General features: G+C 44.9%; 4 protein-coding genes across 11 annotated transcripts; 1 reads left to right on the top strand and 3 right to left on the bottom strand.

Annotated features, from left to right (window-relative positions):
- Nucleotides 1-45,197: 45,197 nt before the first annotated feature.
- Nucleotides 45,198-66,097, bottom strand: opn6a (opsin 6, group member a). Its single transcript, XM_068028393.1, has 6 exons — nucleotides 65,977-66,097; nucleotides 61,501-61,706; nucleotides 57,542-57,641; nucleotides 56,533-56,637; nucleotides 52,737-52,960; nucleotides 45,198-45,777 (listed from the first exon to the last, which is right to left on the bottom strand). Exons 1-6 carry the CDS (start codon nucleotides 66,095-66,097, stop codon nucleotides 45,385-45,387), a joined length of 1,149 nt encoding a protein of 382 aa, XP_067884494.1. The 3' UTR covers nucleotides 45,198-45,384.
- On the bottom strand, nucleotides 61,617-201,431 carry spast (spastin). Of its 6 annotated transcripts, none has more exons than XR_010970913.1 (18): nucleotides 201,053-201,431; nucleotides 195,462-195,545; nucleotides 181,644-181,727; nucleotides 168,612-168,707; nucleotides 164,599-164,789; nucleotides 150,047-150,186; nucleotides 148,825-148,918; nucleotides 143,969-144,043; nucleotides 139,246-139,317; nucleotides 138,729-138,804; nucleotides 138,503-138,594; nucleotides 136,505-136,584; nucleotides 134,785-134,827; nucleotides 133,573-133,652; nucleotides 127,955-128,025; nucleotides 126,721-126,761; nucleotides 123,674-126,395; nucleotides 61,617-61,706 (listed from the first exon to the last, which is right to left on the bottom strand). XR_010970913.1 is itself a non-coding variant. In XM_068020361.1 (17 exons), exons 1-17 carry the CDS (start codon nucleotides 201,372-201,374, stop codon nucleotides 126,267-126,269), a joined length of 1,770 nt encoding a protein of 589 aa, XP_067876462.1. In that variant the 5' UTR covers nucleotides 201,375-201,431; the 3' UTR covers nucleotides 123,211-126,266. The 6 variants fall into 6 exon arrangements, 2 of the variants coding, with proteins under 2 accessions (XP_067876462.1, XP_067876479.1); XR_010970915.1 differs by lacking the exon at nucleotides 61,617-61,706 and adding an exon at nucleotides 71,659-71,992; XR_010970914.1 differs by lacking the exon at nucleotides 61,617-61,706 and adding an exon at nucleotides 114,056-114,113.
- Nucleotides 201,432-225,323: 23,892 nt separating this feature from the next.
- Nucleotides 225,324-243,953, top strand: dpy30 (dpy-30 histone methyltransferase complex regulatory subunit). Its single transcript, XM_068020349.1, has 5 exons — nucleotides 225,324-225,439; nucleotides 237,434-237,480; nucleotides 237,586-237,633; nucleotides 239,029-239,171; nucleotides 243,655-243,953. The coding sequence occupies exons 1-5, from the start codon at nucleotides 225,430-225,432 to the stop codon at nucleotides 243,725-243,727; spliced, it is 321 nt and encodes a 106-aa protein (XP_067876450.1). The 5' UTR covers nucleotides 225,324-225,429; the 3' UTR covers nucleotides 243,728-243,953.
- A 1,446-nt stretch (nucleotides 243,954-245,399) lies between these two features.
- psen2 (presenilin 2) lies at nucleotides 245,400-270,537 on the bottom strand. 3 transcript variants are annotated; one of them, XM_068020340.1, is made up of 11 exons: nucleotides 270,516-270,537; nucleotides 266,545-266,730; nucleotides 265,000-265,238; nucleotides 262,583-262,724; nucleotides 259,128-259,195; nucleotides 258,815-259,035; nucleotides 257,669-257,767; nucleotides 255,211-255,288; nucleotides 251,748-251,882; nucleotides 248,324-248,442; nucleotides 245,400-247,539 (listed from the first exon to the last, which is right to left on the bottom strand). In XM_068020340.1, exons 2-11 carry the CDS (start codon nucleotides 266,674-266,676, stop codon nucleotides 247,384-247,386), a joined length of 1,389 nt encoding a protein of 462 aa, XP_067876441.1. In that variant the 5' UTR covers nucleotides 266,677-266,730; nucleotides 270,516-270,537; the 3' UTR covers nucleotides 245,400-247,383. The 3 variants fall into 3 exon arrangements, with proteins under 3 accessions (XP_067876441.1, XP_067876426.1, XP_067876434.1); XM_068020325.1 differs by lacking the exon at nucleotides 270,516-270,537 and adding an exon at nucleotides 268,960-269,172; XM_068020333.1 differs by lacking the exon at nucleotides 270,516-270,537 and adding an exon at nucleotides 269,025-269,172.
- Between the last annotated feature and the right edge of the window lie 4,543 nt (nucleotides 270,538-275,080).

The following is a 275,080-nucleotide window of genomic DNA, read 5'->3' as shown; positions in this document are numbered from 1 at the left end:
GGGATAGAATGGGCCCTATAGTGTTATAACCCTATCCCCACTCCCAGCGTTGGTATAGAATGGGCCCTATAGTGTTATAACCCTATCCCCACTCCCAGTGTGGGTATAGAATGGGCCCTGTAGTGTTATAACCCTTTCCTCACTCCCAGTGTGCGTATAGAATGGGCCCTATAGTGTTATAACCCTATCCCCACTCCCAGCGTTGGTATAGAATGGGCCCTATAGTGTTATAACCCTATCCTCACTCCCAGTGTGGGTATAGAATGGGCCCTATAGTGTTATAACCCTATCCCCACTTCCAGTCCGAGTATAGAATGGGCCCTATAGTGTTATAACCCTATCCCCACTTCCAGTCCGAGTATAGAATGGGCCCTATAGTGTTATAGCCCTATCCTCACTCCCAGTGTGGGTATAGAATGGGCCCTATAGTGTTATAGCCCTATCCTCACTCCCAGTGTGGGTATAGAATGGGCCCTATAGTGTTATAGCCCTATCCTTACTCCCAGTGTTGGTATAGAATGGGCCCTATAGTGTTATAACCCTATCCTCACTCCCAGTGTGGGTATAGAATGGGCCCTATAGTGTTATAACCCTATCCTCACTCCCAGTGTGGGTATAGAATGGGCCCTATAGTGTTATAACCCTATCCTCACTCCCAGTGTGGGTATAGAATGGGCCCTATAGTGTTATAGCCCTATCCTTACTCCCAGTGTTGGTATAGAATGGGCCCTATAGTGTTATAGCCCTATCCTTACTCCCAGTGTGGGTATAGAATGGGCCCTATAGTGTTATAACCCTATCCTCACTCCCAGTGTGGGTATAGAATGGGCCCTATAGTGTTATAACCCTGTCCCCACTCCCAGCGTTGATATAGAATGGGCCCTATAGTGTTATAAACCTATCCCCACTCCCAGTCCGAGTATAGAATGGGCCCTACAGTGTTATGACCCTATCCCCACTCCCAGTCCGAGTATAGAATGGGCCCTATAATGTTCTAACCATATCCCCTCTCCCAGTGTGGGTATCGAATGGGCCCTATACTGTTTTAACCCTATCCCTCGAGCCTGCTCCACCATTCAATACGATCATGGCTGATCTTACACTTCAACTCGGGGGAGGGCGGCACAGTGGCGCAGTGGTTAGCATCGCAGCCTCACAGCTCCAGCGACCCGGGTTCAATTCTGGGTACTGCCTGTGTGGCGTTTGCAAGTTCTCCCTGTGTCTGCATGGGTTTCCTCCGGGTGCTCCGGTTTCCTCCCACATGCCAAAAGACTTGCAGGTTGATAGGTTAATTGGCCATTATAAATTGCCCCTAGTATAGGTAGGTGGCAGGGGAATATAGGGACAGGTGGGGATGTGGTAGGAATATGTGTAGGATTAGTATAAATGGGTGGCTGATGGTCGGCACAGACTCGGTGGGCCGAAGGGCCTGTTTCAGTGCTGTATCTCTAAAACTAAAACTAAAACCTCAGGACGTTCCAAAGTGCTTTACAGGCATTGAAGCATTTTTAAAGTGTCGTCACTGTTACAATGCAGGTAACAGGAGAGATAGTGTTGTCGTGGTAATGTCACTGAACTAGTAATACAGCAGCCCAGGCTAATGTCCAAATCCTACCAAGGCAGCTGGTAGAATTTAAATACAACTAGTTAATTAAAATCTGTAATTAAATGCTAGTCTCAATAGTGCCATAAAACTATTGTTCTTCAGGGAAGGAAATCTGCTGTCTTTACCTGGTCTGGCCTACATGTGACTCCAAATGCATAGTAATGTGGTTGACTCTTAACTGCCCTCTGAAATAGCCTAGCAAGCCACTCAGAGCAATTAGGGATAGGCAACAAATGCTGGCCTTGTCAGTGATGCCCACATTCCATGAAATTAAAAAAAGCTGGAAGCCAATTTGTGCACAGCAAGCTCCCACACAAACAACATTGTGATGATGACCAGGGAGAACTCCTCTGCTCTTCCAAATGGGGCTGTGGGATCCTTTATATCCACCTGAGAGGTAGACGGGGCCTTGGTTTAAGGTCTCATCCAACAATGCAGCAATCCCTTGATGCTAGCACCGGGAATGTCAGCCTAGATTATGTGCTCACAACCTTCTGGCATGAGCCCACAACCTTCTGACTCAGTGTTACCCACGGAGCCACAGCTAGCACCAAAATGCCTGGGATGTGTTAAATGGGCATGACAGATGCCTGCCCTCTCCTTTGCCCCCAGATTGGTCACACTGAATCAGAGCCTGACCAATCAGAAACTCTATGCCATCAGGTTGTGTGAGTCCTAGAGCTGAGGCTGTATGGATAGGGCAAGTGGTGTGAGCAATGTAGAATGTGATCAGCAAAGTGTGGCCAGACTGAACTGTGTGACCATTAGATCACCCTGTCTGGGTTTTGTTCCAGTACAGAATGGCCAGCAAGAGCGGAACAGAATGAAAACAAGCTGGCCAAAGGTTGGAAAACTGCAGAAAGTTCATCCTTTGAGAGACTGGATTATTGCAACAGACTAAAAAAACTGTAACTGGTGCAACCGTCAGAATGAAATTTACTGACACCATCACTATTCAAAACATCTTCTCATTGCAGGGCTGCTCGCTATTTTTTGGAGTGTCCACCTTCAAGGTCAACATGTTGTGAAAAGCCACCTACTGTTCAGATTAAAACATTGGAATTATTACTTTAACATCCAACTGTACCTAACAAATGTAAATGAAGATTAATCGGCGGAGTGTGTGTGCCCCTTCATCGAAAAGGATCTTAACTCCAGGGGCTTGTTTGTGAAATTCTGCTCCTACATCAAGCACTCTTCATGTTAGAAATAGAACTATGGCACTAATTACAGGAACAACATTCTGGGCTAGTGAGGCCCTATAGTGTTAGAACCCAATCCTCACTCCCAGTCCGAGTATAGAATGGGCCCGATAGTGTTAGAACCCTATCCTCACTCCCAGTGTGGTATAGAATGCGCCCTATAGTGTTATAACCCTATCCCCACTCCCAGTGTGGTATAGAATGGGCCCGAGAGTGTTATAACCCTATCCCTACTCCCAGTGTGGGTATAGAATGGGCCCTATAGTGTTATAACCCTATCCCCACTCCCAGTGTGGGATAGAATGGGCCTTATAGTGTGATAACCCTATCCTCACTCCCAGTGTGGGTATAGAATGGGCCCGACAGTGTTATAACCCTATCCTCACTCCCAGTGTTGGTATCGAATGGGCCCTATAGTGTTATAACCTATCCTCACTCCCAGTGTGGGTATAGAATGGGCCCTATAGTGTTATAACCCTATCCTCACTCCCAGTGTGGGTATAGAATGGGCCCTATAGTGTTATAACCCTGTCCTCACTCCCAGTGTGGGATAGAATGGGCCCTATAGTGTTATAACCCTATCCCCACTCCCAGTGTGGGTTTCGAATGGGCCCTATAGTGTTATACCGTATCCTCACTCCCAGTGTGGGTATAGAATGGGCCCTATAGTGTTATAACTCTATCCCCACTCCCAGTGTGGGTATAGAATGGGCCCTATAGTGTTATAACTCTATCCCCACTCCCAGTGTGGGTCTCGAATGGGCCCTATAGTGTTATACCCTATCCTCACTCCCAGTGTGGGTATAGAATGGGCCCTATAGTGTTATAACCCTATCCTCACTCCCAGTGTGGGATGGAATGGGCCCTATAGTGTTATAACCCTATCCTCACTCCCAGTGTGGGTATAGAATGGGCCCTATAGTGTTATAACTCTATCCCCACTCCCAGTGTGGGTAAAGAATGAGCCCTATAGTGTTATAACCTATCCTCACTCCCAGTGTGGGATAGAATGGGCCCTATAGTGTTATAACCCTTACCTCACTCCCAGTGTGGGTATAGAATGGGCCCTATAGTGTTATAACCTATCCTCACTCCCAGTGTGGGTATAGAATGGGCCCTATAGTGTTTTAACCCTGTCCTCACTCCCAGTGTGGGATAGAATGGGCCCTATACTGTTATAACTCTATCCTCACTCCCAGTGTGGGTATAGAATGGGCCCTATAGTGTTATAAACCGATCTTCACTCCCAATGTGGGTATAGAATGGGCCCTATAGTGTTATAACACTATCCTCACTCCCAGTGTGGGTATAGAATGGGCCCTATAGTGTTCTAACCCTATCCTCACTCCCTGTGTGGGTATAGAATGGGCCCTATAGTGTTATAACTCTATCCCCACTCCCAGTGTGGTATAGAATGGGCCCTATAGTGTTATAACCTATCCTCACTCCCAGTGTGGGTATAGAATGGGCCCTATAGTGTTATCACCCTTACCTCACTCCCAGTGTGGGTATAGAATGGGCCCTATAGTGTTATAACCTATCCTCACTCCCAGTGTGGGTATAGAATGGGCCCTATAGTGTTTTAACCCTGTCCTCACTCCCAGTGTGGGATTGAATGGGCCCTATAGTGTTATAACTCTATCCTCACTCCCAGTGTGGGTATAGAATGGGCCCGATAGTGTTATAACCCGATCTTCACTCCCAATGTGGGTATAGAATGGGCCCTATAGTGTTCTAAACCTATCCTCACTCCCAATGTGGTATAGAATGGGCCCTATAATGTTATAACCCTATCCTCACTCCCAGTGTGGGATAGAATGGGCCCTATAGTGTTGTCACCCTAACCCCACTCCCAGTGTGGGTATAGAATGGGCCCTATAGTGTTATAACCTTATCCCCACTCCCAGTGTGGGTATAGAATGGGCCCTATAGTGTTATAACCCGATCCCCACTCCCAGTGTGGGTATAGAATGGGCCCTATAGTGTTATAACCCTATCCCCACTCCCAGTGTGGGTATACAATGGGCCCTATAGTGTTATAACCCTATCCTCACTCCCAGTGTGGGATAGAATGGGCCCTATAGTGTTATAACCCTATCCTCACTCCTCGTGTGGGTATAGAATGGGCCCTATAGTGTTATAACCTATCCTCACTCCCAGTGTGGGTATAGAATGGGCCCTATAGTGTTATAACCCTATCCCCACTCCCAGTGTGGGTATAGAATGGGCCTTATAGTGTTATAACCCTATCCCCACTCCCAGTGTGGTATAGAATGGGCCCTATAGTGTTATAACCCTATCCCCACTCCCAGTGTGGTATAGAATGGGCCCTATAGTGTTATAACCCTATCCCTACTCCCAGTGTGGGTATAGAATGGGCCCTATAGTGTTATAACCCTATCCCCACTCCCAGTGTGGGATAGAATGGGCCTCATAGTGTTATAACCCTATCCTCACTCCCAGTGTGGGTATAGAATGGGCCCTACAGTGTTATAACCCTATCCTCACTCCCAGTGTTGGTATAGAATGGGCCCTATAGTGTTATAACCTATCCTCACTCCCAGTGTGGGATAGAATGGGCCCTATAGTGTTATAACCCTATCCTCACTCCCAGTGTGGGTATAGAATGGGCCCTATAGTGTTATAACCCTGTCCTCACTCCCAGTGTGGGATAGAATGGGCCCTATAGTGTTATAACCCTATCCCCACTCCCAGTGTGGGTTTCGAATGGGCCCTATAGTGTTATAAACGTATCCTCACTCCCAGTGTGGGTATAGAATGGGCCCTATAGTGTTATAACCCTATCCCCACTACCAGTGTGGGTATAGAATGGGCCCTATAGTGTTATAACTCTATCCCCACTCCCAGTGTGGGTCTCGAATGGGCCCTATAGTGTTATAACCCTATCCTCACTCCCAGTGTGGGATAGAATGGGCCTTATAGTGTTATAACCCTATCCCCACTCCCAGTGTGGTATAGAATGGGCCCTATAGTGTTATAACCCTATCCCCACTCCCAGTGTGGGTATAGAATGGGCCTTATAGTGTTATAACCCTATCCCCACTCCCAGTGTGGGTATAGAATGGGCCCTATAGTGTTATAACCCTATCCCCACTCCCAGTGTGGTATAGAATGGGCCTTATAGTGTTATAACCCTATCCCCACTCCCAGTGTGGGTATAGAATGGGCCCTATAGTGTTATAACCCTATCCTCACTCCCAGTGTGGGTATAGAATGGGCCCTATAGTGTTATAACCCAATCCCAACTCCCACTCCAAGTACAGAATGGGCCCCATAGTGTTATAACCCATTCCCCACTCCCAGTCCGAGTATAGAATGGGCCCTACAGTGTTATAACCCTATCCTCACTCCCAGTGTGGTACAGAATGGGCCCTATAGTGTTATAACCCTATCCCCACTCCCAGTCCGAGTATAGAATGGGCCCTATAATGTTATAACCATATCCCCTCTCCCAGTGTGGGTATCGAATGGGCCCTATACTGTTATAACCCTATCCCTCGAGCCTGCTCCACCATTCAATACGATCATGGCTGATCTTACACCGCAACTCGGGGGAGGGCGGCACAGTGGTTAGCACCGCAGCCTCACAGCTCCAGCGACCCGGGTTCAATTCTGGGTACTGCCTGTGTGGCGTTTGCAAGTTCTCCCTGTGTCTGCATGGGTTTCCTCGGGGTGTTCCGGTTTCCTCGCACATGCCAAAAGACTTGCAGGTTGATAGGTTAATTGGCCATTATAAATTGCCCCTAGTATAGGTAGGTGGCAGGGGGATATAGGGACAGGTGGGGATGTGGTAGGAATATGTGTAGGATTAGTATAAATGGGTGGCTGATGGTCGGCACAGACTCGGTGGGCCGAAGGGCCTGTTTCAGTGCTGTATCTCTAAAACTAAAACCTCAGGACGTTCCAAAGTGCTTTACAGGCATTGAAGCATTTTTAAAGTGTCGTCACTGTTACAATGCAGGTAACAGGAGAGATAGTGTTGTCGTGGTAATGTCACTGAACTAGTAATACAGCAGCCCAGGCTAATGTCCAAATCCTACCAAGGCAGCTGGTAGAATTTAAATACAACTAGTTAATTAAAATCTGTAAGTAAATGCTAGTCTCAATAGTGCCATAAAACTATTGTTCTTCAGGGAAGGAAATCTGCTGTCTTTACCTGGTCTGGCCTACATGTGACTCCAAATGCATAGTAATGTGGTTGACTCTTAACTGCCCTCTGAAATAGCCTAGCAAGCCACTCAGAGCAATTAGGGATAGGCAACAAATGCTGGCCTTGTCAATGATGCCCACATTCCATGAAATTAAAAAAAGCTGGAAGCCAATTTGTGCACAGCAAGCTCCCACACAAACAACATTGTGATGATGACCAGGGAGAACTCCTCTGCTCTTCCAAATGGGGCTGTGGGATCCTTTATATCCACCTGAGAGGTAGACGGGGCCTTGGTTTAAGGTCTCATCCAACAATGCAGCAATCCCTTGATGCTAGCACCGGGAATGTCAGCCGAGATTATGTGCTCACAACCTTCTGGCATGAGCCCACAACCTTCTGACTCAGTGTTACCCACGGAGCCACAGCTAGCACCAAAATGCCTGGGATGTGTTAAATGGGCATGACAGATGCCTGCCCTCTCCTTTGCCCCCAGATTGGTCACACTGAATCAGAGCCTGACCAATCAGAAACTCTATGCCATCAGGTTGTGTGAGTCCTGGAGCTGAGGCTGTATGGATAGGGCAAGTGGTGTGAGCAATGTAGAATGTGATCAGCAAAGTGTGGCCAGACTGAACTGTGTGACCATTAGATCACCCTGTCTGGGTTTTGTTCCAGTACAGAATGGCCAGCAAGAGCGGAACAGAATGAAAACAAGCTGGCCAAAGGTTGGAAAACTGCAGAAAGTTCATCCTTTGAGAGACTGGATTATTGCAACAGACTAAAAAAACTGTAACTGGTGCAACCGTCAGAATGAAATTTACTGACACCATCACTATTCAAAACATCTTCTCATTGCAGGGCTGCTCGCTATTTTTTGGAGTGTCCACCTTCAAGGTCAACATGTTGTGAAAAGCCACCTACTGTTCAGATTAAAACATTGGAATTATTACTTTAACATCCAACTGTACCTAACAAATGTAAATGAAGATTAATCGGCGGAGTGTGTGTGCCCCTTCATCGAAAAGGATCTTAACTCCAGGGGCTTGTTTGTGAAATTCTGCTCTTACATCAAGCACTCTTCATGTTAGAAATAGAACTATGGCACTAATTACAGGAACAACATTCTGGGCTAGTGAGGCCCTATAGTGTTATAACCCTATCCCCACTCCCAGTGTGGGTATAGAATGGGCCTTATAGTGTTATAACCCTATCCCCACTCCCAGTGTGGTATAGAATGGGCCCAGGAGTGTTATAACCCTATCCCCACTCCCAGTGTGGTATAGAATGGGCCTTATAGTGTTATAACCCTATCCCCACTCCCAGTGTGGTATAGAATGGGCCCTATAGTGTTATAACCCTTACCTCACTCCCAGTGTGGGATAGAATGGGCCTTATAGTGTTATAACCCTATCCTCACTCCCAGTGTGGGTATAGAATGGGCCCTACAGTGTTATAACCCTATCCCCACTCCCAGTGTGGGTTTCGAATGGGCCCTATAGTGTTATAACTCTATCCTCACTCCCAGTGTGGGTATAGAATGGGCCCTATAGTGTTATAACTCTATCCCCACTCCGAGTGTGGGTATAGAATGGGCCCTATAGTGTTATAACTCTATCCCCACTCCCAGTGTGGGTCTCGAATGGGCCCTATAGTGTTATACCCTATCCTCACTCCCAGTGTGGGTATAGAATGGGCCCTATAGTGTTATAACTCTATCCTCACTCCCAGTGTGGGTATAGAATGGGCCCTATAGTGTTTTAACCCTGTCCTCACTCCCAGTGTGGGATAGAATGGGCCCTATAGTGTTCTAACCCTATCCTCACTCCCTGTGTGGGTATAGAATGGGCCCTATAGTGTTATAACTCTATCCCCACTCCCAGTGTGGGTATAGAATGGGCCCAATAGTGTTTTAACCCTATCCTCACTCCCAGTGTGGGATAGAATGGGCCCTATAGTGTTATAACTCTATCCTCACTCCCAGTGTGGGTATAGAATGGGCCCTATAGTGTTATAACCCGATCTTCACTCCCAATGTGGGTATAGAATGGGCCCTATAGTGTTATAACCTATCCTCACTCCCAGTGTGGGTATAGAATGGGCCCTATAGTGTTATAACCCTATCCCCACTCCCAGTGTGGGTATAGAATGGGCCTGATAGTGTTATAACACTATCCCCACTCCCAGTGTGGTATGGAATGGGCCCTAGAGTGTTATAACCCTATCCCCACTCCCAGTGTGGTATAGAATGGGCCTTATAGTGTTATAACCCTATCCCCACTCCCAGTGTGGTAGAGAATGGGCCCTATAGTGTTATAACCCTATCCCTACTCCCAGTGTGGGTATAGAATGGGCCCTATAGTGTTATAACCCTATCCCCACTCCCAGTGTGGGATAGAATGGGCCCTATAGTGTTATAACCTATCCTCACTCCCAGTGTGGGTATAGAATGGGCCCTATAGTGTTATCACCCTTACCTCACTCCCAGTGTGGGTATAGAATGGGCCCTATAGTGTTATAACCTATCCTCACTCCCAGTGTGGGTATAGAATGGGCCCTATAGTGTTTTAACCCTGTCCTCACTCCCAGTGTGGGATAGAATGGGCCCTATAGTGTTATAACTCGATCCTCACTCCCAGTGTGGGTATAGAATGGGCCCTATAGTGTTATAACCCTATCCTCACTCCCAATGTGGTATAGAATGGGCCCTATAATGTTATAACCCTATCCTCACTCCCAGTGTGGGATAGAATGGGCCCTATAGTGTTGTCACCCTAACCCCACTCCCAGTGTGGGTATAGAATGGGCCCTATAGTGTGATAACCCTATCCCCACTCCCAGTGTGGGTATAGAATGGGCCCCATAGTGTTATAACCCGATCCCCACTCCCAGTGTGGGTATAGAATGGGCCCTATAGTGTTATAACACTATCCCCACTCCCAGTGTGGGTATACAATGGGCCCTATAGTGTTATAACCCTATCCTCACTCCCAGTGTGGGATAGAATGGGCCCTATAGTGTTATAACCCTATCCTCACTCCTAGTGTGGGTATAGAATGGCCCTATAGTGTTATAACCTATCCTCACTCCCAGTGTGGGTATAGAATGGGCCCTATAGTGTTATAACCCTATCCCCACTCCCAGTGTGGGTATAGAATGGGCCTGATATTGTTATAACCCTATCCCCACTCCCAGTGTGGTATAGAATGGGCCCTAGAGTGTTATAACCCTATCCCCACTCCCAGTGTGGGATAGAATGGGCCTTATAGTGTTATAACCCTATCCCCACTCCCAGTGTGGTATAGAATGGGCCCTAGAGTGTTATAACCCTATCCCCACTCCCAGTGTGGGATAGAATGGGCCTTATAGTGTTATAACCCTATCCCTACTCCCAGTGTGGGTATAGAATGGGCCCTATAGTGTTATAACCCTATCCCCACTCCCAGTGTGGGATAGAATGGGCCTTATAGTGTTATAACCCTATCCTCACTCCCAGTGTGGGTATAGAATGGGCCCTGCAGTGTTATAACCCTATCCTCACTCCCAGTGTTGGTATAGAATGGGCCCTATAGTGTTATAACCTATCCTCACTCCCAGTGTGGGTATAGAATGGGCCCGATAGTGTTATAACCCTATCCTCACTCCCAGTGTGGGTATAGAATGGGCCCTATAGTGTTATAACCCTGTCCTCACTCCCAGTGTGGTATAGAATGGGCCCTATAGTGTTATAACCCTATCCCTACTCCCAGTGTGGGTATAGAATGGGCCCTATAGTGTTATAACCCTATCCCCACTCCCAGTGTGGGATAGAATGGGCCTTATAGTGTTATAACCCTATCCTCACTCCCAGTGTGGGTATAGAATGGGCCCTACAGTGTTATAACCCTATCCTCACTCCCAGTGTTGGTATAGAATGGGCCCTATAGTGTTATAGCCTATCCTCACTCCCAGTGTGGGTATAGAATGGGCCCTATAGTGTTATAACCCTATCCTCACTCCCAGTGTGGGTATAGAATGGGCCCTATAGTGTTAGAACCCTGTCCTCACTCCCATTGTGGGATAGAATGGGCCCTATAGTGTTATAACCCTATCCCCACTCCCAGTGTGGGTTTCGAATGGGCCCTATAGTGTTATAACCGTATCCTCACTCCCAGTGTGGGTATAGAATGGGCCCTATAGTGTTATAACTCTATCCCCACTCCCAGTGTGGGTATAGAATGGGCCCTATAGTGTTATAACTCTATCCCCACTCCCAGTGTGGGTCTCGAATGGGCCCTATAGTGTTATACCCTATCCTCACTCCCAGTGTGGGTATAGAATGGGCCCTATAGTGTTATAACCCTATCCTCACTCCCAGTGTGGGATGGAATGGGCCCTATAGTGTTATAACCTATCCTCACTCCCAGTGTGGGTATAGAATGGGCCCTATAGTGTTATAACCCTATCCTCACTCCCAGTGTGGGATAGAATGGGCCCTATAGTGTTCTAACCCTATCCTCACTCCCTGTGTGGGTATAGAATGGGCCCTATAGTGTTATAACTCTATCCCCACTCCCAGTGTGGGTATAGAATGGGCCCAATAGTGTTTTAACCCTATCCTCACTCCCAGTGTGGGATAGAATGGGCCCTATAGTGTTATAACTCTATCCTCACTCCCAGTGTGGGTATAGAATGGGCCCTATAGTGTTATAACCCGATCTTCACTCCCAATGTGGGTATAGAATGGGCCCTATAGTGTTATAACCTATCCTCACTCCCAGTGTGGGTATAGAATGGGCCCTATAGTGTTATAACCCTATCCCCACTCCCAGTGTGGGTATAGAATGGGCCTGATAGTGTTATAACACTATCCCCACTCCCAGTGTGGTATGGAATGGGCCCTAGAGTGTTATAACCCTATCCCCACTCCCAGTGTGGTATAGAATGGGCCTTATAGTGTTATAACCCTATCCCCACTCCCAGTGTGGTAGAGAATGGGCCCTATAGTGTTATAACCCTATCCCTACTCCCAGTGTGGGTATAGAATGGGCCCTATAGTGTTATAACCCTATCCCCACTCCCAGTGTGGGATAGAATGGGCCTTCTAGTGTTATAACCCTATCCTCACTCCCAGTGTGGGTATAGAATGGGCCCGATAGTGTTATAACCCTATCCTCACTCCCAGTGTGGGAATAGAATGGGCCCTATAGTGTTATAACCCTGTCCTCACTCCCAGTGTGGTATAGAATGGGCCCTATAGTGTTATAACCCTATCCCTACTCCCAGTGTGGGTATAGAATGGGCCCTACAGTGTTATAACCCTATCCTCACTCTCAGTGTTGGTATAGAATGGGCCCTATAGTGTTATAACCTATCCTCACTCCCAGTGTGGGTATAGAATGGGCCCGATAGTGTTATAACCCTATCCTCACTCCCAGTGTGGGTATAGAATGGGCCCTATAGTGTTATAACCCTGTCCTCACTCCCAGTGTGGTATAGAATGGGCCCTATAGTGTTATAACCCTATCCCTACTCCCAGTGTGGGTATAGAATGGGCCCTATAGTGTTATAACCCTATCCCCACTCCCAGTGTGGGATAGAATGGGCCTTATAGTGTTATAACCCTATCCTCACTCCCAGTGTGGGTATAGAATGGGCCCTACAGTGTTATAACCCTATCCTCACTCCCAGTGTTGGTATAGAATGGGCCCTATAGTGTTATAACCTATCCTCACTCCCAGTATGGGTATAGAATGGGCCCTATAGTGTTATAACCCTATCCTCACTCCCAGTGTGGGATAGAATGGGCCCTATAGTGTTCTAACCCTATCCTCACTCCCTGTGTGGGTATAGAATGGGCCCTATAGTGTTATAACTCTATCCCCACTCCCAGTGTGGGTATAGAATGGGCCCAATAGTGTTTTAACCCTGTCCTCACTCCCAGTGTGGGATAGAATGGGCCCTATAGTGTTATAACTCTATCCTCACTCCCAGTGTGGGTATAGAATGGGCCCTATAGTGTTATAACCCGATCTTCACTGCCAATGTGGGTATCGAATGGGCCCTATAGTGTTATAACCCTATCCTCACTCCCAGTGTGGGTATAGAATGGGCCCTATAGTGTTCTAACCCTATCCTCACTCCCTGTGTGGGTATAGAATGGGCCCAATAGTGTTATAACTCTATCCCCACTCCCAGTGTGGGTATAGAATGGGCCCTATAGTGTTATAACCTATCCTCACTCCCAGTGTGGGTATAGAATGGGCCCTATAGTGTTATCACCCTTACCTCACTCCCAGTGTGGGTATAGAATGGGCCCTATAGTGTTATAACCTATCCTCACTCCCAGTGTGGGTATAGAATGGGCCCTATAGTGTTTTAACCCTGTCCTCACTCCCAGTGTGGGATAGAATGGGCCCTATAGTGTTATAACTCGATCCTCACTCCCAGTGTGGGTATAGAATGGGCCCTATAGTGTTATAACCCGATCTTCACTCCCAATGTGGGTATAGAATGGGCCCTATAGTGTTATAACCCTATCCTCACTCCCAATGTGGTATAGAATGGGCCCTATAATGTTATAACCCTATCCTCACTCCCAGTGTGGGATAGAATGGGCCCTATAGTGTTGTCACCCTAACCCCACTCCCAGTGTGGGTATAGAATGGGCCCTATAGTGTGATAACCCTATCCCCACTCCCAGTGTGGGTATAGAATGGGCCCCATAGTGTTATAACCCGATCCCCACTCCCAGTGTGGGTATAGAATGGGCCCTCTTGTGTTATAACCCTATCCCCACTCCCAGTGTGGGTATACAATGGGCCCTATAGTGTTATAACCCTATCCTCACTCCCAGTGTGGGATAGAATGGGCCCTATAGTGTTATAACCCTGTCCTCACTCCCAGTGTGGGATAGAATGGGCCCTATAGTGTTATAACTCTATCCTCACTCCCAGTGTGGGTATAGAATGGGCCCTATAGTGTTATAACCCGATCTTCACTCCCAATGTGGGTATAGAATGGGCCCTATAGTGTTATAACCCTATCCTCACTCCCAATGTGGTATAGAATGGGCCCTATAATGTTATAACCCTATCCTCACTCCCAGTGTGGGATAGAATGGGCCCTATAGTGTTGTCACCTGAACCCCACTCCCAGTGTGGGTATAGAATGGGCCCTATAGTGTTATAACCCTATCCCCACTCCCAGTGTGGGTATAGAATGGGCCCTATAGTGTTATAACCCTATCCCCACTCCCAGTGTGGGTATAGAATGGGCCCTATAGTGTTATAACCCTATCCCCACTCCCAGTGTGGGTATACAATGGGCCCTATATTGTTATAACCCTATCCTCACTCCCAGTGTGGGATAGAATGGGCCCTATAGTGTTATAACCTATCCTCACTCCCAGTGTGGTATAGAATGGGCCCTATAGTGTTATAACTCTATCCTCACTCCCATTGTGGGTATAGAATCGGCCCTATAGTGTTATAACCCGATCTTCACTCCCAGTGTGGGTATAGAATGGGCCCTATAGTGTTATAACCCTATCTCCACTCCCAGTGTGGGATAGAATGGGCCTTATAGTGTTATAACCCTATCCCTACTCCCAGTGTGGGTATAGAATGGGCCCGATAGTGTTATAACCCTATCCTCACTCCCAGTGTGGGTATAGAATGGGCCCTATAGTGTTATAACCCTGTCCTCACTCCCAGTGTGGTATAGAATGGGCCCTATAGTGTTATAACCCTATCCCTACTCCCAGTGTGGGTATAGAATGGGCCCTATAGTGTTATAACCCTATCCCCACTCCCAGTGTGGGATAGAATGGGCCTTATAGTGTTATAACCCTATCCTCACTCCCAGTGTGGGTATAGAATGGGCCCTACAGTGTTATAACCCTATCCTCACTCCCAGTGTTGGTATAGAATGGGCCCTATAGTGTTATAACCTATCCTCACTCCCAGTGTGGGTATAGAATGGGCCCTATAGTGTTATAACCCTATCCTCACTCCCAGTGTGGGTATAGAATGGGCCCTAGAGTGTTAGAACCCTGTCCTCCCTCCCAGTGTGGGATAGAATGGGCCCTATAGTGTTATAACCCTATCCCCACTCCCAGTGTGGGTTTCGAATGGGCCCTATAGTGTTATAACCGTATCCTCACTCCCAGTGTGGGTATAGAATGGGCCCTATAGTGTTATAACTCTATCCCCACTCCCAGTGTGGGTATAGAATGGGCCCTATAGTGTTATAACTCTATCCCCACTCCCAGTGTGGGTCTCGAATGGGCCCTATAGTGTTATACCCTATCCTCACTCCCAGTGTGGGTATAGAATGGGCCCTATAGTGTTATAACCCTATCCTCACTCCCAGTGTGGGATGGAATGGGCCCTATAGTGTTATAACCTATCCTCACTCCCAGTGTGGGTATAGAATGGGCCCTATAGTGTTATAACCCTATCCTCACTCCCAGTGTGGGATAGAATGGGCCCTATAGTGTTCTAACCCTATCCTCACTCCCTGTGTGGGTATAGAATGGGCCCTATAGTGTTATAACTCTATCCCCACTCCCAGTGTGGGTATAGAATGGGCCCAATAGTGTTTTAACCCTGTCCTCACTCCCAGTGTCAGATAGAATGGGCCCTATAGTGTTATAACTCTATCCTCACTCCCACTGTGGGTATAGAATGGGCCCTATAGTGTTATAACCCGATCTTCACTCCCAATGTGGGTATAGAATGGGCCCTATAGTGTTATAACCCTATCCTCACTCCCAGTGTGGGTATAGAATGGGCCCTATAGTGTTCTAACCCTATCCTCACTCCCTGTGTGGGTATAGAATGGGCCCTATAGTGTTATAACTCTATCCCCACTCCCAGTGTGGGTATAGAATGGGCCCTATAGTGTTATAACCTATCCCCACTCCCAGTGTGGGTATAGAATGGGCCCTATAGTGTTATAACCCTTACCTCACTCCCAGTGTGGGTATAGAATGGGCCCTATAGTGTTATAACCTATCCCCACTCCCAGTGTGGGTATAGAATGGGCCCTATAGTGTTTTAACCCTGTCCTCATTCCCAGTGTGGGATAGAATGGGCCCTAACGTGTTATAACTCTATCCTCACTCCCAGTGTGGGTATAGAATGGGCCCTGTCGTGTTATAACCTGATCTTCACTCCCAATGTGGGTATAGAATGGGCCCTATAGTGTTATAACCCTATCCTCACTCCCAATGTGGTATAGAATGGGCCCTATAATGTTATAACCCTATCCTCACTCCCAGTGTGGGATAGAATGGGCCCTATAGTGTTGTCACCCTAACCCCACTCCCAGTGTGGGTATAGAATGGGCCCTATAGTGTTATAACCCTATCCCCACTCCCAGTGTGGGTATAGAATGGGCCCTATAGTGTTATAACCCTATCCCCACTCCCAGTGTGGGTATACAATGGGCCCTATAGTGTTATAACCCTATCCTCACTCCCAGTGTGGGATAGAATGGGCCCAATAGTGTTATAACCCTATCCTCACTCCGAGTGTGGGTATAGAATGGGCCCTATAGTGTTATAACCTATCCTCACTCCCAGTGTGGGTATAGAATGGGCCCAATAGTGTTTTAACCCTGTCCTCACTCCCAGTGTGGGATAGAATGGGCCCTATAGTGTTATAACTCTATCCTCACTCCCAGTGTGGGTATACAATGGGCCCTATAGTGTTATAACCCGATCTTCACTCCCAGTGTGGGTATAGAATGGGCCCTATAGTGTTATAACCCTATCCCCACTCCCAGTGTGGGATAGAATGGGCCTTATAGTGTTATAACCCTATCCTCACTCCCAGTGTGGGTATAGAATGGGCCCTACAGTGTTATAACCCTATCCTCACTCCCAGTGTTGGTATAGAATGGGCCCTATAGTGTTATAACCTATCCTCACTCCCAGTGTGGGTATAGAATGGGCCCTATAGTGTTATAACCCTATCCGCACTCCCAGTGTGGGTATAGAATGGGCCCTAGAGTGTTAGAACCCTGTCCTCCCTCCCAGTGTGGGATAGAATGGGCCCTATATTGTTATAACCCTATCCCCACTCCCAGTGTGGGTTTCGAATGGGCCCTATAGTGTTATAACCGTATCCTCACTCCCAGTGTGGGTATAGAATGGCCCCTATAGTGTTATAACTCTATCCCCACTCCCAGTGTGGGTATAGAATGGGCCCTATAGTGTTATAACTCTATCCCCACTCCCAGTGTGGGTCTCGAATGGGCCCTATAGTGTTATACCCTATCCTCACTCCCAGTGTGGGTATAGAATGGGCCCTATAGTGTTATAACCCTATCCTCACTCCCAGTGTGGGATGGAATGGGCCCTATAGTGTTATAACCTATCCTCACTCCCAGTGTGGGTATAGAATGGGCCCTATAGTGTTATAACCCTATCCTCACTCCCAGTGTGGGATAGAATGGGCCCTATAGTGTTATAACCTATCCTCACTCCCAGTGTGGGTATAGAATGGGCCCTATAGTGTTATCACCCTTACCTCACTCCCAGTGTGGGTATAGAATGGGCCCTATAGTGTTATAACCTATCCTCACTCCCAGTGTGGGTATAGAATGGGCCCTATAGTGTTTTAACCCTGTCCTCACTCCCAGTGTGGGATAGAATGGGCCCTATAGTGTTATAACTCGATCCTCACTCCCAGTGTGGGTATAGAATGGGCCCTATAGTGTTATAACCCGATCTTCACTCCCAATGTGGGTATAGAATGGGCCCTATAGTGTTATAACCCTATCCTCACTCCCAATGTGGTATAGAATGGGCCCTATAATGTTATAACCCTATCCTCACTCCCAGTGTGGGATAGAATGGGCCCTATAGTGTTGTCACCCTAACCCCACTCCCAGTGTGGGTATAGAATGGGCCCTATAGTGTGATAACCCTATCCCCACTCCCAGTGTGGGTATAGAATGGGCCCCATAGTGTTATAACCCGATCCCCACTCCCAGTGTGGGTATAGAATGGGCCCTCTTGTGTTATAACCCTATCCCCACTCCCAGTGTGGGTATACAATGGGCCCTATAGTGTTATAACCCTATCCTCACTCCCAGTGTGGGATAGAATGGGCCCTATAGTGTTATAACCCTGTCCTCACTCCCAGTGTGGGATAGAATGGGCCCTATAGTGTTATAACTCTATCCTCACTCCCAGTGTGGGTATAGAATGGGCCCTATAGTGTTATAACCCGATCTTCACTCCCAATGTGGGTATAGAATGGGCCCTATAGTGTTATAACCCTATCCTCACTCCCAATGTGGTATAGAATGGGCCCTATAATGTTATAACCCTATCCTCACTCCCAGTGTGGGATAGAATGGGCCCTATAGTGTTGTCACCTGAACCCCACTCCCAGTGTGGGTATAGAATGGGCCCTATAGTGTTATAACCCTATCCCCACTCCCAGTGTGGGTATAGAATGGGCCCTATAGTGTTATAACCCTATCCCCACTCCCAGTGTGGGTATAGAATGGGCCCTATAGTGTTATAACCCTATCCCCACTCCCAGTGTGGGTATACAATGGGCCCTATATTGTTATAACCCTATCCTCACTCCCAGTGTGGGATAGAATGGGCCCTATAGTGTTATAACCTATCCTCACTCCCAGTGTGGTATAGAATGGGCCCTATAGTGTTATAACTCTATCCTCACTCCCATTGTGGGTATAGAATCGGCCCTATAGTGTTATAACCCGATCTTCACTCCCAGTGTGGGTATAGAATGGGCCCTATAGTGTTATAACCCTATCTCCACTCCCAGTGTGGGATAGAATGGGCCTTATAGTGTTATAACCCTATCCCTACTCCCAGTGTGGGTATAGAATGGGCCCGATAGTGTTATAACCCTATCCTCACTCCCAGTGTGGGTATAGAATGGGCCCTATAGTGTTATAACCCTGTCCTCACTCCCAGTGTGGTATAGAATGGGCCCTATAGTGTTATAACCCTATCCCTACTCCCAGTGTGGGTATAGAATGGGCCCTATAGTGTTATAACCCTATCCCCACTCCCAGTGTGGGATAGAATGGGCCTTATAGTGTTATAACCCTATCCTCACTCCCAGTGTGGGTATAGAATGGGCCCTACAGTGTTATAACCCTATCCTCACTCCCAGTGTTGGTATAGAATGGGCCCTATAGTGTTATAACCTATCCTCACTCCCAGTGTGGGTATAGAATGGGCCCTATAGTGTTATAACCCTATCCTCACTCCCAGTGTGGGTATAGAATGGGCCCTAGAGTGTTAGAACCCTGTCCTCCCTCCCAGTGTGGGATAGAATGGGCCCTATAGTGTTATAACCCTATCCCCACTCCCAGTGTGGGTTTCGAATGGGCCCTATAGTGTTATAACCGTATCCTCACTCCCAGTGTGGGTATAGAATGGGCCCTATAGTGTTATAACTCTATCCCCACTCCCAGTGTGGGTATAGAATGGGCCCTATAGTGTTATAACTCTATCCCCACTCCCAGTGTGGGTCTCGAATGGGCCCTATAGTGTTATACCCTATCCTCACTCCCAGTGTGGGTATAGAATGGGCCCTATAGTGTTATAACCCTATCCTCACTCCCAGTGTGGGATGGAATGGGCCCTATAGTGTTATAACCTATCCTCACTCCCAGTGTGGGTATAGAATGGGCCCTATAGTGTTATAACCCTATCCTCACTCCCAGTGTGGGATAGAATGGGCCCTATAGTGTTCTAACCCTATCCTCACTCCCTGTGTGGGTATAGAATGGGCCCTATAGTGTTATAACTCTATCCCCACTCCCAGTGTGGGTATAGAATGGGCCCAATAGTGTTTTAACCCTGTCCTCACTCCCAGTGTGGGATAGAATGGGCCCTATAGTGTTATAACTCTATCCTCACTCCCACTGTGGGTATAGAATGGGCCCTATAGTGTTATAACCCGATCTTCACTCCCAATGTGGGTATAGAATGGGCCCTATAGTGTTATAACCCTATCCTCACTCCCAGTGTGGGTATAGAATGGGCCCTATAGTGTTCTAACCCTATCCTCACTCCCTGTGTGGGTATAGAATGGGCCCTATAGTGTTATAACTCTATCCCCACTCCCAGTGTGGGTATAGAATGGGCCCTATAGTGTTATAACCTATCCCCACTCCCAGTGTGGGTATAGAATGGGCCCTATAGTGTTATAACCCTTACCTCACTCCCAGTGTGGGTATAGAATGGGCCCTATAGTGTTATAACCTATCCCCACTCCCAGTGTGGGTATAGAATGGGCCCTATAGTGTTTTAACCCTGTCCTCATTCCCAGTGTGGGATAGAATGGGCCCTAACGTGTTATAACTCTATCCTCACTCCCAGTGTGGGTATAGAATGGGCCCTGTCGTGTTATAACCCGATCTTCACTCCCAATGTGGGTATAGAATGGGCCCTATAGTGTTATAACCCTATCCTCACTCCCAATGTGGTATAGAATGGGCCCTATAATGTTATAACCCTATCCTCACTCCCAGTGTGGGAGAGAATGGGCCCTATAGTGTTGTCACCCTAACCCCACTCCCAGTGTGGGTATAGAATGGGCCCTATAGTGTTATAACCCTATCCCCACTCCCAGTGTGGGTATAGAATGGGCCCTATAGTGTTATAACCCTATCCCCACTCCCAGTGTGGGTATACAATGGGCCCTATAGTGTTATAACCCTATCCTCACTCCCAGTGTGGGATAGAATGGGCCCAATAGTGTTATAACCCTATCCTCACTCCGAGTGTGGGTATAGAATGGGCCCTATAGTGTTATAACCTATCCCCACTCCCAGTGTGGGTATAGAATGGGCCCAATAGTGTTTTAACCCTGTCCTCACTCCCAGTGTGGGATAGAATGGGCCCTATAGTGTTATAACTCTATCCTCACTCCCAGTGTGGGTATACAATGGGCCCTATAGTGTTATAACCCGATCTTCACTCCCAGTGTGGGTATAGAATGGGCCCTATAGTGTTATAACCCTATCCCCACTCCCAGTGTGGGATAGAATGGGCCTTATAGTGTTATAACCCTATCCTCACTCCCAGTGTGGGTATAGAATGGGCCCTACAGTGTTATAACCCTATCCTCACTCCCAGTGTTGGTATAGAATGGGCCCTATAGTGTTATAACCTATCCTCACTCCCAGTGTGGGTATAGAATGGGCCCTATAGTGTTATAACCCTATCCGCACTCCCAGTGTGGGTATAGAATGGGCCCTAGAGTGTTAGAACCCTGTCCTCCCTCCCAGTGTGGGATAGAATGGGCCCTATATTGTTATAACCCTATCCCCACTCCCAGTGTGGGTTTCGAATGGGCCCTATAGTGTTATAACCGTATCCTCACTCCCAGTGTGGGTATAGAATGGGCCCTATAGTGTTATAACTCTATCCCCACTCCCAGTGTGGGTATAGAATGGGCCCTATAGTGTTATAACTCTATCCCCACTCCCAGTGTGGGTCTCGAATGGGCCCTATAGTGTTATACCCTATCCTCACTCCCAGTGTGGGTATAGAATGGGCCCTATAGTGTTATAACCCTATCCTCACTCCCAGTGTGGGATGGAATGGGCCCTATAGTGTTATAACCTATCCTCACTCCCAGTGTGGGTATAGAATGGGCCCTATAGTGTTATAACCCTATCCTCACTCCCAGTGTGGGATAGAATGGGCCCTATAGTGTTCTAACCCTATCCTCACTCCCTGTGTGGGTATAGAATGGGCCCTATAGTGTTATAACTCTATCCCCACTCCCAGTGTGGGTATAGAATGGGCCCAATAGTGTTTTAACCCTGTCCTCACTCCCAGTGTGGGATAGAATGGGCCCTATAGTGTTATAACTCTATCCTCACTCCCACTGTGGGTATAGAATGGGCCCTATAGTGTTATAACCCGATCTTCACTCCCAATGTGGGTATAGAATGGGCCCTATAGTGTTATAACCCTATCCTCACTCCCAGTGTGGGTATAGAATGGGCCCTATAGTGTTCTAACCCTATCCTCACTCCCTGTGTGGGTATAGAATGGGCCCTATAGTGTTATAACTCTATCCCCACTCCCAGTGTGGGTATAGAATGGGCCCTATAGTGTTATAACCTATCCCCACTCCCAGTGTGGGTATAGAATGGGCCCTATAGTGTTATAACCCTTACCTCACTCCCAGTGTGGGTATAGAATGGGCCCTATAGTGTTATAACCTATCCCCACTCCCAGTGTGGGTATAGAATGGGCCCTATAGTGTTTTAACCCTGTCCTCACTCCCAGTGTGGGATAGAATGGGCCCTAACGTGTTATAACTCTATCCTCACTCCCAGTGTGGGTATAGAATGGGCCCTGTCGTGTTATAACCCGATCTTCACTCCCAATGTGGGTATAGAATGGGCCCTATAGTGTTATAACCCTATCCTCACTCCCAATGTGGTATAGAATGGGCCCTATAATGTTATAACCCTATCCTCACTCCCAGTGTGGGATAGAATGGGCCCTATAGTGTTGTCACCCTAACCCCACTCCCAGTGTGGGTATAGAATGGGCCCTATAGTGTTATAACCCTATCCCCACTCCCAGTGTGGGTATAGAATGGGCCCTATAGTGTTATAACCCTATCCCCACTCCCAGTGTGGGTATACAATGGGCCCTATAGTGTTATAACCCTATCCTCACTCCCAGTGTGGGATAGAATGGGCCCAATAGTGTTATAACCCTATCCTCACTCCCAGTGTGGTATAGAATGGGCCCTATAGTGTTATAACCCTATCCCTACTCCCAGTGTGGGTATAGAATGGGCCCTATAGTGTTATAACCCTATCCCCACTCCCAGTGTGGGATAGAATGGGCCTTATAGTGTTATAACCCTATCCTCACTCCCAGTGTGGGTATAGAATGGGCCCTACAGTGTTATAACCCTATCCTCACTCCCAGTGTTGGTATAGAATGGGCCCTATAGTGTTATAACCTATCCTCACTCCCAGTGTGGGTATAGAATGGGCCCTATAGTGTTATAACCCTATCCTCACTCCCAGTGTGGGTATAGAATGGGCCCTAGAGTGTTAGAACCCTGTCCTCCCTCCCAGTGTGGGATAGAATGGGCCCTATAGTGTTATAACCCTATCCTCACTCCCAATGTGGTATAGAATGGGCCCTATAATGTTATAACCCTATCCTCACTCCCAGTGTGGGAGAGAATGGGCCCTATAGTGTTGTCACCCTAACCCCACTCCCAGTGTGGGTATAGAATGGGCCCTATAGTGTTATAACCCTATCCCCACTCCCAGTGTGGGTATAGAATGGGCCCTATAGTGTTATAACCCTATCCCCACTCCCAGTGTGGGTATACAATGGGCCCTATAGTGTTATAACCCTATCCTCACTCCCAGTGTGGGATAGAATGGGCCCAATAGTGTTATAACCCTATCCTCACTCCGAGTGTGGGTATAGAATGGGCCCTATAGTGTTATAACCTATCCCCACTCCCAGTGTGGGTATAGAATGGGCCCAATAGTGTTTTAACCCTGTCCTCACTCCCAGTGTGGGATAGAATGGGCCCTATAGTGTTATAACTCTATCCTCACTCCCAGTGTGGGTATACAATGGGCCCTATAGTGTTATAACCCGATCTTCACTCCCAGTGTGGGTATAGAATGGGCCCTATAGTGTTATAACCCTATCCCCACTCCCAGTGTGGGATAGAATGGGCCTTATAGTGTTATAACCCTATCCTCACTCCCAGTGTGGGTATAGAATGGGCCCTACAGTGTTATAACCCTATCCTCACTCCCAGTGTTGGTATAGAATGGGCCCTATAGTGTTATAACCTATCCTCACTCCCAGTGTGGGTATAGAATGGGCCCTATAGTGTTATAACCCTATCCGCACTCCCAGTGTGGGTATAGAATGGGCCCTAGAGTGTTAGAACCCTGTCCTCCCTCCCAGTGTGGGATAGAATGGGCCCTATATTGTTATAACCCTATCCCCACTCCCAGTGTGGGTTTCGAATGGGCCCTATAGTGTTATAACCGTATCCTCACTCCCAGTGTGGGTATAGAATGGGCCCTATAGTGTTATAACTCTATCCCCACTCCCAGTGTGGGTATAGAATGGGCCCTATAGTGTTATAACTCTATCCCCACTCCCAGTGTGGGTCTCGAATGGGCCCTATAGTGTTATACCCTATCCTCACTCCCAGTGTGGGTATAGAATGGGCCCTATAGTGTTATAACCCTATCCTCACTCCCAGTGTGGGATGGAATGGGCCCTATAGTGTTATAACCTATCCTCACTCCCAGTGTGGGTATAGAATGGGCCCTATAGTGTTATAACCCTATCCTCACTCCCAGTGTGGGATAGAATGGGCCCTATAGTGTTCTAACCCTATCCTCACTCCCTGTGTGGGTATAGAATGGGCCCTATAGTGTTATAACTCTATCCCCACTCCCAGTGTGGGTATAGAATGGGCCCAATAGTGTTTTAACCCTGTCCTCACTCCCAGTGTGGGATAGAATGGGCCCTATAGTGTTATAACTCTATCCTCACTCCCACTGTGGGTATAGAATGGGCCCTATAGTGTTATAACCCGATCTTCACTCCCAATGTGGGTATAGAATGGGCCCTATAGTGTTATAACCCTATCCTCACTCCCAGTGTGGGTATAGAATGGGCCCTATAGTGTTCTAACCCTATCCTCACTCCCTGTGTGGGTATAGAATGGGCCCTATAGTGTTATAACTCTATCCCCACTCCCAGTGTGGGTATAGAATGGGCCCTATAGTGTTATAACCTATCCCCACTCCCAGTGTGGGTATAGAATGGGCCCTATAGTGTTATAACCCTTACCTCACTCCCAGTGTGGGTATAGAATGGGCCCTATAGTGTTATAACCTATCCCCACTCCCAGTGTGGGTATAGAATGGGCCCTATAGTGTTTTAACCCTGTCCTCACTCCCAGTGTGGGATAGAATGGGCCCTAACGTGTTATAACTCTATCCTCACTCCCAGTGTGGGTATAGAATGGGCCCTGTCGTGTTATAACCCGATCTTCACTCCCAATGTGGGTATAGAATGGGCCCTATAGTGTTATAACCCTATCCTCACTCCCAATGTGGTATAGAATGGGCCCTATAATGTTATAACCCTATCCTCACTCCCAGTGTGGGATAGAATGGGCCCTATAGTGTTGTCACCCTAACCCCACTCCCAGTGTGGGTATAGAATGGGCCCTATAGTGTTATAACCCTATCCCCACTCCCAGTGTGGGTATAGAATGGGCCCTATAGTGTTATAACCCTATCCCCACTCCCAGTGTGGGTATACAATGGGCCCTATAGTGTTATAACCCTATCCTCACTCCCAGTGTGGGATAGAATGGGCCCAATAGTGTTATAACCCTATCCTCACTCCCAGTGTGGTATAGAATGGGCCCTATAGTGTTATAACCCTATCCCTACTCCCAGTGTGGGTATAGAATGGGCCCTATAGTGTTATAACCCTATCCCCACTCCCAGTGTGGGATAGAATGGGCCTTATAGTGTTATAACCCTATCCTCACTCCCAGTGTGGGTATAGAATGGGCCCTACAGTGTTATAACCCTATCCTCACTCCCAGTGTTGGTATAGAATGGGCCCTATAGTGTTATAACCTATCCTCACTCCCAGTGTGGGTATAGAATGGGCCCTATAGTGTTATAACCCTATCCTCACTCCCAGTGTGGGTATAGAATGGGCCCTAGAGTGTTAGAACCCTGTCCTCCCTCCCAGTGTGGGATAGAATGGGCCCTATAGTGTTATAACCCTATCCCCACTCCCAGTGTGGGTTTCGAATGGGCCCTATAGTGTTATAACCGTATCCTCACTCCCAGTGTGGGTATAGAATGGGCCCTATAGTGTTATAACTCTATCCCCACTCCCAGTGTGGGTATAGAATGGGCCCTATAGTGTTATAACTCTATCCCCACTCCCAGTGTGGGTCTCGAATGGGCCCTATAGTGTTATACCCTATCCTCACTCCCAGTGTGGGTATAGAATGGGCCCTATAGTGTTATAACCCTATCCTCACTCCCAGTGTGGGATGGAATGGGCCCTATAGTGTTATAACCTATCCTCACTCCCAGTGTGGGTATAGAATGGGCCCTATAGTGTTATAACCCTATCCTCACTCCCAGTGTGGGATAGAATGGGCCCTATAGTGTTCTAACCCTATCCTCACTCCCTGTGTGGGTATAGAATGGGCCCTATAGTGTTATAACTCTATCCCCACTCCCAGTGTGGGTATAGAATGGGCCCAATAGTGTTTTAACCCTGTCCTCACTCCCAGTGTGGGATAGAATGGGCCCTATAGTGTTATAACTCTATCCTCACTCCCACTGTGGGTATAGAATGGGCCCTATAGTGTTATAACCCGATCTTCACTCCCAATGTGGGTATAGAATGGGCCCTATAGTGTTATAACCCTATCCTCACTCCCAGTGTGGGTATAGAATGGGCCCTATAGTGTTCTAACCCTATCCTCACTCCCTGTGTGGGTATAGAATGGGCCCTATAGTGTTATAACTCTATCCCCACTCCCAGTGTGGGTATAGAATGGGCCCTATAGTGTTATAACCTATCCCCACTCCCAGTGTGGGTATAGAATGGGCCCTATAGTGTTATAACCCTTACCTCACTCCCAGTGTGGGTATAGAATGGGCCCTATAGTGTTATAACCTATCCCCACTCCCAGTGTGGGTATAGAATGGGCCCTATAGTGTTTTAACCCTGTCCTCATTCCCAGTGTGGGATAGAATGGGCCCTAACGTGTTATAACTCTATCCTCACTCCCAGTGTGGGTATAGAATGGGCCCTGTCGTGTTATAACCCGATCTTCACTCCCAATGTGGGTATAGAATGGGCCCTATAGTGTTATAACCCTATCCTCACTCCCAATGTGGTATAGAATGGGCCCTATAATGTTATAACCCTATCCTCACTCCCAGTGTGGGAGAGAATGGGCCCTATAGTGTTGTCACCCTAACCCCACTCCCAGTGTGGGTATAGAATGGGCCCTATAGTGTTATAACCCTATCCCCACTCCCAGTGTGGGTATAGAATGGGCCCTATAGTGTTATAACCCTATCCCCACTCCCAGTGTGGGTATACAATGGGCCCTATAGTGTTATAACCCTATCCTCACTCCCAGTGTGGGATAGAATGGGCCCAATAGTGTTATAACCCTATCCTCACTCCGAGTGTGGGTATAGAATGGGCCCGAAAGTGTTATAACCTATCCCCACTCCCAGTGTGGGTATAGAATGGGCCCAATAGTGTTTTAACCCTGTCCTCACTCCCAGTGTGGGATAGAATGGGCCCTATAGTGTTATAACTCTATCCTCACTCCCAGTGTGGGTATACAATGGGCCCTATAGTGTTATAACCCGATCTTCACTCCCAGTGTGGGTATAGAATGGGCCCTATAGCGTTATAACCCTATCCCCACTCCCAGTGTGGGATAGAATGGGCCTTATAGTGTTATAACCCTATCCTCACTCCCAGTGTGGGTATAGAATGGGCCCTACAGTGTTATAACCCTATCCTCACTCCCAGTGTTGGTATAGAATGGGCCCTATAGTGTTATAACCTATCCTCACTCCCAGTGTGGGTATAGAATGGGCCCTATAGTGTTATACCCTATCCTCACTCCCAGTGTGGGTATAGAATGGGCCCTATAGTGTTATAACCCTATCCTCACTCCCAGTGTGGGATGGAATGGGCCCTATAGTGTTATAACCTATCCTCACTCCCAGTGTGGGTATAGAATGGGCCCTATAGTGTTATAACCCTATCCTCACTCCCAGTGTGGGATAGAATGGGCCCTATAGTGTTCTAACCCTATCCTCACTCCCTGTGTGGGTATAGAATGGGCCCTATAGTGTTATAACTCTATCCCCACTCCCAGTGTGGGTATAGAATGGGCCCAATAGTGTTTTAACCCTGTCCTCACTCCCAGTGTGGGATAGAATGGGCCCTATAGTGTTATAACTCTATCCTCACTCCCACTGTGGGTATAGAATGGGCCCTATAGTGTTATAACCCGATCTTCACTCCCAATGTGGGTATAGAATGGGCCCTATAGTGTTATAACCCTATCCTCACTCCCAGTGTGGGTATAGAATGGGCCCTATAGTGTTCTAACCCTATCCTCACTCCCTGTGTGGGTATAGAATGGGCCCTATAGTGTTATAACTCTATCCCCACTCCCAGTGTGGGTATAGAATGGGCCCTATAGTGTTATAACCTATCCCCACTCCCAGTGTGGGTATAGAATGGGCCCTATAGTGTTATAACCCTTACCTCACTCCCAGTGTGGGTATAGAATGGGCCCTATAGTGTTATAACCTATCCCCACTCCCAGTGTGGGTATAGAATGGGCCCTATAGTGTTTTAACCCTGTCCTCATTCCCAGTGTGGGATAGAATGGGCCCTAACGTGTTATAACTCTATCCTCACTCCCAGTGTGGGTATAGAATGGGCCCTGTCGTGTTATAACCCGATCTTCACTCCCAATGTGGGTATAGAATGGGCCCTATAGTGTTATAACCCTATCCTCACTCCCAATGTGGTATAGAATGGGCCCTATAATGTTATAACCCTATCCTCACTCCCAGTGTGGGAGAGAATGGGCCCTATAGTGTTGTCACCCTAACCCCACTCCCAGTGTGGGTATAGAATGGGCCCTATAGTGTTATAACCCTATCCCCACTCCCAGTGTGGGTATAGAATGGGCCCTATAGTGTTATAACCCTATCCCCACTCCCAGTGTGGGTATACAATGGGCCCTATAGTGTTATAACCCTATCCTCACTCCCAGTGTGGGATAGAATGGGCCCAATAGTGTTATAACCCTATCCTCACTCCGAGTGTGGGTATAGAATGGGCCCTATAGTGTTATAACCTATCCCCACTCCCAGTGTGGGTATAGAATGGGCCCAATAGTGTTTTAACCCTGTCCTCACTCCCAGTGTGGGATAGAATGGGCCCTATAGTGTTATAACTCTATCCTCACTCCCAGTGTGGGTATACAATGGGCCCTATAGTGTTATAACCCGATCTTCACTCCCAGTGTGGGTATAGAATGGGCCCTATAGTGTTATAACCCTATCCCCACTCCCAGTGTGGGATAGAATGGGCCTTATAGTGTTATAACCCTATCCTCACTCCCAGTGTGGGTATAGAATGGGCCCTATAGTGTTGTCACCCTAACCCCACTCCCAGTGTGGGTATAGAATGGGCCCTATAGTGTTATAACCCTATCCCCACTCCCAGTGTGGGTATAGAATGGGCCCTATAGTGTTATAACCCTATCCCCACTCCCAGTGTGGGTATACAATGGGCCCTATAGTGTTATAACCCTATCCTCACTCCCAGTGTGGGATAGAATGGGCCCAATAGTGTTATAACCCTATCCTCACTCCGAGTGTGGGTATAGAATGGGCCCGAAAGTGTTATAACCTATCCCCACTCCCAGTGTGGGTATAGAATGGGCCCAATAGTGTTTTAACCCTGTCCTCACTCCCAGTGTGGGATAGAATGGGCCCTATAGTGTTATAACTCTATCCTCACTCCCAGTGTGGGTATACAATGGGCCCTATAGTGTTATAACCCGATCTTCACTCCCAGTGTGGGTATAGAATGGGCCCTATAGCGTTATAACCCTATCCCCACTCCCAGTGTGGGATAGAATGGGCCTTATAGTGTTATAACCCTATCCTCACTCCCAGTGTGGGTATAGAATGGGCCCTACAGTGTTATAACCCTATCCTCACTCCCAGTGTTGGTATAGAATGGGCCCTATAGTGTTATAACCTATCCTCACTCCCAGTGTGGGTATAGAATGGGCCCTATAGTGTTATACCCTATCCTCACTCCCAGTGTGGGTATAGAATGGGCCCTATAGTGTTATAACCCTATCCTCACTCCCAGTGTGGGATGGAATGGGCCCTATAGTGTTATAACCTATCCTCACTCCCAGTGTGGGTATAGAATGGGCCCTATAGTGTTATAACCCTATCCTCACTCCCAGTGTGGGATAGAATGGGCCCTATAGTGTTCTAACCCTATCCTCACTCCCTGTGTGGGTATAGAATGGGCCCTATAGTGTTATAACTCTATCCCCACTCCCAGTGTGGGTATAGAATGGGCCCAATAGTGTTTTAACCCTGTCCTCACTCCCAGTGTGGGATAGAATGGGCCCTATAGTGTTATAACTCTATCCTCACTCCCACTGTGGGTATAGAATGGGCCCTATAGTGTTATAACCCGATCTTCACTCCCAATGTGGGTATAGAATGGGCCCTATAGTGTTATAACCCTATCCTCACTCCCAGTGTGGGTATAGAATGGGCCCTATAGTGTTCTAACCCTATCCTCACTCCCTGTGTGGGTATAGAATGGGCCCTATAGTGTTATAACTCTATCCCCACTCCCAGTGTGGGTATAGAATGGGCCCTATAGTGTTATAACCTATCCCCACTCCCAGTGTGGGTATAGAATGGGCCCTATAGTGTTATAACCCTTACCTCACTCCCAGTGTGGGTATAGAATGGGCCCTATAGTGTTATAACCTATCCCCACTCCCAGTGTGGGTATAGAATGGGCCCTATAGTGTTTTAACCCTGTCCTCATTCCCAGTGTGGGATAGAATGGGCCCTAACGTGTTATAACTCTATCCTCACTCCCAGTGTGGGTATAGAATGGGCCCTGTCGTGTTATAACCCGATCTTCACTCCCAATGTGGGTATAGAATGGGCCCTATAGTGTTATAACCCTATCCTCACTCCCAATGTGGTATAGAATGGGCCCTATAATGTTATAACCCTATCCTCACTCCCAGTGTGGGAGAGAATGGGCCCTATAGTGTTGTCACCCTAACCCCACTCCCAGTGTGGGTATAGAATGGGCCCTATAGTGTTATAACCCTATCCCCACTCCCAGTGTGGGTATAGAATGGGCCCTATAGTGTTATAACCCTATCCCCACTCCCAGTGTGGGTATACAATGGGCCCTATAGTGTTATAACCCTATCCTCACTCCCAGTGTGGGATAGAATGGGCCCAATAGTGTTATAACCCTATCCTCACTCCGAGTGTGGGTATAGAATGGGCCCTATAGTGTTATAACCTATCCCCACTCCCAGTGTGGGTATAGAATGGGCCCAATAGTGTTTTAACCCTGTCCTCACTCCCAGTGTGGGATAGAATGGGCCCTATAGTGTTATAACTCTATCCTCACTCCCAGTGTGGGTATACAATGGGCCCTATAGTGTTATAACCCGATCTTCACTCCCAGTGTGGGTATAGAATGGGCCCTATAGTGTTATAACCCTATCCCCACTCCCAGTGTGGGATAGAATGGGCCTTATAGTGTTATAACCCTATCCTCACTCCCAGTGTGGGTATAGAATGGGCCCTACAGTGTTATAACCCTATCCTCACTCCCAGTGTTGGTATAGAATGGGCCCTATAGTGTTATAACCTATCCTCACTCCCAGTGTGGGTATAGAATGGGCCCTATAGTGTTATAACCCTATCCGCACTCCCAGTGTGGGTATAGAATGGGCCCTAGAGTGTTAGAACCCTGTCCTCCCTCCCAGTGTGGGATAGAATGGGCCCTATATTGTTATAACCCTATCCCCACTCCCAGTGTGGGTTTCGAATGGGCCCTATAGTGTTATAACCGTATCCTCACTCCCAGTGTGGGTATAGAATGGGCCCTATAGTGTTATAACTCTATCCCCACTCCCAGTGTGGGTATAGAATGGGCCCTATAGTGTTATAACTCTATCCCCACTCCCAGTGTGGGTCTCGAATGGGCCCTATAGTGTTATACCCTATCCTCACTCCCAGTGTGGGTATAGAATGGGCCCTATAGTGTTATAACCCTATCCTCACTCCCAGTGTGGGATGGAATGGGCCCTATAGTGTTATAACCTATCCTCACTCCCAGTGTGGGTATAGAATGGGCCCTATAGTGTTATAACCCTATCCTCACTCCCAGTGTGGGATAGAATGGGCCCTATAGTGTTCTAACCCTATCCTCACTCCCTGTGTGGGTATAGAATGGGCCCTATAGTGTTATAACTCTATCCCCACTCCCAGTGTGGGTATAGAATGGGCCCAATAGTGTTTTAACCCTGTCCTCACTCCCAGTGTGGGATAGAATGGGCCCTATAGTGTTATAACTCTATCCTCACTCCCACTGTGGGTATAGAATGGGCCCTATAGTGTTATAACCCGATCTTCACTCCCAATGTGGGTATAGAATGGGCCCTATAGTGTTATAACCCTATCCTCACTCCCAGTGTGGGTATAGAATGGGCCCTATAGTGTTCTAACCCTATCCTCACTCCCTGTGTGGGTATAGAATGGGCCCTATAGTGTTATAACTCTATCCCCACTCCCAGTGTGGGTATAGAATGGGCCCTATAGTGTTATAACCTATCCCCACTCCCAGTGTGGGTATAGAATGGGCCCTATAGTGTTATAACCCTTACCTCACTCCCAGTGTGGGTATAGAATGGGCCCTATAGTGTTATAACCTATCCCCACTCCCAGTGTGGGTATAGAATGGGCCCTATAGTGTTTTAACCCTGTCCTCACTCCCAGTGTGGGATAGAATGGGCCCTAACGTGTTATAACTCTATCCTCACTCCCAGTGTGGGTATAGAATGGGCCCTGTCGTGTTATAACCCGATCTTCACTCCCAATGTGGGTATAGAATGGGCCCTATAGTGTTATAACCCTATCCTCACTCCCAATGTGGTATAGAATGGGCCCTATAATGTTATAACCCTATCCTCACTCCCAGTGTGGGATAGAATGGGCCCTATAGTGTTGTCACCCTAACCCCACTCCCAGTGTGGGTATAGAATGGGCCCTATAGTGTTATAACCCTATCCCCACTCCCAGTGTGGGTATAGAATGGGCCCTATAGTGTTATAACCCTATCCCCACTCCCAGTGTGGGTATACAATGGGCCCTATAGTGTTATAACCCTATCCTCACTCCCAGTGTGGGATAGAATGGGCCCAATAGTGTTATAACCCTATCCTCACTCCCAGTGTGGTATAGAATGGGCCCTATAGTGTTATAACCCTATCCCTACTCCCAGTGTGGGTATAGAATGGGCCCTATAGTGTTATAACCCTATCCCCACTCCCAGTGTGGGATAGAATGGGCCTTATAGTGTTATAACCCTATCCTCACTCCCAGTGTGGGTATAGAATGGGCCCTACAGTGTTATAACCCTATCCTCACTCCCAGTGTTGGTATAGAATGGGCCCTATAGTGTTATAACCTATCCTCACTCCCAGTGTGGGTATAGAATGGGCCCTATAGTGTTATAACCCTATCCTCACTCCCAGTGTGGGTATAGAATGGGCCCTAGAGTGTTAGAACCCTGTCCTCCCTCCCAGTGTGGGATAGAATGGGCCCTATAGTGTTATAACCCTATCCCCACTCCCAGTGTGGGTTTCGAATGGGCCCTATAGTGTTATAACCGTATCCTCACTCCCAGTGTGGGTATAGAATGGGCCCTATAGTGTTATAACTCTATCCCCACTCCCAGTGTGGGTATAGAATGGGCCCTATAGTGTTATAACTCTATCCCCACTCCCAGTGTGGGTCTCGAATGGGCCCTATAGTGTTATACCCTATCCTCACTCCCAGTGTGGGTATAGAATGGGCCCTATAGTGTTATAACCCTATCCTCACTCCCAGTGTGGGATGGAATGGGCCCTATAGTGTTATAACCTATCCTCACTCCCAGTGTGGGTATAGAATGGGCCCTATAGTGTTATAACCCTATCCTCACTCCCAGTGTGGGATAGAATGGGCCCTATAGTGTTCTAACCCTATCCTCACTCCCTGTGTGGGTATAGAATGGGCCCTATAGTGTTATAACTCTATCCCCACTCCCAGTGTGGGTATAGAATGGGCCCAATAGTGTTTTAACCCTGTCCTCACTCCCAGTGTGGGATAGAATGGGCCCTATAGTGTTATAACTCTATCCTCACTCCCACTGTGGGTATAGAATGGGCCCTATAGTGTTATAACCCGATCTTCACTCCCAATGTGGGTATAGAATGGGCCCTATAGTGTTATAACCCTATCCTCACTCCCAGTGTGGGTATAGAATGGGCCCTATAGTGTTCTAACCCTATCCTCACTCCCTGTGTGGGTATAGAATGGGCCCTATAGTGTTATAACTCTATCCCCACTCCCAGTGTGGGTATAGAATGGGCCCTATAGTGTTATAACCTATCCCCACTCCCAGTGTGGGTATAGAATGGGCCCTATAGTGTTATAACCCTTACCTCACTCCCAGTGTGGGTATAGAATGGGCCCTATAGTGTTATAACCTATCCCCACTCCCAGTGTGGGTATAGAATGGGCCCTATAGTGTTTTAACCCTGTCCTCATTCCCAGTGTGGGATAGAATGGGCCCTAACGTGTTATAACTCTATCCTCACTCCCAGTGTGGGTATAGAATGGGCCCTGTCGTGTTATAACCCGATCTTCACTCCCAATGTGGGTATAGAATGGGCCCTATAGTGTTATAACCCTATCCTCACTCCCAATGTGGTATAGAATGGGCCCTATAATGTTATAACCCTATCCTCACTCCCAGTGTGGGAGAGAATGGGCCCTATAGTGTTGTCACCCTAACCCCACTCCCAGTGTGGGTATAGAATGGGCCCTATAGTGTTATAACCCTATCCCCACTCCCAGTGTGGGTATAGAATGGGCCCTATAGTGTTATAACCCTATCCCCACTCCCAGTGTGGGTATACAATGGGCCCTATAGTGTTATAACCCTATCCTCACTCCCAGTGTGGGATAGAATGGGCCCAATAGTGTTATAACCCTATCCTCACTCCGAGTGTGGGTATAGAATGGGCCCTATAGTGTTATAACCTATCCCCACTCCCAGTGTGGGTATAGAATGGGCCCAATAGTGTTTTAACCCTGTCCTCACTCCCAGTGTGGGATAGAATGGGCCCTATAGTGTTATAACTCTATCCTCACTCCCAGTGTGGGTATACAATGGGCCCTATAGTGTTATAACCCGATCTTCACTCCCAGTGTGGGTATAGAATGGGCCCTATAGCGTTATAACCCTATCCCCACTCCCAGTGTGGGATAGAATGGGCCTTATAGTGTTATAACCCTATCCTCACTCCCAGTGTGGGTATAGAATGGGCCCTACAGTGTTATAACCCTATCCTCACTCCCAGTGTTGGTATAGAATGGGCCCTATAGTGTTATAACCTATCCTCACTCCCAGTGTGGGTATAGAATGGGCCCTATAGTGTTATAACCCTATCCGCACTCCCAGTGTGGGTATAGAATGGGCCCTAGAGTGTTAGAACCCTGTCCTCCCTCCCAGTGTGGGATAGAATGGGCCCTATATTGTTATAACCCTATCCCCACTCCCAGTGTGGGTTTCGAATGGGCCCTATAGTGTTATAACCGTATCCTCACTCCCAGTGTGGGTATAGAATGGGCCCTATAGTGTTATAACTCTATCCCCACTCCCAGTGTGGGTATAGAATGGGCCCTATAGTGTTATAACTCTATCCCCACTCCCAGTGTGGGTCTCGAATGGGCCCTATAGTGTTATACCCTATCCTCACTCCCAGTGTGGGTATAGAATGGGCCCTATAGTGTTATAACCCTATCCTCACTCCCAGTGTGGGATGGAATGGGCCCTATAGTGTTATAACCTATCCTCACTCCCAGTGTGGGTATAGAATGGGCCCTATAGTGTTATAACCCTATCCTCACTCCCAGTGTGGGATAGAATGGGCCCTATAGTGTTCTAACCCTATCCTCACTCCCTGTGTGGGTATAGAATGGGCCCTATAGTGTTATAACTCTATCCCCACTCCCAGTGTGGGTATAGAATGGGCCCAATAGTGTTTTAACCCTGTCCTCACTCCCAGTGTGGGATAGAATGGGCCCTATAGTGTTATAACTCTATCCTCACTCCCACTGTGGGTATAGAATGGGCCCTATAGTGTTATAACCCGATCTTCACTCCCAATGTGGGTATAGAATGGGCCCTATAGTGTTATAACCCTATCCTCACTCCCAGTGTGGGTATAGAATGGGCCCTATAGTGTTCTAACCCTATCCTCACTCCCTGTGTGGGTATAGAATGGGCCCTATAGTGTTATAACTCTATCCCCACTCCCAGTGTGGGTATAGAATGGGCCCTATAGTGTTATAACCTATCCCCACTCCCAGTGTGGGTATAGAATGGGCCCTATAGTGTTATAACCCTTACCTCACTCCCAGTGTGGGTATAGAATGGGCCCTATAGTGTTATAACCTATCCCCACTCCCAGTGTGGGTATAGAATGGGCCCTATAGTGTTTTAACCCTGTCCTCACTCCCAGTGTGGGATAGAATGGGCCCTAACGTGTTATAACTCTATCCTCACTCCCAGTGTGGGTATAGAATGGGCCCTGTCGTGTTATAACCCGATCTTCACTCCCAATGTGGGTATAGAATGGGCCCTATAGTGTTATAACCCTATCCTCACTCCCAATGTGGTATAGAATGGGCCCTATAATGTTATAACCCTATCCTCACTCCCAGTGTGGGATAGAATGGGCCCTATAGTGTTGTCACCCTAACCCCACTCCCAGTGTGGGTATAGAATGGGCCCTATAGTGTTATAACCCTATCCCCACTCCCAGTGTGGGTATAGAATGGGCCCTATAGTGTTATAACCCTATCCCCACTCCCAGTGTGGGTATACAATGGGCCCTATAGTGTTATAACCCTATCCTCACTCCCAGTGTGGGATAGAATGGGCCCAATAGTGTTATAACCCTATCCTCACTCCGAGTGTGGGTATAGAATGGGCCCTATAGTGTTATAACCTATCCTCACTCCCAGTGTGGGTATAGAATGGGCCCAATAGTGTTTTAACCCTGTCCTCACTCCCAGTGTGGGATAGAATGGGCCCTATAGTGTTATAACTCTATCCTCACTCCCAGTGTGGGTATACAATGGGCCCTATAGTGTTATAACCCGATCTTCACTCCCAATGTGGGTATAGAATGGGCCCTATAGTGTTATAACCCTATCCTCACTCCCAGTGTGGGTATAGAATGGGCCCTATAGTGTTCTAACCCTATCCTCACTCCCTGTGTGGGTATAGAATGGGCCCTATAGTGTTATAACTCTATCCCCACTCCCAGTGTGGGTATAGAATGGGCCCTGTAGTGTTATAACCTATCCTCACTCCCAGTGTGGGTATAGAATGGGCCCTATAGTGTTATAACCCTATCCTCACTCCCAGTTTGGGTTAGAATGGGCCCTCTTGTGTTATAACCCTTACCTCACTCCCAGTGTGGGTATAGAATGGGCCCTATAGTGTTATAACCTATCCTCACTCCCAGTGTGGGTATAGAATGGGCCCTATAGTGTTTTAACCCTGTCCTCACTCCCAGTGTGGGATAGAATGGGCCCTATGGTGTTATAACTCTATCCTCACTCCCAGTGTGGGTATAGAATGGGCCCTATAGTGTTATAACCCGATCTTCACTCCCAATGTGGGTATAGAATGGGCCCTATAGTGTTATAACCCTATCCTCACTCCCAATGTGGTATAGAATGGGCCCTATAATGTTATAACCCTATCCTCACTCCCAGTGTGGGATAGAATGGGCCCTATAGTGTTGTCACCTGAACCCCACTCCCAGTGTGGGTATAGAATGGGCCCTATAGTGTTATAACCCTATCCCCACTCCCAGTGTGGGTATAGAATGGGCCCTATAGTGTTATAACCCTATCCCCACTCCCAGTGTGGGTATAGAATGGGCCCTATAGTGTTATAACCCTATCCCCACTCCCAGTGTGGGTATACAATGGGCCCTATATTGTTATAACCCTATCCTCACTCCCAGTGTGGGATAGAATGGGCCCTATAGTGTTATAACCTATCCTCACTCCCAGTGTGGTATAGAATGGGCCCTATAGTGTTATAACTCTATCCTCACTCCCATTGTGGGTATAGAATCGGCCCTATAGTGTTATAACCCGATCTTCACTCCCAGTGTGGGTATAGAATGGGCCCTATAGTGTTCTAACCCTATCCTCACTCCCAGTGTGGTTATAGAATGGGCCCTATAGTGTTCTAACCCTATCCTCACTCCCAGTGTGGGTATAGAATGGGCCCTATAGTGTTATAACCCTATCGCCACACCCAGTATGGGATAGAATGGGCGCTATAGTGTTATAACCCTATCCCCACTCCCAGTATGGGATAGAATGGGCCCTATAGTGGTATAACACTATCCCCACTCCCAGTGTGGTATGGAATGGGCCCTATAGTGTTGTAACCCTATCCTCACTCCCAGTGTGGGATAGAATGGGCCCTATAGTGTTATAACCCTATCCTCACTCCCAGTGTGGGATAGAATGGGCCCTATAGTGTTATAACCCTATCCTCACTCCCAGTGTGGGTATAGAATGGGCCCTATAGTGTTATAACCCTATCCCACTCCCAGTATGGGATTGAATGGGCCCTCTAGTGTTATAACTCTATCCCCACTCCCAGTGTGGGTATAGAATGGGCCCTATAGTGTTATAACCCTATCCCCACTCCCAGTGTGGGTTTACAATGGGCCCTATAGTGTTATAACCCTATCCTCACTCCCAGTGTGGGATAGAATGGGCCCTATAGTGTTATAACCCTATCCTCACTCCTAGTGTGGGATAGAATGGGCCCTATAGTGTTATAACCTATCCTCACTCCCAGTGTGGGGATAGAATGGGCCGGAAAGTGTTATAACCCTATCCTCCCTCCCAGTGTGGGTATAGAATGGGCCCTATAGTGTTATAACCTATCCTCACTCCCAGTGTGGGATAGAATGGGCCCTATAGTGTTATAACTCTATCCTCACTCCCATTGTGGGTATAGAATCGGCCCTATAGTGTTATAACCGATCTTCACTCCCAGTGTGGGTATAGAATGGGCCCTATAGTGTTCTAACCCTATCCTCACTCCCAGTGTGGGTATAGAATGGGCCCTATAGTGTTCTAACCCTATCCTCACTCCCAGTGTGGGTATAGAATGGGCCCTATAGTGTTATAACCCTATCGGCACTCCCAGTATGGGATAGAATGGGCCCTATAGTGTGATAATCCTATCCCCACTCCCAGTATGGGATAGAATGGGCCCTATAGTGTTATAACACTATCCCCACTCCCAGTGTGGTATAGAATGGGCCCTATAGTGTTGTAACCCTATCCTCACTCCCAGTGTGGGATAGAATGGGCCCTATAGTGTTATAACCCTATCCTCACTCCCAGTGTGGGATAGAATGGGCCCTATAGTGTTATAACCCTATCCTCACTCCCAGTGTGGGTATAGAATGGGCCCTATAGTGTTATAACCCTATCCCACTCCCAGTATGGGATTGAATGGGCCCTATAGTGTTATAACCCTCTCCTCACTCCCAGTGTGGGTATAGAATGGGCCCTATAGTGTTATAACCCTATCCCCACTCCCAGTGTGGGTATACAATGGGCCCTATAGTATTATAACCCTATCCTCACTCCCAGTGTGGGATAGAATGGGCCCTATAGTGTTATAACCCTATCCTCACTCCTAGTGTGGGATAGAATGGGCCCTATAGTGTTATAACCTATCCTCACTCCCAGTGTGGGTATAGAATGGGCCGGAAAGTGTTATAACCCTATCCTCCCTCCCAGTGTGGGTATAGAATGGGCTCTATAGTGTTATAACCTATCCTCACTCCCAGTGTGGGATAGAATGGGCCCTATAGTGTTATAACACTATCCTCACTCCCATTGTGGGTATAGAATCGGCCCTATAGTGTTATAACCCGATCTTCACTCCCAGTGTGGGTATACAATGGGCCCTATAGTATTATAACCCTATCCTCACTCCCAGTGTGGGATAGAATGGGCCCTATAGTGTTATAACCCTATCCTCACTCCTAGTGTGGGATAGAATGGGCCCTATAGTGTTATAACCTATCCTCACTCCCAGTGTGGGTATAGAATGGGCCGGAAAGTGTTATAACCCTATCCTCCCTCCCAGTGTGGGTATAGAATGGGCCCTATAGTGTTATAACCTATCCTCACTCCCAGTGTGGGATAGAATGGGCCCTATAGTGTTATAACACTATCCTCACTCCCATTGTGGGTATAGAATCGGCCCTATAGTGTTATAACCCGATCTTCACTCCCAGTGTGGGTATAGAATGGGCCCTATAGTGTTCTAACCCTATCCTCACTCCCAGTGTGGGTATAGAATGGGCCCTTTAGTGTTCTAACCCTATCCTCACTCCCAGTGTGGGTATAGAATGGGCCCTATAGTGTTATAACCCTATCGGCACTCCCAGTATGGGATAGAATGGGCCCTATAGTGTTATAATCCTATCCCCACTCCCAGTATGGGATAGAATGGGCCCTATAGTGTTATAACACTATCCCCACTCCCAGTGTGGTATAGAATGGGCCCTATAGTGTTGTAACCCTATCCTCACTCCCAGTGTGGGATAGAATGGGCCCTATAGTGTTATAACCCTATCCTCACTCCCAGTGTGGGATAGAATGGGCCCTATAGTGTTATAACCCTATCCTCACTCCCAGTGTGGGTATAGAATGGGCCCTATAGTGTTATAGCCCTATCCCACTCCCAGTATGGGATTGAATGGGCCCTATAGTGTTATAACCCTCTCCTCACTCCCAGTGTGGGTATAGAATGGGCCCTATAGTGTTATAACCCTATCCCCACTCCCAGTATGGGATAGAATGGGCCCTATAGTGTTATAACCCTATCCTCACTCCCAGTGTGGGTATAGAATGGGCCCTATAGTGTTATAACCCTATCCCACTCCCAGTATGGGATTGAATGGGCCCTATGGTGTTATAACCCTCTCCTCACTCCCAGTGTGGGTATAGAATGGGCCCTATAGTGTTATAACCCTATCCCCACTCCCAGTATGGGATTGAATGGGCCCTATAGTGTTATAACCCTATCGCTGTCCCAGTATGGGATAGAATGGTCCCTATAGTGTTATAACCCTATCCTCACTCCCAGTGTGGGATAGAATGGGCCCTATCGTGTTATAACCCTATCCTGACTCCCAGTGTGGGAAAGAATGGGCCCTATAGTGTTATAACCCTATCCCCACTCCCTTTATGGGATAGAATGGGCCCTATAGTGTTATAACCCTATCCCACTCCCAGTATGGGATTGAATGGGCCCTATAGTGTTGTAACCCTCTCCTCACTCCCAGTGTGGGTATAGAATGGGCCCTATAGTGTTATAACCCTATCCCCTCTCCCAGTATGGGATAGAATGGGCCCTATAGTGTTATAACCCTATCGCTACTCCCAGTATGGGATAGAATGGGCCCTATAGTGTTATAACCCTATCCTCACTCCCAGTGTGGGATAGAATGTGCCCTATAGTGTTATAACCCTATCCTGACTCCCAGTGTGGGAAAGAATGGGCCCGATAGTGTTATAACCCTATCCCCACTCCCTTTATGGGATAGAATGGGCCCTATAGTGTTATAACCCTATCGCCACTCCCAGTATGGGATAGAATGGGCCCTATAGTGTTATCACCCTATCCTCACTCCTAGTGTGGGATAGAATGGGCCCTATAGTGTTATAACCTATCCTCACTCCCAGTGTGGGTATAGAATGGGCCGGAAAGTGTTATAACCCTATCCTCCCTCCCAGTGTGGGTATAGAATGGGCCCTATAGTGTTATAACCTATCCTCACTCCCAGTGTGGGATAGAATGGGCCCTATAGTGTTATAACACTATCCTCACTCCCATTGTGGGTATAGAATCGGCCCTATAGTGTTATAACCCGATCTTCACTCCCAGTGTGGGTATACAATGGGCCCTATAGTATTATAACCCTATCCTCACTCCCAGTGTGGGATAGAATGGGCCCTATAGTGTTATAACCCTATCCTCACTCCTAGTGTGGGATAGAATGGGCCCTATAGTGTTATAACCTATCCTCACTCCCAGTGTGGGTATAGAATGGGCCGGAAAGTGTTATAACCCTATCCTCCCTCCCAGTGTGGGTATAGAATGGGCCCTATAGTGTTATAACCTATCCTCACTCCCAGTGTGGGATAGAATGGGCCCTATAGTGTTATAACACTATCCTCACTCCCATTGTGGGTATAGAATCGGCCCTATAGTGTTATAACCCGATCTTCACTCCCAGTGTGGGTATAGAATGGGCCCTATAGTGTTCTAACCCTATCCTCACTCCCAGTGTGGGTATAGAATGGGCCCTTTAGTGTTCTAACCCTATCCTCACTCCCAGTGTGGGTATAGAATGGGCCCTATAGTGTTATAACCCTATCGGCACTCCCAGTATGGGATAGAATGGGCCCTATAGTGTTATAATCCTATCCCCACTCCCAGTATGGGATAGAATGGGCCCTATAGTGTTATAACACTATCCCCACTCCCAGTGTGGTATAGAATGGGCCCTATAGTGTTGTAACCCTATCCTCACTCCCAGTGTGGGATAGAATGGGCCCTATAGTGTTATAACCCTATCCTCACTCCCAGTGTGGGATAGAATGGGCCCTATAGTGTTATAACCCTATCCTCACTCCCAGTGTGGGTATAGAATGGGCCCTATAGTGTTATAGCCCTATCCCACTCCCAGTATGGGATTGAATGGGCCCTATAGTGTTATAACCCTCTCCTCACTCCCAGTGTGGGTATAGAATGGGCCCTATAGTGTTATAACCCTATCCCCACTCCCAGTATGGGATAGAATGGGCCCTATAGTGTTATAACCCTATCCTCACTCCCAGTGTGGGTATAGAATGGGCCCTATAGTGTTATAACCCTATCCCACTCCCAGTATGGGATTGAATGGGCCCTATGGTGTTATAACCCTCTCCTCACTCCCAGTGTGGGTATAGAATGGGCCCTATAGTGTTATAACCCTATCCCCACTCCCAGTATGGGATTGAATGGGCCCTATAGTGTTATAACCCTATCGCTCCTCCCAGTATGGGATAGAATGGGCCCTATAGTGTTATAACCCTATCCTCACTCCCAGTGTGGGATAGAATGGGCCCTATCGTGTTATAACCCTATCCTGACTCCCAGTGTGGGAAAGAATGGGCCCTATAGTGTTATAACCCTATTGCCACTCCCAGTATGGGATAGAATGGGCCCTATAGTGTTATCACCCTATCCTCACTCCTAGTGTGGGATAGAATGGGCCCTATAGTGTTATAACCTATCCTCACTCCCAGTGTGGGTATAGAATGGGCCGGAAAGTGTTATAACCCTATCCTCCCTCCCAGTGTGGGTATAGAATGGGCCCTATAGTGTTATAACCTATCCTCACTCCCAGTGTGGGATAGAATGGGCCCTATAGTGTTATAACACTATCCTCACTCCCATTGTGGGTATAGAATCGGCCCTATAGTGTTATAACCCGATCTTCACTCCCAGTGTGGGTATACAATGGGCCCTATAGTATTATAACCCTATCCTCACTCCCAGTGTGGGATAGAATGGGCCCTATAGTGTTATAACCCTATCCTCACTCCTAGTGTGGGATAGAATGGGCCCTATAGTGTTATAACCTATCCTCACTCCCAGTGTGGGTATAGAATGGGCCGGAAAGTGTTATAACCCTATCCTCCCTCCCAGTGTGGGTATAGAATGGGCCCTATAGTGTTATAACCTATCCTCACTCCCAGTGTGGGATAGAATGGGCCCTATAGTGTTATAACACTATCCTCACTCCCATTGTGGGTATAGAATCGGCCCTATAGTGTTATAACCCGATCTTCACTCCCAGTGTGGGTATAGAATGGGCCCTATAGTGTTCTAACCCTATCCTCACTCCCAGTGTGGGTATAGAATGGGCCCTTTAGTGTTCTAACCCTATCCTCACTCCCAGTGTGGGTATAGAATGGGCCCTATAGTGTTATAACCCTATCGGCACTCCCAGTATGGGATAGAATGGGCCCTATAGTGTTATAATCCTATCCCCACTCCCAGTATGGGATAGAATGGGCCCTATAGTGTTATAACACTATCCCCACTCCCAGTGTGGTATAGAATGGGCCCTATAGTGTTGTAACCCTATCCTCACTCCCAGTGTGGGATAGAATGGGCCCTATAGTGTTATAACCCTATCCTCACTCCCAGTGTGGGATAGAATGGGCCCTATAGTGTTATAACCCTATCCTCACTCCCAGTGTGGGTATAGAATGGGCCCTATAGTGTTATAGCCCTATCCCACTCCCAGTATGGGATTGAATGGGCCCTATAGTGTTATAACCCTCTCCTCACTCCCAGTGTGGGTATAGAATGGGCCCTATAGTGTTATAACCCTATCCCCACTCCCAGTATGGGATAGAATGGGCCCTATAGTGTTATAACCCTATCCTCACTCCCAGTGTGGGTATAGAATGGGCCCTATAGTGTTATAACCCTATCCCACTCCCAGTATGGGATTGAATGGGCCCTATGGTGTTATAACCCTCTCCTCACTCCCAGTGTGGGTATAGAATGGGCCCTATAGTGTTATAACCCTATCCCCACTCCCAGTATGGGATTGAATGGGCCCTATAGTGTTATAACCCTATCGCTCCTCCCAGTATGGGATAGAATGGGCCCTATAGTGTTATAACCCTATCCTCACTCCCAGTGTGGGATAGAATGGGCCCTATCGTGTTATAACCCTATCCTGACTCCCAGTGTGGGAAAGAATGGGCCCTATAGTGTTATAACCCTATCCCCACTCCCTTTATGGGATAGAATGGGCCCTATAGTGTTATAACCCTATCCCACTCCCAGTATGGGATTGAATGGGCCCTATAGTGTTGTAACCCTCTCCTCACTCCCAGTGTGGGTATAGAATGGGCCCTATAGTGTTATAACCCTATCCCCTCTCCCAGTATGGGATAGAATGGGCCCTATAGTGTTATAACCCTATCGCTACTCCCAGTATGGGATAGAATGGGCCCTATAGTGTTATCACCCTATCCTCACTCCCAGTGTGGGATAGAATGGGCCCTATAGTGTTATAACCCTATCCTCACTCCCAATGTGGTTTAGAATGGACTCTACAGTGATAAAGCCCTGCCTGTTATCTAGTGAGACTCAATGCCAGAAACAGATTGTCACTGTGTTATCCCTTTACATTGTCAATAAATAAGGTACATATTACAGAGCTGATTATAGGAGAGGTCCACAAGTCTGGATCTTCCAGAATGGTGACTTCGGGATAAGGTTTCCAATCAGGAGTGCACTTCAATTTTTACAGTGCACCAATGTGCTTACAGTAGCTGGTATGTTTCTCGGGGGAAAATCCCTATAGTCTGTCGCATTCATAGCCAGGATTCTCACTGTTGGGAAAGTAGGACGATTCCTGGCCACCATTGTCCGGGCTCTCCAGCCCTGAGCTGGGGCTGTCCCTCAACACTGCCGCCTCCCGTTCCTGGACCCTTTCCGGTCGACGCTTGATCCGCTTGAGTTTCACACTGTCCTTGTCACTGACACACGGCAGGAGCACATAGACATCCTGACGGAACTTGGAGTTCATTCCAAAGTAGATGGCGGGATTGTAGAAGCTGGCGGACTTGGCGAAGAGACTGGCGAGCAGGCTGGTAAGCTTCGGGACATGGTGTCCGCTCGCTGACCACATGGAGATCACTGCATACGGTGACCAGGCCATAATGAATGCGGTACAGATCACCATGGAAACCTGAAAATGGCGGAACAAAGTCAGGTTATAGGTGAACAGCCACAAAAAGCCATCACTATCCTAATTCCTTAACTTGGCCCCAACTCCATGCACCATCACATGAACATACCACCCTCATCCACCCTTGGTCAATCAGTGACATTATAAACCCCTTTAATTCAGATGTGGCCATGCTTCCACTTTGTTTCTCCCTGACTCTTCCCAAAAGTTCTCCAGCAGACACATGACAGGACAATGCATTCCCCATGCAACTCAATGGGCAGAAGGGCCTTCTTCTATGCCATAATGACTCTATGAAAATCGGCATAAAGACAGGATATGATTATAATGAGATAGATTTGCAGTGTAATACCTTACATCAAAGTCAGTGCAATGCAATAAACTACAGGTCCGGGGCCATAATTCCCCTGTGAGTCATAGAAAGAAAAAACCTGCATTTATCTAGAGACTTTCACATCCTCCGGACACCCAAAGCAGTTTCCAGCCAATGAAGTAATTTTCACAGTGTAGTCACAGCTGTAACGTAGTTGTGTAATCTGTTTTAGATAGATTTGGTTTGTTGACAAAGTCACACCCACCTAGGCCAGTATCACACTCTGCCCAGCCCAGTATCACACACATCCAGCCCAGTGTCACACTCATCCAGCCCAGTGTCACACTCACCCAGCCCAGTGTCACACTCACCCAGCCCAGTATCACACTCTGCCCAGCCCAGTATCACACTCTGCCCAGCCCAGTATCACACACATCCAGCCCAGTATCACACTCATCCAGCCCAGTGTCACACTCACCCAGCCCAGTGTCACACTCAACCAGCCAAGTGTCAACGTCACCCAGTGCAGTGTCACACTCACCCATGCAAATATCACAACCACCCAGCCCAGGGTCACACTCACCCAGTCCAGTGTCACACTCACCAAGTCCAGTATCACACTCACCCACCCCAGTGTCACATTCAACAAGCCCAGTGTCACACTCACCCAGTCCAGTGTCACACTCACCCAGTGCAGTGTCACACTCACCCATGCAAATATCACAACCACCCAGCCCAGTGTCACACTCAACCAGCCAAGTGTCAACATCACCCAGTCCAGTGTCACAGTCACCCAGTCCAGTGTCACACTCACCCACCCCAGTGTCACACTCACCAAGCCCAGTGTCACACTCACCCAGCCCAGCGTCACACTCACCCAGCCCAGCGTCACACTCACCCAGTCCAGTATCACACTCTCCCAGCCCAGTGTCACACTCACCAAGCCCAGTGTCACACTCACTCAGTCCAGTATCACACCCACCCACCACAGTGTCACACTCACCAAGCCCAGTGTCACACTCACCCAGTCCAGTATCACAATCACCCACCCCAGTCACAATCACCCAGCCCAGTGTCACACTCACCCAGCCCAGTGTCACACACACCCAGCCCATTGTCACAAACACCCAGCCCTGTGTCACACTCACCCAGCCCAGTGTCACACTCACCCACCCCAGTGTCAAAATCACCCAACCCAGTGTCGCACACCCACCCCAGCATCACACTCACCCAGCCCAGTGTCACACTCACCCACCCCAGTGTCACACTCACCCAGCCCAGTGTCACACTCACCCAGCCCAGCTTCACACTCACCCAACCCAGTGTCACACTAACCCAGCCCAGTGTCACACCCAGCCCAGCGTCACACTCACCCAGCCCAGTTACACTCACCCAGCCCAGCGTCACACTCACCCACCCCAGTGTCGCACTCACCCAGCCCAATGTCACACTCACCCATCCCAGTGTCACACTCAACCAGCCCAGCGTCACACTCACCCACCCCAGTGTCACACTCACCAAGCCCAGCTTCACACTCACCCAGCCCAGTGTCATACTCACCCAGCCCAGCGTCACACTCACCCACCCCAGTCACACTCACCCAGCCCATTGTCACAATTACCCAGCCCAGTGTCACACTCACCCACCCCAGTCACACTCACCCAGCCCATTGTCACAATCACCCAGCCCATTGTCACACTCACCCAGCACAGCGTCACAATCACCCAGCCCAGTGTCACACTCACCCAGCCCAGCATCACACTCACCCAGCCCATTGTCACACTCACCCACCCCAGTGTCACACTCACCCAGCCCAGCATCACACTCACCCAGCCCATTGTCACACTCACCCACCCCAGTGTTGCACTCACCCAGCCCAGCGTCACACTCACCCAGCCCATTGTCACAATCACCCAGCCCAGTGTCACACTCACCCAGCCTAGTGTCACACTCACCCAGCCCAGCGTCACACCCACCCACCCCAGTCACAATCACCCAGCCCAGTGTCACACTCACCCAGCCCAGTGTCACACTCACCCAGCCCATTGTCACAATCACCCAGCCCAGTGTCACACTCAACCAACCCAGCGTCACACTCACCCAGTCCAGTAACACACTCACCCACCACAGTCACAGTCACCAAGCCCAGTGTCACACTCACCCAGTCCAGTATCACACTCACCCACCCCAGTGTCACATTCACCAAGCCCAGTGTCACACTCACCCAGTCCAGTATTACACTCACCCACCCCAGTGTCACACTCACCAAGCCCATTGTCACAATCACCCAGCCCAGTGTCACAGTCACCCAGCCCAGTGTCACACTCACCCAACCCAGTGTCACACTCACCCACCCCAGTCACACTCACCCACCCCACTGACACACTCACCCAGCCCAGTGTCACACTCACCCATCCCAGTCTCACACTCACCCACCCCAGTGTCACACTCACCCAGCCCAGCTTCACACTCACCCAACCCAGTGTCATACTCACCCAGCCCAGCGTCACACTCACCCACCCCAGTCACACTCACCCACCCCAGTCACACTCACCCAGCCCATGTCACAATTACCCAGCCCAGTGTCACACTCACCCACCCCAGCGTCACACTCACCCAGCCCATTGTCACAATCACCCAGCCCAGTGTCACACTCACCCACCCCAGTGTCACACTCACCCATTCCAGTGTCACACTCACCCAGCCCAGTGTCATACTCACCCAGCCCAGCGTCACACTCACACACCCCAGTCACACTCACCCACCTCACTCACCCAGCCCATTGTCACAATTACCCAGCCCAGTGCCACACTCACCCATCCCAGTGTCACACACCCATCCCAGTGTCACACTCACTCAGCCCTGTGTCACACTCACCCACCCCAGTGTCACACTCACCCACCCCAGTCACACTCACCCAGCCCATTGTCACAATTACTCAGCCCTGAGTCACTCTCACCCAGCCCAGCTTCACACTCACCCAGCCCAGTGTCACACTCACCAAGCCCATTGTCACACTCACTCAGTCCAGTATCACACCCACCCACCACAGTGTCACACTCACCAAGCCCAGTGTCACACTCACCCAGTCCAGTATCACAATCACCCACCCCAGTCACAATCACCCAGCCCAGTGTCACACTCACCCAGCCCAGTGTCACACACACCCAGCCCATTGTCACAAACACCCAGCCCTGTGTCACACTCACCCAGCCCAGTGTCACACTCACCCACCCCAGTGTCAAAATCACCCAACCCAGTGTCGCACACCCACCCCAGCATCACACTCACCCAGCCCAGTGTCACACTCACCCACCCCAGTGTCACACTCACCCAGCCCAGTGTCACACTCACCCAGCCCAGCTTCACACTCACCCAACCCAGTGTCACACTAACCCAGCCCAGTGTCACACCCAGCCCAGCGTCACACTCACCCAGCCCAGTTACACTCACCCAGCCCAGTGTCGCACTCACCCAGCCCAATGTCACACTCACCCATCCCAGTGTCACACTCAACCAGCCCAGCGTCACACTCACCCACCCCAGTGTCACACTCACCAAGCCCAGCTTCACACTCACCCAGCCCAGTGTCATACTCACCCAGCCCAGCGTCACACTCACCCACCCCAGTCACACTCACCCAGCCCATTGTCACAATTACCCAGCCCAGTGTCACACTCACCCACCCCAGTCACACTCACCCAGCCCATTGTCACAATCACCCAGCCCATTGTCACACTCACCCAGCACAGCGTCACAATCACCCAGCCCAGTGTCACACTCACCCAGCCCAGCATCACACTCACCCAGCCCATTGTCACACTAACCCACCCCAGTGTCACACTCACCCAGCCCAGCATCACACTCACCCAGCCCATTGTCACACTCACCCACCCCAGTGTTGCACTCACCCAGCCCAGCGTCACACTCACCCAGCCCATTGTCACAATCACCCAGCCCAGTGTCACACTCACCCAGCCTAGTGTCACACTCACCCAGCCCAGCGTCACACCCACCCACCCCAGTCACAATCACCCAGCCCAGTGTCACACTCACCCAGCCCAGTGTCACACTCACCCAGCCCATTGTCACAATCACCCAGCCCAGTGTCACACTCAACCAACCCAGCGTCACACTCACCCAGTCCAGTAACACACTCACCCACCACAGTCACAGTCACCAAGCCCAGTGTCACACTCACCCAGTCCAGTATCACACTCACCCACCCCAGTGTCACATTCACCAAGCCCAGTGTCACACTCACCCAGCCCAGTATTACACTCACCCACCCCAGTGTCACACTCACCAAGCCCATTGTCACAATCACCCAGCCCAGTGTCACAGTCACCCAGCCCAGTGTCACACTCACCCAACCCAGTGTCACACTCACCCAACCCAGTCACACTCACCCACCCCACTGACACACTCACCCAGCCCAGTGTCACACTCACCCATCCCAGTCTCACACTCACCCACCCCAGTGTCACACTCACCCAGCCCAGCTTCACACTCACCCAACCCAGTGTCATACTCACCCAGCCCAGCGTCACACTCACCCACCCCAGTCACACTCACCCACCCCAGTCACACTCACCCAGCCCATGTCACAATTACCCAGCCCAGTGTCACACTCACCCACCCCAGCGTCACACTCACCCAGCCCATTGTCACAATCACCCAGCCCAGTGTCACACTCACCCACCCCAGTGTCACACTCACCCACCCCAGTGTCACACTCACCCAGCCCAGTGTCATACTCACCCAGCCCAGCGTCACACTCACACACCCCAGTCACACTCACCCACCTCACTCACCCAGCCCATTGTCACAATTACCCAGCCCAGTGCCACACTCACCCATCCCAGTGTCACACACCCATCCCAGTGTCACACTCACTCAGCCCTGTGTCACACTCACCCACCCCAGTGTCACACTCACCCACCCCAGTCACACTCACCCAGCCCATTGTCACAATTACTCAGCCCTGAGTCACTCTCACCCAGCCCAGCTTCACACTCACCCAGCCCAGTGTCATACTCACCCAGCCCAGCGTCACACTCACCCACCCCAGTCACACCCACCCAGCCCATTGTCACAATTACCCAGCCCAGTGTCACACTCACCCAGCCCAGTGTCACACTCACCCAGCCCAGTGTCACACTCACCCAGCCCAGCTTCACACTCACCCAGCCCAGTGTCAATCTCACCCAGCCCAGCGTCACACTCACCCACCCCAGTCACACTCACCCACCCCAGTCACACTCACCCAGCCCATTGTCACAATTACCCAGCCCAGTGTCACACTCACACAGCCTAGTGTCACACTCACCCAGCCCAGTGTCACACTCACCCAGCCCAGTGTCACACTCGCCCAGCCCAACTTCACACTCACCCAGCCCAGTGTCATACTCACCCAGCCCAGCGTCACACTCACCCACCCCAGTCACACTCACCCACCCCAGTCACACTCACCCAGCCCATTGTCACAATTACCCAGCCCAGTGTCACACTCACACAGCCTAGTGTCACACTCACCCAGCCCAGCGTCACACCCACCCACCCCAGCCACACTCACCCAGCCCATTGTCACAATTACCCAGCCCAGTGTCACACTCACCCAGCATAGTGTCACACTCACCCAGCCCAGTGTCACAATTACTCAGCCCATTGTCACAATCACCCACCCCAGTCACACTCACCCTGCCCCGTGTCATACTCACCCAGCCCAGTGTCACAATCACCCAGCCCATTGTCACAATCACCTACCCCAGTCACACTCACCCAGCCCAGTGTCATACTCACCCAGCCCAGTGTCACAATCACCCAGCCCATTGTCACAATCACCCACCCCAGTCACACTCACCCAGCCCAGTGTCATACTCACCCAGCCCAGTGTCATACTCACCCAGCCCATTGTCACAATCACCCAGCCCATTGTCAGACTCACCCATCCCAGTGTCACACTCACCCAGTCCAGTATCACACTCACCCAGCCCAGTGTCACACTCACCCAGCCCATTGTCACACTCACCCAGTCCAGTATCACACTCACCCACCCCAGTGTCACACTCACCAAGCCCAGTGTCACACTCACCCAGTCCAGTATCACACCCTCCCACCCCTGTGTCACACTCAACCAGTCCAGTATCACACTCACCCACCCCAGTGTCACACTCACCCAGCCCATTGTCACACTCACCCAGTCCAGTATCACACTCACCTACCCCAGTGTCACACTCACCAAGCCCAGTGTCACTCTCACCCAGTCCAGTGTCACACTCACCCACCCCAGTGTCACACTCACCAAGCCCAGTGTCACATTCAACCAGCCCAGCGCCACACTCACCCGGCCCAGCGTCACACTCACGCACCCCAATCACAATCACCCAGCCCAGCGTCACACTCACCCTGCCCATTGTCACAATCACCCAGCCCAGTGTCACACTCACCCAGCCCAGCATCACACTCACCCAGCCCAGGGTCACACTCACCCAGCCCATTGTCCCAATCACCCAGCCCAGTGTCACACTTACCCTGCCCAGTAGCACAATCACTGAGAATGCATTTGGCATTTCTGCTTTTCGTATGGGTAAGGATTGTGGAGTAAATTGAACCTGAGCTCCAGGTCTACAATAGAAAAACTCACCCACGTCACGTCCCTCTCCAATTTTCTTTGGCGCTCTCCCAGGTCAGTAGCTCCTGCCAAGGCCCGGGTCGACTTGACGGTGTTGATGATCGAGATGTACGAGAACAGCATGACGGACATCGGCAGGAAGAAGCAGCAGACAAATATGGACACAATGTAGGACTTGTGGATGGTGGAGAACGCTGCTCTGCCCCAGTCAATCTCACATGTCCCATACATCTGGTCTGTGCCGAAGGCAAAGATCGAGAGAGGCAAACAGTTAGAGAGAGATGGAGAAAGAGGTAACAAGAAAGAGAAAGAGTTGGAGAAAGTGATGGAAAAAGAGGTGGAGAAAGATGGAGAAAGAGACAACAAGATGGAGAAAGCAATAGAGAAAGAGATGGAAAAACTGATAAAGAGAAAGAGATAAAGAGGAAGAGTTAGGGAAAGCGAAAGAAATGGAGAAAGGGAGGAAGTGATGGAGAAAGATAGAGAAAGAGATGAAGAGGGAGAAAGATGGAGACAGCAATGTGGAAAGCGAGATGGAGAAAGATAAAGAGATGGAGAAATAGAGAGTCGGATGGAAAAGAGATAGAGGAAGAGAGAAAGAGATGGAAAAAGATACAGAAAGAGAAAGAGACATAGACACACAAATTGGAAGAAAAAAGAGAAAGAGAGTCAGAGAAAGAGAGGAAGGCAGAGACTGAGTGAAAGTGATAAAGCGGGAGAGACAGCCAGAGGTAAAAAGAAAGGACTTGCATTCAGATAGCGCCTTTCACAAGCTCAGGACGTCCCAAAGCGTTTTATAGCCAATGAAGCACAGTTTGAAATGTAGTCACTGTTGTAATGTAAGAAATGTGGAAACCAATTTGTACACAGCAAGATCCCATAAGCAGCAGCAATTTTTTTTTTGGTGATGGTAGTTGAGGAATAAACATTGACCAGGCCACCCAGGAGAACTCCCTGCTCTTCTAATCACACCATGGTTTTTTTTTTAAATCCACGTGAAAGAGCAGACAGAGCCTCGGTTAAAGGTCTCATCTGAAAGACGGTGCAGCACTCCCTCAGTAGTGCACTGGCAGTGTCAGCCTAGATTATGTGCTCAAGTCTCTGCAGTGGGTCTTGAACCCTTGACCTTCTGTCTGAGGGCCTGATTGCAAGTGGTGAAAGCTGTGATAAAGGGTCCTGGACGAATATGGCCGTGGTGAGGTATGGGCTCAGTGGAGCTGCTGCTAACTTTCAGCCATTCCAAGTGAGCTGGATGTCGAGTGACTGTTCCATTACTTCTTATTTCGAACTTTGCCAGGGCGGTTGATTCCCTAATCCCGAATTCCCAGCAGGGGTTAATTTATTCATTCTTGGAATGTGGGAAGGCTGGCATTTATTGCCCATCCCTAATTCTCCTGAGAAGGTGGTGGTGAGCCGCCTTCTTCTACTGAGTGACTAGCTAGGTCACCTCAGAGTCAACCACGTTGGTTCAGGATTGGAGTCACATATAGGACCAGACTGGATAACGATGGCAGATTTCTATCCTTGAAGGACATCAGTGAACCAGTTGGTCTTTTAAGATAATTGGACAGCTTCATGGCCACTTTTATCTGTGTCAGTTGTGGCTCAGTTGATAATACTCTTGCAGGCTGTGGGTTCGAATCCCACTCCAGGACTTGAGAACAAAAACCAAAGCTAACACCTCAGTGTAGCACTGACTGAGTTGGAGGTGCTCTCTTTCAGATGAGGACCTGCCTGCTCTCTCAGGTGCATGTAAAAGATCCATGGCACCATTTTGAAGAAGAGCAGCAGAGTTCTCCCGGCCAATATCTATCCCTCAACCAACATCAAAAACAGATGATCTGGTCATCATCACATTGCTGTTGGTGGGAGCCAACAGTGACTACACTTCAAAAATACTTCATTGTCTGGAAAGTGCTTCAGGATATCCTGTGGCCATGAAAGGCGCTACAGAAATGCAAGTCTTTCGTTCTACTAAGTTTTTTCTTTAAAAACTGAATTCAAGTTTCTCAAACTAGTCATCGTCGGATTTGAACTCATATTCAAGCTAGGTTAATAGTCCAGGGCATACGGGATGTGTCACTTAGCGACAATAACCACTACATGGGAGGTAATGCATTTCAAATGTGAGGTAATGCATTTTGGAAGGTCTAATGCAGGTGGGAGATATACAGTAAATGGCAGAACCCTTAGGAGTATTGACAGTCAGAGAGATCTGGGCGTACAGGTCCACAGGTCACTGAAAGTGGCAACGCAGGTGGATCAGGTAGTCAAGAAGGCATACGGCATGCTTGCCTTCATCGGTCGGGGCATAGAGTATAGAAATTGGCAAGTCATGCTGCAGCTGTACAGAACCTTAGTTAGGCCACACTTAGAATATTGTGTGCAATTCTGGTCGCCACACTACCAGAAGGACGTGGAGGCTTTGGAGAGGGTACAGAGGTGGTTTACCAGGATGTTGCCTGGTCTGGAGGGCATTAGCTATGAGGAGAGGTTGGATAAACTCGGATTGTTTTCACTGGAACGACAGAGGTGGAGGGGCGACATGATAGAGGTTTACAAAGTTATAAGCGGCATGGACAGAGTGGATAGTCAGAAGCTTTTTCCCAGGATGGAAGAATCAGTTACTAGGGGACATAGGTTTAAGGTGAGAGGGGCAAAGTTTAGAGGGGATGTGCGAAGCAAGTTCTTTACACAGAGGGTGGTGAGTGCCTGGAACTTGCTGCCGGGGGAGGTGGTGGAAGCAGGTACGATAGAGACGTTTAAGAGGCATCTTGACAAATACAGGAATAGGATGGGAATAGAGGGATACGGACCCCGGAAGTGCAGAAGGTTTTAGTTTAGACAGGCATCAAGATGGGCGCAGGCTTGGAGGGCCGAAAGGCCTGTTCCTGTGCTGTACTGTTCTTTGTTCTTTGTACACTATCTAGACATGCTAGGAGGCAAGTTGAAGAATTGTAGTCTACAATCTTGTCAATAATGAAGAGCATTGGCAAAGTGAAAACCATCCTTGTGCTGCTCCGCCCCCATACACCCGCCACTGGTCACCCGAGACGGCCATCCACATGGTGCTCTGCCCAAACACTCCCGCCATTGGTCACCCGGAATGGCCATCCACATGGTGCTCTGCCCACACACTCCCGCCATTGGTCACCCGAGACGGCCATTCACATGGTGCTCTGCCCAAACACTCCCGCCATTGGTCACCCGGAATGGCCATCCACATGGTGCTCTGCCCACACACACCCGCCATTGGTCACCCGGGATGGCCATCCACATGGTGCTCTGCCCAAACACTCCCGCCATTGGTCACCCGGGATGGCCATCCACATGGTGCTCTGCCCACACACACCCGCCATTGGTCACCCGGGATGGCCATCCACATGGTGCTCTGCCCACACACTCCCGCCACTTGTCACCCGAGATGGCCATCCTTGTGGTGCCCCACTCCCCACACTTCTGTCATTGGTTGCCCAATATACCCATTATCGCGGTGCCCCACCCCCACCATCCCCCAATTAGTCGTCTAACAAACCCAGCCTCACGGTCCCCTGCCTTCCCGTGTCCAATCAGAAAGCAAATAGATTCTTCCTTAGCCAATTGGATAATTTTTAGCTGTCCATCAAACAGACCATTTTCCCATCTCAGATATTTTTATAACTAATAACCAAATGGCTCAGAGAATTTTATTTTCATGCCTGCTATGATTTTCCTCCCTTGGTTTTGGCTTGCAGTACAGTCCTGGAGATTCGTCTTTAATTCCTGGAGACTCCAGGGCAATCCTGGAGGGTTGGCAACACTGTCTCACCTGTGTAACTTCCCCATCCAAACAGAGGAGATGCTGACCAGAAGAGAGCAGCCGCCCAGATCAGCGTCAGTGACACGATTATATTCCCTCTGCCAATACAGTGAGCTGTAGAAACATCACAGGAGGCATTAGATCGAGACCCAGGATCTGGGGTTCACAGCTAAATAACTTGTCTGTGTTTCTCTCTGTGAGCTTTGGCAGCAATGTCCCATTTACAGTTCAGTGACCCAGGTGTTCATCCACCTCTGGGCTGCTAACCAGTGCTGGGTGAGTCCCAAACAACAGATCAGCCACAGATCTTCCTCCAGGAGCCTGTCTCACAAATATTATCTGAGGAAACTATTGGGTGCCCCAGTCAATTATATCCCTTCTCCCTGCTTCTGCTTTCCCATCTCTTTCATTCCTCAGCCCTACTGCAGCTCCCTCCCTCATCAACTCCCTCCCCTCCCCATTCCCTCCCATTCCCTATCCCCCTCTACTGTCCCCTCCCCCTCCATCATCCCCTTCCCCATGACTTCAGTAGAGAGAGAGATTAGAGGGGGAATATTGGGGATAAGGAGGAGGAAATTTAAAACAGAGGGCAGAACCACTCCCCCCCAACCCCCCACCATTGCTTATCCCCCACTGAAGTTGAATTTCACACCAAAGGTGCCTTTAAGGGGTTGACTGGTATTGAATATGTCCAGTCCACTGTGATACTCATTTTAAGTACTTTTAAAAAGTGTAGTCTGCTAACAGAGTCAGGAGCTGTAAACAAACAGAGCAAACTCAGATACGAATAAGGGAGCTCAGAAAGCCCACACTTTACGTAACATTACAAGAAATCCGTGTTAATAATTTTTTTATTAGGTAGAAGGACAAATTACTCGATCCAACATTCCCAGGGGGAAACATGAGTCAGAAGCACTGCTTGCACTGATCCTCCCTCCCTCCCTTTAGGTGGGTTGCCATTGGCAATCCAGGATTGAGAGATGTACCTCTAACTGTGTGGAAACTAAAATAAATTTACCTCTGTATGGGTGACAGCCTTTAATATACCTGATGATGCTGATCACGGTCAGTGTATAGATGCTGGCGAGACCAAAGAGCAGTGTGAAGAAACCATCAATCTGATAAAACAAGACTCACATTTAATGAGATCTCACAGGCTTCAAAAATAGGCCAATAATGTGAACGTTATAAAGGTAAATGTGATGTTATCCATTTTGGCAGGAAGAATAGAAAAGCAAAATATTATTTACATGGCAAGAGACTGCAGAATCCTGTGGTACAGAGGGATCTGGGTTTCCTTGTACACGAATCACAAAAAATAGCATGCAGGTGTAGCAAGTAATTATCTTTGGCCTCCTTGTCTCGAGAGACAATGGGTAAGTGCCTGGAGGTGGTCAGTGGTTTGTGAAGCAGCGCCTGGAGTGGCTATAAAGGCCAATTCTAGAGTAACAGACTCTTCCACAGGTGCTGCAGATAAATTTGTTTGTCGGGGCTGTTACACAGTTGGCTCTCCCCTTGCGCTTCTGTCTTTTTTTCCTGCCAACAGCTAAGTCTCTTCGACTCGCCACGCTTTAGCCCCGCCTTTATGGTTGCCCGCCAGCTCTGGCGATCGCTGGCAACTGATTCCCACGACTTGTGATCAATGTCACAGGACTTCATGTCGCGTTTGCAGACATCTTTAAAGCGGAGCCATGGACAGCTGGTGGGTCTGGTACCAGTGACGAGCTCACTGTATAATGTGTCCTTGGGGATCCTGCCATCTTCCATGCGGCTCACATGGCCAAGCCATCTCAGGCGCCACTGGCTTAGTAGGGTGTATATGCTGGGGATGTTGGCCGCCTCGAGAACTTCTGTGTTGGAGATTAGGAAGTAATTAGGAAAGCAAATAATTGGAATGTTAGCCTTTATTGCAAGGGGGGTGGAGTATAAAAGTAGGGAAGTCTTGCTACAACTGTACAGGGTGTTGGTGAGGCCACACCTACAGTACTGTGGACAATTTTGGTCTCCTTATTTAAGGAAGGATGTAAATGCCTTGAAGGCAGTTCAGAGGAGGTTTACTAGATTGATACCAGGAATGAGCAGGTTGTCTTAAGAGGAAAGGTTGGACAGACTGGGCTTATTTTCACTGGAGTTTAGAAGAGTGAGGGGAGACTTGATTGAAGTTTATAAGATCCTGAAAGGTCTTGACAAGGTGGATGTGGAAAGGATGTTTCCTCTTGTGGGTGAGTCCAGAACTAGGGGACACTGTTTTAAAATTAGGGGTCGCTCTCTTAGGACAGAGATGAGGAGAAATTCTTTCTCTCAGAGGGTTGTGCGACTTTGGAACTCTCTGCCTCAGAAGGAGGTGGAGGCAGGATCATTGAACATTTTTAAGGCGGAGGTAGTTCGATTCTTGTTAGGCAAGGGAATCAAGGGTTATCCGGAGTAGATGGGAGTGTGGAATCCGAAACACAAACTGATTAGCGATGATCTTATTAAATGGCGGAGCAGGCTTGAGGTGCCAAATGGCATACTGCTGCTCCTAATTCGTATGTTTGTATGTTCGTAGGATGTTTCCCCTCATGGCGGAATCAAGAACTAGGGGGAACAGATTCAGAATAAGGGGTCTCCCATTTAAGATGGAGATGAGGAGGAATTTCTTCTCAGAGGGTCGTGAATCTTTGGAATTCTCTACCCCAGAGAGCAGTGAAGGCTGGATCATTGAATATATTTAAGGCTGAGTTAGACAGATTTCTGATCTACAAGGGAGTCAAGGGTTATAGGGCGCAGACAGGAAAGTGGAGTTAAGGCCACAATCAGATCAGCCATGATCTTATTCAATGGTAGAGCAGGTTTGAGGGACCGAATGGCCTACTCCTGCTCCTATTTCTTATGATTCCTACTTAAAGAGATAAAAAGAGAAAGAAAGAAAAGGAAGAGAGAAAGAAAGAAGGAAGGAAAGAGGGAAAGAAAGAGCAAGAATGAAAGAGAGAGATATAGAAAGAAAGAGAAAAAGAAAGGAAGAAAAAGTAAGATACAACTTCCATTGGTGCTGTATTACTTCCGCCTCAGGATGTCCCAAAGTGTTTTCCAGCTAATACTCTAATACTCTATAATAAAGTCCTATATTCTGAAAATGTAAAGATCGTTTCTCAACATTGGGGACCCCTTTCATTAATCAAAAAACCAATTTGAATATATTTTAGATCTATCTCATCCTGCTTGAAGATGTTTGTGCTATTGCTGAGTGTTTCCCGCTCCTTTGAGGCACTGATTCGGAAGTGAGATGAATCTGACAGTGCGAGGCATCCAAATAAACATTGCCATTTGCTACTGCAATGCTGTGGTTTAATGGTGGTGATCTTGTTAATACTGATTCAGCCCATTTCACTATTTCACTCATACTACTTGGCCAAGCTCAGGCTCTCTCATCCTTGCTGCCTCGATACTCCAATACCAGGGCAAAGGCCCACTGCTCGTGTCTAACTGGAATGCAGGAGCAGAAGATTGAGACAGGAGAATGAGGAAGATTCCTCCTTCCTTACCTCATTAATATCTCTGCTCTAACCCTCTCAAGAAAGCTCCAGCAGTCTACAAGTAACATGATCTGTTTCAGATAATCTTGGTTGAAGAATAAATATTGTCCAGGACACAGGAGAGAACTCCCCTGTTCTTCTTGAAATGAATTGGAAACTCCAAATCTCCTGCACGAGTGTCAACACTTCAAACAGTGCATGGAATTGTGCTTTTTGGGTCTTACTGTCACAGAGCTTGGTGAGCAAGCGATCAAAATAAAAATCACTATGGGCAATGAAGAACTGCATTAGATCAACATTTCAGGGCGATCTGAAGTGGACCAAAGGGGCCCAAAAAGACTCTAGACGACATTACCGGGCCAGCTGAAGGTCAAGATTAATTTTAGAATCTATTGTCTGGAACTGATGGCATAGAGACTGCAGTTCATGGAGACCATCAATCAATTTGACAGCAGATGCTGCGAGAAAGGAAAAGTTGACAGGCAGAGAGATCTGGGCGTACAGGTCCACAGATCACTGAAAGTGGCAACGCAGGTGGATAAGGTAGTCAAGAAGGCATACGGCATGCTTGCCTTCATCGGTCGGGGCATAGAGTATAAAAATTGGCAAGTCATGCTGCAGATGTACAGAACTTTAGTTAGGCCACACTTAGAATATTGCATACAATTCTGGTCGCCACACTACCAGAAGGATGTGGAGGCTTTGGCGAGGGTACAGAGGTGGTTTACCAGGATGTTGCCTGGTCTGGAGGGTATTAGTTATGAGGAGAGGTTGGATAAACTCGGTTTGTTTTCACTGGAATGACGGAGGTGGAGGGGTGACATGATAAAGGTTTACAAAGTTATGAGTGGCATGGACAGAGTGGATAGTCAGAAGCTTTTTCCCAGGGTGGGAGAGTCAGTTACTAGGGGACATAAGTTTAAGGTGCGAGGGGCAAAGTTTAGAGGGGATGTGCGAGGCAAGTTCTTTACACAGAGGGTGGTGAGTGCCTGGAACTTGCTGCTGGGGGAGGTGGTGGAAGCAGGTACGATAGCAACGTTTAAGAGGCATCTTGACAAATACATGAATAGGGTGGGAATAGAGGGATACGGTTCCCGGAAGTGCAGAAGGTTTTAGTTTAGTCAGGCATCAAAATCGGCGCAGGCTTGGAGGGTCGAATGGCCTGTTCCTGTGCTGTACTGTTCTTTGTTCATTGAAATAGTGCCATGGAATCTTTACATCCACCTGAGAGTGCAGATGGAACCTAGCTTTAACTTCTAAAGACAGCACCTCCGACAGTGCGGCACTGCCTCAAAACTGCACTGGAGTGTCAGCCTAGATTTTGTGCTCAAGTCTCTGGATGGGACATGAGGGCATGATCTTCGGACTCAATGTTGGCAGTGCTACCCACTGAGCTACAGCTGACACCATGGGAACAATATGGAAAGTTACTGCAGTGGGACTGCTTGCTAGTGCATCTTACCTGACAAGTCCATATGGAAGTAATCAGAAAGCCATCATCTCGAAATACATTGAAAATCTCAATAATTCCACGGGAGTATCCAAAAAGAGAAATACTGGCATCCGACACGGCGAGGTTAAAGGTTAAATAATCTGTCGCTTGTAGTGTTGCCCTCTGCCTGGACAGCACAAATATCACCACGCTGTTTCCAAACCAGGATAACCAACCTCAGGGAAGAAGCACAGCGAGAAGATGGATTACTGATACCAGGTCTCACCTTCAATTTGCTCCCTGCCAAGTTCATAGAAATAACACCCAGGAGGGGAGACTGTGTGAAGCAGTTTTTAATTTCAGCTGAGCTTGCAGACTGGAGAATCCCCCTAAAACATGGAAACTTTATACTGTATTGACAGAAAAAGATTGAATAGGCTGAGGGGTGACCTGGTAGAGATCTTTAACATTATGAAGCGGTTCAATAGCTGAGATGTAGAGAAAATGTTTCCACTTGTCGAGGAGTCTAAAACTAAGGGCCATAAATATGAGATGGTCACTAATAAATCCAATAGGGAGTTCAGGAGAAACTTCTTTACCCAGAGAACATAGAACATAGAACATAGAACATACAGCACAGAACAGGCCCTTCGGCCCACAATGTTGTGCCGATCCTTTGTCCTCTGTCAAGGACAATTTAATCTATACCCCATCATTCTCCTTTATCCATATACCTATCCAAAAGCCTTTTGAAAGTCCCTAAAGTTTCTGACTCAACAACTTCCCCGGGCAAGGCATTCCATGCCTCGACCACTCTCTGGGTAAAGAACCTTCCCCTGACATCCCCCTTATATCTCCCACCCTTCACCTTAAATTTATGACCCCTTGTAACGCTTTGCTCCACCCGGGGAAAAAGTTTCTGACTGTCTACCCTATCTATTCCCCTGATCATCTTATAAACCTCTATCATGTCACCCCTCATCCTTCTCCTTTCTAATGAGAAGAGGCCTAGAATGTTCAGCCTTTCCTCGTAAGACTTATTCTCCATTCCAGGCAACATCCTGGTAAATCTCCTCTGCACCCTCTCCAAGGCTTCCACATCCTTCCTAAAATGAGGCGACCAGAACTGCACACAGTACTCCAAATGAGGCCTTACCAAGGTCCTGTACAGCTGCATCATCACCTCACGGCTCTTAAATTCAATCCCTCTGCTAATGAACGCTAACACCCCATATGCCTTCTTCACAGCCCTATCCACTTGAGTTGCAACTTTCAATGATCTATGCACATAGACCCCAAGGTCTCTCTGCTCCTCCACATGCCCAAGAACCCTACCGTTAACCCAGTATTTTGCATTCATGTTTGTCCTTCCAAAATGGACGACCTCACACTTTTCAGGGTTAAACTCCATCTGCCACTTTTCAGCCCAGCACTGCAACCTATCCAAGTCCCTTTGCAGACGACAATAGCCCTCCTCGGTATCCACAACTCCACCAACCTTTGTATCATCTGCAAATTTACTGACCCACCCTTCGACTTCCTCATCCAAGTCGTTAATAAAAATCACAAACAGGAGAGGACCCAGAACTGATCCCTGCGGCACGCCACTGGTAACTGGGCTCCAGGCTGAGTATTTACCATCTAAGACCACTCTCTGCCTTCTATCAGTTAGCCAATTCTTAATCCAACTGGCCACATTCCCCACTATCCCATGCCTCCTGACTTTCTCCATAAGTCTACCATGGGGGACCTTATCAAATGCCTTACTAAAATCCATGTACACCACATCCACTGGTTTACCCTCATCCACTTGCTTGGTCACCTGCTCAAAGAATTCAATCAGGCTTGTGAGGCAAGACCTACCCCTCACAAAACCGTGCTGACTGTCCCGAATCAAGCAGTGTCTTTCCAGATGCTCAGAAATCCTATCCCTCAGTACCTTTTCCATCAACTTGCCTACCACTGAAGTAAGACTAACTGGCCTGTAATTCCCAGGGTTGTTCCTATTCCCTTTCTTGAACAGGGGCACAACATTTGCCACCCTCCAATCACCTGGTACCACCCCCGTCAGCAGAGAAGATGAAAAGATCATTGCCAGCGGCTCTGCAATTTCATCCCTTGCTTCCCATAACATCCTTGGATATACCCCGTCAGGCCCGGGAGACTTGTCTATCTTCAAGTTATTCAAAAACCCCAACACATCTTCCCTCCTAACGAGCACTTCCTCGAGCTTACCAGTCTGCTTCCCACCGTCCTCTTCAGTAATACACCCCTTCTCATTCGTAAATACCGAAGAGAAGTACTCATTCAAAACCTCACTTATCTCTTCCGGCTCAACACACAGTCTCCCGCTATTGTCCTTGACCGGACCTACGGTCCCCCTAGTCATCCTCATATTTCTGACATACGCGTAAAAGGCCTTGGGGTTTTCTTTTATCCTACCCGCCAAGCATTTTTCATGCCCTCTCTTAGCTCTCCTAATCCCTTTCTTCAGATCCTTCCTGGCCATCTTGTATCCCTCCAGAGCTATGCCTGTGCCCTTTTTCCTCAACTTTATATACGCATCCTTCTTCTTCCTAACAAGACTCTCAACCTCTCTTGTCAACCACGGTTCCCTCACATGACCATCCCTTCCCTGTCTGACAGGGACATGCTTATCAATGGCCCCTACTATCTGCTCCTTGAAAAAGTTCCACATTTCGACCGTGCCCTTCCCTGCCAGCATATGCTCCCAACTTATGCTCCTCAGTTCCTGCCTGACAGCATCATATCTACCCTTCCCCCAATTGTAAACCTTGCCCTGTTGCACATACCTATCCCTCTCCATTACCACAGTGAATGCTACAGAATTGTGATCACTATCTCCAAAGTGCTCGCCCACCAACAGCTCTATCACTTGCCCTGGTTCATTACCTAGTACCAAATCCAATATTGCCTCCCCTCTGGTCGGGCAGTCTACATACTGAGTCAGAAAAGCTTCCTGGACATACTGCACAAACCCTACCCCATCCAAACTATTCGATCGAAAGAGTTGCCAATCAATATTTGGGAAGTTGAAATCCCCCATAATTACTACCCTGTGACTTCTGCTCCTTTCCAAAATCTGTTTCCCAATCTGCTCTTCCACCTCCCTGCTGCTATTGGGGGGCCTATAGAAAACTCCCATCAAGGTGACTGCTCCTTTCCTGTTCCTGACCTCAACCCACAGTGCCTCAGTCGGCAGATCCTCCTCGAAAATTCTTTCAGCAGTTGTTACACTATTTCTAACTAACAATGCCACCCCCCCACCTCTTTTACCACCATTCCTAATCTTATGAAAACATCTATAACCAGGTACCTCCAAAAACCATTCCTCCCCCTCACCTATCCACGTTTCAGTGATGGCCACAACATCGTAGTCCCAAGTGCCCATCCACGCCTTCAATTCACTCACCTTATTCCTGATGCTTCTTGCGTTGAAGTATACGCACTTTAACCCTTCTCCGTGCCCATCTGTCCTCTGTGACAGTGCTACCTTCCCCAATACCTCACTACACTCTTTGTCTTTCTGAGTGGACCCACTGGTCCCTGGATTACAAGTCCGGTTCCCATCCCCCTCCCAAACTAGTTTAAACCCTCCCGAACAGTACTAGCAAACCTCCCTCCCAGGATATTGGTGCCCCTCTGGTTCAGATGCAGCCCGTCCTGTTTGAACAGGTCCCATCTTCCCCAGAATGCAGTCCAATTATCCAAGAACTGGAAGCCCTCCCTCCTACACCATTCCTGCAGCCACGTGTTCAGCTGTGCTCTCTCCCTATTCCTAGCCTCACTATCACGTGGCGCCGGCAACAAACCAGAGATAACAACTCTGTCCGTCCGAGCTTTCAGCTTCCAGCCTAACTCCCTAAACTCACTTCTAACATCTGTGCCACCCTTCCTTCCTACGTCGTTGGTGCCAATGTGCACCACGACCTCTGGCTGCTCCCCCTCCCCTTTAAGGATCCTGAAGACGCGATCACAAACATCACGGACCCTGGCACCAGGGAGGCAACAAACCATCCGTGCGTCTCGCCTGCGCCCACAGAACCGCCTGTCCGTACTCCTCACCATCGAGTCCCCGATGACTAGTGCTCTCCCATTCTCCCTCCTTCCCTTCTGAGCCACAGTGCAGGACCCCGTGCCAGAGGCCCGGTCACTGCAGCCTGCCCCCGATAGGCCCGATAGAGTGGTGAGAATGTGGAATTCACTACCACAGGAGTAGTTGATGAGAATAGCATAGATACATTTAAATGGGAAGCTAGATAAACACATGAGGGAGAAAGGAATAAAAGTATATTTTAATAGGGTTAGATGAAGAGGGGGTGGGAGGAGATTCCTGTGGAGCATAAACACTGGCATGGACTAGCTGGGCTGAATGAACTGTACATTCTATGCAATTCTATGTAATGTGTATAATTTTATACAATATCCTATATAATGTATGTAATATATATGATTCTATGTAGAGTGTGAATCAGTGTTACATACCGAGACTCAGCAGGTAGATGCCAATTACAGTCTCCCCTTGCTCTGAGATGGGGGTCTCCTTTGTGTGAAAGGTACTGTTGTGGGTCCTCCATGGACTATTGACCAGGCTGTGAAAAGCCATCTTTCTAAGACCAGTCACTGAATCTCCACACTCATGGACCTACAACTGACCGTCAATCATTGTACAGAAGAGATCCACTGAAACTCACTCAACCAAACAGGGCAGACAGAGTGCAAGAGTGGGAATCTCTGGGAGGAGGGTGATGCTTTTCCGAGAAACAAGCTCTTGCCTCGCTCTTAATTCTTAATGCAGCCTAAGAACAGCATTAGAACTATCCTGCAGCATGACGTGAGCCCATTTAATCTCCTTTCCTCAGGATAATTAGAGCAGAGTGACGACAGTCAGGCAGTGGGCAGGCCATCTTTAACTAATGCACAAGATTATGGTAACACTCAGGAGATCACCTCGTACTAAAGGTGCATACAAGTGAGGGTGATCTCCTGGACCAGTTACAATCGTCTGGATGGGTCGGAAAGGAATTTCCCGGATTTTTAATCACTCAATTTAGCCTGGGATTTTATCTGGTTTTTCACCTCTCCCAGGAATGGTTTTGGATGGGGTAGGGTGGAGTGTATATATTGTGATGCACAAGATATCACAATTGTCTGGAACAGGCTGGATGGACAAGAGAGTCTTTACCTGTTTATCATCGTTCCTATGTTCCTATCTTTAAGGATTCATACTTCATATAACACTTGAATGCAATAAACCTTACAATATGGGGACCAAACGTGATGTCTTCAAATGCATCTCACTGTCAGTGAAACACAGTTAATCCCATGTCAAAAACTTATTATCCCTCAGCAGTTTTATGGCCTCACTTCTCCCTAACTCCTCCAGTCTAAGAACTCTGTGTTCCTCCATTGTCCCAACATTGGCAGCCATGCCTTCAGCTGTTTAAGCTTTAAGATTTGGAATTCCCTCCCTATACCTCTCTGCCTCTTCACTTTTCTCACCTCCATTGTCCATTCTCCACTCCTCTGTGTACACTAGTGAAAACATTGGGAATCGGGGGAAAACACTCCACTGGTTGGAGTCATACCTGACACAAAGGAAGAAGGTTGTGGTTGTTGGAGGCCAATCACCTCATCCCCAGGACATCACTGCAGGTGTTCCTCAGGGTAGTGTCCTAGGCCCGAACTACTGCTTCATCAATGACCTTCCCTCTGTCATATGATCAGTAGGGGGGGTTATTCTATCTAACGTGTTTACTCATTGCCCTGCCTTCTTCTGAGTTCCATCCCATTGGATGTGGGAGCAGTCAGACTGTTCTGGGTACTGAAGTATGTTTGCCAATTCTTAGTGGGGGAGAGGTTTAGGACCTACCCCATCATGGCCGTGACTTTGAACAGTGCTGACTGATTACAACTCCAGTTGGACGTAGTCTTGGAGGTTTCATAATGTGACCTCCTGCCTCCAACCTCGACGCCCACACAGATTACCGCCATTGGTCACAAGTCATCCTAATAATTTACTGCCTTCTCCAATGGAAAATGAGCAGATTCTTCATTACCTGATGATTCTTGACTGTCAGTCAATCAGATGTTATTCCCATGTCTGATATAGAAAATTTAACAGAAACAATTTTTCTTAGTGCCTTTAGGATTTTGCTTTCTAGAGTTTTTTGTGCACAGCAGTGTCTTAGGCTTCAATTCCTACAGCCTACAGGGCAATCCAGGGGAGCTGGAAACCCTACGACACGAGAGACACTCAACCTTTATTTCAAAGTGAATTGGGTCCATTTGGACTCCCTTTGTCTGATATTAATGGTAACAGACTCAAGATGGGGTCGGCAGCCTTACAGCCAGTGTTAAGACCAGGAGAGGCAGCCAATGCCATTTTAAAAGGTACCTACTGCCAGGTCTCTAAAGTGCCTGCCTGTTTCAGGCAATAGGCCCCTTTTAATATGGGAATCGGGGTCCTGTGACATAAATAGGACCCTGGTTTGCCATTTTAGGTTAGAACTGGTTGGTGCCTGCACCGTTCTCACTCTGACCAGTTCTATAGGCGATGGAACCAAAGAGATCTGCCAAAAGGTCAATGTTGAGTTATTATTGTAGGCCTCAGAGGAGCAGGAGTGACTGACAAACATAACCTGGGTCATCGTTGCCCCGGGATCCCCTCCATGATCACAATATCACCCACCTGCGTCAGCTCACCTAATTGGCAGCCAGCCTGATCTTGACATCCCAATCCAGGCGGGTTTGGTGGCCAGCAGCTCCCCCGGCAGAGTTAATTGAGGCCGGGACCTTGAAATCGCGGGAGAGCTATTCTCCACCGGATTGGACAGCCAATAATCGAAATGGACCCCAATGGCCCAAGACAGAGCCTGAGACTTCCTCAGAGCTCCTCCAATCTGCTGCCACAACTTTGCCATGTGGAAAGGGAGGGTCTTCTGTCACACCTCCTGTGACGTTATTATTGGCTATCCCTCACAGGCGAGGATGATTGTCTTTCGTGTGTCCGAAGATGGTTGATGAGGCCGATTCGGGATCTACAGACTTCATGACACGTAGGGCATTTGTTGCCATGTGGGATGTCTGCTCATGTATTATTAGTTCGGGTCATGGCTTGTTCTTTTTGCCGCTCTCACATTTCCTCTTCATTTCGTCGTTGTTGGGTCTCAGAATGCTGGGATCCTTCCCACAGACTCTACCTCTATCTGGTTCAATCCAGCGTGATGGTCTCCCAGGAGTTGATGTCAATGTTTTATTTCTTCATGTTGGCTTTCAGCACATCCTTGAAGTGCTTCTGCTGCTCTCCTCTGCTGCGTCTGCCCTGACTGAGCTGGGAGAACAGGACCTGCTTTGGGAGCCTGGTATCTGACATCTGAATTATATGATCAACACAACAAAGCTGATGGTGGATAATAATAGCCTCGATGCTTGTGGTGCCTGCTTGTGAGAGGACACTGGTGTTGGTTCGCCTGTCCTCCCACTTGATATGCAGGATCTTCCACAAGCAGCGTTGATGAAATGACTCCAGTGCTTTGAGGTGCCTCCTATACATTGTTCATGTTTCAGCCCCGTACTGTAAGGTAGGGATCACGACCACATGGTAGACCATGAGCTTGCTTTCAGTTTTGATGTCACGATCTTCAAACAGTCACCTCCTCAGGTGGCCAAAGGCTGCACCAGCAGATTTCAGGTGATGCTGGATTTCTTCATCAATGTCAGCCTTCTGTGAAAGATAACTTCCAAAATACTGGAATTGTTCCACATTTTCCAGGCACTCATTGTGAATCCTAATCAATGGTGCTGGGGCTTGTGCATTTGGAACTTGCTGATGGAGGGCTTTGGTTTTCTGAATAAAAGCAAAATACTGCGGATGCTGGAAATCTGAAACAAAAACAAGAAATGCTGGATTCACTCAGCAGGTCTGGCAGCATCTGTGGAAAGAGAAGCAGAGTTAACGTTTCGGGTCAGTGACCCTTCTTCGGAACTTTGGTTTTCTGAATGTTCAGTGTAAGTCCCACCTTCTCATATGCCTCAGTAAACACGTTAATGATTCTCTGAAGATCTGTTTCCGACAAAGCAGTCACTGCAGCATCATCAGCGTATTGGAGCTCAATGACTGAAGTCAGGATGGTAATGGATCTGTTACTAAGGATCACCGCTTGCTTATCATCACGAAGCAGGTGAAAGATGGTCATGAATTTTGGAGGATATCCATACTTCAACAGAATCTTCCAGAGTGCCTCACGATTTACAGAGTTAAAGGCCTTTGTCAAGTGAAAAGAAAATGCTATGTAGAGAGGTTGATGTTGTTCGTGTTGTTTTTCTTGTAGTTGGCAAGCTGTGAAAATCATGTCGGCAGTGCTGCTCGATGGCCTAAACTCACATTGAGATTCGGGGAGAATCTCTTCAGCAAGTGTAACGAGTCGGTTCAGAAGGATTCTTGTAATCTTTCCTGCAATGGAGAGCAGGAAGATGCCTCTGTCATTTCCACAGTTGGATTTGTCCCCTTTCTTGAAGATTGTCACAATCACAGTGTCCTTGAGATCAATTGGAACTTCTTCATTCCAGATGTGCAGGATGAGGGTGCGGAGCTGTAATGTTAGTTCCTCTTCTCCGTGCTTCAAGATTTCAGTGGGGATTTCATCACCTCCTCCAGCTTTGTTGTTCATCATTTATATAATGGCTTTCATCACCTCCATAGTTGCTGGTGGAGTTCCGAGCTCGTCTCTAACTGAATGTTGGGGGATGGAGTTGAAAACACTCACGTCAACAATCTGTTCTTGATTGAAAAGTTCTTCAAAATGTTCCCTCCAACGGGCATTGACAGCTTCCTGTTCCTCGATCGGATCTCCCCCATCCTTAGGTCTCAAAGGAGCTTGACCTTGAGTACTTGGGCCATAAATGGTTTTTGTGGCAGCAAAGAAGCCACGGATATCATTCATATCAGTGAGATGCTGAAGTTCCTTTGTCTTGTCTGTCCACCAGCTGTTCTTCATGTTGCAGGTACTCCTTTGTACCTCTGTCTTTGCTTGTTGTTAAGCCAGTTTCTTTTGCTTATATTTGGGTCATTTTGCCAGGCACAGAAAATCTTGGGCTTGCAATCAATCAGTTCATTGATATTCTGATCATTTTCATCAAACCAGTCCTGATGTTTCCTGACAGAAAATCCAAGTGTATCTTTACAGGTATTGATGATATTGGACTTAAGGACATTCCAAGCACTGTGGACGCTCTTCTTCATTGAAGTTTGAAAATTTTTCTCTAGAATCGATCTCTTTTGATAGCATCCTGCAGAGCTTCGATGTTGATCTTTCGTGGACATCTCTTCTGTTGCATTCGTTGTTTGGGAGCCAGTTTGATGGACATGATTGAATGAATAAGCCAATGATCGGTCCAGCAGACATCAGCTCCTGTCATTGCTCTGGTGGTGTGGACATCTTTGTGATTCTGGGCATGAATGATGATGGAATCGATCAGATGCCAGTGTTTGGACCATGGGTGTTGCCATGACGTTTTGGACTTATTCTACTGGTGGAACAGGGTATTGGTGATGCTAAGCTCATGTTCTGCATTGAGATATTTCAGATGGCACATCTTGCTCTGCCTTTTCTACCGTTGAATACTTGTTTGCCAGAGCCCCAGCTGGTGATTATTTCTATGCTTCCTAACAGGCCTTCACGGTAACCAAAGCGGCCCAGGACATGAAGAGTCCCACCGGACTTCACCCTGTTTTGATCAACCCTTTCTTACACATTGCCCAGGTTCTGGGGTGAGGACAAGGGGATGGACTTTGGAAGCTTCCTGTGAAGTTACAGCACAGCAGAAGGACCCGCTCTGAGGAAGTCCCCAACACGTGTCTCTCGTCAACTCTTAATCCAGTCGGCACTTGTCCATTGTTTCTTGGAATGACAGTCGAGTTGCCAACTCTAGTGAGTCATATTCCTGGAGGTACCATCACATGACTTGCTGCCTCCACCATCCCGCCCCCACACTTCTGCCATTGGTTGCTCAGCATGTCCGTTATCACACATATCTTCCCAAGAGAATTGACTCTTCATTACCCAAGTGACTTTCCCATCACCACCACCTCCACTTCCCAATCATCTCCAATATGTTTTATAACTATTAAACAAAAATGCTCAAAGTAAACGGGAAAAAACTTTAACAAACTCATGATTTTTCTCCCAGGTTTTCTGTGTATGGGAGATCAAGCTTTATTTTCTGGAGGACAATCCTGGAGGGTTGGAAACCCCTGGATGACAGTTGCACTTTACCCTTCGTTTAAGGGTAATCAGTTTTGAAGGGTGAGAAAAGAGGGGGAGGAGGTTTAGCCGCGTAGACAGAATTAGCTAGGACAGATGGGAATGTCACCACAGGCGTTCCTGATCTCCAGCGCCTCATAATCTGGATTAGTATAATGAGCTGTGTAAATCGGCAAAGGCAGTGGCAGCATTAGCTCAGTGTTATCAGGTGTAGTAACTCTGTAATCCCAGGTTGTCTATAAAACAAGTGAACATGTTTGAGTTTGGTAGTCTAAAGTGAGAATAACACTTCCCGTAAACATTCAGAAAATCATGTAGCACACAATCAACAAGATTAGGCCAACCCCTTTTCTACAGAATCATCCTGGGTCATACTGAACTGTCCAGCAGTTTGCATTTCCCTAACGCCTTTCACGATCTCAAGACATCCCAAAGCGTTTTAAAGCCAATGAAGTACTAATTGAAGTGTAGTCACTGGTGTAATGTAGGAAATGTGGCAGCCAATATGCACACAGCAAGATCCCATAAACAGCAATTAATGACCAGATCATCTGTGTTCTTTGCAAGTCCATTTATTCGAGCATTAACAGTTGGCCCAGGACACCGGGGAAAACTCCCCTGCTCTTCTTTCAAATAGGGGCAAGGGATCTTTTACAACTGCCTGAGAGGGCAGACGGGGCCTCGGTTTATTGTCTCACTTGAAAGCTATCAGGGTATAAATCCAGCTTGGGCAGTAACACAGAATGGGCAACAGGGAATCGGCAGCCATTTCCTTTCTCATTGACTTCAATTGAAACAAGAATCAGGCAGGCTGTAGTAAAGGCCTGCTACCCGACCCGAACCCGATGGGACCCGACGATATGTGTTGGGTTTGGGTTGGGTTGGGCCACTCTTCTGGATCCGGCCTTCTGGCTCGGGTCAGGTCGGGTCGGGCCAGGTCCAGGTCGGGCCAGTTCCAGGTCGGGCTGGGTCCTGGGACAGACAACAAGAATTGCAGGTAAGTGTTAAAAGTTAAAAACTTACCTGAGCTGCGAGTCCAGGAGGTCAAGCAGAGAAACTGAGTCTGCGCAGTGAGCGTGCGAACGTGTGATGACATCATCACACTCATGCTGCAGCTTCCGGCAGATTCAGAATCGGAAGGTAATAAAGGGAACATTGCAGTGGTCGGGTCAGGCTCGGGTCGGGGCTGGTCGGGCTCAGGTCGGGTTGTTGTCGGGGGGCGGTGGGGAAATGGAGGGACTCGGGCCAGGTCGGGCTCAGGTCCCATGTGGTTCTGTCGGGTGTGGGTCGGGTTTTTTTTCTGTGAGGCCTTTAGGCTGTAGAATCTGCAGATTCACTATTGCCCACTTTGTGCTTTCGTCCAAGATGAATTTATACCCCAACACCTCTGGCAATGCAGACCCCCTGTCACGATTGCACTGAAATAACAGCTTAGATAAAGTGCTGAAGTCACTGGAGCAGGGCTCAAATCTATGACCTTCAGACACAAAGGTAAAGGTACTATCAACAGAGCCAGACAGGTACCTGACTGGTTAGAACACATAGAGTTTGCTGGTTCAAAGATCAAGTCAAGTAAATGAACTAAATTTTACTGTTTCTCTGATTATCACCTCAACCCTCAGAAAGTTAATTATGCAGACATAACAGAACAAAGTCCGTGCAGTTTAAACAGCAGTTGCTATGGAAATGCTATATTCAGAGAATTCAGTCCAGTTTTACACACAGTTAAAACACTAAGGGGGAAATTCATAGCTCCACTTCATTGAGCATTACACAAATGATGTTAATTCTCCAGTGGCAGAAAGCCCTGTTCAGAGATCTTCAATAATATTAATGAGGAAACCCGCACAGGTCATGCAGTGCTGTCAGTCCCTGGGGAATTAAGGTAGTCTGCCTAGTGCCCAATGAAGTGGTGCTACATGAACAAATGTTTCCCCCTAAATGTTGCTAATGATGTTATTTCCTTTTTGAGGTATAACACGTCAGGGGTTGGGCTCATTTCCAGTCGAGTTAATAACCCTCCAGGATTGTTGCACCCCTCTGATTCTGGCCTCTTGTGCATCTTTGATTTCTTTCACTACATGATTGGTGGCTGTGCCTTTCCACCTCTCTTACTTCCTTTAAGTCATTCCTGAAAACCTACTGCTATCCTTATGTGTCTCGGTTTGTCTGAGAATTGCTCCTGTGAAGCGCCTTGGGATGTTTCATTACATTAAAGATGCTAAATGAATGCCAGCTGTTGTTGTAAAGTCAACCATGGATCATCTTCCTGTCATTTTGATCTTGCACTCTTTATGTCATGTGCTTACGTTGCCAAGAAAAACGGGATGAGAAAAAGCTGTCCACACAACATACTGTTCCTTCTAGTGTGGTGTCACCGGCAAACATGGATATACAACTCTCTCCATTCCTTCATCCAAGCCATTATATATATATATGTATATCTATATGTGTGTATAATACATGGTGAAAAGCAGAGGCCCCAGAACAGACAGGTGGGCAATATCACTTGTCACATCACCAATCAGAATGTATTCCCAATCAGGATTTAGCCTCTTATTCATAATCCTGGATTCAACTAATACATAGAATAAGGAATTCAGGAGAAACTTCTTTACCCAGAGAGTGGTGAGAATGTGGAGTGTGTTCCCACTGGGAGTAGTTATAGCCAGTAGCATAGATGTGTTCAAGGGAATGCTAGATAAGTACACGATGGAGAAAGTGTGATAGTGTGAGATGAAAGTAGAGATGGGTGGAGGCTTGTGTGGAGTATAAAGACTGGCATAGACCAGTGGGGCAGAATGGCCTGTTTCTTATGCTGTAAGTACTGTTTAAGTGAGATACCTGCCTAAGCTCAACACTGCAGTGGTGCAGTTTCAGTGCTGAATTTAATTTACTGAGATGCCTGGGTTTAGAACATGCTCTCACATGATCATACACTCCTAATCTCCTGCAGAGTTACTGGCAGAGTTCAATATGGTAAGAAAGTTCAAACTATAGTCATGATCCAAAAATACCCCTCCACTTCCTGTGTCATAAATGGAGCTTACCATCGACGAGCCTGAAAATGATGGTGTCTACCTTGGCCAGCAAAGCACTCCCTAAGAGCTGTCAGTCATGGCTCAGTGAGATCTTACCTCTAAGCCAGAAGGGCCACGCCAAACACAAGCATAAAATCTAGGTTGATGGTCCCCGTGCAGTACTGATGGCCTGTTACACTGTCAGAGGTGCTGTCTTTCAGTTGAGAAGTTAAGCTGAAGCCCTGTCTACTCTCTCAGGTGGATGTGAAAGTTCTCACAGTGCCTATTGCAAAGCAGAGAGGGGAGTTCTCCCTTGTGGCCAAGCAAAATATTTATGCCTCAACAAACATCAGTAAAAGAAATACCTGGTCATTTATCTGATTGCTGTTTGTGGGAGCTTGCTGTGTGCAAATTGGCTGTCACGTGTTTCCTACATCACAACAGTCACTGTATAAATGCAAGTCCTTTCTTTCATTGATTTGATCCAGTTTTCAAATGAGCAAGCAGCACAGTTCCCTGTTTAAATATGCAAATTGTGCCAGTAATTAGGCCCAGGCTGTGATTTTCAGGTGCAAGAGGATTGTTAAAAAAAAACAAAATACTGCTCCCTCCCCCCACCTCCGAACCACATGTAACCAACAAACACCGAATATTCCAAACAATGCAACTTTTAAAAAGCTCTTTGCTGCATGAGCAAGTTGGGCAGTTCAGTAAAACGGAGACAGACACAGATGGAATCCATAATTAGCGTCTCTGCTTTTAGTCAATGTGCAGTCCAGCACCAGGGTGGGAGACTCGTTCTAAGCACTAATGGCCACTGGCACGAAACATGTGGCACCGCAAAGTATACACCCTCTGCCAACAGCCAGCCCTTCACAGATACCCAGTTATTATCCTGTGGTGATGTGGCCACATGCCACACATGATTATATTCAGATTCAGCCTCCATGCTGGGGTAGGTTGATCTATAAAAAGCAAGGTTCGCCTAACGTGATGGGAAAGAGGAACAACATGTTGATGCTATGTCACTATTTTTATTGGAACCAGCCCTTGGCTCAGTGGTTTGTATCCCTGCCTCTCAATACAAAGGTGTAAGGTTTAATCCCTGCTCCAGCCAGTCTCAGTGATTGCAGCCTGGAGTTCCAGACCTGCATTCTGTATTGATAGCCAGCAGGATACATGTGCCTGGTGGGTGTAGGAGTCTATATAACCCTCCTGCTGTATAGGATGAACCACCCCAATCAACTGGGTTAAAACTGATTAGGGCCATGGAAGGAGTGTCTGAGTCAAGGTGTCTCAACATGTGAATCCTACATTACTTCACACTATTCATCTTTGTGACGATATGATAAAAACAACAGTCCACATGAACCTCATCTCAGCATAGCCTTTTATCCCTTTCTCCCTCCTGTACTTATAAAGCTTCTCCTTAAATGCCGGAGGGGAGACCCGAAGGCGGTTATCTATCATTTATCAGGCAGCTTTCCAGCAACTCCTGCAGCAGAGCTGGCACCAAACAGTAGTTTTTTTCCTTTCCTTTGGACAATACTAGCAATGCCGAGAGGAGAGTCCTGATGCTTGGACATTGACGTAGACTATGAGCGCCAGGGATTAAATCCAACGATGGGAAAGATCATTGCATCTCATTGGATAGTGACCGCCCGCCTCAAGCTGGGCAGCCCTCAGTCAGTTCAGTGCTGTCTTGCCACGACCTGCTTGCTTCAATGAGTGCTTGGATATTACAGACTCATCTCTCGACAGGCAGGTTGATAATCTAGGCACCAGGCAAAACAAACTCAACAAAGATGACACCAGTCCTTTGTATCGCAAACTGGAATGTAAGGACCATGCCTCCGGGTCTTACAGATGACCTTCTGCAGGTCGATGATTCAGGCAAGACAGCTGTGATCGACAAAGAACTCATGAGGCTCTAGGTGGACATTGCTGTATTGCAAGAAACTAGGCTCACTCAAAGTGGATCCCTTAAAGACAATCACTACACGTTCTTCTGGCAGGGGAAAGTCCAAGAGGCAACATGTGAGCATGGAGTGGGTTTCACAGTAAAAAAACATACTACTTGCGATGATTGAACCCCCCACAGAAGGCATAGAGAAGCTTCTTACTCTTCGCTTGTCAACAAGCGTGGGCCCAGTTAATCACATGTGAATCTATGCCCCGACATTCACCTCTATCCTAGATGTCAAGGATCAGTTCTATGAGACACTTGATGCTGTCATCCGCAGAATTCCCAGCACCAAGGGATTGTATCTTCTAGGGGACTTCAATGCAAGGGCGGGTACCGACTACACAGCTTGGCCAACCTGAATAGGGCACTAGGGAATTGGCAAGATGACGAAAATGGACAGAGGTTGCTGGAGTTATGCTGTTAGCGTGGATTCTCTGTGATGAGCAGCTACTTCCAGACCAAGCCATGCCACAAGGTGTCCTGGCGACATCCAAGATCACGCCACTGGCACCAGATAAGACGTTATCATCACCAGATGTACCATCCTCAGCACTCACAGCTTTCACAGTACTAAATGTGACACTGACCAGTCCCTGGTGTGTAGCAAGGTCAGGCCCCAACCAAGGAAGCTAAACCACTCCAAGAAGAAAGGTCGTCCTCGGATCAACACTTGCTGTACCACTGACCCAAAAAGACCCAGGAGCTCCTTGACATCCTCGATCAGGCTCTTTCGGACAACAGTGCCCAAGGCCTGAGTGCAGTGTCAAAGTGGAATCATCTATGTGCCACCATCTATAACTGTACTCACTGCGTATGGGAAAAGAGATCGGAGGAATGCTGACTGCTTTGAGGCTTATTGGACTGAAATGGAGCAAGTTACTGCAACTAAGAACAGAGCCCTCATGAACTACAAGCAAGTCCCCAGCAAACAAAACCTAGATGCTCTCAGAGCTGCCAGCAACAAGTCTCAACAGGCTGCTCGGCACTGCGCCAATCAATACTGTTAAAACTCTGCAACAGCATACAATCTGCTGCTGTATCTGGGGATGCTAGAGGAATGTATGAAGGAATTAAGAAAGCAACTGGCCCAGCAGTAACTAAATCAGCACCTTTGAAGACAAAGACAGGGGCGATCATTACTGAACCTAGCAAGCAGATGGAAAGGTGGGTCGAGCATTGCCTCGAACTCTATGCAACGGAGAACATTGTCACTGAAGTATCCATTCCAGATTTCCCTGTCATGGAGGAGCTGGACAGCAAACCCATCATAGTAGAGCTCAACAAGGCCATCAACCATCTTGCTAATGGTAAAGCCTCGGGAAATGATGGTATTCCACCTGGAGTCATCAAAAGTGGAAAACTGGCACTGCTGCAGCATCTCCATGAACTTCTGTGTCTCTGTTGGAAGGAATGATCTGTGCCTCAAAACATGCGTGATGCAAACATAGTCACCTTGTACAAAAACAAGGGGGATCATAGTGACTGCAACAACTACTGAGGCAGCTCCTTGCTAAGTATTGTGGGGAAGGCCTTGCTCATGTTGCTGTGACCAGATTGCAGAGCCAGGCGTCATGCATTTATCCTGAGTCTCAGCATGGCTTCAGAGAATCATAGAACCATCGAGCTGGAAGATCAACAGTCGACATGATTTTCTCACTTCAGCAGTTACAGGAGAAGTACTGTGAGCAATGCAGACCACTCTACATTGTCTTCATAGACCTCACTAAGGCCTTTGATCTTGTCAGCAGGGATGGACCCTTTAAACTCCTATGGGATATAGGCAGCCCTCCCAGACTCTTGGATGTCATCTCTTCTTTCCATGAGAACATGCACAGTTCCATCAGTTACAATGGAGCAACATCAGACACTTTCAAGATCAGCAGGGGGTTAAAGCAGGGCTGCAACCTAACCCCAACTCTCTTTGGCATATTCTTCTCCATGTTGCTCTTGTATGTTTTTGGCCACTTAAATAAGGGTGCCCACCTGCATACCAGAGCTGAAGGCAAGCTGTTCAACATGGCAAGACTGTGCGCCAAGACCAAAGTGGGTGAAGTCCTAGTCCATGAATTGCTGTTTGCTGATGGCGCTGTGCTGACATCCCATAATGAAGTTCACTTGCAGCAGCTTGTCGATCGGTTCTCCCGGGCCTGCAAGGAGTTTGGACTGACGTTCAGTGTTAGGATGATCGAAGTTATGGGCCAGGATGTAGAGACAACACCTTCCATCAACATCAACAACCTCACTTTGGAGGTCGTCGACAGCTTCACATACCCTGGATCAACAGTCACCAGTAATCTGTCCCTTGATGCTGAAATCAGCAGCAGGATTGCCAAGGCTGCAGCTGTCATGTCAAAGTTGAAAAGGTGAGTGTGGACCAACAGCAAAAAAATACAAAGCTCCATGTGTACCAGGCCTGTGATCTCAGCACCCTCCTTTATAGCAGTGAAGCATCAACAACTTATGCAAGCCAAGAAAAACTGAACGGCTTCCACCTCCGCTGCCACAGAAGAATATTGGGCATCTCCTGGCAGGACAGACTGCCGAATACGGAAGTACACCAGGAAGTCCTTGCTGCTGACAGAGTGGCTGGAGAATGGTGGTCAGGAAGGACGTGGAAAAAGCAGAGGACAAAAGAAACAACCAGATGGTGGAAAAGAGAGCCCGGCAGAAGGAGGAAACATCAGTTGACCTTGGACCAATGTTATTCATCTATGACAGCTGTGGAAGGGGTTGCCACTCATGAGTCGCCCTCTACAGCCAGAACGGATGATGTTCAATCCAGAAGTGAAATACACCCTCGGTACAGTCCATCGTCTCCGAAGACAGACAGCTGCCTTAAATGCCTCTGTGCTATTTGCTTCAAACATTTCCTCTGGTAGCGAATTCCACATTCTAACCATTCTCTGGGTGAGGAATTTCCTATTGGATTTAACAGTATATTTATGGCCCCTAGTTTTGGATTCCCCCTACAAGTGGAAACATCTTCTCCATATCAATGCTGTACTTCATTCAAACCTGGATTAATTTGGAAATTGCATGAGGCTCCATGTCATATCAGCATGTGCTAGTTGTTCCTGTGCTGGTCCATTTCTTCATGATTGAATAGATTAAGGGAATGCAGTGGATATGGTGTAAATGGATTTCCAGAAGGCATTGGATAAGGTGACTCACAAGAGATCTTTTAACAACATTCAGTCAAATAGTATGAGAGGAAATGTGGCAGCACAAACAGGAAATTGATTGACGGACAGAAAAAAAGTAGTAAGGTAATTGTAGCTGGAAATGCTGTAGCACGGGGTCAGTGCTGGATTCATTTTTACACTTCATTTGAGCATACGAACGACAATCTCGAAGTCTGCAGCTAACACAAAGATACAGGCTTTGACAAATCATAGAATGGTTACAGCACAGGAGGAGTCCATGCCTGCTGTCTGCAAGAGCTACTCAGCTAGTCCCACTCTCCAGCCTTTTCCCCATAGCCCTGCAAATTATTTCTCTTCAGATAATTATCCGATTCCCTTTCGAAAGCCTCAATTGAATCTGCCTCTATCACACTCTCGGGCAGTGTATTCCAGATCCTAACTACCTGCTACAAAAAAAAAAGGTTTTCCTCATGTCACCATTGCTTCTTTTGCTAGTCACCCTAAATCGATGTCCTCTGCCAGTGGAATCAGTTTCTCCCTATCTACTCGGTCCAGACCCCTCATGATTTTGAACACCTCTATCAAATCTCCTCTTAATCTTCTCTTCTTGAAGGAGAACAGCCCCAGCTTCTCCAACCAAACCACATTACTGAAGTTCCTCACCCCGGAACCATTCTCATGAATCTTTTCTGCACCCTCTCCAATCTCTTCTCATCCTTTCTAAAGTGTGATGCCCAGAATTGGACATAAAACTCCACCTGAGGTCAAATCAGTGTTTTATAAAGGTTCACCATAACTTCCTTGCTTTTGCACTCTATGTCTCTATTTATAAAGCCCAGGATCACATATGCCTTATTAACCACTTCTCAACCTGCCCTGCCACCTTCAATGATTTGTGCACATACAATCCCAGGTCTCTTTGCTCCTGAAACCGTTTTAGAGTTGTATCCTTTTTTTTTGTATTGCCTTTCCTCATTCTTCCCACCAAAATATACCTCTTCACACTTCTCCGAATTAAATTTCAGTTGCCATGTGCCTGCCCATTCCACTAGCCTATCTGTGTCCTCTTGAAGTCTATCATTATCCTCCTTACAGTTCACAAAACTTACAAGTTTTATGTCATCAGCAAATTTTGAAATTGTGCCCTGTACACCCAAGTCTGGGTCATTAATATAGAGCAAGAAAAGCTGTGGTCCAAATACTGACCCTGAGGGAACTATATACCTTCCTCCAGTGTGAAAACAACCATTCACCACTGCTTTGTTTTCTGTCACTCAGCCAACTTCATATCTATGCCGCCACTGTCTCTTTTATTCCAGACTTTGCAGACAAGCCTGTCAGGTGCCCCTTTATCAAACGCCTTTTGGAAGTCTCTGTACACCACATACACCACATCAATGACATTAACCTCATCAATCCTCTCTGTGACCTCATCAAAGAGCTCAATCAAGTTAGTTAAACACGATTTACCTTTAACAAATCCGTACTGGCTTTCCTTAATTAAAGAGTAAGGAAGGTTATAAAAGACTACAGGAAGACATGGACAGGTTAGAGGAATGGGGAGACAAGTGCTAAATACAATTTACCTGTCATCAGCTGGTTCATCAGTGACCAGAAGTGGCAATGTTCGCTGATGATTGCACAGTTTTCAGTTCCATTCACAATTCCTCAGATCATGAAGCAGTCTGGCCCACATGCAGCAAAACCTGGGCAATATTTAGGCTTGGGCTGATAAGTGACAAGTAACATTCAAGTGCCAGGCAATGACCATCAGCAATAAGAGAGAATTAAATCACCTCCTCACTGACATTCAACAGCATTGCCACTGCTGAAGCCCCCACCATCAACATCTCTTCCTCAAAAAGCAGTGCAAGCAGACTCTTTAAATATTTTTCAGGCAGGGGTAGATAGATTCCTGATAAGCAAGAGGCAAATGGTTATCGAGGATAAACGGGAATGTGGAGTTGAGGTTACAATCAGTTCAGCCATGATCTTGTTGAATGGCGGAGTAGGCTCGAGGGGCCGAGTGGCCTACTCCTGTTTCTAATTCGTATGTTTGTATATTCTAATGTCACTATTGACCAGAAGCACACCTGGACCAGCCATATATATACTGTGGCTGCTAGGGCAGGTCAGAAGCAGAGAATACTCTCCACTTGCCTGGGTGGCTGCAGCTCCAACAACACTCAAGAAGCATGACACAATGCAGGACAAAGCAGCCCGCTTGATTGGCACCCCATCCGCAAACATTCACTCCCTCCACCACCGACGCACAGTGGCAGCTGTGTGTACCATCTACAAGATGCACTGCAGCAACGCACTAAGGCTCTTTCGACAGCACCTTCCAAACCCACGACCTCTACCAACTAGAAGGACAAGGGCAACAAATGCATGGAAACACTACCACCAACAAGTTCCCCTCCAAGTTTCACACCATCCTGACTTCACTGTCACCAAACCTATGACCTACTCCAACTAGAAGGAATAGGAGAGCAGGTGCATAGGAACACCATCACCTCCAGGTGTCCCTCCAAGTCACAGGTTATCCGCTCTTTCACATATATTGCCGTTCCTTCATCATCTCTGGGTCAAAATCCTGGAACTCCCTCCCTTACAGCATTGTGGGTCTACCTGCACAACATGGACTGCAGCAGTTCACGAAAGAAGACCCACTGTCTCACTAATTTGATTGATTTTGTTGAGGAAGTGACGAAGATGATTGATGAAGGAAGGGCAGTGGATGTTATCTATATGGACTTCAGTAAAGCCTTTGACAAGGTCCCGCATGGCAGACTGGTACAAAAGGTGAAGTCACATGGGATCAGAGGTGAGCTGGCAAGATGGATACAGAACTGGCTCTGTCATAGAAGACAGAGGGTATCAGTGGAAAGGTGTTTTTCTGAATGGAGGGATGTGACTAGTGGTGTTCCGCAGGGATCAGTGCTGGGACCTTTGCTTTTTGTAGTATATATAAATGATTTGGAGGAAAATGTAGCTGGTCTGATTAGTAAGTTTGAGGACGACACAAAGGTTGGTGGAGTTGCGGATAATGATGAGGATTGTCAGAGGATACAGCAGGATACAGATCGGTTGGAGACTTGGGCGGAGAAATGGCAGATGGAGTTTAATCCGGACAAATGTGAGGTAATGCATTTTGGAAGGTCTAATGCAGGTGGGAAGTATACAGTAAATGGCAGAACCCTTAGGAGTATTGACAGGCAGAGAGATCTGGGCGTACAGGTCCACAGGTCACTGAAAGTGGCAACGCAGGTGGATAAGGTAGTCAAGAAGGCATACGGCATGCTTGCCTTCATCGGTCGGGGCATAGAATATAAAAATTGGCAAGTCATGCTGCAGCTGTACAGAACTTTAGTTAGGCCACACTTGGAATATTGCATACAATTCTGGTCGCCACACTACCAGAAGGATGTGGAGGCTTTGGAGAGGGTACAGAGGAGGTTTACCAGGATGTTGCCTGGTCTGGAGGGCATTAGCTATGAGGAGAGGTTAGATAAACTCAGATTGTTTTCACTGGAACGACAGAGGTGGAGGGGCGACATGATAGAGGTTTACAAAGTTATAAGCGGCATGGACAGAGTGGATAGTCAGAAGCTTTTTCCTAGGGTGGAAGAGTCAGTTACTAGGGGACATAGGTTTAAGTTGAGAGGGGCAAAGTTTAGAGGGGATGTGCGAGGCATGTTTTTTACACAGAGGGTGGTGAGTGCCTGGAACTTGCTGCCGGGGGAGGTGGTGGAAGCAGGTACGATAGCGACGTTTAAGAGGCATCTTGACAAATACATGAATAGGATGGGAATAGAGGGATACGGTCCCCGGAAGTGCAGAAGGTTTTAGTTTAGGCAGGCATCAAGATCGGCGCAGGCTTGGAGGGCCGAATGGCCTGTTCCCATGCTGTACTGTTCTTTGTTCTTTGTTCTTTGTCACCTTCTCAAGGGGCAACTCGGGATGAGCAATAAATGCTGGCCTTTCTAGCAATGCTGACATCTCGAGAACAAAAAAAAGGAAAGCACATCCTAGATTTTCCAAATAGCTCTGAGTTTCATGTAAAAACTATCTCCAAAGAGTTAAATCGACATGAAGTATTAGATAAAGGAATTCCAGCTTTAGTACACAAGGCTTTTCTTGGTTAAGAGTTTGTTTACATTTCTACATCTTGTTATGTCTCATTCATCTCCGACAATGATATCACTCTCCCCACACCTGGCGTACACCAGTGAGAACCTTTTGTACAAGGGCACCAATGCTCCCACAGCACGATACTGTATGTACTGAGGTGAGGGTGGTGACTGTGGGCAATGAGGTGACAAGCAATAAGTTGTGGGGTGTGTGTTATGCAATGTCAATTGTAGACTGTGGAGTGTGGGTTTGGGGAAGGAACATGAGGTGTCAGTCATGAGGTTTAGTTCTGGAGTGACCATTTGGGCAGCACAGTGTTGCAGTGGTTAGCACCACAACCTCACAGCTCCAACGACCCGGGTTCAGTTCTGGGTACTGCCTATGTGGAGTTTGCAAGTTCTCTCTGTGCCCATGTGGGTTTCTGCCGGGTACTCTGGTTTCCTCCCACAACCAAAGACTTGCAGGTTGATAGGTAAATTGTCCATAGTGTAGGTAGATGGTAGGGGATATGGGATTGATGTAGGATTAGTATAAATGAGTGGTTGTTGGTCAGCACAGACTTGGTGGGCTGAAGGGCCTGTTTCAGTGCTGTATCTCTAAATTAAATAAATTACTGGCCCTGTCCTATATTAATGTGGGAAGAAGAGAGAAAGGGAAGACTTGCATTTCTTTAGCACCTTTCACAGCCTCAGGATGTCCCAAAGCGCTTTATGGCGAATTAAGTACTTTTGAAGTGTTGCCATGTCAGAAACGCAACAGCCAATTTATGCATGGCAAGCTCCCACAAACAGCAATGTGATAATGATCTTAACCTGTTTTGGAGTACTGCTCAAAACAGAGGCATTTTGTCAAAGCTTTTCGTCTTGTACTCATCAGGACAATTCGCAAGAATACCAATGCAAGGGAAAGCAACAAATTTATACTGTATGAGATGAGAATGCTGATTGGTTGGCAAATGGACTCTGATAGTTAGAGGCGTTGTCATGGAGAATGCACCAGTTTATGGTGACTGATAGCTAACTGTCAAGCTTTGTTTAAAATTTAAACCAGGCAGCTTGACTCTGACTGGTCAAGGCATTGCCCTGAGGAATGAAACAGCGAATGGCTGTCACTTATTTTGGTTAGCTGAAACAGGCGCAATGTGTGTACATGTTTTTTCTGTCTGCAAAGAATAGGGCCCGGTGTATTAATATATGTAGTTTCCAGTACACACAAATGCACCACACTGCGAGCCTGACGATCTTAAATCGGTTGTCAGCATAATTCTAAGCACACTGAGGATTATTTACTAAATGTTGTCCAATCGCAGAATCACATCTAATGTTGGACACTGTGTTTTGAGTTTTGCAAGCACGGGCTGGTTGGGTGTGGTCTGTGCCTCGCCCATTGTGAACAGTGGAAGGGACATTTTGTTGATAGATCTGCCAGTCTGACTTGGAAGTATACTTCATTGTCACTGGGTCAAAATCCTGGCACTCCCTCCCTCACAGAACTGTGGGAGCATGTTCACCACATATAATGCAGCGATTCACAAAGGTGACTCAACACCACCTTCCCAAGGGCAATTAGGTATGGGCAATAAATGTTGGTCTTACCATTGACATCCACATCCCAGGAAGGAATAAAAAAAAGAATTTAAAAATCTGTATGTTAGATATGTTAGTTGTGGGGTAAATATGGCCAGGACACTGAGGGGAACTCCCTGCACTTTGAATAGTGCCGACTCTTTGAAGGAGCTGTCCCATTAGTGCCACTCTCCCTGCTCTTTCCCCATAGCCCAGCAACATTTTTCCTTTTCAAGTGTTTATCCAACTTCCCTTTAAAAGTTACTATCTGCTTCCACCACCCTATCAGGCAGATCATAACAACCCACTGCCTAAAAAAAATTCTCCTCATCTCTCCTCTGGTATTGCTAATTATCTTAGATCTATATCCTCAAGATACCAACCTTCCTGCCACTGGAAACAGTTTCTCCTTATTTACTCTATCAAAACCCTTCAATAGTTTGCAAATTTCTCAAGACCATTGCATTTTATCTCACGTATGGACCCCAACTGCCTTCTAGGAACATGGGAATGGGAATAGACAATTCAGTCCTAAAAGCCTTTTCCACCATTCAGTTAGATCACGTCTGAACTGCAACAGATTGTACACTTTGATTCTACTTCTCTGTAAAGCTCGTGTGCAGATAGGAGCATCTTATCTGGGAACATACAGGTGCTATCGGTGGCAGATTTTGGCTTGGCTACCTAGGATACAGATGGAGAGGAGGAATCAAACTCAACATTTGGCCAACTTGGCAGGAAGGGGAGCTGAGCTGGGAATGAGGCAAATGCTGAGTTGACCCAGATTGAAAGCCAGGCTGGAAACTGCACAGACTCCCAGGTCAAACCTGGAGGCTGAGGACAAATGCAGAAAACCTAGGGTTGTCAAGCTGGAGTCTCCAGGAATTAAAGACTGATCTCCTGGGTACTGCAAGCAAACCCAGGAAAAAATCCCCAGGGTCGGTGAAAAAAATTGTGCCGTTCCTTCAGTTTCAAAGAACAAAGAACAAAGAACAGTACAGCACAGGAACAGGCAATTCGGCCCTCCAAGCCTGCGCCGATCTTGATGCCTGTCTAAACTAACACCTTCTGCACTTCCGGGGCCCATATCCCTCTATTCCCTTCCTATTCATGTATTTGTCAAGATGTCTCTTAAACGTCACTATCGCATCTGCTTCCACCACCTCCCCTGGCAGCAAGTTCCAGGCACTCACCACCCTCTGTGTAAAGAACTTGCTTCGCACATCCCCTCTAAACTTTGCCCCTCACACCTTAAACCTATGTCCCCTAGTAACTGACTCTTCCACCCTGGGAAAAAGCTTCTGACTATCCACTCTGTCCATGCCGCTCATAACTTTGTAAACATCTATCATGTCGCCCCTCCACCTCCATCGTTCCAGTGAAAACAATCCGAGTTTATCCAACCTCTCCTCATAGCTAATGCCCTCCAGACCAGGCAACATCCTGGTAAACCTCTTCTGTACCCTCTCCAAAGCCTCCACGTCCTTCTGGTTGTGTGGCGACCAGAATTGCACTTTGAACACTTTCATTTCTTAGTGATAAAACTATTGATAGGGAGAAGAAAAGGTTTTGACTGGGTGAGGTAGTTGGAGACAAGAGGTCATGTGATGAAACCTCCAGGAAATATCCAACCCAAGTAACGGAGGATTCTGGGTCTGCAATGGAGGTGGGTTCTTCAAAGTCATGTTGGCCAAACTCAAAATGATTGTGTGTAGTGCGGGGGAGGGGGTTAAGAATCTTCTTCCCCGATCCCTCCCCACTGCTCCACCACTGCCTATTACACAGCAGCATCCAAAAGAAAAGGCGACAGGAGGAAGGCAGTTAAAAACTTCACCCTTGCTCTGCCTCCCTTTGCTCGTAAATAACATGGATGGGAGCAGAAAGGTTGTAAAGGACCATTGATAGATTAAGTGAAAACTAGTAAACAAGTACAAACAATAATTTAAAAGGCTAATGATATGTTGATCTTTATCTCAGAGGGCTGGAGTACAAAGGGGTGGATGTTATGTTACAGTTGTACAGAGCTCTGGTTAGACCCCAGCTGGAATACTGCATTCTGGTCTGGGTGTTGCACCTCAGGAAGAATATATTGGTCTTGGAGGGGGTGCAGAACAGATTCACCAGAATGATACTGGGGCTAAATGGGTTAAATCACAAGACCAGATTGCATTGACTCGGCTTGTATTTCTTTGTGTGTAAAAGATTAAGGGGTGATCTAATTGAGGTGTTTAAGATGATTAAAGGAGTTGATAGGGTCGACAGAGGGAAAGTATTTCCTCTGGTGTGAGAGTCCAGAACAAGGGGGCATAACATTAAAATTAGAGCTAGACCATTCAGGGGTGATGTCAGGAAGCACTTCTTCACACAATAGGTGGTGTAAATCTAGAACTCTGTCCCTCAACAAGCTGTTGAGGCTGAGGATCAAAACTGAGACTAAGATTTTTATTAGGTGAGGGTATTGAGGGTTATGGAACCAAGGCAGGTAGGTGGAGTTAAGATATAGATCAGCCATGATCTAATTAAATAATGGGACAGGCTCCGGAGCAGTCTCCTCCTGTTCTTATGTTTTTATGTTTTCAGTTCTTTAGGATGGGAGCAGTAATGTGCTTTTCAAACAGTCTGAAGTGAACTTGTTGAGTTTTATTCACCTGATGCAGAATTCAAGCCCATGCAATCTTTATAACAGACCAGTTCCTGCTGTGCTGCCAAGAACGCTTGTGTCAGGAATCGTGCAAGATTGAACAGATCACCACACCTTCATCCTCAGCATCAATAGATGGAACTAACCTCCAGGCTAGAAAACATCACTGCTATCAAATAATGCAGGATGTAACTTCCCCTCCTATTTTATGTAACGGCTTTGACATAAAAGCATTGGAAGGTGATTCATAAGAGCGCTACCAAACAAAATTTGACACTGAGCCACGAGAGATATTAGGACACGTGACTGAAAGTTTGGTCAAAGAGGTAGGTTTTAAGGAACGTCTTAAAGGAGGAAAGAATTTTTATCCCATTTCCAGTATTTATATTAACCAAGAAATGAAAGTGTTTAAAGAACTGGTCTGTGCTGGTGTTTAAACTCCACAGGAGTCTCCAGCCACTCCTCTTCATCTCACTCTATCAGCATATACTTCTATTCCTCTTATGTATTTATCTAGCTTTGTCTTAAATGTATCAGGATTGAATGTCAGAAGTGGGATATAGGAAATGAGAGCAGAACAAGGTGCACTATTACTATAATATGACCAAAAGGTTTCCTTATGGTTGGCTAATTGTTCTCTCTCTCAAAGGTTAAGTCCTAACCAGTGTCTTCTTGGTTAATAATCTGCTTGTCAGGCATGGTGGATATAAGAGCAATGTTTAGCAATGTTATGTTGCTTTGTCCCTACGTCAATGAGGCTTCCATTTAACCTAACACGTTACAGACAGTTAAAAATGAAATAGTTCATTACTGAATATTGAACCCAGAGTTGAAAGTCTTGAAGATGGATGTCTCTATCCTATCATTCAGTCTGGTGTAAGCCTCTCCTCTCTAAACCAGAAGTTCCACTCCAGAGACTTGAACACATCATCCAGGCTGACATTTCAGTGCAGTACTGAGGGAATGCTGCACTGTCAGAGGTCCTACCTTTTGGATTGGATATTAAACCTAGGCTCTGTCTGCCCTCCTGGGGGGACATGTAAAGTTCCATGGCACTATTTTGAGATAGAACAGGGGAATTTTTAACTCTCAATTATCACATAGCTGTTTGTAGGAGATGGCTGTGCCCAGACTGGTTGGCACATTTCCTACATAACAACAGTGACTACTCTTCAATAATATTTCATTGGCTGTGAAACACTTTGGGACATCCTGAGGTTGTGAAAGGTGCTATAGAAATGCAAGCTCTCTCCTCCGTCATAGCCTGCTTGGTGGCCATAACACTGAGCGCGATGAGGTACCAACTGATCTTTGTACCTATCACTTTCTGTGGGATGATCTCCCCATTGGCACCAAGTCTGAGCCTCTTCTGCAAGCTTTTGGAGGTTCTACCTCCTCCATGCTCTGTGTCTGCTGCTGTTGGATGAGGCTGGTGGAGTTTCATTGCCAGGATCTTTGCACTGGGGTAGTGGTGGTTGTGTATGTGGATGTGCGATGCACGTCCTATCTCTCTGACCAAGCTTTAGGTCACCTGTTCCAACATCTCCTTGTATGACGTAGTGTCAAGTTTCATTTGCTAACACTCCTGTGAAGTGCCTTGGGACATTTTACTATGTTGAAAGCGCTATATAAATGCAAGTTGTGGTGGCAGTGATGCTGGTGGTAATATTTGGTTGCAGTACTGGTAGGAGCAGGAAGGTGGCACTCACGCCAACATCCTGGCCTGAATGTGTGGAAAATCTTTGGCAGTGACATCTATCAAGTAAGGATGGGGTTAGATGTTACACACTCCCATATACCATTACAAGCAACCTGTCCTTGAAGGCACAGAGGCCTTGATTTGTAACCTGGGGAATGAGAGTTTGAATCCCACAACGGCAGTTTGAGATTTGAGTTTGGTTTGAAAAAAGTCTGGAATTAAAAAGTTTGTGTCGGTAAAAGTGAGCATGAAGCTATCGGATTCTTGTGAAACTCAGCTGATTCACTAATGTTCTTTATTGGGGGAAACCTGTTGTGCTTATCTGGTCTGGGTCTTTATATGTGACTCCAGTCCTGCACCAATGTGGTTGACTCTTAGCGCCCCTCTGAAGTGGCCCAGAAAGCCACACAGTTCTCTAGGTGGGGGATAAATGCCAACCTTGGCAGTGACACCCACATCTCGAGAAATGTTTGGAAAAATTACTCCTCCAAGCAGCTGTTGACATAGGTTTACATGATGCCAAAAAATTAAACTGTGACAAAACAGGATGGAAATAAGCAAAAGTGGGAACTTTTTTCAACAACATTCTGCGTGGGTTTTCTCCGGGTGCTCCGGTTTCCTCCCACAAGCCAAAAGACTTGCAGGTTGATAGGTAAATTGGCCATTATAAATTGTCACCAGTATAGGTAGGTGGTAGGGAAATATAGGGACAGGTGGGGATGTTTGGTAGGAATATGGGATTAGTGTAGGATTAGTATAAATGGGTGGTTGATGTTCGGCACAGACACGGTGGGCCGAAGGGCCTGTTTCAGTGCTGTATCTCTAAACTAAACTTAAACATTAGGTGGAATTTTTCCAGATTAATAATCGATCTTTCTTCATAGAACCAAACATCATAGGAGGAGGCCATTCAGCCCATTGTGCCTGTGCTGGCTCTTTGAAAGATCGATCCATTTAGTTCCACTCCCCTTCTCTTTCCCCATAGCCGTGGAAATATTTCCCCTTCATAGATTTATCCAATTCCAGTTTTTAGTTGGGATTTCCATTCACCTCTGTGGAACAAAGGAAGAATTTTTTTTGGTGGATCTATAGGTAGTTGGTGTCAATGGGTTATAATATAGTTCAACTTAACTTACACTGTTGACTCTCTCAGAGTAACAAACTATTCCCTGCAGGAGGAATTCCCAAACTCGCTCAGCCCACCTGAGGAAACAGGTGAGGTCCTCCCCCCCCCCCCCCCCCCCTCCCCTCCCCGTGGAAGGAACCCAGGCCCATCTTACCCACCTTCTACCAGCTGACTGTGCAGCATCAGCAACAGGAGCTGGAGATGGGTCACTTCTTGCCCACCACCTCTCCTCCCTGTGTCAGGAAATTATTAAAGGTGGGTGGAATGGATGTAGTGAATTTAAATAAAATGGGGGGAAAAAAGGATCCACGCATACGGTCTGGAAAAAAGATGTGAGCTGGTAATTATTTCTGGAACACTTGTTTGGTAAACTTGTGCTCTCTATATATTATACTATTCGGTAAATACACACATACATACAGTACACACACTATATATATATATATATATATATATACACACATTGTATATATCAAATACAGATTGTTGTAATTTGATAGGATGAGAGTAACAAAAGACCGAGATAGTTCACATTGCGGGGTTAGTTCTGCAGTCTGAGGTGTGTCAGATAGCGAAAGCTGAGCGATGATGAACTGTGCCTTGGGGGCACCAGGAGGTATGAGGCTATGACTGGACGGAGGAAAGTGAAGCAGATGATTGATAGCTGGAGCATTTCAGTGCATTTACCCAGAGAGGGAGGCGGTATCAGGAGGAGGTGAATGCAGAGGAAAGTGACAGCAGAGAGATGAATGGGGCCTTTACAAATCCATTCAATGACAAAGCGAGTCAGAAAGGTACTGCCACGGGTGAGAAATATGGACAGGAACAATTAGTTTCACATGCTCCTTATATACCACATCCCTAACGTACACCCAACCAACGTCCTGCCCTGACACAACAGCTTGTAAATCTTTTATGATTTGATTCTCCCCCCACCCCCCCCCCCCCTTATCTCATTCAATCTGGGAAAGCAGAAACCTGACAGCAAGTGAAAAATGTTACCGAGTGCCTGTCCCTACCACCAGCCCACCAAACCCCCTCATCTGCCTGGAAATATTAACAGCGTCTGTCAGGAATGGTCCCACCCGTTAACACAGCCCCGTTCCTGTCTGGCCTGGCCTAGAACTCGTGCCCTCAAACTACACATAGGTTACTGTAATTGTCATAAATTCCACCTGGGAGGATGGCGAAGCAAAGCCTTCAGGAAGCAAGACTGTCTAAATTTGAAAACCGGAGCAGTCAAAGATTTATAACACATTCCAACACAAACACGATTAATGCGAATGGACTGTCAGTGGTCACGAAATTAAACAACTCTCTGTCTTTATTTATCTCTCAGGTGATAAATATCGACTTGTTCAAACTCCTGCAAGTAATGTCATGTATGGGTGGGGGGTCACACAAGCTATTCAACGGCCCCAAAGTGATTTATAACTTTCAATGGTGCTAAGAGTTGTTATGAAGTCATAATGCGAGCAAGAGTCCACAGCAGAAATCTGACCAAAATTCAACCATCACAGACAGCTGGGTGGACAAGGCTGACCCACTGCCTCCAGTCTCCATCAGACTGTGCTCATCTCCCCTTCTCCAACTTTGAACGCTGAACCTGAAAATAAGAGATAAAAACAAGAAATGCTGGAAATACTCAGCAGGTCTGGCAGCATCTGTGGAGAGAGAAGCAGAGTTAACGTTTCAGGTCAGTGACCCTTCTTCAGTTGGTTAGCAGTTCAAGTATCATGTCCAGCAAACCATGTTCAAGCGAATAACTCAACATGTGTGAGGACTCAGTTCAATTTTTAAAACTACCTGCTTCCATATTGTGCCTTCAATGGGGTAAAAACATCCCAATGCTTCACAGCAGTGATATCTGACAACATTTGAAATCAAGTCACAAAGAAATATTCAGACAGGTGACAAAAAGCTTGGTCAAATAGATAGAATTTAAGGAGCATGTTTCTGGAGGAGAGAGAAGCTGAGGTTTAGGAAGGGTATTCCAGAACTCAGGGCCGAGCCACTGAAGGCACAGACCACAATTAAAATCAGGGATGCTCACAAAGCCAGGATTGGAGGATCTCAGAGGGTCGTGGTGCTGAGGGAGGTTACAGAGGTAAGGAGAGGTGAGGCCATGACGGGATTTAAACACAAGGATGAGAATTGTAAAATCAAAGCCAGTTAGATACAGGCAGCAGAGATGTGGATGAGCTCAAGCTTGTACTCCTCATTCCACTCCCACTCTACACAGTCCCTCATTCCACTCCCACCCTACACAGTCCCTCATTCCCCTCCCACCCTGCACAGTCCCTCATTCCCCTCCCACCCTGCACAGTCCCTCATTCCACTCCCACCCTGCACAGTCCCTCATTCCACTCCCACTCTGCACAGTCCCTCATTCCACTCCCACCCTGCACAGTCCCTCATTCCACTCCCACCCTGCACAGTCCCTTATTCCACTCCCACCCTGCACAGTCCCTCATTCCACTCCCACCCTGCACAGTCCCTCATTCCACTCCCACTCTGCACAGTCCCTCATTCCACTCCCACCCTGCACAGTCCCTCATTCCACTCCCACCCTGCACAGTCCCTCATTCCACTCCCACTCTGCACAGTCCCTCATTCCACTCCCACTCTGCACAGTCCCTCATTCCACTCCCACCCTGCAGTCCCTCATTCCACTCCCACCCTGCACAGTCCCTCATTCCACTCCCACCCTGCACAGTCCCTCATTCCACTCCCACTCTGCACAGTCCCTCATTCCACTCCCACTCTGCACAGTCCCTCATTCCACACCCACCCTGCAGTCCCTCATTCCACTCCCACCCTGCACAGACCCTCATTCCACTCCCACCCTGCACAGTCCCTCATTCCACTCCCACCCTGCACAGACCCTCATTCCACTCCCACACTACACAGTCCCTCATTCCACTCCCACACTACACAGTCCCTCATTCCACTCCCACTCTCCACAGTCCCTCAATCCACTCCCACTCTACACAGTCCCTCATTCCACTCCCACCCTACACAGTCCCTCATTCCACTCCCACCCTACACAGTCCCTCATTCCACTCCCACCCTACACTGTCCCTCATTCCACTCCCACTCTACACAGACCCTCATTCCACTCCCACTCTACACAGACCCTCATTCCACTCCCACCCTACACAGTCCCTCATTCCACTCCCACCCTACACAGTCCCTCATTCCACTCCCACCCTGCACAGTCCCTCATTCCACTCCCACCCTGCACAGTCCCTCATTCCACTCCCACCCTGCACTGTCCCTCATTCCACTCCCACTCTACACAGTCCCTCATTCCACTCCCACTCGACAGTCCCTCATTCCACTCCCACTCGACAGTCCCTCATTCCACTCCCACTCGACACAGTCCCTCATTCCACTCCCACCCTGCACACACCCTCATTCCACTTCCACCCTGCACACTCCCTCATTCCACTTCCACCCTGCACACTCCCTCATTCCACTCCCACTCTACACAGTCCCTCATTCCACTCCCACTCGACACAGTCCCTCATTCCACTCCCACTCGACACAGTCCCTCATTCCACTCCCACTCGACACAGTCCCTCATTTCACTCCCACTCGACACAGTCCCTCATTCCACTCCCACTCGACACAGTCCCTCATTCCACTCCCACTCGACACAGTCCCTCATTCCACTCCCACTCGACACAGTCCCTCATTCCACTCCCACTCTATACAGTCCCTCATTCCACTCCCACTCTATACAGTCCCTCATTCCACTTCCACCCTGCACACTCCCTCATTCCACTCCCACTCTACACAGTCCCTCATTCCACTCCCACTCGACACAATCCCTCATTCCACTCCCACTCGACACAGTCCCTCATTCCACTCCCACTCGACACAGTCCCTCATTCCACTCCCACTCGACACAGTCCCTCATTCCACTCCCACTCTACACAGTCCCTCATTCCACTCCCACTCTACACAGTCCCTCATTCCACTCCCACTCTACACAGTCCCTCATTCCACTCCCACTCTACACAGTCCCTCATTCCACTCCCACTCTATACAGTCCCTCATTCCACTCCCACTCTACACAGTCCCTCATTCCACTCCCACTCTACACAGTCCCTCATTCCACTCCCACTCTACACAGTCCCTCATTCCACTCCCACTCTACACAGTCCCTCATTCCACTCCCACTCTACACAGTCCCTCATTCCACTCCCACTCTACACAGTCCCTCATTCCACTCCCACTCTACACAGTCCCTCACTCCCTGCTCCCTCTCTGACTCTATCCAGTCCCTCACTCCCTCTCCCCTCTCATACGAAGACCAGTCCCTCATTCCCTTGCCCACTCAGTCACTCTACCCAGTCCCTCACTCCCTCCCCCACTCTACCCAGTCCCTCACTCCCTGCTCTCTCTCCCACTCTATCCAGTCCCTCATTCCCTGCTCCTTCTCCCACTCTTCCCAGTCCCTCACTCCCTCCTCCCTCTCCCACGCAACCCAGTCCCTCACTCCCTCCTCCCTCTCCCACGCAACCAAGTCCCTCACTCCCTCCTCCCTCTCCCACGCAACCCAGTCCCTCACTCCCTCCTCCCTCTCCCACGCAACCAAGTCCCTCACTCCCGCCTCCCTCTCCCACTCTACCCAGTCCCTCACTACCACCGCCCTCACTCCCACTCTACCCCGTCCCTCATTCCCTCCTCCCTCTTCCACTAGCCAGTCCCTCACTCCCTCCTCCCTTTTCCGCTGTACCCAGTCCCTCACTCCCACCTCGCTCCCAGCCACACCAGTCTCACTCCCTCCTCCCTCCTCTCTCTCCCACTCTACCTAGTCCCTCACTGCCTCCCCTCTTCCACTCTGCCCATTCCCTCACACCCACACCAGTCCATCACTCACTCCTCCCTCTCCCACTCTACCTAGTCCCTCACTCCCTCCTCTCTCCCACTCTACCCAGTCCCTCACTCCCTCCTCCCTCAGTCCCACACCAGCCCCTCACTCCCACTCAGACCAGTGCTATTGTTATTTGCGATGTGTTGGATAGTGTTACAGCAGAACTTGCCTGGAGATGAAATGACAGTGTAAGCTGCTGGGAGCTGAGAGGTACGTCAATCATCACTGCAGCAAGTTCCAACAGCTCCGCTGAATACAGTAAATTATAGGATCTAAATTTAACATTGCTCAAATTACCAGCTGTCAGAATAACAAGGTGTAAGGAACTGGGAGGAAAGGTATGTCACAACTGCCGTTCTATCGCACGCCTCTTTATTACTGGGGCGTGGGGAACCAAACTGAATAAATGACTTGCTCAGATTGGGAGCAGAGCAAATACTGTGGAATATTCAGCTTCCTAACAATGGCTTCAAATGTCTAACATTTTAAGATGTATTTCACACAAACCTGCTCGCTTACAATATGAGCACCAAAGGTAAACTTCATTACAATTTATGATTACTAAGTGTTCTGTTTAGGAACATAGGATCAGGAGTAGGCCATTCAGCCCATTGAGTCTGCCCTGCCATTCAATACAATCATAGCTGATCATCCACTTCAATGCCTTTTTCCCCACACTATCCTCATATCCCTTTATGTTATTTGTACTTAGAAATCTGTTCATCTCTGCTTTAGAAGATTCACAACCCTCTGAGTAAAGAAATTTTTCCTCATCTCTGTCCTAAGTGGCTTCCCCGTTATTTAGAAATTGTGTCCCCTGGTTCTAGACTCCTCAACCAGGGGAAACATCTTACCTGCATCTACCCTGTTCATCCCTTTAAATATTTTTTGGCTTTCAATGAGATCAACTCTCATTTTTCGAAACTCTAGAGAATGCAGGCCCAGTTTTCCCGATCTCTCTTCAGAGGACAGTCTCACCATCCCAGGAACAAGTCTGGTGAACCTTCGTTGCACTCCCTCTATGGCAATAATATCCTTCTATGGGTAAAGGGGACCAAAATTGCACACAGTACTCCAGGTGCAGTCTAACCAAGGTTCAATACAATTGAAGCAAGACTTCACTACTCCGGTACTCAGATCCTCTTGCGATAAAGGCTAACACACTATTAACCTTCCTAATTGCTTGCTGCACCTGCATATTAGTTTTCAGTGACTTATTGTCAAGGACACCCAGGTACCTTTGTACATCTACGCTTTCTAATCTCTTCCCATTTAAGAAATACTCTGCACATCTATTCCTCCTACCAAAGTGGATAATCTCACATTTTTTCACATTATATCCCATCTGCCGCGATCTTGCCCATTCACGAAGTCTCTCCAAATCCCCTTGAAGCCACTTTCCATCTTCCTCACAACACACATTCCCACCTAGTTTTGTGTCATCCGCGAACTTGGAAATATTACATTTGGTCCTCATATCTAAATCATTGATATATATTGTGAACAGCTGGGGCCCAAGCACTGATCCTTGCGGTATCCCACTAGTCACAGCCTGCCAATGCGAGAATGACCCATTTATTCCTACTCTCAGCTTTCTGCCTGTTAACCAATCCTCAATACATGCCAGTATATTATCTCCTATCCCATGTGCTTTAATTTTGTTAACCAACCTCCTGTGGGGGACTTTATCAAAAGCATTCTAAAAATCCAGGTATAACACGTCCACCGACTCCCCTTTATCAATTCTGTTAGTAACATCCTCAAAAAACTCTAACAGGTTCGTCAAACATGATTTCCCATTCATAAATCCATGTTGACTATGCCCAGTCAGATCATTATTATCCAAGTGTCCATTTATCACATCCTTTACAATAGATTCTAGCATTTTCCCAATGACTGATGTAAGGCTAACAAGTCTGTAATTCCCTGTTTTCTCTCTCCCTCCCTTCTTAAATAGTGGGGTGACATTTGCGACCTTCCAATCTGCAGGAACTGTTCCAGTATCTATAATATTTTGGAAGATGATCAATGCATCCCCGATCTCCATAGATACCTCTTTCAACACTCTGGGATGTAGAATATCAGGTCCTGGGGACTTATCAACCTTCAGCCGCATTAATTTCTCCAATACAACCTTCTTACAAATACTAATTTCCTTCAATTCCTCATTCCCCCTAATCCCTTGGATCTCTAATTCTGGGAGATTTCTTGTATCTTCCTCAGTGAAGACAGACACAAAGTAATCACTTAGCTTCTCTGCCATTTCTCTATTCTCCATTAGAAATTCTCCTGACTCTGCCTGTAATGGACCCACATTTGTCTTAGCCAAATGTTTCCTTTTTACATACCTGTAGAAGCTTTTACAATCCATTTTTATATTTTTTGCTAGCTTACATTCATATTCTATTCTCCCTTTCTTTATCAGTTTCTTCGTCTTCCGTTGCTATATTCTAAAATCCTCCCAATCCTCAGGTTTACTACTATTTCTGGCAATTTTATAGGTCTTTTCTTTTAATCCTATACAACCCTTAACTTCCTTTGTTATCCACAGTTGACTGCCTTTACTTTGGGGGGTTTTGTGCCTTGAAGGAATTTATAGTTGCTGTAAACTATATAATATTTCTTTAAAGACTATTCATTGCCTATGTGCTGTCATACCTTTTAATGTATTTTCCCAATCCACTTCAGCCAATTTGCTCCTCATGGATTTATCTTCAAACAGCTGCTCCCAATCTACATTCCCCAGCTCCTGCCAAATTTTGGCCTTCCCCCAATTTAGCACTCTTCCTTTAGGACCACTCTCGTCTTTGTCCATGAGTATTCTAAAACTTACGGAATTGTGATCACTATTCCCAAACTAGTCCCCTACTGAAACTTCAACCACCTGGCCGGGCTCATTCCCCAACACCAGGTCCAGTATGGCTCCTTCCCGAGTTGGACTATTTACATACTGCTCGAGAAAACCCTCCTGGATGCTCCTTACAAATTCTGCTCCATCTAGACCTCTAACACTAAGTGAATCCCAGTCAATGTTGGGAAAATTAAAATCTCCCATCACCACCACCCTGTTGCTCCTACATCTTTCCATAATCTGTTTACATATTTGTACCTCTATCTCACGCTCGCTGTTGGGAGGCCTGTAGTACAGCCCCAACATTGTTACCGCACCCTTCCTATTTCTGAGTTCTGCCCATATTGCCTCACTGCTCGAGTCCTCCATAGTGCCCTCCTTCAGCACAGCTGTGATATCCTCTTTGACCAGTAATGCAACTCCTCCACCCCTTTTACCTCCCTCTCTATCCCGCCTGAAGCATCAATATCCTGGGATATTTAGTTGCCAATCGTGCCCTTCCCTCAACCAAGTCTCAGTAATAGCAATATCATACTCCCAGGTACTAATCCAAGCCCTAAGTTCATCTGCCTTACCTACTACACTTCTTGCATTAAAACAAATGCACCTCAGACCACCAGTCCCTTTGCGTTCATCATCTGCTCCCTGCCTACTCTTCCACTTAGTCACGCTGACTTCATTATCTAGTTCCTTACAGGCTTTAGTTACTACCTCCTTACTGTCCACTGACCTCCTCATTTGGTTCCCATCCCCCTGCCACATTAGTTTAAACCCTCCCCAACAGCGTTAGCAAAAGCACCTCCAAGGACATTGGTTCCAGTCCGGCCCAGGTGTAGACCGTCCAATTTGTAATAGTCCCACCTCCCCCAGAACCGGTCCCAATGTCCCAAAAATCTGAACCTCTCCTTCCTGCACCATCTCTCAAGCCACGCATTTATCCTGACTATTCTTTCATTTCTACTCTGACTAGCACGTGGCACTGGTAGCAATCCTGAGATTACTACCTCTGAGGTCCTACTTTTTAACTTGGCTCCCAACTCCCTAAATTCTGCTTGTAGGACCTAATCCCGTTTTTTACCTATATTATTGGTGCCTATGAGCACAACGACAACTGGCTGTTCACCCTCCCCTTTCAGAATGTTCTGCAGCCGATCTGAGACATCCCTGACCCGTGCACCTGGGAGGCAACATACCATTCGGGAGTCTCGTTTTCGACCACAGAACCGCCTATCTACTCCCCTTACAATCGAATCCCCTATGACTATAGCCCTTCCACTCTTTTTGTTGCCCTTCTGAACAGGAGAGCCAGCCACGGTGCCATGAACCTGGCTACTGATGCCTTCCCCTGGTGAACCATCTCCCTCAACAGTATCCAAAACGGTATACCTATTTTAGAGGGAGATGACCGCAGGGGACACCTGCGCTGCCTTCCTGCTCTTTCTCTGCCTTTTGGTCACCCATTCCCTTTCTCCCTCAGCAATCCTAATCTGCGGTGTGACCAATTCGCTAAACGTGCTATCCACGACCTCCTCAGCATCGCGGATGCTCCAAAGTGAGTCCATCCGCAGCTCCAGAGCCGTCATGCGGTCTAACAAGAGCTGCAGCCGGACACACTTCCTGCACGTGAAGGAGTCAGGGACATCAGCCATGTCCCTGAGCTCCCACATTGAGCAAGATGAGCATAACACGGGTCTGAGATCTCCTGCCATTTTTAATCTTAATCTTAACTTAGATAAATGAAAAAGGAACGAAAAGTTTTTAACCAATCACACGATCAGCAAGGCTTTGTCAAAGAGGTGTGTTTTGAAGAGACTGTTAAAGGAGAGAGAGGTGGAGAGTTTTAGGGGTGGGAACATCCCAGAGCTTAGGGCCTAGCGGCTGATCGCTGACAATGGTGGGGGAAGGGGGGCAACAGTTAAAATCAGGGATACACAAGAGGCCAGACATAGAGAGCCATGGTTCAGTGGGTAAAACACTGGCCTCTGAGTCAGAAAGTTGTAGATCTAGAGAATTGAACACACGCTCTAAACTGACACCCAGTGCAGTATTGAGGGAGTACCGCACTGTCAAGAGATGCCATCTTTTTGGATGAGACGTTAAACTGAGGCTGTCTGTCTTCTCAGGTAGATGTAAAGTGTCCCATGGCACTATTCAAAGAAGGGCAGGGGAGGTGCCTTGGCCAATATTTATCCCTCAACCAACATGACTGGTCACTTATCCAGTTACTGTTTGTGGGATCTTGCTGTGTGTAAATTGGCTGCTGTATTTCCCCACATTACAACAGTGACTGCAGTTCAGAAGTACCCTATTGGGTGTGAAGTGCTTTGGGATGCCCTGAGGTCATGAAAGGTGCTATAAAAATGCAGGTCCTTTCCTTTCAGCCAGTCCCCATTGCAGTGCTTCTGCAAAGCCTGTTGTAGTTATTAAATTCTTGCTCTTTAGCAGAGGGTCCTGATAACCTTTCACACATTAGGATCCTATATGTCAACTTGTTTAATTTCCAATCTGGAAGCTATACATCATCTCAGTAAGAACCAGAAACAAATCTCATTATGGTTTTGCCCTTTTAGGAATTCAAACAGTTTTGAAAACTGAGATATCATCTTTTAAAGTCTCATAAATCATCTGGTCTTATATGCATGGGCTGCTGCTGGTGTGGCTTTCATTGGGACTGAGTCAGAACATGCCTGTGATTTTCATTGAGGTCTTAGCAAGTAATCGCTCAAGAATTCACTCCCTAATCTTCAAATGTTGCAATAAAACACACACCAGCGACTGTCAATCCTTTGTATATTCTATTCAACAATCTGTGGTGTGAAAAGAACCCTGAAGTAATGCAGACCTTGGTTCTTAACGGTTTACTGTGCTTTTATCACATGGCCTGCACAAAACCTTCATTACTGTCTGAGGTCAGTTAAACAACCCTTTTCCAAGTTCAAATCAGCACAACTCCCAACGCAGGTTCAGCTAGTGGTGGGGGAGGGGTGGTGTAAGAGAAAGAGGGGGAGGGAGAGAGAGAGAGAGAGAGATCCAGACAGAATAAGGAAAAAACCCAGCTCATAAAAAATTGGAGATTTAATTACCTGACTGCCCGCCCCTAACTGCTTCACCCAGTCAAGCAGCCGATCTTTTGCACCCATCTCCATGTATTTTGGAACTAACAAAAAGTGTTCAAAGAAATTGGAAAAATGTTATCTTTTCATCGAATGCTATGATTTTTCTCTTTTTTTTGTACATGGAGCAGTATGCTGTGGAAATTAATCTTCAGTTCCTGGAAGCTCCAGGCCAATCCCAGAGTGTTTCCAACTGCGGTCCATAGCTATTCCAGACAAAGTATATATTAATCCTGGGTACCAAGGAAACCAGGGTGATCCTGGATCGGAGGACCACAGGTCAGTTCAGCAGTCAATTAAATATTCATTTCCAGGTCAATCTAAAACAAAAAGTCAGCAAAAAGACCTAGGTATTATGTGACATAGATCAGGGCCACAGTGATATCCCAGACTTGTGGTCATCACCTGAAGGGATCAGGACCGAAGAAATTTCCAGAATGTCCCCCCCGCTAATTGATCTGGGTTTTACCTGTTTGTTTTTTGCCTCTTCCAGGGGATTAAAAAAATAACTTGCATTTGTATATAGTGCTTTTCATCACCTCAGGAAGCCTCAAAAGTGCTTTACAGCCAATGAAGTATTTTTTGAAATGTAGTCACTTGCAGTGTAGGTAGCAGGGCAGCCAATCTGCTCTAACTTCAGCCTGGGTGTACACCTGCTTCATATCAATGCATGTCTAAAATCTGCCAGTTTACCCAGGAGGCTGAATGATTCACCAGGCCACATCACCCTGAGACTGACAGCTGGAATGTAAGGGCACGCCCTCCTACTGCTGTCGAGGATGGAGATGGAGTGCTTCAAACTTGAGGGGGTGTTCGGTACAGGTGCGTACAAGAGCCTGTACTGACTGGGGAGCCCCAGCGACGAGGCTGCTTTGACCCCTGACATCGTGTAACGCTAAAAGACTTCTACTTATTTAGCGTCTTTTGCAACCTCAAGGTGTCCCAAAGTGTTTTACAGCCAATGAAGTACTTTTTGAAGTGTAGTCGCTATTGTAATGTAGGAAATATGGCAGCCAGTATGTGCACTGCAAAGTCCCACAAATAGCAATGAGATCACGACCAGATAATCTGCTTGGTTGACAGCTTGATTAGGGGCAGGATACCAGGGAGAAGTCCCCTGCTCTTCTTTGAATAGTGCTGGTGAAGTCTTTTACATCCACCTGAGAGGGAAGCAGCAGCCTTGGCTTACGCCCCACCTGAAAGATGACACCTTCAACAGTGCAACACTCCCTCAGTACTGCACTGGACATATCAGCCGGGAATTTGTGCTCAAGTCTCTGCAGTGGGGCTCAAACCCACAAGTTCTGACTCTCAGGCAAGAGTGCTACAAATCATAGAAGTAACTATGTCAACAGTAAAGGGATGGAAGGTGTCATCAACAGTGCCATCAAGTGGCACTTGCTTAGCAATAACCTGCTCAGTGACGCTCAGTTTGGGTTCCACCAGGGCCACTCAGCTCCTGACCTCATTACAGCCTTGGTTCAAACATAGACAAAAGATACAAGAGGTGAGGTGAGAGTCCCTACCCTTGACATCAAGGCATTGAATATGGCATCAAGAAGCCCTAGCAAAACTGGAGTCAGTGGGAATCAAGGGGAAAACTCTCTGCTGGTTGGAGTCATACCTAGTGCAAAGGAAGATGGTTGTGATTGTTGGAGGTCAATCATCTCAGCTCCAAGACATCACTGCAGGAGTTCCTCAGGGTCGTGTCCTCGGCCCAACCATCTTCAGCTGCTTCATCAATGACCTTCCTTCAATCATAAGGTCAGAAGTGGGGATGTTCGCTGATGATTGCACAATGTTCAGCAACGTTTGTGACTCCTCAGATACTGAAGCAGTCCATGTAGAAATGCAGCAAGACCTGGACAATATCCTGGCTTGGGCTGATAAGTGGCAAGTAACATTCACGCCACACAAGTGCCAGGCAATAACCATTACCAACAAGAGAGAATCCAACCATCCCCCTTGACATTCAATGGCATTACGATCGCTGAATCCCCCACTATCAACATCCTAGGGGCTACCATTGACCAGAAACTGAACTGGAGTAGCCATATAAATACTGTGGCTATAAGAGCAGGTCAGAGGCTAGGAATCTTGCGGCAAGTAACTCACCTCCCGTCGCCCCAAAGCCCATTCACCATCTACAAGGGACAAGTCAGGAGTGTGATGGAATACTCTCCACTTGCCTGGATGGGTGCAGCTCCAACAACACTCAAGAAGCTCGACACCATCCAGGACAAAGCAGCCCGCTTGATTGGCACCCCATCCACAAACATTCACTCCCTCCACCACCGACGCACAGTGGCAGCAGTGTGTACCATCTACAAGATGCACTGCAATAATTGAGCACCGTGGCTCCTTAGACAGCACCTTCCAAATCCACGACCTCTAACACCTAGAAGGGCAAGGACAGCAGATGCATGGGAACACCACCACCTGCAAGTTCCCCTCCAGGTCACACACTATCCTGACTTGGAACTATATCGCTGTTCCTTCACTGTCACTGGGTCAAAATCATGGAACTCCCTTCCTACCCCACATGGACTGCAGCAGTTTAAGAAGGCAGCCCACCACCACCTTCTCGAGGGCAATTAGGGATGGGCAATAAATGCTGGCCTAGCCAGCGACACTCACATCCCAGAAATGAGTATAAAAAAATGGAACCAGAAGGGATAGTGGAATCAGTTCATGGAACATTGGGCTCCTTCTGCATGGGTCAGACACTACTAGCTGTGTCCTTGGACCAAACTCTGTAATGGAAACAGGTCAGGCTGTAGATGTCCACATCCAGCGGACTTGCACTAAAGACAAACCTACTTATCTCAGAACATCCCAAAGTGCTTCTCATCCAGTGACTTACCGTTTGAAGTGTTGGCACCATCGGTACAGGGGCAAATACATCAGCCATCTTGTACACAGCAAAAAGTAATCACAAAGGCTCATAGAATGTTAGCCTTTGTCTCAAGGGGAATACAAAGGGGAGGGAGTCGTATTACAGTTGTACAGAGCCTTGGTCAGACCTCACCTGGAGTACTGCATTCAGTTTTGAGTTCCGCATTTAGGAAACATGTATTAGCACTGGAAAGGTTACAGCACGGATTCACTTGAATGATACCGGAGTTAAATTGTGAGGAAAGATTCCATAAACTTGACTTGCATTCCCTTGTGTTTAGAAAGCTGATCTAATCAAGGTGTTTGAAATGATTACATGATTTGCTAGGTTGGATGCACAGAAGCTATTTCCTCTTGTGGGTGAATCCAGAACAAGGGGGCACAACCTTAAAATTAAAGCTAGGCTTTTTAGGAGTGAAATCATGAAACATCTTTCCACACAAAAGGTAGTAGAAATCTGGAACTTTCTCCCCTGAAGCTCCATTTGCCCTATCAGGTGGACAGAAAAGACTGTGTTGTACTTTGTGGAAGATTTTCATCCACCACCCTTAGTGGAAGTGCCTTCAGTTACCTCGGCCCTAATTTCCCTCTCTAAATCTCTCCACCTTGCTCTCTCTTCCTTTAAGACGATTAAAACCTGCCTCTTTGGCAAAGCTTTTGGTCACCTGTCCTAATATCTTGTGTGTCTTGGTGTCGTGTGATAACACACTCGTGAAGCACTTTGGGAGGTTGTATGACATTAAAGTACTATATAAATACAAATTGATGATTTACATATGAACTAGGAGCAGGAGTCGGCCACTCTGCCCCTCGAGCCTGCTCCGCCATTCAATAAGGTCATGGCTGATCTGTTTGTAACCTCAACTCCACATTCCCGCCTACTCCCAATAACCTTCCACCCCCTTGTTGATCAAGAATCTATCTACCTCTGCCTTAAAAATATTGAAAGACTCTGCTTTCACTGCCTTTTGAGGAAGAGAGTTTCAAAGACTCACGACCCTCTGAGAAATAATTTCTCCTCATCTCTGTCTTAAATGGGCGACCCTTTATTTTTAAACAGTGACCCCTAGTTCTAGATTCTCTCTACAGGAAACATCCTTTCCACATCCACCCTGTCAAGACCCCTCAGGATCTTATATGTTTCAATCAAGTCGCCTCTTACTCTTCTAAACTTCAGCGGATGCAAACCTAGTCTCACCAACCTTTCCTCATAAGACAACCTGCCCATTCCAGGTATCAGTCTAGTAAACCTTCTCTGAACTGCTTCCAATGCATTTATATCCTTCCTTAAATAAGGAGACCAGTATTATACACTGTACTCCAGATGTGGTCTCACCAATTCCCTGTATAACTGAAGCATAACCTCCCCTACCTTTGTATTCAATTCCCCTCGCAATAAACAATAACATTCTATTAGCTTTCCTGATTTCTTGCTGTACCAGCATACTAACCTTTTGAGATTCATGCACTTGGACACCCAGATCCCTCTGCATCTCAGAGTTCTGCAATCTCTCACCATTTAGATAATATGCTTCTTTTTCATTCTTCCTGTCAAAATAGACAATTTGACTTTTCCCACATTATATTCCATTTGCCAGATCTTTGCCCACTCACTTAACCTATCTATATCCTTTTGTAGTTTCATGTCCTCTTCACAACTTGCCTTCCTACCTATCTTTGTGTCATCAGCAAATTTAGCAACCATACTATTGATCCCTTCATCCAAGTCATTTATATAAATTGTAAAACGTTGAGGCCCCAGCACTAAACCCTGTGGCAGGCCACTCGTTAGATCTTGCCAACCAGAAAATGACCCATTTATGCCGACTCTGTTTCCTGTTAGTTAGCCAATCTTCTATCCATGTCAATATGTTACCCCCTACACCATGAGCTCTTATTTTCAGCAATAACCTTTGATGTGGCACCTTATCAAATGCCTTTTGGAAATCTAAGTACAATACATCCACCGGTTCCTCTTTATCCACAGCACATGTTACTTATTCAAAGAACTCCAACAAATTCGTTAAACGTGATTTCCCTTTCACAAAACCATGTTGACTCTACCTGATTACCTTGAATTTTTCTAAGTCCCCTGCTATAAAGTCTTTAATAATAGCTTTTAACATTTTCCCTATGATAGATGTTAAGCTAACTGGCCTGTAGTTTCCTGCTTTCTGTTACCCTCCCTTTTTGAATAAAGGAGTTACATTCACTATTTTCCAATCTAACGGAACCTTCGCAGAAGCTAGGGAATTTTGTAAAATTAAAACCAACGCATCAACTATCTCACAAGCCACTTCCCTTAAGACCATGAAGTCAGCCCACAGCGCCATCAATTTGCTCAGTACCACTTCCCTGGTGATTGTAATTTTCTTGAGTTCCTCCCTCCCTTCCATTCCCTGACTTACAACTATTTCTGGGATGTTACTTGTATCCTCTATAGTGAAGACCGATGCAAAATTCCTGTTCAATTCATCTGCCATCTCCTTATTTTCCATTATTAATTCCCCAGACTCACTTTCTATAGGACCAATGCTCACTTTAACTCTTTTTTTAATATCTATAGAAACTCTTATTACCTGTTTTTATATTTCCAGCTAGCTTTCTCTCATACTCTAATTTTTCCATCCTTATTGATCTTTTGGTTGTTCTTTGCTGTTTTTTATATTCTGCCCAATCTTCTGACCTGCCACACTTCTTTGTGCAATTTTATGCTTTTTCTTTAAGTTTGATACTATCTTTAACTTTTTTAGTTAACCACGGATGGTGGGTCCTCCCCTTGGAATTTTTCTTTATCTTTGGAATGTATCTATTCTGTGTATTCTGAAATATCCCCTTAAATGTTTGCCACTGCATCTCTATTGACCTATCCCTTAACCTAATTTGCCAGTTGACTTTTGCTAGTTCTGCTTTCATGCCCTCATAATTGCCCTTATTTAAGTTTAAAATAGTCTTAGATCCACCTTCTCTCCCTCAAACTGAATGTAAAATTCAATCATATTATAATCACTGCTGCCTAGGGGCACCTTCAGTATGAGGTCATTAATCAATTCTATCTCGTTGCATAATACCAGGTCTAGTATAGCCTGCTCTCTGGTTGGCTCCAGAATATGCTGTTCTAAGAAACTATCCCGAAAATATTAGATTAAAATCCCCCATGATTATCACGGTACCTTTCTGACAAGCTCCCATTATTTCTTCCTTTATACCCCTACAGTATGGTTACTGTTATGGGGGCTTGTACACCACTCCGACAAGTGACTTCTTGCCTTTATCTATTCTCATCTCGTAATAAACTGCTTCTACATCCTGGTTTCCTGAATTTGGGTCATCCCTCTCTATTGTGCTAACACCATCATTAATTAACAGCGCCACCCCTCCACCTTTTCCTAGCTTCCTGTCCTTCCTAAATGTCATGTACCCTTCAATATTCAGGTCCCCAATCTGTCATCCTGCAGCCATATCTCTGTAATGGTTACCAGATCGTACTTATTTACTTCTATTTACGTCATCAGTTCATCTGTTTTGTTTCAAATGCCACGTGCATTTAGTTTTGTCCTTTTATTATTTTTGTAACCTCTAACTTTATCTGATTTACTCTTAGATTTGTACACTCTGTCCCATCCTGTTTATCATTTCCCATATTAATACCTTTCTCCCTTGCCTTGTCTCTACTCTTTGATTTACCATATCTTCCCAAGTTTGTTCTGGTGCCCAGGCCCAACATTTATACTTTAACCAACACCTCTAAAACAGAGTATCTGGCCATTTATCTCTATGCTTGTGGGACCTTGCTGTACGCAAATTGGCTTATGATCCCACACGTGAGCACCTCTGGATGGCATGACTCATGTCCAAACAGCTGCTTTTCGTCCAAGTGAAAAGAGAGATGAGCATTCTCAATATGGACCAGGAAAAAGGCAGGTTGATGCAGCTCTGAAGGCACAAGAGTTGGTGGGCTGCCAATGACAGATTCCAGCCTAGGCAGAATAGATTGCTCTTCATATAACTTTCCAAAAGCAGTGGGATTCACCATAGCAACAGTTGATCAACTGAGTTCCAGATTCTTACCGCATTCTGCCTAAAGGAATTCCTCCTGAGTTCTTTATTTGTTCTTTTAGTGACTACCTTATGTTTATGCTTTGCTTGTTCTGAACTCACCTATGAGTGAAAATAGATTTCGATACCCACACCTTCAGAGTTTAATACATCAGGCAGGGTCTAGACGAACCCCGCTGCAACTGAAGCAGAAGAGAGTTCAATGAAGACAATGAATGTGACCCCAGGCAGAAGCCTGTCATAGGCTCCTGCCTGCGAGTCTGGGAGATCGGACATGTTCTGACAGCACACTACCCCAGCACAAGATTCAAGTATTGAATGACACTCTTGTAAACACAAATGGAATTAGAGTACGAGTTAGGAAAAAAAAAAGAGTAAAGGGAAACAGTGAGTATTGTTATGAAAGTGCTTCTGATTTTTGTTAAATATATTTTTTTGAGGAATTCATAGTCAAACTGAAGAAATATTGGACAGTTTTTTTTCCAAGAGGGTCATCAAGAGGACTGGTTTGACAAAAAGTTACCGATTGTCACATGACTCAAGTTAAAAATAGAACAGAAACCCTGGTAACTAGGGAAGGTGTGCGCAGAGAAGTGACAGGTCAGAAGGTGGACTTTGTTGCTGGTTGCTCTTTTGAATTGTTTGAGGTTGTAAGAGAGAACTTCCAAGGAGAAGAGAAGAAATAAAAAGGGAGAGAACTTCCAAGGAGAGAAAAGAATTCCCAAGGAAGGAGAGAAGACCACCACCCAACTCAGATTTCTAGCACCTTTCTGAAAGACCCGGAGAAGTCCACTGTGTCAACTCATCTCGTCTCCTATCTTTGAAGAAAAGCCTGGTAAATTATTCTCAATGCCACCTGAAAAGAGTTGTTCTAAATGATCCCAGTGACCAGTCTACGTGTACTCGGAGGCCAGACTGTATGCCAGTTTTGGAAAGCAACATATCTCAACTGCTGTTTTTTCAAGAATGAGCAAGTATTCTGGTCAAGTGCTTTTTTGTCTGTAACACAACTCTGAACAAAGATCCCTTTTATTTTTCCGGTTAATTGGTGTGTGTGTGTGTGAGAGAGAGAGTATGAGGGGCTAAGGTAAAAATGGAACTTTAATGTTTCAATCTGTATTTATGCTTTTCTTCATTACTGGTTAAGACTTGCTTTATAATAAACCAATAATTTTGTTGTTTATTGAAGAAACCTGGTTGGCGAGTTTTATTCCGGGAAAAACAGAGTATATGATTGACCGTATCAGTAAGTGGGAAAATTTAAATATATGTTGTGACCTGTGGAAAATTGGGACTATAATAAACAGTGCACTCCTCCCGTCTCGGTCGTAACATATAATTGGGGGCTCTTTCCAAGATAAACCCAACACTGATGACGTTGTGAGGTAATAATAATTGAAAAAGGAAAAATAAAACAACCAGGTTTCATGCTTAATATAGTAATATACAGTTGCTGCGACTATACTGGGGAAGGAGGATGTATCCCCGAGTGATTTGAGGAACATAACCAAGGTTAAGCTAATAGCATTGGCAGCAAAATTGGGGTTAGAGTTAAAACCAGAAGCTAAGAAAGCAGACATAATTGAAGTAATAGCACAGCATTTATAATTGGATGAGGACAGTAAACCAGAGGGTAGTGCAGTTGAATTAGCTGAATTTAATTTACAGATGAAGCAGCTTGAGCAGGAAAAATAATTGAAAAAACTTGGGCTTAAAAAAGAATTGACAACAAAGAAGCTTGAATTTGAAAAAGAGGAAAGGGAAAAAGAGCACGCATTTCAAAGAGCAAGAAAAAGAAGGGAATTTGAAGTTTAAAAGATGGAACTAAGACAAAGTGGTGGTCTTGACTCCAGTGAACGTTCTGGTGAGGGAAGATCTGACTCCAGCCCAAGACCCAGTGGAGAGCTGTTTAAATTTGTGCAAGCCCTCCCTAAGTTTCAGGAAAGGGATGTAGAGGAATTTTTCAATTCTTTTGATAAGATAGCTAGACAGATGAAGTGGCCAAAGGAAAGTTGGACACTGCTTATGCAAAGCAGGTTGATTCATGAGGTTTATGCTATGCTATCTGAGGAGGCTTCTGCAGATTATCAGATGGCAAAAAAGGCTATTCTCACTGCGTATGAGTTAGTCCCTGAAACATACAGGCAGAAATTTCAGAACCTCCGGTGACAGCTTGGGCAGACTTATATAGAATTTGAGAGGGTGAAGCAAATTAATTTTGATCGTTGGATACAGGCACTAAAGATAGAAGCCACATATGAAAACCTTAGGGAACTACTTATCCTGAAAGAATTTAAAAATTCACTCCCTCCGTTAGTAAGAACCCATGTAGAGAACCAGAAGGTTTCTACAGCCAGACAGGCAGCAGAAATTGATGATTATGAGCTTGTGTATAAGCCCAAACCCTTTGTCCATCACGCCCACAAACCAGAGAAGAATGGAAGGTGGGAGAGTGAAAGGAAGGCAAGTAGCCGGGGACAAAAAAGGAACAGCTGGGAATGCCCCGGGATCTCCTCCTCAGGCCAGAAAGAAAGAAGCTGAGGGTGGAAGTGAGGTCCGCAAGCCTAACCGTTATCATTGTCACAAGGTGGAACATCTTGGTGCAGAATGCTGGAAGTTGTGGGGTAAACCCATGGGACTTAATGGGGTGCACAAGGCCAATGCACAGAAAGGCACCCTGACCAAGAGTACAGAAGGTCAGGCTGTAGCTCTGACTGCAGCTGTAAGGCCAAATACAGGAGTGACAGATGAAAAAGACTTTGTGCGGCATAGGATATGGGCAGCAGCATTTTTAGATCAGCTTAAATTTACCAAGCATGGAGGATGGGAAGCTAGCTGCCAGAGCAATGGAGCAGTTAATTCTGGAGTTGACAGAGACATGGATGAGTATTTCCCAGCAGAGGGGGTAAGGCGGGCGATATCACAGAGTCTTGGTGGTGGAGAGGATATGGGTTCGTAAGCTAAGCTCAGGGTCAAATGGGGCGCTAAGGTTGCGAAAAGTCTGGTTCAACCCGAGATAGTGGCCAGGAAAGAGGATGAAATCATCAGCAAGAATGTGGAGATGGTGGCAGGGGTCGAAGATAATGGCTTTGGTTTTCTCAGCATTTAACTGGAACAAATTACAGCTTATCCAATACTAGATGTCGAACAAGCATTTTCATAGCACAGAGGTAGTAGAGGGGTAGAAAGAGGTGATGGGGAGGTACAGTTGGGTGTGTGGTCTGTGTAGGAGTCTTTGGATGATATCACCAACGGGCAGCATATAGATGAAGCAGGGAACAGATCCATGGTGGAGTCCACAGGTAATGGTGCCAGGACAGGAAGAGAAGTCATTATTAGAGATTCTCTTGGTTTTATTTGATAGGCAAGAGCCAAACTAAGCGAGGGCTAAGCGAGGAAATAAACTTCCTTCAGCGGGGCTATGGGGATCAGGCTGGGGAGTGGGAGTGACTGGAATGCTTTGCGGAGAGCCGGTATGGACTAGATGGGCCGAATGGCCTCCTTCTATGCATTAAATGACTGTCTCTAAATGGGTTGAGGTACAAATAAGCCATGACCTGACTGATTGTGAGGTTGAATGGCCTACACCGGTTCCTGTCTCTACAAACCTAACATCATTGGTTTCATGTTTCAGATTCCCAGCAGTCACCCAGATTCTGGTTCACTTTAATAGACACCCACTTATTCATGAGAGAATGTGTGTGTACATTGACTGTCATTATTCCATTTGAGCGAGAACAAGGAGCAGGGGGGGATGGTGCAGGGGTTACCAACAGATCTGGACAGTTAGCATTCCTGTACAGCCTGCGGAGCTGATAATCTCAGTCACAAATCTCCAAAAATGAGTTAGTACTGTACTTGGAATTGCAAAGGCAATCCAGGAGGAATGCAAGTTATGTGATCATCAATCTTACACTCACATCGTCTCGTCGCAAGGCAAGGTCTCTGAAGGGGCAGCAACTGTCATGAAAGGTGTTCTAATACAAAAGTGAAATGTTTATAATTAATTATTAGTGACCAAGAGCTGAATCTTCTAATTTTTGGTTGTACAGGGAAATTGTATTCTTTTGAAAGTCTTCAAAATAATGAGCAAAGTACAATTCATAAGAGGAGCCAGGCCACTCGGAGTGACATCAGGAAGCAGCTTTTCCACACAAAGGAAAGTGGAAATCTGGACCTCATGCCCCTAGAGGGTATAGATGCTGGCTGTTTGGTGGGTGGCAGGGGGGTGGGGGGGGCGTAGATTCAATTGGAGCTTTCAAGACGGAGATCGCTAAACTTGCATTGGGTAAGGGTATCAGGGGATGTGGAGCAAAGGCGGGTAAATGGAGAAATGGAGCTGAGGTACAGATAAGCCATTGATATGACTGAAAGGAAGAGCAGTCTCAAGGGGCTGAATGCCTCCTCCTGTTGTTAAATTTGGGATGTGCTTTTACATATATTCTGATTTCCTGCAGCTCTACCAGGAGAGATCAAGGAGGGACAGTGAGGCCTCACTAGCAATCTCACAGGATTTTGTTGGAGACTGGATTCATACAAGTGCTGGAAGGAACCAAAGAGGGTGACACCTGTTTTTCCAACATTAAGTTGAAGACCAGAGGTACACAGGTGCTAGCAGTGAGTGTCCAGGCAGCAGCTTGTAAAGGGGACTAGTGGACCAAGGGAGTGAAAAAGGTGCGACACCATCTGGGCCCTGCTGGAAGACATGAAAAAGTGGAAGTGAGACTATTGAGATCAGGTGGTGAGCAAGAGATGAGGAGCTGGAAACCGGAAATGGCATTTGAGAGAATTGAGTGGATTATATTGTGTTTCATTTACATCCACAGGATTTTTGAAGACGACTAGGCTAATGTGAGTAAGGAAGGAAATGAGCAAGTTATCAGAGATGGCTTTGTTGGTAATCGAGAGCTACAGCATAGGGAGATAAGGTTGAGGAATAGGCCGTGCATGTGATTGGAGGGCGAGAGCAGAGCATAAATCAAGGAAGACATTTCATATCCAAATTGAAGACTTCAAGAAGGGGTGTTGTTCAGTTTAAGGCTGAATGCGATTGGAAGCACAGGATGCAATGCAGTCTATCTGGCAGGTCCCATACATTAATAACCCACAATTACCCACCCTCTCAAATCTATCCAATCCTCTGTCATTTTTCCACATTGTGGCATTAACTGGAGAGTTACAAATGACTCTCCAAACACCACTCACCATTATTCTCTACTTGATCTCATCTGTCACTCTTCCATCCATTGCGCCCTGCAGAAATCTGCCCAGCATAAAACATCTCAAATCAAAATGGAAATATGGTTCAAATAATTAATTCATTTTGCTGTAAATTAGTACCCCCCCCCCAGCTTTGCTTCCCCTGTGAAGGTGTACCATGACTGCACCCTGGTAAGTGCTATCCTTGTGGGAGATGGGAGAGAAGTGGTTGGCTGTTAAATGTCGCAGATCAGCTCCTAAGATACAGGAGACTGACTCCTTGCTCCATCAAGGCCATGAGCTGGCCCTGCAGTTGCCACATTGTGATAGCTGCTTGTCTGACTCTTCTCCCTCTGGCTGAAACAGTAATATCGTCCACGAGACAGCGCCCTCATCAATGCAAATTTATTCCGACTCAAAGGCCAATTCTAGCTGACTGACAGACGTGCAAATTTATTAAGTGATTCAGATTTAATAACTGCAATTCAATCAGAGTCATTACAGCACAGGAGGCCATTTAGTTCATCAAGTCCATGCTGGCTCTCTGCAGAGCAATCCAATCCCATTCCCCTGGTCTATCCCCGTAACCCTACAAGTTTATTTCCAAGTGCCCATCTAATTTCCTTTTCAAATCATTCATCGCCTCTGCTTCCACCACCTTGATATGCAAACTTGAAGAAACATAGAAAATAAGAGTAGGCCATTCGGCCCTGCTCCACCATTCAAAAAAGATCATGGCTGATCGTCTAATTCAGTACCCCGTTCCCGCTTTCTCCCCATATCCCTTGATCCCTTTGGCATTAATATATCTATCTCCTTCCTAAATATATTTAATGACTTGGCCTCCACCGCCTTCTGTGGTAGAGAATTCCACAGGTTCACCACCCTCTGAGCAAAGAAATTTCTCATCTCAGTTCTAAATGGCATACCCTGTATCCTGAGACTGTGACCCCTGGTTCTGGACACCCCAGCCATCGGGAACATCCTCCCTACATCTAGCCTTGTTAGAATTTTATAGGTTTCTATGAGATCCCCTCTCATTCTTCTAAACTCTTGTAAATATAGGCCTAGTTGACCCAATCTCTCCTCATACGTCAATCCTGCCATCCCAGGAAACAGCCCAGGAAATCTTCTTTGCACTCCCTCCTTGGCAAGAACATCCTTCCTCAGATAAAGAGACCAAAACTGCACACAATGGCAACCTTTGCTCAAATACTTTGAATGATTTGTTCAATCTACTTTTCCCCTTCAGCCAGTCACCTAAACATATATGAACACTTTAAAATTCAAATAACTTTTAACAAATATTTTATTGCACTCATCTGTCTTTTTGTCGAGCTGCTGCTATTTCTCTTCTCTAACATTGACTTTCCTCCAGGCTACTCTCTAATAATGATCACGAGAAAGAAAGACCTTTCACAACCTCAGGATGCCCCCAAGTGCTTCACACCCAATAAGGTACTTTTTGCAGTGTACTCACTGTCACAATGTAGCCTTTGACATGGTTGACCACACCATCCTCCTCCAATACCTCTCTGCTGTCGTCCAGCTGGGTGGGACTCCTCACCTGGTTCTTATCTAATCTGTACCTGTGCGGAGTTTGCAAGTTCTCCCTGTGACCGCGTGAGTTTCCGCCGGGTGCTCCAGTTTCCTCCCACAGCCAAAGACTTACAGGTTGATAGATAAATTGGCCGTTGGAAATTGCCCCCAGTATAGGTAGGTGGTAGGAGAATTGAGGGAAGGTGGGGATGTGGCAGGGAATATGGGATTAATGTTTTTTTTTTCTCTTTGGCCTCCTTATCTCGAGAGACAATGGGTAAGCGCCTGGAGGTGGCCAGTGGTGTGTGGAGCAGCGCCTGGAGTGGCTATAAAGGACAATCCTAGAGTGACAGGCTCTTCCACAGGTGCTGCAGAGAAATTTGTCGGGGCTGTTACACAGTTGGCTCTCTCCTTGCGCCTCTGTCTTTTTTCCTGCCAACTGCTAAGTCTCTTCGATTCGCCACACTTTAGCCCCGCCTTTATGGCTGCCCGCCAGCTCTGGCGAACACTGGCAACTGACTCCCACGACTTGTGATCAATGTCACAGGACTTCATGTCGTGTTTGCAGACGTCTTTAAAGTGGAGACATGGACGGCCGGTGGGTCTGATACCAGTGGCGAGCTCGCTGTACAATGTCTTTGGGGATCCTGCCATCTTCCATGCGGCTCACATGGCCAAGCCATCTCAAGCGCCGCTGACTCAGTAGTGTGTATAAGCTGGGGATGTTGGCCGCCTCGAGGACTTCTGTGTTGGAGATACGGTCCTGCCACCTGATACCAAGTATTCTCCGCAGGCAGCGAAGGTGGAATGAATTGAGATGTCGCTCTTGGCTGACATACGTTGTCCAGGCCTCGCTGCCATAGAACAAGGTACTGAGGACACAGGCTTGATACACTCGGACTTTTGTGTTCCGTGTCAGCGCACCATTTTCCCACACTCTCTTGGCCAGTCTGGACATAGCAGTAGAAGCCTTTCCCATGCGCTTGTTGATTTCTGCATCTAGAGACAGGTTACTGGTGATAGTTGAGCCTAGGTAGGTGAACTCTTGAACCACTTCCAGAGCGTGGTTGCCAATATTGATGGATGGAGCATTTCTGACGTCCTGCCCCATGATGTTCGTTTTCTTGAGGCTGATGGTTAGGCCAAATTCATTACAGGCAGCCGCAAACCTGTCGATGAGACTCTGCAGGCACTCTTCAGTGAGAGATGTTAAAGCAGCATCGTCAGCAAAGAGGAGTTCCCTGATGAGGACTTTCCGTACTCTGGACTTCGCTCTTAGACAGGCAAGGTTGAACAACCTGCCCCCTGATCTTGTGTGGAGGAAAATTCCTTCTTCAGAGGACGTGAACGCATGTGAAAGCAGCAGGGAGAAGAAAATCCCAAAAAGTGTGGGTGCGAGAACACAGCCCTGTTTCACGCCACTCAGGCTAGGAAAGGGGTCTGATGAGGTACCTTAATGTTGAATTGTGCCTTTCATATTGTCATGGAATGAGGTGATGATACTTAGTAGCTTTGGTGGATGTCCAATCTTTTCTAGTAGTCTGAAGAGACCACGTCTGCTGACAAGGTCAAAGGCTTTGGTGACATCAATGAAAGCAATGTAGAGGGGCATCTGTTGTTCGCGGCATTTCTCCTGTATCTGACGAAGGGAGAACAGCATGTCAATGGTCGATCTCTCTGCATGAAAGCCACACTGTGCCTCAGGGTAGACGCGCTCGGCCAGCTTCTGGAGCCTGTTTAGAGCGACTCGAGCAGAGACTTTCCCCACTATGCTGAGCAGGGAGATTCCACGGTAGTTTTTGCAGTCACCGCGGTCACCCTTGTTCTTATAGAGGGTGATGATATTGGCATCGCACATGGCCTGAGGTACTGCTCCCTCGTCCCAGCACAGGCATAGCAGTTCATGTAGTGCTGAGAGTATAGCAGGCTTGGCTATACTCTTGATTATTTCAGGGGTAATGCTGTCCTTCCCAAGGACTTTTCCGCTGGCTAGAGAATCAATGGCATCACTGAGTTCCGATTTTGTTGGCTGTATGTCCAGCTCATCCATGACTGGTAGAGGCTGGGCTGCGTTGAGGGCAGTCTCAGTGACAACATTCTCCCTGGAGTACAGTTCTAGGTAGTGCTCCACCCAGCGGTCCATTTGTTTGCGTTGGTCAGTGATTATGTCCCCGATTTAGATTTGAGGGAGGCAATCTTCTTGATGGTTGGCCCAAGGGCTCTCTTAATGCCATCATACATTCCTCTGATGAAGCCCACTGCCTTGTGGGCGTCTCAGGAGAGACCAAGGCTAAGGGAGTAAACCCTAACAGAAAATCCGGAGTGGAACCCCGTAGGCGGTCACGTGTCACCTTTGACATGTTTTCAGCAGTTCCTGCAGCCATACCGGTGCCAAACGTCGTGCTCTGCACTCCTTTGGACTCCACCAGAAAGGCCGAGAGGGGGGTTTTGATGACTGGGCAACTCTCAACCTCCTCAAATTCGCCAGGCATGCGCCATGGAGAGGTCACTCCATAGTTGCCTCACAGCAACTGAAACAACATGGAAGGCAGCAGTTACGGGTTATATGTCCAGATAAATTGGCGTAGAAACTGGGCGCCACGGGTTGCCTTCGTCAGTGGGAGAGGTCATCGCACCTCACTGGACAGCTACCGCCCGCCTCAAACCGGGCAGCCCCCGGTCAATAAGGTTCTGTCCTGCCACGGTCTACCTGCTTCAAATGGGTGCTTGGAGCTCAGGGTCATTGCCCAAAAGGTGGACTGAAACACCGCACCAAACAACACGAAAAAAGGAAAGAAGGTACCAGCCCTTCGCTTTGCAAGCTGGAACGTCAGAACTATGTGTCCTGGCCTGTCGGAAGACCTTACACAAATCAACAATTCTCGGAAGACCGCCATCATTAACAATGAGCTCAGTAGACTCAATGTAGACATTGCAGCACTTCAGGAGACACGCCTCCCCGCGAGTGGATCTCTAAGAGAGCAAGACTACACCTTCTTCTGGCAGGGCAGGGATCCTGAAGAACCAAGACAGCATGGAGTGGGCTTCGCCATTAGAAACTCCTTGCTCAGCATGATACAGCCTCCCTCAAATGGCTCGGAACGCATACTGTCCATCCGACTGCTCACCACCTTTGGTCCAGTACACCTACTCAGCATCTATGCTCCAACACTGTGCTCCCCACCTGAAGCTAAAGATCAGTTCTACGAGGAACTCCATCATTAGCAGCATCCCCAAAACCGAACACCTATTCCTGCTGGGGGACTTTAATGCCAGGGTTGGGGCCAACCATGACTCATGGCCCTCCTGCCTTGGGCGCTATGGCGTTGGAAGGATGAATGAGAACGGGCAGAGACTGCTTGAGTTGTGTACCTATCATAACCTCTGCATCACCAACTCGTTCTTTCACACTAAACCCTGTCATCAGGTTTCATGGAGGCACCCAAGATCGCGTCGTTGGCACCAGCTAGACCTCATTGTCACAAGGCGAGCTGCCTTAAACAGTGTTCAAATCACACGCAGCTTCCACAGTGCAGACTGCGACACCGACCACTCCCTGGTGTGCAGCAAGGTTAGACTCAGACCAAAGAAGTTGCATCATTCCAAGCAGAAGGGCCACCCGCGCATCAACACAAGCAAAATTTCTCATCCACAGCTGTTACAAAAATTTCTAAATTCACTTGTAACAGCCCTTCAAAACACTCCCATAGGGGATGCTAAGACCAAGTGGGCCCATATCAAAGACACCATCTATGAGTCAGCTTTGACCACCTACGGCAAAAGTGTGAAGAGAAATGCAGACTGGTTTCAATCTCATAATGAAGAGCTGGAGCCTGTCATAGCCGCTAAGCGCATTGCACTGTTGAACTACAAGAAAGCCCCCAGCGAGTTAACATCCGTAGCTCTTAAAGCAGCCAGAAGCACTGCACAAAGAACAGCCAGGCGCTGCGTAAACGACTACTGGCAACACCTATGCAGTCATATTCAGCTGGCCTCAGACACCGGGATTAATGTAGGAATAGTATAAATGGGTGGTTATGGTTGGCACAGACTCGGTGGGCCGAAGGGTCTGTTTCAGTGCTGTATCTCTGCATGACTCTATGACTCCAATCGTAGCCACAGAATCATTTGCAATGGCTTCTCTTCCTGCTCCCCCTTTGTTAGCTCTGGTGTCCCCCATGGATTTATCCCTGGCCCCTTCCTATTTCTCATCTACATGCTGCCCTCAGTGATCATCTGAAAGCACGACATTAGTTTCCCCATGTATGCTGATAACACTCAGCTCTACCTCACCACCGCTTCTCTACTCCTTCACTGTTGCTAAAATTATCAGACTGCTTATCTAATATCCAGTACTCGATGAGCAGAAATTTCCTCTAACTAAATATTGGGAAGACTGAAGCCATTATTTTCATTTCCCACTTCAAACTCTGTTCCCTAGCAACTTACTCCATCCCTCTCCCTGGCAATAGTCTGAGATTAAGCCAGTCTGTGCACAGCCTTTAACCCCCAGATGAGCTTCTGACCCCATATTCATGCCATCATTAAGTTCACCTATTTCCATATCACCCAACTTTGCCCATCTCAACTCATCTGCTGCTGAAACCTTCATTCATATCTGGGGCTTTTTGTAACCTCTAGACTTGACCATCCCAATGCACTCCTGGCTGGTCTCCCACATTCTACTCTCCGCAAACTTGAGGTCACCCAAAACTCTGCTACCCGTGTCTTAACTCTAATCTAGCCCTGTTGCCCTATCACTCCGGTGCTCACTGACCTACAGTGGCTTCCAGTCAAACGACGTCTTTAAAATTCTTGTTTTCAAATCCCTCCATGCCCTTGCCTCTCCCCATCTCTATAATCTTCTCCAGCCCCACAACCCTGCAAGATATCTGTGCTCTTCTAATTCTGGCCTCTTGTGCATCCCTAATTTTAATCGCTCCACCATTGGTGGCTGCACCTTCAGCTGCCTCGCCCCCAAGCTTTGGAATACCCTCCCTAAACCTCTCCACACCACTTTCCTCCTTTAATATACTCCTTAAAACCTACCTATTTGACCAAGTTTTTGGTCATCTGACCTAAAAATCTTTTGTGCCTCGGTGTCATACTTTATTTTATAATGGTCCTGAAAAGTTCCTTTTTTTTTTACATTAAAGGCACTACATAAAAAAGCTGTTGTAGGAAATGCAAAAGCCAATTTGCACACAAGATCCAGGTCATAACCAGACAATTTGGATTTTTTTTTCAGCATTGGTTGAGGGATACATATTGGCCAAGACACCATGGAGAGCTCTCCTCTGTTCATGTCCACCCGAGATACCAGAAGGGGCCTTGGTTTAATGTTTGATCCGAAATATGGCACCTCTGACAAGGGGCAGTGCTCCTTCAGTACTGCGCTGGAGTGTCGGCTTGCACTCTGTTCAAAGCACCGGAATGGGACCTGAATCCACAACCTTCTGACTCAGAGGTGAGAGTGCTACACAAATGAGCCACGGCAGAGCCCATTATCCCAACACGGTCAAGTGTCTTTAGTGCATACAGTAAGTACAAATTATTCATTAGACACTGCGTAAATCCCACACTTTCGGTTCAATGACATCAGGGAACAAAGCGTGGGTAGAATAGATACACAGATGAATTTACCCATTGATACAGCTAGAGTCTGACTCGATACTGGACAGCTTCAATGAGCTCCACTGTTTCTAAATTGTCAGACTGTTTGTCCAACATCTAGTACTTGAAGAGCAGAAATTTCCTCCAACTAAACATTAGGAAGACCGCAGGATCTTCAGTGTCAACATGGTCCACCTGAACAGACAGCTCACCCAACAATGCAGCAACACCCCCCACCCTCAGCACAGCATTGCCAGCCCTCCAGGAATGCCCTGGAGTCTCCAGGAATTGAAGATTAATCCCCTGGCACTGCTACCAGCAAAAACCTAAGGGAAAAGTCAGAAGGATATTAACTTTTTTCTTAAACACTTTGATTATCATAAAATAATTAGAAAGGGTGGGGGGGGGGAATGCTTTTTAATTGAGTGGAGTGGTTGGAAGTAAGAGGTCATGTGATTAAAACTATGAATATGCCCGGAGTTGACACTTCAGCAATACACCCAAAGGGAGAACATGGAGGTGGTTAAGGTTAAAATTACACCATCCAGTGAAAGGGACAAATGCTTCTGAAAACTGAGGATGGCTTCAAATACACCAGCTCCAAAAGAAATCCAGAAAACTGCTTTCCCTCTGGAGTTTGTAAACCTTTTGCATGTTTGTTGCTGGTTAGATGGAAAAATGCTGTTCACACAAAGAATGAATGCTCTTTTCCACACCTTCTCCCAGTCATTGTAATTGCAACACAGCAGGCACCTATTCATCCCATGTCAGCTCTTCAAATGAAGCCACTTGTTCTCATCTCACTTACCCCACCCTTTTGTATTCTTCCCTTTTCGAACTACTTATCCAATTCACTCCTGAATAATGTCTCAGCCTCCACCTTTGTGGCAAAGCATTAGACATTCTAATAACCCCAGGGCGAAATTTCAACTATCCCTTTCATGCTCCTTGTGATAATCCTCAACCTACACCCCATCATGTGAACAATGGAAGGGATATTAAAGTAACAGGTCAGGTGATTTCACTCCATTCAACTCATTTTCCTCCCTCCCTTGATTATAAAAGGGATGATGACACCTGCAGGGGAATATGAGGTAGTGCAGATCATTTTTTAAAATAGCAGCTTTAAACCACTTGTTTATAAAGTCTGAACCTGCAATTAACACCTGGAGGGTCAGCAAGCACTTCAGTTGTACATCTACCCATTGCTCTCTATAACAAAGACTATATAGTTTCATATCTGTAACATTACTCATCTCTGCCCCTGCCTCAATTCATCTGCTGCTGAAACCTACATTCACATCTTTTGTTACCTCTAGACTTGGCTATTCCAATGGTCTCCTGGCTAGCCTCTCACCATCCACCCTCTGTAAACTTGGGAGTTCATCCAAAACTCTGCTGCTTGTATCTTAACGTACAAAATCCCATACACCCATCACCTAGTGCTTACTATCTACATTGGTTCCTGAGCTGCAACACCACAAATTTCTTATCCTGGTTTTAAAATCACTCCTTGGTCTTGCCCTTTTCCTAGCTCTGTAATCTGCTTCAGCTCTACAACCCTCAGAGATCTCTGCACTCCTCCAATTCTGACCTCTTGCAAATCCCTAATTTGAAACGCTCCATCATTGGTGGCTGTGCTTTCAACTGTCTGGACTCTAAGCTCCAGAATTCCCTCTCTAAACCTCTTTGCCTGTCTAACTCTTGCTCTTTTAATGCTCTGCTTAAAACTGACCTCTGTCTAAGCTTTTGGTCACATCCCTAATATCTCTGTAGCTCGGTGTAAATTTTGTTTGATAACTCTCCGGTGAAATGCTTTGGGGCATTTTGAGATTAAAGGTGCTATATAAGTGCAAGATGTTGTTCAACCCAATCATTGGGCCATTTCCTCTGCTGTTTAAAGGTGCAATGATAATCACCAACCTAACTGGTGCCATCATGACCTATAGAAGGTCTCTTGTCCGATGGGCCTTCAGCTCCGCAAATAAAATCACGAACCCCAACTTCCGAACATTGAATTAAAACTTTTATTTATCAATATATTAGACACGATAAACAAATGGATCAAAATAAATTGCTCATGCACATGGATACAAAACATAAAAATAAAAGTGCCAAAAATACAGTATTCACTAATTGGGACATTTTATCTTTCGCTATACCAGTTTCAGCAGTACCAGAGCACTGGAAAGACAAATATGAAAATAAAACAAATAGAATCACTGCCTACTCCTGAACACCATGCTCAAACTTACTACTCACGTCAAATTCAATGCAGTGACGTACAAATCTGTTAAAATATCACCAAGAAGTTATCAAAGTTAGAAAGAGTCCACACGGCAGTTAATTGCTTTTTGCTAGTTAGGCAGTGTAGGTTTGTAGTGTGCTAGCTTACTGTAAGAAAGTTTGAAATTAAAGAGTTAGTTTCAAAGCACAGATTAAACTGAATAGCAAAAGGTACAGGGTATTTACCTTCAGGTGGTTTTATATTTCAGTGTTCTCGGAATTCTTGGACACTTTTCATTCCAGCTCTGCATTCGCACTCACTTCCTTTTGCTACAAGTCCTGCACTTGGACAGTATGCAGCACAAGAGCTTCCAATGATTACCAAAAAAAAGGCCCTTCTGATATTTTTTGGTCCGGAGCATCACAGGAAAAGGGCCAACCATGCAGCATACAACTAAAGTACAAATGGATAAGTGTACCAGTTCAGCAAATAAGGAGCGAGCTGCATGGCTTTGGAAAATTTAACAGTTTGTGAGGTAAGAGTTGGTACAAAGGTCATTTAAAACCTGCAAACCTACTCCAGAAAAATCCCTGAACCTTCCAGCTCAGTTCACTTTTTTTTTTATAGAGATACAACTAAAACAGGCCCTTTGGCCCACCGAGTCTGTGCCGACCATCAGCCACCCATTTATACTAATCCTACACTAATTCCATATTCCTACCACATCCCCACCTGTCCCTATATTTCCCTACCACCTACCCATACTAGGGACAATTTTATAATGGCCAATTTACCTACCAACCTGCAAGTCTTTGGCTGTGGGAGGAAACCGGAGCACCCGGAGGAAACCCACGCAGACACAGGGAGAACTTGCAAACTCCACACAGGCAGTACCCAGAATTGAACCCAGGTCGCTGGAGCTGTGAGACTGCGGTGCTAACCACTGCGCCGCCCCTTAATCCTGATCGGGATCAGCACCCACTCGAGTGCAAATGAAAAGCTTTCAGAATGAATGTTCTTCCACTTGGAAAGACTGGTATCACCAAATGTAGTTTAAAGGGGTGGCAGTGGCTTCTGATAATGTCACAATAATAGTTTACTTGAGCACCACGAGGGATGATCTCAAAAATTAAGTGGATAACCTGTGCCCATTTCTTTAAATGGTCAAATTCAGGTAACTGCGAACCAGTCTGGGGTTAGGGAACAGTTGTATTTGTTTGTACATTTTAGGCTCCAAGGTAATGGCCTTTCTCTAAGAAAGACAACCTTGTATTTATTTACCTTGTATTCTCTTTCATGACCTCAGGACGTCCCAAAGTGCTTCAGTCAGTTAAGTACTTTTTGAAGTGTAGTAACTGTTGAAATATATGATTATTTTGTACTATTAACAAGATGTGACAGCTGGAGCGCAACATCCAATTTTGATATTACAGGTGAACCTCCTGTGACACTGATCACAGTTAAGACTGAATATGTGGGCTGCTGTTCACTCAGGGACACAGTGCTAAGTAAAGCGAGGCTTCAAGGCTAAACAATGGAATCTTCAAACAGGGTCAATAAAGAGGCTGCTGCTGTTCAAAAATTGACACTGGATGATTTCATGCAAAGGGACACAGACTGAAAAACACAGTCTGGCTCTGGTATTTTATGTTCCTGGAGTTCTTTTAATATGTACTTTTTCCCTGAGGTGTGGCAGAATTTTGAGTGTTACATGAAAGTGAGCTGGCAGTAAATAAGACACATGTGCTTCTTAAAAAGTAGCTGGCAAATCTCCTGTGCAATTTCTCTCAATGAATTACAAAAAGGGAATTACACCAAGTATAGCGTTTATATTAAAGATAGAGACTTTGAAGAGCTGAGTCTTTCCCTAATATTGCCAAATCCCTGTTAGGAACATTTAACCCACCCCACCAGTGACAATATTTTGAAAGGATTCAGTTATTTGAAGTAAAGATTATTCAGAAGCCTAACCGAAGGTATTGTTTTGATAATGCTGAATTTTGTAATAAGAGTCTTGAATATAATGTAATAGTAGGGAAGCCATGTACTGAACTGGAAGTTTGAATGCAATCATATTTCGCTATTCTTCCAACACCTGTAGGCTTTTGTACCAAGTCGACCTGAGAAACACTGCACTGAAATATTGAACGACTGAAGCAAAGTTATTTATTGGTGGACTTGTTAGGAAATCAAGAGACCAGCTACTTGATATTAGGAGAAAAAATATTTCAGAAGCTGGTAAGCATTGCAAGTGGTCTTCTTTCAAAGAATCCATTTCCATAAGTGTGCAACCAGCAACTTATTTGGCACTGAACAGATTTAATAATCAGTTATGAATGAATAACATCGGTGTGCCTTTTAGAGCCGATTAGTCACATGGAGTAAAGGGGCCTAACATGATAGGACAAGCAAATGTACTGCAAACTTAAGGCACAAATCTTCCTACGGTTGTGCTTCTACAGTGTATACTCTGAACAGGGACCAACTTGTTTACACCAGAAACAAAATATACAAATCATGAAATATTTTACCATTATTAGACCCTAAACTCCACCTTCACTGACAGCCAGCTGCATGGTCCCAGATCCAGAGGCACAAGATTCCTGAAACTCAATTTAAAAAAGGATGCAGCACGTCATAGAAAGAATACCATTTTGTAAACTTGTCCCGGCAGTTTTAGTGCTCCTGATTCTGCGTTAGATTCTATGATGAAACAACTCTGGATGCTGTACTGAAGGCCAGAGGTGCGTGTCAGTTGGTGCTTACAACTAATGTTGCACTCTTTGATCAAGGCAAGTCCCTTACAGCAGTGGTCGGAGCCTGCGCTGGTTTGACACCTCACGAATTAACAGCAGTGTCTCCATATTCCTCATTCCAGCGCTTGTACCCATTGAGAGTCTGAGGGCCCACACTGCGTTTGATCTTCCTCCGTGAATCTTCAAAGTCGGACAGTCTGATCTTTCTTACCTGGACAGGAAGAAAAATACAAGATACAAAGTCACGTCTGGTTAAACAGCATATAATAACACACACACACACACACACACACACACTCCCTTCCTCACTTCAATATCACTCCCCACTCAAGCTCCACTTCACCCCAATCGTTTTCTTCACCTACAATCTCTCCATAAATGTACTGTGAATATCACGTGGTTTCCTAGTAAAACATCGAAATGATCAAAATTCCTGTCTTTGAAATGCTGCTACAATGAAGCAGTGTACAAACAGAGCAAGTTAACACCAGCAATTCCATATGTATTTTAAACATAGCAGTAGAAGTGAACCTTACCTCACTAGCAGCCAAATTCTTCACTTCTTCTGGCTTGAGCTCTGAAGCAAGAAGAAAACACATAATTCTGACAACTCAAAACTTCAAACCAGAGCAGCTGAAACACTGCTGAAACAAACGTGAACAGCTCAGCATTTTCTGGGAGCAGTAAAAGTGACTGTGAAGCTGACAGATTGGCATAAAAACTCAAACGATTCACTAATAACCCTTCAGGGAAGGAAGGCTGCCATTCTTACCCGGTCTTAGCCTGTGTGTGACACCAGTCCTGTAGCAATGTGGCTGACTAACTGCTCTCTGAAGTGGCCTAGCAAGTCACTCATTTGTTTCAATCTATTATTGCTACCTTTAAAAGGCAACTAAGGATCAGCAATAAATGCTGGCTTTGCCACTGACTCCCATATTCAGAGAATGCATTTAAAAAAGAATGAATATTGACACCACTACATCAACCAATGAGTTGGAGGTGGGACAGGACTGGAGTCTTTGAAGTCATGGCAGAAACTACAACAGAGTTTCCTGACGACAGCATGGTGATTTCTCCAGCAAAATGCAATGAGTTGGAGATATTACATAATACAAACTAAGTGCACAAAATCAATTTCAGTCACTTATAACAGCTTCTCTAGTCTCTCTTCAGTCAGAAACCCATTTAACACATCTTCAGCCGTCAGAATGGATAGAAAAAAGCTAGACAGTGGAGCAAGCTGAAGTAGTGTGTCCAATTCTGGGCATTACACTTTAGGACGCAAGTCAAGGCTTTTTAGAGGGTGCAGAGGAGGTTTACTAGAACGGCACCAGCAATAAAGGGCTTCTGTTACATGACGAAACTGGAGAAGCTGGGATTGTTCTCTTTAGAGCAGAGAAAGTTAAAGGAATTTTAATAGAGGTTCAAAATTATGAAGGGTTTTGATAGAGTAAATAAGGAGAAACTGTTTGCAGTGGCAGTAGGGTTGGTAAGCGCAGGACTCAGATTGAAGACAATTGACAAAACAACTGGGGAGAGATGAGGATTTTTTTTTAATGCAGCGAATAATGAGGATCTGGAATGCACTGCCTGAAAGGCTGGTGGACACAGATTTAATATCTTTCCAAAGGGAATTGGATAAATAATTGAAAGAAAAATTTGCAGGGCTGTGGGGAAAGAGCACAGCAGAGAGATTTATTGGATAGCTTTTTCAACAGAGCCTGCAGAGGCATGATTGCCTGAATAACCTCTTCCCAGCACATCACCTACCTCGTATTGGACCCAACGCTGCATCCTTCGCCAGTGCAGTCAGGTCACTCCCTGAATATCCTTCTGTCTGTCTGTAAGGAGGAGTGAGAAAATGGAAAACTAGCCCACAGAGTTATATACACGGACACACACAATGGCTGTATTAGGGAGCACTTGCTGAAAGTATTCAAGGTCTTTTGGATTAAAGAGTGACTGGAAGGATGCACCTGAAAAAGGAGTCTCATGAGGACTTCAAAGGAATGGCACCGTACTGTTACCAGCACAAACTACCAGATGTCAAGCTAACAGAATATAAAACTATTTGCCTCAATAACATTGGAACAAAATGAAACATCAAGCAAGGGAATCTATAGTTTGGGCAAGAATGATGAGTGTTGTATCGGCTGTTAAAGGAGAAAGGGAGGGAATTAGAGAAAAAAAGGCATAGGCGGCTGAAAGCACGAGGAATGTACAAGCTAGATGCAGAGGATCAAAGGGTGTGGGAAGGGAGGTTCAGAGTCAGATTTTACAAGACTAACAGGCTTTTTAACTCACGCTGCCATAATGTGATGAGTGGGAAGCATTGTTTCTATTTGGATCAACACTGGAAAACATCAGTGGAGGAGCTGCCCAGCAAGTGGCTTCCCCAGAATATTAATCCACATTAGCTACATTTAGATAGACTTTTGAAATCAGAGTTGAGGGTTATGCGAAGCAGGCCCAAAAGAGGAGTTGAGGCCTGGGACAGATCAGCCATGATCTTATTGAATTGCGGGGCAGGCTTGAGGGGCTGGATGGCCTACTCCTGCTCCTATTTTTTATGTTATGTTCTTATGTACATTCTTTATATCTCATCAGGACTCACCTAACTAGCTATCAGGTAAAAAACCTGATCATTTCAGACACTGAAGCTCTCAACGTTCAGCCACCTTATAATGTGCACATACCAAGCATTACCACACACATCACCTCTGTTCCAAAATGTGGTTGGGGATTCTATACACCAGATAGGAATCCTCAGTGGCCCGTGGAGAATCCTGCTGAAAGTGCCTCATTAAGGTGATTTTTCTAATTGTCTCACTAGCCTTGCAACAATAGTGTCCAAGATTTTGTTTCCACAGGTGCATATCCACTAATGAGGCAATAGTGTTAAACATAAACTGTTCCAGACCTCCAGGCTCACAAACTGGACAACGCAATAATACAAAAGGGTACTGAACTGTCTGGTCTTTGAGGGCCAAGGTCGCAGCCTAGATTTACCTGAAGTACTGAAGTTTTACTCATGATGCATGGGATAGGTTCTGGCTATGAATGTAATGGCAGATCATAAGATTCAATAGCACCCCATTAACACCGCTTTCATCAATTTCAACCTAGTTGCCTCAGGCAACCTGTTGAAGAAACTGTGGGTCAAATCTTACTTGGAAGTGCACACTATTGCCAAGGTTTGTTTTAAAGAGTATTAAAGACTCATTGAACCAGATCTCTTACAAAGGAAGTCGACTGTTGCTTGTCCTAATTAATGTCTTCATCAATGACTTCAAGGAATTGAATTAAATGAGATTAGCAGGGGGATGGGAACCTGAGAGGGAGCTCAGATTGGAGGGAAGCAAAGCTGGTAACTTGTCAGGGGTGTGGAAACCAAGAGGAAATATCAGACAGGAATAGCAAGGTGCACAAAATACTGAGAGATAAATAGCACTACAGTAGGGAATAGTAAGTTATTAGGTAGCGTCAGAGCAAAGGGAAAAAGTAATAAAGTCTAAACCAGGGTTAATGTGCATGTATGAGAATGCATGGCGTGTGGTTAATAAGATTGATGAGTTACAGACGCAGATTACCATGTGGAAATATAATGTGGCTATAACAGAGACCTGGCTCAAAGGAGGGCAGGACTGGGTACTGAATATTCCAGGATAAAGGCGTTCAGGAAAGATAGGAAAGGGAAAAAGGGGGAGGGGTGCCAGCATTGATTAATGGGAGCATTGCAGTGCTGGAGAAAAAGGATGCCACAGAGGGGTCGCGGACAGAATCTATTAGGCTAGAGCTAAGGAAGAAAAAAGGTGCAGTTACATTGCTCGGTGTTGTCAAAAGGCCACCAAATAGTGGGAAGGATGTGGAGGAATAAATTTGCAAGAAAATTACAGAGAAGTGCAACATATATAGGGTAGTTATAATGGAGGACTTTAATCATCCAAACATAGACTGGGATAGTAGTGTAAAGGGCAGTGAGGGGCTAGAGTTCCTAGAGTGTGTTCAGGAAAATTTTCTACAGCAGTGTGTTTCTAGTCCAACGAGAAAGGAGGCACTGCTAGACCTGGTTCTTGGGAATGAGGTGGGCCAAGTGGGTCAAGTATCAGTAGATCATTTAGGGGACAGTGATCATTGTATCCTAAGGATTAGACTGACTATGGAAAAGGACAAAGATCAATCCAGAGTAAGAATAATTAACTAGGAGAAAGCAGACTTCAATGGGGTAAGAATGGAGCTGGGGCAAATAAATTGGAGTCAGAGGTTGGCAGGAAAAACAGTAGCTGAACAATGGGCTACCTTCAAAGAAGAGACAGTTCGGGCACAATCAAGGTAAGTTCCCTCGAAGAGGAAATGTAGGGCAAACAAATCTAGAGCTCCCTGGATGACAAAAGAGATTAAGATTAAGAAAATAAAGGGTGCATATGACAGATGCCAGGTAGAAAATACTATTGAGAACCTGACTGAATATAGACGGTCCAGAGGGGAAGTGATAAAGCAAATAAGAGAAGCAAAGAGAGAGCATGAAAAGAGACTGGCAGTTAACATTAAAGGGAATCCCAAAGTTTTCTATAGACATATAAATAGTAAAACGGTCATGAAAAGAGTGGGGCCGATTAAGGACCAAAGGGAATTTACACATGGAGACAGAGGGCATAGCTGAGGTATTAAATGAATACTTTGCATCTGTCTTTACCAAATAAGATGATGCAATCCAGGCAATGGTGAAAGAGGTAGTAATTTAGACACATAGAAGGGTTTAAAATGGATCAAGAGGACGCAGTAGATAGGCTGTCTATACTTAAAGTGGATAAAGCACCAGGACTGGATGAGATGCATCCAAGGATACTGAGAGAAGTGAGGGTGGAAACTGCAGAGGCACTGGCCATAATTTTTCAGTCTTCCTTAGACTTTGGGGGGTGCCAGAGAATTGCAAACTACATCAGGGTTGTCCAACCTTTTCAGGCGGAAGGCCGCATTACAATTTTTACTTGGCCCAGGGGACCAGTGAGCAAACTTCGAAAGGTAAAGGCATTAAAAATTTATCCTAATAAAAACAATAAAGGCGCATTTTTGTGAAGCTTTAAATGAAAAGACTAATTTGATTACTTTCTCGTCCCTATATTGAAAACTGATTTAGTGACATAGCAGCCATTACATGTGTTTGCATAAGTAGTCAATCTCAGCATCGCTACATCAAGTGTGCCAGAAGACTATTCTGGATGGAATCCCGCGCAGTGTGTGTGTCATTCGCTCTTCCACCCGCCCTCCCCTCTAGGGCTAGGGGACACAGATTGTAACTTTTGGGCAAAAGATGCAGGGGGAATATGAGGAAGCACTTTTTTTTTATACACAGCAGATGGTAATGGCCTGGAACTCGCTGCCCACAAGAGTGGTGGAAGTGGAGACAATTAATGACTTCAAGAGGAAGTTGAATGGCCACCTGAGAGAAGTAGACTTGCATGGCTACAGGAATGGAGCCAAGGAGTAGGACGGACTGCTGAGCTCGTGGAAAGCCGGCATGGGCATGATGGACAAATGGCCTCCTTCTGTGCCGTACGTAAATGACTCTCTCTCACTCCCCCACCCCCCCCCCCAAATTTCAGGCCCTCCCAGCCCTCGTCTCCCCTTCCCCCTCCCAGTCTCTTCCCCCCCCCCCCCCCGTCCATCTCCACCCCCCATCTCCCCTTCCACCCCCTCCCTGACCCCCTCCCTCCCTTGTCCCCAACCCGCCCCCCCACCACCTCGCAAGTTATGAAGAGGACATAAGGAGGTTACAAAGGGCTATAGATAGGTTAAGTGAGTGGGCAAAGATCTGGCAAATGGAATATAATGTGGGAAAATGTGAAATTCTCCATTTTGGCAGGAAGAATTTTTAAAAATTATCTAAATGGTGAGAGATTGCAGAGCTCCGAGATGCAGAGGGATCTGGGTGTCCTAGGGCATGAATTGCAAAAGGTTGGTATGCAGGTACAGCAAGTAATTAGGAAAGCTAATAGAATGTTATCATTTATTGTGAAGGGAATTGTGTACAAAAGCAGGGAGGTTATGCTTCAGCTGTACAGAGCATTTGAGAGACCACATGTGGAGCACTGCATACAGTACTGGTCTCTTTATTTAAGGAAGGATGTAAAAGCGTTGGAAGCAGTTTAGAGAAGGTTTACTAGACTAACACCTGGAATGGGCGGGTTGTCTTATGAGGAAAGGTTGGACAGGGTAGGCTTATATCCGCTGGAATTTAGATGAGCAACAGGCGACTTGATTGAAACATACAAGATCCTGAGGGGTCTTGACAGGATGGATGTGGAAAGGATGTTTCCCCTTGTGGAGAAACTAGAACTAGGGGTCCTAGAGGAGGAATCAACCTCACTATGGGCACAGCTCTGCGAAAATCCCATGCAAGGGCCTGGATTAAGCAATTGGTGAGCAAGCCTGATGATACAACGACATTGGACCTGGATGCTTAGACAATAAAAGGTGCCACATGAGCTAGTCATAATTTTCCAGAACTCTCTAGATTTTCAAATTATATCTTTGGATTGGAAACTTCCAAGTAACACTCCATTATATAAGAGATGGAGAAACCAGGAAACTACCGGCCCATCAGTTTGACATCAATTTTGGGGAAGTTACTGAAATCTATCAGTGACAAAGTGACCAAGCACTTGAACATGCATCAACTGATCAGAGAGTCAGCATCGATTTGTGAAGAGTACATTATGTTTCAGTAATCTAGTTACATTGTTTGAGGAGTCACTAGCATGGTGGATAAGAGATTAGCAGCAAAGATGAGGTTGTACACAAACGGAGGTAACCTTGTGACATGGATTGTTAATTAGTTGGGAGGTAAGAGACGGGAGTAGGGATTACAGATCATTCACTGACAATGGCAACCAGTATTCCCCAGAGATCTAATCTGAGGCCTCAACTTTGCACCATATACATTCATGATTTGGATGAAGGAGAGATGTATATTCAAGTTTATAGAGGACATTTAACTTTGGAAGGGATGCAATGCAGATTCACCAGAATAGGCCAGATATTTAAAGGGTTAAATTATGAGAAAAGGTTGCATACTTGGCTTGTATTCTCTCAAGTCTAGATGGTTGATGGGTCACCTAATCAAGATCAAAGGAATTTGACAGAGTAGATAGAGAAATTATTTCCTCTAGTGGGGGAATCTAGAATAAGGGGGCACAAACCTAAAATTAAAGCCAAGCCATTCAGAAGTGAATTCAATCATAGCTTGATTTTGAAACTCAAACATGGTGCAGCTCAGTTATGGGGCTGCCCAAAAAAAAAAAAGTAATCTTGAAACAGAACAAAAATGCCTTTAAAAAATGGCTCATCCAGACTGCCCATCTTAACAGAGATAATGAATGACTTACTTGGCCAGATGTTCAAGGTCCTTTCGGTTCAGCGGATTCCCGTGTTTGGCCAAAAGATTTGTAATCAGCAACAATCGTGTCTGGGGAAAGAGGGCGACAGGAGCAAGAAAATGAAAGTTACGCAGCAAAATTCTTCAGAAACTTAACTAACACACATCACACTTTGTACCACTGCTGTGCTCCTTTTGGTAGAGTATTTAATTGGAGAATTCACAGAGAACCATGGTGAGAGGACTAAAAAAGTGAATATTTCTATACTTATTAACGCTTATTGGTTTCTCTGTAGTCAAGAACATGCAACCAGCTCAGCTACTTTTACTCCATCCCAATCTCCAGGACTAGCACAACCAGCTCTTCACCAGAGGGGCACAATCTACCCGTTGCAGTCATCCAAATCTATGAACAGTCATGTAAGCTCATATTGACTAGAAATAAAGTATATAAAGTAGGAACACAGGAACCGGAGTAGGCCATTGAGCCTGCTCCACCATTCAATTAGATCATGGCTGATCATCTACCTCAATGCTACTTTCCCACCATATCCCTTGATGTCATTAGTATCCAGAAATCTTATGACTGAACTTCCAAAGCTCTCTGGGTAGAGAATTCCAAAGATTCATCACCCTGAGTAAAGAAATCCCTCCTCATCTCTGTCTTAAATGGCCTACCCTTATTCTGAGACTATGTCCTCTGGTTCTAGACTCACCAGCCAGGGGAAACATCCCATCTACATCCACCCTGTCACGCCCTGTAAAAACTTTGTAAATTTCAATGAGATCACCTCTCATTCTTCAAAACTCTAGAGAGTACAGGCCCAGGTTCCTTAATCTTTCCTCATTAGACAATCCCGCCATCCCAGGGATCAGTCTGGTGAACTTTCATTGCACTCCCTCTACAGCAAATATATCCTTCCTTAGATAAGGAGACCAAAACTCTAGGTGTGATCCAGATGGGATAACCAGGCAAGCACAAAACCAAATGTTTATTGGAGTGGCTCAGGGTTAATACAGTTAAAGCTACTCCTGATATCTAACAGCTCCATTACAATATTAGGGCTAGTCACACTGTGAGCCAAATTTATAAAATGTCCAGACCAGAGAGCCTGGAAATTTTGCAGCATGTCTGAGGGGATTGATAAATTAACACTAGTATGCACTGACAAATACATGATTTAAAACTATGCTGTAATTTTTAAAAATGTAGTTCACCTACTTGTTCATTTGGTAGTGAGACGAACACCCTCTTTGTAAAACGTCTGTAAGGGAGAAGAATAGATTATTTGAACAAGTACATTTCTATTGAGTATACCAAATGTATTTCAGACTAGTTTGATGTAATCTTGATAGCTGTGCCTTATATTAGACACAAACTAACTCATCTAAATTAGTTTCCTTACACATCCAAGCATTCATATCCTTAGGATCATAGAATGATACTGCACAGGAGGCGGCAATTCGGCTCACTGTGCCTGTGCCAGCTGTTTGAAAGCGCTGCCCAATTAGTCCCCTGCTCTTTCCCCATTTTCCTCTTTCCCTTCAATTCCCTTTTGAAAGTTGCGATTTAATCTGCTTTCATCGCCCTTTCAGGAAGTGCATTCTAGATCGCAACAACTCACTGTGTACATTTTTCTTCATCTTCCCTCTGGCGCTTTTGTCAATTACCTTAAATTTGTCTCTGATTACTGACCACTCTAAACAATTTCACCTTATTTACTAGATTTACCCTTCTTGATTTTGAACACCTCTATCAATCTCCTCTTAACCTTCTCGGCTCTAAAGGGCAACAACCCCAGCTTTTCCAGTCATCATGAGTGATTAACACGAGGTAACATTCTGTCCCTTGACTGGGCCACAGCACTGGTCTAGCTCAAAGAAACAGATGGTTGAGTTCTAACCTACACTGACAGCTAAGCAGACTAGTATGAATTACACCACAAACATAATATACTGTACAAATTGTGGCGTCAATATTATAATCTCAAACAGAAGGTTAGAAATGACAGCCAGTGACTGGGGGAAAAGGGATAACAACAGGAGATGACAGCCAGTGACTGGGGGGTGAAGGGATAATAGAAGATAACAGCCAGTGACTGGGGAAAATGCATTAGTTATTGTGCAGCCATAGCTGGAGTACTGTGTACAATTCTAGCCACTGCATTACAAGGTTATCCAGGCACTGGGGACAATGCAGAATAGGGAAAACAGACAAGACACAAAGTTTTCTTCTGCTTGTCTTCAAATAGTGCCATGGCATCTTTTGCACCCACTTAAGCAGGTAAATGGGGCCTCTGTTTAACATCCCATTGGAAAGACAGCACCTTCTACAGTGCAGCACTCTCAGTACTGCACTGGAAGTGTCAGCTGGATTATGGGCTGAAATCTTAGTAGTGAGACTTGAACCCATGACTCTGTGGCTCAGAGGCAAGAATGCAACCCACCGAGCCATACAGAAGACAGCAGTTTCAAGCACGCACAGTTCAGAAAACTGAATGCTACCATTCAATAGTCTGCTTTAACATCAGAAGCCAATGAAGCAGAAAATGCAGCACACTATTTGGTTTAAACAGTTATTGAATTAATGTCAAAATGCAGCCTTGTAGGCTGAGCTGCTGCAGCACTAGCTCTGTACAAAAAAAAAAAGTTTTGTTATCTGGAATAAAAGGTCAGAGATGCTCAAACACCTGCCGATACACACTGGCAGCCTGCTAAAGTGCACTTTTCTCTCCCAGTTCAAGCATCACACTCTTTTCAGCCAGCAAGTTCCCAATGGTTACATTCTGCCAAGTCCAAAGAGCATTTCATTACAAAAAAGATTCCTCTGCTGCATCAAATTTCCATCCAGACTGGCGAACAGTACATCTAAAACAGAGCAGGGCAGTCTGCCAAACAGGACATTCCTAGCCTCAGTGCTTATAGAGGCACAAGCTACTCACCTAAGGACAGCATCATCCAGCTCCTGCGGCCTATTTGTTGCTCCCATTACCAAAACTCTATCATCCCCACTGGACTGTACCTAAAAAGAGGAGGCAGGTCTTGACCATGCATTTTATATCAAATATACTCAGACTGATTTATAAAGACATATTAATGTTCCTTTTTTTCCCCTTTCCTTTTGGCCTCCTTGTCTCGAGAGACAATGGGTAAGCACCAGGAGGTGATCATAGGGTTCAGTATGTCATGACCAATAGACAACTTTTTTTAAAAAATGATAAATTACATTGTGAGCCTTATTAAATTCAGTCTCGGGATGTAGGTGTCATTACAAAGTCGATATTTATTGTCCATCCCTACTGCCCCGAGAAGGTGATGGTAGACTTTCTTTTCGAACCATTGCTAGCAATTTGATATAACTGTGGAACCTGTTAGGTTACTTTGGCAAGCGGTTAAGAGTCAACCATGTTGGTGTAGGACTGGAATTACCTATAGACCCAGAGCAAGTAAGGATGGCAGGTTTCCTTCTCTAAACGGTATAGTGAATGAGTTGGCTGTTTAGGACAATCCAACAGTTTCACGGTCATTTTTACTGATACTGTCTTTTCATTACCAGATTTTTTAAAGCTAAATTCAAATTCTTAAACTGCTGAGATTTGAATTCTCATTTTCTGCATTACTGGTGTAGTAACGTATCCACTACACTATTGTACCCATCAAGTTCCTTCAGAAGAATAAACCTGGAGAAGTGAGTGGCACCAATATTAGGTCTGCTCTGCTCGACATACTAGCAGGTGACGAACTCTAGGAGGATGAAATCACTGCAGGTCAGATGTCAACCTGGTTGAAGGCTTTGCTAGTGTACACACTGACCAAGTCTCTGGGAGAATAACTCATGAAGAGGAGGTTCAGTGGCCTGTGGTTGCTCATTGTGAACAGCAGATACAGAAGACATGGCCTGTGCTTAAATTCAAAAGTAATCTGCAGAACCATTGATTCAGTGAGCAACTGGTCAATCTGTGGAACAGGCTCCCTCGGGAAGATGGTGAAAGCAGATAGTATTGATTAATTCAAACACAAGTTAATTAGATAGATAGCTCACTGGATTACTTTCAGTGGTTTATTTTGTTTTGAATTCTTCCAAATTTACAGCTTTAATATGATTTTTCTTTATTCAATTCAGAGGTTTGAGTGGACCAATGCCTCTATACAATTACCTACATATTCCCTACACCTTTGACTTCAATGAAAATAAAAATCTGGAGATATATATATATATAACAGGCTGCTGATTCGCTATCACCCAAAGTCAAAATTAGACCCAACAGTTAATGCTATATCACATAATCTATTTGGGAATATGGATTAGAGACATTGGAGGCATAGGGGTCTCGCCAGAAAAAATCCCTTGACTGCAATGTGAACAACTATTTAAGAAAAAGGTTGCGGACCTGGAAAATGAATTTAGCCCATTAAGAGCAGAGTAACATCCTTTGTTATTTCTTGTGTGGTGAGCAGCAGTGTGAAATGGATTGAATTTCACTGAAAATTATATTCTGCACTGTGTATCAAATAAACCAGCATCTTAGTTTACAACTGACCTCATCTCACTAGAGTTTTTAAAATCAGGATGCCTATCTGAAACGCACGAGAGAGACTGTAGCGTGCGGCACAAACAATGAGGGAGTCTCATTGTCACAGCCTCCAGGTCAGACTGGCTATTGGATAAAGGCAAACTCCAAGGTCCATTTACAGGAATTTTCAATGAAGCTGAACCCAAAAGCACACTAATGCCCCGTCAAAGTACACCAGCGTCATCCACTGTGACTGCAATTTGCAGAATGTTAATCCTCCTTGACCTCAATATATGGCAAAGTCAACCACTTCCTGGCTTATCTTCCCTCGTGGTCCAACTTAGGTAGGATTCAAATCTAGCTCTCAGGGTGAAATCAATATTATAATCCCTATCGGGCCATCCTCCTCTGGCTACTCGTACTCACCCCATCAAATTCTATTAAAAATTCTGTTTTTAAGCGTCTGCTTGCATCATGCTCTCCTTCTCTCCTCTCACAAAGGAGGCTGTCTATTTCATCTGCAAGAAAGATCAACACATTCATAAGACAAAATCTTACCTTGATTCAGACACAACTAGCAGACAGCGCTTCCAGAAATAAGCAATATTAATACTAATAGTTACGGCTCACTGAATTTTAGTACCTCACTCACCAATGAAAATGATGGATGGTTGAAGCTCTCTAGCTGCTGAAAAGAGAGCTCTCACTAACTTTTCCCCCTCTCCAACCTAAAATAGAAACATTTCCTTAGAAAGTGATCAAACAATTCAGCCCTATCAAAATTTGCCAAAACATCAACATTGAAAGCTGTTTTTCACATATAAACTGCAATTCAAATATTCAAGAGAATGCCCAAGTACTTAATTATCTACAGTAAAACATGCCTGCTTTTACTTCTTAATGGAATTTCTCATTATTTTAGTCTTACACAGAGAAATAAAAATACATTAGTGATCAGTAAAGTTAATTTGTTCTGAGGGCAAAACGGAGGCATTTTCCTCATTTCCTCTTTGTTTCGGTCTCTACGTCATGCATGATCCCCAGGTGAGGCATTTCATCCCATTCCCTTCTTCGCTTTACAAAAGGGCATCAAAATGGAACCAGTAACCAAAAGCAAAAGAAAGTTTTCTAAAACCTGCTCTCATTTGGAGGTTGTCATGGTTACTCACGTATTTGGATGTTAGACTTGCAGCACTGATATTGAAGAATGTTGCATTGGATTCAGAGGCCACAGCTTTAGCCTAAATTGAAAACAGCAAAGGTGTCTGAGAAACAGCAAATGCTTAGTACACGCCACATTCATTTAGGATGCAAGTCAATTCCCCTTAACTGAGATCTCTGACCAAAACTGAAGACCTTAAGAGCTAGGCCAGCTGAAACACTCTTACTGTCACCCTAGCTAAAATCAATGGCAATGAACTTGAAACCTCCTTGTTTTAATGAATGGATCAGTAACCTACCACTTGGTACATTCACCAAACAGGCCATCAGAACAGCGCCAGTGAGTGAGTATAAACAAGTTGGATTTACCTTGCATTTCAAAGTGGTTTATTACAGATTTCTTTCAATCTGTGTGACTTATACAAGCAAATGTGGGAACATGTACATGCTGCAAGATACCCCAGTATACCCCTGAAGAATACAGTTAAGCTATCTGTTGTGATACTGCTCGAGAGAGAGAAACATGAAGGCAATATGCCAGGAAGCTCTCTGTTCTGGAAAGAATAACAATTTGCATTTATATCAAGCCTTTAACATAGTAAAAAGTCCTAAGGTGTTTTACAGGAGTGTAATCAGACAAAACAATTCATTAGCAGTGCAATGGGATTCTTTCACCCCCACCTAATGGGGACATGACCTCACTTTAACATCTCATCTGAAAGGCGCTACACTGGGCTAAGTATCTGTGCTCAAGTCTCTGGAATGGGACTTCAACCCACAACTTTCTGACTTGGAGGTGAAGGGGCTACCCACTAAGCCAAACTAAAACTGAAAACATTGCACAGGGTAAAATGCTTCACCCCAGGCCACCACCATGCATGTAACAAGAATAAAGGAACAGGAGTAGGCCATTCAGCCCTTCAAGCCTGCTCCACATTCTAGATCATGGCTGATAGTCTACCTCAATGCCATATTCCCACACTATCCCCATATCCCTTGATGTCATTAGCAACTAGAAATCACCTTCCAAACCAGTGACCTCTACCAGCTAAAACGATAAGGGCAGCAAATGCATGGGAACACCACCACCTGCAAGTTGCCCTCCAAGCCACATACTAAAGCCTGGCTCAGGTATAAAATTAAAACCCGACCAAAGCCCAAGCCCTTTAATATTTTTTCACTCCAGACCCGAATAGCCTTCATCTGTTTCAGCAGCAGGCTGGAGTTGTGGGGAAACATGGGTAAGCCTGATCCCGTGACTTCCCAGAAGCAACACTGTCCAACCCAAGCCCAAATGCTGGACTCGGAATATAGACCCTACCCGACACAAACCAGACACATGTAGGCAGGTCTGGGTCGAGTAGCCAGGCTTTACCACATGCCATCCTGACTTGGAACTATATCGCCGTTCCTTCACTGTTGCTGGGTCAAAATCCTGAAACCCACTTTCCAATCTCTCACCAGTTAAGAAGTACGCTGCACCTCTATTCTTCCTACCAATGTGGATAACCTCACACTTATCCACATTATATTCCAATTGCCATGTTCTTGCCCACTCACTCAGCCTGTCCAAATCCCCTTGAAGCCTCTTTGCTTCTTACAACTCACATTCTTGAGCCTTACAAATCACATTCCTAAGTTTTGCGTCATTCGCAAACTTGGAAATATTACAATTGGTCCCGACATCCAAATCATTGATATAGATTGTGAACAGCTGGGGCCCAAGCACTGATCCTTGCGGTACCCCACTGGTCACAGCTTGCCAAACCGAGAATGACCCATTTATTCCTACTCTCTATTTTCTGCCTGTTACCCAATCCTAAGTCCATTCTAGTATATGACCCCCAATCCCATACGCTTTAAATTTTGCTTAGTAACCTTCTGAAAGTCCAAATACACCATATCCACTGGTTCCCCCCTATCCACTCTGCTAACATCCTCAAAAAAGCTCTAACAAGTTTGTCAAACATTATTTCCCTTTCATACATCCACGTTGACTCTGCCCAATCCGACCATTATTTTCTAAGTGTCCATTAATCATATCCTTTATAAAGATTCTAGTATTTTCCTTACTATGTCAGGCTTACAGGTCTGTAGTTCCCCATTTTCTTTCTCCCTCTTTTCTTAAACAGTGGGATGACATTTGCAACCTTCCAATCTGCAGGTACCATTGCAGAACTTATAAAATTTTGAAAGATGATCACCAATATATCCACTATCTCTGGAGCCATCTCTTTCAACACTCTAGGGTGAAGATCATCGGGTCCTGGGGATTTGTCAACTTTCAGTCCCATTAATTTCTCCAATACTAATTTGTTTTAGTTCCTCACTCTCACTAGACCCTTCCATCTTAATTATTTCAGGTGAACTTGTATCTTCCTCCATGAAGACAGACACAAAGTAATTATTTAGCTTCTCTGCCATTTCTCTACTTCCCAATATAAATTCTCCTGTCTCTGCCTCTAATGGACCCACGTTTGTCTTGGCCAATTTTTTCCTTTTTACATATAGAAGCTTTTACAATCCGTATTTATATTTCAATAAAGTTTACATTCATAGTCTATTCTCTATCAATTTTTTGATCCTCCTTTGCGGGATTCTAAAATTCTCCCAATCTGCCGGCTTATGATTTTTTTGACAACTTTATAAGCTGCTCCCTTTGATCTAATACTATCTTTAACTACCTTTGTTAGCCGCGACTCGCTTTCCCCATTAGGTTCTTTTGCCTTAAAGAAATATATTTTATTTGAAAACCATGCAATAATTCTTTAAATACTAGCCATTGCCTATCTACCATCAAACCTTTTAATGTGTTTTTCCAATCCACACGGCAAACCTGCTCCTCATACCTTCATAATTGTCGTTTAGATTTAATTTCCTTTTAACGCATGAGCGAGGTCTTCATGCAAGAGTTTTAAGTGTGATTCTTGTCTGTCTGAAGCATTTGTTGGAAACATGCCACCACCAAGAAAGATGAAGGATGCCAGGAACTTGAACACAAAGTCCAGGCTGACTTTCCAAAGCTGTACTAAGGGAGTACTGTGCTGTCGAGATGCTGTCTTTCAGATGGGACATTAAACCGAGGCCCCATCTGTTTTGTCAGGTGGACATAAAAGATTTAAAGGCATTATTTCAAAGATATCATCTGGTCATCGTCACATTCCTGTGCGTGAGGCCATGCTGTATGCAAATTAGCTAACATTTCCTACATTACAACAGTGACTACATTTTAAAACTACTTTTTTTTGGCAGCAAAGCTCTTTGGGATCTCCTGAGATTGTGAAAGGCACGACATAAACACAAGTTCTCTCTTTATTAGCGTCATTTCTTTAGTCACTCTATCCCAAATAAATGTGCACATATACTGTACCTTTGCATATATAGATGTATATACACTATTATACCTCCTGTATTATAAACCATGTTACACTTAAGCATTACTGAAATAAGCTGTTGTAAGGAATTACTTATTTTAATTCCAGTTTTTGTTTAAGAATTAATGAAATTGCTTTCTATCAGCTTGAGCAAGTATGACAAACACCTAAAGTTTCCTTATTTTTTGTAGACTTTCAGCTGTGGAGTGAAAATTGTGTGTTTTGTTTCTTAGTACATGGTTTGTACGTACAGCAACTGGTCACCACTTATCACACTGACAACAGACTGCGGTTTGTCAATTCAGCGTTGCCACTGAGCCATGCCGACACTGACATGACACTTTTCTAGTTCCACATTTTCCAGGCGCCAAGAGAGTTCACAACCTGCAGTCATAGCTAGATCAGCAATGAGTAAAAGCCACTGGGTGCTTTGAATTGCACGGCTATTGTTTTAGAGGAATACTGCACAGTGGCTAGAAACCATGGCATGGGACAGTCAGACTGCATATTCTGCAGTTTCCAACAGCATTTGTGAATGCAGGCTCACCCACTCAAGACTGTTGAGTGCAAATCAGCAAATCCATCTGTTGTCAGAATGATCAGCAGTGACGAGTTTCTGTACATGCAAGCCACACACCACAAGATCAAACAAAAGTTTGCACTCTACAGCTGAAAGTCTACAAAAAGTAAGGAAACCATGGACAATTGGGACACCTGCTCAAGCTGATAAAAGGCAGAGGGAGAGGGAAACTATTCATTGGTCTGTAAACAAAGACTGGAATTAAACTTAAAAAGCTCATTTCAACAACAGTTGTTAGGTGCAACACAGGGAAGAACTTCCATTTACATAGCATCTTTCACAACCTCAGGACGTTCAACAACTGAATTAAATATTTTTTTTGAAGTGCAGCCACAACTGTAATGCAGGAAATGCGCCAACGAATTTGCACACAAGGTCCCACAATGTGATAACGGACAGATCATCTGTCTTCAGGTGTTGGTTAAGGGATAAATATCAGCCAGGACACCAGCGGAGAAATCACATGTGCTTCTTCGAAATAGTGCCATTTTACGTCCACCTGAGGGGGCCCCGGGTTTGATGGCACCTTTGCATTTGCACCCTCAGTGCCATGCTAGAGTGTCAGCCTAGATTATTCACTCAGGTGTCTGGAGTGGAGCTTGAATCCACGACCTTCTGACTCAAGAGATGAGAGTGCGACCCACCAAGCCATGGCTGACTCTAATAACTTAGTTAAATCAAATCAGGAAAAGGATAGTGCAACAGATTGCATAGTAAAGCAATATGGACACGTCACTACTCTGGATATATATTAGTGCACATTTAAAACTTACATACCAGCATTGTTTTTCCGTTCCCCGGTGGGCCAAACAGCAGCAATCCCCGAGCGGGAGCTCTTAATCCAGTGAACAACTTACAGAAAGAAAATGGTAGAGGAGGAAAATGATCAGAAAATTGACTGCAAACTGACCATTTCTTACATCAGAAATCTCCAAAAGCAGGCAGGTCATTAAAGAACAAACTTGCATTTGAAAAAAAGTCTTTCACACGACACAGAAGTGACATCCTTGGGACTATGCAGCCAATTAACTACTTTTGAGTTGCAGTCACTGTTTTGCTGTAGGAAGAGAGGCACCCAATTTGTGCACTGCAAGATGTACTCTTATAGTGCAAAATGTGCAAACCACGACAGCCCACTATCAGCACAATTGCTTAAAGTCTGGATTGACTCTCAAGATGAGGCTCTTCCCACATATAATCAACAGAACTGTCCCAGGACATATGGAGATGTGCCCCAGTGAATGAGAGCACAGTGGCCCAACAGGAAGAGAGACTTACCGTACGGGGCTCTAACTGCATATAATATAAATATGAGGGAGTCACTAATAAATTTAATAGCAAGAAAGTAGTATAATGTGGAATGCACTTTCACTTAGGGTAGTTGAGGTAAACAGCTCAGATGTATTTAAGGCGAAGCTAGATAAGTACATGAGGGAGAAAATAATAGAAGGATATGCTGATCGGGTTTGAAGAGGATGGGGAGCAGCATAAACACGAGCCATGATCAGTTGGGCCTAATGATCTGTTTCAGTGTTGTGCATTCACTGTAATTATATGTAAAGCAGAGTTTTTTTTTAAATTAAAAAAAGCTGCATATTTTGAGAATGCCTTCCATATAAAATGAGAGTACTCTCCTTCCCCTTTAAACAATGTAACACTACTTAAAGCCATACTTATATTTTCTTCTTCCTTTACTTTTTTCCCCCCTGGAGAAAGTGCCATCTTTTCTCTTCACTACATGATCATCCATTATTTGTAATAAACTCAGCACAATGTCTATGACCTAGATTTGCATTCAGTCCTTAACTATGAAAGTCCCCCTTTTGGCCAATGGTCTGTAAGAGTCCCATGTGAAATGATTTTCTACAGTCTCAGCTCAGTTTCGAGTGGGCATGAGCACACAGCATGAAATCACTCCCGTCATCTGCCTCAGAGACCTTGGGAGCACTGGTGTAGGAAATAAACAAAAGGTCACAGTAGGCGTAGCACTTCTAAGGTTGGGCTAATAGGGAGGGAGTCTCATAGAACATAGAACAGTACAGTACAGGCCCTTCGGCCCACGATGTTGTGCCGACCCTTTAACCTACTCGAAGATCAAACTACCTACATACCCTTCATTCTACTATCATCCATGTACCTATCCAAGAGTCGCTTAAACGTCCCTAATGTATCTGCTTCTACTACCACCGCTGGCAGCGCATTCCACGCACCCACTACTCTCGGTGTAAAGAACCTACCTCTGACATCTCCCCGAAACCTTCCTCCAATCACCTTAAAATTATGCCCCCTGGTGATAGCCCTTTCCGCCCTGGGAAAAAGTCTTTGGCTATCCACTCTATCTATGTCTCTCATCATCTTGTACCCCTCTATCAAGTCACCTCTCATCCTTCTTCGCTCCAATGAGAAAAGCCCTAGCTCCCTCAACCTTTCTTCACAAGACATGCCCTCCAGTCCAGGCAGCATCCTGGTAAATCTCCTCTGCACCCTCTCTAAAGCTTCCACATCCTTCCTATAATGAGGGGACCAGAACTGAACACAATATTCCAAGTGTGGTCGAACCAGGGCTTTATAGAGCTGCAGCATAACCTCGCGGCTCTTAAACTCAATCCCCCTGTTAATGAAAGCCAACACCCCATACGCCTTCTTAACAACCCTATCAACTTGGGTGGCAACTTTGAAGGATCTATGGACGTGGACCCCAAGATCCCTCTGTTCCTCCACACTGCCAAGAATCCTGTCGTTAAGTCTGTATTCTGCATTCAAATTTGACCTTCCAAAATGAATCACTTCACACTTTTCCAGGTTGAACTCCATCTGCCACTTCTCAGCCCAGCTCTGCATCCTGTCAATGTCCCGTTGCAACCTACAACAGCCCTCCACACCATCCACAACTCCAGCAACCTTTGTGTCATCGGCAAACTTACTAACCCAGCCTTCCACTTCCTCATCCAAGTCATTTGTAAAAATCACAAAGAGCAGAGGTCCAAGAACAGATCCCTGCGGAACACCACCGGTCACCGAGCTCCAAGCTGAAACTTTCCATCTACTACCACCTCTGTCTTCTATGGGCCAGACAATTCTGTATCCAGACAGCCAAATTTCCCTGTATCCCATGCCTCCTTACTTTCTGAATGAGCCTACCAAGGGGAACCTTATCAAACGCCTTGCTAAAATCCATATACACCACATCCACTGCTCTTCCTTCAATGTGTTTTGTCACATCCTCAAAGAATTCAGTAAGGCTTGTGAGGCATGACCTGCCCCTCACAAAGCCATGCTGACTATCTCTAATCAAACTATGCTTTTCCAAATAATCATAAATCCTGTCTCTCAGAATCCTCTCCAATAATTTGCCCACCACCGACGTAAGACTGACTGGTCTGTAATTTCCAGGGTTATCCCTATTCCCTTTTTCGAACAAGGGAATAACATTTGCCACCCTCCAATCATCTGGTACTACTCCAGTGGACAGTGAGGACGCAAAGATCATCGCCAAAGGCGCGGCAATCTCTTCCCTCGCTTCCCGTAATAACCTTGGGTATATCCCGTCTGGCCCCGGGGACTTATCTATCCTCATGTCTTTCAAAATTTCCAGCACATCCTCCTTCTTAACATCAACCTGTTCGAGCATATCAGCCTGTTTCACGCTGTCCTCACAAACGACAAGGTCCCTCTCACTAGTGAATACTGAAGCAAAGTATTCATTAAGGACCTGCCCTAAATCCTCCGACTCCAGGCACAAGTTCCCTCCACTATCCCTGATCAGCCCTACCCTCACCCTGGCCATCCTCTTGTTCCTCACATAAGTGTAGAACGCCTTGGGATTTTCCTTAATCCTACCCGCCAAGACTTTTTCATGTCCCCTTCTAGCTCTCCCAAGTCCATTCTTCAGTTCCTTCCTGGCTACCTTGTAACCCTCTATAGCCCTGTCTGATCCTTGCTTCCTCAACCTTAAGTAAGCTTCCTTCTTCCTCTTGACTAGCTGTTCCACATCTCGCCATCCAAGGTTCCTTCACCCTACCATCCCTTCCCTGCCTCATCGGGACAACCTATCCATCAGTCGCAGCAAGTGCTCCCTAAACAACCTCCACATTTCTGTCGTGCATTTCCCTGAGAACATCTGTTCCCAATTTAAGCTCCCCAGTTCCTGCCTAATAGCATTGTAATTCCCCCTCCCCCAATTAAATATTTTCTCATCCCGTCTGCTCCTATCCTTCGCCATGACTATAGTAAAGGTCAGGGAATTGTGATCACTATCACCGAAATGCTCTCCCACCGAGAGATCTGACACCTGGCCTGGCTCGTTGCCAAGCACCAAATCCAACATAGTCTCCCTTCTAGTCGGCCTATCTACATATTGAGTCAGGAAACCTTCCTGGACACACCTGACAAAATCAGCTCCATCCAAACTATTTGCACTAAGGAGGTTCCAATCAATATTAGGGAAGTTGAAGTCACCCATGACAACAACCCTGTTACTTCTGCACCTTTCCAAAATCTGCCTCCCAATCTGTTCCTCCATGTCTCTGTTGCTACTGGGGGGTCTATAGAAAACTCCCAATAAAGTGACTGCTCCTTTCCCGTTTCTGACTTCCACCCATAATGACTCAGTAGACAAACCCTCCTCGACGACCTCCCTTTCTGCAGCTGTGATACTATCCCTAATTAACAATGCCACTCCCCCACCTCTTTTACCTCCCTCCCTATCCTTTTTGTAACATCTAAACCCCGGAACATCCAACATCCATTCCTGCCCCTGTGATATCCAAGTCTCCGTAATGGCCACAACATCGTAGCTCCAAGTACTGATCCATGCTCCAAGTTAATCACCCTTATTCCTGACACTTCTTGTGTTAAAATAGACACACTTCAACCCATCATACTGGCTGCAACTTTGCCCTGTCAACTGTCTAACCTTCCTCACAGACTCTCTGCACTCTGTATCTGCCTGTTCAACAGCTACCCCATCCACTGATCTGTAGCTCCGCTTCCCATCCCCCTGCCAAACTAGTTTAAACCCTCCCGAAGAGCTCTAGCAAACCTCCCACCCAGGATATTGGTGCCCCTCCAGTTCAGATGCAACCCGTCCTTCTTGTACAGGTCCCACCTTCCCCAGAAGGTATCCCAATGATCCACATATCTGAATCCCTCCCTCCTACACCAGTTCTGTAGCCACGTGTTCAGCTGCATTCGCTCTGTTTCTGGCCTCACTAGCACATGGCACCAGTATCAATCCTGAGGTTACTACTCTGCTCGTCCTGCCTTTTAGCTTCCAACCTAACTTCCTATATTCGCTTTTCAGGACCTCATCCCTTTTCCTAGCTATGTCGTTGTTACCAACGTGTACCACGACTTCTGGCTGCTCCCCCTCCCCCTTAAGAATCCTGTAGACTCGATCCGAGACATCCCTGACCCTGGCACCCAGGAGGCAACATACCATCCGGGAGTCTCGTTGGCGACCACAGAATCTCCTGTCTCACTTAGCACTTGCTATGAACCCTTCTTAACAGATGTCTCAAGTTGGAAACTTCAAGATGGCCCATCTTGAAGCAGAAAATTTAACCAAAATAAGAGCTCAAAACAAGAGAGCAACAAGCACTACGAAGATTCTCAGCTAAGTGGAATTTGCTTACCTCAGGTCTGAGAGATGGAAGAATGACGATTTCCTGAAGAGCCTGCTTTGCCAGCTCTTGCCCAGCAATATCTTCGAAACGGACAGATGGTGCACTGGGTAAAAAGAGATGCTGCACTTTCCATCAGTTCATCCAGTCTCAGCTGGGCCCTGCAGACTCTTTTTGCAATGACTATTTGATTCAGTCAGGTTTATACCTCCCTCTGAAATACAGGCCCCATCCTCTCCCCCACTGGTAATTCATCCACTCCCAAAACACCCACTAGAATATCAGCACCCACACTACCAGGAAACAAATGATTTAATTGTGTGTAAATCAAGCAAACAAAACATGTCTGGTAAGATTTCTTAGTATAAATAAATCATCTACGGTTTTCCTCTACTTGTTGCATTGCTTCATGATACAGTATATGCATCCTCCTACAGACATTAAGCCCACAGCAGTAAATCCACTGGTATAAACAGGCTATTACAAAATTGGCTAAAACCTGCTGCATCCCCAATGGTCGATGGGTCAATGTAGCACAGGGTGCGCCTCAGCTGTACAGATGAGCAAGATCCCAGGACCGACAAATGATCCTAAAATCAACCAATGATTGGGGTCGTTCAGCAGGTTTCCATGCCCCCAGGATTGGGAGGGGTGGGCGAAGCAACAAACAGGGTTTCTGTGACCTATCCAGGAAAGCATGAGTGCACAGATACTTAGGTGAAAACAGGAATGTGACACTTCCATGATAAATGGGTAGAGATTTGCCACAGGAAAATTCATCCCCAATAATCACAAAGCAGCTGCAGGTACAGTTCGAGGAAAAATCCCGGGAATGCAGATTTGCTGTCGGAACACAGCCCAGCATTAACGGAAAGAGAACTCGCCTGTTCTTCAAATATCACCATGGCATCTTTCACATCTAGAGGTGGTAAATGGAGCCTTGGTTTAACATCTCATTCGAAAGATTGTGTCTCTGACAGTGCAGCCCTCTCTCGGTACTGCACTGGAGTGTCAGCCTGGATGGTGTGCTCAAGTCTCAGGAGTAGTACACTGTATAAAATATCAGGCATGACCAATGCTTTACCTTTTGTGGATATACGAGTAAGAGAAAAGGCTAGATTTTCTTCTAAACTTTGAGAAGTAGCTTCAAAGTTTCTTTGAAACAAATGCAGTTTTCTTTGCTATCTACATGTTCAATGCAGCTTAAATCTATGACATAGGGACACACAGTTACCTGTCCACCACTTCATTCAAGATTAGATTTGCCAGCCTGCTATCGACATTTCGGAAATTTTTCAAATCCTTCTTCTTCCGAGGAGTTGCAATAGGGGTGGTAGGTTTGTTTGGTCTGATGGTGTTCTTTGTACTCGCAGCCTGGAAAAATGAATGCTTTCAGCACAACAAAATCTTCAAAGCAAAACAGTGGTGAAACTCTCAAAGCTGAAAGTAAGTCAAACTAATAATCACAAATCCCTCCACAGCCTCACTTTGCACCCCCCGCCCCCATCTTCGTAACTTCCTCCAGCCCTACAACCCTCCCTCTCTCTGACCTCCTCCAGCCTAAAATCTTCCCTCTCTCTAACATGAGAGAGAGGAGGAGTAGACCATTCAGCCCGTCAAGCCTGCCCTGCCATTCCATACAATCATGGCTGATCTTTGGATTCAACTCCACTTTCCCGCCTGCTCCCCGTATTCTGTGATTCCCGGAGACCCCAAAAATGTGTCCATCTCAGCCTTAAATATATTGAAGGATGGAACATTCACAACCCTCCAGGGTACCGAATTCCAAAGATTCACAACCCTTTGAGTGAAAAAATTTCTCATCTCAGTCCTAAATGATTGGCCCTTTATCCTGAGATTGTGCCTGTGTTTTACATTCCCTAGCCAGGGGAAACAATCTCAATGTCTACATGGTCAAGCAGCTTCAGGATCTTGTATGTTTCAATGAGATCACCTCTCATTCTTCTGAACTCCAGAGAATATAAACCAAATTTATTCAGCCTCTTGTCACAAGATGACCCTCTCATTCCAGGGACCAATCAAGTGAACCTTTGTTGTATTGCCTCCAATGCAAGTATATCCTTCCTTAAATATGGAGACCAAAACTGCACACAATACTCCAGTTGTGGTCCCAAAGACCTGTACAATTGTAGCAAGACCTCTTTTTCGTGTACTCCAATCCCCCTGCAATAAAGGCCAATATGCCATATGCCCTCCTAATTGCTTGCTGTACCTGCATGCTAACTGGTGTTCCCTGTAAAAGTACACCCAAGTCCCTTTGAACATCAACCCTCAGAAGTTTCACACCTTTTAAAAAATATTCTGCTTTTCTATTCTTACTACCAGTGAATTACCTCACACTTCCCCATATTACATTCCATCAGCCACCTTGATGCCCACTCAGTTAACCTGTCTATGTCTCTCTGCAGCCTCTTTGTATCCTCCTCAGTTTGCATTCCCACCTAGCTCTGCATCATCAGCAAACTCAGAATTCGTTACTGCGTCTCTTCATCTAGGTCATTAATATAGATTGTAAATAGCTGAGGCCCCAGGACTGATCCTCGCGGCACTCCATTAGTTACAGCACGCTCACTTTAAAATGCCCCATTTATCCCTACTCTTTGCCTCCTGCCTGTTAACCAATCCTACATCCTTGCTAATATATTATTCCCAACTCCATGAGCCCTTATCTTGCCTATTAACCTTTTGTGTGGCATCTTATCAAATGTCTGTTGGGAATCCACGATTCTACATCGACTGGTTCCCTTTTATCTACCCTACTTATTACAGCCTCAAAAAACTAAAATTTGTCAAACATGATAGCCCATTCATAAAACCAATGTAAAATGTAATGCCCTTCAGTCCTACAACCCTTCCCCTCTATAACCTCCTCCAGACTGACAAACCTCCCTCGCTCTGGAACCTCCTCCAGACCTATAACTCTGTTTATCTCAGCATTCTTCGAACTCTGGCCTCATGCAAACCACGGAAAAGTTACGGCACAGAAGGAGGTCATTCAGCCCATCGCGTCTGCAACGGCTAAAAAAAGCTAGCTGTCCGATCTAATCCCACCTTCCAGAACCTGGTCTGTAGCCTTGCAGGTTACAGCACTTCAGGTGCATGTACAGGTACCTTTTAAAAGAGTTGAGGGTTTCTGCCTCCACCACTGATCCAGGCAGTGTATTCCAGATACCCTCCACCCTTTGGGTGGAACTTTTTCCTCATGTCCCCTCTAATCCTCCTAACAATCACCTTAAATCGGTGCCCCCTGGTAATTGACCTCTCTGCTAGGGGAAACAGGTCCTTCCTGTCTACTCTGTCTAGGACCCTCATAATTTTGTACACCTCAATTAAGTCACCCTCCTTTGTTCTAAGGAAAACAACCCCAGCCGATCTAATCTTTCCTCATAGCTGCAACTTTCAAGCCCTGGCAATGTTCTTGTAAATCTCCTCTGAACCCGCTCCAGAGCAATTATGTCCTTCCTGTAATGTGATGACCAGAATTGTACGCAATACACCAGCTGTAGCCTAACCAGCGTTTCATACAGTTCCAGCATTACATCCCGGCTTTTGTATTTTATACCTCAGCCAATAAAGGAAAGCATTCCATATGCCTTCTTCACCATGGGCGGCACAGTGGCGCAGTGGTTAGCACTGCAACCTCACAGCTCCAGGGACCCGGGTTCGATTCTGGGTACTGCCTGTGCGGAGTTTGCAAGTTCTCCCTGTGTCTGCGTGGGTTTCCTCCGGGTGCTCCGGTTTCCTCCCGCATGCCAAAGACTTGCAGGTTGATAGGTTAATTGGCCATTATAAATTGCCCCTAGTATAGGCAGGTGGTAGGGAAATATATCGGGACCGGTGGGGATGTTATTGGAATATGGGATTCGTGTAGGATTAGTATAAATGGGTGGTTGATGGTCGGCACAGACTCGGTGGGCCGAAGGGCCTGTTTCAGTGCTGTATCTCTATAAAAAAAAAAAAAATTTTTATCTACCGGTCCTGCCACCTTCAGGATTCAATATTCCTGCATTCTTTCACCCCTCTTAAAAAAGAGACATTTTTAAAAGACCAGCTAAAAGAATGACTTTGCTGGCAGCTTAAGATGGCGACCTAATTAGCAAAACTGTATCCTACACTGCAATGCTTGTGAGGAGAGAAACAAAATGTCTTCTCATGCCCCAGCAAGAACCAAGCCCCAGGGAGTTTAAAAGGAACTATCTGTTCTCTTTGACAAGAGAAATACTGCTAACTACTATGTTTTGAATCACTGAGTGACTGTCATGCGACAAGCCTCCCCCCATCTGTACTTTTTAAGCTGGTGTCCAATGAGGCCACTGGCTGTAGTGCCTTTGAATGAGTTCATGGACATGAGGCGAGAGGTCCTCCAAAACTAATCAAGTAGAGGTTTTTGGGACCCAGGGACAAATCTTTCCTGTTAGACCACATCTCCATGTTCCAAGAACGGTTCACGAGAGCCTGTGCGGTGGCTCAGGAACACCTAAAAACCTCCCAGACAGCTATGAAAAGGCAGGTGGATACACATGTCAAGGCCAGAACATTTCAGCCCAGAGACCATGTGTTAGTGCTATTACCAATACAGGGAGAACCACTGAAAGCCTGGTTCGATGGCCCATACAGAGTAATGAAGAGAATTAGCCTGGTGAATTATATAACTGACAACCCAGATCATAGGAAAAAGCAAAGGCTGTGTGTGCCACATCAATATGTTAAAACGGTATCACAGCCGGGAAGGAGACAAACAAGCACAGGTCTGTCAGGCAGTCAGGAAAGATAAGGACAAAAGGGATAGCGAGGACGAGTTAGAGGGAGGCATGGAGGATTCCAAAATCAAATCCTCTACCGTCTAGTTCGCTAACATTGAAATGTTAGGGAAATAAGACACCATTAACTTTCCATTTAAATGCAGAACTGAGAGGAGACCTAACAAGGCTGCTCACAGTGTTTAAAGGGATCTGCAGGGACAAACCAGGGTGCACAACCTAACCTTACAGGATATGGATGCAGGAGAGACCCCACCCATAAAACAAAATCCCTATTGCCTAGGTCCCAGGAAGTTTACCCAGGTTCAGAAGGAAATTCAGAATGGTGACCTAGAAATTAAAGATATAAATTCTGAAGGGAGACACAAAGCTCATAAGCCAAAGGAAAATTCTAAGCCCAAAAAGGTTTTTGTGGCAGATTTGGAGGGCGGTGACTGCAAGTCAAGTATCCTAACTGAGGAGGAATTGTGGGCCAGGCTGGATAAGCTGGAATAACAGGAAGAGATGCAGGATGAAACTGATAAAGGGTCTCAAGCTGCAAGGAAAAAAACCCAACACTGGGTTAAAGTACAAAATGACTATGAAGCACTTCAAGGCAGGCTTAAAACTTTGCCTGACAAAGTGTCTTATGATGTTATGGTTCCATTTGGCCCACTTGCCTTTATTCCAGGACAGCTAATCCACACAAATCAAGTCATCTTAATAGGTGACAACTGTTCTGCAAAGTGCTCTGCAAAGCAAGCTGTTGGCCTGGTGCAGCACAGGAAAAACCATGTACAAAAAGCACTGGATGATCCTCTCAAAGTTATGAACAACTTTGAATCCAGGGCTGCGTTCACTGATAGAGAAACTGGAAAAGGAAGATATTGTAGAAATACACAAGGAAATTCATGGTAGCTGAAGCACAAGCTAATTGAGCCCAAAGCAGTTGGAGTTTCCCAGTTGTGCTTGTGCAAAATCCCGGATTAAAAAAAACTAAACCAGGGCATGGCTATAGCAGTGAGACTGATGAGTGTGTGTGTTGTATGTGTATAAAAACAGTTTCTTTAAATTTGTGACCTCAACGAAATGCTTCTGTTGTCACATTTCATTTCATGTGGTGGGAAAGTGTTACGCCAATGTGCTTTATTGAATGATAATTTTCTTTAATCCACTGACTGGAGATCTGAATTTTTTAAAAGACCAGCTAAAAGAATGACTTTTCTGGCAGCTTAAGATCGCTACCTTATTTGCAACACTATCCTACACTGCAATGCTTGTGAGGAGGGAGTCGAAATGTCTGCTCATGCCCCAGCAAGAACCAAGACCCAGGAAGATTAAAGGAACTACCTGTTCCCTTTTGCAAGAGAGAAATACTAACTGCTATGTTTCGAATCACTGAGTGACTGTCATATGACAAGCCCCTCCCCATCTATGGTTTTAAGCTTGTCTCTTTCTGCAGCACAGAAGCAACTGGACTCGGATATGTGCAGACCCTAAGTGGGGGGGGGGGGGTTTCACTCTATTTCAGCTCAAAAGCTTTCAAATCCTACCTGTTGACTGATCACCTTTGCATACTCCGGCTACAAATCAAACCCCATTGGAGGATGTCATCCACATCGCTGTCTCCAAGAGACCCACCAAACTAGTCATCTACCTCTTCAAACTAAAAGCCACAGGATCACAGAATTCAGCTGGAAGCCAGCCAAATCACCGAACTCCACAAACTGTATACCCCTTTTTTCTATGGACTCCAACTCAACCAATCTATCTTTCCCCACTCTGTAACCTATTTGGGTGTGTAAACTCCAGTGTGTGTGTTGTTTATTATTTTCATTAGTTTGGTTTAGGTACAGTAAAGGTAACCTCTTTCTTTGTTGAACTCAAGAAAACCTGTCCAATTACTTACTTGCTACGATATAACAAGAACCAAAGACCTGGCCATTACATCCACTTTAAAAAGAATTAAACCTGTTGTGGTCAAACAAGGAGAGGGAAAAGGGGAAGCCCTTCGATTCCTCCTCACTTGACCGTAACACCACTATTTGCTGCTTCTTTCTAACAGCCTTTTATATACAAGTAACTAGCCAGAACCTTTCTGAACACTGCAATCAATTTAGCATCAATCTCCATTTGTGGTGAAGCACTCCTCATTCTGCCAAGTCCAAACTTCTAATCTCTCCCTTTACATTCTGGTGCTTATCGTGAGATTATAGCCTCTTTTCTTTGATTTATTCATTAGTGGAAATTATCTATGTCAAACTTGTCTATTCCTTATAACATTTTAGCACCCACATCAAAGAAGCTTAGTTTTTGCCAACGTATTTAATAGTGTCAGCAGTGGCTCAGTGGGTAGTACATCTGCCTCAGAGTCAAAGTTGTGGGTTCGAGACCCACTCCAGAGACTTGAGCACATCAGCCAGGCTGACACTGCCATTACTGAGAGTGCGCTGCACTGGAGTTACAACTTTCTGATAGATTGACTTCACGAACACTGAACCTCCAAATTATTTTGCAGCCTGTGTGGCTCCTTGCCACTGGAAAGGTGCTCCAGCATGTTTTGATGATGTTTGTTCAAGGCCAGTGAGACCTTCTACTTTCTAGATCCCTTCTTCCATTCCCTCGGCACCACTGGAACAGCAGGACAAATACAGAATCCCTTGGCCTTTAGCTGGCATTAGCTTCTTGAAAAGGTGTAGTATAATGTAATATAAGGTTGTTACTGGGCACAATATGTAAATAGCCTGTGAGCATCATCACAGCAAGTTGATTTAGTAGAAACTGTATGGAACCTCATGTAGAGTATAAGTGGAAGCCATAGATGCAAGACGTGTGTAAATAAATCCCTGTTATCCTGACCGACACAGTCTCTTAGATAAGCCTTACAATTATATGATTATATGGTGGCAGCAGTAAACTGAAGAAACGATGGAAAAATCAATGCCCTTACCAGAGAACTTCGTAAAAGTAGTGGACAGAACCAAGTCAAGGTGCAGCCAAAATGGGCCCAGAGGTTTGCAGGGTATCGTACTGCATCAGGTCTCAAGCAGAAGCCAGACAAGGAGCAGGTCAGTATGTTATTGCATACAACAGAGGAGAGTGCAGACGAAATCCTCATTTCTTGAGGCATAGACAAAGAAAAGGCTACGTATGAAGAAGTTATTAAGGTACTCGAGACATAGTTTAACTAAGGAAAAACGCCATTGTGGAGCATGCAAATTTAATAAGTGTACTCAGCAGATTACGGATGAATTGAAGAAAGACAGGACTGTGGTCGGTGCAGTGGACAACGCCCTTTCCGATCATCTACAGTTGATGGATGATCTTGTCACATTAACGAAAATGATTCAGTTAAGCAGGCAAGCAGAGGTTAGAAAATTTAACTGATTTCTTGTTCGAGGGGACAGGGAGAGTCCAATCTCTAAAGCAGCAGACTCCATTGAAGGCGCAAAGAAAACGAAAGTAAAAAATGACGATCAAAGAGAGGAAAGGCGGGAAGAGCATCTAGAGGCAGCAGAAACCAATCGCAGCAGGTGTGGCCAAGAGAGGAAACAGCAGGAAAATTGCCCAGCCAGCAAAGCGGAGCGTTTCTTCTGCAAAGAGAGCAGACACTTTCAATCAGTCTGTTGCAATAACAAAAAAGCAGCGCTGCAAATAACTGAAGGGAAATACAAAGAAAAATGAATAAGTTAATGAAGTTCAGTGCGTACAATGTTTTGTAATTCCGTTCTTAGGAGAAACCAAAGGTACAAATGAGAGCTGCTGGATGGCAGAAATTCTTGTGCAAGGCAACAAGACTAAATTTAAACTGGGCATTGGAGCAGTAGTTTCAGTACTATCGACACAGAACTGTGGCTGAAGATGAAAAGTCTAAAATCATCAGGTAAAAAATTATATGGGCCTGGAGGTATCGCGTTGAAGGTGTGAAGAAAACTCGATATGCCAAATGAGAAATATTAATTTCATCAGTTGGAAACTTACCTTAGACTTTTAATGGGGAAAAAAACCTACAGAAACTTCAAAAGAAAACTAGCAGGCAAGATGGCCACTGCAATTTACATCTGAAATACCAAGAGATTGAACTGGAAACAAAAAGTCCAACAAGAAGCCCAGCCAGGACAATGGCTTGCTCCAAGTGATTGAATTACCTAAAATGATGGCTTCATCAGCAGGACAGTCAAGGCCATCTTCACACATTGACTTTGAAAGAGCCAACCCGCTCCAAGTGTGAATGGGCATCCTGGGGCATGTAGAACCTTGAATTTCATTAGAAAATTCCATAAAAACCTAATTAGAACCATGTGACTGCCTGTTCATCTCTGAAGAAACTTGAAGTTTTGTTACACAGACAAGAGATTGTAGCTGCAGAAAGCTGTATGTTTCCCTTTCTCTCTCCCCAGAAAACATCAAGTATGAAAACAGACTGCGACTGTGGACCCTCTAAGCCTACAGAATGCTATAGCCAAAGACCAGGGGAAGAGAGCCAATTATAGATTCTGCCTTCGAAAAAACCCTGAGCAAAGCAAGCCAGCCAAAATACACTTTGACCAGTGAGGACTTCAAGAATACACCATCAGCCGAGGACTACTGGATCACACACTTTACAGACTGTATCTAAGTTCCATTTATTCTGGACTTTAATCCAACCACCAAATCTATTTTCCCTCCTGTAATCCATTTGTGAGAGAGATATTCTGGTGTGAATCTGCGCGTGAATGTGTAGCGTATTTGTAAATCGGGTTAGAGTGTTAAATATAAAAAACTTACCTCGTTCTTGTTTAAACTCAAGAAAATCTTTTCGATTGGTTCTTTCACGCTTACAGTAAAGGAAAAAGCTAAAACACTCAGAGGTGGTAAACATAACCACTGCTTAAAAGGAATAAACCATGTTGTGGTCAATTAAGAGGAAGGGGCAAGAGGGGAGCCTGAGACCCCCTCCTCACCTGGCCGCAACAAAGGTAATAGGAGAGCTGAAAACAATTTTGAGTTATCAGGGAAAAGAAATTCCTGAGACCTTATATGTAATCAAGCATCAAAGTTGTTCACTCCTGAGCAGAAACTAATAATATTTAGAGTAGAAGGACTTAAAGGTACAGAACAGCAGCCTAGGAATTTAGGGGCTGAATTTCTGAAATTGTTCAATGGATTGGAGAAATTAAAAACAGCATACCACATCACTCTGGAAAAGGACGCAGAACCAGTATGATCCACAACCACTACCAGAGAAAGTTAAAAATGTAATCAAATTTATAATGACAGGGAGTGATTTCACCTGTAACAAAACCGACAGGATGGTGCTCACGTATGGTTTCAGTGAAGAAACCTAATGGGTCCATTTAAATTTGCATTGACCTCAATTGAATAAAGCAGTGGAAAGAGAGAATACATCTAATGTCATCAGTAGGTGACAATTTGGTAAAGCTAGGGAAGAGCATAATTTTCTCCAAACTAGACACTAACAGTGGATTTTGACAATTACCATGGATGAGGAATCTATACTCTTGACAACATTTATCACTCCATTTGGAAGATTCTGTTTTGACAAATTATCATTTGGAAGAATGTCAGCACTGGAGATCTTTCAAAGGACAATGTCGGGAATCCTGGAAGGATTAGATGGGATCATCTGCCATATGGACGACGTGTTAATCGATGGAGCAAATGAGCAGGACCGCGATATAAGAATGAAAGCCGTACTACAGAGATTGGAAGCAGCAGGTCTCACATTGAATGAGAAATGTGTTTTTCACAACCAAGGGTGAGATTTCTTGGACATATAATAGGGTCTAGTATTAGAGCAGATCCAAAAGAGATAAAAGAGATAAAGGACTTCCCAGAGACAAAAACATTAGAGTTTCAAAGGGTCGAAATTTGCGAAGGAATGCTTCAGAGACTTTACAGAAGTATATGACTTTATCCATATCACTATTTTAGCCTGAGAAGCTGAGAGAGGCCTAAGGACTGTGAAGGTATTGTTAAAAAAAATTAAGATCTTCAATTAGCACTTCTAAGTTATCGACCAACTCTACTTCAGAATGGTTTAGCCCCATGCGAATTGTTAATGGGAAGACGGTTGCAGACCCAAATTCCTATACTCCCAAGAACACTCAAGCCACAAGTGAGTGCAGAAGACTTGGAACAAAAAAAGAGTGAGAGTTCTTGAATCAGACAATTATGACAGATGTCACAGAACCAGAAACTTGACATCGAAGCTGGAGAATCAGTTTCGGTTAGAGACTAAAATCGGTATGAAGAAGTGATAGAACAATCACCATATCCACATTGTCCAAACTGACCAAGGGATGGTAAGAACAAACAGAAGGTCATTGGTGGTGCTACCCAAGAAGCAGTAAATACAAGACCACCAATCATCTAAAGAGTTTGGTGAACCAGTGATGCTGCAATCACCTATCAATCCAGAGGACAACCCAAGCAAAGAACTTGAGTCATCAAGAAAGGAACTAGAAGATTCAAAACCTCAAACCCCTTTGAAAGAAATAAGAATGCGTTATGGTAAACTTGTAAAAACACCACAGCGGTTAATACGGGGATTATTACGCCAATGTGTTTTGTTGAATGATAATTTTCTTTAATCCACTGACTGAAGATCTGACTTTTTTTTTAAATGTATCTTTAAAAAGACAAGCTGCCAGCAGTCATCCTTCCAGCTCAAGATGATCACCTAGTTTGCAACACTGTATCCTACATTGCAAATAACTAAGGAGAGACACGAAATGTCTGCTCAGTCCCCAGCAAGAACTAAGATCCAACAAGCAGAGAAATACTAACTGCTATGTTTTAATCATCGTGTGACTATCATGTGACAAGCCCCTCCCTATCTGTGGTTTTAAGCTGGTGTTTTTCTCTGCAGCAGAGAGAAGCAACTGAACTCTGACATTAGCAGACTCAAAGCAGGGATCCCTCTCTTCCTCTCCATTCCAGTTTGAAAGCTTTCAAATTCTGCTTGTTGACTGACCACCTCTGCATATTCCGGCTATAATCAGAAACCCCACTGGAGGAAATCATCTGCATCACTGTCTCCAAGAGATTCACAAAACCAGTCATCTATCTCTTCAAAGCCTCAGGACCATTGAATTCAGCTAGAAGCCCACCGAATCACCAAACTTCAGACTTTTTTTATGGACTCTAACTCAACTAATCTACCTTTCCCCACTCTGTAATCTATTTGTGTGCGTTTGTGTGTGAAAGTTGGCGCAATATTATTTTTATTCGTTTGGTTTAAGTACAATAAAGTTAACCTCTTTCTTTGTTGAACTCAAGAAAACCTGTCCGATTATGTACTTGCTATGATCATAAGAATCAAATACCTACTGAATTGGCCAGTACCTCCACTTTAAGGAAGAATTAAACCTGTTGTGGTCAAACAAGGAAGGAAAAGACGGAAGCCCTTTGACCCCTCCTCACTAGAGCGTAACAGGTTGTTACTAGGCAGAATATGTAAATAGTCTGTGAGCATCATCACAGCAAGTGATGTAATAGCATCTGCATAGAACCTCACAAAGTGCAAGTGGAAGCCATAAATGTAAGACGTGGGGTAAATAAACTCCTATTATCCTGACTGTCTTAGATATTCTGTAATAAGCCTTACAATTATCAGAATATCACAGAAGGGACCAGGTGAACTAAATTCAGAAGCATTGTCAGAATATTTGGGCGGCACAGTGGCGCAGTGGTTAGCACCGCAGCCTCACAGCTTCAGGGACCTGGGTTCGATTCTGGGTACTGCCTGTACGGAGTTTGCAAGTTCTCCCTGTGACTGCCTGGGTTTTCGCCGGGTGCTCTGGTTTCCTCCCACTGCCAAAGACTTGCAGGTGATAGGTAAATTGGCTGTTGTAAATTGCCCCTAGTGTAGGTAGGTGGTAGGGAATATGGGATTACTGTAGGGTTAGTATAAGTGGGTGGTTGTTGGTCGGCACAGTCTCGGTGGGCCAAAGGGCCTGTTTCAGTGCTGTATCTCTAAATAAAAAATAAAATAAAATAAGCCAGCAGCAGATATGCTGAGGCCAGGGAAGGAGCCTGTACAGACACTGACATTATTGGGAGACGTCAATTTTTCTAAGCATACATCTTGAAGAGTCCTCTTGTCTGGGAAACAGGAGACACCAGTGACTGCACTTCAAAAGTAAAGCACTTTGGATGTCCCAAGGTTGTGGATAGCATTATAGAAATGCAAACCTTTATTTCTCTCCTCTTTTTCAATGTGATAAATATTTAAAATATCTATGGTTTAAAAAAGAATTCCACAAGTAACCCCCTCTCCTACAGAATCCTTGCCAAACAGCTTGAAAAATCACTGGGGCAGAAAAAAAAATTAAAAGGTGAACTAGGAAGAATTAACTCCATTACTTTAAAGTACAACACCTAATCGACAAGTTATTCCATGTTGGTAACTGCAATATTATACGCTTATCAGTAAGCTCTCCTGTAGGTCACAACACATGGCTGCTGGAAATTCCCCAACAGAAAGCAGCAGGGAGACTGCAGTTTCTAACACTCAAGAAGCTCGACTCCATCCAGGACAAAGCAGCCCGCTTGACTGGCACCCCATCTACAAACAAACATTCACTCCCTCCACCACCGACGCACAGTGGCAGCAGTGTGCACCATCTACAAGATGCACTGCAGCAATGCACCAAGGCTCCTTAGACAGCACCTTCCAAACCCACAACCTCTACCAACTAGAAGGACAAGGGCAGCAAATACATGGGACCACCACCTGCAAGTTCCCCTCCAAGTCACACACCATCCTGACTCGGAACTATATCGCCGTTCCTTCACTGTCGCTGGGTCAAAATCCTGGAACTCCCTTCCTAACAGCACTGTGGGTGTACCTACCCCAAATGGACTGCAGCGGTTCAAGGCGGCAGCTCACCACCACCTTCTCAAGGGCAGTTAGGGATGGGCAATAAATGCTGGCATAGCCAGTAACACCTACATCCCATGAAAAAATTTTTAAAAAAATGATAGATGCATTAGAGCGATTCCAAACTAGGTTCCAATCATTGGTCATAGAATACTTCACAAAGAGCCTGAAGTTGTTTTTCCAGTTTATGAGGTCACCTGAAGCCTATTTACGGAGAGAGCTGAATCTATTCTTTTAATGTTTAAAATGGCGCAAATCAAAACTATGAAAGCATATAGGTTTCAGGCCAGCAAGGAAAAGACTGAAATCTGCACAAAGCTCGACTGGTTGGATATATACTTAAAAAAGGAAAAAAACTGCAGGGCTATGAGGAAACAGCAGAGCAGTGAGACTACTGGATAGCTCTTTCAAAGAGCCAGCACAAGTATGATGGGCTGACTGGCCTCTTTCTGTGCCACAATATTGAGTTCACATAGTTAAACTGAACTGGTCACTTAAATACACAGTCCTTTAAGATCCAACAGCAGTCAAATATCAAAGCAGGCTATTGATTCGAAGATAACATTAGTATCCTGGGCATCATTAATAGCAGCATAAGAGTACAAGGGCAAGAAGGTTATGTTGAACTTGTACAAGACACTAGTTCAGCCTCAGGTGGAGTATTGCACCCAGTTCCGGGCGCCACACTTTAGGAAGGATGTGAAGGCGTTAGAGAGGGTGCAGAAAAGGGTCACGAGAATGGTTCCAAGGATGAGGAACTTCAGTTATGAAGATAGACTGGAGAAGTTGGGACTGTTGTCCTTGGAGAAGACAAGGCCAAGAGGAGATTTGATAGAGGTATTCAAAGTCATGAGGGGTCTGGACAGTATAGATAGGGAGAAATTGTTCCCTCATGAAAGGATAAAGAATGCGAGGGCACATATTTAAAGTAATTGTTAAAAGAAGCAAAAGTGACATGAGGAAAAACTTTTTTGCACAAGTGGTTAAGGTCTGGAATGCACTGCCTGAGGAATGTGGTGGAGGTAGGTTCAATTGAAGCATTCAAAAGGGAATTAGACTGTTATATGAAAAGGAAGAATGTGCAGGGGTACAGGGAGAAGGCAGGGGAATGGCACTAGGTGAATTGCTTATTCGAAGAGCCGGTGCAGACACAATGGGACAAATGGCCTCCTTCTGCGCTGTAACAATTCTGTGATTTTCCGATAACAGAAACTTTTAAATGCTCATCAATTGAAGTTCGAAAAACTGAAACTCAACTTTAGTTAAAATAAAGGCTTTGCGACTTACAAGCCATTAATGCTACAGTGAATTGTCCAGCAGGTATCTAACTTGTGTACAAACTCATCAAGTGTAAACATATCCAAACCAAGCTGCTGAGAAATACGCACAGCTAGAGTTTCTATCCCCAAAGTAGGGTTGCACAGATTAGCAACAGCCCAGGCGTGGGGACCTCAGGGTGTACCCAAGCACACTGCCAGAGTTTAACCAACTGTAAGCATCTGAAGTCATGCGACATTGGCTGCGTGTTGACTTTATTGATATAGAATGACTAAAACAAATAAAATTGCTTCAACAATAATACAGAGGAATAAACAAACACTGTATTGTCCACCCTTCTGGTTAGAGTGGCAACCCCTGCTGGTTCTTCTTGTTGTTCCTTCCATCTGCTACCATGACCTCTCACTTTCTCCCAGTTTACAGCATGTCTCCTTCCAGCCATGCCACATGTCCACCCAAGCAGCACTCCCAAGTCTACCGGTTCAACCTCTTATCAGAAGTAGTGATAAAGTGGTCTTAATTCAGCAATTCAAACAATTCAGCATCACCTGCAACTCATAACCCTACATTTCATTCAGCCTGATACTTCCTAAAATATAGTTCTATTATCCACCCTGCTTCCTTACACAACTAAACTGTGAGGTATAGCCATACAGAGTACTGTAAAGTTACCTGCTATTTATCCGCCAAGGCCACCCGACATATTTCGGGATTAAAGGTTGCCTGCAGCCAAGCAGAAGAGTTTCAATCGCTCGGGACTCTACAATCCCTCAGAATCTCATTAATGAATCTGACTGCCTGGTTAATCAGCAGTACAGGTGTGCATGGACAGGACAAAGACAAGACAGTGGCCTACTTTGTTACCTTGGCAGTTGAGGTACTGGGTTGAGCAGGTGTTCGTGACGTCCCAGTGGGATTGGAAATTCCACTGTGGCTCTGGGCCCTGTGATGACCACGCGGTCCTGGTGAAGTGATCTTTGCTGTATACTTAGAACGAGGGAGGGAATTGCTTGTGTGGGTCAAAGGATCCTTTCTCTTTGGAACAGCTCCACTTTCTAGAGTCAAATAAAGATAGAATTGGAGTCAGAACAACAAAGACCATATGACCAGTGGCACTAAATAGTCATCTAGTTACCCAGATCAGCTGGAAAGTGTTACAGTATGAGGAAGAGATACTAATACTCATCATTTTTTCAGGGATGTTTTTAAAAAACTGAAATATACTGCAGTGCAGTTTTGTAGCAGCAGATGGTGATATTGGATACTCTCACCTTCTTTCTGACAATAGGATATTTTCATTTCAACCCCTTTTAACCTAGCCCAGGCAGTCTAATCCACCAGAAATCTATTTAAAAATCTGACTCTGCACAAATCTGAGAACTGTTGCCAACCAACTGAGTAGGCCCGAGCTAAGCATTTCCATTCCTGCAGCGGAATCAAGTCTCTGCCAAAAACATTAGCCAAATTTAAGTCGTAATGTTCGGTAAATGAGCACTCCACATAGTTATTGACGATGTCTGTAAGGCAGAAGCCAGACCAAGGGATGCCCAGAAAACAGTTCTGGGACAATCACTTCATTGAACTCTCAGCACACAGTCGCAATGAAGAGCACACTACACCCAAACATTTGGCTAACCACTGCTCAATTAGTGTGCTGCCTATGGTCATAGCAACAGGAGTAGGCCATTCAGCTCCTTGAGCCTGTTTCAATCAAGTAAATCATGGCTAGTCCATATCCTCTTACATTAGAGCACAGATACCCCGCATGCTTGCGTTAAATGCACATCTAGAGAGCTCTGGAGGAACTTACTGGCCCCACCCCAAACGGTATTGTGGTGAAGAAAACATTTTCCCGTTTAAACCCAACTAGAAAAAAAAAACACAAGCAGAAAACCAGGGCGATTCCCAAGAACTACAGCACCTTCACGTCAAATCAAATGAGGGTGTTCTACAGACAGTCTGTAGCTCACTAACACTGCAGGCTAAAGCTAGCGTTAGCAAGCTAATTTTCAAAGAGTGGGTGTATAAATTTACTAAGAACTGCATACGGAAATCGATACTACAGAGATTCAACCGCTCCCCACCCCCGCAACCCCTTGGTGTTGATGGATGGCCAGATGTGCATTGCCCAGTCATAAACCCCTTCAACAATGCCAAATAATGGGAAGTTAGGGAAGTACATGAGAGAAAAAGGAAGAAATCTACAAAAGTATTTCAATGGCTGTAAATTGATTTGAGACATTGAGGGGTCATGAAAAGGTGGATAAGTGTTTTCTTTTTACAATGCGACTTGCATGACTTTGGAAATCAATGATAGAACACAACTGTACAGATTGGTTGAATCACTCACGCATTTTGACACTACTTCCAATATCTTTTTTTTTTAATGAACCTGGTTCATAAAGATATACTGAAACCACAAAGGGTCTTTTAGCCCATGAAACCTGCTGCCTCCATCAGTGTGCAACTTATATTTTCTCTCCACCTCTTATCTCCAAGTGAAGCAGCACTCTTATCCCTAACCAAGTGAAAGCAGCAGGAGCTCACTTTTGTACTCTGCCTTTCAACATAGAAAATGTCCCCAGGGTCCTTCAGAAGAGAAAGGGAGATGACGCCCAGTCTCCTCCTGAGGGTTAGGAGAGGAGACTAAAAGCATGGCCAAGGATGTGGGTCTTTGAAGGTGTTCGAGGAGAAAGGGGTGAAGCAGTACCAGACAGTAAGGTTGTGGTGATTCACTGATAGTGACATGAGGGAGGATGCACAGGTGAATAGAGTCAGCAAACAGTAGAGGGGTTGATATGCAGGGCTGGAGGCAGTTGCATAGGTAGAGTGGGGCAAGGTCTTGTAAGAATTTGCAAGCAAGAACATGAACTTTAAACCTGATCAGAGAGGAGGGAGAGAAGCCAATGAAACTCGGCTAGGATGGAGGTGATGGGCGAGCTGGACATAGTACAGAGCAGGATGCAGATGATGGGAATTTAGAGTTTATGGAGGGAGGCTGCCAAACACAAACTGGGGAAGGGAAATGATGGCTCAGGATTTCAGCAGCAGTGGGGGATAAGGTAGGGATAACGGTGGAAGTAAGCAGGCTTGGGATGGTTAGGATACAGAAAATCACCATTGTATAACAGTCCAATATTAAAACCTACATTATTCAAACTCTGGTGTCCAGGATTATTACCTTGTTCATAACACTGCACTGCCTGGTGCTTCCAGTAAATACCTATAACAGGTCTTGCCTCCCTTCTTTCACCTCTGTCAATGGACATAATCCAGTTATGTACTCTTTCTTACATTGCTGGATTAGTTTCAGCACATTCTTCAATCCCTTCCCTTTCCTGACAGTCAGCCATCAGTCTCTTGAACCTATTTCCACTTTAATGGCAATTTAGCAGCAACCATTTTATTTCAAAAGTATTATCGAGCCATGCAATATGCCCATAGAATCTTTATAATTACTCTGCACATCACAAACTGTCAGTTAGAGGCAACGAGTTTCTCTAACTGATATGATATACAAGATGTGCACAACACAGGCTGACTTACTGAAAAGTGGTTAAGGTGCGGTTTAAAAAACAAAGAGAGGCTTTAGCAACTCATAGTTTTTGGTCAGTCTGGGAAGCTTGTCTCAGTAATTGTCAACACACATTCAATCCTGTATGCACATGCACAAAATGTATATACACATACTTTCGGGAAAACAGAAAATGCTTTATCTAACATTAAATTATATTACAGACAGAATGCAAAATGGCCAAGTACAAAATACTGCTTATATTTCTTGGAGAATTATAACCTACACACTTGCTCCATTATACTAACCAATGAAATACAGAATTGTGGAAAATAAAACTTACAGCACAGGAGACCATTCAGTCCATTATGCTTGAGTTAACCAATTTGTCCCACCACCCTGTTCTTTCCCCACAGTGCTGCAATTTTTTCTCCTTCAAGTATACATCCAATTATGGGTTGTGGGAATCAATGGCAAGGCCAGCATTTATTGCCCATCCCTTAATGAGTGGCATACTAGGCCATCAGAAGTCAGTCAAGAGTCAACCCCAAAGCCAAACTGGGTAAGGACAGCAAATTTCCTTCCCTAAAAGGACATTAATGAACTAGACGGGTGTTTAATAATAATCTGGTCGTTACATGGTCACTATTATTGATACTAGCTTTTTATTCCACATTTATCTATTAATTGGATTTAAATACCCCGGCTGCTGTGGTGGGATTTAAACTCCTGTCTCTAGATCATTAAACCTGGCCTCTGGGTTACTGGTCCAGTAACAACCACAAAGTTACTGTTCTCTTTTGGAAGTCACTACAGAATCTACTTCAACTACCCTTTCAGGCAATGCATTCCAGATTCTTACTCAATGCATAAAAATAATTCTCCTTACTGTAAAACTCTATCCTCTGACCTTTCTGCCACTGGAAACAATTTCTCCTTATTTATTCAGTTAAAACCCTTCATGATTTTGAAATTCTGTATTAAAGCTCCATAAACAGACACCATGCTAGCCACCAGAGGATCTTCAGCCCAATCCAGTTGCATAAATAAAATTTACAGCGATCTGGCTGCCTAGCAACTGTTCATTCTCAAACAATGTCACTTTAACTGTGAGGGTTAATTCGCTGATCCCATTTGCCCAGCATGGAGCCACGGACAAAGGAAGTGTGGCTGGGAGAAAATCAGCACTGGTGCTTCGTCACCACTCACCTTGAGTCATTTGGAGTCATCCCTTAACCATGGAGCACTTTGCGTACAATCTATTCACAATGCAACTGCATTTTCTAGGAAAATATATATTTTATTAAATCAAATGGTTTGCCATCTAATAAAGCCAATGTTTCGTCGAGCAGAGGAAACCCACCTGACTGGATCCGTGCACTACGGCACGGCGGGCCTGGGTTGTCTCTACACACCTCCCTCTCAGGCTTGGAAAACCTCGCACATTCTAGCATCTGCTCTATACAACACAATAAGTGGGCACAAACAACAACAAAAAAACAAAATAAGTACAGAGTAAACAGTTAAATAGATTGTGCTATAGTTTTGAAATGAGTGGATATTACACTAAATTAAAGAACAGATTTGGTTGTGTGCTTCCACACAATTTCTGTCAAACAGGATTTAAATTGCTTAATGGTACAAGTAGAATGAGAAGCTGATCGGCGATCTGCATTTTCTTTTGAACAATACGCCCATTTATCCAGATTTTGGGCAAGATGCTAGGAAAGAGTTTTGGAACAATTTGAATTCAGGTAAGAAAATCAGAGGATGTCACACAACACAGATTTTCATTTTCCAACCCTCATTGTGTCCTGATTGTTAATTCCACAATGACTCCCTAATTCACACCCCAAAAAAAAGGATTAACCCCAGTTTCAGGGATAATGAATGCCAAAAGTTTATCGGTCTCTCCTCAACAAAGTAGGTGCAAATACACCTTGTTTCAACTGGGGGTCAACTAGTCCTACCTATCCCCGGTTTAGTAAGTTCATCCTTTCAGTCATCAACTACGATTCTACACACATTTAATTACTTGTCACGGAGTCAAAATCCTGGAACTCCCCACCAACAAGGTGGCACCTTGACCACTTGGACTGCAGTAGTTCAAGGCAGCCCACTACAACCTTCTCAAGGGCAATAAATGCTGCCCTTGGAAGCGTCACCCACATGCCGAGAAAGGTCACTTGGGTTTTGCAACAGTAGGGAATCAGTATTTTCAGGATGTCAAAACTTAACCCACGTGGAGAAAAAGCCATGCACCATTTAATTTCCAGTCAAAGGCTGAGTGGTAAACCATGGATTGAAAAGTGGAGCAGTGCAACCCTTCAGAAGGAAAAAGGCTGAAAGTTTTTAAATTCTTGAAACAGTTGCTTTGGAAATCCAAATCAGAAATAGTGCCAGAAAACAAAATCTCACATTGTAATTCAGCAGAAGCGTAGCATCAGACAACAAAAAAGACCCTTCGCAGTCTTCTTCCCACTCACTGTAAATGGCTAAGTTACAATCAATTTTCTCAAAACTGCCAAGGATTGGAAATTTTTCTTAAAAAGTAAAAGCAACACTAAGCATAGATTAAAGCTACAGGTTTAGCTTTACTGGATGCTTCACTGCTTAGTTTATTTCCACTTTAACCACCTTGGTCTTGGTTGATTTTTAAAAAATCTACTGTAATAAGTTTTGCTTTGAAAACCCCAAGAATTAAATGCAAGTCTTCTTTGCAAATCCCGAGAGAAAAATGGTCCAAAAAATCCTGAAATGGGAGAGTGCCATTTGGTAGAAAATGGAAAAAAGTAACAGCAGTGATGATCTACCACTGGATCTCTGAGCAAGTCTAATTAAAGATAATGGATAAACAAACCAGCTGGCAGAAATTGCTCCTCTTCCAAGCACTGCACAGGGGCCTATAAATAAAGTGTTATTACTTGACTGAGTGCACTTTCTTGATAAACTATCCGAGAAGGAAGTTTTCTAGTGCCTCGATATGTGGGGAATTAAAGAACTTTATTTTAAAAAATGTCAAATGTTAATTTTCCACCCACTCCTGCTACGGACCATCCTTGTCTGCAATTTCCTGAGGCATTTCACTTGTTTACTCCCACCATCCCATCCCAAGCTCTCCACAAAAGTACTCCCCCTTAGACCAGGAAAACAAAGGTGAAGAAACTTAAAGAAATTTGGCTAGTCACCTTTACTAAATTGAAAATCTGTCCAGAAACAGAAATCACTAATCTTTTTCAAAAAGAATGTCTGTTGGAAACACATTTTACATCTTAAGTATTGACATAGTTTCACCTGCAACACACAAGGAGATAAGATAAAAGATTTGGAGGCAAGCATCAGTACTGGGTAAGGCAGGAGGCTGATGTTTTCACACTCTACAATTTGTGATATGGACCCAAATCAGGAGAACTTGTAGAGCTTTGCTGTTCTGCTGCCTTGCAAATTGCCCCAACATTGGTTGTAATGCACTTTGGGACGTCCTGAGAAGAACAAAGAACAGTACAGCACAGGAACAGGCCATTCGGCCCTCCAATCCTGCGCAGATCTTGATGCCTGCCTAAACTAAAACCTTCTGCACTTCCGGGGACCGTATCCCTCGATTCCAATCCTATTCATGTATTTGTCAAGATGCCTCTTAAACGTCGCTATCGTACCTGCTTCCACCACCTCGCCCGGCAGCAAGTTCCAGGCACTCACCACCCTCTGTGTAAAGAACTTGCCTCGCACATCCCCTCTAAACTTTGCCCCTCTCACCTTAAACCTATGTCCCCTAGTAACTGACTCTTCCACCCTGGGAAAAAGCAGGTCATGAAAGGTGCTACGTAAATGCAAGCTTCAGAGGATCCCAAAATGCTTTACAGTCAATTAAGTACTCTTGAAGTGGAGTCGGTGTAATGTAGGAAACGAGATGCACTGCAAGTTCCTGGAGCCAGCAATATGATATTGACCAGATAAACTGTTTTAGTGATGTTAATTGAGGGATAAATATTGGCCCGATAAGTGTACAAAGCATGGAATGAACAAACCGTAAACCAATTGCTGTCAACTGGCACCATTTTGATTCAGAATACAGAGGTACTGATCACCAACAATCCACCTTTTTAACTGATGCTCAACACCTAGTTACCGTAGTTAGCCCAGACAGAGATGCTTTAATCATCTAAAAACACATCAGTTTCCACATAAAATTGGACAACTCAGTTTTACCTCTCCATGACCATTCTCGACCCCTTCACTGTCTCTAAACTGCTTATACAACATCCATTACTGGATGAGCAGAAATTTCCTTTAATGAAATATTGGGAAAAGTAAAGCCATTGTCTTCTGACCCTGCCACAACCTCCACTTCCTCGCCACCTACTCCCATCCCTCTCCCAAACAACTGTCTGAGGCTGAAACAGATAGTTTGCAGCCTGGGTGTCATATGTGAACCTAGATGAGCTTTAAACAATATATCTGCACCGTCACGGAGACCGATATTTTTACCTCCTTAACATCACTCAATTCCACCCCTGCCTCAGTTCACCTGCTGCGGATACCCTCATTCATGCCCTCGTTACCTCTAGACGTGACTATTCCAACACATTCCTGGCCAGCCTCCCACATTCTACTTTCCGTAAACTTGACGTCATCCAAAACTCTACTGTCTGTGTCCTAACTTGCACCAAATCCCATTCATCCATCTTCCCTGTGCTTGCCGACCTACAGTGACTCCCGGTCAAGCAACGCCTCAAATTTAAAATTCCCATCCTGGTTTTCAAACCCCTCCGTGGGCTAGACCCTCCCCATCTCTAATCTACCCCAGCCCTAAAAAAACCTCTGCGATCTCGGGGCTCCTCAAATTCCAGCCTCTTCAGCATCTCCAACTTTAACTGCTCCACCATTGGTGGTCTACCTTCAGCTGCCTGGGCCTTAAGCTCTGGAATTTCCCCCCCCCCTCCACCGCCTTTTTTAAAGCTGTCCATTCTTTCTACCTCGCTTTCCTCAAGACAATCCATAAAACCTACTTCGTTGACCAAGCTTTTGGTCACCTGCCTTAATATATCCTTATGTGGCTTGGTTTTTTTTTTAAGTGTTCTTTTTACAATATAAACAGAATATTTTGAAAATATTGAATACATGAGGTTGAGATGCGACCAAAGTCAGGACAGACTTGCTGCAGAATATACCACTGAAATATAGGAGCATTACCCACAGGTGTAAAGTTAGAAAGGTAAAAGGTGTGACAACAAACTAGCAAAGGACAGGGAGTGGTGTGACCGAGTGTGAGGTGAAAAAATTGTTCGACAAGGAGGGGGCAAAAGTACAGAAGATTAAAGTGCAATATAATTGCAGTGTTTAAGATGATTAAAGGAGTTGACAGGGTAGATAGAGAGAAACCATTTCCTCTGCTGGGAGAATCCATAACAAGGGGGCATAACCTTAAAATTAGAGCTAGGCTATTCAGGGTTATGTCAGGAAGCACTTCTTCATATAAGGGGTAGCGGAAATCTGGAACTCACTCTCACCCTCACCCTCCCCCACGCCAATAAAATTATAGATCAATTGAAAATCTCAAAACTGAGATTGATAGACTTTTCTGAAGCAAGGGGTCAAAGGGTTACAGAACTAAAGCAGATAGATGGATTTATGATACAGATGAGGCATAGTCTAATTAAATGGAGGAACAGGTTTGACAGGCTGAACGGCCGATTCCTGTTGCTACGTTCTTCCTATGTTCTTAAAAAAAAACAGTCGATCCCAGTCTTGAAAGCAACAATTGTCATTATAATTGGCAATACAGGCGGACGGGAGCCGGCCACTGACTGAAAAGTCGATGGTGAACCCGCTTCCACCTTGCCTGAGGATCTGACCCATATTTTGTGGGTCCCTGGGCTTCAACTGATGTGAGGCGGGGCTTCCAGTCATTTGAGGTAGGACGTCCCGCCTAATAGAGCTGCCAGCCAATCAGCGGGCCGGCAGCTTTTAGTCCCAGCAGCGCCACCGTGAGTGGTGGCCACTATGGGACTGCAGCCCAGACAAGATGCCTGTGAGCCAGGAAGAAAGGCAAGTTTTGGTCGCCTCGCTGGGGTAATCGGTCAGGCCCCGGTGAGGCAAGGGTGGTCATTTGTTGGGGGGGGGGGGGGGGGGGGTCGGGGAGAAGGAGGGAGTGTTGGGCCTTGAGGGGTGGCTGGGGTGACCCTCCATCGGGCGTAGGGTGCCCGATCACGAGGGCCACCCTGGGATGCTGAGAAGCCATCTGATTTCATTAAGCGGCTTCTCCCGGCTCTAGGACGTCCGTTTGCCACACGTAAAATCCACGTGGAGGCGGGCAAAGGCCCTTAAGTGGCTGCTTAAGGGTCTTGATTGGCCTGGGGCGGGCGGGCCATTTTTCACCGCGACCGTGCATAAAGTGGCGGCGGAGGCAGGAGCGGGTCAGGGAAGTCTCCCGGTGCCTCCCACTCCATTTTGCACCACCCCACAGTCACCATCCCGCTCGACAGGGTGGCGTAAAATTCCAGCCACTGTCTTTCAGTGTTGTGTACTGTGTATCCCTGCTGACATCATTAAGACAAATAACTTGACAGTACAACAAATCTCTCCAGTTCTGACACCATGACAGAATTAATTTACTACTTTTGTACCACCGTTTTTGCGTAAACAGTTCTGAAGGCAATGAAACTGACTTTATGGGGCTTCTAACTGCTGGGAAATGAAGCGTTCAGTAAAAAGAATACAGAATATTCCCCCACACACTCAGTTTCTGTTTCCCTGCGTTTTAGTTAAATTCACCCACAGATCAATGCTCTTTAACTAAACAACTTCCTCCCATCAGTTTCACTAGCTTTTTTAAAAAAAAATCAGTTCTCTGAAGCAAGTAACTTAATTAAACTAATAATTTGGAGAAGTGAGTAAGGCAAAGCTCTTCAGGCCTAGCATGGAGCTTTGCCTACTTTTTGCTGGGCACAGCTTGGTTGCAGCAGCAAGAGTTTAAACAATGACTAGGGTGAGCTGGGACAGGAGCCAACTTTTCTTGTTTATTTTTCATATTTTATATCCATTTCAGGATGCGAGCTGTTGGACCTCCTGGAGAGTTATTTGCCGTAACTCTTGGGGAGTTAACGGTTGATAACCATATTTCCTTGTATCTTGAAGCTTTCTGAGATGAACAGGATAGCTTTGAAGTGTCATGATAAAAAAAGGCCTGGCTACTCCTTTGCTTTCAATGTCTGAGTGTTATCTACAAGAAGTTCTTATGCAAGGAAATGAGGAACCGTAATGAATTCAAACACAAGTAATAAATAGATAGAGGGATCTATTAAATATAGTATAAAAAAAGATAATGGTTAAGAAAGTCAAATCTTCAAAGGATTTAAGAACAGTTAAGTCAGGAAGTTTTGTTTGAGGGAAGTAGTTTTGAAGTAAATAACTACAACTGTTTACGCAAATAGATTGCTTTGGAAGGAATCAGGAACAGATAAGTCAATGTGGTCTTACCTGTGACATGTACCTTTGGTGTAGGCAAAACATGGTGTCTAAAGGAACATTGCTTTCAACAGTTCTTCCGAGGGCTCAAAAGATAGAACTAGAAACCGAAGGTCACACTCTGTACACCATAGGCTGATCACCTAAGCTGTATATGAATAAAGTCTGTTCTGTATACTCCACTATCAAGTGTTTACTAAAAGCACTGTGAAGCATAAAAGAAATGAAGCCGACTAACAGTTGAACATTAACAGGAGCACAGCTGGTAGGTTGGCATTTAATGCCATTCCCTAGGCACCGTGATACAACCCGAGTGTCTTGCTAGGCGGCTAAGGGTAAACCATGTTAGCTTAGTACTGCAACAACAGGGGAGGGGAGGCGGTGGCCCAGCGGTATTATCACTGGACTAGTAACCCAGAGACCCAGGTATTGATCTGGGGACATGGGTTCGAAACCCACCACAGCAGAAGGTGGAATTTGAATGTAATTAAATAAATCTGGAATTAAAAGCTAGTCTAATGATGGCCATGAAACCATTGTCGATTGTTGTAAAAACCCATTTGGTTCACTAATGTCCTTTAGGGAAGGAAATCTGCTGTCCTTACCTGACCTGGCCTACATGTGACTCCAGACCCACAGCAATGTGGTTAACTCTTACATGCCCTCTGAAATGGCCGAGCAAGCCACTCAGTTCCATCTAACTGCTACGAAGTCAATAAAAAGGAATGAAACCAGACAGACCACCCGGCATTGACCTAGGCACCAGAAACAGCAGCAAACCCAGCCCTGTCGACCCTGCAAAGTCCTCCTTACTAACATCTGGGGGCTTGTGCCAAAGTTGGGAGAGCAACAGCCTGACATAGTCATACTCACGGAATCATACCTTACAGACAACGTCCCAGACACTGCAATCACTATCCCTGTGTATGTCCTGTCCCACCGGCAGGGCAGACCCAGCAGAGGTGGCGGGACAGCGGTCTACAGTAGGGAGGGAGTTGCCCTGGGAGTCCTCAACATTGACTCCAGACCTCATGAAGTCTCATGGCATCAGGTCAAACATGGACAAGTTAACCTCCTACTGATTACCACCTACCGCTCTCCCTCAGCTGATGAGTCAGTACTCCTCTATGTTGAACACCACTTGGAGGAAGCACTGAGGGTGGCAAGGGCACAAAATGTACTCTAGGTGGGGGACTTCAATGTCCATTACAAAGAGTGGCTCGGTAGCACCACTACTGATCGAGCTGGCCAAGTATTAAAGGACATAGCTGCTAGACTGGGTCTACGGCAGGTGGTGGGGGAACAAACACAAGGGAAAAACATACTTGACCATGTCCTCACCAATCTGCCTGCCGCAGATGCTTCTGTCCATGACTGTATTGGTAGGAGTGACCACATAGCCCATGTGGAGACATTGAGGATACCGTCTATCGTGTTGTGTGGCACTATCACTGTGCTAAATTGGATAGATTTCGAACAGATCTAGCAATGCAAAACTGGGCATCCAAGAGGCGCTGTGGGCCATCCGCAGCAGAATTGTACTCAACCACAATCTGTAACCTCATGGCCCGGCATATCCCCCACTACCATCAAGCCAGGAGACCAACCCTAGTTCAATGAACAGTGCAGGAGGGCATGCCAGGAGCAGCACCAGGCATACTTCAAAATGAGGTGCCAACCTGGTGAAGCTACAAACCAGGACTACTTGCATGCCAAAACTGCATAAGCAGCATGCAACAGACAGAGCTAAGCGATCCCATAACTCTGCAGTCCTGCCACATGTAGCCATGAATGGTGGTGGACAATTAAACAACTAACTGGAGGAGGTGGCTCTACAAATATCCCCATCCTCAATGATGGGGAAACCCAGCACATCAGTGCGAAAGATAAGGCGGAATCATTTGCAACAATCTTCAGCCAGAAGTGCCGAGTTGATGATCCATCTTGACCTCCTCCTGAAGTCCCCAGCATCACAGATGCCAGTCTTCAGCCAATTCGATTCACTCCATGTGATATCAAGAAACGACTGAAGGCACTGGATACTGCAAAGGCTATGGGACCTGACAATATTCCGGCAATAGTACTGAAGATCTGTGCTCCAGAACTTGCCGCGCCCCTAGCCAAGCTGTTCCAGTACAGCTACAACATTGGCATCTAACCTGCAATGTGGAAAATTGCCCAGGTATGTCCTGTACACAAAAAGCAGGACAAGTCCAACCCAGCCAATTACCACCCCATCAGCCTACTCTCAATCATCAGTAAAGTGATGGAAGGTGTCATCAAGCAGCACTTGCTTAGCAATAACCTGCTCAGTGATACCCAGTTTGGGTTCCGACAGGGCCACTCAGCACCTGACCTCATTACAGCATTGGTTCAAACATGGACAAAAGAGCTGAACTCGTGAGGTGAGAGTGACTGCCCTTGACATCAAGGCAGCATTTGACCGAGTATGGCATCAAGGAGCCCTAGCAGATCAGGAATCAATGGGAATCAGGGGGAAAACTCTCTGCTGGTTCGAGTCATACCTAGCGTAAAGGAAGATGGCTGTGGTTGTTGGAGGTCAATCATCTGAGCTCCAGGACATCACTGCAGGAGTTCCTCAGGGTAGTGTCCTAGGCCCAACCATCTTCAGCTGCTTCATCAATGACCTTCCTTCAATCATAAGGTCAGAAGTGGGGATGCTCGCTGATGATTGCACAATATTCAGCATCATTCGCGACTCCTCAAATACTGAAGGAGTCCGTGTAGAAATGCAGCAAAACCTGGACAATATCCAGGCTTGGGCTGATAAGTGGCAAGTAACATTCGGGCCACACAAGTACCAGGCAATGACCATCTCCAACAAGAGAGAATCTAACCATCTCCCCTTGACATTCAATGGCATTACCATCACTGAATCCCCCACTATCAACATCCTAGGGGCTACCATTGACCAGAAACTGAACTGGAGCAGCCATATCAATACCATGGCTACAAGCACAGGTCAGAGGTTAGGAATCTTGCGACGCGTAACTCACCTCCTGACTCTCCAAAGCCTGTCCATCTACAAGGGAAAAGTCAGGAGTGTGATGGAATACCCTCCACTTGCCTGGATGGGTGCAGCTCCAACAACACAAGAAGCTCGACACCATCCAGGACAAAGCAGCCTGCTTGATTGGCACACCATCCACAAACATTCACTCCCTCCACCACCAACGCACAGTGGCAGCAGTATGTACCATCTGCAAGATGCACTGCAGCAACGCACCAAGGCTCCTTAGACAGCACCTTCAAAACCCGTGACCTCTACCACCTCGAAGGACAAGAGCAGCAGATGCATGGGAACATCACCACCTGCATGTTCCCCTCCATGCCACACACCATCCTGACTTGGAACTATATCGCCGTTCCTTCACTGTCACTGGGTCAAAATCCTGGAACTCCCTTCCTAACAGCACTGTGCGTGTACCTACCCCACATGGACTACAGCGGTTCAAGAAGGCAGCTCACCACCACATTCTCAAGGGCAATTAGGGATGGGCAATAAGTGCTGGCATAGCCAGTGACGCCCACATCCCATGAATGAATGTAAAAAAACATAGTCCGAGCTGATAATTAACAGGCAGGTTTCCTTCCCTATAGTCCATTTAGCAGGTGTCACAAACTTAAAACAGGAGACACGACACCGATGGATAAAAGTTTGGAGCCCAGGTTGGCCACTCTCCTGAGTGAAATAAGAGCATGGTGGCATGAAGGAAAACGAGGTAGTGGACTGCGAATACGGAATGTACATTAAATAAAGCAAATTAAATATACAAAACTGAAGTGCAGGGATTGAGCAGGATTATAGCAGCTTCACTGCAACTGTAACAAAAATTTAAAAAGGACAATGAGGGAAGAAAAAGTGAGGGTGGGGACATAGGGAACAGGAGGAGGCCATTCACTCCTTGAGCCAATTCCACCAATTAGATCATGGCAGTCTGTACCTTAATTTTATCACCACCTTGATTCCATATCCCTTAATACCCTTACCCAACAAAAATCTATCAATCTCAGTTTGAAATTTTTCAATTGGCCCCCAGCCTAAACAGCTTTGCTGGGAGCAAAAGGTTTGGATGTTAGAGTCATACAGCATAGAAACAGGCCCTTCAGCCCACCGCGTCCATGCCGACCATAACGTCTATCTATACTAATCCCACCTGCCTGCATTAATTCCATATCCCTCTATGCCGTGCTCATTCAAATACCTGTTGCTACTGTTCCTGCCTCCACCACCTCCTCAGGCAGCTCATTCCAGATACTCACTATTCCTTGTGTGAAAGATTTACCCCTTTGATCCCCTTTAAACCTCCTCCCTCTCACCTTAAATCTATGCCCTCTAGTTTTAGTCACCCCTACTATGGGAAGCAGACTCTGGCTATCACCCTATCTATGCCTCTCATAATTTTATATACCTCTATCATGTCCCCAGTCAACCTCCTTCACTCCAGGGAAAACAGACCCAGCCTATCCAATCTCTCTTTATAACTCAAGCCCTCCAAACCAGGCAACATCCTTGTAAATCTTTTCTGCACCCTCTCTAGCTTAATCACATCTTTCCTGTAGTGCGGCGACCAGAACTGCACACACTACTCCAAATGCGGCCTAACCAATGTTATATACAACTGTAACATGACGTCCCAACTCTTGTACTCAATGCCTTGGCCAATGAAGGAAAGCATGCCATATGCCTTCTTCACCACCCTGTCTACCTGCATTGCCACTTTCAGGGAACTATGTACTTGACCCCAAAGGTCTCTCTGCTCAACAACACTCCCCAGGGCCCTGCCATTCACTATATATGTCCTGCCCTGGTTTAACTTCCCAAAATGCATCACTTCGCACTTGTCTGCATTAAATTCCATTTGCCAATCCCTTGCCCACTTTCCCAGTTGATCTATATCCTGTTGTAACCTTAGACAACCTTCTTCACTGTCTACTATACCACCTATTTTGGTGTCATCTGCAAACTTACTAATCATGCCCCTTACATTCACATCCAAGTCATTAATATATATGACAAACAGAGGGCCCAGCACCAATCCCTGTGGCACACCACTGATCACTGGCCTCCAATCTGAAAAACAACCCTCCATTACCACCCTCTGCCTCCTATCACCAAGCCAATTTTGTATCCAATTGGCTAGCTCACCCTGGATCCCATGTGTTCAAACCTTCTGGACCAGCCTACCATGCGGGACCTGGTCAAAGGCCTTGCTAAAGTCCATGTAAACAACGTCCATCACCCTGCCCTCGTCAATCCTCCTGGTCACCTCCTCGAAAAATTCAATCAAATTCTTGAGACATGATTTCCCACGCACAAAGCCATGCTGACTATCCCTAATCAGACCATGCCTTTCCAAATGCATATAAATCCTGTCTCTCAGAATCCCTTCCAATAACTTTCCCACCACTGATGGAAGGCTCACTGGTCTGTATTTCCCTGGCTTATCCCTGCTACCCTTCTTAAATAAAGGCACAACATTAGCTATCCTCCAGTCTTCCGGTACCTCACTCATGGCTAATGATGATACAAAAATCTCTGCCAGGGCCCCAGCAATCTCCCCCCTTGCTTCCCAAAGCATCCTAGGATACACCTGGTCAGGCCCTGAAAATTTATCCACCTTAATGCGCTTCAAACCCTCCAACACCTCCTCCCTTGTAATGTTGATATGCTCCAGGATATCGCTGTTCCCTCCCTTGAACTCACGAGCTTCCATGGCCTTCTCCACAGTAAATACAGATGAGAAGTATTCATTTAAGACCTCGCCCATTTCCCGTGGCTCCACACAGATTGCCACACTGATCCTTAAGGGGACCTACTCTCTCCCTAGCTACCCTTTTACTCTTAACATACTTATAGAATCTTTTAGGATTCTCCTTTGTCTTATCTGCCAGGGAAATCTCATGGCCCCTTTTCGCCCTCCTAATTTCCTTCTTAAGTGTAGTCCTACATCCCCTATACTCCGAGGGACTCGCTTGATCCCAGCTGCCTATACCTGACATATGCGTCCTTCTTTGTTCTGACCAGACCCTCAATATCCCTCGTCAACCAAGGTTCCCTAAACTTGCCAGCCTTACCCTTCCATCTAACAGGAACATGCCGGCCCTGAACTCTTCCTATCTCACTTTTAAAAGCTTCCCACTTGCCAGGTGTCCCTTTACCTGTAAGCAGCCTCTCCCATTCAACTTTTGAGAGCTCCTGTCTGATGTCATCAAAATTAGCCTTCCCCCAATTTAGGACTTCAACCTGAGGACCTGGACACTGGAAGCATCCCTGATTTCCCACAAAGCACAAGAGGAGCATATCACGGGGCTGAGCGCTCCTGCCATGACTTACCCTTAGGTTAATTAGTTACTCCCTTAATTAAAAAATACTAATTACACTAGGGGCCTTGTTCTACCCACTCCAATCTAAAGTCCTTCAAAAAAAAAACACTTTAGTAGTACTCACCTTATCACCAGAGGTTTTTTCCAACAAAAAAAACTTTCCCCTTTTTTAAAGATATTTAAATGTAGTAACAGCTGCGACTCACCAACCAATCACCTTGGAGCTCTCCTCGGACGCCACTGTTGGCTTTTTTTTTTCAAAACTCCGATTACACTTTTTGTGAAGTGCTTCCTGACATCAATCTCCGAATATGCTCACTCTAATTTTAAGGTTCTGCCGCCTTGTTCTGGACGCTCCTCCAGAGGAAATAGTTTCTTTCTATCTACCCTGTCAAATCCTTTAACCAACTTAAGCACCTCAATTATATCACCCCTTAGTCCTCTATATTCAGTGATATGCAAGTCTAGTCTATGCAGCCTATCAATTGTATGTGTAAAATAATCCCATTTATAAACTTCTCACCATTGACCCATAACCAACATTTTTTTTCCCAACCAGTAGCACAGAAGATGTACCCACCCAGCAACTCCAGACGATCCTTGGCCATGATCAAGTTAGTTGTCATCTTGCTCTGCAGGCGCTTGGCTCGCTCAATCTGCTCACCTGGAAGGTAGGAGATCAACAATGGCTATTTAACAACAAAAAACAAACATGTCGAAGAACTGCTGTCAGTTAACACTTGGTTACTGTGCGTTGTAATGAATGTAGAATATACTCAGGCTGCTCACACACCAAAGTTATCCCCAACCGAAGGCAATTAGGATCAATATTTGTAACTGAGTAATTGGTTAGCTCTAAAAGAACATTGTGGCATCAAGAAATAAATTGCTCAATACTAGCCACCACTGCATCCCAGTGAATCTACTCTTTACCAACTGTTACTTTTATCTCCTTCCTGTAAGAGGGCCCAAAACACCACACATTATTCCAACTGCAGCCTAATTAAGGGTGGTATTCATTCAAAATGTCCCCCTTACTCTCATATTCTGTGTCTATGGATTCAAAACCAAGAATTCAGTTTTCCTTTATCTCACCTGCTTGCATTGTCATGTTTAATGATCCATGCATTTTTATTTTATTTAGAGATACAGCACTGAAACAGGCCCTTCGGCCCACCGAGTCTGTGCCGACCATCAACCACCCATTTATACTAATCCTACACTAATCCCATATTCCTACCACATCCCCACCTGTCCCTATATTCTCCTACCACCTACCTATACTAGGGGCAATTTATAATGGCCAATTTACCTATCAACCTGCAAGTCTTTGGCTGTGGGAGGGAACTGGAGCACACAACATCTGCTCCAGCAGCCTATTTGAAGTCTTTTCAGTCCAAGAAACTTCCCTTAACCTTTATTCTTTATGTTCCGCCTTCCAACCATCTCTATGTTGGCTGCATTCACCTTAATCCCAGGTGCCATAATAGTCTAACATGGTTCGTTATCAATTGCTATTTGAAAATACATATAAGCCACATCCACTGCAGTGCCTTCATTCATCCTCCTTAGTTCTTCAATGTATTCTATAAGGCTGGTCAAGCATGAATTGTCTTAGAAAACAGCTCCAGCGACCCGGGTTCAATGCTGGGTACTGCCTGTGTGGAGTTTGCAAGTTCTCCCTGTGACCGCGTGGGTTTTCGCCGGGTGCTCCGGTTTCCTCCCACAGCCAAAGACTTGCAGGTTGATAGGTAAATTGGCCATTATAAATTGCCCCTAGTATAGGTAGGGGAGTGGTGGGGATGTGAGAGGGTAATGGGATTAATGTAGGATTAGTATAAATGGGTGGTTGATGGTCGGCATAGACTTGGTGGGCCGAAGGGCCTGTTTCAGTGCTGTATCTCTAAATAAATAAATAAAACCACAAAGACTAACCTTGATTAGTTCCCGTTTCTCCAATGTTTCACAATTTCATCCTAAATCAAGTAGTTTATCAATATCTGAAGAAAGACTAAGTGGCCTATAATTATGCAAGTCTTATTTATTTTGAAGAGGTGAGTCACATGTTACTTTCTAGTCTTACGGCACAATTTGCCTTTCCATATAATTCTGGAAAAATGACAGTCAAACTGTCCATTATTTCTACAAACATAATTTCCTGGATATAAAACCACCAGGTCCCAGTTTTATGCCATCAAGTTTGAGTAGCTTCTTTAGTACCATCTCTCTGAACAGTAAGCTTCATTAGCTGCTCTATATCCATCTCTTGTACGAAAACTGATGGATGGTATCTTTTTAGCAACCAGCATTCCTTCACTGTCCATTATAACTTTGCGTCCTTCATCTCTTAGCCACCCTCTGACTGTTCACAGCGCATCAAGGCACAGTGGCGCAGTGGTTAGCACCGCAGCCTCACAGCTCCGGCGACCCGGGTTCAATTCTGGGTACTGCCTGTGTGGAGTTTGCAAGTTCTCCCTGTGTCTGTGTGGGTTTTCTCCGGGTGCTCCGGTTTCCTCCCACATGCCAAAGACTTGCAGGTTGATAGGTAAATTGGCCTTTATAAATTGCCCATGGTATAGGTAGGTGGTAGGGAAATATAGGGACAGGTGAGGATGTGGTAGGAATATGGAATTAGTGTAGGATTAGTATAAATGGGTGGTTGATGGTCGGCGCAGACTCGGTGGGCCGAAGGGCCTGTTTCAGTGCTGTTTCTATAAATAAAATAAATAAATAAAAAGCTAACACCCGTATACAGGATCTTAAAGGGTAAATAAAGAGAATCGATTTCCTCTGGTGGGGGATTCCAGAACAAGAAAGCATAACTTTAAAATTAGAGCGAGGCTATGTGGAGTGAAATCAGGAAGTACTTTTTTTCCACACAAAGGGTAGTGAAAATCTGGAACTCCACCTAAAAGGCTGTGAATGCTGGAGAACAATTGGAGCTTTAAATACCATGATTGATGGATTTTTGTTGGGCAAGGGTCAAAGGCAGGTAAATGTAGTCGAGGTACAGATCAGCCATGGTCTAACTGACTGGCAGAGCAGACATGAGGGTCTGACAGTCCTCCTGCTCCTACAATGCACTGGTAGTGACTTTTATTATTTTCATAATTTACTCTCAGACTCCCTCGTGTCCCCTCTAATCTCCCTTTTCTATATTCTTTAGAGTTGCTCTGCCTTTCATTATCTGCCCTATAAACACTGAATGCTAAGTGTGACACACATCACATTAACTGAAAAGATCAATATATAGAGCTAGAACATAAGAATGTAAGAAACAGGACCATCAAACCTGCTGTTATTCAGCAAGATCATAACTGAACTAACAACTCCACTTTCTCACACTATCCCCATATCACTCGCTTCCCTGTGTGCCCAAAAATCTACCGATCTCTCACTTGAATATATTCATCGACTGAGCATCCACAGCCCTTGAGGGCGAGAATTCCAAAGATTGAGAAATCGTTGAGTGAAAAAATTTCTCCTCATCTCAGTCCTAAATGACTGATCCCTTATTCTGAGACTCTGACCCCTATTTTTAGACTCCCCAGCCAGGAGCATTCTTTCAGCATCCATCAAGCCCTAAGAATTGTATACGTTTCAAAGAGATCGCCTCCCATTCTTCTAAACTCCAGAGAATATAGGCCAATATGTCATGTTCAACTTCTCCAAATCAGTACCAATTGCTCAGCAAACAACTCCATAACATTGTATGATGCAATGCTTTTGGTCACATGTCATGAGGCAGACAGCTGAACTTGCTGGGTAGAATGGCAGTAAGATAAACCCCAATGGAGAATGCTGAGGGAAAAGGTAGCAACACCTTCAAATAAAAACAGCTCGAACTATACTCCAACCCGTAAGAAAATTCTTGGGCTTCAAATAACTAAACAAAAGTCCTGCAAACCACAGTATGATAGGTTGGCCTCACATGTCGCTATTTTTTCTTTGGTGAAATATTTTCCATGTTATGGTGCTCAATGCACATTAGGTGGTCACTTTGCCGAACATCTATCTACAAGCTTGATCATGACCTTCCATTCACCATTCCACTTTCCCGCATCAATCTTTGGACTCTAACAAATCTCATTGCAAGTTTCAGCAACATCTTTACTCTGGGTACCCTGCAGTTTTCTGGTCTGAGCGCTTACCATCCTCAAACCTTAGTTATTTCCAGCCATTTCTCCCATCCACCTTCCACCATATCCCTCTACTTTGGAGCTGCCATTCCAATATCTTTATAGAGCCAGAGTTGAGCTTTGTACATCAGTGCTTTTTTTAAAAAAACCATCAGTATTTCTATTTAAAAAATTATTGATTGACCATTATACCATTAACCCTTTCACAGGAATTAGAATACCTAACTCTTGGTTTTTACTTGTTGCGTATGTCCAATATTCACATCACTTTCTTTCCCTTTCCCAAGAATTTCACACAGTGGGTACACTAACTCATGAAGCACTTCAGCACCTAAATGGACAGAACATGCAATAGCGAGCATAACAGCCCCAATGGGCAATCCCCTAATGAACCAAATGAGTCATGAAATTGAAAAAGCGCCTTTAATGTGGCAAACTGTCTCAAGACAGTTCATTAAAAAAAAGGGTGAAGGGGAAAACAAGAAACAGCAGTTGAGAATATTTAGTCATGAGTGACTAAAGGCCAACTGGATGAGTTTAGTTTTGAGGAGACTTTTGAAAATAGGGAAAGGTATAGTGAGGATGAAATTACAGATTGCAGAGGCCATGACTACTAAATGCTCTGCCACCAATGGTGGGAGAGAGAGAGTGGGTGATGCATGGCAGAGCACAGTTAGATAAGCAGAGATGATGAGGCTGCGGTACAAGACCCAAGGAGTTGCAGAGGTAGGCAAGAGTTTTCTGTGCCTTGTGGCACAAGGCAACCAATTTCTTCCACTGCTGTCCCCTAGACCAAGATATTTGACGCCTAGGCAGATTCAATTCAATCATCACAGAAGATTGAGGAAATTTAAATGCAAGTAAGTGGCACCCATAAAATACTTTAGGCTCGAGTACCCCATAACTTCATCTGGGCCAAACTAGCACAGTGTCTGGTGCAATCTGCTGACTGCACCCCAAGCTGTAACTCCAGGTGTTTATATTTGCAAGTCTCCAATAGACTTGTCGCGTCTCTGGGTTGTTTCCGCAAGAAATGGCATTTTCACATGGACAGATCATTAGCCTGACTCTCAATCTCCCTACCAGGAGGGCCAGCCTTTAAGTTGGCTCCAGTTTTCGACCTGTCTGGCTTTGGGTGGCTCCACCACCTGCTACATCCCTGCCAGCCCAGCTCTCAGGGCCATTGGAGCCTTCCCACCACATTGGTGCAATCCATCAGAAAGGTTGCAAAGAAAGGGAGGGCCATAAGGTCAAGCAGGGATTTGCAACAACTTGTATTTATATACTGCATTTAAACGCAGTAAAACATCCCAAGTCACGTCACAGGAGCATTAACAAATAAAATTCACCGCCGAGCCACATGAGGAAACATAAGGACAGATGACCAAAAGCTTGGTTAAAGAACTAGGTTTTAAGCAGCATCTTAAAAGGAGGAAATAGAGGTAGAGGGGCAGAGGGAGGAAATTCCAGAGCTTAGAACCTTGTCAACTTAAGGCATAGCTGCCAATGGTGGAGTAACTAGCATTGGGGATGCTCAAGAAGCCAGACTTGGAGGAGCACAGGTATCATGGAGGGTTCTAAAGTTGGAGGAGTTTACAGATATAGGGAGTGAGAGGCAATGGAGGGATTTCGAAACAAGGGTGAGAATTTAAAAATCGTGGCTTTGCTTAACCAGGAGCCAACGTAGGTCAGCAAGTCCAGGGGTGATGGCGAATGGGACTTGGTGCGAGATAGGACACAGGCAGAGTTTTAAATGACCTCAAGTATATGGAGGCCAGCCAGGAGTACGGCATGGATTAGCAGATGAGCTGAGGCAGGCTGGAGACAGGTCATGCTACAGAATTGGAAATAGGTGGATATGTGATTGGAAGTTCAACTCGAAGTCAAATATGGTTCAGCCTCAGATGTTGCCAGGGAGAGGGATGGAATCGGTGGCTAGGGAACAGTTTGTGGCTTTGATCTTCCCGATATTTAGTTGAATTAAATTTCTGCTCATCCGGTACTGCAGGCCGAATAGGCCGTGTGACAATTTAGAAACAGTGGAGGGACAGAGAGGTGGTGGTGAGGTAGCATTGGGTGTCATCAACATACACGTGGAAACTGACACTATTTTAAGCTAATGTTGCAAAGGGGCAGCATAGATCCTTGAGGGGACACCAGAGGTAATGATGCAGAAGCGAGGAGAAGCCATTGCAGGTGATTCTCTGGCTACAACTGGATAGATCAGAATAGAACCAACCAAGTGCAGTCACACTCAGCTGGCCGACAGCAGATAAGCATCAAAGAAAGATAATGTGGCCAGACTGCAGTCAGGTCGAGAAGGACAAGGAGGAATTTACTTTTGTCACAAATCACATATGATATCACTTGGGACTTTGATAAGAGCTGTTTTGTACTTTTGCCAGCTTTAAAAACCTAATTAGAGGGATTCAAACATGGAGTTCCAGGAAAGATGGGAACAGATTTGGGAGGCAACAACACGTTCAAGAACTTGAGGGGAAAGGGAGGTTGGAGATGGAGTGGTAGTTCGCAAAGACGGAGTGGTAGTTCGCAAAGACGGAGGGGTCAAGAATTGATTTTTTTTGAAGAGAGGGATGACGACTACTGTTTTAAAGAAAAGGGGGACAGTACCCGAGGAGAGAGAATAGGTAACTATATCAGCTAACAGGATCCAGGAAGGGAAGCTGGGTAGTCAGCATTTAATGGGAATACAGTGAGGGAGCAGGAGATGGGTCTCATAGACAAGATGAGCTTGGAGAGGGCATGAGGGGAGATTGGAGAGAAACTAAAGACAGATACAAGTTCAGGGCTAGGACAGGGGGAATCTTAGAGGTAGTTTGGCCCAGTGGGCTAGAGGAAGGAGGGGAAGTGGCAGAAGCAGCTGTCAGTAAGATTGAGACCACCCAAAGAAGTCCCTCAGCTCCTTGTACTTCTTGTTGGAGGCAAGTGTGGAGGAGACGGGGAGAGGGGTCTGCAGTGGATAAAAGAAGCCGGGGGCTATCTTCCATTCCAGAATGATCCTGGAATAGTGAACAGTTTTGGCAGATGAGTGTAGAGCCCTATGGTGATTTATGTGACCCATCCAGATCTAGCTGTGAACATATAAACCAAATATCCGCCATATTCATTTAAGTCTGTGTCTGGATTTAAGGGAACTGAGGTGAGAGCCATATCAGAGGAGTGATCAGGGTGAGAGCAATGATTTTAATGGGGAATAGGGCAAAGGTGGAGGGGAAGGTGTGGTTGAACAGATTGGTAGCTACATAAAAGTCATGACAATAAGGAACATAAGAAATAGGAGACAGCGGCCATTCAGCGCTTCGAGCCTGCTCCACTATTGAATACGATCGTGGCTGATCTATATTAACTCCAACTACCCACACTATCCTGATATACCTTAATTCCCATAATATCCCCTTGATCTCAGTCTTAAATATGTTCGATGATTGATCATCCACAGCTCGGAAGTAGAGAATTCCAAAGATCCACAATCTTTTGAGTTAAGAAATTTCTCATCTCAATCCTAAATGGTCAACGCCCTATTCTGAGACTATGATCTTTAGTTCTAGACTCCCCAGTCAGGGGAAACATCCTCCCAGTATCTACCCTTACAAGCTCCTTAAGAGTTTTATACATTTCAGCCAGATCACTCCTCATTCTTCTAAATTCCAGGGAATATAGTCCCAGTCTACTCAATCTCTTCTCATCCAAGGAATCAGCCTAGTGAACCTTAGTTGCAATCACTCCAAGGCAAGTATATCCTTCCTTAGGAAAGATCAAAACTTACACAGTACTCCAGCTGTGGTCTCACCAAGGCCCCATACAATTGCAGTAAGTCTTCTTCACTCTGGTATTCCAATCCTTTTAGAATAATTTATAACAAAGGCTAACATCCTATTTGCCTTCCTAATTGCTAGCTGCACCTGCATGTTAACACTGTGATTCATGTAGACACCCATGTCCCTCTGAGCACCAACCTTTCCCAGTCTCTCTCCATTTAAAAAAAAAATTCTGCTTTTCCTTCCAAACTGGATACCTTCACACTTCTCAATGTTATATACCATCTACCACAGACATCAGGATGTGGTTTCTGAAATCAATGCACTAGGGGATAGGCAGCCAGTGGAGCTCAATACATTAGTGGGATTTAATAATGGGTGGCTGCGTTTTGGTCAAATTGGAACTTGTGCAGGATGCAGCTCAGAAAACAAGCACAGGAAGCAGAGGGGAAGGCTGGCTTGGAGATTACAGAGGCAGGACAAGGGTTTCCATTATGGAAATCAGCAATCTCAAAACTAAAGTCAAACACTTACTCAAGATAGTCTAGCACGTGAGAGATATTGCACAAGTTGCAGCTAAGCAACAGAGTTCCAATGCAAAAACCATTCATTTTGGGTAATAAGCCCAATTAGTGCATACCCAAGAGGGCTTATTACAAGATAAGTACCATCAGCAACAGGTGAGGTTAGCTATCTTTCAATGAACAAGCTAGTGACTAGAATTTCTCCAGATTCAGTTGCTGCCTTTCACCCACCTCTCCTCAAAATTATGGAAGTCCCTTTCCGGGGTGTAATCAGACAATATTTGACATCGAGCCACATAAGTCAACATTAGGACAGGAAAAAGTAGGTTTTAAGAAGCGTTCTAAAGGAGGGGAAAGTTGGAGGGACAGAGCACTTAGGGCGGGAATTCCAGAGCTGAGGAACTAGACAGCTGAAGGCACGGCCATCGATATCAGAGCAATGAAAATCGGGACTGCGCAAGAGGCGAGAATTGGAGGAATGCAGAGTTCTCAGGGCATTTGAAGGGCTACAGGAGGTTACAACGATTAAGGGGGGGGTAAGGCCATAAAGGGATTTGAACACGAGGGTGGGAATTTTAAAATCAAAGCATTGCCAGGCCAGGAGTCAATGTAGGTCAGCAAACACAGGGGTGACGGATAAACGGGACTATGTGCAAGTTACGATATGGGCAAGAGAGCTTCAGGTGAGCTCAATTTTATGGAAGGTTGGCCAGGAGATTGTTGGAACAATCCAGTGGTAACAAAGACATGGATGAGGGCATCAGCAGCCAATGAGCAGAGGCAAAAGCGGAGATAGGCAATGTTTATAGAGGCAAGGTTGAACAGGAGGCCAATGTTGTGAATTGCCTGATTCAATCTGAGGGAAGGGTAAATGAGTGGCAAAAGACAAAAGCTCATGGTGGGGGCTGAAGACAATGGCTTTCATCTTCTCAATATTGAGTTGGAGGAAGTACCTGCTCACCCAGGACTGATGTCGGACAAGCAGCATAACAGATCAGAGACAGTGGAGGTGGTAATGAGGTAGAGTTGGGTGTCATCAGTATATATGTATAATCTGATATTGTATTTTTAGATGATGTCGCTGAGGAGCAGCATGTACATGAGAAATAGGAAGGGATTGAGGAAGATCCTTCGAGGACTCCAATGGTAATGGTGCGGAAGAGAATGATGGTGATTACACTTCAAAATTTTTTCATAGGATACCCTAAAGCCTTCTGCAGCCAAAGATTGTGATTCGGTGTTATATAAACACAAGCTCTTTCCTTCTTTATGCTTGACAGTTCCTTCAGGGCAAATATTCCACTACTTACTCAATGGAAACAGCTAATCCTCTTGAAACAAACTCTAAAAACTATTAACACTAGACACTATATACTGTCTAATCTTGCCTTTGAAGTCTATGCCAGCAAAGATATAGTTCGTGAAGTCTATTTTAGGCATCAAAACTTAAGTTTGCAGCATTTTGCTATGACTGCAGTCCTTTGCGATTAGTATAGACCATGGAGCCAAGGATCACTTTTTTATTCCACACAAAGTTGAAATCTGCAATCCTCTACCCCCAAAACTTTAAATGATGGATCAATTGGAGCTTTCAAATCTGAGCACTGTAGGTTTCTGTTAAATAAGGGCATCAAGTGATAAGAATCAAAAGCAGAGTTGAGATACAGATCAGTAGTAGTCTGACTCAAGGGGCTGAATGACCTACTTCAGTTACTATTTCCTATTGAGGCAACAGTGAATAACTGCAGCAGAGAGTAGTTTTGTAGGGGATGACTGCTCTGGAGCTTGCAGCTTTGCTACAACCTGATGCTTAGAAATAAGGATTCAGTCAGAAAGCTCAATCACTTGTAAAGTCCATTTACAAACATAGGAACAGGAGGAGGCCATTCGGCTCCATGACCTTGTTCCGCTATTCCATTTTGCAATGGTTCATCTGTAACTTAACTCCATCTACCTGCTTTGGTTCTGTAACCCTTGATACTTTTACCTAACCAAAAAAATCTATCAATCTTAGTTTTGAAATTTTCAACTGACCCCTTTGCCTCAACAAATCTTTTGGGGAGGGTTCCAAATTTCCACTACCATTTATATAAAGTGCTTCCTGACATCAGCTCTGAATGTCCTAGCTCCAATTTGAACATTAAGCCCCCTTTTTCTTCATTCCCTCAGAGGAAATAGTACCCCTCTAACAACTCCTTTAATCATCTTAAAAACCTCAATAAGATCACCCCTTAATCTTCTATACGCGAGGGAATACGTTAGTCTATACAGCCTATCCTCATAATTTAATCCCTTTATATCCAGTATCATCCTGATGAATCTGTGCTGCACCCTGTCCAAGGCCGATATATCCTTCTTTGAGGTGCTAAGCGCAGGACTGAATGCAGTACACCAGATGGGGGTCTAACCAGAGCTCTGTACAACTGTACCATAACTTCTGCCTGTGTTCCAGCCTTGAAGTTAAGGCCAAAATTCCAATAGTCTAATTATTTTTTGTACCTGTCCATTAGCTTTTAGTGATTTCTGTACTTGGACCTCTAAATCTCTCTACTCTTCCACAGTTCCTAGCTTCTCACTATTTAGAAAACACTCTGCTCTATCTTTGTTGGGTCCAAAGTGGATGACCTTATACTTCCCCATTTGAACTCCATCTATCACAGCAAGACCCATTCAATCTATCAATGGACTTAGCAAATGATGGACCATCTACTTAGGTCAGGGCTTTGAGAGCTGGGAGGCACACTCTGGGATAAGCAAAAGCACAGACCCAAGAGACAGACAAAATGGTAAATGGAGGGAGTGTAGCCTTGGTAATAAGGATGCAATAAAGACAATAAAGGATCGTAGCTTGGGGAAAGTCAAGATGTAGAATCAACTTGGGCAGAAAACACTGGTGGAAGCAGCTTGCAGGCCTCCTAAAAGTTGTTGTGATGCTGAGCAGAGTATAAATCAGGAAATTAGAAGTGCAAGCAACAAGTGTAATACAGCATTTGAGGACTTTTAACCTTTCTGTAGACTGGGAAAACCCAATTTGCAGTTATAGTGTGGGCAGACAAGTTGATGGAATGTATACAAGATAGTTTTCTAAATCAGTATGTCAAGCAGCCAACTAGATAAGAGGCTAATTTAGATCCAGTTTTGTGCAATGAGACAAGGTTAGCTGATAACCTTGATAGCCTTGTAGTAAAGGAGCATCCAGGGAAGAATGATATGATTAATTTTATATTGAGTTTGAAAATGAGTTAGTTAAGTCCAAAACTAGGGTCTTAAATTGGAACAAAGCAAACTACATAGGCATGAGGGCCAAGTTTGGCAAAGATAGATTGGGAAACTAGATTAAAAGATATGATTGTAGATAAGCAATGGCAAACATTGAAACAATTAATTTGTAATTCACAATGATATACATTCCCTTAAGGAATAAAAACCCCATTGGAAAAGTGGTCCAACCATGGCGAGCAAGCTAAAATTAGTATTAAAGAAAGAGACTTATAACTTGCCAAAAAGAGTAGCAATCTGGAGACTTGGGAGGGTTTTAAAATTCAAAGGATGGCCAAGAAATTGATAAAGAAAGTGAAACTGGGATGAGAGTAAACTAGCTAGAGAAAAACAAATTGTGAAAGCTTCTAAAGCTAAGTCGAAAGGAAAAGACTAGCGAAAGTAAACGTGGGTCCCTTACAGGCAGAGGTAAAAGAAATAAGGAAACGGGAAAGATACTAAACAAATACTTTGTATTTATCTTCTTGGTAGAAGACACAAAAAACTTTCTGGAAATAGTGGGGAACTAAGGGTCTAGTGAGAATAAGGAACGTAAAGAATTTAGTATTAGTAAAAAAAAAAATGCTGGAAAATTAACGGAACTAAAAGCTGGCAAGTCCCGTGGGCTTGATGGCCTACATCCCAAGGGTTTTTAAAAGGCAGCTACAGAGATAGTACATCAGTTTTATCTTCCAGAATTCCCTAAAATTTGAATGTTCCATGAAGATCGAAAGGTGGCAAACATAGCCCAGCTGTTTAAGAAATGAGGGAGAGAGAAAACAGGGAACTACAGGCCAGTTAGCCTGACACAAGTAGTAGGCAAAATGCTAGAACCTATTATTAGGGATGTATTAACAGGGCACTTGGAAAATTATATGATTGGACAGAATCAACAGATTTATGAAAGGGAAATCATGTTTGACAAATTGGTCAGTTTTGCTTTGAGGTTGTAACTAGCGGGGTAAATAAGAGAGAAACCAATGGATGTATTTAGATTTTTAAAAAGCATTCAATACACTGCCATAACAGAAGTTATTACAGAAAGTTAGACTCATGGGATTGGGAATAATATATTAACCCGCATTGAAGATTGGTTAAAAGGCAGAAAACAGACAGCAGAATAAATTCATTTTGGGTTGGCTATAACTAATGGGGTACTGCAAGAATCAGTGCTTTGGTTTCAGCTATTTACAATCTATATCAAATACTTAGAGATAAGGCAACCAAATGTAATGTATCTAAGTCGCTTGACAAATCAAAGCTAGGTGGGAAAGTAAGCTGTGAGGTAGAGGCAAAGAGGCTGTGAAACGATACTTATATAGTTAAGTGAGTGGGCAAGAAAGTATAAAGTGGGAAATATGCAATTATCCATTTTGGTAGGAAGAACAGAAAAGCGTTTGTAAATTGAGAGAGACTCGAAAATGTCAGCATTCAGAGGGACCTGGGTGTCTTCGTACATGAGTCAAAGTTAACATGCAAGTACAGCAAGCAAACGTTACATTCGTCATTGATACAAAGGGATTGGTGTATAAGAGTAAAGTCGTCTTACTGCAATTATATAGGGCCTTGGTGTGACTACACTTGAGTACTGTGTACAGATTTGGTCTCCTTAACTAAAGAAGGGTATACTTGAACTAAGGTTCACTAGACTGGTTCCTGAGATGAAGTTGGTTGTCCTATGGGGAGAGATTGAGCGGACTAGGCCTATATTCCCTGGAGTTTAGAAGAATGAGAGGTGATCTCATTAATAGATAAAATGCTTAAGGGGTTTGATAGGGTAGACGCTGGGAGAATGTTTCACTGGCTGAGGAGTCCAGCTCTAAGGGGTCCCAGTCTCAGAATAAGGGCCAAAATGAGGAGAAATCTCACGGGTTGTGAATCTTTGGAATTTCCACCTCAGACGGCTGTAATGCTCAGTTGTTGAGTATAGTCGAGAGAGATCGATAGATTTTTAGATAATAAGTGAATCAAGGGATGTGGGATCGGACGGAAAGGTGAAGTTGAGGTAGATCAGTCATGATCTAATTGAATGGCAGAACAGGCTTGATGGGCTGAATAGCCTGCTCCTATTTCTTATGTCCTTGTTTCAAAGATCAAGTACATCTATGACCAGAATCCAGACACCACACAAGCTTGAAATGGACCCCCACATACTCTGCCGCTGCCCACTCACCTTCCACTGGCTGCTCACACCAGAGCTACCTGCTATTGATCACCTCCCCTTTCAATTATTGTCCAAGGACTGCAGCAGCCTTCTCCTTGCAGGGTGCATGACAAAGCTCAGAGTTGCAAATGCTCAACTTAAAAAAGCAAACATCATCAGGAAAGACAGTAGTGCACCCTTGTACATGGCAGTGAGCAAGTCAACTGGGAAAAGGTAATGCAATCCTGTAGATTGAAAGAGCAACTACAAAGTCCTGAATTGTCAAAGTGATATTTGATTGACTATTATATGATTTCCATCCAGAATAAAACTATATTTATTCAAGATGGCCAAGCACTGACTTCTTGTGACAAGTTCTTCCTCAGTCATTTATGAATTATCTCCATTCCTTCACCAATCTATTCTCTAGCTCCTATGAATCCTACTTGACTTCCTCCCAATTCACCCCAGGTGGACAACTCAGAATCTTCCATTTTCTCTGCACCCTCCTCCATTATAGTGACAGGTTAACATTTAGTAATACGCATGCCTTACCTGATCCAGAGATCTGGATTGCAATCCCATGCTCCAGTTCTGCAATCCCCTTCTTGTACCACTCCACAGCTTTTTCCTTCTGTCCTGTTCAAACAGATGAACAGAATTACAACCAGCACCTCCAAACTACTGTAACATAGAGCCTCAACACAACTCAAAATAATGGTGTTAAATCTACCCAAGCCCTCTGAGGATTGAACACAATTTTCTGCGTTTTGCATCTACCAACCAGTGCTGTTACCAGCATTTCAATGCAGTGCAACAGCAGGAATGTGACATTTCCATATTTGTCCATTTGAATAGTGAAAAATAATTCAGTTGTACATTACATATGCTGCCCAGTCAAACTTGGATTTTGCCTGCAGTGTGCACTCTGAGCCATGCAACGCTAGGGTGAAGTACTTGTAGTGCGAGAGTGATGTAAAGGGAGTAGAGGCATCATTCACAAAGAATACATGGGTGCACGCCACACCACCCAACTGCGAAAAGCAACACAGACAACAGAAACAGAGAGTAAAAATACACAAAGATCAACAAAGAGTCCATAACAAATGGTCAGTGGTATCCAAACTACAGCTCCCATAGCCCTTGCGACTCAGCCACCTCAGATTTTGTTTGTGTTTCTGCTTCTTGCTTGCTGGTTCATCTTATTCAAATTTTGTGGCCTGGATATTTGGAAAGTACTGTTGTCTCGTTAATGGATACATCACACAAGACACAAGGTCCTTTAGTATCTGCTCGTTGAGATGTATACAAATTAATGGGAATACTGAATGTTGCATGTGGCTCATGACTCTGTACGGTAGGCACAAGAAAGCACGTGCCCAATAATTAATTGCAGAGCAAGAGTTTAATGTCAACATGTAAACAACACTGGGAGGAATGGAAAGTGATGAAAGGGAAATTGGGAGGGAGAGAAAGAAAAGAAAAAGGATCATGGTCAGTACTCTTCAGACCACTTAATTATATGTGGACATAACTTTTTTTGTTTACATTTCCAATCTATATCCCTCTCCCTCAGCCACACAATTTTGCAATGTAGATGTAACCAACTTCAATATAAAATGGAGCAGGTTAAGGAGGCTGAACATCTAAATGCTCAGCTTGTATTCTGACTGCCGCTCCAAGTATGAAACCCCAAGGCAACCAGCTTCAATGAATTAGACAACATGCTGATCAATCCCCTCGGAAATTGCACAGAGTGAAGACAAAGTGCAGCCTTCAGATAAATTTTTTAAAAATTAGTTCATAGGATGTGGGCGTTGCTGGTAAGGCCAGCATTTATTTCCCATTCCCAATTGCCATCAAAACACTGTTGGTGAGCCGCCTTTTTGAACCACAGTCCTTGTGATGAGGGTACTCTAACAATGCAGTTGGAATGGAGTTCCAGGATTTCGACCCAGTGACAATGAAGGAACAATAAATTTCTAAGTTAGGATGGCGTGTGACTTGGAGAAGGACATGGAGGTGGTGGTCTTTCCATGCACCTACAGCCCTGCAACAGCAGGCAGCATCCAACTGAATCCACGCTGTTACCTCAATGGCTTTCCTCATCTCCACTTAAAAAATTTTCTTACTTCAGTTATGAATTCCCATGTCAACATTTATTATAGAAAATACCTATGTAAATATCTTGCAATGTAACTGCATCTTCCCACTTGTTGTAATATCATAGTATATCCCCGGCCAGTGCAGGCTCTATTAGATTAGAAATTTACATAGGCTATTTCCATTATAAATGTGGAATGGGAACATATAATGGAAAACCTCTAAAGGAAATGCATGTGGATATAAGGGTTTTAACATATTTGTAAACAGATCGTGGTGCAATTACCCTGGCATTACTCCTATGGGAGAGTAGAGGTGAATGAATATCAACTCCTCCATCACCATTAGTTTGTCCTGCTCTTCAACTTACCAATTACTGAAGTTATGTACATAGTTACCACACAAGTCATGGGTAAAGGAAAGGGCTTCCATTTTTATACCACCTTACATGACTCAGAACATTCTAATTTGTTCTACAGTCAATGAAGTACTTCTGAAGTGCAGTCAATGCTGTAATGTAGGAAATGCAGCAGCCAAGTTGCATATAGCAAGATCCCACTAACAGCAATGAGATAAAAGAGAAGATTGCCTGTTTCTGGTGTTGGATGAGGGATAAAGTGTTGCCCACTAATTACAACGCAATACTTGTCCAGTTGCATGATGTCCTGAACTGCCACACAAAAAAACAAACAAACATTCAACTCAACCTCATCAGCTTTTATCAGGTCTTGTTCAGCTTACTAGGTGCAGCCATTTTGGGAACAGACTGGGAGATAACACAAAAGGCATGAAGCTGAGACACAGTCAGCAGCCCGCGCTGTCCAGTTTCGCAGTCAGAGCATGAGTTGACATCAGCAGAAATGGCCTTTCACAATCTCAGAACATCCTAAACACCTTACAATTAATAAAGTACTTCAAAGTTTGGTTACTGTTGTAATGTAGGAATCTACTCAATAAAATCTATGCATGTTTCACCTGATAACTTAAAATAACATGCTGTGATAAAACAATCTAGAATAACTCTAGTGTACAGAATTGCACAATACACTGAATTAAACTTGGGTCTTCTCAGTGGCCCTGTCCCTCCAGTTTTCAGCATCTCACGCTCATTATCCTCTGTACGCTTTGAGAGAATAGGCATTTCTATGTGCCAGGTGTTTGGGCACTTGAATTTCTGCTGTGACCTGCGATGAAGTGCTGAAAACTGGAGGAACAGAGCCATGAAGAGGACCAGAGTTCAATTTGGTGGATTGTGAGATTCTGTACACTAGAGCTGCCAGTCTATATTGTTTTATCATGACACACTATTTAAGTTATATGGTGCAGAGCATCACACTGAACAGTTTTCTATATTATAATGCAACACAACACAGTAATGTGGGTTACTCGCCACAGAATTCCCAGCCTCTGACCTTCTCTTATAGCCACAGTATTTATATGGCTGGTCCAGTTCAGTTTCTGGTCAATGGCAACCCCCAGGATGTTGATGCATGTAGGCACAATCTGATTCAGTATCTGAGGAGTCACGAATGGTGAACATTGGGCAATCGTCAGCAAACCACCCCACTTCTGACCTTATGATGGAGGGAAGGTCATTGATGAAGCAGCTGAAGATGCTCGGGTCTGGGACACTACCCTGAGGAACTCCTGCAGCAATGTCCTTAGGATGAGATGATTGAACTCCAATAACCACAACCATGATGAAAGGTCACAGATCTGAAACATTAACTTTGCTTCTCTCCCCACAGATGCTGCCAGACCTGCTGAGTATTTCCAGCACTTTTTGTTTGATTTCCAGCATCTGCAGTATTTTGCTTTTATTACCACAGCCATCTTCTTTTGTACTAGGTATAACTCCAACCAGTGGTGAGTTTTCCCCAACTCCCACCGATATCAATTTTGCTAGGACTCCTTGATGCCACACTTGGTCAAATGCTGCCTTGACGTCAAGGGCAGTCATTTTCATCTCATTTCTGGAGTTCAGCTCTTTTGTCCATGTTTGGACAAAGGCTGTAATAAGGTCAGGAGCTGAGTGGCCCTGGAGAAACCGAACTGAGTATCAGTGAGTAGGTTATTGCTGAGTAAGTGCAGCTTGTTAATGACACCTTCCATTACTTTGCTAATGATCGAGAGTTGACTAATGGGACAGTAACTGGCTGGATTGGATTTGTCCTACTTTTGTGAACAGAACGTACTGCATGCACCACATTATATCACAATACAGCAATATAGTAACACCCAGATTAGCATTTTAAATGACTGCAAAACTGTCAGGATTCACTATCATTACTCTAAAAATGACAGCAATTTCAGGCATCTTTGCATATGCAATTAAACACAGAAATCCAGAAGCTGTCAGGGATACCCTGCTCCTCCAGAGCATGTTGTTGCAATCAGCACAGAAATCAAGTTGACATCAACTTCATCTTTTTACACATTATTCTTGCTGTAAAAACTAATAACATTAAATCATAGAATCATAGAACATTGTTGAAGGAAGTGTAACTGTGCTTTTAACTGCATACAAAGTCATAACTATTGAACAACTTCTGTGACCCTGGAAAATGAATTCTAGAAGTCTAAAGAATTATTCCCTCCATTCCATGATAAATAATTCCAAAGGTTTTATAAATAAACTTAAATATCTACCTTAAACTTCTACCTTAATCCTGTCTGTATGTCCTGATTTTAAATGTACTCTTTGCAAAATGATTAAAAAGCAAATCAGTGCATTTTGGTTCTTAGTTTGCTGCAAGAATTCAGTTTGGTTGACTTCTCAGCCTGTTTGATGCCTTTACTGTTCCTGGATGTTAGAGATCCACTACAGCTGGTCCCAGAATAAAAGTGATGTGGTGACAGGGGAAAACACCACCACAAAGCTCACTAGATCTTTAAAGGCCACTTTCTTGGAGGGGAGTGTTGAGCACCATCCCTTCACTGCCGATTCGCAAAATCTGGGCCAATGCAACAAGGCAACGTCCTGACACAGTAATACATGAACTATACTATTTCACAATACAACACCATAACACAGTAATCATGCACTACATCACCGTGCAACACCACAAGGTAATACATGCAACACATTACAATACAACACAGCAACATTGTAATGTATGTTCCATATTTTGAAATATAACATGACTGCACTACAATGCAACACAGCAATATAATAATGCATGTTCTTTTTCTTTCTTTCTTTTGGGCCTCCTTATCTCGAGAGACAATGGATACGCGCCTGGAGGTGGTCAGTGGTTTGTGAAGCAGCGCCTGGAGTGGCTATAAAGGCCAATTCTGGAGTGACAGGCTCTTCCACAGGTGCTGCAGAGAAATTTGTTTGTTGGGGCTGTTGCACAGTTGGCTCTCCCCTTGCGCCTCTGTCTTTTTTCCTGCCAACTACTAAGTCTCTTCGACTCGCCACAATTTAGCCCTGTCTTTATGGCTGCCCGCCAGCTCTGGCGAATGCTGGCAACTGACTCCCACGACTTGCGAAAAATGTCACACGATTTCATGTCGCGTTTGCAGACGTCTTTATAACGGAGACATGGACGGCCGGTGGGTCTGATACCAGTGGCGAGCTCGCTGTACAATGTGTCTTTGGGGATCCTGCCATCTTCCATGCGGCTCACATGGCCAAGCCATCTCAAGCGCCGCTGACTCAGTAGTGTGTATAAGCTGGGGATGTTGGCCGCTTCAAGGACTTCTGTGTTGGAGATATAGTCCTGCCACCTGATGCCAAGTATTCTCCGAAGGCAGCGAAGATAATAATGCATGTACTACATTATCATGCAATGTAGTGAGTTATATAAATTGAATGTCCTACATTATATTACAGTATGTACTATAGAACAATGCTGCTACATGACAATGCCCGGCAGTTACAATGCATTTTGCATTTACATTGAAAATAAACGGTGTCGTGTTGGCTCCTCACCTGGATCAAAGAGGGCTGGGCACTGACCCAACAACCCTTGCAATTGCCCAACAAAAGCCTCCCCTCCCTCCGGACCCGAACCGTTTTAGTGCGGCGCAACCTCGCTCACCTTTATCGTCCTCATCGATCCTGAGAGCGGTGGAGATGTATTCGAAGGCCCGCTTGTGGGACTGGCGGATCCGCTCGGGCTCGGCCGTAGCCACGGACGGGGCTGTCTTGCGCGATGCCATCTCGGCCAGGCGCTGGCAGACGTAGGCGAAGAAGAGCCAGAGATGGAAGGCCAGGAAGCGCAGGAAGCTGAAGACGGCGACGAGCGGGTAGGCGAAGTAGTAGAGGTTGCGCTTATGGAGCGAGAGTCTGTCGTTGCTGCCTTCGGGCGGAGCGCGGGCCGGTCCCTTCTTCTTTCTGCCTCGTCCTCCCGGAGAATTCATCCACCCGCCCTCTCTCCGCCATCACACACACACCACGCAAGCGCCGACACCACTCCCGCATTGTCCAGCCACCCACCAATCAGATGGCCGGGCTGCCAAGCCTTCATCCAATCAGAAGGCACATGCTCCAGCTGGCGTTCGCGTCGTCCAATGAACGCTCCGTGCTCCGCTGTTCCAGGTGTGGCAATGAACCAATCGGAATCCGGAAGCACTGCTCTGGAGGATAATAGCCCAATGAGACCACTGCCTGACTCCTATTATTAAATAGTAACTCCTGCTAGCAGGACAGGCAGTATCTGTGGACAAGCAGAGGGGCAGTCAGTGGTTCAGGTTGAAGACCCTTCCTGTGAAGTGGAAGAGGGTACAGACCAGCGACGTTTTAAAAAGGGAGTAGAGAGAGGAAAAGAGACAAACCACACAGGGAAAGAGACAGAATGGCCTGGGAAGTACTTGGGTGAAGAACAGATGATGGTTAGATAGCAGAAGTAATAGCATTAGTCAGAATGAGAGAAAGGAATGAGGCAAAGAGTGTGTGAATAGCTAAAGAGGGGTAGGTAAAAGAAAGTAAAAGCAAAATACTGCGGATGCTGGAAATCTGAAATAAAATCAGAAAGTGCTGGAAATGCTCAGCAGGTCTTGCAGCATCTGTGGAGAGAGAGATGGAGTTAATGTTAACTCCGTTTTTCTCTCCACAGGTAAAAAAAAGACTTGCATTTATATAGCAACATTTTTTCCAATTACAACAATACCCACTTTTTGGGACATTAAAGATAATGCATAAATACAAGTTGTTGCTGTGTAATTAAAAGATATTCTATTGGGTTCAGCATCACTGCTCACTCCCAGAATCGGACCTTGCGCCCGTTATGAACCAAAGTGTAGCTTTTCCTGCCCGGTCCTCAAAACTCATGATTGATCAGATACCCATACCACAATGCTAGCTTACTGGAAAGTACCATATGCTACCCTATGATGCTTTTCTGTTCAATAAGCAGATTCAATATACAGATTCTATCAGTCCAGGACTCAAATTATAAATCAACAATTTATTTAACAAAGGCCTGGCAATTAATATTATATGCAAATTAATATATTTATTGAAACTAAATACAGTTTTGACATTGATATATTAAAACAACAAAGATGTTTCTCCCTGAGTTATCTGCAAACATCCATTTGTTCATAAGAACATAAGAAACAGGAGTAGATCATACAGCCTGTCAAGCCTGCTCTGCCATTCAATGAGATCATGGCTGAGCTTCGGCTTCAACTCTACTTTCCCGCCTGTACCCCATGTCCCTTAATTCTCTGAGAACAAAAACCTGTCTATCCCAGCGTTAAATGTATTCAACGATAGAGCATCCACAAACATCTGGGATAGAGAATTCCAAAGATTCACAACCCTTCGAGTGAAGAAATTTCTCTTTGTCTCAGTCCTAAATGATAATTCCCTTATCTTGAGACTGTACCCCCGTGTTCTAGATTCCCAGCCAGTGGAAACAACCTCTCAGTGTCTACCCTGTCCAGCCCCTTCAGAATCTTGTACATTTCAATGAGATCACCTCTCATTCTTCTAAACTCCAGAGAATATAGGCCCAATTTACTCAGCCTCTTATCATAGGACAACCCTTTCATCCCAGGGACCAATCTAGTGAACTTTGCTGTACTGTCTCCAATGAAAGTATATCCTTCCTTAAATATGGAGACCAAAACTGCACACAGTATTCCAGGTGTGATCTCTGTTACGAACAGGTAGTTAATTTTTTTTTCTCTGAACAAATTTTCCTGTTTTTCCAACCACCTCTCCATAAACAGATAAGTGATTGAATTTCTTTCCCTCCCTCTCTAACAGCATGGCTGTTATAGTTAGATCAAAGAATTAGGGTTTATTTACACACTGTTAAACCCGGGCAGTGGTTTAACCTTGCCACGCACACTTACAAACATTCAGGGAAAGGTTAAATGCATAAAAAGGCAAGGACATTTACAAATAAAACAATAAACTAACATGAATTTCAGTTAAAACAAATGTTGTTTAGATTATCAAAAATGTCCTAAAATTGGAGATCACCGACTGGAAATGTCAAATTGGGGAGGAGCTGTTGGAAATATCTCGTCTCTTACAAATTTCTTCTTCTTTGCACTCTCAAAGGTAAATGGAAGTAGCTTGATTTGGCTGTAGTCATATTTTTCTTAGATGGAGAGGAAGCTAGGCAGATTTTCTTGCTCTTTTTGCAGAGTGTGTCTTTAATTTTCTTCGCTGTTTGCAGTCTATATATTATTTAATTTTCTGGCTTTTTGCAGACTGTGGCTTAGAGAGAGATGCGCATCTTCAGGCAGCTGGGCTAATCTGAGAAAAGGCAGCAGTGGATTGAAAACAGGCTGTACCCTCAAACTGTTACAGTTTCAAGTTCAGGCATACTTAGGAGTTTCATGGGTCCTAAAACTAGACCCTTTACAAGTTGCTGACCCATCTGACCTCTCTCCTCCATTTTGACAATCGGAACATAGAAGTAAAAACTTAACCATGATGTATCAAATGGCAGTTGACATTAATATTCAAATGCACAAACCACAATTTACAAGGGGGTTCTCATCTATTCGTAACATCTCACCAAAGCCCTGTACAAGTGTAGCAAGACTTCTTTATTCTTGTACTCCAATCCCATTGCAATAAAGGCCAACATGCCATTTAATTTCTTAATTGCATGCTGTGGTTGGTTGGCATCCTTCCATCTACGAAAGATGATGGACACGCAGCAAACAATCCATTTACGTGGGGTGTCTTCTCTTGGCGCACCTTTGCTGATGTCTGTGAAGGCCAGTCCTTGAGAAGCAGGTTCTGCCACAAGTGCTGCACCTGAAGCTGTCAAGTGATGCTATGAGTTGTTGTTTTTTATGTTGGCACCTGTTGCCAAGCTACTGTTGCAAATGGTTGTCGTGGTTACAAATCAAAGGGTAGCCCATGTTTATTTAGCAAGGTCATAATGGGAAATGTGGAAACCTTTAACAATGGGAACTCCTCTTAACTTGTTGATGGAGATGGTTTGTCTGCAACTATCTCCATCAGGAATTTAAATTATTCATGTGGGTATCAGGAATCAAAGCGAAGATTTGGAGTTAGTGTTATGAATGTGCTTCTTTTTTAAATTTTTTTTGAGGATTCGTGTGTTTGAATTATGGACATTGGTTTATTTGGGAAAACTGAAAAGACTCCATGGATTTTTTTTACAAGGGTCACTGAGAGGTCTTGTTTGAAAACAACCTTTACTGGCTGTCACATGCCTTAAGCTCAATAAGCAACAAAAAACATGGTGACTTGGGGGAGATGTTTACAGAGAAATGACATGTCATGATTTGTGATAGTCAGGAGGTCACCTCTGAGATTGTTTTGACTTTCTGGTTGGGGTGTGGACTGTGTTGAAAAGCAGTTTGAGATCAACCTGCCAAGGGAGAAACATCCATCTCATCTTTCCTGCACCTCTCTAGGAGATCCGGAGAAATCCACTGTGTCAGCTCCTCTTGCTCAATCTCTTTGAAAAATCTGTGAATCCAAAGTGGGATAACTGAAACCTCCAATGCCAAAATTCTCCTGGAAAGCCTATCAGACTATTTCTCGACATCTCCAGAACAAACTGCTCCAGAAAAGATCCCAGTGATTCATCTCCGTATATCTGGACGCATTTCTATAGCATATTACACAACCTCAGGAAGAACAAAGTGCTTCAAAGCCAATAAAATATTTTTGAAGTGTATTCACTGCTGTAAAGTAGGAAACACAGCAGCAAATTGGTGGACAGTAAGTTCCTACAAACTGAAATTAAAGGTGTAAGTGGAGGGATAAATATTGGATAGAAGATCAGGAGACCTCCAATGCTCATCTTCAATTAGTGCCGTAGGATCTTTTACATCCTCCGAGAGGGCTGATGGGGCCTCAGTTTAACATCTCATCCAAAAGGCTATACCTCCTACAGTGCAGGACTGCCTTAGTGCTGCAAAGCAATGTCAGCCTAGGTTACAGTGCTCAAGTCTCTGGAATGGGGCTTGAGCACATAATGTTATGATACAGACACTTTTGAAGTGTAGTCAATAATGTAATGTGGGCATACCCAGCAGGAAATTTGTGCACAACATTGTCCCACAAATAACGATATAAATGGCCAACTAGTCTCAATCTTCCATGATACATGACTGGGTTATTCTAAGTTTCCATGTAGTATCTCATTAGGGAAGTGATCTTTCCAGCTGATAGCTAAGGCTTTTCTCAACAGTCTTGTATAATTGCCATCTAGCTTCCTAGTAAATGTCCAAGAGTCAGCACCATATTATCAAATTATGGATACAACTCCACTGTGATTCTGAATATCTTGATCTTATTTTTAAAAATACTTTTATATAGTAATTTTTACAACCTCAGGACATCCCAAAGTGCTTTACAGCCACTAAAATACATTAATGCCAGCAGAAATTCCGGTAGTTGAGGGAGTCTAAAATGAGGGGACATAGACATAAGACTAAACCTAAGAGATTTAGGACAAAGATCAGGAGAAACTTTTTTTATATATTCAGAGAGTTCTGAGGCTTTGGAATACATTACTGAAGTTAATGATTGAAGCAGGGACCATGTTAACATTTAAGAATAACTTAGGTAGGTGATTGAAAGAAAGGGGGATAAAGGGATATGGGAATGAGGGGGCACAAGGGATTAAAAAACTACTGTCATTTTTATATTCTACATGAAGTTTAAGGTGACAAAGACAGTGTCTTTCCTAATCATAATTTGAAGTTTTTTTTAAAGTGAATTAAATTTTGAACACAAAGCTTCTATTTATCTGTGTTTTGTTGAAGGACAATTTAAAAGTTCCAAATACTGATACCTGTCAAATAAACAGAGAGAGAGAGCGAGAGAAGGAAAAATGAGCTGGAGAGGCAGACAGACATTAAGAGGCAGACTGGCATAAAGAGCCATGGACAGAGGAAGACACTGAAAAGACATATATTCCCACTTTTAAAATACAAACTTTATTCAATGTGGACTCTTTGAAATTGAATTCTCCTTTTAGAAAACTGGACAATATTCTGCAAGATGGCCTCCGAAGGTCAGATGACCTAGCCTGTGTATTGAAAAATTGCCTCACTGTCTCAAAAGGACAAAAGGATACATTCCAGATTAAGAGGTATTGACTACACCCAGTTTGAAACCATCAAGAGACATTCCTGAATTGAATGGATTTCTTCTGAGACAAAGAAGGTGTGAAGTAGACACATCATAACAGAATAATACTCATCCAGACATTAATAGATAGCCATGGATTCCACATCCTGGTCCATTGTGTGGTCACATCAGGGGAGACGACCATGCGCCAACTAACAGAAGCTCTAATTTGATAGATTTTGACCTTAAACGGTAACCCTCTGGGCAGAGAGGGAGGGATCACAGCCACATCACAGAAGACAGAACAGCCAGGGGCTGTGGAAAGAACCAGCATAAACAAGAAGAGGCCTTGCTGCTAATTCTATACTTCAACTTGGTGCAACAGAGAACTGAAAGTGCTGCCACCTCCAGTCTGAAATCTTAACCAATCTACAACAGAAGTCTATAACACCTCAACAATTTCAAAGGTACAAACAACCAAGGCCTTCACCTTTAAAATAGACTGTCCTACTTAGAAGATTCAACAGGTTTATCATAAACATGAACACCTACTACACCTTGAACTCTTACCCTTTGCTTTCTATCTATCTTCGCTTGAGAGTGCATGTGTGTGTGAGTGGTGTTGCAAACATTTTGAGGAATTAATATTGTTCAATAAATAGTTAATCTTCTGTTTTTAACATTGCAAGAAAACCTGTCATTTGTCTATTTATTTGACCCTAAAAAAACTCAGTGGCTAACTCATCATTTTAAATAAAACATGTTTGCAGTCAGTTGGGAGATGAACAGTGGTAACCACCCACACCGTTTGCCACCTGTCCGTAATAACACATAGAACTTCTAAGGTTAAGAATAAGTTAGATAGTGAGTGAAGGAAAGGGAATAAAAGGATGAGAACATAACAGGCACATGAGATTAAACAACTAATTCTTAACCAGGGTTAATGTTTACAAAGAACTCTTAGAATGTTTAAAACCATTTCTGATAGAGCCAGGATGCCCACCCCAGGTGCTCTTAAGTTCATCCCCTCCCCACTCCCCTGACTGCTGGAAGACACCAAGAATCCACCAATGAGCCAAGAGCCACATTCCAACCCCTCTTCTGCAAAACCTCAGGTTCCCCATCCACACTGATACCAACCTGACCAGAGGATCCCCCCGGTGCATGCTGCCAAGCCACAGCACAGTTCTAACAAACTCCAGGACCCTACCACCTCAGACCTGTCAAAGTACAGGGACATCTCCAGAAATATCAAATTTCAGGACCATCTCCCCAGTGTAGCAAAGCCTCACTCCTCATAGCCAGTACTGCTAAATATCAGCTATCCAATTCAACTGGTACATCTTAATGTTTTTCTCAGGTTGTAAATTTACAAGGGATCAAAACAGAATCCCCAAAGCATTTGTTAAAAAAAATTCCAGAATGGCATTTAATAAAAATCGAATGTGACTAACTCAGTCACTGTAAATCAGTGATGTTCTCCCTACATATCATAAATCCATCTATCATTGTAAAAAAAAATCCTCAGAATCATTGTAAGCACAGATCATATAGCAACAAGTAAATACACCTTGTCCTGATTCTGGCTGGAGTGGAGAGCTCTTCATATATGAGATAGCTACCTGGTAATGTTAATCTGGGCCAGAACCATCTCCTGGGCTAGTTTATAATTTTCCAGATTTTTTTTCCCTATTGGCCTGGGTTTCAATGTTTATAAACCTCTCCCAGGGGTTTACACAGCATTGGATGGGTTGGACTGAATAGAATGCACAGCACAGAAAGGGGCCATTTGGCCCAAATTTGGAGGGAAATTCCAGTACAATTAATCATATTAAAATACATATTGTGCTGGTTTCTTCTCTGCGGCTAAGAGTTGCATTGTGATTGGTCGGTGGAAGCAATATGACTGGAGAATCTTTGGTTTGTAGGTTTGGCTCTCATATCTAGACTATGCCCCCTAGTCTTAGACTCGTCAACCAGCGATAGCTTGAAAACTTTGATAATTCATCCTTAACCTTCGAAATTCTGAGGAATGCAACCCTAGTTTGTGTAACTGCTCTTCAGAATTTAGCCCTTGGAGTCCAAGTACCAATCTGGTAAATCAACACTGCACTCCCTTCAAGGCCAATATAGCCCTCCTAAGGTGTGGTGGCCAGAACTGCTCATAGTATTCCAGGTGTGAGAACTGCTCACAGAACTCCAGCAGTTTCTCTGCAGTACAGGGTGAGGACCAGGGTGATGCAAAACTGAGCTGCTGGAGTTCCAGCACAAGTGGACAAAGTAACTAAAATGTGACATGTTTACATAAGCAGTTTCCAAATATGCACCCTGGAATTCAAAAGGGAAGAATTAACAACAGGATGTGGGCACAGACCCAAAGGAGGGAATTTTATGCTCTCCCCCATGGCTGGTTTGGAGGGGTGGTGCCAGGAGAGCATAAAATCGGGTGGGATGGTGGCTGGGGTGGGGGGAACCCCCCCACTTCCCACCTCTGCCAAAATGAAGTCTGGGAGGGGGGGGGAAGGCCTGTGAACGGCCTTCCCACCCCACCACCAATTGAGGCCCTTAACTGGGCAATTAATGCCCGATTAAGGGCCATTACCCCACCCCCCGCCGCAATTAGCCATGCGCCAGCAGCCCTGTCACCACCTGGGAACATGGGAAGCATGGCACGAAAAACCATGCGGGCTGCTTTCGAGCTCTGGGCAGGGGGTGTGGTGGGAAGGGGGTCCCTCGTTCAAAGACAATTAGTGCCCGAAAGACGGACCTGGCATTGGGAAGGGGGAGGCCTGAGAGCCACACCCCTGCCCTTGCTGCTGATCCACCTACATCGCCCTCCCCCATGACCCCCACCCCACGAGACCCCTCCCGTCCTGACCTACCTGTGGCCTGGGTCCAGCTGCGCTCCTGGGCCTTGGGTAGGTGCTCCACTGGCAGCAGCCACTGCCACCCTGGTGGCACTGCTCAGTGAAAGAGCTACCGGCCTCTGATTGGTCCCGTGGAATGCCCGGCGCTGTCCACTTAAGTGCCTAATTGGCACTAGATTCAGCTGGCCTCCCACAGAAGAGGCGAAACGGGATTTGTTACAATGTGGAACTTGCTAACCACAAGGATTGTTTGAGATGAGATAGCATAGATGTATTTAAGGGGAAGTTAGATAAACACATGAGGGAGAAAGTAATAAGATATGTTGATAGGGTGAGATGAGAGGGATGGGAGAAGGCTCATGTGGAGCATAGATGACAGCATAGACCTGTTGGGTCAAATGGCCTGGTTGTATGCTGTAAAAACTATGTAACTGGTCCATGCCAGTATCTTCACTAGCGACTAGCGTTCTTCTATCCATCTTCATCTAACCCTATCAGCGTAATCTTCTATTCATTTCTCCTGCATGTATTTATCTAAATTCTACTAAAATGTATCTATGCTATTCATCTCAACTATTACGCAAGTTCCACGTTCTAACCATTCTCTGGGTAAGGACGTTTCTCCTGAATTTCCTTTTGAATTTATTAGTGACTGTATTCATATTTATGGCCCCTAGTTTTGGTCTCCCTCACAAGTGTAAGCATCTTCTCTACATCTATTCTATCAAAAACTTTCATAATCTTAAAGACCTTTATCAGGTCACTCCTCAGCCTTCTCTTTTTGCAATGCAACAGGCATCGATATTGTATGGGATGGGCAGAAGGGATCAGTTTCCTGTCTGTTATTTTCCGTATGTTCATACTTATGTAAAATGTGTTGTTGTATTTTAGCATAGAATTTAGCTGTTGGCCAGGTTACAGAAAATCTTAGGGATGTAAAGTTTCTTGTTAGATTCAATTTCAGTGGCAGTTGCTGAGATTCTACAGATTTTCACAGCCTGATTGACAATGAACACCATGTAGATCAATGGATACAGTCTGACTTTAAAACAATGAGATGGCATCAAAGTCTGTAATCTGCTCTCAATATTGTGGACACATTCCAACAGCTTTCTAGAGGTCCTGAACAGAGCCAGAAGATACTACTGCACCAGATTGTACTGCACAGCATGAACCAATGGAAACCGCCTGTTTGCTAGCTTAGACAGCTCAAAGGAGCTTGTTCATAATCATTATAAAACAATACTTGGTTATAAACTGATACTGCAGCTATACTATAAACTACAGCAACAAACTCAGCACTGATCCATGTTTTACCCTGCCAGTAATCTTTTGGCCTTCTAGAATCATCGAACAATACACCACAGAAAGAGGCTATTTGGCCTATCGGACCTGTGCTGGCTCTTTGAAAGAGCTATCCAATTAGTCCCACTCTGCCACTCTTTCCCCACAGCACAGCAAATATTTTGTTTTCAAGTATTTAACCAATTCTCTTTTGAAAATTATTGAATCTGCTTCCACCACCCTTTCAGGCAGTGCATTCCAGATCATAACAACTCATTTTGAAAGTCCATATACACAACATCAACGGCACCACCCTCATCCACCCTCTCTGTTACTTCATCAAAGAACTCGATCAAGTTAGTCAAACATGATGTGTCTTATACAAATTTATGCAAGCTTTTGTCTATTAACACATATTTCTCCAAGTGCCAGTTCATTTTCTCCTGGATTAATGTCTCTAAAAGTTTCCCCACCACCAACATTAGGTGATTGGTCTATGATTGCCAGGTTAATCCCTCTCCCCTTTTTTGAACAAGGGCGTAATAGCTGTAATGCTCCAGTTCTCTGGCACCACTTCCATTTTAAGAAGGATTGAATGAATGTGGCCAGAGCTTCCATAATTTCCACCCTGGCTTCCCTCAACAAACTAGGATACATCCCAAATAAAACCCACTGTTTTTTTTTTAATGTTTGTGCTTGGAGCCAGTGCTGTTCATTTTCCAGTCATTTGGCGCCCTCTCTGTACTAATGCTTTGTCTTTCACCACACCACTAACATACCGTTTGCCTCTGTTCCATGACATTCTGGTCAATTATTCTCTGTGACCTTGTCCTATCTCTTTTTACCTTCTCTTTTGTTATCGCTTGCCCCACCCCCGCTTTACTTGCTTAAAATCTTTTACATTTCTAATATTTGTCAGTTCTGATGAAGGGTCACTGACCTGAAACGTTAACTCTGCTTCTCTCCCCACAGATGCTGCCAGACCTGATGAGTATTTCCAGCATTTCTTGTTTTTATTTCAGATTTCCAGCATCTGCAGTATTTTGCTTTTAGGATACATCCCATTTGGACGAGGTGACTTTTCTACTTTGAGTGTTGCCAACCCTTTAAGTACCTCCTCTGTATCCTACCCAGTTTGTCTACTACCTCCTCTTACATCTGCACACATCCTGCCTGTTGTTACATTTTTGTCACATTCTTAGGAATTTACAATGTGAAATAGTCCATGTCTATATGGAGCAAGTTGGAGAGGAGACTGGCGAAGTTGGGTTGTTCTCCTCAGAGCAGACAAGGTTAAGAGGAGATTTGATAGAGGTATTCAAAATTGTGAATGGTCGTAATAGAGTAAATAAAGAGAAACTGTTTCCACTGGCAGAAGGGTTGGTAACCAGGGAGCACAGATTTAAGGTGATTGCAAAACACTAGAGACAACATGAGGAAACATTTTTTAAAGACAACAGCTTGTTGTGATCTGAAATGCACTGTCTGAAATTTATTCCAGATTTCCACTACCCATTATGTGACAAAGTGCTTTCTGACAGCCCCCTCTCCCTCCACGGAAACACAGAATCATAGAACCAGAGGCAACAGCTTCTCTCTATCTAACCTATCAACTCTTTTAATCATCTTAAACACCTCAATTAGATCACCCCTTAATCTTCTATGCACAAAGAAATACAAGCCGAGTCAATGCAATCTGGTCTCGTGATTTAACCCTTTTAGCCCCAGTATCATTCTGGTGAATCTGTTCTGCACCCCCTCCAAGACCAATATATTCTTTTGAGTTGCAACACCCAGACCAGAATGCAGTATTCTAGCTGGGGTCTAACCAGAGCTCTGTACAACTGTAACATAACATCCACCCCTTTGTACTCTAGCCCTCTGAGATAAAGATCAACATATCATTAGCCTTTTAAATCCACTGGCTTTTAGTAATTTCTGTATTTGGACCTCTAAATCTCTGTTTTTCCACAGTTCCTAACTTCTCACCAATTAGAATAAACTCTGATCTATTTTGCTTCGGTTCAAACTGGATGACTTCACACTTTCCTACATTAAACTAACTCTGCCACAGTTTTCCCACTCACCTAATCTATCTATGTCCCATTGCAGCTTTCTGCTCCCATCCACATTATTTACTGTGCCACCTAACTTAGGGTCACCAGCAACCTTAGATAGACGGATCATTATTTCTTCATCCAAGTCATTTACATGTTTACTATGATTGATACAAAGCAGAAGCTAAAAATTGTATTTCTTAATAAAGTATAAAAGTTGCTGACACTAGACTTCGGTTGTAAAAATTAATAAAATTCGCTAAAGTGGCTACAGTCCTAAATGCCTGTGTGTATGAATAAATAGTTAAATAAATTAAACTGTTATAAATAAGTTAAATGAGTTGAAACTTAAGTTTTTATATTTAAAGAAGAAATATATGGTATGGATTTGCCACTTTCCTTGGGCCCCAATTGTTTACTTTGATTTCTGCCCCATTTTAAGTTTGAGTGTATCCAAATGAGATTGGGAGAATACTTGGGTATAACGTGACATTGGCAAAGTGGGCATGACATTGGGTGCATTTACAGGTCTAACTTCCAAGTTGCACACACAAGGAAAAGTCCTGGCCTTGATGCTAGGGTTGCCAACACTCCCGGAGATTTCATCACATGACTTCCCACCTACAACCACTGCCCAGTCAAACAGTTTTTCTTCCAATGTCAGATACTTTTTATAACTACAAAATTAATGTGTTCAAAGAGAATGAAAAAAATTATTTTTATGCCTCCTATAATGTTTCTCCTGGATGTGGTTTGCAGCAGTGTATAAGAGATGAATCTTCAATTCTTGGATACTCAGGTTAGCAATCCTGCTTGGTTAGTTGGAGTCGATTTTTGCTGATTTTAGCTGATTAAGTTGTTACCCGACATTACTAAGGATTAAAACAAGAAATAGGACCAGAGTAGGCCATTGAGCCCTTTGAGCCTCCTCCACCATTCATAGCTGATCTACCTCAGCTACACCTTCCCACACAGTCCCCCATGTCCCTTGATTTCCTCAGTATCCAAAAATTTATCGATCTCAGCTTTGAATATACTCAATGACTGAGCATCTGCAGCTCTTTGGATTAGAGAATTAAAAGGTTTACAACCCTTAAGTTTCAACTAATTTAGCCATCATTTGAGTGAAGAAATTTCTCTTCATCTCAGTTCTAAATGGACTCATACAACAATCCTCTCATCCCAGGAATCAGTCTAGTTAACCATCGTTGTACTCCCTCCGAGGCAAACATATACATCCTTCAGCAAGGTGACCAAAACTGTACTCAGTACTCCAGTTGTGGTCTCACCAAGACCCTACATAATTGCATTAAGACCTCTTGCTTCTTAACCTCTGGATTATTCCCAGTGCCACACATTAGTGAGCGTAGAAGTAGGAGGTTAGAGCTGATGAAGGTGTGGCAAGAGAGATAGTGCAGGAGGGAGGGCTTTAGATTCCTAGGACACTGGGACCAGTTCTGGAGGAGGTGGGACCTCAATAGGGCTGGGACCAATATCCTTGCTGGCAGGTTTGCTAGTGCTGTTGGTCAGGGTTTAAACTAGTTTGGCACGGGGATAGGAACCTGAGGGTTGACTCAGATGGGGCAAAATCAGAAATGGAAAGCAGAAAATGAATGAGTAAATCTGGAAGGCAGAGGAAACAAAGGATAGAAATGTTTTAAAAGTTTGGCAGTGCTCAAGGATATATACTTCAATGCAAGGAGTACAGCAAATAAAGCAGACGAGCTGAGGGTACATAGAAACGTGGCAGAAACATGGCTTAAAGAGGCACAGGAATGGCAGCTTAACGTTCCTGGTTACAGAGTTAGAGAGGGGGATATAAAGGGAGGGGTGCCAATTTTGGTTACAGAAACAATTACAGCAGTGAGGAGGAATGATATGTTAGAAGGATCATCAATTGAGGCCATATGGATTGAGCTTAGGAACGAAAAAGGGGCAGTCACACTACTAAGAGTGTACAATAGACCCCTGAACAGTCAAAGGGAGATAGAAGAGCAAATCCCTGAGAAATGCAAAACCAATTGGACAGTAATGGTAAGGGATGTTAACTATCCCAAGATTAATTGGGACAGTTTTAGTGTGAAAGGAATGGAGGGAACAGAATTTTTAAGGTACATTCAGGAGAATGTTTTTGGCCAATATGTAGCAAGTCCAACAAGATAGGTCACGGTTCTGGACTTGGTTTTAGGTAATGAAGCTGGGCAGGAGTGGCAGTGGGCGAGCATTTTGGTGGTAGTGATCAAAATTCAGTTAGTTTTAACATAATTATGGAAAAGGTCAGTGATGGAACAGGAGTTAAATTTCTAAATTGGGGTAAGGCCAATTTTACTAAGCTGAGAAGTGATAGAAACACACAGGTTTTCGGGCATCGCTCCTGCTCTCAGCACCGTCCTTTTTGGCCTGAGGAGGGCCCCTGTGTGTCCAGCTTTCCCTTCTTGCCCACAGCTGTTCAGGCTCCTATCACCCTCCCATCTTTTATCTTTTTTGGGTTTTTGGGGATGACTAGGGAAGGGTTTCCCTTGGGGTAAGGGCTTGTGAACAAGCGTAAATTCATCAGCCAGGATTGTGGCCTGCCTGGCTCTTGGAACCTTTTGCTCCTCTATGTGAGTTTTAATGGAAAGGGAGACTGAGTTTTTGAATTCCTCGAGAAGGATCACCTCTCTAAGGTTTTCATATGTGGGCTGTATCTTGAGTGCCCATATCCACTGATCAAAAGCAAACTGCTTAATTGTTTCAAACTCGAGGTAAGTTTGTTCAGGCTGCTTTCAAATAGGTCATAATGTTTGGTGGTATCCTTCTGGTATTAGCTCATATGCACCAGAATGGCATTTTTAGTAATCTCATAGTCTGATGAACTCTCATCTGGCCACAGTAAATAAACCTCATGGGCTTTTCCTGTTAGTTTGCTTTGCAATAACAGTGTCCAGCTGTCTGCCAGCCACTTCAGCTGTTTTGCAAGCTTTTCAAAAGGAATGAAAAATGCTTGCACATCCCCCTCATTGAACTTTGGTATCAACTGGGAGAACTTTAAGAGCTCAGCACTTGGCCCTGAGCTTGGGGTAGCTCCCTCACTAGCTGTGCCTTCACTGGGTATATTGGGTCTTCCCCTAATTAGTTCGAGCCACCTTAACTCCCTTTCCTCCATCTCCTTCTGGAAAGCTCTTCCTTTTTCTCTTTCCTCCCTTTCTTTTTCCTTTCCCTAGAACTCTCTCTGCTCATTCTCTCTCTAGAATTCTAATTCTAGTCTCTTCTGTTGTAGTTGTATCTTAGCTAACATTGCCGTGTCTGTTTCTGACCCCAAACCTGTTTCTGAGTCTTCAGGTTCAAATGAAAAATGGTTGGCCATATATTTTAGGATTTCAGGCTTCCTAGCTTTTGGATGGATAGTAATCCCTAACTGCCTAGCTACATTCCTCAATTCTTCAATAGATAGGGCATTTAACCTGTCCCAAGTTACTTCACTCTGTTGTAGGAAGATATTGGCCTCAACTGTGGACATGTTAGTACTCTAGCAGCGAAAACCACAAGAAAACCTATACTGACATTATTAAAATTTTGATATGGATCAATTTTGTTTCCCATTTCCAATTTCTCATTTATCTCTGGGTAATGATCACAGACTTAAGCTCCAAATTTCTGTCACAATCAGGTGAGGAGAGGTCACAAGGCTCCCCTCTTGTCCTTCTTGTTTGACCCCAACAGGGCTTATTCCTTTTCAAAACAGTGGTTTACCACCTCAGTGAGTATTTTACCTTTTTCCTTTGTTGTGATCATAAAAGAACCAATCGGACAGGTTTTCTTGAGTGTAAACAAGAGGTGAGTTTTTTAAAAAATGAGACCTGATCTAAAAAAAATAAAACTACGCTACACATTCACTCACACATGCACACAAGAATCACACACAGAAATAGAGTACAGAGTGATAAGAAATAGTTTGGTTTGGATTAGTGTCCAGAACAAGTAAAAAATAATATACAGTCTGTGGGTTCGGGTAATTCCATTGTCTTCCGGATGAAGTTGTGATCTTGAAGTCTTTGGCTGGTAGAAGTGCACTTTGTGGCTGGCCCACCTGGTTTAAGTTTTTCTTGGAGACAGAGTTTTAGGTGGCTTTCCTCCCTGGGGTCTCTGTTGTAGCAATGGTAGACTTTGGGATTTCACAGTCGCAGACAAGTTTCAAACTTGCGATGTTTTGTGGAGAGAAAGAGACACACACACACACTGTCCCACTGGGGTCTGGTCTGGTTAGCACTGAAAGCTTGTCTGTTTCAAAGTCTCAGGAGCTTGTCCTAAGGACTGTTAGTTTTTCCACAGATGGGGGGGGGGGTGGGGGGGGGGCGCATGGTCACACGATTGTTCAGTGTCCTCGTTTGCAGTTTAATTAGATTTGAGTCTAAGTATTTTCAATCTCTCTTGGTTCTCATTGTTTCAATGTTCAACCCCTGGAGGTATGTCTTCACTGTTAATGTTCCAAAATGGCTTTGAATGTTTTGGCAGTAGAAGCGAAGCTGTTAGCTGTTTCCAAATTCATGACGCATTGTCCTGGATGCAACCTCGTTAGACATGCGTCTTCGGTTCAATATCCTGGAATGTGAGGTATTTCAATGCAAATTGTGATGACCATCTTGGCTCCCTGCTTTTTTAAAAGTTAATTGCAGAATCCCAGCACCTTTTTAAAAGTTTATTGTAGATTCCCAACCGATGAATGAAAAATCCTCATTTGGTAAGGCATGTTTTCTTGACAGAGCTTACAGGGTATGATAAGGCAGAAAAGGAAAGCTTTTGTCAGACACCAAGAATTCAATACTACAAAAAGCTGAGAGGAGGATAGAAAGTGGAGGGGTGAAATCAAAAAGGAATTTAGGAAAGCAAAGAGAGGGCATGAAAGAATATTAGCAAGTAAAATCAAGATGCTTTATCAATACATTAAGAGAAAGAGGATAACTAAGGAAAGAGTAGGGCCCATAAAAGACCAAAAAGGTAACCTATGTGTGGAGGCAGAAGATGTGGGTATGGTTCTTAATGAATACTTTGCATCTGTCTTCAGAAAAGAGGGGGACGATGCAGACATTGCAGTTATGGAGGAGGAGTGTGAAGTATTGGATGTGATAAACATAGGGAAAGAGGAAGTATTAATGGGATTAGCACCCTTGAAAGTGGATAAATCACCAGGACCAGATGAAATGTATCCCAGGCTGTTAAAAGAAGCCAGGGAAAAACAGCGAAAGGTTTATCATTTTCCAATCCTCACTGGATACAGGTGTGGTGCCGGAGAATTGGAGAATTGCTAACATTGTACCTTTGTTTAAAAAGGGAGCAAAGGATAGACTGAATATTTACAGGCCAGTCAGTCTAACCTTGGTAATGGGCAAATTATTAGAATCAATTCTGAGAGACAGGATAAGCTGTCACCTAGAAAGGCACAAATTAATCAAAGATAGTCAGCATGGATTTGTTAAGGCTAGGTCGTGGTCAGACTAACTTGATTACATTTTTGAGGGAGTAACAAGGAGGATTGATGAGGCAAGTGCAGTTGATGTGGTCTACATGGCTTTTAGCAAGGCTTTTGACAAGGTTTCACATGGCAGAGTGGTTAAAAAAAATCCCATGGGATCCAGGGGACTGTAGCAAGCTGGATACAAAATTGGCTCAGTGGTAAGAAGCAAAGGGTAATTGTTACAAAAACAAAAAGTGCTGGAAAAACACAGCAGGTCTGGCAGCATCTGTGGAGAGAGAAGCAAAGTTAACGTTTCAGGTCTGTGACCTTTCATCAGAACTGGAAAAGGTTAGAAAAGAATTAAGTTTTAAGCAAGTGAAGGGCAGGGGAGTGGGGAGAGAACAAAGGGGAAGATGTTTGATAGGGCAGAGGGTGATTAAATAACAAAGCGTCCTGGGACAAAGACAAAGCGTGTGTTAATGCTGGTGGTGAAAGACAAAGCATTAGTCCAGAGAGAGTGTTAATAGCAGAATAATGAGCAGCTCTGACTACATGAAAAGCAGGCACATGGTTAAAAAATAAAATATTAAAAAAAGGTCAGTCGTGCTCTGAAGTTATTGAACTCAATGTTCAGTCTGCAAGGCTGTAGAATGCCTAATCGAAAGATCAGGTGCTGCTCCTTGAGCTTGCATTGATGTTCACTGGAACATTGGAGCAAGGGTAATTGTTGACAGGTGTTTTTGCGACTGGAGGGCTGTTTCCAGTGGCGTTCCGCAGGGCTCAGTACTGGGTTCCCTGCATTTTGTGGTATATATTAACAATTTGGACGTAAGTGTAGGAGGAATGATCAAGAAGTTTGCAGACAACACAAAAATAGCGAGGAGGATAGCTGTAGACTGCAGGAAGATATCAATGGACTGGTCAGGTGGGCAGAAAAGTGGCAAATGGAATTTAACCCAGAGAAGTATGAGGTGATGAATTTGGGGAGATCAAACATAGCAAAGGAATACACAATAAATGGGAGGATACTGAGAGGTGTAGAGGAAGTGAGGGACCTTGGAGTGTATGTCTACAGATCCCTGAAGGTAGCAGGAGAGGTTGATAAGGTGGTTAAGAAGGTATATGGAATCCTTTCCTTCCTTAGCCGAGGTCTAGAATATAAGAACAGGGAGGTTATGGTGGAACTATATAAAACATTAGTTAGGCCACAACTTGAGTACCTTGTGCAATTCTGGTCACCTCATTACAGAAAGGATGTAATTGCACTAGAGAGGGTACAGAGGAGATTTACGAGGATGTTGTCAGGACTGGAAAATTGCAGCTATGCGGAAAGATTGGACAGGCTGGGGTTGTTCCAAGGAGAACAGAAGAAGCTGAGGGGAGATTTGATTGAGATGTACAAAATTGTGAGGGGCCTGGATAGAGTGGATGGAAAGGGCCTATTTACTTTAGCAGAGGAGTCAGTGACTAGGGAGCATATATTTAAAGTAATTGGTAGAAGGATTAGTGGGGAGATGAGGAAAAATATTTTCACCCAGAGGGTGGTGGGGTCTGGAACTCACTGCCTGAAAGAGTGGTAGAGGCAGAAAATCTCATCTCAATTAAAATATGCCTGGATGTGCACCTGAAGTGCCGTTACCTGCAGGGCTATGGACCAAATGCTGGGTGGCTCTTGTTTTCAGCCAGTGCAAACACAATGGACCAAGTGGCCTCTTTCTATGTTGTAAGCTTTCTATGATTCTTTACTCTTATACTCCAATCCTTTGTAATAAAGGGTTAACTTTCTGTGATTCATGTACAAGGACACTCAGGTCCCTCTGAATGCCAACATTTCCCAATCTCGCCATTTAAAAATATTCTGCTTTTCTATTTTTCTTACCAAAGTAGATAATTTCAAATTTCTCCACATTATATTCCATCTGCCACATTCTTGCCTATTCACTTAACCTGTTTAAATCCTTTCTGTGTCCTCCTCACAGCGTAGATAAGTCCCCAGGGCCTGATGGGATCTACCCCAGAATACTGAGGGAGGCAAGGGAAGAAATTGCTGGGGCCTTGACAGAAATCTTTGTATCCTCATTGGCTACAGGTGAGGTCCCAGAGGACTGGAGAATAGCCAATGTTGTTCCTTTGTTTAAGAAGGGTGGCAAGGATAATCCAGGAAATTATAGGCCGGTGAGCCTTAAGTCAGTGGTAGGGAAATTATTAGAGAGGATTCTTCGGGACAGGATTTACTCCCATTTGGAAACAAACGAACTTATTAGTGAGAGGCAGCATGGTTTTGTGAAGGGGAGGTCGTGTCTTACTAATTTGATTGAGTTTTTTGAGGAAGTGACGAAGATGATTGATGAAGGAAGGGTAGTGGATGTTATCTATATGGACTTCAGTAAAGCCTTTGACAAGGTCCCTCATGGCAGACTGGTACAAAAGGTGAAGTCACACGGGATCAGAGGTGAGCTGACAAGATGGATACAGAACTGGCTCTGTCATAGAAGATAGAGGGTATCAGTGGAAGGGTGCTTTTCTGAAAAGAGGGATGTGACTAGTGGTGTTCCGCAGGGATCAGTGCTGGGACCTTTGCTCTTTGTAGTATATATAAATGATTTGGAGGAAAATGTAGCTGGTCTGATTAGTAAGTTTGCGGATGACACAAAGGTTGGTGGAGTTGTGGATACTGATGAGGATTGTCAGAGGATACAGCAGGATATAGATCAGTTGGAGACTTGGGCGGAGAAATGGCAGATGGAGTTTAATTCGGACAAATGTGAGGTAATGCATTTTGGAAGGTCTAATGCAGGTGGGAAGTATACAGTAAATGGCAGAACCCTTAGGAGTATTGACAGGCAGAGAGATCTGGGCGTACAGGTCCACAGGTCACTGAAAGTGGCAACGCAGGTGGATAAGGTAGTCAAGAAGGCATACGGCATGCTTGCCTTCATCGGTCGGGGTATAGAGTATAAAAATAGGCAAGTCATGCCGCAGCTGTACAGAACTTTAGTTAGGCCACACCTAGAATATTGCGTGCAATTCTGGTCGCCACACTACCAGAAGGGCGTGGAGGCTTTGGAGAGAGTACAGAAGAGGTTTACCAGGATGTTGCCTGGTCTGGAGGGCATTAGCTATGAGGAGAGGTTGGATAAACTCTGATTGTTTTCACTGGAACGACGGAGATGGAGGGGCGACATGATAGAGGTTCACAAAGTTATAAGCGGCATGGACAGAGTGGATAGTCAGAAGCTTTTTCCCAGGGTGGAAGTCAGTTACTAGGGGACATAGGTTTAAGTTGAGAGGGGCAAAGTTTAGAGGGGATGTGCGAGGCAAGTTCTTTATACAGAGGGTGGTGAGTGCCTGGAACTTGCTGCTGGGGGAGGTGGTGGAAGCAGGTACGATAGCGACGTTTAAGAGGCATCTTGACAAATACATGAATAGGATGGAAATAGAGGGATACGGACCCCGGAAGTGCAGAAGGATTTAGTTTAGGCAGGCATCAAGATCGGAGCAGGCTTGGAGGGCCGAATGACCTGTTCCTGTGCTGTACTGTTCTTTGTTGTTCTTAGTTTCCCACCTAACTTTGTATTATCAGCAAACTGTGTATAGTTTTGGTCTCCTTATTGAAAAAGGATATAATTGTGTTAGAAGCAGTTCAGAGAAGGTTCACAGGACTCACTCACTCCGGGGATGAAGGGCTTATCTTGTGAAGAAAGGTTGAACAGGTTAGGCCTATACCTGTTGGAGTTTAAAAGAATGAGAGGTGATCTTATTGAAACATACAAGATCCTGAGAGGACTTTTGATCGAGTGGATGTTTCCTCTTATGGGGGAGACTAGAACAGGGGGACACAATTTAAGAATAAGAGATCCCCCTTTTAAGACGGACGAGAATTTTTTTTTCTGAAAGGGTTGTTACTCTGTGGAATTCTCTTCCCCAGGAAGCAGTGGAGCCTGGGTCATTGAATTTTTCAAGGCTGAGTTAGATAATTTTTTTTTACAGACAAGGGAGTCAAGGGGCATGGGGGGCAGACAGGAAAGTGGAGTTGAGACCACAACCAGATCAACCATGATCATTTCGAATGGCAGAGCAGGCTTGAAGGGCTGAATGGACTACTCCTGCTCCTAAGCCTTATGTTCCTAAACTTGGATACATTGCACTAGTGGTTTTTAAACAATTTTGGTTGAAGGACCCATTTTCAAATGGATTAGTAATCACAAACCCCCAACACCCTCCTGTGAATTAGAATACCAGAAACTCCATGCACATTTACACTTCTGAATGTAAAGTTCAACAATTTCCTGGACTTGCATGAAATTTTGACAGGGGTGTCCAATATGATGAGCACTGAGTGGTTGAAGTGAAAACTTCCATCTTCCCTTCAGCTGAAAGATAACCCTACAGTAAAGCCTGGCTACCTGACCTGAACCCGACTAGACCTGACTACATGTGTCAGGTTTGGGTCGGGTTGGGTCGAGTCGATATTCCGAGTCCAGCATTCTGGGAACTCACAGGATCAAGCTTACCCATGATTCCCCACAACTCCATCAGCAGGAATAGCCTACTGCCGGAACGGATGAACGATATTTGTGTCAGGTCGGGTCGGGTCAGGTCGGGTCGGGCGCAAAAAAAAATTAAAGGGCTCGGGCCCAGGTCAGGTTTCAATTTTATACCCGAGCAGGCCTTTACCCTACAGGTTCAGCAACATGCCTGTTAAATATGTCACCACACCACATGACACCTCCCTGCTCTTCCTGGAGTGGGATTAGGCTCGCTGCCTCTGGGTGGGAGTTTCAGGTGTGACCTTTAACTGCCAGTCTACTTACTGCACAGCTGCTGAGTGTTTCAGGAATTCTTCCCCCCCCCCCCCCGCCCCCCCCTGCTATTTTCCAGCCTGTCTGCACTGGAATATTGTGAGCTTCCTGGTGTGTGGCACCTCTGCAACTGGGACACTGCCAGTAACTGGGATGGAAAACAGCAGATACCCAACCCGTGCCATCCCAACAATGTGTCACAATTACATTACTTTGCGGACTCCCTGGAAAGTGTCTACTCACCCCTGTGTGCATTGCACACAATCCCCTCATCTAAGTCACTAATATAGATTGTAAACAGCTGAAGCCCAAGCACTGATCCATGTGGTACCTCACTAGTTACAGCCTGCAAACCCGAAAATGACCCATCTGTTTCTACTCTCTATATATTACCCCAATCCCATGAACCATAATTTTGTGTAATAATTTCTTGTGTGGCTTTTGAAAATACAAATACGCTGCATCCACTGGCTCCCTCTTATCCATCCTACTAGTTACAACCTCAAAAAAACTATTACAGATTTGTCAAACATAATTTCCCTTTCATAAATCTGTGTTGATTCTGCCCATTCATATTAAGATTTGTTAAGTACCCTGTTACCATGTCCCTAATAATAGATTTCAGCATTTTCCCTACTTACTGATGTCAGGCTAACTGGCCTAGAGTTCCCTGTTTTCTCTCTCCCTCCTTTCTTGAACAGCAGGGTTACATTTGCTAATTTCCAATCCATGAGAACTGTTCCAGGATCTAGGGAATTCTGGATGATCAAAGTCAATGAATCCGCTATCTCTACAGCCACCTCTTCTAAAACCCTAAGGTGTAGGCCATCAGGTCCAGGGGATTTCTCATCTTTTAGTACCATTCATTTCTCAAGTACTATTTCTTTACTACAATAAAAGCAAAATACTGTGAATGCTGGAAATCTGAAATAAAAATAGAAAGTGCTGGGAATACACTGCAGGTCTGGCAGCATCTGTGGAGAGTGAAACAGAGTTAATATTTCAGCTTGATGACCTTTCATCACAACTGGCAAAGGTTAGAAATGTAATAAATCTACAGACATGTACACCAAGATCCCTCTGACCTTCTGTAGTTCCTAGAGTCCTACCATCCATTGTATTTTCCCTTGCCTTGTTAGTCCTCCCAAAATGCATCACCTCACACTTCTCAGGATTACATTCCATTTGCCACTGCTCTGCCCATCTTCCAAGCCCATCTATATCGTCCTGTATTCTGCTTTCCTCACTATTTACGACACCACCAATTTTCAAGTCATCTGCAAACTTACTTATCATACCTCCTATATTCACGTCTAAATCATTAATGTACACTACAAACAGCAAGGGCCCCAGCACCAATCCCTGCGGTACACACTGGTCACAAGCTTCCACTCACAAAAACAACCCTCGACCATCACCCTCTGCCTCCTGCCACGAAGCCAATTTTGTATCCACTTTGCCAAATTGCCTTGGATCCCATGGGCTCTTACCTTGTTAATCAAACTCCCATGCTGGATCTTATCAAAAGCCTTTCTGAAGTACATGTAGACTACATCAACTGTTTTACCCTCATCTACACATCTAGTCTTCGCCTCGAAAAATTCAATCAAATTAGTTAGACACGATCTCCCCCTGACAAAACCATGCTGACTATCCCTGATTAATCCCTGCCTCTCCAAGTGGAGATTAATCCTGTCCCTCAGAATTTTTTCCTACCTTCGTACCTCTCCTGTGGCCAGAGAGGATTTGAAAATATGTGTCAGAGCCCCTGCTATCACCTCCCTTGCCTCACATAACAGCCTGGGATACATCTCATCTGGGCCTGGGGATTTATCCACTTTTAAGTCTGCTAAAATAGCTAATACTTCCTCCCTTTCAATGCTAATATGTTCAAGTAAATGTGGTTAAGTGGTTTGGTGTCTAATTGTACTTTACGAAATTCCTATGAAGTGCCATGTTTAAGGCACTGTACAAATGCAAATTGTAGTTGTTGTTTTGTACTCAGAGCCTTGCTGATTTGAGGAGAAAACATTTGCTGAATTTTGGGGAAAAAGGCGGAGGAATGGGACTAGCTGATTTGCTCTTGCAGAGAGCTGACACAGACATGTCGGGCTGAATGACCTCTTCCTGTACTGTAACCATTCTATGATTATATAAAAGCAAAATACTGCAGATGCTGGAAATCTGAAATATCTGAAACTATTTCATAATTCTCATCTTCCTCACCGCCAGCACTGAGCATGCGCCTGGCGGACCCTGACATCGCCAACCGTCTCGCTTTCCGCACGCTCGGCCCCGCCTACCCACCGACAGTTTGACCAATCCCGCTCCTCCTTTCACAAACCTCATGGCCGGACCAATTGGAGCTCGTAGTTAATGATGCCTTTGGCGGCGACCAATCGCCGATTTCGTTTCAAGGAGGGACACGGCGCAGAGCGTGGAAACGGACAACAAACATGGCGGAAGGTTAGTGCTGCACTTTGGAGTGAGTCGGCCTTTTACTGTCAGGCTGCATATTATTGGTGCGTACAGAGGGGTTGTTTTTGATTCATGGTAACGGCTGAAATGCTGCCTGAGGGGAAGGAGCTGAAGTTGTTTCCCCGAGGTGAAGGGTTGGGGATCTTGTACTGTGCGGCCAGGCCGCAAATCTCCCATCAGCCGTGGGATCCGAGCCCCGCCGCTGGAGGTTTCTCCGGCTCCGCAGTTTGAGCGGACCCGCTCTCTCGAAACCCCACATTGGCGACCCCAACCCTGCTTGTGCTTCTGTGTTACTTACTGGCTTGTTGGTGCTGTTGGAAGTTTGTGGGTCTGGAGGTTTGCGAGGGAAGGGTAGATATTAAATAAAAGCACCGCGATCTGTTGGTAACAACAACTTTTACTGACCAACATTAGTCCCTGGTTTCTCTCTGCGTCTGACAATTAAAGTTATTATCCATGTGTTTAAACCTCTCCGTGCTCTCTCTTCCTATCTCTCTCTGTGACTTACTCTAGCTCTTGTGAATCCTCCCTATCTGCATATGACTGCTTCAGTCCCAGCCAGGAATTTTGCTTTGCCTCTCCTTCCTCTCTTTTCAAGACCTCACCTCTTTGCCCAAACCTTTGGACATTACTCATTAATCGATCCTGTGGCTCATCGTCTTTTTTTCTTGATGTCTTGGAATGTTTTCCGACATTGAAGCTGCTCTGTAAATTCAAGTTATTGAGTTGACAATTAACGGGAGCTTTCATTTAACATTGACGCCCCGAGGCTTCGTGTTTGAGATGGAAACATTAGCATCCTCGTCAGAATGGAAAGGTGTGTTACCTTTAACCAAGTCCTACCCCAATTTGCTATTAATACCTCTTGAGTCACTAATACTCAGCAATGTGAGTAACTAGGTCACCACTACTTGTTTGAAAATGTTATTTTAGGGGTCTTGAAAGTGCATCCTATGTGTGGTGTTCTCCTAAATATATCTTTAAATTCTGCTGCCAGTCTCCCTCTAACCTGGAAGCAAAGGGAAACAGTATGTACAGAAATACTATGGCAGTCTGACAACTACCTTTTGCATAATACTTGTATCTTGATGTGCTTACAGGACTGGGGCACATTTATGTTATCAAGTTGTTGTGCATATACAGAGCAAAGTTCACACTGGTGCCACTGCAGCACATTTACTAGTAACAGTTAGACTGGCAACAAGTGTTAAACTACTTTTTTTCCCTAATGTCTGTGACCTGGCCAGCAAAATATAAAAGCAACTTAAGACATTCACCTATCTGAAATATTGTGGAAGAGATGGTCTCATGCCAGAAAGAATGGGCATTAATGGTATGTAAAAAAAAAACTTGCATTTAAGAACATACAAATTAGGAGCAGGAGTAGGCCATTTGGCCCTCCAAGCCTGTTCTGTCATTCAATAAGTTTATGACTCATCATCTACCTTGACTCTACCTTCTTGCACTATCCCAATGACCACCTGACATTGAGCCACAGCTGACACTTAAAGACTGCTGATGTGAAACCCTTTGAAAAATTTTTAACTTGAATGTGAAAAGTAATACTGTGACCAAGAGATTTTAACAAGATCTCGTTGAATACTGTGATCTCACCCTTGCCATCGCATATGCTTAAATAGGACAGTAGGTACTGCATTACTTTTCAGTGTCCTAGTTTTAAGCACTCAATTAGGAATATGAACTGGAGCAGGTCGCCCAGCCCTTCGAGCCTGTTTGACCATTCAGTAAGATCATGGCTGATCTGTATCTTAATCTGTTTCTGTATCCACCTGCTTTGGCTCCATATCCTTTTGTATCCTGAGCTAGCAAAAATCTGTCAATCTTAGCTTAAATGATCTTCTGGTTTTTGCATGAAGAAGTGTTTCCTAACTTCTCTCCTGAAAGGATTACCCTGATTTTAAGATCATGTCCCCTTGTCTTTGACTACTCCATCAGTGGCAAAGGTTTCCCTCTATTTACCTTATCAATTCCTTTCAAAATCCTAAAACACTCAATCAAATCACCCCTTGACCTTCTTTATTCTGGAGAATACAGGCCTAATTTATGTAAACGATTTATCTTTATATAGTGCCTTTCATGTAATAAAATGTCCCAAGGTGCTTTACAGGAGCATTATAAAATAAAACGACACCGAGCTACATAAGGAGATATTGGGTCAGGTGACCAAAAGCTTGGTCAAAGAGGCGGAGTTTAAGGAGTGTCTTGAAGGAGGAGAGATGTAGTGAAGGTATTCCAGAATTTAGGGCCTAGGCAACTGAAGGCATGGCCACCAGTGGTGGAACAATTAAAATCGGGGATTCTCAAGAGGCTAGAATTAGAGGAGTACAGATATCTGAGGGTTGAAGGAGATTAGAGATATGGAGGGATTTTTGACTTTGCTTGATCACGTGCTAATGTAGGTCAGGGAGCGCAGGGTTGATAAGTGAATGGGAATTAGTGTGAGTTAAGACATGGGCAGCAGAGTTTTGGATGACCTTAAGGTTATGGAGGGTAGAATGTGGGAGACCAGCCAGTAGTCAAGTCTAGAGGTAACGAAGGCATGAATGTGGGGTTTCAGCAGATGAGCTGAGACAGGTGGAAATAGGCAATCTTAGTGATGGCAAAATACTGCGGATGCTGGAAATCTGAAATAAAAACAGAAAATGCTGGAAATACTCTGGTAGCATCAGTGGAGAGAGAAACAATTAATGTTTCGGGTCGATGACCTTTCATCACAACTGGGAACACTAGCGATGTAATAGGTTTTAAGCAAGTGAAAGGGAGAAGTGTGGGAAAAAGAACAAAAGAGAAGGTCTGTAGGGTGGAAGATGGGAGAGGTTAAATGACAAAAGGGTTGATGGTGCAAAGCAAAGGGAAGTGGTAATGGGACAAGTAAAGAAACAAAAGATATGTCCTCATATTTCCTCACAAAAGATATGTTCTCACATTGAATAAATTTTCCCTTAACTCCATTCACTTCCAAATTAAGAAGTGTTGCTATGGATGACCGCATGAGTCCTATGCCTGCCTTTCTGTGGGATATGTGGAACATTCCTTGTTCCAATCCGATTGAGGCCCCCTCCCTCACCTATTTTTCCAGTACGTTTTTGACTATCGGTGCCGTTTCCTGCTTTCACCCAGAACTGGAAAATTTCATCAACTTTGCTTCCAATTTTCACCCTTCTCTCATCTTCACATGGTCCATCTCCAACACTTCCCTTCCCTTCTCAACTTCAATGCCTATCCCCAGAAATGGAGGCAATCAACGAATATTCACTCTTTGTCCAGTGACTCCCACAGCTACCTCAACCACACTTCCTCAGAATCTGCTTCCTGAAAGGACTCCATTCCATTCCCCCAGTTTCTCTGTTGCATCTGTTCTGATGACATAACCTTCCAAACCTCTGCTTCTGATGTATCTTCCTTTTTCCCCACCCAAGGATTTCCCCCCCTGCCCCCGTGATTGACAGAGCCCTCAACCATGTCTGTCCCAATTTCTGCACTTCTGTTCTCACCCCTTCCCTCCCAGAACTACGATAGGGTTCTCTTTGTCCTCGCCTTCCACCTCACCAGCCTCTGTATTCAACAGATCATCCTCTGCCATTTCTGCTGCCACAGCGTAATGCCACCACCAAACATGTCTTCCCCTCCCCTCTCAGCATTCCAACGGTACTGTTCCCTCTGTGACACCCTCGTTCACCCTCCTCTTTCAGCATTCCAAAGGGACTGTTTCCTCCTCAACTCCGAGTCACTCATCAATCACCTACAACACCCTCTCCTCTTCCCATGTCACCTTTCCATGCAAGTGCAGGAGATGCAATACCTGTCGTTTTAGCTCCTCTCTCCTCACCGGCCAAGGCCCCAAACATTACTTCCAAGCGAAACAGCGGTTTATGTCAACTTCTTTGAATTTAGTATACAGTATTTGCTGCTCACAATGCTGTCTGCTCTATATTGGGGGTGTTCTAGAGGCCAGAATTAGATTGCAGATGTCTTGAAGTGTGGGACTGGAGAAGATTACATAGATAGGGAGGGGAGGCCATGGAGGGATTTTAAACAAGGATGAGAACTTTAAAAATCGAGGCATTACATAACCAGGGACCAGTGTAGATCAGCGAGCACAAGGGTGGTGGGTAAACTGGATTTGGTGTGATTTAGGACATGGGCAGCAGAGTTTTTAGAGTTAACAGAGGATACAATGTGGGAGACTGGCCAGAGGTGCATTAGAATCATCATCCAGAGGTAACAAAGGCGTGGATAAAGGTTTCAGCAGCAGATGAGCTGTTGCAGCAACTGGGTCAGCTGATGAGGTGAAAATAGGCAGTTTTAGTGATGGGGCGGATATGTGGGCGGGAGCTCATTTCGAGGTCAGATATGACGCCAAGATCTGGTTCAGCCTCAGACAGTTGCCAGGGAGAGGGATGGAGTTGGTAGTTAGGGAATGGAGTTTGTGGCAGGGACCAAAGACAATGGCCGGAATTTTACACTGGGCAGGAGGCCCTGCCCTCCACCCAAAAAGTCGGTGGCAAGCCTACCTGCACCGGGCCTGGGGAGCCAGACTGGAATTTTTCGCTCCCCAGGCCCTTAGTTGGTCTTGGGTGGGACTTCCACCTCCTTGAGGCAGGACGTCCCGCCTAATGGAGCTGCCGGCCAATCAGAGGGCTGGCACCTTGTAATCCCAGCAGCGCCCCCAGGAGCGGTGTCCGCTGCTTGGACTACACCCAGCCATCAGAGGCGACAGGAAGGATGGCTCTGGACCTCAGCTAAGTGTCCCCGGCAAGGCCGTAAAAAATCGGCTATGTCCGATCAGACGGGCCCCCCAGCACGCAAGAAAGGTACCTGGTTTTACCAGGTGGGGTACTTGGGGCCTTTGCCATCCAGCCGCCAAGGATAAAATACCCGCAGTGGCGGGAGAAGGCTCTTAAAGTGCCAGTTAACTTGAGGGCCTCGATTGGCCTGGGGCGGCCGGACTGTTTATCCTCGCTGCCTCCCCACATAAAATTGCAGTGGGGGTGGGAGGGGGTCAGGAACAGCACCCCCCCCCCCCCCCCACCTCTCACTCAATTTTATGCTCCCCTCGCCACAAGCCCACTCAGGGGGGCTGTAAAATTACAGCCAATGGCTTGGGGCTTCCTAATATTTAGCTTCAGCTGTAGTTTTACCTAATAATGGTTTTGACTTGTTTGCTGTTATCAGTTTGTGTTTCATCCTGTTAATGTTAACCGTACCAAAATCTAGAATCTTAGTAACTGTCAAGTTTTTTTTTCTTTCAAACTTTTCATTGAATTCAATAATACAATTGAGAAGGGGACAAAAGAGGTAAAGAAAAAGTAAAAAAAAAAAGGTTTTTAAAAAAAAAATCTCATGCTAATTACATTCTGCAGGGGTGAGACATCACACTTGTAAAATTAAATTTTCAGGGCCAGAGAGGTGGTTTAGCACTAATTAAAACTATCACTTTCACCTTAATGCATCATCCTTAACCCCCCACGTTTAGTGGGTAAGTACTGCAACTACACACCCTTACATGTATTTTAATGCTGAGTCTACTGGTTAGGTACTGTTATAATGCAGCCCATGGAGGAACAGGGTAACTTAGACAGCAACTGCTTGATTTCTGCATCTGCCTGCATATGCCCAGACTCTGGAAGTTGATTTCTGATTTACTCCATAATATTGGTGAGTGCTGTTAGCCTCACTATTATTCTCAAATCAACCTCTGGGTTAATATCTCTTCCATTCCCCTGGATCTACATTATTCTTTGTACTTTTGTACCCTCTTTCCTTTAGTTTTGTTATCCCTCCCTTTTCTTGTTGATCATGGCTGTTTGTTTTATTTGGTAAGTAGAGCTGTTTCCCCTTTGGGGTATATATTGGTCCTGTATTTTAGCTGAATTCTTTTTGAACACCCACTATTCATCTGTCGTTTTACCCAGTAACAGTTGTGTGCAGTCTGCTGTTGTCAGTGTGTCTCATCCTGTCAAAGTTAGCCTGACCAAAATCTAGAATCTTAGTAACTATGTTAGGTTTGAAAAGGAAAAACTGAACATTGAATTTGATAATATGATCACTGTTACACTATTAAATAAGGGGTATATTACTTGTTACTAAATCTAGTGTGGCCTGCCTTGTTAGTTCTAGAATATGTGACTCCAGAAAATACAATGAATGCACTTAAAATTCACTACCTTTCTGACTTGAGCTTCTCCGCTGTTCCTGATCTATATGAAATTTAAAGTCTCCTGTTAAAACAACTCTCCTTTTGTGAAAAGCCTCTCTAATCTCTGAACTAGCAAATGCTGCCACTTCATTGCTGCTATCTGGCCAGTAGACAATTCCCAGTATAGTTTTAAGTCCTCTCTTTTTTACCTCAGTTCTAACCATAATCTTTGCTGATTGCTTTCCCCTATCCATGTTCTTTCTAATATTCTAATAGTATCTTGAATCAATAAGGCTCCGCCTCTATCAGTTTCCAAATCCTTTCTAAAGGACTTATAACCTGGAATAATTTAATTTCCAATCATGACTAGCTTCCAGCCATGTCTTTGTATTGGTCACCATTGTCATACCCTTGATATTTAAGCCTCTAATTAACTTTTTTTATTTTTATACTCCATGTATTAGTATATAAAACTCTAATTTAGGCAAGAGACCCAGACTTGTCTTTCTCACCGATCAACTTAATGCATTTCTTATTTTTCGCTTATGCTTTAACTGCTTTTTAAAAAAATCTCTTTTGTCAATTTAGTGCGGAGGGGATGGAAGCTAGGGCAGTTGCATGCTCCTCTTGCAGGATGTGGGAGGTAAGGGTCACCACTTGTGTCCCTGCTGACTTCACCTGTGAGAAGTGCACCCAACTCCAGCTCCTCACAGACTGCATTAGGGAACTGGAGCTGGATGAACTTCAGATCATTCAGGAGGCTGCGGGGGTGATGGAGAGCAGTTATAGGGAAGTAGTGACACCTAAGTTACAGGGTAAAGGTAGCTGGGTGACCATCAGGGGAGGGAAAGGGATTAGGCGCACAGTGCAGGAATCCCCTGTGGCCGTTCCCCTCAATAATAAGTATACCGTTTTGGATACGGTTGGGGGGGGGGACCTACCGGGCGAAAGCCACAGCGGCCAGGTCTCTGGCACTGAGCCTGGCTCAGAAGGGAAGGGGGGAGAATAGGAGAGCGATAGTGATAGGAGATTCAATGGTTAGAGGAACAGACAGGAGATTCTGTGGTTGCGAACGAGACTCCCGGATGGTATGCTGCCTCCCGGGTGCCAGGGTCAGGGATGTCTCGGATCGAGTCTACAGGATTCTTAAGGGGGAGGGGGAGCAGCCAGAAGTCGTGGTACACATCGCTAGCAATGACATAGCTAGGAAAAGGGATGAGGACCTGAAAAGCGAATATAGGGAGTTAGGTTGGAAGCTAAAAGGCAGGATGAGCAGAGTAGTAACCTCAGGATTGATACTGGTGCCATGTGCTAGTGAGGCCAGAAACAGAGCGAATGCAGCTGAACACGTGGCTGCAGAGCTGGTGTAGGAGGGAGGGCTTCAGATATGTGGATCATTGGGATACCTTCTGGGGAAGGTGGGACCTGTACAAGAAGGACGGGTTGCATCTGAACTGGAGGGGCACCAATATCCTGGGCGGGAGGTTTGCTAGAGCTCTTCGGGAGGGTTTAAACTAGTTTGGCAGGGGGATGGGAACCGGAGCTACAGATCAGTGGATGGGGTAGCTGTTGAACAGGCAGATACAGAGTGCAGAGAGTCTGTGAGGAAGGTTAGACAGTTGACAGGGCAAAGTTGCAGCCAGTATGATGGGTTGAAGTGTGTCTATTTTAACGCAAAAAGTGTCAGGAATAAGGGTGATGAACTTGGAGCATGGATCAGTACTTGGAGCTACGATGTTGTGGTCGTTACGGAGACTTGGATATCACGGGCAGGAATGGATGTTGGATGTTCCGGGGTTTAGATGTTTCAAAAGGAATAGGGAGGGAGGTAAAAGAGGTGGGGGAGTGGCATTGCTAATCAGGGATAGTATCAAAGCTGCAGAAAGGGAGGTTGTCGAGGAGGGTTTGTCTACTGAGTCAGTATGGGTGGAAGTCAGAAACAGGAAAGGAGCAGTCACTTTATTGGGAGTTTTCTATAGACCCCCCCAATAGCAACAGAGACATGGAGGAACAGATTGGGAGGCAGATTTTGGAAAGGTGCAGAAGTAACAGGGTTGTTGTCATGGGTGACTTCAACTTCCCTAATATTGATTGGAACCTCCTTAGTGCAAATAGTTTGGATGGAGCAGATTTTGTCAGGTGTGTCCAGGAAGGTTTCCTGACTCAATATGTAGATAGGCCAACTAGAGGGGAGGCTATGTTGGATTTGGTGCTTGGCAACGAACCAGGCCAGGTGGGAGAGCATTTTGGTGATAGTGATCACAACTCCTTGACCTTTACTATATTCATGGAGAGGGATAGGAGCAGACGGGATGGGAAAATATTTAATTGGGGGAGGGGGAATTACAATGCTATTAGGCAGGAACTGGGGAGCTTAAATTGGGAACAGATGTTCTCAGGGAAATGCACGACAGAAATGTGGAGGTTGTTTAGGGAGCACTTGCTGCGACTGCTGGATAGGTTTGTCCCGATGAGGCAAGGAAGGGATGGTTGGGTGAAGGAACCTTGGATGACGAGATGTGGAACAGCTAGTCAAGAGGAAGAAGGAAGCTTACTTAAGGTTGAGGAAGCAAGGATCAGACAGGGCTCCAGAGGGTTACAAGGTAGTCAGGAAGGAACTGAAGAATGGACTTAGGAGAGCTAGAAGGGGACATGAAGAAGTCTTGGCGGGTAGGATTAAGGAACAAGAGGATGGCCAGGGTGAGGGTAGGGCTGATCAGGGATAGTGGAGGGAACTTGTGCCTGGAGTCGGGGGAGGTCCTTAATGAATACTTTGCTTCAGTATTCACTAGTGAGAGGGACCTTGTCGTTTGTGAGGACAGCGTGAAACAGGCTGATATGCTCGAACAGGTTGATGTTAAGAAGGAGGATGTGCTGGAAATTTTGAAAGACATGAGGATAGATAAGTCCCCGGGGCCAGACGGGATATACCCAAGGTTATTACAGGAAGCGAGGGAAGAGATTGCCGCGCCTTTGGCGATTGATCTTTGCGTCCTCACTGTCCACTGGAGTAGTACCAGATGATTGGAGGGTGGCAAATGTTATTCCCTTGTTTGAAAAAGGGAATAGGGATAACCCTGGAAATTACAGACCAGTCAGTCTTATGTCAGTGGTGGGCAAATTATTGGAGAGGATTCTGAGAGACAGGATTTATGATTATTTGGAAAAGCATAGTTTGATTAGAGATAGTCAGCATGGCTTTGTGAGGGGCAGGTCATGCCTTACAAGCCTTACTGAATTCTTTGAGGATGTGACAAAACACATTGATGAAGGAAGAGCAGTGGATGTGGTGTATATGGATTTTAGCAAGGCGTTTGATAAGGTTCCCCTTGGTAGGCTCATTCAGAAAGTAAGGAGGCATGGGATACAGGGAAATTTGGCTGTCTGGATACAGAATTGGCTGACCCATAGAAGACAGAGGGTGGTAGTAGATGGAAAGTATTCAACCTGGAGCTCGGTGACCAGTGGTGTTCCGCAGGGATCTGTTCTGGGACCTCTGCTCTTTGTGATTTTTATAAATGACTTGGATGAGGAAGTGGAAGGCTGGGTTAGTAAGTTTCCGATGACACAAAGGTTGCTGGAGTTGTGGATAGTGTGGAGGGCTGTTGTAGGTTGCAACAGGACATTGACAGGATGCAGAACTGGGCTGAGAAGTGGCAGATGGAGTTCAACCTGGAAAAGTGTGAAGTGATTCATTTTGGAAGGTCGAATTTGAATGCAGAATACAGGCTTAAAGACAGGATTCTTGGTAGTGTTGAGGAACAGAGGGATCTTGGGGTCCACGTCCATAGATCCTTCAAAGTTGCCACCCAAGTTGATAGGGTTGTTAAGGCGTATGGGGTGTTGGCTTTCATTAACAGGGGGATTGAGTTTAAGAGCCACGAGGTTATGCTGCAGCTCTATAAAGCCCTGGTTCGACCATACTTGGAATATTATGTTCAGTTCTGGTCGCCTCATTATAGGAAGGATGTGGAAGCTTTAGAGAGGGTGCAGAGGAGATTTACCAGGATGCTTCCTGGACTGGAGGGCATGTCTTGTGAAGAAAGGTTGAGGGAGCTAGGGCTTTTCTCATTGGAGCGAAGAAGGATGAGAGGTGACTTGATAGAGGGGTACAAGATGATGAGAGGCATAGATAGAGTGGATAGCCAGAGACTTTTTCCCAGGGCGGAAAGGGCTATCACCAGGGGGCATAATTTTAAGGTGATTGGAGGAAGGTTTCGGGGAGATGTCAGAGGTAGGTTCTTTACACAGAGAGTGGTGGGTGTGTGGAATGCGCTGCCAGCGGTGGTAGTAGAAGCAGATACATTAGGGACATTTAAGCGACTCTTGGATAGGTACATGGATGATAGTAGAATGAAGGGTATGTAGGTAGTTTGATCTTCGAGTCGGTTAAAGGGTCGGCACAACATCGTGGGCCGAAGGGCCTGTACTGTACTGTACTGTTCTATGTTCTTCAGTTATTTTGGTATTCCCTTCACCTGGAGTATCTATATCGCTGTTTGTGATCCGAACTCTGATTTTATCCCTCTTTTTTTTTATCAATAATTTTTACTGTTGCTTCGGACTGAATCCTTTGTCCCACCACCCATTTATTCAAGTCCTTATTGCCACCTTATTTTTCCTTTCTGCTAAGACCTTGGTCCCAGCCTGGGTCAGGTGCAGCCTGTCCCATTGGTGCAGCTACCTCAGAACCCAGTACTTGCGCCACAAGTTCACCTTCCTGAGCTGTTTGCCCCTATGACAATAAGCATGTGGTTTGAATAATAATCCTGAGATGAGCAACCTTGATGACATCCTGCTTTTTAATTTAGTTCCTAACTCCTGGTACTCGTTATTGATCCTGACATGAACCGTAACTACTAGATCTCCCCCCTCCCTTTCCAGCCGCATTGAGATATCCCTCACTGAGGCACCAGGTTGGCAACACACTTCTTGGGATTCTGGATCATGGCTGCAGACAATGCTATCAGTGCCCGTTATTATTTAATCCCCGATAACTTCTGTATTTCTGTTCTGCTCCTCCCCTTTTGACATCAGATTCCCAGACAGCCTCCAGATTCAGCCCATGAACCCATCAGCTGCAGTCAAAAACATGCTTGTATTAGTGAAGCAAATCCAGTTAGCAGGAAACTACAATTGTCAGAATTTACTTGATGTGTTAGCTTATATATATGGACCATTCAGCATATAGGAACTCTCCTCCTCCTCCCCCCCACCCCCGTGCTGCAGTTTAGATTTGGTACAGCCTGCAATTCCAATTAGTAAGCCAATTAATTCACAATCAAATGACCCCTTTCAATCTCTTGATTAGCATTTATTGTTTCAACTCTACTTCGAAATGAAACTAGCAGTCTATATATTTGTAACAGTTCTGTAAATCCACAATAGATTAGAAATCCTTTATTTCTATTGCATCCAGAAAGTAATTGGTGTTGTTTCTTCCTCCGATCTGCTGGTACCTCCTATAAGTGCCCACTTCTAACTATGTCTGGAATCCTGAATATACTGCGTGAAACCGTTGTGAGGGTGAAACTTGATGGAGAATTTTCCTGCGTGGGCTGTGCTGTGATGTGTTAAATTAACCTGGTGCAAGTCATAATGGTGACTGCAACTGATCCTGGAAGAAAAATAACAGGACTCAGTGCAAAGAAGTGGCTTCTTCAGGAAGAAAGTGTTTTAAAATATAATTCCAGAAATTTTCCAAAGTGAATACATTGTCATTCTCTCTTTGGAGATTTTGATGTATCTGATTATTATATGGACGGAGAACCTTTCTGAGATGTTCCAGATTATGATTTTAATGCCGGTGTCTATTTCCTTAGAGCATGGCGATACACTCGCAGAACCAAATCTGGAAGGACAGATGCAGGTAATACCAGTCTGGAATAAGTGAGATACAAAGAACATAATTTTCTTGACTTTTATTTAAGTAGGACAAAAGCTACTGTTCTCAGATGAATTGTTTCTTTTTCAGATATCAGAAAATCCTCATGCGGAATATGGTCTCTCTGAGAACGTGCAGGTACTGAACTGAGCAATGTAATGGTTTACTCCAGGGACAGTTCATGTACAGTCAAGCCTATGTGCATGCAAGTTTTTCTGTGCAAGTAAATTGCAGAGTTATCTTCAATACATATTTACAGTGGTTTATATAAACCATGTGTGCTTGGTAAGCCTTTCATTTACCTTCATTAAAGCTTTCCTAATCTCCTATAGAGCTGTGTATGTGGCCATTCCAGGTAGCACTCAGTGAGTCAACAGGGCAAATGTTATAAAGCTATTATGACTCGGGATTTTAAAATACTGTTTGCAATGAATGCTTGAAGGAAGTATATTAACTATTTTATGTTTTCTTCTGGCCTTAATTACAATTCTCTAAAGGCTTCTTGGCTCTTCTGTTTGTAACTACCATTTGTTTTCCTCAGCTATCTACTGTCCATGAACCTTTGTCAGATTCTGTATGTAGATAGGCTTGACTGTGCTGACTACTAACCATTTACAAGAACTGCCATTGTGTTGACACGTTTACAAGCGCCATTAAACTCACATTTGAATTGCTTTACATTCTTAAAACTCAGTAGTGAGTTTACACACATTGCTGAGTTATGGGCTACTATAAATCATATAGCATCTCCCTGTTTATTTTTCCACTATAGGGCTGTGTGTATGTCACCATTCCAGGCAGCACCCAGTGAGTGATACATCAGGCTGTTAAGGCTTGGGATTGTAAAATACTGTTTCTGTGAATAACTTGGAGGAAGTATATTGGCTCTTTTATGTTCTCTTCTCTTAAGGTTCTTGGCTATTTTGACTGCCCTCTTGCTGTTATAGTACTGTAAGAATTTCCAAAGGGACAGCCTTTCCTAATAATTATTAAGTGACCCTCCTGCTGTAAAGTACATTTGGACAGGATGATGCTCTGTAATGACACCCTTACAATCAAATAACCCATTGATATTTGTTGTCTGTGCTCGCATGAGCAATGGACAGTTGAGCGAAACAAAGGCGGATCATGAATATCATAGTTAGAGGGCTTGTTTTGGGGAATACAGTTTTGGAGCAGTTATGACACAGGTTTAATTCCCTTCTCATCCCACAAATTCTCTGTTTTGTTCTCTATTACACTGTGATTAAAAAGTGTTTTTTACTGCAATTGCCCTGAGCTATGCTCACTAAATGAAGCCAGGTCAGAATGTTGTTTGCCTAGGAGCAGTGGCTGTTCTCTTGCTTGCGATGAGTAGAAAGGTAAGTAGGAGAATTACAAATCCTATTTTTAATAGTATTCTGCGGAAGGAATTTTATTTTGGTCATTGGTAGCAAATCTTATTTGGATTACAAACTGCAGAGGAATACTTAAGTTGAAGATGCACTGTGAGGATTAAAGTTAAAGCTGTTCATTTTTTTCTCAATGGAACAGAGGATAGTTGAGAATGAAAAACTGAATGCGGAGAAAACATCAAAACAGAAAGTGGATCTGCAATCTCTTCCAACTCGAGCGTATCTGGATCAAACAGTGGTACCCATTCTTTTGCAAGGCCTTTCAGTTCTGGCAAAAGAAAGGTAAGATGTTTATGGAAAGTGCATATATGCTGCTCTTGGGGCGATGGAATGGTTATATTGCATAAATCCACCCATTGCGTGCATTGCCAAGGGAGCTGAAAGGATTCTTTAAGTTGCAGGATGGCTGGGATCTTATATTTCAAAGCTACTGCTCTGTGCCTCGTCTTGTAAAATGAAACGAGAACTGTTAATGTAAAGTAACAGTAAGTATCTCTGAATCTTATTAATGCTGCAAACTTCACTCCTGGTCTGGATCACGTGGCAACAGCCAGATTGTTTTCACAGTTGGTATTTAGCAGTTTAATAATTTGTACATCATGGGGCCTACCTGTTTGCTAGCAGTTCAGGATTTCATACTATTTTCATTTTGCTAATCTTAGCCGAAGTAATTAAGTTCCTAATTTCAAAATGGGTTCAGTGGCAATGACACACAATGCCATTTGTACCAGAATATGTATACAAACAATGATCACTCTGAAGATCAGAGTGGGGCGGCGCAGTGGTTAGCACCGCAGCCTCACAGCTCCAGCGACCTGGGTTCAATTCTGGGTACTGCCTGTGTGGAGTTTGCAAGTTCTCCCTGTGTCTGCGTGGGTTTCCTCCGGGTGCTCCGGTTTCCTCCCACAGCCAAAAGACTTGCAGGTTGATAGGTTAATTGGCCATTATAAATTGCCCCTAGTATAGGTAGGTGGTAGGGACAGGTGAGGATGTGGTAGGAATATGGGATTAGTGTAGGATTAGTATAAATGGGTGGTTAATGGTCGGCACAAACTCGGTGGGCCGAAGGGCCTGTTTCAGTGCTGTATCTAAAAATCTAAATCTAAATCATGGAGCAAAATCTTCTAATGTAGCTAAATGTGGGATACCTTATCTTTATTGAGTTGGATATATAATCAATAAAATACCCATGTTGAGGCCTGTATGGAGCAGAAATTTTCACTATTATATTTATGCTTTTTAAAAACATTGAGTTGATGCACTCCTTTTTCACATTGTTCACCTCCATTCTAGACTTAATGCAATGATGGTTCCTGTTCTCAGTTGGAAGGGTTGTAATTGAAATGAGTTGGGACAATCTCAATCTCCTGAGTCCAAAGCACAAAACTGACAATTTATCTCGACGCTTGGTAGCCATGATGATAGCTGGCGTGGAATTGGACAATTTCTATCTGTATATTTGCTAATGCTCCTCCAAGGTTGGGGATTGAGGTGAAGTTGAGGTCAAAGCAGAGGATCTGCATCTGGTGGGTGATAACTGTTTAGGAGTGCTTTTCCATTTGTGATTGCTGTACTGGTAGCACATATTTCTAGGTCAGGTACAGCTTCACATTCCTGCCCCAGAGGGCATAGAGTACTTCCCTTTTTGTACCATTGTAAATTGGGATTGAACCTATGTTGCTGATTTCGAGCAGCGGGGACTGGACTGTTCCAGCATTAAAGGCTGAGTGATCTCTTGCTCCTGAGCAAAGGGCCAGGTCGTATTGCCTAAAATTGTATCTTCTGTCTGTCAAGGTTGAAACACTCCTTGTGTTTTGTGTGGCACAGAGCATGCCTAGGATTGGTGCAGTTGTCACCCTGCTCTCTGCAGGTCTAATCTTGGGTATTGCTCCCGGTGCCCTCTTTTGGTAATGTTTTTTTTCTGCATTGGCATTAAAAGAAATTTAAATGGAAGGGAAGAGTTCAAAAGTGAAACTCACTGGGAACACTAACATGTTGTGACCTGGAAGAGCAAGTTATCTCTAAACACAAGTAATGCTTCATGAAGAGATGGCTGTTTTTCAACTTGTTCCTAAAACTGTCACCAGAATAATTTTTATAATGCCATCTTTTATATACCAGCTCCTTCTTTAGAAACAAAGCACAGTTCTTGTGTGTTAGTGAAATAACTGCTGTTGGTTGATATAACTGGGTCTATTTTAAAAGCAAGCAGCTTTTGATATTACATGGGTCACATTCCCTCGATCCTCAGATTTCTGTTCTGTTACTATTTATTTGGGATGGTGAAAACCTCCAGGAAATGTTTGTCATTCAACTTATTTGGTCAGCATTTTTTCAGATACACTCCCATTCAGCTTTGAGGTTATCAGTGAAGCTGCAATCAGGTTGCCATTTATTAAATGTTAATTTTGCTGAAGACAGACTCATCTCCATTCTTTAAATGGATATCCTTTCCATACCTAACATGCTCTCATGAACTCCCTACTGGGATAAATGAGAATTGACAAAAGGTGTTTGATAAAGCCATATTAGGCTTGTTAACAAAATTGAAGCCCATGAGATAAAAGGGACAGCAGCAGCATGCATACAAAATTGGTTAAGGGATAGAAAACAGAGTTGTGGTGAATGGCTGTTTTTCAGACTGGAGGGAGGTATATTTCCCCGAGGTTCAGTACTGGGACCACTGTTTTTGATATAGATTAATGACTTGAACTGGGGGGTACGGGGTACAATTTTGAAATTTCAAGTTGACACAAAACTTGGAATTGTAGTAAACACTGAGGTAAGTAGTAATAGATTTCAAGAGGATGTAGCCAGGCTGGCAGAATAGGTGAGCACATTGTAGATGTGGGTCTATATTCTCTGGAGTCTAGAAGAATGCGAGGTGATCTCATTGAAATATTCACTATAATGAAGGGGCTTGACTGGGTAGAGACGTTGCTTCACCTGACTGGGGAATCTAGAACAAGAGGCACAGTTTTAGGGTTTAAAAAGCCAATCATTTAGGACTGAGATGAGAAATCTTTTCACTCAAAGGGTTATGAATCTTTGGAATTCCCTACCCCAAAGGATTGTGGATGTTACATCATTGTCTATCTCAGCTTTAAATATATTTAGAGTTTTGTTCTCTCAGGGAATCCAGGGATATGGGGAGCAGGTGGGTAAGTGGAGTTGAAGCCCAAGATCCGCCATGATCATAAATGGTGGAGCAGGTTTGATGGGCTGTATGGTCTACTCCTGCTTCTATTTCTTATGTTCTTATGAAATTCAACACAGCAAAGTCTGAGGTGATTCATTTTAGTAGGGCGAATGAGAGGTAGTACATGCTAATTGTACAATTATGAAAGGGGGTCCAAGAAGAAAGAGACCTGGGGGTGCTTCTGCACAGATCTTTGAAGGTGACATGACAGGTTAAAAATGCAGTTAATAAAGCATTTAGGATCCTGGGCTTTATAAACAGAAGCATAGAGTACAAAACTAGGGAGTCTTGCTAAACCTATGAATCAAATTCTGTGAACCGAACTTAGGAAGGACATGAAGGCTTTAGAGAGGATACAAGCAATTTACTAGAATAGTTCCAAGGGATGAGGGATTACAATTATGTGGATAGACTGGAGAAGCTGGTGGTCTCCTTAATTTGATAAAGGTGTTTTAAAATCATGACTGGTTTAGATATAGTAAATAAAGAGAAACTGTTTTGAATGGCTGAAAGTTCAATAATCTGAGGTACAGATTTAAGGTGAATGGCAAAAGAAGCAGAAGCGACTCGAGGAAAAACTTTTTTAATGCAATGAGTTGTTAAGATTTAGAATGTACTGCCTGATAGGGTGCTGCACACAGATTCAGAGTAGCTTTCAAAAGGAAATTAGATAAATACTTGAAGGAGAAAAATAAAATTACAGGGATATGGGAAAAGGGAAGAGTGGGATTAACTGGATTGCTCTTTGAAAGAGCCAACACAGACTCAATGGGCCAAACAGCCGCCTTCTGTGGTATTCTATGATTCTAAATAACTTGGGTGTTACTTAACTGAAATTGCAGGTAATTATGTAGCTATACTTTATTGTGCTACCTTAGACAGCAACTGAATCTCACTGACGTCAATTGTAATCTTGCAATTCTTTTTATCCCATCATCTGATCCTTTTTGTGGTTTGTGCTTAGCCAGTAAGGGAATACATATCAGCAACTGAAAAAGTTGTACAAACAGGCTAATGGCGTGAACATGGCGACAGCTGGGAGCAGGTACCCAAAGATTCTCTGACTTGAGATTTTCCCCAATTCTTCGGTTTAATTTTCAGAGTGAAATAAATGTCAGGATTAGTAGGGAAATCCTCAGTTCCCACAAGTTGTCTAGCTTGAAGTCCAAATTGAGCTTTGTGCAGAATCATTGTGGGTACTCCCAACTCCTGTACACCCATCAGGGTTTAGTTACTTGTTTTAAAGAGTTCTGAATGTCCAGATTATAAAGGAGCCTTTTATTCACCTTAAGTTGCCTTTCACCACAGGTAGTCTTTTTTTACTTCCTGGTCAAATTTGCTGCTATCAGCAGGTTGTAGTTTGAGATTAATCCAATTTGATGCAATGCCTAACAACCCATGAATGAAACATCTTGTGAAAATGTACAAGTGCTTCTGCACGAGTTAAGATCACACTTTGGATGTTTCTCGATCAAGTTGGCAATTTTGAAAAATAGTTAAACTATGTTTACCATAAAACATGTATGTTTGTTTGTTTGTTTATTCAGTAAATTCTGTGTTTTCCAGACCTCCCAATCCTATCGAATTTTTGGCTGCATACCTTCTTAAGAACAAGTCACAGTTTGAAGAGAGAAACTAGCTTGCATAGAACTACACGGAAATGGAAACTTCTTCAGTCCCATGCAGTTGAGAAGGGGAGGTGACTCTTAGAATATCACGGTTTGTAAAAACAATTAAAAGGAAAAATTGAATATGCATGAAGTGGCAATTATCTATATAAAGTATGGTAACTGCACAGTTCTTCACCATTTTCTGTTATTTATGTAAACATTGTGATGTTAAATAAACCACTGTTTTTAACATTGGTTCAATAATGTACACTTCTTTGCTCCATTCTGTATCTGACTTCAGAAAACACTGCTTTGCTGGTCATTTTTCTTTTGCAGAACAGGGAATACCCAGGAGGATTTGGAAATGTGTGTGGCAGAAGTATTTGAGTGGTTAAAAGATTTATGGTTAAGCTAATATGGCAGAGGGGTGGGCATAAATTGCTATCTGGTCCAAATTATCTGCACTGGGCAGGAAACCAAACAGAATGATGGACTAGCAGTGACAAATTTTCAAATTCTTACAAAATGAGGAACGATAGAATTCTGTGGATGAAGAAAGATTAAAGCAAAGCTTAAAAGGGAGATTAAAAGACGGCAGGTCATATAAAAGTAAACTAGTTAAGGATATTAATAAAATAATTAGCAGCTAAGACTACTCTCATTGAAGGAAAATCAAGTCATGGAGGATGTAGATATGGCAGAGATGTATAATTTTATCAGTTCTTGGATACATTGATGAAGTAACCATTTAGGTCTACAGGTAGATGACAGAATAAATGTCAGTGATAACAGAAAAAGAATTAGTTATGAAAAAAATGAGCAGTATTCAAAATGGATGTCACCGGGCCTTGATGGATTGCATCCATTCGTCTTGAATAAAGCCAGTGGACCTAGAGGCTCCGAGTACAATTTTTCAAAGCTCTTGATAGGCAAAATTGTGCCTGCGACTGGTAGGTAGCTAATGCAACACTTCTGGTCAAGAAGGGAAAAGAGGATAAACTGGTTAACTATAGACCAGTTATACAAACTTCTGTTGTGGGCAAACTTAAGAGATGAAATTAGTGAGCATTTAAAAATGCATGGCAGAATCATGGTCAGCCAACATCTTTTATTAAAAAGAAAAGCAAATTGTGTTTGACAAATGAAAAATTGGATAGATCGAAGGAATGCAGCAGACATAGTATTTATAGATTTTCAAAAGGTATTGAATAGGCAAGGTGTCAGAAGAAGTTTGTTTAAAAAGGTCAACATACAATGTGATGTGTAATCACATGGATGGAAAGTTGGTTGCCAGTAAACAAAGGTTAGAGTTGATTGTTTCTCAGTTTGGAGAACAGTTGGAAGTGGTGTACCCGACAGTATTAATGGCTGTTTAGATACATTTGGAATTGGCCATTGGGAACAAATGTTGAAATTATCTGATACAAAAGTAAGGGGTTTGGGGAAACAGCGAGAACTGTATCAGAAGCACTTGGTAGACAAGTGTTAAAAGTTTATGGTCTGCCATCAATACCTTCAGCATCTCCTATTAGTGGATCCCAGGTCCCATATGTTCTGGAGTTGACTCACTGCCCAATCTCAAATAGCATATCCAACAGGATGTATCACTGCAATGCTCTTGACGTACAAACTGGATATCATGTCCTTCATACATCACTTTGCGTGTGCTCCTCCGATCTTTAAGTAAGAGAACTGTTTACATTTGGTGAGATGAGGCCAGAAGACAACTTTATTTCTCAGGCAGCAGATGAGCCTGTACAGCAACAGTGGACTCACTTAATTCAGAAAGTTCAACTTGTTCATTTATTAATAATAAATATGCTACTTTTCCCTAAAACACTGGGTCATTTTGCTTCACCTAAGGTTATTTATAATTTACCCTGCTGCATCCTAACCTGAGGCAGGGCAAAATCAGCCTCCTGTTTAAAAACTTGATCAGAGTTTGTTTCTGCATCTACAGGTCCAAAACACTGGCAATCAATAACGAGTCAAATTCTGTACACAGTAGAAATGAGTGGTCAGATACAACTATTGCACACACAGGACAGATCAGGTAGATGCTCTCAAGCCTGCAGACTCGAGTGCTGAATCATGTTGGAGTAACAGGGAACAAGTGCAATTTCAGAAGGTTACTGAATAATAGATTTTAGCTGTTGACCAGGTTTCTGTAAATGTTATATTATGAATATTTAGAATGATATAGCACAGAATGTGGTCACTTGGCCCATCGTGCCTGTGCCAGCTCTTTGGCGAAATTATTCAATTAGTCTCACTCCCTTGCTTTTTCCTCAAAGCCCTGCAAAATTTGCCCTTCAAGTATTTATCAAATTCCCTTTGGAAAGTTACTGTTGAATTTGCTTCCATCACAACTCACTCAAAAAAAGGCTCTTTTGCCAATGTTCTTAAATCTGTCTACTGATTAATGATCCTTCTGCCACTGGAACCTGCTTCTGCCCTTTTCGTTATTCTTTGAGCTGTGCAGATGATTTTTCAAACTCCAGTATGTTCCAGTTATCAGGATACTTTTACATGAATTACCAACATCATTTTTCTCTCTCTTTAACCTTTGACATCAAGGGTTAATTCTGTAATGCTTCACGCCTGGTGTGATGCATCACCAGACAGGAGTCTGAATTGCACCATTGGCCGAGTAATGTCGTAGCCCTACCCCAGACCCATGCCTCAATTAGTTGAGGCTCCACACAAGGAGCAGGATATTGCAAAGTTACCCCATACAGTAGCATTTTAAAAAGGCTACACTTTGTACAATGTATTTAGTAAAATATTTTATAGATGACAAATGACAGTACTAACTGAGATAAATGTGCAATTCTATTTTACTTGCTAAAACTGTACAAAAACCTGAGGTAAAGTTTAGGTGAGATTGTTGGATACAAAGCACTTCCTTGTACAAAGTGTTTGCGGTTTGATGCAAATTGTCCAGTGGGTGATCGCATTATCACAGTTCCAGTGACAAACATTTGTTTTATAGTTCTTTAAAACAATCAGACAAATGAAATGATCCTTGCAGAACGCTCTCCTCGACCATCTTTTCCTTCACATAACTGTGCAGCAATAGTCCTGCAACGTTATATAGTTTACATAAACTGAAAGTGTATCTTTTACCTTCATACTCATTCTCAAAATGTGATCAATCAATGCTGGGATAGTAAACTCCTCACTTCACCTCAAATTCCTTGTTCCACCAACATCTTTCCTCCACCTTAAAGGGATCAAAAACCTGAAATTCCTCATTGACACAAAATAGAAACATAGCTTTTGTATTTTTCATCTAAAACTCCCTGTACATTACACCACCTTTCTCATTCTATCCACCCTTCTCTAGTTTTCTTCCTCCATTACTTCACGTTTCCAGCTGCATGTTTACATCCCAAAAACTAAACTCTCGATGCACGTGGGGTGGGTAGCTTCTAACTAAATGTGGATTTTTAAGTTACTCATAAACCTACTTTTATACTTCATTTCTAGAAAGACACTTTGCAAAATGCAAGCTTACAATTTGCTTGTCAGACTCAAAATGGTTAACATTTTCATCATTAAATTATGAATATATAAATGATTTTTTTCTTCTTTTGAAGCTCACAATGTAATAGCAGTGCTCGGGTTTCCCCAAGCCAGCATCAGTCCAAACAACGCAGGCTTTTAATCGAGGACTCCTTGCTTCCTAAATATAAAACTGGTGAAAAGCAAGGGTGTCCATGAAAGGCCGCACCAGGTTGTCAGTAGAGAAGTAGAACACCAGACCAAAGGTGATGGAGATGGGGAGTGCAGGCAAGGCTTTCTTAAACACGGCCAGCAGCAAGAGGGTGAGGCACAATCCCTGTCGAAAGCAAAGAGAGAAGAGGCATGACTTTGTTGCTGCCGATGTACTTAAAAGGATGAAATACAGGACTGCCAGCTCCGCTAGGACATGATTAGATTAGATATACAGCACTGAAACAGGCCCTTCGGCCCACCGAGTCTGTGCCGACCATCAACCACCCATTTATACTAATCCTACACTAATCCCATATTCCTACCAAACATCCCCACCTGCCCCTGTATTTCCCTACCACTTACCTATTCTAGTGACAATTTATAATGGCCAATTTACCTACCAACCTGCAAGTCTTTTGGCTTGTGGGAGGAAACCAGAGCACCCGGAGAAAACCCACGCAGACACAGGGAGAACTTGCAAACTCCACACAGGCAGGACCCAGAATCGAACCCGGGTTCCTGGAGCTGTGAGGCTGCGGTGCTAACCACTGCGCCACTGTGCCGCCCCATACTCCTGGAGGTGTCATCACATGAGCCTTCAACCACCCCACGCCCACCATTGGTCACCCAGCATCCGTCCTCGCGACACACCACCAATCAAAACCTGAACAGACTTTGTTACGCGAGTGAATGATTCTTGACTGTTATCAGACTTTTTCCACCCCCCCCCCCCCCCCCCCCCCAAGTCCAATGTTTTTATAACCAGTAAGTGTTCAACTAAAAATATGACTTTTTAACAGCCCCATTGATTTTACTCCCAGGTTTTTTGCTCACAGCTGCCTCCCCTGGGAATTAATCCTTAGTTCCTGGAGGGTTGGCAAATGTCAGAATCAATCCTTTCAACTTACGATCAGAATAGCGATGAAACAGGCCAAGGTAGTGTTCCAGTCTCCGCTGGCACCCGCTGCAGCCTTGCCCACCAGGACACTGTAGAAGATGAAGTCTCCCAAGCCAAGCTTCACGCCCTCTGTGAATAGATTCACATGGATGATAACTGATTGAGGCTTTTTTTCTCTAGAAAAGCAAATGCTGAGGGCTGACCTGATAGAGGTCTAAAATTATGAAGGGATTTGATAGGGTAGACGTTTCCACTTGTGGGGGAAGTCTAAAACTAGGGGCCATAAACAAAAGATAGTCCCTAATAAATCTACTCGGAAATTCAGGAGAAGCATCTTTACCCAGATAGTGGGGAGAATGTGAAAGCTGCTAAAACGTGGAGTAGCTGAGGCAAATAAATAAATGCATTTGAAGGGAAGCTGGATAAACACGAGGGAGAAAGGAATAGAAGTATGTGCTGATAAGATGAGATGAAGAAGGATGGGAGGAGGCTCGTGTGGAGCATAAATTCCGGCAGGGATCAGTTCGGCCAATTTCCATGCTGTATATCCTATGTAAGACTGACTACAACGTGAGATGAAACTTCATTGGGGTATTTATGTTGTTACGACCAGGTGAGAAAGGTGTCTAGGGATCCCTCTCGGCCTTCACCTGGCTTTACAATAACAGGGTTTTATTTTTAAACATTGTTTTTAGCTCCCCCTTGGTGAAGCCTTGTTCACCGCCTTCCAATTCTTTGGCCTTCTTGCCTCGAGAGACAATGGGTAAGCGCCTGGAGGTGGTCAGTGGTTTGTGAAGCAGAGCCTGGAGTGGCTATAAAGGCCAATTCTAGAGTGACCGACTCTTCCACAGGTGCTGCAGATAAAATTGGTGGTCGGGGCTGTTACACAGTTGGCTCTCTCCTTGCGCTTCTGTCTTTTTTCGTTCCAACTTCTAAGTCTCTTCGACTCGCCACGCTTTAGCCCCTCCTTTATGGTTGCCCGCCAGCTCTGGCGATCACCGGCAACTGACTCCCACGACTTGTGATCAATGTCACAGGACTTCATGTCGCGTTTGCAGACGTCTTTAAAGCGGAGACATGGACAGCTGTTGGGTCTGGTACCAGTGACGAGCTCGCTGTACAATGTGTCCTTGGGGATCCTGCCATTTTCCATGCGGCTCACATGGCCAAGCCATCTCAGGCGCCGCTGGCTTAGTAGGGTGTATATGCTGGGGATGTTGGCCGCCTCGAGGACTTCTGTGTTGGAGATACGGTCCTGCCACCTGATGCCAAGGATTCTCCGAAGGCAGCGAAGATGGAATGAATTGAGACGTCGCTCTTGGCTGACGTACGTTGTCCAGGCCTCGCTGCCGTAGAGCAAGGTACTGATGACACAGGCTTGATACACTTGGACTTTTGTGTTCTGTGTCAGTGCGCCATTTTCCCACACTCTCGGCCAGTCTGGACATAGCAGAGGAAGCCTTTCCCATGCGCTTGTTTAATTCTGCATCGAGAGACAGGTTACTGATAGTTGAGCCTAGGTAGGTGAACTCTTGAACCACTTCCAGAGTGTGGTCGCCGATATTGATGGATGGGGCATTTCTGACGTCCTGTCCCATGATGTTCGTTTTCTTGAGGCTGATGGTTAGGCCAAAATCATTGCAGGCAGCCGCAAACCTGTCGATGAGTCTCTGTGGACACTCTTCAGTGTGAGATGTTAATGCAGCATCGTCAGCAAAGAGGAGTTCCCTGATGAGGACTTTCCGTACTTTGATCTTCGCTTTTAGACGAGCAAGGTTGAACAACATGCCACTTGATCTTGTGTGGAGGAAAATTCCTTCTTCTGAAGACTTGAACGCATGTGAGAGCAGCAGGGAGAAGAAGTTCCCAAACAGTGTAGGTGCGAGAACACAGCCCTGTTTCACACCACTCAGGATTGGAAAGGGGTCTGATGAGGCGAATTATAAGGCAAAGATACCAGTACAAACAGGTTTTCTTGGGTTTAAAGAAGAAAAGTTGAAATTTATTAAACTTGAACTTAAACTCTAATTCGGTTGACGCCTATGGATGCAGGACGCGCAATATATACATGTAAATAGAGACAGAAAAGAGCAGAAGAAAAATAAAGTGGAAGAATTTGAGGCAATATCTGAAGAGTTCTCGTTACAGTTCTTCGAGCTCATTGTAGAGTCCTTGACTGTAGGTAGATCTTGCTTTTCGTTGGGGCCCAGTATTCTTCATAAACCTTGTTTGCTGTAAGAGACTTTTCTCTCGGTTCATGTGTCTGCAGTGGATTCAGAGGCTTGTGAGAAAGAGATGGGAGCAGGCAGGAGATTTTCTCAGTCCAGGAGCAAACAATCTTTCTCAGTTCAAACTCTGTGGCTAGTTCAAAAGACCCAGAACAGCCAGTTAGTCTTGTGACCAGCTGGTCCAACCAGTCCTAGCTCCTGTGGATTGCATCACCCCAGCAGGCCCTGGAATGCGCTTCCCCACCCCCTCACTGTCCGGTGATCAACATCCATTGTGGGTTTAATGTGTCAGGGAATGGTCCTTTGTCTACACAAGCACTGTCTATTAATATGCAAATGTCTTTTCCAGCCATCGCTGATCTGTTTAACAAGTCATTTCCTTGCTCCATTAACAGTTTAAAATCAATGTTCATGACAAAATTAATGTGCTTCATTCTTGGCAGGTGGGGACCTAGCATGACAATGTTTATATTCTTAAGAGGGTAAAAATGCTTTTTAAAAGCACATAGTGAGGTGAGGAACTGTCATGGCAATTATATCTCAGCTGGCGTGGGGGGCTACATACACACCAACTGTATCAATGCGAAGTCGTTTTGCTGAACTTGGTATGGTGTAAATGTAGCTCCAAGTCTGCAATCAGGGTCCAATCTGCTATACTTTGGAGTCAGTTCTGGCTTTAACATCTGATTGATACCAAGCTGTTTAAGGGAGGGATGTTGGCTAGGATATCAGGATAACTCCCCTGTCATTTTTCCACTAATGCCAGTTGGGAAGAGGTGGGGGGGAACAGGAAGATCTGTTATGTCCAACTTCGGTTTAACATCTCACCCAAAAGACACCCTTCTGATTCAATGGTGACAGTACCATCAAATGAGTCAAGTGGTGATTTTGCTAGACAAGAACTTGCATTTCTATAGCACCTTTAATGTAAAAACCTGTCCCAAGGTGCTTCACAGGAGCCTAATCAGATAGTAATTGACACCAAATGAGGTGATATTAGGAGGGATGACCAAGAGGTTGGTCAAAAAGATGGATTTTATGGAGGGTCTTAAAAGAAGGGAAGGGAGGTGGAGAGGTGTTGGGGAGGGAATTTCAGAAGGTGGTGCCCAAACGGCTGGAAGCATAGCCGCCAATAGTGGGGTGAAGTGCGGTGGAGTGGGTGCGGGGGGGCGAGAATGGATAAATGAGCAGTACACGGTCACATACTTTCCTCCTCTAATTCCTCTACCCCAGCAGCTGACTGGCGCACCCCTTCGATTTGGGTCTGAGGCAAAACAGCGACATCATCCGGTGCTCGGGCAGGTTGGTGATTTGCCTCAATCTCCACATCAGGATAATTCTCTAGACAGAAAAGCAGGAGGACGTCAGCACCTAACCCAATTGAAAGAATGTCAGCTAAAAATTCCAATTTAAAAAAAGTAAGACGGATTGCCAACTTTGGCCGTACATTTCCCTGGAGGTTTCATCATATGAAAAGAACATAAGAACTAGGAGCAGGAGTAGGCAATTCAGCCCCTCGAGTCTACTCCGCCATTCAATACGATTATGGCTGATCTCATCTCGGCCTCAACTCCACTTTCCTGTCCGTTCTCCATAACCTTCAACCCTTTACTAATTAAAAATCTGTCTATCTCCTCCTTAAATTTACTCAATGTCCCAGCATCCACCACACTCTGGGGTAGTGAATTCCACAGACTCTCAACCCTTAGAGAGAAGTAATTTCTCCTCATCTCTGTTTTAAATCTGCTACCCCTTATCCTAAAACTATGACCTCTCATTCTAGATTTCCCCACAAGAGGAAACATCCTCTCTACGTCTACTTTGTCAATCCCCTTAATCATCTTATATACCTCCATTAGATCTCCTCTCATTCTTCTAAACTCGAGAGAGAGTAAAGGCCTAAACTGCTCAATCTCTCTTCATAAGACAAACCCCTCATCTCTGGAATCAATCTAGTGAACCTCCTCTGAACTGCCTCCAATGCAACTACACCACTCCTCAAGGGGACCAAAACTGTACGCAATACTCCAGGTGCGGTCTCACCAATGCCTTGTACAGTTGCAGCAACACTTCCCTACTTTTATATTCTATTCCTTTAGCAATAAATGCCAAAATTCCATTTGCCTTCCTGATTACCTGCTGTACCTACATACCGATTCATGCACGAGGACACCCAGATCCCTCCGCACCGAAGCACTCTGAAGCTTTTCTCCATTTAGATAATTTGCCTTTCTATTCTTCCAACCAAAATGGATAGCCTCACACTTATCCACGTTAAACTCCATCTGCCAAATTTTCGCCCATTCACCTAACCTATCCATTTGTAAATTTCTTATTTCTTTATTGCAACTTACTATCCCACCTATTTTAGTGTCATCTGCAAATTTGGCTATAGTACCTTCTATCCCTGCATCCAAGTCACTAATATAGATTGTAAATAGTTGGGACCTGAGGACCGAACCCTGTGGCACCCCACTAGTTACATCTTGCCAACCAGAAAAGGATCCATTTATCCCGACTCTCTGTTTTCAGTTGGTTAGCCAATCCTCTATCCAAGCTAATAAATTGCCCCTAACCCCATGTGATCTTACCTTGTGTATTAACCTTTTGTGCGGCACCTTATCAAATGCCTTCTGGAAGTCCAGATATACTACATCTACAGGATCCCCATTATCCACTTTGCTTGTTACAGCTTCGAAGAACTCTAGCAAATTCGTCAAACACGATTTACCCTTCATAAAACCATGCTGACTCTGATGGATTGCGTTTTGACTTTCTAAATGTCCTGTTATTACTTCCTTAATAATGGATTCAAACAATTTCACAACGACAGATGTTAAACTAACTGGTCTATAGTTTCCTACTTTCTGCCTCCCTCCCTTTTTGAATAAGGGTGTTATATTAGCTTTTTTTCCAATCCACTGGAACCTTTCCCGCATCCAGGGAATTTTGCAATATTATAACCAATGGATCCACTATCTCCGCTGCCACTTCCTTTAAGACCCTAGGATGTAGGCCATCAGGCCCTGGGGACTTGTCTGCCTTCAATCCCAATAGTTTGCTCAGTACTTTTTTCCTAGTGATGATGATTGTTCTAAGTTCCTCCCTTTCTATAACCTCTGCATTACCTGTTACTATTGGGATGGTACTAGTGTCCTCCACCATGAAAACTGAGGCAAAATACTGATTTAGTGTCTCTGCCATTTCTGTGTTCCCCTCTATTAACTCCCCAGTCTCATCCTCCAAGGGACCAACATTCACTTTAGCTACTCTCTTCCCTTATATATACTTATAGAAGCTTTTGCTATCCGGTTTTATATATTGCACTAGTTTTCTTTCATAATTTACCTTGGCTCTTTTTATTACTTTTTTAGTAACCCTTTGTTGATCTTTACAAGTTTCCCAATCTTCCAGCCTGCCTTTGCAATATGCTATGCCTTAGTTTTTGTCTTGTATGATCCACTTGCCTCAAACTCCTGGCTCCCACACTCCTACCATTAGCCTCCCGACACATCCATCCTCGCAGTGCCCCGCCTTCCTATGGTCGGGGTGTGGGCATCACTGGCAAGGCTGGCATTTATTGCCTATCCCTAAGTTGCCCCTTGAGAAAGTGGTGGTGAACCATCTTGTTGCAGTCCATGTGGTACAGGTACTCCTACAGTGCTGTTAGGTAGGGAGTTCCAGGATTTTGACACAGCAACAATGAAGGAATGGTTATTTGTCCAAGTCGAAAAGATGGAAATACAAAAAAAAATTGAAAGGCTATGAAGAAAGAGTGAGGAAGTGAGACTCATCTCAAGGGGGCTGGAATACAAAGGGATGAAAGTTATGTTACAGCTGTACAGGGACTTTGGTTATACCTCCACTTAATGCACTACTTTCAGTTCTGGGCACTGCACCAGAGAAGGGTATACTGGCCTTGGAGGGGGTGCAGCACTGATTCACCATGATAACTAAAAGGGTTAAATTATGAGGAAAGGTTGAAAACAAAGATTTGTATTTCTCCTATGTTGATAAGATTAAGGGGTGTCCTGATTGAGGTGTTTTAAGATGATTAAAGGTGTTCATAAGGTAGATAAAGAAAAGCTATTTCCTCTGGAGGAAGAGACCAGAACAAGGGCGCATAACCTTAAAATTAGAGCTCGGCCGTGCAGGGGTGATGTCAGGATGCACGTCTTCACACACGGGGTAGAGGAAATCAGGCTCTCTCCCCCTTAAATGGATGATGAGACTAAGGCGGGGCGGGAAGGTGGGGGCAACTGAAAATGTAAAACGGAGATTGATAGATTTTTGTTCGGTAAGGGTTAAGGAACCAAGGCGGGTAAATGGAGTTAAGGTTCAGCTTGGCCATGATCTAACTAAATGGCCTCCTACACCAGCACTGTGGGAGCACCTTCAACACACAGACTGCAGTAGTTCAAGATGGATCACCACTACCTTCTCAAGGGCAATTAGGGATAGCTCAATCAAAGAGCCAGCACAAGCAGGGTGGCTGAATGGCCTCTCTCTGTGCTGCTAGGATTCCATGCTAACCTATGACTAGAATGTGGTGATTGAAATAACCTGATACAAGAGTCTGGTAGCTGCACTCAACAAGTAGTCCACCTACTAGTTTCTAAGATGTTAAAGTGCCTTATTACGATTCCTCCAATACCCATCTTACACCAACCTGCATTACAGGTGTTGTTCAGTGGCTCCTCAGTGCTCACATCTCGCTTTGCCATCGTCACCAACCAAACCATGGTAGCTGCAGAGAAAATGAACTGGTCAGGGCAGAGTGTTCACTTATTCCGATCAAGAGAAGTTTGACTTGCGCTCGTTTTCCATAAGTATTCCAGATTCTACAGGGTGGGTCTGTGATCCGGCGCTCCCAAGCAGAGAATCTCAGAAATCTCGGACACGTTACGTCTCGGGGGAGCCATTTCACAGAACCAGCCTTCGATGTACAAGCAAATAGGAAGCCAGTGGACGTATAACATCCAGCCAAATGGTGAAATCAAAGTACTGGTGTTGACATCAGTAATTGAAACTCCTAATGAGCACTCTGTCACTTTTCTCTGCAGCTGTCATTTTCATTCATCTGTACCCCAACCTCCAACACCATCTCTATTACCCTGAACCCCAATACCCCAACTCCATCTCTATTTCACTGAACCTCAACCCCCAACTCCATCTCTATTGCCCTGAACCCCAATCCCCCAACTCCACCTCTATTACCCTGAACCCCAACCCCCAACTCCATCGCTATTACCCTGAAGCCCAACCCCCAACTCCATCTCTATTACCCTGAACCCCAACACCATCTCTATTACCCTGAACCCCAACCCCTAACACCATCTCTCTATTACCCTGAACCCCAACACCATCTCTATTACCCTGAACCTTAACTCCATCTTTATTACCCTGAACCCCAACTCCATCTCTATTACCCTGAACCCCAAAACCATCTCTATTACCCTGAACCCTAATCCCCCAACACCATCTCTATTACCCTGAACCCCAACCCCCAACACCATCTCTATTACCCTGAACCTCAACTCCATCTTTATTACCCTGAACCCCAACTCCATCTCTATTACCCTGAACCCCAAAATCATCTCTATTACACTGAACCCCAATCCCCCAACATCTCTATTACCCTGAACCCCAATCCCCCACCTTCATCTCAATTACCCTGAACCCTAATCCCCCAACTCCACCTCTATTACCCTGAACCCCAACTCCATCTCTATTACCCTGAACCCCAACACCATCTCTATTACTCTGAACCCCAACCCCTAACACCATCTCTATTACCCTGAACCCCAACTCCATCTCTATTACCCTGAACCCCAACTCCATCTCTATTACCCTGAACCCCACCTCCATCTCTATTACACTGAACCCCAACCCCCAATACCATCTCTATTACACTGAACCCCAACCCCCAATACCATCTCTATTACACTGAACCCCAACCCCCAATACCATCTCTATTACACTGAATCCCAACCCCTAACACCATCTCTATTACCCTGAACCCCAACCCCTAACACCATCTCTATAACCCCAACCACCAACTCCATCGCTATTACCCTGAACCCAACCCCTAACACCATCTCTATTACCCTGAACCCCAAGATTCCCCCAACTCCATCTCTATTACCCTGAACCCCAAGATTCCCCCAACTCCATCTCTATTACCCTGAACCCCAGGATCCCCCAACACCATCTCTATTACCCTGAACCCCAACCCCCACCTCCATCTCCATCTCAATTATGCTGAACCCCAACCCCTAAAACCATCTCTATTACCCTGAACCCCAACCCCCAACTCCACCTCTGTTACTCTGAACCCCAACCCCCAGCTCCATCTCAATTACACTGAACCCCAACCCCTAACACCATCTCTATTACCCTGAACCCCACTCCCCCAACTCCACCTCTGTTACCCTGAACCCCAACCACCAACTCCATCGCTATTACCCTGAACCCAACCCCTAACACCATCTCTATTACCCTGAACCCCAACCCCTAACATCATCTCTATTACCCTGAACCCCAACCCCTAAAGCCATCTCTATTACCCTGAACCCCAAACCCCAACACCATCTCAATTACACTGAACCCCAACCCCTAAAGCCATCTCTATTACCCTGAACCCCAACCCCCACCTCCATCTCAATTACACTGAACCCCAACCCCAACTCCATCTCTATTACCCTGAACCCCAACTCCATCTCTATTACCCTGAACCCCAGGATCCCCCAACTCCATCTCTATTACCCTGAACCCCAACCCCTAACGCCATCTCTATTGCCCTGAACCCCAACCCCCAACTCCATCTCTATTACCCTGAACCCCAAGATCCCCCAACTTCATCTCTATTACACTGAACCCCAATCCCCCAAAACCATCTCTATTACACTGAACCTCAACATCCCAACTCCATCTTTATTACACTGAACCCCAATCCCCCAAAAACCATCTCTATTACACTGAACCCCAACATCCCAACACCATCTCTATTACACTGAACCTTTGTCACATTCTCTCGCATTTGGGGATATTTCCATTCTTTACAATCAATAGTGATGTTTAGTTTTAAAACATCGAAGTGTGAAGATGAAATTAAAAAGTGAACTTACATGAGTATATTAAGGCTGGGAATATTGGTTCATTCCTCTCCTGTGCAGTTTCCACAAGCATCCTCAAAGGGCCTTTAGGGCACAGCACTGCTATAAGATCTGCAGCAAAACAGATACAATGAAGCATCAATATAATCGCATTCAAGTCCTATAATCAAAACTGCCGTAGGTGACAGTCACAAAATATGGCCACGTGACATTCCTCTGTCTGGTAACTTAATGGTGGTATTAACTACTATCCTGCTTTAATTTCTATTCTCTAGACATTTAATGACAATAAAGACTTGAATTTCTATAGTGTGACCACAGGACATCCCAAAGCGTTCACAGCCAGAGGTATTTTGAAGGTGCAGTCACTATTGTAATAGAGAAAATGCAGCAGTTAATTTGCACACAGCAAGCTCACAGAAACAGTGATGTTCTTTTCTTTAGTTATTAGTAGAGGGATAAATATTGGCCAGGACACCGGAGAGAATTCCACTGTCCTTCTTTAAAATAGTGCCATGAAACAGTTTCCGCCTGCCCGAGAGGGCAGATGGTGGGGCCTCGGTTTAACATCTCATTTGAAAGACAGCACCTCCAATAGTCCAGCACTCCCTCAGTACTAGAATGGGAGTGTCAGCTCAAGTCTTTGGAGTGGCACTTGAATCCAGAACTTCTGACTCATGAGATGAGAGTGCTACCCACTGAGGCATGGTGAACACCAATAAAAGAATGACATTATCACAGCTGTGATAACTTCACAATCTCCACTATTTTTATATGCATGTTGCACCTTACTATGCATGCTGTCTGTCCATCATTTGGTGTTTGTAAAATAACCCTGCCCTGAGACTTCCCTGTATTTGATCGGAGCGATAAAGTGTTTAGTTTAGTTTAGTTTAGTTTAGAGATACAGCACTGAAACAGGCCCTTCGGCCCACCGAGTCTGTGCCGACCATCAACCACCCATTTATACTAATCCTACACTAATCCCATATTCCTACCACATCCCCACCTGTCCCTATATTTCCCTACCACCTACCTATACTAGGGGCAATTTATAATGGCCAATTAACCTATCAACCTGCAAGTCTTTGGCATGTGGGAGGAAACCGGAGCACCCGGAGGAAACCCACTCTGTTTATCCAACCTGATTATACGTACCGTAAACGGATATTGCACCAAGAATGACCCAGGCGGACCATTCAGGGAGGTACTTAATGAAGACCAGGGCCATCAGTGCACTGATCATGATGAGGTAAGCCTGCTGGAGCTGCAGGGGTCCCTTCCAGTGGATGCAAACCATTCCTACTGCTCCAAAGTTCCAAATGATTAGGATCAGGGTCGGGTAGTCCATGGCCACATTGTACGTCTTAAACACTTCACTAGACAGGAAACAAATTCAGTTGCAATCACGGAAAAGTATCACAAGCGGCAAAAGCTGGAGAAGAATGGGAGCAAAAGCTCAAATACATACCCTAGGTATATGTACGTGAAGAGGAAAAGCAACAGGAGAGAGGAGAGAATCAGCCATCCATGGATAAACTGGAAAACACAAGCACTCTGGTTAGACAGCAGTCTCAGGGCACTTGTTTGATCTGCTACTGAACCCGGAGGGAATTGATGAGGAAAAACCTCACATTTTTCAATTCTTGCTAACTAGCTTGACATCCGTTTCCAACTGCACTAAGTCTTGTGACAGGTTCCAGTACATGGAGCACCGAACAATAACAGATTAGAACGAACTTGAATTTTTATAGTGCCTTTCACAACCTCACAGCACCCCAAACCACTTTGCAGCCAATGAAGTACTTTTGAAGTGCAGTCACTGTTGTAATGTAGGAAATGTGGCAGCCAATTTGTGTATAGCAAGCTCCCTCAGACAGCAATGTGATAAGGGCCAGATAATCTGTTTTTAGTAATGTTGACTGAGGGATAAATATGTGCCAGGACACACAGGAGAACTCCCCTGATCTTCAGCAAAATAGTGCCATGGGAACTTTTACATCCATCTGAGAGGGAAGACAGGGTCTCAGCTTAACATTGCATCTGAAAGACTGCACCCCCAACAGAGCATCATTCCCTCAGTACTGCACTACAGTGTAGGCCTACATGGGTTCAAGTCCCTGGAGAACTTTATGACTCAGAGGCGAGAGTGCTACCCACTGAGCCATAGATGACAGCCCATAATATGATATTATGGACTGTGTTTAAACTATCACAGATAAAGCACAGCCCATAGCACTGAAGTTTAAATGCCCACTCCCAATTAGTGATATTCCACTCTCGGAGTGTAGGCTGATAGGATTTTTCCAATAGTGTTACAGCCTTGTCTCTGACTCCTGCTCCCAGTTAACGAGACTCCACTCCGTGCGTATGGGCTGGTTGAATTTGCCCAAAAGCAGGAATTTTCAATCTTTTTCCTTCTGAGGCGCCCTCCTCCTCCATGTTATAAAAATTCCATGAGCTCCCTGTAACACAAGTACTTTTATAATTGCTAGGCAAAGGGAGGGAAGCAGCAGAGGCAGCTGATTGGATGGTCTCAATCTTAAGTGGCAATGAAGTCCACGAGCTCATCACACTTACTGTTGGAGGTGAGGATGGAGACGGGGGCGGTGGTGGGGGCTAAGAATTATGGAGTGAATAGTTTATAATCCCAAACACTATTTTCATTCATGCAACAGAGAGAAGGAAATGATTGTAGGCATCATTTTTTTATGTATTATTCAGGTAAACAACTACCTTATGTCTTTTTTGCTATTTGCTATTTTAACTCTTCCTCATTCCTGCTCCCCCACTGATTCATTTAGTGTGTGTCGAATGGTATCAATCACTGAAAGCTCTTCATCAGCTTGCACATTTTGCTCATTTGAATGTTTAAACAAGGTCACCGGTAGTCAGCCTGGCTCCTCGTGTCCACATGGCTTTCTACCCACTAGCTCTGGGTCTTCCTTTCATGTGGGCACTATGGGAGGCCGGGGGCTGAGATCGGTGTGCACATGAGGCAGGAACACACACATTCACCTTTCCTTTGCTCACCTTTCCAAGCAGGTGAGCAGAGGAAGGGAAAGGAAAGGGGCTCTGTGACTGATTTCTGATGTAATTACGAACCCTCTCACAGTCCACCCAGTCCAGTTCGGTTCAGCTTCAATCGCTGCCAGCTCCTGACACCTACCTTTCATTTATGGTTGGGCAATTTGTTATGAGCATATGTATTTAACAGTGCAGCAGCTATGTTGTATCAGAGACAGCAGGAGCCAAGCCGCTGCTGCCACTGCAGCTGCACCTCTCGCCAGACTTGGGCACCTCCCACCCGTTCTCTCTGTCTCTGCCGGGTCCTCCTCTCCCTTCACTCGCCCTCGAATGTGCAGGCTTTTTTTTTGTTAATTCTTTCATGGAATGTGGGTGTCGCTGGCAAGGCCAGAATTTGTTGCCCATTCCTAATTGCCCTTGAACTGAGTGACTTGCTAGACCATTTCAGAGGGCATTTTAAGAGTCAACCACATTGCTGTGGGTCTGGAATCACATGTAGGCCAGACCAGGTAAGGACAGCAGATTTCCTTCCCTAAAGGACATTAGTGAACCAGATGGGTTTTTAACACAATCGATGGTAGTTTCGCGGCACCATTACTGAGTCTGCCTTTCAATTCCAGATTTTTATTAATTAATTGAATTTAAATTCCACCAGCTGTCATAGTGGGATTTGAACCCATGTCCATCAGCCTGGGCCTCTAGATTGCTAGTTCAGTGACATTATCACTATGCCACTGCCTCCATTATGTCCTCCAATTACAAGACCATGAAGTGGACATGTTGTATCCCCAGACAAGAGAATGACCCAGTGGCAGAGAAGTTCCACCTGGCCAAGGAGCTTCTCTGTGGGCTTGTTCGTGTACAGCTGCTAGAAACTTTGACAAATCCCCTAAAAAACTTCTTACAGACCCCGGTTCAGAACCCCTGCCCTGTGGGGGTAAAGCCTTATCTCCAACTCCTGCTCACAGTTAGTGAGACTCCACTCTGGGAATGCAGGAACATTGGATTTTATTTATTTTATTTTATTTAGAGATACAGCACTGAAACAGGCCCTTCGGCCCACCGAGTCTGTGTCGACCAACAACCACCCATTTATACTAATCCTACATTAATCCCATATTCCCTACCACATCCCCACCATTCTCCTACCACCTACCTACACTAGGCGCAATTTATAATGGCCAATTTACCTATCAACCTGCAAGTCTTTGGCTGTGGGAGGAAACCGGAGCACCCGGCGGAAACCCACGCGGTCACAGGGAGAACTTGCAAACTCCACACAGGCAGTACCCAGAATTGAACCCGGGTCGCTGGAGCTGTGAGGCTCCGGTGCTCACCACTGCGCCACCCTACAATTTTTTTTTTCATTTTTTCATAGTATGTGGCCATTGCTGGCAAGGCCAGAATCTACTGCCCATCCCTAATTGCCCTTCAGAAGGTGATAGTGATCTGCCTTCTTGGAAATTTGCAGTCTGTATGGTGTAGGTACACCCATAGTGCTGTTAAGAAGGGAGTTCCAGGATGTTGACCAGAGATGATGAAATAGCAATATACTTCCAAGACAGAATAGTGTGTAACTTTGAGGGGAATTTGCAGGTGGTGATGTTCCCATGCGCCTGCTGCCCCTGTCCTTCTAGGTGGTAGAGGTCGCAGGTTTGGATGGTGCTGTTGAAGGAGCCTTGGTGCGTTGTTGCAGTGCATCTTATAAATGGTACAAACTGCTGCCACTGTGCGTTGATGGTGGAGGGAGTGAATGTTGGAGGTGGTAAATGGGGTGCCAATTATGCTGGCTGCTTTGACCTGGCCTCTTAAAATTAAGTTTAATATAAGTGAAAGCTATAAACCTATTTCCTCGTCAAATGTATAATTGTATAATAAACTTAAATTAAAAATTCCTACCTTGTAACATCGATACTTGTAAAGAAGGACAAGAATTATAGTCATTACGACAATAACACTGATCATTATTAATGTGTTGAGGATGGAGTTCAGGATACGTTGTCCAACTGAGTCAGTATCTTCGGTGAATGGGGTGTAGATTCTGTTGAGGAAAAAGTGGGAACAGAAGTTAATCGAGTTTAATTCATCCACAGTAATTACAATTGGTGTCAGGTATCCCTGCAGCAATAACAACAACTTGCATTTATACAGCGCCTTTAACATAATAAAACGTTTCAAGGTGCTTCACACGAACGTTAGCAAACAAAATGCGACACCAAGCCACACAAGTTTTATTTATTACCTATGCTAATATCACCTTAACAGTAAAAAGGTCGGCTTTCAGGAGCATCTTAAAGGAAAGAGAGGTAGAGAGGTTTAAGGAGAGAATTCCAAAGCTCAGGGCCTCGCTAGCAGTGATAGAATGATAGATATATCTACAGATTCATAGATGTTTTACGATATTAAAAGTGCTACATAAATGTAAGTTGTTGTAATGAAAGATCTAAACTGGCAAAACTTGTGCTATCTTCTACTAACACCAGCAGATTAATCAGCTAATCATTGAGTAAGACTTCCTCTGGATGAAGTGTAATGAAAGGGTTAACCTGTGTAAGAAATGGGTGAACAATCTTCTTATACATGGCAGATTTAGGGAGTCTTTCGGAAGTATCAAGCGCAATATCTTGAATAGTTTCCCAGTAAAGACTCTGGAGCAGGGACTATCTTTTTATACAGTCAAAATTTTGTAGGACTGCGAGACTCTAAAACTGGAGCTGTTCCTGAGAGGGTTCAGACTGACAGTCCCTCTCAGCTCTGAGGAAAGATTCCATTTGAAATGAGCAGTTGTATATGCCCTGGACTCTGTTCCACAAGACTCCATCTGTCCTATTGGGGCCTTGAGAACCTGTTCTTGGATCACTCGGGTCCCTGAAACTCTTCCACTTTCTCCACCCATCAGGTTCCAACTCCAACCTAGATTCATAGGTAGGGACTAATTGTTAGTAATTGTTATCGGCCCCCTCCAAATGCCACCCCGCACCCCGCTCCCCCCCCCCCCCCCAGATCAGTCACCTAAACACAATGAGTTACTACAATAGTACATCTCCAAACCTCTGGCATTTCTATCGAATCTATAAGGATTACAGTGGCTCACCCCAGGCTGGGATCTTCAAGGGAACTTGCAGCTGGTAACATTTAAAAATCATTGCACTTCATCATGAATCTCTCCTCAGATAGAGCCTGTATGATCGGACAGTGTTTCACACAATATCTTTTAATCACTATTGACAAGGGAAATAGGTTTGCCTTTTGTAACAAATTCAAAAGGATTACACTGGGTTGCCACAGTGTCATTAAAAAAATTAAACTTGTATTAAACCTGGTTAGACCACAGTTTGAGCACTGTGCTCAGTTCTGGTCTCCATATAATAAAAATAATACAGATGCACTGCAAAAGGTGCAGAAACAAATTTACAAGTAGGGTACAAAAACAAGAAATGCTGGATTCACTCAGCAGGTCTGGCAGCATCTGTGGAAAGAGAAGCAGAGTTAACGTTTCGGGTCAGTGACCCTTCTTCGGAACTGTTCCGAAGAAGGGTCACTGACCCGAAACGTTAACTCTGCTTCTCTTTCCACAGATGCTGCCAGACCTGCTGAGTGAATCCAGCATTTCTTGTTTTTGTTTCAGATTTCCAGCATCCGCAGTATTTTGCTTTTAATTTATTACAAGTAGGGTACCAGGACTAAGAGGTTAGACCTATCAGGAATGACTGAATAGGCTGGGGGTCTTTTATCTAGACAAGTCTGAGGGGTGACCTGATAGAGGTTTTAAAGATAATGAAGGGGTTTGATAGGGTAGATGTAAAGGAAATGTTTCCACTTGTTGGGGGGAGTCTAAAACTCAGAGCCAGAAATACAATTTAGTCACTAATAAATCCAATATATAATTCAGGATAAACTTCCTTACTGAGAGAGTGGTGAGAAGATGGAACTCACTACCACAAGGAGTGGTTGAAGTATAATAGAATAGATAGGTATATGGATAAAGGAGAATGATGGGGTATAGATTAAATTGTCCTTGACAGAGGACAAAGGATCGGCACAACATCGTGGGCCGAAGGGCCTGTTCTGTGCTGTATTTTCTATGTTATGTTAAGGGAACCTAGATAAACATGAGGGAGAAAGGAATAGAAGAATATGCTGATAGGGTTAAATGAAGAGGGTGTGAGGAGGCTTGTGTGGCGCTAAGCACCAGCATGGACCAGTTGGGCCGAGTGGCCTGTTTCTGGGCTGTAAATACAATGAACATGTGCAAAGTTTGCCAGAGAGATCCTTAAATATTCAAATCCCGAGTTGGCGCTTTGTGGGACACTTACAGCTGCCCGTCCTTCTCCGTGTAGAAGCTGACTGACTTGATCGTCACCACCACCACCGCCATACACAGCGTGACGGGCACAAAGAGCATGATGACATGCTTCGCCCCATACTTCAGAATCAGCTCCTCCTCCTCCTCCTCCTCCTCGCCCTCTCCGACTGCATCTCTGCTCGCAGGCCCGCCCTCTGCACCTTCACTCCTCTCCAAAGGATCTGCGGGACGACTGGCTGCCAATCGGCGCTGTGCAGGCAAAACAACACAGGATGATAGTAATAGTTTTGTAAAACTTGTATAGAATGTTGCTTAGACCACACCTGGAGTACAGGCACAGTTCTAGTCTCCATATTACAAAAGGCTTTAGAGGCACTGAGGGAGGTGCAAAAAAGATTTATGAGAATACCAGAACTGAGAGGTTATGCTTATCAAGAAAGACTAAACAGACTGGGACTCTTTTCTCTAGAAAAGAGAGGGCTGAGGGGTGACCTAATAGAGGTCTTTAAAATTACAAAGGGGTTCGATAGGGTAGATGTATAGAAAATATTTTCACTTGTGGGGAATCCAAAACTAGAGGCCATAAATATAAGATAGTCACTACTAAATCCAATAGGAAATTCAGGAGAAACCTCATCACCCAGAGAATGGTTAGAATGTGGAACTTGCTACCACAGGGAGGAGTTGTGGTGAATACATTTAAGGGAAAGCTATATAAATACATGACAGAGAAAGGAATAGAAGGTTATTGTGGAAGAAAATAATAATCATGGGAAATAAGCAAAAGCATTATGCTTGCTAAGTGGGTATGAAATAGTTAAAGTAGACTAGCTGACGCCTGTGATTCCTGTAATTATAAGGACATCTGTTCCTTTGTGGTATAATCATGTAACACTTTGTGGTTTGGAACAATGGGCTCTTGTGAAATGTATGCTGTCAATTCCTGTTGATAAGGAATGTAGGGCCCCTCTTATCAGAGTATACGACAGCTGCTTTGATGTAACTGCAGATTGCACGAAGCACTCAGGAATGCAAGCTTGATAAGGATGAAAGGAAGACTCAAGGACAATTGATGGGGTCTGGGATGCTAAATGTCATGGAATGTGAACTGATAGCGCAAAGTTGTTTAGTTTGGTGTATAAATGTAAGCACTCTTCACTGTTCGAGAGAGTGCTGCTTACAGTGCGGACTGTACGGGCTCTCCGTGATATTACGCAAATAAACTCCTAGTAACGAATCTCGAAGTCTCCGTATGAGTTATTAAAATATCTTCGACAGTTATGCTGTTAGGGTGAGATGAAGAGGGTGTGGAAGGAGGCTTGTGTGGAGAATGTACACGGGCATGGACCAGTTGGGCCGAATGGCCTGTTTCTGTGTTGTAAGTTCTATGTAATGTCTGTAATTCTATGTAATGGATATAATTTTGTTATGTATGTAATTCTATGATGTAAGTCATTCTATGTTACGCACCCACCTGCTTTCAGACCTTAACTTGCACAAATACTTGCAACAGCTCCACAGTGGGTGGCTCACCCTGACCTGTTGGTGTGCTTACCCGGTTAGTCTGTACGTTGGTGGAGCCAGGCGCCCCATCCCTATCCTGGTAAGAGGACGTGGCAGAGGCATTGGCTGACATCAGAGCCGTCCTCTCAGTGTACAGTTCTTCTTCACTGTCTGATGAAATCATGAACGAGCTTTCTATGAGCACGAGTGGATAATCTCACAGACACTATCTGGGCAACTGTGAAAAACACAGAGGCAATGTTTGTGAATGGGTGGAGAACACTGCAGCTGTCAAATGTTACCTCCAGCAGCTGGTACACCCCATTGACCATGGTACACTCCCTTCCCACCATCGACCGTGTTGCACCCCAAGTCATTCTGAAGGACTTGTTTTTAGTAATATACCAGTAAAGCTTTGGATTTAGTAATGTAGCAATGGCGAGCCGGAATCGGTACTGTGACCACAGGGAGCCAGTACTGTAACTGTGAGGGGCCCAGGAGCAGCCAGCGTCAGTGATGTAACTGGGAGGAGCCAGCATTAGGAACATAACCGCGGGGAGCCAGCATCAGCAGCGTAACCGCAAGGGGCCACTGACAGTATTGTAACCACAGTGTTAAGGAGATGGAAGTCGCCAGTCTCGTTAATTGGGAGGTCATGTGGTCAGAATTTCAGTTTGGAGTTGAACAGGACACCGATACTGTGAATAGTCTGGTTGGAGTTTAAACAGTCCCCAGAAAGGGGTAATGAAGTGAGTGATCTAAATACAGAGTCTCTGACTGGGGCCCAAAGATGATGATCTTCCCAACGTTTATCTGGGGGGACATTACTGTTTATCCATGAATGGATGTGGGACAAGCAGTCTGACAGCACAGAGATACCTCTACCAAACGTTGCTCTGGGTGCTTATCCAACTCTCTTGAATTTGCTGCTGCAATCATCCAGCACTGACTCACTTACATTCCTGTCCGCACATTCACCACGCTCTGTGTAAAGTGGTTCCATCTTTACACCCTGGCTCCTCTGAGTTTCAGGCTATTCCCTTTTGTTGTGGAATCATAGCATCTTACAGTACAGAAGGAGGCCATTCAGCCCATCATGCCTGTGTCGGCTCTTTGAAAGAGCTATCCAATTAGTCTCACTCCCCTGTTCTTTCCCCACAGTCCTCCAAGTTTTTTTCCTTTTCAAGTATTTATTGAATTCTCTTGAATGTTACTATTGAATTTACTTCCATCACCCTTTCAGGCAGTGCATTCCAGATCATAACAACTCACTGCATAAAAACATTCTCCTTGACTCCCCCAAACCCCACTGCACCCCCACCCCTCCCCTGCTCCCGGTTCTTTTGCCAATTATCTTAAACCTGTGTCCTCTGGTTAACAACTTTCCAGCCAGTGAAAAGATTTTCTCCTTATTTACTCTCTCAAAACCTCTGTGATTTTGAACACCTGCATTAAAAGCTCCCCTTAACCTTCTCTGCTCTCAGGAGAACAACCCCAGCTTTTCCAGTCTCTCCAGGTATCCAAATCAGTGACTGTTAAACATGTTGATGTTTATCTAGTCTATGCCCATTATGATAAGGTGACACCTCAGCTTGCTCCTCTCCAGTTTAAACACACAGTGTGAGCTTGTGCTGAAGCACAGATTGATTCGCAGGGCAGGGATCTTGGAACAGCGGATTCCTGAAACTAGCCTAAAGGGGTTGGCAACTCTGCTTGGACATATTCCTGGAGGTTTCACCACATGACCTTCCACTCCTGAGTTGGTGTTTGACAGTCAGTGAAACTGCTTTTGTTCCCCCATCTCCAATATTTTTACAACCAATGTAAAAGAATTTTTTTTAAGAACACCCATACGATTTTTCTTCTGGGTTTGTTTTGCTCACAGGAATGTATCCGGGAGATTAATCTTTACTTCCTGCACACTCCAGGGCAATCCTGGAAGGGTTGGCACCCAGAAAAAAACTAGTCTGTCACAGTAACGACGCCCCTGCAATATATATTTGATTCCACCACCCCCACCTCACTCTCAGGGGCCTGTTGTGCAGATAATGTTATTTTTAAAAAGATAATTACAGCCCTCATTGAAAGTCTAACCTCCAACCTGCTAATCATTTACTATTAAAGAGGCATCGTTGTATGGTTATCTGAATCATTTGATGAATGCTCAAAATAACAGCCTGTTAAATATATATGTTGTATTCATTCTATGAAAGCAGCAGAGTATCAGAGTGTCGCAGAATGAGGACCCATAGCTGGTAGTTTCCCTGGGTAAATCCTGGGTTATATAACACAAGGCTTCCCTGCTGCAGCCTCTGGCCCTGCCGCACAAGCTGCTCTAGTTCCTGGGCACTGCTCAGCCTCACTCCGCAGACCAGGAACTGAGTGCTCAATAAAATCAAAGCTCGACTAAAGTGTCAGCGACAGGCACAGAGGCCTCATTCCAACCCTCTCCCCTTTTGTAACTTGCCTGGTCCAAAGGGAACCGAAGGTTTGTGATGTTCAGAAGTATCTATCAGCGACAGCCAGACATACCGCCGAAGGGGGAAGATAAAGCAGAACCAGCCGATCCGATCAAAACAAATGCACAGCAGCTCCTTCCCACAAGCTCCACATCTCATGAGACTTTGACGTTAGTTGGCTGAGAGTGTGACTACCCCCATCATATGGCTGTTTGCAGCAACTGTGCAAACATTGCAGCCCAGCTCCAATGCACTGCTTGCATTTCAGATCCCTCCCATCTGGCTCAAGCTCCTTTCAAATTTCTGTATTTTTTTTAAATCCTCAAAGGATCTGAAATTTTATAAAAACCAGCAACAATGAACAAGACTAGCTGTTGTGAAGAATCCCAAACAAATTCACCAACAAGCGATTCAATTTGTTCTCTACAATACCACATCGAGGATTGTTTTAACACTAATTTCACTTACTTTCCTTTCAGTGAGTCTCTTTAGCACCTTCAGTTTCCCCTTGTTTTTTTAAATCTGTTTATCTTGGAGCTTTTTTTTCCATGGTTTGCAGAATAATCCTGGATAAGCATATACTGGAAATGTCATCGAAATTTGTAACACATAAACCAGCCATTCGATTCTCTCCATTCTCTCTCGACCTGTCTCCATAATCCCACTTTCCTTCAAACCATCTGTCTAGCCTTATCATTGCTGTTTGTGGGACTTTGCTGTGCACAAATTGGCTGCCATGTTTCAACAACAACTTTTATTTATATAGCACCTTTCACGAAATAAAACATCCCAAGGTGCTTTACAGGAGCATTATAAAACTAAGTATGACACTGAGTCACAAAACCAGATATTAGGTCAGATAACCAAAATCTTGGCCAGAGAGGAAGGTTTTAAGGAGCCTTAAAGGAGGTAGAGAGGCAGAGAAGTATGTTGTTGTAGCACAGATCGAGTGTTGTCTATGAAAGTCTTGGGAGTCTTTATAGGGCTGCATATAACTATTTACACTCTCCACAAGCCGACCTAGCCAGCAAGTCTAATACCCAAGTGCCTATTACCTCGTCATCACAACAGTGGGAGGGTTTTACTCTCACTGCCTCAAACATTAATCCTTTCAGGCCCTTATACTACATCTCCTCCCAAGTCTTTGTCCCTATCTATTTTTGACATATATACATTCATTCATTTTAACTTTACATACTACCCCATCTCCCCCCAAGTCTCTGACCATCACAGATTCAGCCTATCAGGAGGCTTCACAATTCTCCCTGATCATATTCTTATTGGAGTCTGAATATCAGTAGTCTTGCTTCAAAGTCTTTTTGGACGACTTGGATGGCTTTGACCAATGTTTGTAGTATCCTGTTGTCTCTGGATTTCTTGACTATCATCTGGGGTTCGTCCAGATAAATGATTGATTGTTGTTTCTACGGAATAGGGATAATGTTTCTCCTATTTCATTGTATAGTACTCTCTGCCGTGCATACTAGATACGATCTTTGATAATTGTCATCCTTTTGGATGACAACACCTTCCCATTCTAGGTCTTGTATCCATACCTTCTCACCTTTCTTTAGCTGAGGTAAGTTTCTAGCATGAAATCCTTTGTTGTAATTGTACGTTTGTTGGTTCCTGTTGTACTTCTCTCTCTCAGACTTTACGGTAGTGTTTGACGTTTAGCCCCGGAAGTAGTTTTCTAGGCAAAATGGGAAGTTGGATTTTTATCTTCCTCCCCATTAACAGCTCAGAAAGTGATAGTCCACACAACAACAAAGTAGATCGATAATTAATCAATGCGGTTGCAAGATCTTCGTTCTTCTTCAACAATGCATTTATGGTTCCTACTCCTCTTTCGGCTTTGCTGTTTGACTGACGATATCGTGGTGAACTCGTGAAATGCTCAAATCCCCATCTTCTTGAAAAGTCACAGAATCGTTACAGTGCAGAAGGAGGCCATTCGGCCCATCGTCTCAGCACTGTCTCTCTGAAAGAGCAATTCCCTCAGTTCCACTCCCCTGCCTTCTCCCCATAACCCTGCACATTCTTCCTTTTCATATAACTGTCGAATTCCCTTTTGAATGCTTCAATTGAACCTGTCTGCACCACATTCTCAGGCAGTGCATTCCAGAACTTAACCATTCGCTGTATGAAAAAGTTTTTCCTCATGTCACTTTTGCTTCTCTTACCAAATACTTTAAATCTGTGCCCTCTCGTTCTCGATCCTTTCACGAGTGGGAACAGTTTCTCTCTATCTACTCTGTCCAGACCCCTCATGATTTTGAATACCTCTATCAAATCACCTCTCAGCCTCTTCTTTTCCAAGGAAGACAGTCCTAACCTCTCCAATCTATCTTCATAACTGAAATTCCTCATCCCTGGAACCATTCTCGTGAATCTTTTCTGTACTCTCTCCAATGCCCTCACATCTTTCCTCAAGTGCGGTGCCTAGAACAGGATGCAATACTCCAGCTGAGTCCGGACTAGTGTCTTATACAAGTTCAACTTAACTTCCTTGCTCTTGTACTCTATGCCCCTATTAATAAAGCCCAGAATATTGTATGCTTTATTAACTGCTTTGTCAACTTGTCCTGCCACCTTTAATGACTTATGCACATATACACCTAGATTCCTCTGCTCTTGCACCCCTTTAGAATTGTGCCCTTTATTCTATATTGTCTCTCCATGTTCTTCCTACCAAAATGAATCACCTCACATTTCTCTGCATTGAACTTCATCTGCCACCTGTCTGCCCATTCAACTAACTTGTCTATGTCCTTTTGAAGTTCGACATTATCCTCCTCACAGTTCACAATGCTTCCAAGTTTCCTATCATCTGCAAACTTTGAAATTGTGCCCTAGTCTAGGTCATTAATATATATCAGGAAAAGCAAGGTTCCCAACACTAATCCCTGGGGATCTCCACTACAAACATTCCTCCAGCCCGAAAAACATCCATTAACCACTTACTCTTTGTTTCCTGTCACTCAGCCAATTTCGTATCCATGTTGCTATCGTCCCTTTTATTCCATGAGTTACAAGTTTGCTCACAAGTCTGTTGTGTGGCATTGTATCAAACGCCTTTTGAAAGTGTATGTACACCACATCAACAGCATTTCCCTCATCAACCATCTGTTACCTCCTCAAAACACTCCAGAAAGTTAGTTAAACATGATTTTCCCTTAAGAAATCCATGTTGGCTTTCCTTAATCAACTCGCATTTGTCCATGCAACTATTGGTATTGTCCCAAATTATTTTTTCTAGACGTTTTCCCACCCCCAAAGTTAAACTGACTGGCCTGTCGTTGCTGGGCTTATCTTTACACCCTTTTTTGATGGCTGGCACAGACACAATGGGCCAAAGGGCCTATTTCTGTACTGCATAACTCTACGACTCTAAGGGTGTAACATTTGCAATTCTCCAGCCCTCTGACACCACCCCTAATTCTAAGGAAGACTGAAAAATTATGGCCAGTGCCTCTGCGATTTTCACCCTCACTTCCCTCAGTATCCTTGGATACATCTCATCCAGCGCTGGTGCTTTATCCACTTTAAGTACAGACAGCCTATCTAATACTTTCTCTTTATCAATTTTAAACCCCTCTAGTGTCTGACCCCCTCCTCTTTCACCATTGCCTGGGTTGCATATTCTTTCTTGGTAAAGGCAGGTGCAAAGTATTCATTTAATATCTCAGCTATGCCCTCTGTCTCCATTTGTAAATCCCCTTTCTGGTCTTGAATCAGCCCCACTCCTCCTTTTATTGTGTGAAGTATTAATTTGCCAACTGTGGTCCATTGTCTGACAGGACTTCATCAGGGATACCATGTGTCGCAAAGATCTCCTGCACAGTTCAGGGTAACAGATTCTGTTGCTGTTGAATACAACCACTTCACTTCAATCCATCATGAGAAATAATTGATCCCGATTATTTAGGATTTTCCGTTGTACATGAATAAATCCATCCGTAGCCATTCCCACGGTCTGGTTGGGAATTTTGTTGTAATCAGATGTTCTCTCTGCTCCAGTCTATGTATTGAACCCACTTGGCAGTTCAGGACTATGTTTTCTATGTATTTGGATATTCCTGGCCACCACATTGATGACCGAGCCCGTGCTCTGCAGTTCGTTATGCCATGTGACCCTGATGTAGACGTTCCAAGATATCCAATGTGACTGAACTCGGAATGACTAGTCTGTCATTATACACCAGCAAATCATCGATGATTGTGAGGTGTTTTCTGAATTTGTAGCAAGTTTTCATGATCTTACCACAAAGACATTGTTGAGGCCATTCCTGTGTGCAGTATTGACGTATACAAGTAAATTCTTTGTCCTGCTTTTGGGTGTGATGAATATCTTACAGCTTCTGTATACTTGCAGGCCACTGTTGTGTAGTATATGGGCAAGGAAACCTCCTGCTGATTACCATCTACCACCTCCCCCCTCCCCCTCAGCTGATGAGTCAGTACTCCGCCACGTTGAACAGCACTTGGAGGAAGCATTGAGGGTGGCAAGGGTGCAGAATGTACTCTGGATGGGGGACTTCAATGTCCATCATCAAGGGTGGCTCGGTAGCACCACTGCTGACTGAGCTGGCAGAGTTCTAAAGGATATAGCTGCTAGACTGGGTCTGTGGCAGGTGGTGAGGGAACCAACAAGAGGGAAAAACATACTTGACCTCATCCTCACCAATCTGCCTGTCGCAGATGCGTCTGTCCATGACAGTATTGGTAGAAGTGACCACCACACCGTCCTTGTGGAGACGAAGTCCTGCCTTCACATTGAGGATACCCTCCATCATGTTGTCTGGCAGTACCACTGTGCTAAATGGGATAGATTTCGAACAGATCTAGCAATGCAAAACTGGGCATCTATGAGGCGCTGTGGGCCATCAGCAGCAGAATTGTACTCAATCACAATATGTAACCTCATGGCCTGGCATATCCCCCACTCTACCATTACCATCAAGCCAGGAGACCAACCCTGGTTCAATGAAGAGTGCAGGAGGGCATGCCAGGAGCAGCACCAGGCATACCTCAAAACGAGGTGTCACCTGGTGAAGCTACAACAGAGGACTATCTGCATGCCAAACAGTGTCAGAAGCAGGCGATAGACAGAGCTAAGCAATCCCATAACCAATGGATCAGATCTAAGCTCTGCAGACCTGCCGACTCCAGTCGTGAATGGTGGTGGACAATTAAACAACTAACAGCAGGAGGTGGCTCCACAAATATCCCCATCCTCAATAATGATATCAAGAAACGACTGAAGGCACTGATACTGCAAAGGCTGTGGGCCCTGACAATATTCCAGCAATAGTACTCCAGGATTTTCCCTAACCAAGCTGTTCCAGTGCAGCTACAACACTGGCATCTACCCTGCAATGTGGAAAATTGCCCAGGTATGTCATGTGCACAAAAAGCAGGACAAGTCCAACCCGGCCAATTACCGCCCCATCAGTCTACTCTCAATCATCAGTAAAGTGATGGAAGGTGTTGTCGACAGTGCCATCAAGCGGCACTTGCTTAGCAATAACCTGCTTAGTGACGCTCAGTTTGGGTTCCGCCAGGGCCACTCAGCTCCTGACCTCATTACAGCCTTGGTTCAAACATTGACAAAAGAACAAAATTTCAGAGGTGAGGTGAAATTGACTGCCTTTGACATCAAAACAGCATTTGACCGAGTATGGTATCAAGGAGCCCTAGCAAAACTGGACTCAATGGGAATCAGGGGGAAAAAACGCCACTGATTGAAGTCATACCTAATGTGAAGGAAGATGGTTGTGGTCATTGGAGGACAATCATCTGAGCTCCAGGACATCACTGCAGGAATTCCTCAGGGTAGTGTCCTAGGCCCAATCATCTTCAGCTGCTTCATCAATGACCTTCCTTCAATCATAAGGTCAGAAGTGGGGATGTTTGTTGGTGATTGCACAATGTTCAGTACCATTCGTGACTCTTCAGATACTGAAGCAGTCCATGTAGAAATGCAGCAAGACCTGGACAACAACCCTGCTTGGGCTGATAAGTGGCAAGTAACATTCGTGCCACACAAGTGCCAGGCAATAACCATCTCCAACAAGAGAGAATCTAACCATCTCCCCTTGACATTCAATGGCATTACCATCGCTGAAA

This window comes from Heterodontus francisci, chromosome 3 (assembly GCF_036365525.1).
Source record: "Heterodontus francisci isolate sHetFra1 chromosome 3, sHetFra1.hap1, whole genome shotgun sequence".
NCBI lineage: Eukaryota > Metazoa > Chordata > Chondrichthyes > Heterodontiformes > Heterodontidae > Heterodontus > Heterodontus francisci.
This window is presented reverse-complemented; position numbering and strand designations above follow the sequence as displayed.

Coding starts and splice junctions, on each gene's coding strand:
- psen2 (XM_068020340.1), bottom strand. CDS start 266,676: ATGATTTCATCAGACAGTGAAGAAGAACTGTACACTGAGAGGACGGCT. Junction 265,239..266,544: donor CCAACGTACAGACTAACCGG/GTAAGCACACCA, acceptor TTGCCTGCACAG/CGCCGATTGGCAGCCAGTCG. Junction 259,036..259,127: donor TTCACGTACATATACCTAGG/GTATGTATTTGA, acceptor TTTCCTGTCTAG/TGAAGTGTTTAAGACGTACA.
- dpy30 (XM_068020349.1), top strand. Junction 237,481..237,585: donor ATCTGGAAGGACAGATGCAG/GTAATACCAGTC, acceptor TTTCTTTTTCAG/ATATCAGAAAATCCTCATGC. Junction 237,634..239,028: donor GTCTCTCTGAGAACGTGCAG/GTACTGAACTGA, acceptor TCAATGGAACAG/AGGATAGTTGAGAATGAAAA.
- opn6a (XM_068028393.1), bottom strand. CDS start 66,097: ATGGCTTTTCACAGCCTGGTCAATAGTCCATGGAGGACCCACAACAGT. Junction 57,642..61,500: donor CTTCCATATGGACTTGTCAG/GTAAGATGCACT, acceptor TTGTTTTATCAG/ATTGATGGTTTCTTCACACT. Junction 52,961..56,532: donor TGGATGGGGAAGTTACACAG/GTGAGACAGTGT, acceptor CCTTCGGCACAG/ACCAGATGTATGGGACATGT.
- spast (XM_068020361.1), bottom strand. CDS start 201,374: ATGAATTCTCCGGGAGGACGAGGCAGAAAGAAGAAGGGACCGGCCCGC. Junction 181,728..195,461: donor AATCCAGATCTCTGGATCAG/GTAAGGCATGCG, acceptor CCTACCTTCCAG/GTGAGCAGATTGAGCGAGCC. Junction 133,653..134,784: donor TCTCACTACCAAATGAACAA/GTAGGTGAACTA, acceptor CTCTTTCCCCAG/ACACGATTGTTGCTGATTAC.